This window comes from Eubalaena glacialis, chromosome 10 (genome assembly GCF_028564815.1).
Source record: "Eubalaena glacialis isolate mEubGla1 chromosome 10, mEubGla1.1.hap2.+ XY, whole genome shotgun sequence".
NCBI lineage: Eukaryota > Metazoa > Chordata > Mammalia > Artiodactyla > Balaenidae > Eubalaena > Eubalaena glacialis.
Genome location: NC_083725.1, coordinates 42875468 through 43163825, shown reverse-complemented (window position 1 = coordinate 43163825; position 288358 = coordinate 42875468). Strand labels below are relative to the sequence as shown.

The 288358-nt window shown below is 36.4% G+C and overlaps 2 protein-coding genes across 5 annotated transcripts; both read right to left on the bottom strand.

Annotated features, from left to right (window-relative positions):
• Nucleotides 1-84379: 84379 nt before the first annotated feature.
• On the bottom strand, nucleotides 84380-85600 carry LOC133099167 (calponin-3-like). The gene is given in 4 exon segments (XM_061202655.1): nucleotides 84380-84461; nucleotides 84463-84741; nucleotides 84743-85213; nucleotides 85215-85600. Coding segments are annotated over 4 exon segments (1122 nt in total). The 5' UTR covers nucleotides 85539-85600; the 3' UTR covers nucleotides 84380-84413.
• Nucleotides 85601-145607: 60007 nt separating this feature from the next.
• On the bottom strand, nucleotides 145608-259653 carry TRPC6 (transient receptor potential cation channel subfamily C member 6). Of its 4 annotated transcripts, XM_061202651.1 has the most exons (13): nucleotides 259093-259653; nucleotides 193518-194292; nucleotides 176767-176952; nucleotides 174717-174881; nucleotides 168731-168947; nucleotides 162661-162894; nucleotides 160029-160293; nucleotides 158304-158499; nucleotides 157293-157496; nucleotides 155552-155626; nucleotides 148074-148157; nucleotides 146518-146593; nucleotides 145608-145811 (listed from the first exon to the last, which is right to left on the bottom strand). In XM_061202651.1, the coding sequence occupies exons 1-13, from the start codon at nucleotides 259260-259262 to the stop codon at nucleotides 145660-145662; spliced, it is 2799 nt and encodes a 932-aa protein (XP_061058634.1). In that variant the 5' UTR covers nucleotides 259263-259653; the 3' UTR covers nucleotides 145608-145659. The 4 variants fall into 4 exon arrangements, with proteins under 4 accessions (XP_061058634.1, XP_061058637.1, XP_061058635.1 ...); XM_061202654.1 differs by lacking the exons at nucleotides 174717-174881; nucleotides 176767-176952; XM_061202652.1 differs by lacking the exons at nucleotides 145608-145811; nucleotides 146518-146593; nucleotides 148074-148157 and adding an exon at nucleotides 149851-149947.
• Between the last annotated feature and the right edge of the window lie 28705 nt (nucleotides 259654-288358).

Here is a 288358-nt window from a genome sequence, read left to right as displayed (position 1 = left end):
TTGATTAAAAAAAATAAAATTAGCTTGTTAATGTCTACCAAAAAAATCTGCTTGGGTTATTTATTTATTTATTTATTTTTAACTGGATTAGCCATTTGTTGCTTTTTTTTTTTTTTTAAACATCTTTATTGAAGTATAATTGTTTTACAACGGTGTGTTAGCTTCTGCTTTATAACAAAGTAAATCAGTTATACATATACATATGTTCCCATATCTCTTCCCTCTTGCATCTCCCTCCCTCCCACCCTCCCTATCCCACCTCTCTAGGTGGTCACAAAGCACCGAGCTGATCTCCCTGTGCTATGCGGCTGCTTCGCACTAGCTATCTATTTTACATTTGGTAGTTTATATATGTCCATGACACTCTCTCACCCTGTCACATCTCACCCCTCCCCCTCCCCATATCCTCAAGTCCATTCTCTAGTAGGTCTGTGTCTTTATTCCCATCTTGCCACTAGGTTCTTCATGACCTTTTTTTTTTTTTTTTCCCTTAGATTCCATATATATGTGTTAGCATACTGTATTTCTTTTTCTCTTTCTGACTTACTTCACTCTGTATGACAGACTCTAACTCCATCCACCTCATTACAAATACCTCCATTTCATTTCTTTTTATGGCTGAGTAATATTCCATTGTATATATGTGCCACATCTTCTTTATCCATTCATCCGATGATGGACACCTAGGTTGCTTCCATGTCCTGGCTATTGTAAACAGAGCTGCAATGAATATTTTGGCACATGACTCTTTCTGAATTATGGTTTTCTCAGGGTATATACCCAGTAGTGGGATTGCTGGGTCGTATGGTAGTTCTATTTGTAGTTTTTGAAGGAACCTCCATACTGTTCTCCATAGTGGCTGTATCAATTTACATTCCCACCAACAGTGCAAGATTGTTCCCTTTTCTCCACACCCTCTCCAGCATTTATTGTTTCTAGATTTTTTGATGATGGCCATTCTGACCGGTGTGAGATGATACCTCATTGTAGTTTTGATTTGCATTTCTCTAATGATTAATGATGTTGAGCATTCTTTCATGTGTCTGTTGGCAATCTGTATATCTTCTTTGGAGAAATGTCTATTTAGGTCTTCTGCCCATTTTTGGATTGGGTTGTTCGTTTTTTTGTTATTGAGCTGCATGAGCTGCTTGTAAATCTTGGAGATTAATCCTTTGTCAGTTGCTTCATTTGCAAATATTTTCTCCCATTCTGAGGGTTGTCTTTTGGTCTTGTTTATGGTTTCCTTTGCTGTGCAAAGGCTTTGAAGTTTCATTAGGTCCCATTTGTTTATTTGTGTTTTTATTTCCATTTCTCTAGGACCTGGGTCAAAAAGGATCTTGCTGTGATTTATGTCATAGAGTGTTCTGCCTATGTTTTCCTCTAAGAGTTTGATAGTGTCTGGCCTTACACTTAGGTCTTTAATTCATTTTGAGTTTATTTTTGTGTATGGTGTCAGGGAGTGTTCTAATTTCATACTTTTACATGTACCTGTCCAATTTTCCCAGCACCACTTATTGAAGAGACTGTCTTTTCTCCACTGTATATGCTTGCCTCCTTTATCAAAGATAAGGTAACCATATGTGCGTGGGCTTATCTCTGGGCTTTCTATCCTGTTCCATTGATCTATATTTCTGTTTTTGTGCCAGTACCAAACTGTCTTGATTACTGTAGCTTTGTAATATAGTCTGAAGTCAGGGAGCCTGATTCCTCCAGCTCCATTTTTCATTCTCAAGATTGCTTTGGCTATTCGGGGTCTTTTGTGTTTCCATACAAATTGTGAAATTTTTTGTTCTAGTTCTGTGAAAAATGCCAGTGGTAGTTTGATAGGGATTGCATTGAATCTGTAGATTGCTTTGGGTAGCAGAGTCATTTTCACAATGTTTATTCTTCCAATCCAAGAACATGGTATATCTCTCCATCTATTTGTATCATCTTTAATTTCTTTCATCAGTGTCCTATAATTTTCTGCATACAGGTCTTTTGTCTCCTTAGGTAGGTTTATTCCTAGATATTTTATTCTTTTTGTTGCAATGGTAAATGGGAGTGTTTTCTTAATTTCACTTTCAGATTTTTCATCATTAGTATACAGGAATGCAAGAGATTTCTGTGCATTAATTTTGTATCCTGCTACTTTACCAAATTCATTGATTAGCTCTAGTAGTTTTCTGGTAGCATCTTTAGGATTCTCTATGTATAGTATCATGTCATCTGCAAACAGTGACAGCTTTACTTCTTCTTTTCCGATTTGGATTCCTTTTATTTCTTTTTCGTCTCTGATTGCTGTGGCTAACACTTCCAAAACTATGTTGAATAATAGTGGTGAGAGTGGGCAACCTTGTCTTGTTCCTGATCTTAGTGGAAATGGTTTCAGTTTTTCACCATTGAGGACAATGTTGGCTGTGGGTTTGTCATATACGGCCTTTATTATGTTGAGGAAAGTTCCCTCTATGCCTACTTTCTGCAGGACTTTTATCATAAATGGGTGTTGAATTTTGTCAAAAGCTTTCTCTGCATCTATTGAGATGATCATATGGTTTTTCTCCTTCAATTTGTTAATATGATGTATCACGTTGATTGATTTGCATATATTGAAGAATCCTTGCATTCCTGGATTAAACCCCACTTGATCATGGTGTATAATCCTTTTAATATGCTGTTGGATTCTGTTTGCTAGTATTTTGTTGAGGATTTTTGCATCTATGTTCATCAGTGATATTGGCCTGTAGTTTTCTTTCTTTGTGACATCTTTGTCTGGTTTTCGTATCAGGGTGATGGTGGCCTCGTAGAATGAGTTGGGGAGTGTTCCTCCCTCTGCAATATTTTGGAAGAGTTTGAGAAGGATAGGTGTTAGCTCTTCTCTAAATGTTTGATAGAATTCACCTGTGAAGCCATCTGGTCCTGGGCTTTTGTGTGTTGGAAGATTTTTAATCACAGTTTCAATTTCAGTGCTTGTGATTGGTCTGTTCATATTTTCTATTTCTTCCTGGTTCAGTCTTGGCAGGTTGTGCATTTCTAAGAATCTGTCCATTTCTTCCAGGTTGTCCATTTTATTGGCATAGAGTTGCTTGTAGTAATCTCTCATGATCGTTTGTATTTCTGCAGTGTCAGTGGTTACTTCTCCTTTTTCATTTCTAATTCTATTAATTTGAGTCTTCTCCCTTTTTCTCTTGATGAGTCGGGCTAATGGTTTATCAATTTTGTTTATCTTCTCAAAGAACCAGCTTTTAGTTTCATTGATTTTTGCTATTGTTTCCTTCATTTCTTTTTCATTTATTTCTGATCTGATCTTTATGATTTCTTTCCTTCTGCTAGCTTTGGGGTCTTTTTGTTCTTCTTTCTCTAATTGCTTTAGGTGCAAGGTTAGGTTGTTTATTCGAGATGTTTCCTGTTTCTTGATGTAGGCTTGTATTGCTATAAACTTCCCTCTTAGAACTGCTTTTGCTGCATCCCATAGGTTTTGGATCGTCGTGTCTCCATTGTCATTTGTTTCTAGGTATTTTTTGATTTCCCCTTTGATTTCTTCAGTGATCACTTCGTTATTAAGTAGTGTATTGTGTAGCCTCCATGTGTTTGTATTTTTTACAGATCTTTTCCTGTAATTGATATCTAGTCTCATAGCGTTGTGGTCGGAAAAGATACTTGATACGATTTCAATTTTTTTAAATTTACCAAGGCTTGATTTGTGACCCAAGATATGATCTATCCTGGAGAATGTTCCATGAGCACTTGAGAAAAATGTGTATTCTGTTGTTTTTGGGTGGAATGTCCTATAAATATCAATTAAGTCCATCTTGTTTAATGTATCATTTAAAGCTTGTGTTTCCTTATTTATTTTCATTTTGGATGATCTGTCCATTGGTGAAAGTGGGGTGTTAAACTCCCCTACTATGATTGTGTTACTGTCGATTTCCCCTTTTATGGCTGTTAGTATTTGCCTTATGTATTGAGGTGCTCCTATGTTGGGTGCATAAATATTTACAATTGTTATACCTTCCTCTTGGATCGATCCCTTGATCATTATATAGTGTCCGTCTTTGTCTCTTGTAATAGTCTTTATTTTAAAGTCTATTTTGTCTGATATGAGAATTGCTACTCCAGCTTTCTTTTGATTTCCATTTGCATGGAATATCTTTTTCCATCCCCTCACTTTCAGTCTGTATGTGTCTCTAGGTCTGAAGTGGGTCGCTTGTAGACAGCATATATATGGGTCTTGTTTTTGTATCCATTCAGCCAGTCTGTGTCTTTTGGTGGGAGCATTTAATCCGTTTACATTTAAGGTAATTATCGATATGTATGTTCCTATTCCCATTTTCTTAAATGTTTTGGGTTTGTTATTGTAGGTGTTTTCCTTCTCTTGTGTTTCTTGCCTAGAGAAGTTCCTTTAGCATTTGTTGTAAAGCTGGTTTGGTGGTGCTGAACTCTCTCAGCTTTTGCTTGTCTGTAAAGGTTTTAATTTCTCCATCAAATCTGAATGAGATCCTTGCTGGGTAGAGTAATCTTGGTTGTAGGTTTTCCTCCTTCATCACTTTAAGTATATCCTGCCACTCCCTTCTGGCTTGCAGAGTTTCTGCTGAAAGATCAGCTGTTAACCTTATGGTGATGCCCTTGTATGTTATTTGTTGTTTTTCCCTTGCTGCTTTTAATATGTTTTCTTTATATTTAATTTTTGATAGTTTGATTAATATGTGTCTTGGTGTGTTTCTCCTTGGATTTATCCTGTATGGGACTCTCTGTGCTTCCAGGACTTGATTAACTATTTCCTTTCCCATATTAGGGAAGTTTTCAACTATAATCTCTTCAAATATTTTCTCAGTCCCTTTCTTTTTCTCTTCTTCTTCTGGGACCCCTATAATTCGAATGTTGGTGCGTTTAATGTTGTCCCAGAGGTCTCTGAGACTGTCCTCAGTTCTTTTCATTCTTTTTTCTTTATTCTGGTCTGCAGTAGTTATTTCCACCATTTTATCTTCCAGGTCACTTATCCGTTCTTCTGCCTCAGTTATTCTGCTATTGATCCCTTCTAGAGTATATTTAATTTCATTTATTGTGCTTTTCATCGTTGCTTGGTTCCTCTTTAGTTCTTCTACGTCCTTGTTAAATGTTTCTTGCATTTTGTCTATTCTATTTCCAAGATTTTGGATCATCCTTACTATCATTATTCTGAATTCTTTTTCAGGTAGACTACCTATTTCCTCTTCATTTGTTAGGTCTGGTGTGTTTTGACCCTGCTCCTTCATCTGCTGTGTGTTTTTCTGTCTTCTCATTTTGCTTATCTTACTGTGTTTGGGGTTTCCTTTTCACAGGCTGCAGGTTCGTGGTTCCCGTTGTTTTTGGTATCTGTCCCCAGTGGCTAAGGTTGGTTCAGTGGGTTGTGTAGGTTTCCTGGTGGAGGGAACTAGTGCCTGTGTTCTGGTGGATGAGGCTGGATGTTGTCTTTCTGGTGGGTTCGTCCACATCTGGTGGTGTGTTTTGGGGTGTCTGTGGCCTTATTATGATTTTAGGCAGCCTCTCTGTTAATGGATGGGGCTGTGTTCCTGTCTTGCTAGTTGTTTGGCATAGGGTGTCCAGCACTGTAGCTTGCTGGTCGTTGAGTAAAGCTGGGTCTTGATGTTGAGATGGGGATCTCTGAGAGATTTTCGCCGTTTGGTATTACGTGGAGCTGGGAGGTCTCTTGTGGACCAGTGTCCTGAAGTTGGCTCTCCCACCTCAGAGGCACAGCCCTGATGCCTGGCTGGAGCACCAAGAGCCTTTCATCCACACGGCTCCGAATAAAAGGGAGAAAAAATGGAAAGAAAGAAAGAAAGAGGATAAAATAAAACAAAATAAAGCAATTATAATAAAAAATAAGAAAAAAAATTATTAAGAATAAATTTATTAAGAAAAAAAATTTTTTAAATTTTTTAAAATAGATTTATTAATTTTTTATACTAAAAATAAGAAAAATATTATTAAGAAAATATTTATTAAGAAAAAATTTTTTTTAATTTTTTAAAATAAAAAATATGAAAAAACTTATTAAAAATTTTTAAAAAAAATTTTTTAAAAATAGAAAATAAGGAAAAAATTATTAAAACATTTATTAGGGAAAAAAAATTTTTTTAAGTTAAAAAAAAAAAAAAAAAAAAAAACGGACGGACCTAACCCTAGGACTAACGGTGAGAGCAAAGCTATACAGACAAAATCTCACCCAGAAGCATACACATATACACTCACAAAAAAAGGAAAAGGGGAAAAGTTAATATATCCTGCTCCCAAAGTCCACCTCCTAAATTTGGGATGATTCGTTTTCTATTCAGGTATTCAACAGTTGCAGGCACATCAAGTTGTTTGTGGAGCTTTAATCCGCTGCTTCTGAGGCTGCTGGGAGAGATTTTGCTTGGGTTTTGATTGAAATTGCATTGAATAAATAGATCAATTTGGCTAGATTTGACATTGACATTATAAAATATTGTCTTTCAATCTATAATCGTGGTATATATCTCCATTTACTTAGGTAATTCTAACTTTACCAAAGTAAATTTTTGTGGTATTCAATGCAGATATTTTGCATTTCTTTTGTCAAATGTATTCGTATTGTATGTTGACACTATTGTAAATGTAATCATTTCATTAATCTCATTTTCAATTGTTTGATCTAGTATGTAAACATACAATTAATTTTTTTGTGTTAATTTTGTAGTCTGTTGTTGCTAAACTTAGGTATTATTTCTAATTATTTCCTTGTATATTCTTTAGGACTTTTTATAAAAACAATTAAGTCATCTGTCCGTAAAAATTTTTACTACTTCTCCTTTCTAATTTTGATGTCCTTTATTTCTTTTTGTTGCAATGCCTAAAACTTTCAGAAGTATATTGAATGAAAGTAGTGAGGATGGCATTTGTGCATTGATTCTGATCTGAGGAAGGTCACATTAAATATTTCACACTCAAGTATGATAATATCTGTAGGATTTTCAAAAATTCTTTTGAGGAACTTCTTCTGTCCTTAGTTTTCTGAGCATTCTTATCATGAATGGTTTTAAAATTTTTCAAAACTTTTGAGCATCGTTTGAGATAATCATATGGTTTTCTTTATTCTACTAATGTGGTGAATTAAATTGATTTTTGAATGTTAAAACAACTTTACCTTCTTATAATGTATTATTCTTTTATATGTTATTGAATCCTATCTGATAATCTTTTGTTAAGGATTTTCTTCATCTACATTCATGAGAGATATTAGTCTGTGATTTTTTTGTCTTGTTATGTCTTTATCATGATTTGGTATTAGGTTATGTTGGCCTCATAAAATGAGTCAGAATGTGTTCTCCCCTCCTCTGTTTCTAAAAATATTTGTATAATATTTGTATTATTTTTTCCTTAAATAATTGATTTAATTTCCCATAAAACCATCTGGGCCTGAAAATTTATTAGTGGGAATGTTCTTAAATTTAACTTTCTTTAATAAGTATAAGACTATACAGATCTAATGTTTCAATTTTTGGTAAGTTTTATCTTTGGGAAAGGATTTTGAAACAAGATGAATTTGCTGGCATAAAACTGTTAATGATCCTTCATTATCCTTTAATGTCTATAGAGTCTTTAGTGATAGGCCATTTTTTATTCTCAAGATTAGTAATTTTTATTTTTTTCTTATTTTTTTGATAAACCTTACTAGTAACTTGTCAGTTTTATTAATTTTTTTAGAAGAACCAAATTTTGCCTTTGTCAATTTTCTCCATTTTCTATATCATTGATATCTATGCTAATCCTTCCTTCTTTCTGGTTTGTATTTAATTTGCTCATATTTTCTAGCTTTAATAGTTGATAAAAGAATCATTGGATAAAAAGCATTGGGGCTTTTTGCTTTTCAATATTTCCTTTTGCTTTTTATTTCTAATTTAATTATATTTTGGTCAGAGCATATTGCCTTCTGAGTTACAGGATTTCAGTGTTTTGACTCTATCATTAAGACTTTTATTCATTTTATGGTCTTTATGATGAACAGACCAGGTGTATTTTTTTAAAAAAATATGCATTCTGAAGTTGTTGGATGTAGTGTTCTATAAAATCTATTCGGCCAAGGAGGTTTTAAATGTTCAGATTTTCTATATTCTTGACACTTCTGTTTGGTAACATCTTCGGCTTTGATTGTAGATTTGTCTATTTCTTACAATTTTTTTCAGTGTTTGCTTTATGCATTTGAAGCTCAATTATTTGGGCACATATTTATGATTGTTAAGTCTTCTCTATGAATTGATCTCTTTATCTCTTGTATTATTCTTTGTCTTGAGAAATTGCTCATATTAATATAGCTACTCCAGCTTTCTTATGCTTACCAGTTGCTTGATGCATCTTTTTTCAACTTCTTACTTTATCTTATATTTGAAGTTTGTTTCTTTTAGACAACATATAGCTGGCTTTCAGTCTTTCATCCTTTTCGACAATCTCTGCCTGATATGTTTGCCATGTGTACTCTATTTTTCAATCTCTTTGTTTTTTCTCTGTTCCTTCTGTCCTTCTTTCTTTTGGATTAGTCAAGTATCTTTAAATTTTTTTTTGTATTAATTTTTTTTCTAATGACTTTTGAGCTGTGCTTCTTTGTATTGTTTTGAATGGTTGCCCTAGGGATTACAATATACACTTTTAACTCATCACATTCTACTTAAGTTTACCATATATTATTTCTCTCAAAATGTAAGAAGCTAGCAACAGTATAAATCCTTTTACCCTTTACCCCATTCTTCTTGGTAATTTTGTTGTAGATAATATATTTATATTTATTATCAACTCTAGAATATAGTGTTACAATTTTTCTTTATAAATCACACATCTTTTGAAATAATTATGAGAAGAAAAATAATCATTTATATTTTCTAACATATTTTTCAATTTAACAGTTCTATTTTCCTTCCTGTAGACTTTCTTTCTTTAGCATTTCTTATACAACAAGTCTGCTGCTGACAAATTCACTTCTAGTTTATGTGAAAGTGGTGGTTTTTCACCTTAAAAATTTAGGGAATATTTTTACTGGATATATAATCCTGGCAGGAGAGTTTCCCCTTTCAACCTATTATTTTAAATGTCATTTTATTGTATTTTGGCATTCATAATTTCTGACAGGAATTTAGCTATACCTATCATGCCATTATCCCAAATATATCATACATCTTTTTTGCCTAGTTGGACTAAAGATTTTCTTTTTTTGTTTTGTGGAAGTTTGATTTTCCTCCGTTGAAATTTTACTGAGTATGGTTTGCTGATTTTTATCTCTGTAAGTTTATGCTTCTTCACCAAAACTGAGGAATTATTTGGCTGTTATTTGTGCAAATATTTTTTGCCCTGATAATTTTTTCTCTTACTGGAAATATAATTGTGTTATGCTAGAATGATTTGCATTGAACCTCTATTCATTTTTGTCAATTTTTTCCTACTCTTTAGATTGGGTAATTTCCATTAATATGTTTTTCACATTTTCTTTTTTTTCTTATTGCATCTCCAATCTGTTATTAAACCCACCCAGTTAATTTCTTATTTCAGACACTGTAGTTTTCAGTTTTATAATTTCCATATGATTCTTACATATATTTTCCATTTATGTATTAATACATCATTTGTTAATTCCTGTGAGCATATTTTCCTTTATCTCTTGAACATATGCATGACAATTAAGTCTTTTCTTTGCTAATTCCAAAACCTTTGTCTCGTTGACTTCAGTTTCTATTTTTCTTTTTTTTTCTTGACTATGGATCCCATTTTCCTGTTCCTTTGCATGTCTAGTTATTTTTCATTGACTCCTGGACATTGTAAATGATACATTTTAGAGATTCTAGATTCTGTATCTTCAGCTAAAGAATGTTGGTTTTGCTCTAGCAGAAAACTTGCTTGCCTGGACTGAATCTACACTCTGTCTCTCCTTTAGTGCTTGTAAGCTCAGCTCACTTCTGTCAGCCTTTTATTTTTTACCTTCTTGTTGGTCATTGTGAATGCAAAGATCAGGGATCAACTAAGGCATTTGGCAAAATTTTACTCAGATTTTAGTGCTCCCCCCTCTATAGCAAACCACTTTCTGTGCTCCCCCATTTCAAATTTCTCTTGCAGATCTGAAATACATCCTTTTACTTCCCAACATATTAAGACTGCATCTTTCTTTATATATATCGTCCACATTTTATAATTGTTAATTGTGGGTGGATTAGTCTACTACATGCTACTCTGTCATTACTGGAAATGGAACCCAATCTGACTGACTTTTAACTTACAAACTTTAGGAATAATTTTTCACAAATAGCTGAATACTCTTATCTCAATATTATAAACTTGAATTTTGTGTGTCTGAATATGTGGGTTTGAGAATGTATCTCCTGAGAGGTAAAAGAAAGTTCACAAAACAGAAAAGGAAATATATGTTGTTAAAAATTTTGGGCAAATAGAATTATTTGTTCCTTTGGGCCCTAGAACATGTCTATGTATCCCAATATTCTATCCCATGGTAATTTCTTGGGAAAATGGTGGATTAGAATTCTGGAAATCTGGATTCTATGGTTGCATCTGCAATTAACTAGCTCTATGACATTTGTCAAGTTAATATACTTGGACCTCAGTTTATTTTTTTATAAAAAGAAGGGATTGAACTAAAGAATCTTAAAGTCTCAGCTCATATTCACATAAGTTTATCAATCTCATCCTTTGACTCTATCTTTTTGGGTAGGTATCCTAGTGTCATTTTAAAATGTTTCCATTGTACTCTTCTTTGGTGCTGATTAGGTCTTCCCTGCCCATGGCTTGCCTGGCACTCCATCCGCCCTCCTTTTTCTGCTGTTTATTTGCAGGACACTAGCTTCTTCTGTGTTCTGACCACTATTCTGAACTGCAGATACTATGATTTACTTAATCTGGTGTCTGTTCTACTCATGTCTAAAGACCCTGTGTCTTCTCAGATGCCTGTTAACAATACTAATTAATAAGACTGCTTGCTAACTGGAGAGCATAACAGCAAACTCTGCTGTTTAAGAATGTGCACTATTTTTTTTATTTTAAAATTTAAAAAATTGAAGTATAATTGACTTATTGTACACTATTATGTTAGTTTCAGGTCACAACATAGTGCATTCAATATTTTTGTATATTACAAAATGTTCACCACAAGGATGTGTACTAATTTTTATCTTATCATGTAAAAGAGAATATTAACTATATCATCTCATCCAAATTTTAGTAAAAATAGCATATATGGAATTTCCAACATTTTACTTTAAAAATTACTTATATTTCTCTTTAATTTGGGATCTGCTGCTATCTATATACAGTTGAATTTAGTTTAAGATATTGTAGAATTCCATGTTTAATGATTTTATTTTTAATATATTGATATTTTATAGTATTCCATAAGAAGAATTATGACTTCCAGGGAGCCCACAACTTAAAAATACCAAGAGTCCCTAGGTAAGAATTGACAATTTTTCAATGGCTTTCTTTAAAAAATTCAGAAAATTTTTTCAATTATATTTTAAAGTTATATCTATACATGTTAGATAGTAGTTAAATTTTTAAAAAAAGATCTATTTGGTTGACTGGAGGAAATTTAGTAGTTGAACTAAATTTTTAGTGATTTAACAGAACTTACAGTTTAATTTCAGCATCTGATGATTTTTACCATTTTGTTTGTGAATCAAATGTTTCTATATTGATTGTCAGTGAGTCCAGTTAGGACCCTGTTGTTATACTGAGTTGACAAAATTAAGAATAGTGCCCTGATATTTGTATTGCTTATAAGGAATTGAGCTTGCTGGAAACTCCTGCAGAAAAATTAAATTTCTCCCAGATCATATATAGCTACCAGGTTAGTAATGATGCCAAAGTGATTTACCAGAGACCCAGTGGATTTACTTACTTTAAGGATGGAAATTAAAGGAGTAGAGAATTGTTCAGTATACTTACACTTACCTATGTTCAGTATACTTATACTTACCTATGTCCTGTTTTTTGTACATGTTATATGTGTGCATATGTTATCTATACATAAATAAATATGTATGTATTTTGTATATCTTCTATTTTCTACTTCTAGAGAAAGAAATATAATTTAGAGCAAAGATTAAAAGAAACAAAGACTCCTAGCTGCCAGTCAAGTACCATTTCATAAACTTAATCTCTACTTTTCTAAACATTGGCTTGTTTATCTTTTTTCTACCTGTCAACTGCCATCTGCCCTTTTCATAGCTACAAGCCCTATCTCATATTTTCTAAGCCTTAATTACCTTATTAATATTTTCTAATATTCTGAACTTTTTTCCAGTCTAAACTGTCTTCCCTACCATTTGAAGAAACCATGGCATTGTCAATCTATATTCTGTAGGGCTCAAGAAGATAAATAACATGGGTTATTTAGTTCAGCTATTCTAAGTTAACTCACCAAACATGAATGGCTTTTTATTTCCTGTAAATTTACTAAATAATTTTTTGAAACCTTTAAATACATTTCATGTAATCTTAAAAGTGTTAGTTGTAGATAGTTTCCTGTACTTGGTTCTTTCGTTTTCTCATTTGTTGTTATTTTTAATCAATCCTTTCTCAATAATTATTTACTCAAATTTATGAATATTTATTCTTCAGGAAAAAATGTCAGTAAAACATTCTATTGGTATTTTGGCTACTTTTATAGAACTGGAGTGAATGGATGAAATTCTGGTGTTTCCTTTTTTGGGTCATAACTCAAATCTCTATATTGTATTTAATTAATCAATTATTTTATCCCTGTATTAGTTTAAGCATTTAACTATCTACTATATGCCAAATACCTTATTAGACAGAGGATATGAAGATCCATAACACATTCTCAGCTCTCAAATAGAAAAATGTGGACTTCCCTGGTGGTGCAGTGGTTAAGAATCAGCCTGCCAATGCAGGGGACACTGGTCCGGGAAGATCCCACATGCCACAGGACAACTAAGCCCGTGCGCCACAACTACTGAGCCTATGCTCTAGAGCCCGTGAGCCACCACTACTGAAGTCCATGCGCCAGAGCCCGTGCTGTGCAATAAAGAGAAGCCACCGCAACAAGAAGCCCAAGCCCCGCAACGAAGAGTAGCCTCCGCTCGCCGCAACTACAGAGAAAGCCTGCATGCAGCAACGAAGACCCAGTGCAGCCAAAAATAAATAAATAAATATTTAAAAATGCATGAATAGTTCTATGTACCATGAATAAACATATGTGTTGGTTGGTTGAGTCACTGACTGTTTATACCTGTTTCCTCATCTACTTATTTATAGTTCCCCTTACACTTTTAAGAGTGTCCTTTTTTGGACAATAAATTACAGAGTCACTATTATATTTGAACTTAAACAACCCTGACTAATTTCTAAATGAAACTTGAGTATATAAACTTTTAACAATGTAAATGAAATAGTCAAAATATCTGCCTATAATGTTTGAGTTTATCAATTGAATTATGAATTCATATTTAAGATTTTCTTATATATAATGGACTAATTTCAATTTTTTTCCATTTTGACATTTTATTAATCAAAAAATTTTTAAACTATCCACATGCATATTTAACATTTATATTTTTATCTTCAGATTTTTTTCAGTCATCTAACACAATTTTTCAAAGTGTACAGATAAATTATTTGAGATGCATCATTTTGGGGGGAATTTATGCATGAGACAGAAATTTTAACTTTTCATATAACACAGTGACAATTCACCACCCCCATTCACTATGTAGACATATATATATATATATATATATATATATATATAAGATCTTCTTCATGCAACCAACTATTCTAGTGTTATTAAAAGGTAACTTTTTTTAAAGGGTAAAATTAAGGGTTTTTTTTTCTTTTTTAATTGAAGTATAGTTAATTTACAATGTTGTGTTAGTTCACGTATACAGAAAAATGATTCAGTTGTACATATCTAGCTATCTATCTATATTTTTTCAGATTCCTTTATAGGTTATTACAATATATTGAATATAGTTACTGTGCCATACAGTAGGTCCTCGTTGTTTATCTATTTTATATATAGTAGTGTGTATCTGTTAATATCAACCTCCTAATTTACCTCCCCCCTTTTCCAATTTGGTAACCATAAGTTTGTTTTCTATGTCTGTGAGCCTATTTCTGTTTTGTAAATAAGTTCATTTGTATCATTTCTTAGGTTCCACATATAAGTGATATCATATGGTATTTGTCTTTCTCTGTCAAACTTACTTCACTTAGTATGATAATCTCTTAGTCCATCCTTTTTGGGGCAAATGGCAAATGGCATTATTTCATTCTTTTCTATGATATATATATACCACATTTTCTTTATCCACTCATATGTCAATGGACATTTGGTTGTTTCCATGTCTTGGCTATTGTAAATAGTGCTGCAATGAAAATTGGGGTGCTTGTATCTTTTCAAATTAGAGTTTTCATCTTTTCTGGATATATGCCCAGGAGCAGGATTGTTGGATCATATGGTAACTCTATTTTTAGTTTTTTAAGGAAGCTCCAGACTATTCTCTATAGTGACTACACTCATTTACATTCCCACCAGCAGTGGAGGAGCGTTCCCTTTCCTCCACACTCTCTTCAGCATTTATTATTTATAGACTTTTTGATGTTTCTGACCAATGTGAGGTGATACCTCATTGGTCATCTATATGTCTTCTTTGGAGAAATGTCTATTTAGTCTTCAGCCCATTTTTGATTGGGTTCTTTGTTCTTTTGATATTGAACTGTATGAGCTGTTTGTATATTTTGGAAATTAAGCCCTTATTGGTTGCATCATTTGCAAATATTTTCTGCCATTCCATAGTTGGTCTTTTCATGTTGTTTATGGTTTCCTTTGCTTGCAAAAGCTTTTAAGTTTGATTAGGTGCCATTTGTTTATTTTTGCTTTTGTTTCCATTACTCTAGGAGATAGATCCAAACTAATATTTTCCTCTAGGGGTTTTACAGTATCTGGTCGTACATTTAGATCTTTAATCCATTTTGCATGTTTTTTTTAATATGGTGTTAGAGAATATTCTAATTTCATTCTTTTACATGTAACTGTCCAGTTTTCCCAGCCCATTTATTGAAAAAACTGTCTTTTTTCCACTGTATATTCTTGCCTCCTTTGTTGTAGATTAATTGACCAGAAGTGCATGGGTTTATTTCTGGGTTTTTTATCCTGTTCCATTGATCTATATGTTTTTGTGCCAGTACCATACTGTTTTGATTACTATAGCTTTGTTGTACCGTATGAAGTCAGGGATTGTGATTCTTCCAGCTTCATTCTTTTTCTCAAGATTGTTTTGGCTATTCAGGGTTGTTTGTGTTTCCATACAAATTAAAAATTTTCTGTTCTAGTTCTGTGAATAATGCCATTGGTAATTTGATAGGGATTGCATTGAATCTGTAGATTGCCTTGGGGAATATGGACATTTTAAAAATATTGATTATTCCCATCCAAGAACATAATATATCTTTCTATCTGTTTGTGTCATCTTTAATTTCTTCCATTAGTGTCTTATAGTTTTCAGAGTAGAGGTCTTTTGTCTCCTTAGGTAGGTTTATTCCTAGGTATTTTATTCTTTTTGATAGGATGGTAAATGGGATTGTTTACTTAATTTCTCTTTCTGATAGTTTGTTGTTACTGTATAGAATTGCAACAGATTTCTGTATATTCATTTTGTATCCTGCAACTTTACCAAATTCTTTGATGAGCTTTAGTAGTTTTTTGGTGGTGTCTTTAGGATTTTCTATGTATAGTATCATGTGATCTGCAAACAGTGATGGTTTTATTTCTTCCTTTCCAATTTGGATTCCTTTCATTTCTTTTTCTTCTCTGATTGCTGTGGCTAGTACTTCCAAAAGTAAGTTGAATAAAAGTGGTGAGTGTGACCATCATTGTTTTGGTTCTTGATCTTAGAGGGAATGCTTTCAGCTTTTCACCATTGAGTATGATGTTGGCTCTAGGTTTGTCATATATGGTCCTTATTATGTTGAGGTACGTTTTCTCTATACCCACTTTTAAAGGGTAAATTTAGGAAATTCCCTGGCTGTCCAATGGTTAGGACTTCTTGCTTTCACTGCCAAGTGCCCAGGTTACATCCCTGGTCGGGGAACTAAGATCCCACAAGCTGCACAGTATGGCAAAAAAAAAAAAAAAAGGTAACTCTGAGGCTTTTGAAACTTCTAATATTTGTACTTGCAAAGTTTTACCCCTCAGGAATAATTAGTAATTCTGAGTTAAATTTCTTTCTCTTCTTTTTTCTCTCAGTCAGCTGGTATATAAACACTCCAAATTAGCATCATTTGAGATATTTCAGACTTGTGTGTTCTTACCAAAGAATACTTTGTCATTTAAAATAAAATCTGAGTGTTACTTAGCAATGAAAGACTTGCTAAGGACTTACATACAAACATTAGAAAAATGTGGATGCTATGATAGAGAGGACTGTATGAAATTTTGGGAGAGAGTAATGGAAAGAACTGTCTTAAAATTTCTTCAAAAGGCAGAAGAGGAAAAGATAGGAGAGTGTTCCAAGAAGAGAGAAGAACAAGGAAAGTAAGAGAAAAATGGTGCTTCAGGGTCCTGCCAATGCCTGGAGCCTGGAAATCATACAAAGGAAAAGTGGGAGACAGGCCCAGTGGGACCCAACCCAGGAGTGGCTTATGGTGGTCATGCTTCCAAACCTCAAACTGAGACATATGGTCAGACAACAGATACTTCCTGATTTGTGACTTTATTTACTAGAACATTCTGACAAGGCATAGATTTTTAAGCCAGATTTGATTATTCTTTTAACAAATTGCTTTTACTAAAGGGATAAAATCTTTATGAAATTAGACTATTGGCTATGTGAGCCATCACTGCCTATCTTATGTGAAGTCATTTGTAAAAGACAAAATGAGAAATCATTTTGCACATTTATAATTTCTAGTACATATCTTAGGAATGTTAGGAGACTTTTCACCTAACATCCTCTGAGATGTGCCAGACCATAGTCAGCAGTAGAGCATATACAGAGGAGAGACAAGTAATTTTAAAAAATGCCTATATGGTGAGTTGGAATTAGGCAACATGAGAAGAACATGCAAAAGAAATATTGGAAAAGCCTACTAAAACTTATTTCAAATAGGGACGTACTCTAAACCTCTGGAACATGCCAGCAGCTTATACAGAACAACTCAGGATGGGAGCAGTTCTCTTGAGAAAAAGTCTCATGAAATCAATCAGTGAATATATTTACTGGAAGATCACATGGCTCAGAACTCCAGGGGGTGTTATATCAGGAAGAGCAGAGATCATTGTCCTTGCCCACAGTACAGAGACAGAGTTTTGAGAAATATTTGGCTAAGAAGATTCAGTTTCTTTCTGCATAAGACATTTTAGATCATAAAGGTTAAAGCTGCTTACTATAAAAAAACAGAAAAAAATCTGAAGTACACATTAGAAAAAAAGAGAAATCAATATAATCCCATGACCCAGAGTTATGGGTCATGGGTCAAAACCCATATTATTTTGTTCTCCTAAGATTTCAATGTAATGAAGAATTTTCAAACCAATAGTGAAGTCTTGAATCTTTTACCTGTGAGATCCACTAATAAAAATGGATATGAAGAGAAACCAGAAGCTTCTTATAAAATGTACCTTTCCCTTATTTAGTATTTAAAGCAAACCTATACAAGTAATAGGGTACTTCCCTACCAATATCTCTACCACTGCCCTGCTTTCTGTCAGGTAAGTTTTGCTTGCTTGTGTGTGTGTGTGTGTGTGTGTGTGTGTGTGTGTGTAGATGGGGAGAGTGAAGGCTTGATCTGGAAAGAACAGTCTAGAGGAGAAAGACTAAAGGATGGAATGGGTGGCACCAATGCAGTTGCCTCATGGTAAAATCTGATGCAACTAAAACAGAGCAACTTCATAAGACTTTGGGTACAAGAAGAACTCTTTGGTGCCAGATGAAGAAGGCTCCTCCTGAAGCAGGCAGCCACTCTACCTGCCAGAACTTATACCTATTGTCATAAGTTTCATTGTCCTAATCCATGAGGCTCTTCTGTCTCCATTGCTTCACTGCTGCATTTAGGGAATAGAAATCTTATGCGATGTTGCAAAAAATTTTCTATTGGGGGAGTCTTCTCTCAATAACTCTTCTACAAAGCCAGGTAGAGTGTGGACCCACAGCAGGCTCCAACATCTCCGCCTACCTCTTCTCACCCAAGAGGGTCTCATTCTAGTCAACAAATGGTGTTATGTTTGGAAACAACATTCCTCTTCCAAAATATTTTGTCTAAGCATTCACCTCTTTTTGTTCATTAGAGAAACAAAAGCCACAAAAATTTACAGGTCTTTCTATCTTTTCCCTGACACATACCTTTCCTAAATCAATGAATGCAGAACCAGTATCAAACTTAAATATGGGGGGAAAGGAAAGGGAATATTCAGAGAGACAAAAATAATTGGTAAGTCATTATCTCAAAATATATTTCAGTTACAATTACTGACCCATGTAATTATCTATGTTAGATTTCTAAGCAAATCCTACTGTTGTATTTAGCAGTTTGATGGGTTCCCAAGCAAGTCCTACAAAACTAGGCTTAGAAAATATAGAGAAATGTAATATTGGAGCTGTCCACATCCTCAATTTGGACATTGTGAAATAATGTAATGGAGAGAAACACCAAGTTTCTTCCTCCTGATATGATGGTACCAAAAGCACAAGTGCTGCAGTTAGGAAAACAAACATCCAAATCCCTTTCTACTCACGAGTTATGTAACCTTGGATGAGTCACTTATTTATGGTTGTCGTACATTTGGACAGCAATTTTCTTGAAAGAAGGAATCACATTTGATTGTTTTCATCTTTATATCTCAGAGACAAGCACAGTAATGGTACATTCTTGGTGTGCAATATATGTAGAATAAATGTACATATCTTAACATTTCAGAACTTCAGCTTTCTTTTCAGTATGAAGTGATAATATCAGCTGCTGCTAAGAAGAGTCAGTGAACCTCCACATGTAAAGAAGTCTGACAAACGCTGGGAGAGCAGGCATTCAATAGATGATAATACCTCCCTCCCTTGCTCACCCTTTCCTTTTTCTCTTTTCTCCCATATTTCACTACTCAGTGAATATTCATAATCTATAAGGCTTTTTTCACAATAAGTATAGTATCTGTCTGTTGATTGACCCACAAGAGATAGTCACCATTATCAACAGTAACAGCATAAATAGTATTTGAGGGTCTAATCTACTAGACATGGGGCTGTTGAATTTGTCAACTGCTTTGGCGTAAGAACACCGTTCACCCCCTCCCCACCACATCTCCATCAGCCTTTTACTTCACTGGTAAATTAACATTATCTGTCTCTCTCCTTCTTTGGAACAAGGACATACTTCCTTTAATGAAATCTAGCTATTTCCCGACTAATGCTTCTAATCTGTAATCTATCTATATTCAATCATTTGATTTTTTTCACAACCTAACATTTACCTTTTTATAGTTCCTCAGTTTTGAAAAGTCATCAAAAGAATGCTACTGTGTCAATAAGGATATATGGATTAAGATTTTTGTATATGCATTTCCTTTTCTCATAGCAACTGATATTCTAGAAATATCAAATAAGCAATGTCCATTTCTATACCTTAGAACAGTGATTATAAACTTTGTTTTACAAATAAAACTTTCCTTTGCCTTCAGATAAATAATAAATATAATTATATTTGCGTAAGGTCAGAGTTATAAATATAATTCAAAATCATATTTAGCTTGTTATAAAATCAGTTAATAAGACAAATAAGACTTTCTTTGATGAATACAAAAATTTGCAGGTGGGAGTTATGATGCCAGATTTACAATTTTATATCAGTCTCTGCAAATTGTTTATTTCTGTATTTCACTTGGCTCAGAGTTGGAACAATCTTGATTCTCACAGATAAGTAATTTCAAAAGGTACTAGTTATGTCTTTGTACTCATCTTGAACTCAGAGATACTCTTCAAATATTTAAAGCTGAAAAAGCAAATATAAAATCTGCACACAAACCAGTTAATCTCTTTTCATAAACTAACATACTGGTGTCCTCTGATATCTTTTGAGGAAAAGTTTACAATAGCTTTATAAAATATTTAAAAGATACTAAATCTAGAATTGGAAACAAACATTGAAAATAATTTTCTTACAGCATCCTGGAGAAAAATTACACTTAATGTCAATTTAAAACTCATTGCTTAGAAAAAAACAGTAAAAAACACAATCACATGCAGGCTAAACAGTATGTTACTAAACAACAATGGATCACTGAAGAAATCAAAGAGGAAATCAAAAAATACCTAGAGACAAATGACAATGAACACACAACAGTCCAAAGCCTTTGGAGAGCAGCAAAAGCAATTCTAAGGGGAAGTTTATAGCAATACCATCTTACCTCAGGAAACAAAAATCTCAAATAAACAACCTAACCTTACACCTAGAGCAACTAGAGAAAGAGGAACAAACAGAACCCAAAGTTAGTAGAAGGAAAGAAATCATAAAGAACAGCATAGAAATAAATGAAATAGAGATGAAGGAAACAGTAGCAAAGATCAATGTAACTAAAAGCTTGTTCTTTGAGAAGATAAACAAAATTCATAAACTTTCAGCCAGACACATCAAGAAAAAAAGGGAGAGGACTCAAATCAATAAAAATAGAAATGAAAAAGAAGAAGTTACAATGACACCACAGAAATACGAAGGATTATAAGAAACTACTACAAACAACTGTATGCCAATAAAATGGAAAACCTGGAAGAAATGGACAAATTCTTAGAAAGGTATAAACTTCCAAGGCTGAACCAGGAAGAAATAGAAAATATGAACAGACCAATCCCAAGTAATGAAATTGAAACTGTGGTTAAAAATCTTCCAACAAACAAAAGTCCAGGACCAGATGGCTTCACAGGTGAATTCTATCAAACATTTAGAGAAGAGTTAACACCCATCCTTCTCAAACTCTTCCAAAAAATTGCAGAGGAAAGAACATTCCTAAAATCATTCTGTGAAGCCACTATCACCCTGATACCAAAACCAGACAAAGATACCACAAAAAAGAAAATTACAGGCCAATAACACTGATGAACATACAAGCAAAAATACTCAACAAAATACTAGCAAACCAAATTCAACAATACATTAAAAGCATCATACACCATAATCAAGCGGGATTTATCTCAGGGATGCAAAAATTCTTCAGTATCCACAAAATCAATCAGTTTGAAACACCATATTAACAAATTGAACAATAAAAACCATATGATCATCTCAATAGATGCAGAAAAAGCTTTTGAAAAAATTCAACACTAATTTATGATAAAAAGCTCTCCAGAAAGTGGGAATAAAGAGAACTGAGCATAATAAAGACCATATATGACAAGCCCACAGCTAACATCATTCTCAAGGGTGAAAAGCTGAAAGTGTTCTCTCTAAGATCAGGAACAAGGCAAGGATGTCCATTGTCACCACTGTTATTCAACATAGTTCTGGAAGTCCTAACCACGGCAATCATAGAAGAAAAAGAAATAAAAGAAATCCAAACTGGAAAAGAAGAAGTAAAACTGTCACTCTTTGCAGATGACATGATACTATATATAGAAAAATCTAAAAATGCTACCAGAAAACTACTAGAACTCATCAATAAATTCAGTAAAGTTGCAGGATACAAAATTAATGCACAGAAATCTCCTGCATTCCTATACACTAACAATGAAAGATCAGAAAAAGAAATTAAGGAAACAATCCCATTTACCACTGCATCAAAAGAAATAAAATACCTAGGATTAAACCTATCTAAGGAGACAAAAGACTTCTACTCTGAAAATTATAAGATACTGATCAAAGAAATCAGAGATGACACAAACAGATGGAAGGTTATACCATATTCTTGGATTGGAAGAATCAATATTGTGAAAATGGCTATACTACCCAAGGCAATCTACAGATTCAATGCAATCCCTATCAAATCACCAATGACATTTTTCACAGAACTAGGACAAAAATAAAAAATGTATATGGAAACACAAAGGACCTTGAATAGCCAAAGGAATCTTGAGAAAGAAAAATGGAGCTGGAGGAATCAGACTCCCTAGCTTCAGACTATACTACAAAGCTACAGTCATCAAAATAGTATGGTGCTGGCACAAAAACAGAAATATAGATCAATGGAACAAGATAAAAAGCCCAGAAACAAAGTCACGCACATATGGTCAATTAAACTATGACAAAGGAGGCAAGAATATACAATGGAGAAAAGACAGCCACTTCAATAAGTGGTGCTGGGAAAACTGGACAGCTACATGTAAAAGAATGAAATGAGAACACTCTAGAACACCATACACAAAAATAAACTCAAGATGGATCAAAGACCTAAATGTAAGGGCAGACACTATAAAACTCTTAGAGGAAACAATAGGCAGAACACTCTTTGACATAAATCTCAGCAATATCTTTTTTTGATCCACCTCCTAGAGTAATGAAAATAAAACAAAAATAAACAAATGGGACTTAATTAAACTTAAAAGCTTCTGCTGAGCAAAGGAAACCATAAAAAAATGAAAAGACAACCCTCAGAATGGGAGAAAATATTTGCAGATGTAGCAATAGACAAAGGATTAATCTCCAAAATATACAAACAGCTCATGCAGCTCTATGTCAAAAAAACAAACAACCCAATAAAAAAAAATGGGAAGATCTAAACAGACATTTCTCCAAAGAAGACATACAGATGGCCAAAAATACATGAAAAAATTCTCAGCATCACTAATTATTAGAGAAATGCATATCAAAACTACAATGAGGTATCAACTTACACCAGTCAGAATGGCCATCATCAAAAACTCTACAAATAATGCTGGAGAGGGTGTGGAGAAAAGGGAACCCTCCTACACTGTTGGTGAGAATGTAAATTGGTACAACCACTATAGAGAACAGTACAGACGTTCCTTAAAAGATAAAAATGGAGCTACCATATGATCCAGCAATTCCGCTCCTGGGCATATATCCAGAGAAAAACATAATCCAAAAGGATACATGCATCCCAATGTTCATTGCAGCACTATTTATTGTAGTCAAAATATAGTAGCAACCTAAATGTCCATTGACAGAGGAATGGATAAAGAAGATGTGGTACATACATGCAATGGAATATTACTCAGCCATAAAAAAGAATGAAATAATGCCATTTGCAGCAACATGGCTGAATCTAGAGTTTATCATACTAAGTGAAGTAAGTCAGACAGAGAAAGAAATGTATATCATATCACTCATATGTGGAATCTAATTCTTTTCAAAAAAGAAAAGAAATAAATGAACTTATTTAGAAAACAGAAATGGAGTTACAGATAGTGAAAACACACTTATGGTTACCAAAGGGGAGATGTGGAAGGGGAGCGGTAAACCAGAAGCCTGGGATGAACACACACACACACACACACACACACACACACACACACTACTATATATAAGATAGATAACCAAAACGGACCTACTATATAACACAGGAAACTCTACTCAATATTTTGTGATAACCTATATGAGAAGAGAATCTGAAAAAGAATGAATATATGTATGTGTATAAGTGTATCACTTTGCTGTACACCTGAAACTAACACAGCATTGTAAATCAACTATGCTCCAATAAAAAATAAAAATAAACACAAGAGACAAAAAGAGAAAAAATAGAACTCATTGCCTATTCAATGTTATTTACTTCAGGTTGTTAAATTGAAACAAATTTTTGAAAAAAAAAAAAAAAAAGAACTGGTCTTCAGTTGTCTTTGATAGATCTTTATATGCCCATAAAAGTACCATGCAGTTATAATGATAAATAATTGCTATCTCTTATCAGGAATGCACACTGTGACAATTATTTTAAATTTATGTTCTTAGTTAATCATTTATAAAAGCACTTCAAGGTAGATATTTTATTATTCTCAATCTACATTTGAAGAGAGGATTATTAAATTGCTCCAGATTAAACTACTAGTTTCAAGTTAGAGAGTCTACATGTATTTGAAGTTCACAATTCCTGTCTGCATGGCACCAGAATTGTAGCATTCATGAAGCCAAACCCTGTTAAAATGGGAGCCTGTGTTCACTGAACTGATGGCATATGATGTCCTGTTTATCCATTGTTTATTAAAAATGAATGTTTAGTATTTATAAATATAAGAATACAGAGAACACTTCATTATGACAATCTTTCTTTGGGAGGATGTAGCATTTTTTTAAGGTTATATGGCCTGGAAAATCTCAAAATAATAGAAGAACCCCTCCCAGCATCTGGCTGGGCTATCTCCAAATTTTCAGGGGAGGAGAAAAGCAAGTCTATATCACTGATGGGGAATTAGGAGGTGAATAAGTATAGGAGGATTTTTTTTAACCTCAAAGCAATGGTATTTGATAAATTTAATATTTCTATTCCTGTTTTCATCCTTTCTGCCACAAATGCCTTTTTTAATAAAACATAAGATGACCTGAGTCATCATTATTTATGGCCTTTAGAATACACTGTGATGATTTAGGGTTTAGGAAAGTTTAAAATGGTAGAGATCAGGATTTGAACCCAGGTAGTCAGATTCTATAGCCTGCCTTCTCAGCTTCTCTGCCCAGTTGTCTTCTGTGATGATAAATGTGGTATTCTTAGAGTACTCATTTCTTAAGAGTTATCAGTTCTTCATACTATACAACACTTTCCAGATTTCCTGGCACTGGAGGTGTCCATGCTGAGGCTAAAAGTTGAATGTTGTAGAGCAGGGGTCCCCAACCCCTGGGCAATGGACCGGTACCAGTTAGGAACCGGGCTGCACAGCAGGAGGTGAGCAACGGGCCAGCGAGTGAAGCTTCATCTGCCACTTCCCATCACTCCGCATTGCTCACATTACTGCCTGAACCATCCCCCCCCACCCCCATCCGTGGAAAATTTGTCTTCCACGAAACTGGTCCCTGGTGCCAAAAAAATTGGGGACCACTGCTGTAGAGCATTTCTTTATTGGGCAGGAAGCTGGGTTAGATTGTCTTTAGGTATAATATTTTTTAATTGAAATACAATTGATGTACAATATTATGTTAGTTTCAGGTGTATTACACAATGATTTGAAATTTGCTACATTATGAAGTGATCACAATGATAAATCTAGTAACCATCTGTCCCCATACAAAGCTATTAAAAATATTATTGACCATATTCCTTATGCTATATAGTACATCCCCATGGCTTATTTAATATATAACTGTAAGTTTGAACCACTTAATACCCTTCACCTATTTTTCCCACCCCCATGACTCTCCTCCCTTCTGACAACCACCCATTTGTTTTTTGTGCCTATGAGTCTGTTTTTGTTTAGTTTTGTTTGTTTGTTTTGTTTTATAGACTTCACATATAAGTGAGATCATAGTATATTTATCTTACTTTGTCTGATTTATTTCATTATTTCACTTAGCAAAATACCCTCTAGATATGTCCCTGTTGTGGCAAATGGCAAGATTTCATTCATATGTATATGAATATATATCACATCTTCTTTATCCATTTGGCCTTGATAAACACTTAGGTTGGTTCCATATCTTGGGTGTTATAAATAATGATAATAAACATTAGACTGCATATATTTTTTTAAATTAGTGATTTTGTTTTCTTCAGATAAATATCTAGAAGTGCATTTGCTGGATCTTATGGTAGTTCTAGATTTAATTTTTTAAGGAACTTCCACAGTATTTTCCATAGGGGCTGTACCAATTTACACTCCCAGCAATAGTACACGAAGGTTCCCTTTTCTCCACATCCTCTGCAATACTTGTTATTTGTTGTCTTTTTGATGATAGCCATTCTGACAGGTGTGAGGTGGTATTTCATTGTGGTTTTGATTTTCATTTCCCTGATGATTAGTGATGTTGAGTATCTTTTCATGTGTCTATTGACCATCTGTATGTCTTCTTTGGGGAAATGTCTATTTGGGTGTTTTACCCATTTTTTAATCAGGTTGTTCATTTTTTTGATGTTGTATGAGTTCTTTGTATATTTTGAATAGTAACCCCTTCTCAGATATATTATTTGCAAATATCTTCTCCCATCCAGTAGGGTGAATTTTTTGTTTTATTAATAGTTTCCTTCACTGTGGAAAAACTTTTTACTTTGAGGTAGTCCCATTTGTTTATTTTTGCTTTTGTTTCCCTTACCTGAGGAGACATACTCAACAACAAAAAAATGCTAACACCAATGTGGAAGAAAGTGCTGCCTATGTTTTCTTCTAGGAGTTTCATGAAGTTAGGTCTTACATTTTACAATTTAATCCATTTTGAGTTTATTACTTTGTATGGTATAAGAAAGTAGTAGTCCAGTTTGATTCATTTGCATGTAGCTCTCCAGTTTTCCCAACCCTGTCTATTTATTTAAAAGAAATAGACTGTCTATTGAAAGAGGCTGCCTTTCCCCCATTGCATATTTTTGCTCTTTTGTTGTAGATTAATTGACCATATAATTGTGGGTATATTTCTGGGATCTCTCTTCTGTTCCAGTGACCTATGTGTCTGTTTTTGTGCCAGTACCATACTGTTTTGATTACTATAGTTGTGTAGTATAGTTTGAAATCAGAGAGCTTAGTACCTTCAGCTTTGTTCTTATTTCTCAAGATTGCTTTGGCTACTCAGGATTTTTTGTGTTTCCATACAATTTTTTTTGTATAATTTGTTCTATTTTTGTGAAAAATGTCATTGGTATTTTGATAGGGATTGCATTGGGTCTATAGATTGCATTGGGTAACCATATTAATTCTTCCAATCCATGACCACTTATATCTTTCCATTTGTGTTGTTTTCAATTTCTTTCATAATGTCTTATACTTTTTCAATTTCAAGTTTTTTTATCTCCTTAGTTAGATTTATGCCTAGGTATTTCATTCTTTTTGATTAGATTGTAAATGGGATTGATTTCTTAATTTCCCTTTCTGGTAGTTCATTGTTAGTGTATAGAAATGCAACAGATTTCTGTATACTAATTTTGTATCCTGCAATTTTACCTCATTCATTGATGAGTTCCAGTTGTTTTCTGGAACTTCAGAATTTTCTATATATTGTATGATGTCTTCTGCAAACAGTGAAAGTTTTACTTCTTCCTTTCCAAGTTGGATGACTTATTTTTTTTTTTTCTTGTCTGATTGCTGTAGTTAAGACTACCAATACTATTTTGAATAAAAGTGGCAGGGGTGGGAATCCTTGTCTTATTCCTGATTTTAGAGGAAATGCTTTCAGTTTTTTGACCATTGAGTATGATGTTGGCTATAGGTTTGTCCTATATGATCTTTATTATGTTGATGTAAGTTCCCTTTATACCTACTTTGTTGAGACCTTTTATCATAAATGGATGTTGAATTTTGTCAAAAACTTTCTTCATCTATTGATCAGATGATTTTTATTCTTCAGTGAGTTAATGTGGTGTATCACATTAATTGATTTGCAGATATTGAACCATTCTTGTGTTCATGGGATAATCGCATTTGATCATCGTGTTTGATCCTTTTAATATATTATTGAACTGGCTTGCTAATATTTTGTTGAGGATTTTTTATGTTATGTTCATCAGTGATATTGGCCTGTAATTTTATTTTTTGTGATATCTTTTTCTGGTTTTGGTGTCAGGGTAAGGCTGACCTCATAGAATGAATTTGGAAATGTTCCTTCCTGTCAATTTTTGGAATAGTTTGAGAAGCACAGGTGTTAACTCTTCTCTGAATGTTTGGTAAAATTCACCTATGAAACCATCTGGTCCTGGATTTTTGTTTGGTGAGAGTTTTTTGATTACTAATAATTGAGTACTGGTAATTTGTCTGTTAATTTTTTCTATTTCTTCCTGATTCAGTCTTAGGAGATTGTAGGTTTTTAGGAATTTGTCCATTTCTTCTAGGTTGTCCATTTTATTGACATATAATTCATAGTAAACTCTTATGAACCTTTGCATTTCTGTGGTGACATAACTTTCTCTCTTTAATTTCTTATATATTATTAATTTCTGGTACTACTATTATTTCTGATATAATTTCTGATTTAGGCCTTCTCTTTTTTGTTTTTCTTGATGAGTCTGGTTAAAGGTTTATCAGTTTTATTATCTTTTTAATAACCAGCTCTGAGTTTCATTGATATTTTATATTATTAGTCTCTATTTCATTTGTTTCTGCTCTGATCTTTATTATTCCTTTCCTTGTACTAATTTTGAATTTTTTATATATTTCTATTCTTTTAAGTGTAAGTTTACTTTGTTTATTTGAAATTATTCTTGTTTCCTAAGGTAGGCTTGTATCGCTATAAACTTCTCCCTTAGAACTGCTTTTGCTCTGTTCCATATGTTTTGAATAATTGTGTTTCCATTTTCATTTGTCTCCAGGTAGCTTCTGATTTCCTCCTTGATTTCTTCAGTGATCCATTCATATGTTTAGTAACATACTGTTTAGCCTCCATGTATTTTTGTTTTTTGCAATTTTTTTCTTTTTTTTTTGCAGTTTATTTCTAGTTCATACCATTGTGGTTGAAAAAGATGCTTAATATTATTTCAATCTTCTTAAATTTATTGAGACATTTTTGTGGCCTAGCATATGATCTATCCTGGACAATGTCACAGTGCACTTGAAAAGAATGTGTATTTTGCTGCTTTGGGATGTAACGTTTTATATATACATATATATATGTATATATTATTTAATGTGTCATTTAAGGATAGTATTTCCTTATTGATTTTTCTGTCTGTCTATTGATGTAAGTGTGCACTATTAAAGTCCTCTACCATGATTGCCTTAATGTCAATAACTCCCTTTATGTTGTTAATATTTGTTATATGTATTTAGGTGCTCCTATGTTCAGTGCTTAAACATTTAAAATTGTTATCTTCTTGTTGTATTGATGTTTTTATCATTGTATAATGCTCTTTTTTGTCTTTTGACACAATTTTTGTTTTAAGGTCTATTTTGTCTGCTACAAGTATGGCTACCCCAACTTTCTTTTCATTTCCATTTGCATGGAATATCTTTTTCCGTTTTTCACTTTTAGTTTGTGTGTGTCTTTAAATCTGAAGTGAGACTCTTGTAGGCAGCATATATATAGGTCTTTTTAAAATTTATTCAACCACTGTATGTTTTTTGATTTGAGCATTTAGTCCATTTACATTTTAAGTAGTTATTGATAAGTGTGTACTTATTGGCATTTTGTTAATTGTTTGCTGGTTGTTTTTGTAGTTGTTTTTGTTCCTTTCTTATTTTCCTCTCTTCCCTTGTGATTTGACGACTATTTTTAGTGTTATGTTTGAATTCCTTTCTCTTCTTTTGTGTGTATCTATTATAGATTTTTGGTTTGTTGGTACCATGAGGTTCATATAGAAATATAAACATATATGATTATTTTAAGTTAATAATATCTTAAGTTTGAATGATTCTAACAACCCTGTATTTTCACTCCCTACCCTCCTCCCATTTTTAATATTTTGACATCATATTTTACATCTTCTTTTTGGTGCATAACTTAACTAATTATTGTGGATATAGATGATTTTTCTATACTTGTCTTTGAACCTTCCTACTAGCTTTATAAGTGGTTGCCTTATTACATTTGCTGTATGTTTGCCTTTACTGATAAGATATTTCCTATCATAATTTTCATATTTCTAGTTGTGATATATTTTTTTCCACTTGCAGAAATCCCTCAGCATTTCTTGGGAAGCCAAGTTATTGGTGCTAAACTCTTAGCTTTTGCTTGTCTTTAAAACTCTTTATCTTTCCTTAAAATTTGAATCAGAGCCTTGGTGGGTAGAGTATTCTTGGTTGCAGGTTTTTTCCTTTCATCACTTTGAATATATTGTGCCACTCCCTTCTGGTCTGCAAAGTTTCTGTTCAAAAGTCACGTGTTAACTTGATGGGAGTTCCCCTGTGTATAACTAGTTGCTTTCCTCTTTCTGCTTTTAACATTCTGTTTTTATCTTTAATTTTTGCTATTTTAATTATAATGTATCTTGGTGTAGACGTCTTTGGGTTCATCTTTTTTGGGACTCTCTTTATTCCTGAACCTGGATTTTTGTTTCCTTTCTCAGGTTAGGGAAATTTTCAGCTATTAGTTCTTCACATAATTTATTTTCTCCATTCTCTCTCTCTTTTTTTCTCAGACCCCTACGATGCAAATATTAGTATGCTTGCTATTGTCCCAGAGGTCTCTTAAACTATTCTCATTTTTAAAATTCTTTTTTCTTTTCCTTTTCAGCTTGGCTGATTTCCATTACTCTGTCTTCCAGCTCACTGATTCATTCCTCTGTATCATCTAATCTACTATTGTTTCCTTCCAGTGTATTTTTTATTTCAGTTATTGTATTCTTCAGCTTTTTTGGTTCTTCTTTATATTTTCTCTTTGTTAAATTCTCTCTGTGTTCATCCATTCTTCTGTGGAGTTTGTTGATCATCTTTATGATCACTACTTTGAATTTTTTACTCAGTAGATTGCTCATTTCCTCTTGGTTTAGTTCTTTTTCTGAGGTTCTGTCTTATTCTTTCATTTGGACCATATTTCTCTATATCTTCTATTGTCTAATTCTCTGTGTTTATTTCTATGTATTGGGCAGGTCAGTTATGTTTTCTGTTCTTGAGAGGTGGCCCTATGTAAGAGTTGTCCTATGGGACCCAGCAACACACTCTCCTCTGGTCACCAAAGCTATATGCTGTAGTGATGGCCCATATGTGGGCTTCATGTGCCTTTCTATTTACCATATTTATTACCCAATAACGATTAAGTATTAACTTTTCAGATGTACTTGTCGATTGCAAATATCAGTCAAAGTATAACCTCTTTTTAAAAAAATATTGGCAATAATGATATTTGAGAAACATTGTTGATTAAAATGGGATCAGATCTAATGTTACTAAAGTAACATATAATATAACTGTACTTTTATCTATGTATCTATCTATGTATCTACCTATGTATCTATATCTATCTATCTATCTATCTATCTATCTATCTATATCTATCTATCATCTATCTATTTTTGTTTTGTTTTGTAATGGCTTATAGTTGACAAAGTGTTTTTTTGCATATATTATTCAGTCCAGTGCTAACCCTAGGAGCCAGATAGTATTATTACTGTTTTCATAAATGAGGAAAAAAAAATTTGAGGCCAGGCTCAACTCACTTTGCTATTAAGTCAGGGAGCTAGGACCTAAAGCCAGGTCTTTTGACATCTAACCCCAAGCATTTTCAGCATTAACATGGTTCATCTTTCTATTTCTTAACCTATTCTTTACATTGAGGAATAATGGACAAAAAAACCCTTGCATATATTTTGTGTCAAATTTGATATTTTAATATTCACATACGTTTATGAAACCATGATGATCAAGACAAGGAACACATCATCCAAAAAGTTTTTTTTTTTAGATCTCTTGCCTGTTCTTTCCCACCTCCCCATCCCCAAGCAACCATTAATTTGCTTTCTGTGACTATAGATTATTTTGCATTTTTAGAGTTTTACATAAATGGAATCATATGTATGTGTTCTTTCTTTTATGCTTTCTTTCATTCAGTGTAATTATCTTGAAATTCATCAGTGTTCTTCCTTTTATTCCTTTTTATTTCTGAATAGTATTCTATTTCATAGATATATCATATTTATCCGTTTACCTGCTAATGGACATTTGTGTTGTTTCCAGTGTTTAGCTATTAGAAATTAAGCTGCTGGAAATGTTCCTGAACAAGTTTTTGCATGAGAATATGCTCTTAGGTAAAATAGCTAGGAGTGGAAAGCCTGGATAATATGATAGGTGTATAATCAGTCTTTTAAATTATAGCCATTCTAATAGGTGTGCAGTGGCATCTCATTGTGATTTAGATTTCATGAATAATAATGTTAAACATTTTTGCATGCTTATTTTTGGAAAATATGTTTATACTTTCCATTACTATATATCTTCTTTTGTTAAGTGTTCAAATCTTTCCCCATTTATTATTTGGTTATTTTATTATTATTGGCTTTTTAAAGTTTTTAAAAAATATATTCTAAATCTAATTCCCTTATTAGATGAATGGTTTTCAAATAGTTTCTCCCAGTCTGTGGTTTCTCTCTCTCTCTCTTTTTGAAGAACAGAGGCTTTAAATTTTGAGAAAATTTAATTTATAAAATTTTCTATTTTTTTTTTTTAAAGATTTATTGATTGATTGATTGGTATGTTGGGTCTTCGTTTCTGTGTGAGGGCTTTCTCTAGTTGCGGCAAGTGGGGGCCACTCTTCATCGCGGTGCGCGGGCCTCTCACTATCGCGGCCTCTCTTGTTGCGGAGCACAGGCTCCAGACGCGCAGGCTCAGTAGTTGTGGCTCACGGGCCTAGTCGCTCCGCGGCATGTGGGATCTTCCCAGACCCGGGCTCGAACCCGTGTCCCCTGCATTAGCAGGCAGATTCTCAACCACTGAGCCACCAGGGAAGCCCCAAAACTTTCTATTATTGATTACACTATTGGTGTCATATCTAAGAAATGGTTGCCTAATCCAAGGCCACAAAGATTTTCTCCTATGTTTTTTTCTAAAAGCCTTGTAGTTTTATGTTTTACATTTAGGACTATGATCCAGTTTGAGTTAATTTTTGTATTTGGTGAAAGTTATGAATCAAAGTTCATTTTTTAACATATGGATATCCAGTTGTTTTGGCACCACTTGTTATGTGTGAGTACGTTTATGGTTTCTCTATTCTATTTCATAAGTCTATTTCTCTATCTTTATGTCAATACCACACTGTCTTGGTTACTAAAGCTTTATATTAAATTATAAAAACAAGTGGCGTTCTTCTTTTTCAAAGTTATTTTAACTGTAATAGGTTCTTTTCATTTTCATATGAATTTTAGAATCAGATTGTTAATTTCTACAAACAAGCTCTTCAGATTTTAGTTGGGATTGTATTGAATCTAGAGGTCAATTTGGGGAGAATTTACCTATGAACAATATTGAGTTCAATCTGTGAGCACAATATATCTCTCCATCATTTAGATCTTTTTTCGTGTCTCTAAGCTTTTCCGGAGGGATTTTTTTCACTATTGCATTGGCTATAGACTCTATTGTAATACTGAATAGAGTAGTGAGAGCAGACATCCTTGTCTGTTTCTGATCTTAGAGGGATATCATTTAGTTTTTCACCACTAAGGGTGTTTTTGTTTGTTTGTTTGTCTGTTGTTTTTTGTTTTTGTTTTTCTGAGGTTGACCCTTTCCTGGTCATTTGACTGTGGAGACTAGAATTTTCTTGGTACTTTTATTTTCTATGCCTGTTGACATTTATAGGTTTCTGGCTTCTTCAGCTCCTGGTCTGGGATATATGAGGCAGAAAGAACAGCCAGGTAACACACCACAATGTCGTTCCTTGTGTTTCAAGTTTCCAGTATGTCATCTTCTCTCCACCTTTTGAGTCTTTTAATATTTGTTTATATACAAACACCAAGGATTTTAGTTGTACTTAGTGGGAAGTATTAGGAAAAAGAAATGTCTACACCATTTTTCTAAGAACTATAAGTCTTACTCAGTTATCTTTTAAACAGATTTAAATGCTAAGAAATAAATATATATTTACTTGTCTAATGTCCATGCCCTTTCTTGTACATTCACATTTTCATCTGGCATCATTTTTCTTCTCCCTAAAGAACTTCTTTAATGTTCCTTGTAGTGTGGATCTGCTGTAGATGAATTCTTTTTGGCTTTCCATGCTGATAAGAGTTTTTATTTTACCTCAATTTTTGAAAGATTTTTTTTGATGAGTATAGAATTCTGATTTGAAAGTTTTTTCTTTCATTACTTTAAATATGTTGTTCTAGTGTCTTCTAGTTTGCGTTGATTCCAACAAGAAATCATCCATATTTTTAATTCTTTTAACATAACAAATCTTTTTATTTCTGATGGCTTTTAAGATTTTTCTCTTTGTCACTAGTTTTGAGAAATTTGATTATGATAGGACTTGGTGTAGTTCTTATATTTCTTGTTATTGGGGTTCATCAAGTTTGCATCAGATATGGAAAATATTTGACCATTATTTCTTTGAATATTTTAATATTCCCCCCTCCCCTTCAGAGATAGCAATTACATGATGTTAGGCTGCGAGAAGTTTCCCCACAACTCACTGATTTTTTAAAAATTCTTTTTCATCCTTGTGCTTAATTTTTTATAATTTCTACTTCTATATCTTCAAGTTCAGTAATCTTTTTGTCTGCAAATGACTAATCTACTACTCTTTCTATCCAATGTATTTTTCATTTCAGACATTGAAATTTTCTTCTCTAGAAATTTGAGTTTGCCATTTTTATATTTTCCATGTCACTACTTAACTTCTTGAATATATGTAATACAATTATAAGGACCCACTTAATGCCCTTGTCTGCAAATCCTAATATCTGTGTCAGTTCTTGGTTGTTTTAGCTGATTGATTTTTCTCTTCTTCATGATTTATATCTTCTTATTTCTTTGCACTTCTGCTGATTTTGAATGGATGCTTAGCATTATGAATTTTACCTTTTAGGTGCTGGATATTTTCATATTGCTATAAATATTCTTGAACTTTGCTCTGGGATGCAGTTAAGTTACTTGTAAACACACTGATTCTTTTTGGTCTTGCTCTTAAAATGTGTTAGGTAAGATAAGAACCGTGATTTATCTAGCTTAATTATTCCCCAATTACTGAGGCAAGACAATTCTGGTACAGTACCTAATACCCCATATTATGTACTAGGTATATAAATTATAGTCTGGCTGGTGGGAAAAGGCACTATTGCTATCCTTCTGTGAGTGTTCAGCACTGTAACTTCTAAGTATTTTGGTTTTTTCCCCACTGATTTGTGTAGCTTTAGAATATACATGAGTTTATTAATATTCTACTGTAGGCTCAAAAGGACTCTATGGAGACATCTAGAGTTCTCTTTGCAGATTTCTCCTCTGTAGTACTCTGCCCTGCCTACTCCAGCTGCTTTGATCTCTCTGAACCCTCAGGTCTATCTTCTCAACTCTGACCAGGCTCTGACTAGGTTTCCCTTCTCTCTGTTGTAGCTTACTAGCTCAAGGTAGTAAGTTAAAGAATTTAAGAATTTGTAGGGCTCACTTCATTTGTTCCCAGTCCTTTGTTGGGACTGGTGTTCTGTCCTTTGCTGCCTGGTGTTCAATGCTTGACCATTGAACAATGAAACCATTGTTTTATATATTTTGTTCAGTTTTGGGTTATTTCAGACAGAATCCAGTCCCAAATACTTTATCTTATCCAGAAACAGATGTCTCTTACCCTTTTATTGCTTACTTTTGCCAACTCAGAATCAAAAATATATATATTGAAAAGTATGTACATTTTTGGGCTTTTGCTAATTTGTGTATTTACAACATAACTTTCTGGATGTAGAATTTTTATATGTTAGAGCAAGAACTACTATGTCCTCTCCAATGCAGCAATCCCACTGTCTAACACAATTACTAGCAGACAATATTCACTCTATAAATGATAGATTGAATAAATGAATAAATGAACATATATATAAAGTCCCAGCTGTACGGGGGGAAAGAGATACAAATAGCATGTTTATGTAATGCACACTAGTTTGAAAATTCCTTTCATACAATAAAATTGAGATAGCTGTGAAAAAAGGAATATGAAAAGGAAATGCAAGAAAGACTTTGCAGAAGCAATTAGTTATTGCTTAGAAGTAGAGTTTGGAACCTGGGCTTTCTCAAAATACATAGAGCATGCTGTGGACCAGAAGTTTGAAGATTGCCTCCTGGTCATTGTCCATCCCAAAGGGGGAGGCACATACTTTCAAGTGCATCCATTTTTTCATTTCTACCTTAAATCTCTCTCTCTCTCCCCCTTACATGTTGAATATTACATGTGTTATATTTATGGAACCAAAAACTCATTGGCCAAATAATTGTGTACCTAGGGTTTGGTGGGGACTAGACAGGGTAAGTACAAATCTAACAAGAGCAGAGTGTGCTATATTTAATTGAAAAGCTGGACAAGATTACCTCTAAGGTCCTTCTAGGTGTGTGTTTCTCTTAACTGAGGGATCCAAGGAGAAGTGAGCAGTACTGTAGATCACATTCATTTACTACTTAGTATTTACAGCAGCATAATTTTGCACTATTTTTCCCCTTAATTGTATGTTCCTCCAAAGGATTACTTTAAGATATTAATTTAGAAGCATTTCATATTTTAAATGCTGTATTTATTACTTTTTAAATGTTAATTTTCCATGGCTGCAAACAGAGGCCATATTTAAAGATAAACAAAGCTTAGGAGCAAAATCACATTACCAAAATAATAGCTGTACACGTGAAGGCTTGTGGTCTATGTTTTATTTCTCTCAATTAATATAGCAGTGTTCCCAGAAGACAAAATGAAACAAACCACAAAAATCATTGCCTTTTTGAAGTTAATTCTTCCATGAAAACCATGATGGGTCAGGACACCCTTGTGTATTTTTATACCTGCCCATCTTGATGTATGTCTAATATTTTCTTCTGCCTTAATTCTGTAAACATTCTATCCTCAGTTAGTGCTTATTTTGATGCAATCAAATCCATGGCACACCTGTCTCTGTGGATGAAAAGAGAGTGAGTCATTTGGGAGGAGGACGGTCACATTAACTCTTGGAAGACACAAAGGATAATTTATGAAATTGTGTTTTTGAGGACATAACATGATGCCCTCATGACTGAAAAGAACTCATGGGTATTCTGAAAGAGGTCATCTCTCCTCATTCTTGCTAAGGGTTTGCAGGACCATTAAATGCCAAATTAAACTCTAGAGTTAGGGCTGTAGACTTTAGTAAAATAATTGTAAGTAGTTGAAATGAGTAATTGTAAAAACTACCATTCAGATTGTTTATTCTCAGACTGCTTCTTTGTGGCTGTAAATCAGCCCATTTGAATATATTTGTACCTTGCTGTTCTGCTTCACTTTTAGAAATGCACTTTTATCTTTAATGTAGATCCCATCTGTGTTTTAGGGACACAAATTCTAAGGAATAACCAAACCAGTATTACTCCATTGAGTCGTGGCCTTCGATTTTCAGTGAAAACAGCACTCTTCATTTTGTCACTGAGTTCTTTCCCTAGCTGTACACTGAAAAGGAGAAAAGTAAAAATATGAATGTTAAAAGCCAGCCCTCTGATGGACCAGGGCAAAGAGAACACTGTGTCAGGATGGTATTTCATAATGATAAGGAAAAAGCAATTTGCTCATCTAAGTGAGTGCTTTATCCTCTGGGGGTGTGTAACCTGAAGAAGGTAAATTATTTTTTCCTGGTACCACTTAGTATCCAAGAGGAGGTAATTTACCTCATAATGTCAAGACACCCTGCTGCCATGAAAGTGATTATATCCCTAGCTTGCTACAAGGAGAGTGCTTGGCTCACAGGCGAGCTGATCCCTTCATAAATCACCCAATCCAAGACTGAGATGTTTCAGAGCATAAGAGTAAGTGTACAAATGAATAGATGCTTTTTTAAGAGGTAGCTAAAAGTATGTTTTTTGACCCCTCCAGTGGCTGCAATTTAACTGCACGGTTCCCTTGGAAAGAAAGTTGTTGTTGTTGTTGTTGTTTTTTCATTCTACAATGGTTAAAAAGAATGTAAGCATTCCTCACTGGTCCATAGGACAGCAGTTCAGTCTTACACATGCTTCACAGCTGGATGCTGTGGAGATGACTTCCTCTGCTTGCTTTTCTGAGACCCCACATGTGGAAAAGGGAGGGTTGTTCAGGTGAAGACCCTGAGATAAACCTGCCTTTTTAGGAAGAATTATTCAACTCATTGTAAATTGACTGATAACAAGAGAGCATCTTATAGGCAGAACATTATTTGAACTCTTTCTTTATGACTAAGGAAATAAGTTATCACTGGGCTGGGGATTTATTACTTTTGCAACATCATTTGAGACAGAAGTTTAAGGAGAGTAACACTGAGTGTTAATATTCATATTAAGACATCTTTAAACAACTAGTCACATTGCACAAAGCCACTCAAACTGAGTGTCTAAAGCTCAGCTTTGACACATCTCTCTTTCATAAACTGACAAGACTAAACTTCCATTTTGTTTCAAGGTAGGTATGAAACTCAAGGTGAATTGGATTGCATACATAGATGGGGTATCATTTCTTCATTCACTGTTCATTCTGTAAATGTTTACTGGGAGCCTACCATGGACTAGTTACTGTGATAAATGCTGGGATTAGAACATAAACAATGCAAACACAATCCTAATGCTAACATCCTGAGGTTTCTAGTTCAGTTAGGTATATGGACATTAGGGAGAAAACCACGCAAATAATTAGAATTGTGATAAGTCCTACAAAGGAAAAGTAGAAGGTGCTTTAAAATATGTACTTGGGGGACTTAATTTAGTCTGGAAGGTTGGGGGTGTCAAAAAAGCCTCCCTTTTTAAACTGGGCAGAAACAAGGATGAGGTGGGAGCTGGAAATTCCTGGTAGAGAAATCTAATTGAGCATAAGGCCAAGCAGGGAACAAGCTTGAAGTAGTTAGAAATTAAAGGGGCGAATGTGATGGAGAAATCTGAATAAGGGAAGAATAGCTGATGATGAGATTTATTGATTTGTTCATTTAATAAACATTTGTATAGCATTTATTCTGTTCCAGGAACAGCTATAAGTGCTTTACAAATATGTATCCATTTAATCCTTATAATAATCCTATGACATATGTACAATTATTATCCCCATTTTATATGTGTGGAAACTAAGAGACAGAGTTTTATAATGAGATTAGGGAACATATCATCGAGGAACTGAAAAACCATGCAAAACATTAAAATTTTTGTCCTAATAGTAGTAAGAATTTATAGAATGGTTTTAAGCAGAGGAATGTCTTCAACAAAATTTTTATTTTAACTAGATATCTCTGATCAATACCTGAAGAGAGACTGAGAGGTAAGGAGTCTAGCAAGAATGGAAGAGAAAATAGGTCAGGAGGATACTGTAGGACCTCTGGAGAGAGATGAAAGTGCTAAGGTGCTGGCAATGCAAAGAGATGGATGGATTCAAGAAATATTTCAGAAATAGAAGGGATAGGAATTGGAAACGGAGTAGACTGTGGTAGTGGGAAGGAAAAGTCAGGAATGATTTTTCAGGTTTCTGTCATAAATAGATGCAGGACCATTTATTAGGTTAGGGAACACAGGCAAAGAAGCATATTTGGTTAGTGTGGATAGAGAAGAACCTTAAATTTTGTTTCAGCTATAATGAGTTTGAAGTTCCTAGGACATATTTATATGGAGATGTAGAGAAAATATTGATATTTGGACTTGGGAGAATGAAGCTCAGAAGCAAGATCTGAGAAGAAATATATATTAATCTGGAAGTTATTTGACATTTATTTATCAATTTTTCAATTTGCTTGTTTCTTCTCTAGACTCTAATGTAAATACAAAGAAGTATAAGACAATATTTAAGAAGTACCAATGTAATGATATAGTCCATAAAAGTAGTAGGAATTTTGAGACCACAGAAACTTTATACAGAGATAGCATTGAGGATAGTTATGCTACTTCTGCATCACCTCTGTATTGTTTAAGAAGAAAATATGTAGGAGGAAATGGGGCTGGAGAGAGGCAAGGTGATGACCAAAAGATTCCTAGTCATCATTTCTTGCTTTTTTAATAGAAGAAATTGTTGGCAACTTATATTCTGACTTCCAAATATTACAACAGAATTGTAAAAGACCTTGATTTCATTCTTATCTTGAACCTCTTGGGGAACACAATCCTTAATATGATTCACCAAACTCCCACTAAAAGCTTTCTCCTAAAACTGATATCCTGAGAAGAGTGATGTATTATTCACCATGCATATTTAACTTGTGTTAAATTGTGAGGCATGCTTTTACTGGACCAGATTCCATACTGAAGAGCAGTTTAGGTCTTTTTTTTCACCATGCCAGGCTATGAAATGGAGCATCAAATAAATGGATCCGTAGAAAAAGTAATTCCACCTAAATCTGCTTTGTGATAAGCTGTTCCCTTGCAATTTATGGCATCTAATAGCACTGTCCGAGAAAAGAGCAAAAGCTTTGGAAGCCACTGTTCTTCCTTAAATCCTACAGTCTACTTGCTTTATAACCTTCTTTTCATTTTTTTCCCTCCTGCTTTTCTATATCTTCCATTAATTTTGGCTTTTCCTGTATCTTCCCTCAAGCTTCCTTTTTATTTTCTCCTCCTAGTCCATTAATGGCTGTGTGACATTTTATTGGCATCGAAGCTGAAGAAATCTGTGTAAAAAAAAATGGTGTGTGTGTGTGCATGTGAGTATATATGACTGGGTATCACAGATTTATTTAGTAAAAAACAATAATACACAAACTATGTTTCCTCTTATTTAATGAACTCTATTCTTCTAATCAACATGGAATCTGAGGGCAGATTCTCAGGGTCTTGAATACGTGCTCTGTGCTCTGTGAAGTGGGCAGAGGGCTATGTAAGAAATCAATTATACTTTTGACCCATCAGGTGACTATTGGGGTCTTTGTTGAGTTTGGCCAAGAAGATCTGCAAAGTTCCTTCTAACTCTAACATTTTATGATTCTTTTTCTGAGTAAAGTATTGGTTTGTGATAAAAGTAAAATAAGAAAATCAGCTTCCAGTGGTGGAAGGATGAACCTTAGAAGAGATGAGGGCTAACCATTCTTCTGAAAGGACAGATTTGGAAGTGAGAGTTCCAGATAGAACAAGAAGGACCTCTAACACTCTCTACAGTCTCACATTATTTTCTAAGAAGTCACTTTTTTTCTCTTACTAAACTGTAATCTCCTTGAGACTAGGGGTTGAGAATAGGAGCTAAACCATCTTCATCTTTGATCCGCAGATTATTACAGTGGCTGATACATAATACATGCTCAATAAACATTTGTTGAATGATCAGAGGCAAGTAAGTAATGCTAAATACATAAAAGTGACAAAGACCAGAAGGAACTGGAACTTAGTAGATTTTTTAATGAAAGTGCAAAAGGTTTGGAGATTAAGGAAGTGCAAAGAGGGGTAGAGCCATACCTGGGTTAACAAATGACAGACAGAATGATAACTACCTCTCCCTTGATGATTAATCTCCATCAAGGACTTTATAATTGGAAAGGGTAAAACAATCACATATTGTTGGGTTTCCAACAATATGAGAACACTTCACTTATTTTGAAGTCTTGAGAAAAGGTACCATTGTTGAAGTGTTTGAAGAATCACAGAAAACAGAAGTGCCAGACTTCCAGAGGTGAGAAAATACTAAACAATTACTGGGAAGAAATGAGTGTTAGACATTATGATCTAGATACCAAACTGGACAATTCTCAGCAGAATTTTAGAATGGATATTAGGTAAAGCCAGACTGACTTGGTTGCATGCTGGGTTTACCACCTTCCAGCTGTATGGCTTTCAGTAAGTTACATAACTTCTGTGTGCCTCAGTTTCCTCAGCTGTAAAATTGAAGTACCTATCCTACAAGAATGCTGTGAAGATTCAGTTCTCTTAAAGCATGTCAAAGATTGCAGCTGCATACTAAGTGATCTATGAGATTGTTATCATTATTGTTATTATTATTATAATTATTCCTAGTACTTAAAGGATGTGATATCACCAGGGGATATCTCCAATAAGAATAAATCATACTTTACAAACTCACTTTCGATTTTTTGGAAAAAGTTTTTAGATTGCTTATTCAAGGTCATTTCAAGGATATGTTTGGATGACAGTAAAGCCCCTTGATAAATCTTTACTGCTCTTCTCATAAAGATAGTGATGGCATCCATTTGTGAGAGATGTTTAACTAGGAGAATATAATATTAAGAGGGCAGATGAGTTAGTACACTTTCTACTTTTAAAAGCTGTACAGAATACTGGAAGAAATTACAGTTAAGATTTTTGCTCATTATAAACAGCTTTATAATAATTGAAATTTCTCTAAGATTATTAACTTTCAGAGTCAAAAGGACCCCAAAAAAACCTTTCAGCCCAAATGTTCATACTATAGCTGAAAAACTAAAGGTAAGAAAGTCCAATGAATTGCCCAAAGGCACACAGTTGGTCTGTAGCATAGGTGAGGTTTGAACATTTTTTTTTGGTACCAAATATGTTTCAGGCTACCTCCTGGTAAAAGGAAAGTTAAGGTATAGATCATATTTGTTTCTCCCTCTAGGGAACTATTTCCTTACGACTCAGTAATACAAAATCAAGGTGCTGTTAATGTCCACTGACTGTACTGGCAAAGGTAGTGAGGTTATCTGTTCTTATTCCAGAGACTGTCTTGCCCATCTTCTCAGCTGAAATGCGATCTGGATTTCAATGTTACTCACTAAGAGATTTAGGCAATTTTCTAGAAGCTACATAGAAATTTAAGGTTTGGGGCATGTTTGTGGATCAAGTGTATTTCCCAGACTAACAAAAAGCACAAGGCTTTGCTGCCTGGGCTATGAGTTGCAAACTTGTGGTCAGATTTTTTAAATTTTAAATGTCTGTAGGTTATGTAAGCTTTCTTTGATCTGATAGAGAGTCCAGCACTCCTTTCTGTCTCTTGAAGTCATTTGATTTGTGATCCCGGGCACAGAACTCCAAAGGTGTTCCACATGGGCATGTCTTCATCTCCAGAAACTCTCCTTCATGTGCAGCATTTATTAATTTAACCTCCTCATGTCAGTTTTCCTATCCTCACCCATTATTCCCAGCAAGCACCATTCCTTTTCACAGTATGTGCTACTTCCTTTCTCTATGGGATTCTGAAAATGTCATGGGTTGTCTAACTGCAGAATGCAAATGCTTTTGAGGAGAAGGGTGGGTTCTTGTTTCAGTGCTTGTTATTTTGAGGAGGAATAGGGAGTTTTATAGCTAGTAGAGAGGGGCATAAAATAGTGTGATGGCTTCAACTCAGGACTACGACTGTACTTTTCCTTCAATATCTAAAATCAAACACACTTTGCCACAATACAAATTACTTTCCCTCTGAAATTCCATCGATTCTATATGAGGCACTCAAATTTTTAAAATTAGTATAATGTTGACACCCCTTCTTAGGATAAAATAACCCTTTTTTTTGTGTTAAGAATACATTAACTTTCCCACTGCATTGGGTATATTTGTAAATTTCCATACGCTAACAGTCAATGAATGCCCCTGGGCCCAAGCTGCTTTTCTCTAATCTTAAATTTAGCTCTGGACTGCAGAAAATGATGAAAGAATTTTTATCTCACCCTCACGCCACTATACTGACTTATTTAAAAATAAAAAATAAAAAAATTGAATGCCGATTATTCTTTGGGCGCTGTTATTTATCTCTGTATTCCCAGTGTCTAAGACAGAGCTCTTGCCCTAGAGGAGTTGACAATATTTCTGTGGTTTTTAGATTTATGAAATCCAATGAAGAAGATCAACAAGAGCTGGAAGAGTCTGGGAAAGGAAGCCTCATGAATCAACTGAGGACTTCATTGGATTCTCTGGGATTTGGATGCACAGAGGAGATAGGGAAGGTGCTCTAGATAATGAGAACAGCATATATGGAGGCATGGTGAGGCGACTCGCAATGGAAGAGGAGTGTAAGTTGATTCTAGAGGAAGGTAAGCACAGTATTAATTAACAATAAAAAAGGTAGGTAGGAAAGGCAGATTCAGAATTCTATTTTTAAACAATTTATATGACACTAGGTCTAGTGCTTCAGGAAACTAAACTCATTTTCCTATTCCATATTTCCTGAAAATCTTCTGCTTGCTAAGCTCTTTGCTAGTATTTTGGAATAAAGAGGTAAATGAGATATAGTCCATTCCATTAAGCAACTTGCTGTCTGGTGATCTTAATTCAAGTTCTTTCCAAATGCAGTATTGAGAACCCTCCACCCCCATTCACAGCACTATTTTGGAAAGGTGGTGGAAAAGGACTTGGAGGAGGCTAGATAAGGGGTAGATTGCAATTGTCCACCTGGTGAGAAAAATTGCCCCAAGCCTACATCATGTTCAAACCTGTGCTAAGGATCATATAATAAACAAGACCACCCAACATATCTTCTATTTTGTTAGCATTTGCACATTCATTCATTTTTATTTAAAATGGCATCCTTATTGTGTGTCAGGTATTATGCTAGATTCTGGGGATTCAGAAATGACCAAGATAGACTCATTCCATATCTTTCTTGAGTTTATAATATATCATGACTGGAAGATGTTCAGAGTGTTACAGGAATACATGAGAGAGAGTGACACATAACATAGATTTAGGAGGGCAGGGTAGGGAGAGATCTGAGAGGGTTCCTGGAGGAACCTCAACTGAGGATAAATTAGAGTTTTCTAGACAAAAAAAAAATAAGGTGAAAATTGTCCTAAACTTAGGGAACAGCATTTAAGAAGATCTGAAGAGAAGGTAAGGTAAGTTTGATGGAAATCAGAGAAGTTCATTATAATATGAATAATCTGGCTTTCTTGCTTTTGTCCTCAAGGCCATCTCAATGTAGTGATATATTCAAAAGAAACAGAATGCTAGTATCAAAAAGCTTGGAATTATGGTAAGTCAGACAACATATAGCAAAATTCCTAAAAGTCCTTTTTAGACATTGTCTCTGTTCGGGCCCCTTAAAAGCAGAACTTGAGACAGGGATTGGGGTGCATGTGATTCATTCAGGGAGAGTTCTTTAAGAAGAACCAATAAAAGAAAGCAGGAAAACAAAAGAGATAGAGCTGAACAAGGATGTGGTTTCAGATAAGATCTAGCCTTGACCTGATCTACTGGAGGGGAGGGCTACGTAGCATAAACCACACAGAGTTACCTCCCCACTCCTTGAAAAAGAGGGGTTTTTTTTTGTACCTGTCATACCCAGTCATTGGCACAGGTATAATGTTGGAAGCATAAATTTTTTGTTCTGTTATATATATACAATATATAATAATATAACATATATATTATATATATATATATATAATTTTAGCCCTTCCTAGTGTCTTCCTTTGTCTCCATTATCCTGACCACACAATGGTGTTCAGAGATAAATAATACAAAAGTTCAGTAGTACAAATAGACTTAGAAAGTAGAGAGGAGAAGAAAACAAGGATGCTTATGTTGTGATGTTTTTGTCATCCTTGCTGGAGTACAGAGTGTGAGGGGTGGAGCCTGGAGAGAAACTAAGACTGGAGAGGTAAGTAAGAAGCCGGGTGATGGGGAACATAGAAAAGCATCCAGCTAGACTTGGGATGAACTGAGTAAAACAGAGTTTCTCAGATGGAGGTCTAAAAATGTGGGCTGCTCTGTCCCAGTCAGAAGCAGAAGACTTGACAGTTTGTGTTGGCCTCTGATTCTTCCAAAGTGAATCATGGATTCCTGAGAGAATCATAAACTTAGTTTTGCAGCTGTCTGGAGGTTAGGGCAAGGGAGAGTATTTTTCTGTCTTGTGATTGGGGTTAGAATGACATACTCCTACAATGATTTTGTAGGGCCATAAAAATAGCAAAAGCTGCCTGGAACTGTGTCCTCCACATGTCTCCCAAATCTCCCTCACCTCCTCAAACTTGATTTTTCAGAAATAAATCACCTTATTTTTGTATTTTGAATTTTTTATTTTGTATTTGAATTTCCATATGTGTTTTAGTTTCTAACCACGCCAGTTGTTACTGTCTTTATGGTTTAGAACTTTACTCAAGATAGGGAAGTTCTTCTGTTTGGCCTTAGAGTTGCTTACTTTTTATGAAGATTGTTAATTAATAAGACATCTTTCTTTATGGATAGTACATAGAGAACCTAATTATGCTGTTTAGACAACTAACTCTTAAAAATTAATAGTGATTTATTCAGTTTCCTGATTTCTGGAGCATGTGGTCAGATATGGATATGTTTATAAACCACCTTTCAATATTGTTCTTGACCCTTTTGGATGTTATGATGGAAAAAAAAATTTGAAATGATTCCCACTTCTGAGAAAATAACAAACTAGTGGGAAGAAACAGAACAAAAGCAAGTTAAAATACTCCATATTCAAGAACAAACAAGAAAAACTTACAAACGTGAGGTGTGTTATCACAAGACGCCCTTAATTATTTGAGGGGCAAATCTTAGTGTTTCATTTCATAAAGCTGAATGACTAAAAGCATGTACACTCAATTTTATAAAATATTTACCACTCAACATTCTTACAAAAGATGATTAATTAGCCCATAATATTCAAGTGATCTGAATTTGTTTTGGAAATAGAACAGATATGGTGGATATGTATAGACCATTGGCATGATATGAACTTGATCTTTGCAATCAGGCTACCCAAGCATGGATGGGCACCAGAATCGCCCATTTGGCTTTGAAAATAGTTTCCAAGGCTCACCCCATACTTAGTGAATTACAATTTCTTGGTTTAAGGTTTGCATTTTCAGAAAGCCATACAGGTGATTCTGATGCCCTGTCAGATCTGAGAACCATGCCCTAAGGGCTTATCTCAAAGCTGCTGTATGCCATATCTAAAATACATCTAAGGAGTTCATAATCCATGAAAGCTTCTGAACTCTCTGTCCTCCAAAGCCTTGAGGGATCAGTCCCTCATTGTTTTCTGCATTTCCTTGTCATATAGCTTCCTGGAATCTTAGGAATATGTGGGAAGGGAGGAATTTATGACTAACCCATTCACTAAACCATTTCCAAAACCACCCAGAGGATACCCTATAAATACATCCACTCTGAGGTAATCTCTGAACCGCATTAAATCAATCCAAATCTCATTTCTTCATTGCCTGAAGGGAAAATAACTTGTATCCAGTGTATAGTTGTGGGGTTCATTGAACAGACCCATTTCTTGGAAAGGCTGACAGCTGCTAGTGGTGATTCCTGAGTCTGGCAACTTCCCTAGGATATGGCTGTAATAAGTCAAAGAGTTCCTGCAGGAATACCAGAAGGGTCAGGAGATCAGTCAGAAATAAGGCAGTTGAGGGTAATTTATCTGGAATGATTATGACCTCTATTTTCACAGGAAAAATAAAAGTGACTTGTTCAGGAAAACCTTCTTCCACAAGACACAAAACTTTAAAACTCCTGTTCACAAAGAACAATAAAAGAAGCACCAAGTATGGAATTCTTGTAAAAAATACAAACTGGGAGAAAATATTTGCAACATAAGTAAAAGATTGAAGGATGACTAGCCATAATATACTGAGTTCCTGTTTATTAATAAGAAAAATAATAATAACCCTGTGGGAACATAGAGAAAGTTATGAACAAGTAACTCACAGAATAAATAACAAATGGCCAAGAAATCGAACATGTCAAGCTGTTTTTGCCGTTTTCACGTTTGTTTTTCACGTTCTGTTTCTTCTTAAAACCCCATTGCCTGCAGATATTCACATGACTCATCCTCTCACTTTCTTCAGGTCTCTGTTTTAATGTCTTCTAGTAAGAGATACCTTCCCTACTCACCCTATATAAAACATCACGCCCCCACATGATTCTCTATCTTCCACTCCCTACTTATTTTGACTCAGAATTTGTAACACCTGACACGTGTGTTTATTTGTGTATTGCATGTTTCCCTGGAGTAGAATATAAGCTCCATGAGAATGAGGACCCTGTCTGTCTTATTTACCAGTATATACTCATCTAATAAGTTAGCCTAATAAGAACACTTAGAAGAGGTATTGCATATCATATATACTCCAAAAAGAGTTGTTGATTTGATTTTAAAAACTTATCTAACTAATAATCAAGGAAAATAATATTAAAATTACAGTGTGATATATTTTTGCTTCATAGTGGCAATTTTTTTAAGATTAATATCTAGGGTTGGTAAGGATATGGTGAACTAGTGCTCCCAGATACTACCAAATTGCCCTCCAAAAAAAAGTCACCAATTTTAAATTGAATATATCAAATTTAAAATCCACATGCCTTTTTTTTTTCTTTAACATCTTTATTGGGAGTATAATTACTTTACAACGGTGTGTTAGTTTCTGCTTTATAACGAAGTGAATCAGCTATACGTATACATATATCCCCATATCTCCTCCCTCTTGCATCTCCCTCCTGCATCTCCCTCCCACTCTCCCTATCCCACCTCTCTAGGTGGACACAAAGCACCAAGCTGATCTCCCTGTGATATGTGGCTGCTTCCCACTAGCTATCTATTTTACATTTGATAGTATATATAAGTCCATGCCCCTTTCTTACTTCGTCCCAGCTTACCCTTCTCCCTCCCCGTGTCCTCAAGTCCATTCTCTACATCTACGTCTTTATTCCTGCCCTGCCCCTAGGTTTTTCATAACCAATTTTTTTTTTTTTTAGATTCCATATATATGTGTTAGCATACGGTATTTGTTTTTCTCTTTCTGACTTACCTCACGCTGTATGACAGACTCTAAGTCCATCCACCTCACTACAAATAACTCAATTTTGTTTCTTTTTATGGCTGAGTAATATTCCATTGTATATATGTGCCACATCTTCTTTATCCATTCATCTGTCGATGGACACTTAGGTTGCTTCCATGTCCTGGCTATTGTAAATAGAGCTGCAATAAGAAAAAACTTAAAAGCAAACTAAATGTGCACCAATGAGAAAATAGTTAAAATTATTACATCTATATGATGATACATCAGGAAGCTATTACAATAATTAAGTAAAAATGGGGTGGGACAAGTTGGCAGAGTAGGAAGACCCAGGGCTCACCTCCTCCCACAGACCCACCAAAATTACAATTACATGTAGACAAACTATCTCCAGAGAATACCCTGCAGACTAACAGAAAATATTTTACACAACTTACACAACTGAAGGTAAAAAGAAAAACCCATATTGAGATGGGTAGGAGGGGAAGAGATGCAGGCTGACCAGGACCCACCCCTTACCCCGCAATGCTGTGACCCGTGCCTGAGGGATATTGCTTGGAGGTTCCCTATGAAGACCAAGGGTTCCAAACCCCAGATTGGGCTCACAGCCCATGAGACCTACACTGCAAAGAAGAGCCCCCATAACATCTGGCTTTAAAAACCAGCAAGGCTTAAGTCCAGGAGAGCTAGAGGGCTATAGGAAATACAGACTCCTCTCTAAAAGGACATGGGCACAACCTCACATGCTCTGAGTCCAGGCACAGAGGCAGCAGTCTGAAATGCACCCAGGACATATGTGAAGAAGATTCATTGACTATTGACTATTTTTAAAATTATTTATTTATTTAAAAAATGTTTATTGCAGTATAATTGCCTTACAATATTACATTAGTTTCAAGTGTACAACATTGCAATTCAATATTATTATACATTACAAAATGATCAAAATGATATGTCTAGTTACCATCTGTCATCATACAATGTTATTAAAATGCTATTGAACATATTGCCTATGCTGTATATTACATCCCTATACCTTATTTTTTATCTCAATGTTTGAACCTGTTAATCTCCTTAACCTATTTATCTCCTCCCCCCAGTCCCCACCCTTCTGGCAACCACCCATTTGTATTTACGAGTCTGTTTCTGTCTTGTTATGTTTGTTCATTTGTTTTGTTTTTTAGATTCCACATATAAGTGAGATTATATGGTATTTGTCTTTCTCTGTCTGACTTAGGGCTTTCTATATCCATCCTTGTATGATATATGTATATATCTATCACATATTCTTTTTTGTTGATGGTAATTAAATTTTTAGTAAATATAGATTTGGAAACTACATGATGTCAGAATATGTAGTGAAGTTAGTAATAATTATTTTACATGAATTTATTTTTTCATCACAAAAGGGGAAAATAGTACATACCACATATTCTTTATCCCTTCATCTATTGATGGGCACTTAGGTTGCTTCCATATAGGCGAGCACCCATAAGATTATCAGTTGATTTTCAGCTGAAACGTTACAAACCAGAAGGGAATGGCACAACATATTCAAAGTACTGAAGGGAAAAAACTTACAACCAAGAATATTCTATCCAGCCAGTCTATCATTTAGAATTGAAGGGGAGATAAAGAGTTCCCCAGATAAGCAAAAGCTAAAGGAGTTTATCATCACTAAATCTACCTCACAAGGAATATTTGACTTCTTTATTTTTTTATTGATAGATATATTTTTTGGCTGCACCTTGTGGCATGTGGGATCTTAGTTCCCATTGACTTCTTTAAACAGAAATGAAAACACCATAATTAGAAGTATAAAAAGTATGAAAGAAAAAAATCTCTCCAGCAAAGGCAAAAATACAGTAAATGGATCAACTAGTTAGAATGAAGATTAAAAACAGAACTAGTAAAATCATATATATCTGCAATAATTAGCTAAGGGATACACAAAATGAAAAAAGTAAAAGATAATGTCACAAACATAAAATATAAAGAGGGTGGGATAAAAATATAGTGCTTTTAGAATGTGCTCAGTGTTAACCAACCACCACCTTAAAATAAGCTCCTATATACATAGGTGGTTATATCCGAACCTCATGATATCCACAAAACAAAACAAAACAATAATAGGTACACAAAAAGTAAAAAGGAAGGAATACAAACATAATACTAAAGTCATCAAATCACAAGGGAAGAGAGCAATAGAAGAAGAAAGGAACAAAAAGTAACTACAAAATAACCAGAAAACAATTAACTAAATGACAATAAGTACATATCTATATGTAATTACTTTAAGTGTAAATGGACTAAGAGGGAAGTTTATAGAAATACAGGCCAACCTCAGGAAACAAACAAACAAAAAATCTCAAAAAAGAGCTAATCTTTTACCTAAAGGAATTAGAAAATAATAAAAGAACAAACAAAACCCAAATTTAGTGGGAAGAAAGAAATAATAAAGATTATATTGAAAACAAATGAAACAGAGACTCCAAAAAGAAAATAGAAAAGATCAATAAAACTAAGAGCTGGTTCTTTGAAAAGATAAATAGAATCAATAAATCTTTAGCCAGAATCATAAAAAAAAGAAAAAAGATAGAGAAAAGACCCAGATAAATAAAATCAGAAATGAAAGAGGGGAAGTTAGACTGACACCACAGAAATACAAAGGGTCATAAGAGATTACTACAAATAATTATATGCCAATAAATGCACAGCCTAGAAGAAATGGATAAATTGCTAGAAATGTAAAATCTCCCAAGACTGAATCAGGAAACAATAGAAAATATGAACAGACAAGTTTCAAGTAATAAAACTGAATTAGTATCAAAAAACTTTCAACAAATGAAAGTCTAGAATCAGATGGCTTCACAGGTGAATTTTACCAAATATTTAGTGAAGATTTAACACCTATTCTTCTCAAATAGTAAAAAAAAAAAAAAATCCAAGTGTAAGGAATGCTTCCAAACTCATTCTACAATGCCTGCATCACCCTGATACCAAAATCAGATAGGACATCACAAATAAAGAAAATTACAGGCCAATCCTCAACAAAATATTAGAAAACCAAGTCAACAATACATTAAAAGGATCATACACCATGATCAAATGAAATTTATTCCAGGGATGAATAAATGAATAGATTTATTCCAGGGATGGTTCAATAACTGCTAACCAATCTATGTTATGCAGTAATTAACAAACTGAGGAATAAAAATCATATGATCATCTCAATAGATACAGAACAAGATTTAGACAAAATTCAAGACACATTTATGATAAAAAAATCTCCACAAAGTGTGTATAGAGGGAACATACCTAACATAATAAAGGCTTATATGACAAGCCCATAGTCAACATCATTCTACAATGAAAAGCTGAAAGTATTTCTCCTAAGGTCAAGAACAAGACAAGGATGCCCACTCTCACCACTTTTTTACAACATATCCATACAATCAGACAAGAAAACAAAATAAAAGTCATACAAATTGGAAAGGAAGAAGTAAAACTGTCACTGTTTCAGATGATATGACACTAGACATAGAAAACACTATAGACTACAGCAAAAAACTATCAGAAATAATATTATAAATAATAATAAATGAATTCAGTAGTTACAGTATACAAAATAAATATACAGAAATCTGTTGCATTTCTGTACACTAAAAATGAAGTATCAGAAAGAGAAATTCGGAAAACAATTCCATTTACAATTGCAGTAAAAAGAATAAACTATCTAGGAATAAATCTAACCAAGGGGTGAAAGATCTTTACTTTGAAGATTATGCCATTGATGAAAGAAATTGAAGATGACACAAACAAATGGAAAAATATACTGCGTTCATGGATTGGAAGAATTAATATTGTTAAAATGTCCATACTACTCAAGGCAATCTGCAGATTCAATGCAATCCCTATCAAATACCAAGGGCATTTTCCACAGAACTAGAACAAATTACACCAAAATTTGTATGGAAACACAAATGTCCCCAAATAAGCAAAACAATCTTGAGAAGAAGAACAAAGCTGGAGATATCACACTCCCTGGTTTCAAACTATACTACAAAGCTACAGTAACCAAAACAGTATGGTACTGGCACAAAAACAGACACATAGATCAATGGAACTGGATCGAGAAACCAGAATATACCCACACTTAGATGGTCAATTAATCTACAAAAAGGAGGCAAGAATATGCAATGGGGAACAGACAACCTCTTCAACAAATGGTGAAAATTGGACAGCTACATAAAAAAGAATTAATCTGAAATACATTCTTACACCATATACAAAAATAAACTCAAAATAGATTAAAGACTTAAATGTAAGACCTGAACCCATAAAACTCCTACAAGAAAACATAAGCAGTAAGTATGCTCTTTGGCATTGGCCTTAGCAATATTTTTTAGATCTGTCTCCTCAGGCAAGGGAAACAAAAGCATAAATAAACAAATGGGACTACCCCACACTAAAATACTTTTGCACAGGGAAGGAAATCATTAACAAAATTAAAAGGCAAACTACCATATGGGAGAAAATATTTGCAAACAATATATTTGATAAGGGTAAATATCCAAATTTTCTAAAGAAATCACACAACTCAATATAAAAAAAATCCAGTTAAAAAATGAGCAGAGGACCTGAATAGACATTTCTCTAAAGAAGACATACAGATGGCCAACAGACACATGAAAATATGCTCAACATCACTAATCATCAGGGAAATGCAAATCAAAACAACAATGAGATACCACCTCACACCTGTCAGAGTGGCTATCATCAAAAAGACAACAAAGAAAAATATTGCAGAGGATGTGGAGAAAAGGGAACCCTTGTGCACTGTTGGTGGAAATTTAAATTGGTATAGCCACTATGAAAACAATATGAATGTTCTTCAAAAAATTTAAAATGGAATTACCATACAATCCAGCAATTCTGGGCATGTACTCAAAGAATACAAAAACACCAATTCAAAAATATATATGCACCTCTATGTTCACAGCCACATTATTTATAATAGCCAAGATATGGAAGCAGTCTATTTGTCCATCAACAGATTAATGAATGGATAAAGAAGTGATATATATATATATATATATACATATATATATATATACACACACACACACAATAGAATATCACTTTGTCATAAAAAGGAGTGAAATCTTGTCATTTGTGACAACATAGCAACATAGATGGGCCTAGAGGGTATTAAGCTAAGTGAAATTAGTCAGACAGAGAAAGACAAATACTGTATGATCTCACTTATATTTGGAATCTAAAAAAAAAAAAAAGAACCAACACAACAGAAATAGACTTTAGATGCAGAGAACAAACTTGTTGTTGCCAGAGAGAGGGGGCTGAGGGAGGCTGTGTTAAATAGGTAAAGGGATTAAGAGATAGAAGATTCCAGATTTAAAATATATAAGTTACAGCATATAATATTGATATAAGGAATAATACTGTAATAATTTTGTATGATGACAAATGGTTACTGGACCTGTATGTTACAAAAGGGTGATCATTTTGTAATGTATTTGATTGTTGGATCACTGTGTTGTACATCTGAAAATAATGTAATACTGTTCATCAACTATACTTCAGTAAAAATTAAACAATAAAACTCAACAATAAGAAGAAAACTTATTTTTTTTAAAGAAATGCCAAAAGATTTGAACTGATACTTCCCCAAAGAGCATATACAGAGGTCAAATAAGCCCATAAAAAGATGTTCAAAATCATTGGCCATTAGTAAAATGCAAATTAAATCACAATCAAATACTACTATACACCTATAGGAATGGCTGAAATAAAAAACACTGTATTTATAAGAAGTAGCAAAGACGGATAGCAACTAGAACGCTCATACATTCTGGTAGGAATGCAAAATGCTATAGCTATTCTGAAAAATGTTTGGTAATTTAAGTTTATCATACATCATTATATGATCTAGCAAGCCGACTCCTAGAGAAATGAAGACTTATGTTCACACAAAAACCTACGCACAAATGCTTATAGCAGTATGGTCAAAAACTAGAAACAACCTAACTGTCCTTCCACAGGTGAATTGATAAACAAATTGTGGTTTTGTCCATACAGTGGATGCTCAGCAATAGAAAACAAAGAGCTCCTGATTCAGGCAAAAAAACAGATGATTTTAAATGCAGCTAAGTGAAGGAACCCAGTCTCAAAGTTTACATATTGTATGATGCCATGTATATGACATTCTGGAAAAGACTAAACAATAGAGACAGAGAACAGAAGGTAGTTCTCAGGGGTGTAGTAGGGGGTAAAGTTGACTGCAAAGGGGGCAACATGAGGAGATTTTTGTGATGAGGGAATTGTTTTGTGTCCTGATTGTGGTACATCTATGACTCCATACATTTCTCAAAACTTACAGAAATCTGTACACCAAAAAAAAGTGAATTGTAAAAAAAAATGTTTTTTAAGTGAATTGTACTGTTTGTAAATTAAAGGTAAACTTAAGAATTATACACACAGTACTATCTTTCCTGAAGTGTGAACTTAGAAACTATATAATAATCCATTGTAAATATACAATACTTTACAGTTTAAAACTCCTTTATGTTTCATCAAATCCTGTAATTTAAATTGTATACCTCCATTTGTCTTTCTTTAAAAAGATTAGGAATCATATGTTGCTATAAAGATAATTGTTTAATAGATGTATTGGGACAAGAAAAAAACATAATGAGGTAAAGCTATATTAATAATGGAAAGTTCTCTGAGAGATATATGTGAAATAGCAAATGCAGAAGGTTGATTCTATTTCTGAAGAAATTATATACTTATATGTAATATATGAATGAATTCCTCAAGAAAAATCCAAGAACAATACACACTAAACCATTTACAGCAGTTCCCTCTGGGGAGGAAAAGATTTGGGCAGGGTGGGTGTGGAGTGGGTACTGTACTTGAAATTGTTTACTTTATATACTTTCTTATTTTTAATATAATTAGAATGTATGTATTGCATTACTTATTTGAGATCTAAGATAAAAGGGAAATTGAATCAAACAAGTTAACAGAAAATCTTGAGCTAATGAAGAACGCCTTCTACAATTTTTATTACCACACTTTCAGGATGTGGGACCAAAAAAGTGGGACTGCCAGTTCTGCTGCATCAAAGAAGGATTACAAGATATAGTCACTTACTAATAACGAAGGGAAATTGCCTCTTCTCACTTTGATGTTTGAGACTTTCACGGCTCTTCACAGGGAATTGCTGGGTCGTTATGCTCTCCTCTTGCCTCTGAATTGCCCTGATCCTTGGTCACTTGAGCATCTCTGTGAGTCAGATTTTAATGACAGAGGAATTTATTTCTTGCCAGATAAAAGATTCTCCAAGATAATTCTAGTCATATGAGGGTAGTGTTAGTAGATTTTTGGGAATAGTCTGAGAAAACAATCTCTTTTGAAAGAGTTCTAGTTAGAATAGTGTCTAGGGAGAAAACTCATAATAAATACATATTTACTATTTATTACATTCCCAGCAGAGTCTCAGGGTATGTGATTTTAGAAGACATGTTTTTCACAAGTTAACCAGCTTGTGAACTCTTACAATAGGGTGATCAACCTTCCCCATTTACCTGAGATTTAGGAGTATCCTGGGATACAGGACTTTTGGTGAAAAAGCAAGAAAGTCCTCAGTAAATTGGGACAAGTTGGTTACCATATGGGGGAGGAGCAAGACTAACTGATTCAACAATTAATTCAATAAGTATTAATAAATTCTTATACAAACTGTGTAATGTATAGACACTAGAGATTACAGCATATAACAAAATATACGCCTATACAGTTCCTGCCTTTGCAGAGTTTAAAGTCTTTACTTGAAAGAATGAAAGAGTAATACTGATTGTGCCACACTGATTTTTCCATTATTATATGTGGTTTAAGTGCTGTGGTCACTCAGCGAGAGAGAGCTACAGTATCTGGGGAAGATTTTTGTGGAAGAGAAAGGACTTGAGCAGATTCTCAAAGATATGGCTGAGTTTCCATGAGCTCCATGCTCCTTGCATATAGTGGATCCTCAACAGACGTTTGTTGAATTAAACTAACATGAATTTTGGAGCAAATTTTTATTCATTGATAGAAACCAAAGAGGAGGAGAAAGCCATATGGATTGGAGTCTGGCTTCTGTTTTGGGCAGACACTCAAATGTTACTGTGGTTTACAAGCACTGAAGTCCTGTCCTCTTACTCTCCAATTCAAGAAACAGAATTATATTTATTCATTTACTTAGAGATATTGCACTCTGGGGAATTGATTAAAAATAATTTACATTTGGGTATGTAGCTATTAGGTAGATTGAATATTTATGCACAATAATCATGGTTAGCTCTTTCTGAAATGAAAGCCCTGTTTAAACTGATTAACAACCAGAAAGAATTGGGAGAATAGAGGATGCCAAGTTGGAGCCCTTAGTGGATATTTTTCATCAAGTTGTGGTGGTCTGATAATTCACTCTTCGTTCTGTGTGCCAAAACTGTCCAGTGGACAGCGTGTTGATGTCACTGGTCAGGATAAGTATTGTGATGTAATGTACAAAGCACAGTGTTGAGACTTGGGCGGGGCCTCAATGCCAACTAAGCTTTGCCATCAATTGACTGTGTGACTTGAGAGAAGTCACTTAACTTCTCTGGCCATAGTTTCCTTATATCTAAAATGCAGGGTTGAACAAAACCATTTATAAGGACAGTTCTAGCAATAATAGTCTGGATTTTTACCCTTTTTTATGCTGGATACCTGCTCATCGTTGCTTCTTCATTAAAATACCATGCTATCTCAAATTTAATGGACTTCATGACGTGCTACAGCATAATTAATGTTAAATATACTTTATGATAGTGACTTCTTAATGACATGTTTGGAAATGCTTTAATCTCATCAGTAATGTGCCTCCCCTTACACTACAGGGAAGCAGGGAAGGAGTAACGAAGATGAGAATGTTGATCCCAAAAGGCAATCGTTAAGAAGCTATATAAGCTGCATTTCAGAATAGTACATCTGTGGGAATGAAGGACAAAGAATTATCTATGATATTTTTCCATTGGTTAAAGGTGTGTTCTACAGAGCATTGACACCCTTGTTTTTCTGTTATGCATGTGTGAAAATCATGTGTGGTCCCACTGCATCCCACCCCAGGGAGGAAGTGAGAGGTACATTGCACCTGCACCAGCATGAGATGAGGTGTTTGGAGGTTGCCTTAAGAGCTGGTCGCTGTGACAGCAGCTGGACCAAGGAGACAACTAGAGGACTGAAGTGATACTTAAGAGGTGGCTGATTCATCTTTTTTTCTGGGAGCTAGATGGGGAGATGTTCATTTTAATCTTCAGAGGGAAGCTCTTCCCAGCAGTATGAAATGGAATGAAGCTACCCAATCCATCCATTAGACTCATATATGAAATTCTACCATGGCATCAGAGAGATCTGGGTTTGATCTAAGGTTCATTAGTACTAGTTTTTTTGACCATGGACAAGTCACTTAGATCTGTAAAAATGTTATGGGAAGGCGGAGGAGAAACCTTTGGATTTGCATACCTAGCTCCTTCCCCTAACAAACTAATATGTAGTGGCTGTAAGTTCCTCATTCTGTAAAAAAAAAAAAAAAAAAAGGATGGATGTGTGCCAGTATTCAGGATACATAAGAAATAAATTTAAAATCATGTAGACTGCTGAGCTAATCTACACAGTGTAAAAGTTTTCCTGGTTTGTCTAATAGATGAACAAAGTGGATGGGCCTAAAATTTGTTCTGATTGATGTGTCCCTTGTGAACAGTAAGGGGTTCAACCACAAGGTCATGATAAATTATCCTAAGGAAGAGAAAATCCTGACTCCAAAGAATGGTCAGCATGATGTTGCTGTGAGTAGAGACTTCTTGTTGTCCTTGCACTCAAGTTCCCTAACTTTTTCTTATCTTCTGCTTGTTTGTCCATTGCCCAGAGGAGCTGGCCAGGCTGGTGCCATTCATTCTTGGGCAGGAACAGGCTTTACTACCAACCTGATGCTTACCTCCTCCCGCCAGTGTCGTGTGTTTACACTGTGATGAATTGAATGCTGTACTTGTTAACTGATCCAGAGCCAGGAAAACTTTTAACTTCTCTTACCTGCATCTCTTGGTGAAAAGGAAGCAGGAATTGAGATGAAAGCAAACATACCCTTTCCTTAAATGTTTCACTTGTCCTGACACTTGTAACTTGTATATACGTTTCAAGGTAGGAAGCACCAACTGATAAAATAATGTTTGTGAGTCAGAAATCACAGATTAATCCTAACCTGTTGTCATTGGTGAGGATTCAGATGTTTCTAATAACCGATAGGGTGGTCCAACAGATGTCTGTTTGTATAAGGAGCTTGCTGGAAGAGAACTGCTGCTTTACTAAAACTCTGTTGGAGGTCAATGAAAATAAGTCTGTGTGTGCTCCAGTGTTTTATAAACTGGAGTAGAAACTGTCATATAGCATTGCAACCAGAGGATTCCAGTGATAAGAAGCAGTGTGCAGCAGGAAGAAGCAGGAGCATGGATGTGTCAGAGGTGCCCAGCACCTATACTATTAACACCCTCAGGCTGTTCAGATGGTATTAAATTCAACTACATATAGTGGAACACCTAAAATAATAGTTGCTTAAGTAAGATAGAAGTTATTTTTCTCTCATGTAGAGGAAACCCCAAAGTAGGCAGCCCAGGGCTGATAGGGTATCTCGGTGGTCATCAGGGGCACATGTTCCTTCTATTGATCTGCTTTACTAGTCCTTTTGTTTTCACAATGACCTCATGGTCCAAGATGGCTACTGGAGGTCCAGTCATCATATCTTCATTCTAGACAAGAAGCTGGAAGAGGAAATAAAGAAGAAACAAATCCCAGATGTTTATCTTCCTTTTCAGAATCCTTCTGAAAGTCCTACTCACAAAATTCTGCTGATAACCAAAATGCTATGACAGAGCTCTATAAAACTGATTGAGAAATGTCACATTTTATTGGGTTAGCCAAAAAGTTTGTTCAGGTTTTTCTGTAACATCTTACGGAAAAACCCGAATGAACTTTTTGGCCAACCCAATAGCTGGGGTCATTGCTGCTCTAAACACGACCAGGGTCCTCTTAGTAAAGAAGAGGCAGAGACTGGATATTTGGAGCTAGTTAGTGGTCTCAATCACCCTAAGATCCCCTCCAAAAACACTTAGTATTTATAATTATGGATTACGTATTTTTCTGCCCTTTAGCCTCTATCGAAATTATTAATTCTTTGTGGGAAGGATTCCTCCTTAATCCTAACCACAAACTGCCAGGACACATCCATTGCTCTGTATTCCAGACCATCATTCTCCTAGGATCCAAAAAGAGAGGGATTGAGCAAGTTGTGTTGATGGGCGCTATTAATACATTTTATGGGTCATCATGTGTGGGGGTTGTGTGCGTCCTTGGGGAACAACTAATTTTCAGGTAAAGTAGAACTTTCTATGTATTATACCATGGCATACAAGTGTGCCATTAATTTATTTGAAGTTTGGGTGCTAGGAAAACACAGTAGAGGCTAGGTTAATTCAAAGAATCAGTCAAGTTACTTCATATATATAAGAAGTTAATGAAAAGATCTCCATAAGCTGAACTAGGCTGAGGAATTCAAATCCAGCAACAACTTTCCTTTGCTCTCTTATGGGCAACACAGGCTCTTTATTTTGAAGGCTCACCTTCTCTATATACATTAATTCTATTTTTTTCTCTCTCTCTACCACTCCAGTTTCCTCATAAATTCTGTTACCTCATTACTTTAGTAGTACATGACCATCATGGTCTCACCCTTTTCTTTCTATGTTATGACTTATCATCTTTAGCTTTTTCTTTTGACATTTTTGATGTTCATGGGCATCTTGGTTCATTGTTTTGCACCAGACCACATCACTTTCTTAAGTCAGGTACCCAGACGTGGTTCAATCAACTATGGAAGGGGGAATCTGGAACAAACGCTACAAAAGTTAGCCTCCTGGGCCTATCCCTTTAGCCATCCATGGACTGATGAGTTCTCATAGATACGATTGGTCAAGCTTGGACACTAGATTAGACCAAGAAGAAATGTATTAGACAACACAAGACAGTTAAATGGAAATAATTTTGCTAATGCAGATGTTGACATGTTGACATGTTGACAGGTATTGCCAAGGAAAACTAAATTGGTCCAAAATCAGTACAGAATTTATAGGGGGGGAAAGCTTTTCCAAAATCAAGAATTCCACTTAGAAATAACATGAATTGACTAAATTAGGAGAAGCCCTTCAAGATGGTGGAGGAGTAAAACGTAGAGATCACCTTTCTCCCCACTAATACGTCAAAAATACATCTACATGTGGAACAACTCCTACAGAGCACCTACTGAAAGCTGGCAGAAGACCTCAGACTTCCAAAAAGGCAAGGAAGTCCCCAGGTACCTGGCTAGGGCAAAAGAAAAAAGGAAAAAAAAGGAGACAAAGGAATCAGAATGGGACATGCACCTCTGGGAGGGAGCTGTGAAGGAGGAAAAGTTTCCACACACTAGGACGCCTTCTCACTGGTGGGGATGTGGGGGGATCTTCGGAGCCTCAGAGCAGAGCACAGCAACAGGGGTGTGGAGGGCAAAGCAGAGATTCCTGCACAGAGGATCAGTTCCAATCAGCACTCACCAGCCTGAGATACTTGTCTGCTCACCCACTGGTGTGGGTGGGAGCTGAGAGCTGAGGCTCGGGCTTTGGAGGACAGACCCCAGGGAGAGGAAGGGTTGGCTGCATGAAGACAGCCTGAAGTGGGCTAGTGTGCAACAGCTAGCCAGGAGGGAGTCTGAGAAAAAGTCTGGACCTGCCAGAGAGGCAAGAGACCATTGTTTTCGGGTATGCAAGGAGAGGGGCTTCCTGCTCTGTGTGCGCACAGGTGGCAGAGCACTGCCTAAGCAGTCTCCAGAGATGGTTGCAAGCCACGGCTATCATCTCAGACACTGGAGGCAGGCACGGACTGCTACCACTGTCGCCACTGACACCAAGGGTCCTGTGTGCAAGTGCAGGTCACTATCCATATCCTCCCGGGAGTCTGTGCAGCCCGCCACTGCCAGGGTCCCGTGATCCAGGGCCAACTTCCCTGGGAGAACACATGGTGCGCCTCAGGCTGTTGCAACTTCACACTGGCCTCTGCCACTGCAGGCACTCCCCACATCTCAATTGTGACTGCCATACCCCTTCTTCTCCCCAGTCTGAGTGAGCAAGAGAGCCCTAATCAGCTGCTGCTTTAACCCCTTCTTGTCTGGGCAGGGAACAGATGCCTGAGGGAGGCCTACAAGCAGAGGCAGGATCTAAACCAAAGCTGAACTCCAGGAGCTGTGCAAACAAAGAAGAGAAAAGGAAATCTCTCCATGCAGCCTCAGGAGCAGTGGATTAAATCCCCACAATCAGCTTGGTAAACCCTGCATCAGTGGAATACCTGAATAGACAAGGAGTGCACCCAAAATTGAGGCTGTGGATTTTGGGGACAACTGTGGACTTGGGATTTGCTTTCTGTGTTTGATTTGTTTTTGTTTTTATGTTTATCATAGTTTAGTTTTTAGTGCTTGTTTTCATTTGTGGGTTTGTTTATTGGTTTGGTTGTCTCTTCCTTTTATCTTTTCTCTTTTTCTGAGTGTGTGTGAGTATGTTCCTTTTTGTGATTTTGTCTGTTTAGCTCTGCTTTTACCATTTGTCTTGGGGTTCTGTCTGTTCAGTTTTTTTCTTTTTTTCTTTTCTTCTGTGCCATGTGGCTGACAGTGTCTTGGTGCTCCGGCCATGTGTTGGGCCTGAGCCTCCATGGTGGGACAGCCAAGTACAGAATGTTGGACTGGCAGAGACATCCTGGCCCCATGTAATATTAATCAGTGAGAGCTCTCCCAGAGATCTCTGTCTCAACAATAAGACCCAGCTCCACCCAACAGCCAGTAAGCTCCAGTGCTGGACTCCCCATGCCAAACAACTAGCAAGACAAGAACACAACCCCACCCATTAGCAGAGAGGCTGCCTAAACTCATACTAAGTTCACAGACACCAAAACCCCCCAAAACACACCACCAGATGCGACTTTGCCAACCAGAGGGACAAAATCCAGCCCCACCCCCCAGAACACAGGTACCAGTCTCCCCCACCAGGAAGCCTACCCAAGGAACTGAACCAACATCACCCACTGGGGGCAGACACCAGAAGTAAGAGGAACTATGAATCTGCAGCCTGTGAAAAGGAGACCCCAAACACAGTAAGTTAAGCAAAATGAGAAGACAGAGAAAAACACAGCAGATGAAGGAGCAAGGTAAAAACCCACCAGACCAAACAAATGAAGAGGAAATAGGCAGTCTACATGAAAAAGAATTCAGAGTAATGATAGTAAAAATGAAACAAGATCTCAGAAATAGAATGGAGAAATTACAAGAAACGTGTAACAAGGACCTAGAAGAACTAAAGAGCAAACAAACAATGATGAACAACACAATAAATGAATTTAAAAATACTATAGAAGGAATCAATAACAAAAAAACTGAGGCAGAAGAATGGATAAGTGACCTGGAAGATAAAATAGTGGAAATAATTGCCACAAAGCAGAATAAAGTAAAAAGAACTGAGGACAGTCTCAGAGACTTTTGGGACAACATTAAATGCACCAACGTTCTAACTATAGGGCTCCCAGAAGAAGAGAAAAAGAAAGGGTCTGAGAAAATATTTGAAGAGATTATAGTTGAAAACTTCCCTAACATGGGAAAGGAAACAGTCAATCAAGTCCAGGAAGTGCAGAGAGTCCCATACAGGACAAATCTAAGGAGAAACATGCCAAGGAATATATCAATCAAACTATCAAAAATTAAATACAAAGAAAAAATATTAAAGGCAGCAAGGGAAAAGCAACATATACTATACAATGGAATCCCCATAAGGTTAACAGCTGATCTTTCAGCAGAAACTCTGCAAGCCTGAAGGGAGTAGCAGGACATATGTAAAGTGATGAAAGGGAAAAACCTACGACCAAGATAACTTTACCCAGCAAGGATCTCATTCAGATTTGACGGAGAAATCAAAAGCTTTACAGACAATCAAAAGCTAAGAGAATTCAGCACCACCAAACCAGCTTTACAACAAATGCTAAAGGAACTTCTCTAGGCAGGAGCACAGAGAAGGAAAAGACCTACAAAAACAAATCCAAAATAATTAAGAAAATGGTAATAAGAACATACATATCAATAATTACCTTAAATGTAAATGGATTAAATGCTACAACCAAAAGACACAGATTGGCTGAATGGATACAAAAACAAGACCCATATATGCTGTCTACAAGACACCCACTTCAGACCTAGGGACACATACAGACTGAAAGTGAGAGGATGGAAAAAGATACCCCATGCAAATGGAAATCAAAAGAAAGCTGCAGTAGAAATTCTCATATCAGACAAAATAGACTTTAAAATACAGACTATTACAAGAGACAAAGAAGGACACTACATAATGATCAAGGGATCAAGCCAAGAAGAAGATATAACAATTGTAAATATTTATGCACCCAACATAGGACCACTTCAATACATAAGGCAAATGCTAACAGCCATAAAAGGGGAAATTGACAGTAACACAGTAATAGTAGGGGACTTTAACACCCCACTTACACCAATGGACAGATCATCCAAAATGAAAATAAATAAGGAAACAAAAGCTTTAAATGACACATTAGACCAGATGGACCTAATTGATATTTATAAGACATTCCATCCAAAAACAACAGAATACATGTTCTTCTCAGGTTCACATGGAACATTCTCCAAGATAGTTCATATCTTGGGTCACAAATCAAGCTTTGGTAAATTTAAGAAAATTGAAATTGTATCAAGTGTCTTTTCCGACCACAATGCTATGAAACTAGATATCGATTACAGGAGAAAAGCTGTAAAAAATAGAAACACATGGAGGCTAAACAGTATGCTACTAAACAACCAAGAGGTCACTGAAGAAATCAAAGAGGAAATCAAAAAATACCTAGCAACAAATGACACTGAAAACATGATGACCCAAAACCTATGGGATGCAGCAAAGCAGTTCTAAGAGGGAAGTTTATAGCAATAAAATCCTACCTCAAGAAATGAGAAAAATATCAAATAAACAACCTAACCTTACACCTAAAGCAATTAGAGAAAGAAGAACAAAAAAACCCCAAAGTTAGCAGAAGGAAAGAAATCATAAAGATCAGATCAGAAATAAAGGAAAGAGAAATGAAGGAAATGATACCAAGATCAATAAAACTAAAAGCTGGTTCTTTGAGAAGATAAACAAAATTGATAAACCATTAGCCAGACTCATCAGGAAAAAAAGGGAGAAGACTCAAATCAACAGAATTAGAAATGAAAAAGGGGAAGTAACAACTGACACTGCAGAAAGACAAAGGATTATGAGTGACTACTACAAGCAACTATATGCCAATAAAATGGACAACCTGGAAGAAATGCACAAATTCTTAGAAAAGTACAACCTTCCAAGACTGAAACAGGAAGAAATAGAAAATATGAACAGATGAATCACAAGCACTGAAATTGAAACTGTGATAAAAAACCTTCCAATAAACAAAAGCCCAGGAACAGATGGTTTCACAGGGGAATTCTATCGAACATTTAGAGAAGAGCTAACACCTATCCTTCTCAAACTCTACCAAAATATAGCAGAGCGAGGAACACTCCCAAACTCATTCTATGAGGCCACCATCTCCCTGATATCAAAACCAGACAAACATATTACAAAAAAAGGAAACTACAGGTCAGTATCACTGATGAACATAGATGCAAAAATCTGCAACAAAATACTAGCAAACAGAATCCAACAGTACATTAAAAGGATCATACACCATGATCAAGTGGGGTTTATCCCAGGGGTGAAAGGATTCTTCAATATACGCAAATCAATCTACGAGATACACCACATTAACAAATTGAAGGATAAAAACCATATGATAATCTCAATAGATGCACATAAAGCTTTTGACAATATTCAACACATATTTATGATAAAAACTCTCCAGAAAATGGGCACAGAGGGAATCTACCTCAACATAATAAAGGCCATGTACTACAAACCCACAGCCAACATCATTCTCAATGGTGAAAAAGTGAAACCATTTCCTCTGAGATCAGAAACAAGACAAGGGTGCTCACTCTCACCACTATTATTCAACATAGTTGTGGAATTTTTAGCCATGGTAATCAGAGAAGAAAAAGAAATAAAAGGAATCCAAATCAGAAAAGAAGAAGTAAAATTATCACTGTTTGCAGATGACATGATACTATACATAGAGAATCCTAAAGATGCCACCAGAAGACTACTAGAGCTAATCAATGAATTTAGTAAAGTAACAGGATACAAAATTAATGCACAGAAATCTCTTGCATTCCTATGCACTAACAACAAAAATCAGAAAGAGAAATTAAAGAAACACTCCCATTTACCATTGCAAAAAACAGAATAAAATACCTAGGAATGAACTTAACCTAAGGAGACAAAAGACTTGTATGCAGAAAACTATAAGACACTGATGAAAGAAACCAAAGAGATACAAACAGATGGAGAGATATTCCATGTTCTTGGATTGGAAGAATCACCATTGCGAAAATGGCTATACTACCCAAAGCAATCTACAGATTCAATGCAATCCCTATCAAACTACCAATGGCATTTTTCACAGAACTAGAACAAGAAATTTTTTAATTTATATGGAAACACAAAAGACCCTGAATAGCCAAAGCAATCTTGAGAAAGAAAAACGGAGCTGGAGGAATCATGCTCCCTGACTTCAGACTATACTACACAGCTACAGTAATCAAGACGGTATTGTACTGGCACAAAAAACAGAAATATAGATCAATGGAACAAGATAGAAAGCCCAGAGATAGATAAACCCACGTGTGTATGATCACCTTATCTTTGACAAAGAAGGCCAAAATATACAATGGAGCAAAGACAACCTCTTCAATAAGTGGTGCTGGGAAAACTGGACAGCTACATGTAAAAGAATGAAATTAGAACACTTCCTAACACCATACACAAAAATAAACTCAAAATGGATTAAAGACCTAAATGTAAGGCCAGACACTATAAAACTCAGAGGAAAACATAGGCAGAACACGCTATGACATAAATCATAGCAAGGTCCTTTTTTGATCCACCTCCTAGAGTAATGGAAATAAAAACAAAAATGAACAAATGGGGCCTAATGAAACTTAAAAGCTTTTGCGCAGCAAAGGAAACCATAAACAAGATGAAAACACAGCCCTCAGAATTTTAGAAAATATTTACAAATGAAGCAACTGACAAAGGGTTAATCTCCAAAATATAGAAGCAGCTCATGCAGCTCAATATCAAAAAAACCAACAACCCTATCCAAAATGGGTGGAAGACCTAAATAGACATTTCTCCAAAGAAGATATACAGATTGCCAACAAACACATGAAAGGATGCTCAACATCACTACTCATTAGAGAAATGCAAATCAAAACCACAATGAGGTATCACCTCACACCAGTCAGAATGACCATCGTCAAAAAATCTAGAAACAAGAAATGCTGGAGAGGGTGTGGAGAAAAGGGAACCCTCTTGCACTGTTGGTAGGAATATAAATTGATACAGTCACAATGGAGAGCATTATGGAAGGGCCTTAAAAAACTAAAAATAGAAATACCATGTGACCCAGCATTCCCAATACTGGGCATATACCCTGAGAAAACCATAATTCTAAAAGAGACATGTACCACAATATTCACTGCAGCACTATTTACAATAGACAGGACATGGAAGCAACCTAAATGTCCGTCGACAGATGAATCGATAAAGAAGATGTGGCACATATATATAATGGAATATTACTCAGCCATAAAAAGGAATGAAATTGAGCTATTTGTAATGAGGTGGATGGACCTAGAGTCTGTCATACAGAGTGACGTAAGTCAGAAATGGAAAAGCAAATACCATATGCTAATGCATATATATGGAATCTAAAAAGAAAAAGTAGTTCTGATGAACCTAGTGGCAGGACAGGAATAAAGACACAGATGTAGAGAATGGACTTGAGGACACAGGGAGAGGTAGGGGAAGCTGCGACAAAGTGAGAGAGTAGCATTGACATATATACACTACCAAATGTAAAATAGCTAGCTAGTGGGAAGCAGCTGCATAGCACAGGGAGATCAGCTTGGTGCTTTGTGACCACCTAGAGGGGTGGAATAGGGAGGGTGGGAGGGAGATGCAAGAGGGAGGGGATATGGGGATATATGTATACATATAGCTAATTCACTTTGTTATACAGCAGAAACTAACACAACAATGTAAAGCAATTATACTCCAATAAAGATGTAAAAAAAAAAAAAAGGCAGCAAATAGCAAGTGTTGGTGAGAATGTGGAGAAAAGGGAATCCTATTACACTGTTGGTGGGAATATAAATTGTTACAGCCATTATAGAAAACAGTATAGAGGTTCCTCAATAAATTAAAAATAGAACTACCATATGACCCAGCAATTCCACTCCTGGGTATATATCTGAAGAAAACAAAAGCACAAATTTAAAAAGATATATGCACCCCAATGTTCATTGTGTTCATTGCAGCATTATTTACAATAGTCAAGTTTTCATCACAAATGAATGGACACAGAAGATGTGAAATATATATAAGTGTTAAGTGTGTGTTTGTGTGTGTGTGTGTGTATATATATATATATATATATATATATATATATATATATATATATAAAATGGAATATTAACCATAAAAAAAGAATGAAATGTTGCCATTTCCAGCAACATTGATGGTCCTGAGGGTATTATGCTTAGTGAAATTAATCAGACAGAGAAAGACAAAAAAAGAAAAAAAGAAATAACATGTGTTGTGCTCAAAGCCAGTTAAAATATAAACATACCAGGCATAAATGTCTTCTTCTTTAGTGCCCTGCTTTGGAGTTAGCAAATGTTTGCTTTAACAAAATCCCTCTCTCCATTCATTATTAACAATTACTGTATATTTGTCTTATGCAATACATAAAAAAATTTAAATATTCTAAGTATTAAGTAACTGACGTGAAGTTTAGCAAGCGGTGGTTGTCACACAACAGTTTTGATCTCCCTTCAAGGCAATTTCTAGATCTCATAATTCATGTTTTATTCACACATCTAATTCTAATAGTTTATGTGACAACAGGGAGCTTTTTTTGTACCACGTCTTTCATATTTGTCAAATAATCATGTGATGATATCCTAGGAAAGGCTATCTACATTCAATGTTTGACTACTATATTTATCATGTGTTCCTTTTAAACTCTGCTGTTCATTCAGTAAATATTTATTAAGGGTCTTCAATGAGAGATCACTGGACTGTGCATTTGCAATTTATATCATTTTATGTGATTACCAGGAATTCTAAAATCTGGGCTGCCATGCTATTGCACTCACGGCTTTCTGACTAGATGCCATGAAAAGAAATTCTTCCTGCAAAGTCAAATACAATTCTCTACATAAGTTACTTTCTGATTTAATGTGCAAAACATACTAAAATGTAAGGTACCATTTTATAAATAATAATAATTTAGAGGGTACCATTTTGTAAACCTAAATTTTAAACTCTCAAAACCCCAATTTCCTTACCTGTAAAATGCGTTGTCCAAAATACCACAGCTAAAATTAGTGGAGTCGGGGTTTGAACCCCAGTTTATCTGACTCCAATGTCTAAGTTGTCAACTACTATCAAAACAGTGTGCTTCAAGTATATGTTATTACGCAGATTTTAGTACCAAAGGAAAGGAGGTGTTAATGTGTATTCAAGATCAGGAATGAATCATTTTGATTGTTTATTGTTCTGGAGCAGAGATAGCTTTAGAACAACATTCTAAGGGTTGGAGGTAGGAGAAAAACTAGTTTGGGTGTTTTTCTTGGACTGAATTCTTATGCCAATATAGTCAACTCTTTTGACACATACTATTGTAGCAATTATTGTAATCTAATTTTTTCCTCATCTCTTGGAGAAGTAAGAATGAATTTTCAGCGCAACCAGACAACTGTGGATGACTAGTGCACCACACGGAAACTCACACACTCCCTGTATCAGATTTAGGATGATGCAACACACTATGAGTGATGTTTAAATTGTGATCATATCCTTAATTCCATTATTATTTAATTACATAGACTAGTCTACTTATCTTTCAGTTATAGGCATTGAAAGCAAGCAGGTTGGAGGTGAGCAGCCAAAAATAAGATATTCTTAGACTTTATCCATTTAATAATTTTCAGGTAAATGGTTAGGCTTATGAAGCCTCCAGTTTATAGTTTCAACTTTATGAGGAAAAATTAACTGAGTCCTAAATCTTACCTCTACTGTTTTAACCACTTGCAAAGATAACTAATTACATATTATCTATGAAGTTAAAACCGTAATCCATCAAGCTGTTTCGTTTGTCTTAAAAGATCACTTTCTTTCCTTAGACCCTTTGCCATATCCAAATGTCAAAGACTTACCCTTCACTCATTTAATAATTTTTTTTTATTAATGATGAGAGACTAATATATGCTAGGCATTATGTTAAATACTGGGAACATAAAATCAATTAAAGGAAAAAATATAGCTTTTATCCTCAAGGAGCTTACTGTTTAAGAAGGGGCACTTGGTCTAGAGTCATTTATGCATGACTTACTTTATGGAGATTTATGCATGAATACTTGGATAGCTATCTGCACATCACTGGAAATTGTGAGAAAAATTTATGTGACTCTACATTTTTCTAGAAAATAGTTCCAAAGTATTTATTAGAATCTCAAAGATATAAGTGTAAATGACTCTCCCAAAAGGTTAAAATAAACATCAGCCTAGTGAGAAAGGAAGACATATAAATAAAAAGCAATATTGATAAAAGTATGCATTTGTTCTATCAAAGCAGAGAAAGGTCATATAAATGAAACTGTGGGCAATGAAGGAATATATTATAATTGAGCTGAATTTTTAAGGCTGAATAACTACATGAGAGGACAGAATAAAATTCTAGGCAAAATTGTGCTGGTAGGTACAATGGCATTAAACAGCACAATGCTTTTGTTTCTCTGAAAATAATTTGGTGTATTTGGGTTGGAGGCTGGGGGAACGGATGAAGAAGCAGGGCATGAAGGAGGAGGCTTGAGTATTGACCCCAGAGAGATAAGCAGGAGCCTTTTGTGCAAAGACACCCAGAGTTAGAAATCCCCCTGTTACTTCACACAATATTCAGGATAAATATTGGGCAAAGATAGTTGGATTTTAAATTTAGAAGTCTTACTCTGTAGCAAGAAGATAGATGAGGACAAGCTGGATACAAAAAGAAGCCTACTTCCAGGCCTGAATTGAAGCTGTTACTGAGGTTATAACCAGGATGGACCCAAGGAATAGAGTATGCTGACGAAGTAGAATCCATAGGACTTGCTAACTTTCTGAAAAGAGGAATGAGTGAGATGAGGTTAGGATATTCCATTGTCTCAGTGGACTGCAATGCCACTCATGGGGTAGGGATTTCAGAAGGAGAAGCATGTTTGAGAGAAATCAAATGTGGTTTTGAACATACTTAGTTTAGACATCAGTGAGATAACCAAGTGGTTGTATACAGTCGATGGTTAGATGTACAGGTTTAGCATTCAGGCAACAGCTAGAACAGGTGATGTAAGTTGGGAGACATAAGCATATGGTGGAAGTATGAAGAATGCTGTCACCAGAGGAAGTGCAAGGCATGGTAAGAGAGACGCTTATAGGAACTCTGGTAGGAAACTTTATATGGAAGGAAAGGAGGAAGAAATTGAGGATAGAGAAAGACAGAGAGAAGGAAAACCAGAAGACAATTTAAAGAAAGAAGAACAGAGTGGTTAAAAGTATCAAATGCTTCAGAACGGTAAAGTAGAATTAAGGCTGATACATACTCTACTGGACTGGCATCCTGATTGGCATGGACCCAGATTCCCCCCCCCACCTTGTTTTTTAAGTGAGGAGGAAGCACATCTCTAATATCTTCTCCAAGGATCCATTCCAGATTTTCCTCCCTGGAATGTATCTCTTTCAGCCTCATAATTCCCAAATCATGTTATTTAAACCATTACATTCTACTTTATCTTTTCTAGTATATAATGTGTATTTCATTTCCTCCACTAGAATGTAATTTCCAAGATGAGAGAAACCATATATTATTCATCATTGTATCAAAGACAGGATCCTATATAGTTCTGGGCATAAAATCGATTCTTAAAAAATATTTTCATAATTGAATTAAATTATAGTTTTTATGAATATATCCCATCTCCTCTATTTTACTAAATGCTGATGGAATAGCATTTGTTTGAGGAATGATATTTTTGGCCCTTTGCTTCCACAAGTCAACTTTGCCATGATTGATTTTTTATTGAAATTATATAGCTGGGGTTTTGGGTAGTACTTAACAAGTGATTCCAAATTCTTGTTTTACAACATGGCACAACTATCTCAGGTATCGTCATTAATTTTTCAAAAAGATCTTAACATGAAATTCACTCTAAATTTAGAAAACTTGTACACATTTCCATATTACTTTTGAAGGAGGAAGGCACAGATGTTTTGAAATCTAAAAAATTGCACTACGGAACTTCACAACTCCAAAAAGTTTGGGAACCACAGTTTTAGGTGTTCCTGTCTGCTAAAGGAAAGGACAGATTTGTAATTTACATATGGATCTTGAGATCATAATCTCACTTGTAAGGATTTTGCATTCCTCTCAGTCTTCTTTACAAAATAAGCACAGTCTGGGTGATTCCTGCTTACACATAAAAATGAATTTAATGTCTGTCAGCAACTACTTTGATGTTAATGGGGAATATGAAGACTCTGCAAGTTTGTGGTATTGACCACAGAAAAATAAGAAAACAAACGCGAGTCTCAAAAAGCAGAACTTATGGTTTCTTTTCATTTAGAGAATTTCTACGAGACCAATTTTGAAATTTTGTTTTATTTATATTGAGTACAAGATTCCTATAGAACATTCAATAGAACAAAGATTTTAACAGTGTCCAGTTGTTATTATACTTCAAGCCTTCACGGTGCACCTAGTTACTCAGGAGGCAGCACAGTCTGTATGAAACAGAACGGCCCATGAAGTCCGAGGTTAAATCCTGACTCCAGCTGTCACAGGCTTATGAGCCAAGGCTTGTTCAGCAGAGGAGACCCACGCTTGTACAGTGGAAAAGGGTCAGAATATAAAAATTTGCATCTAAGTCAGCTCTGTGCCTGACCCAGGGCAAATTGCTTATCTTCTCTGAGTTTCAGTTTTCTGTAAAATGGGAAAGGACTTGTCTGGTGGCGTAGTGGTTAAGAATCTCCGTGCCAATGCAGGGGACACGGGTTCGATCCCTGGTCCGGGAAGATCCCTCATGTCATGGACCAACTAAGCCCGTGTGTCACAACTACTGAGCCCGTGTGCTACAACTACTGAAGCCCGCACACCTAGACACTGTGCTCCGCAAAAGAGAAGCCACCGCAATGAGAAGCCCGCGCACCACAACGAAGAGTAGCCTCCGCTCGCCGCAACTGGAGAGAGCCTGCACACAGCAGTGAAGACCCAATGCAGCCAAAAATAAATAAATAAATAAATAAATAATTAAATAATAAAAGTAAAATAAAATGGGAAAAATTGTGAGACTACCTATCACATAAGATTCTTGTGAAGATTAAATGGAACAATTATGTAGAGCAAATTACATATGCCAGACACATAATAATGTCTCCATAAATTACATACCTAAGCATCTCAAAAATTCATTGTTTTTTTTGCCCCTGTAAGATGCAGATGGTAATAGTAGCTGCCTCATGGGGTAGCTGCGAGGATTAAATGAGGTTCTGTGTGTTAGGTACTTTTCTACTCTCCAGACATACAGTAAGTTTTCTCCTCCCTCCGTATAATAGTCTTTAGTTAATTACACAAAATCTATTAAGAGGCTAATGTGTGCTTCTTAATATATGGATAATTGTATATATCAACATCTCATAAGGGGAATAAGAAAGACAGGAACCACTGGTGGAACAATCTCTGGTTCTAGAGACAGAAAGCAAGGATTATCATCTTATCTTCACTATCCTTCATGTTTTTAGTGAATTTGATTAAGTCATTTAGCTTTTTTGGTAGCCAACTTCCTTATCTCCTAAACTGGGGTAGTAACAACTGTCCTATCTGACGTCAGGGATATTGATAGGACCAAGATATTGCATGTAAATGTTCTATGTAAAGTGCCACGTATTACTGATAACAATTTGCTACTACTTCCCAGGGTGAAGGGACAGAAGAGAGGAAATTCCTTGATGCACTAAGAATTCACTTCTAAGAAGGATCAGATGAGAAATGTCCTGGCAGGAGATTCTTTTTCAGATTTCTCCCTCTTAGCTTTTATAGTTGCTATTGCAAAGTCCTAAAGGTCAAAATCATCTAAACTCCCAAGGGGATAATTCCATAGAATTTAAAAGTTGAACTTAATGTAATGTGGGCAAAGAAGTTTGTTTGTTGGAAGGAATAGTTTCTATAATAATTTTTATACTCCTGGTGCTGCCAAATAAGTTACCATTCCACTCAGGACTAAAACTTAGATGCCCAGCCCAAATTTAGGTATCTTAGAAGCTGATTTAATGCCACCAGACCTACAAGGATTTGCTTCTGTTATTACCCCACACAGAACACACCTACAGTCAATGTGTGCTTGCCTGGCTTGCAGAGAATTCTCCAGACTAGCAATATGCTTCTTCCTGCTCCCTTATTGGCAATCTGTTTTCTTCAGTCTTTTTCAAACAGTATCTGAAGGCATAGGCAGCCTTAGAATGGTTCCAATTTAAAACAGACATTATTGGCTGCTGTAGCCACATTCTGTCCTGTTTTGTGTTTATAATCCAGAAACCTTAAACCTTAAGTCCAAGAAACTGTGTAAGGCGGTCAACAGTAGAGGCACAAAGTGTCAAGAAGCCCTGGCTCTTAAACAATTGAGAAGTGAAGAATTTTCTTTCCAGCATTTTTTAAACTTTCTCCCATGGAGAGAAACAATGTAGTTTTCTGATACCAAATCTTTTTCATGTTCTTTGCTCTAGACGGAATTGTCAAAGTTATGTCTTTTTATAAAAAACACCCATGTACAAATTTGAGAGTTAAAACATAATAATCTCAGAAGTATTTTCCAAAATCTAGAAATTTCAGACAAATATTTATAATTAGTGAAATAACCTTTCTCTGAATTAGAGATATTTTCCCGAGGAATAACAATGATTGTACCAATTGGCAGAACATCAAAGCCCATACATTTCTGAAAGTTAAGTGTCATAATGCTGCAACAGGGCGTATGTGTTGATAAAGCAGGCAGGCCCTTTGTGGTATGATTTGGACAGAAACTTCATCTACCTCAATGCCTAGATTGCCTGAAGTCACTACTTTGGGAAGCTGGTGGGGAAATGTGAGCCACTATTAGACAAATGGGCATGTAGATCAAGACTCTGATAGATGAGATCATGAACAGATAAATTTTAATGGGGAAATAAAAAAGAAAAAAATGATTTAAAGCACTATGAAATTCACTAGATTTTCTCATATTTTACATGACAGTATGAGGACTGTGAGATGGGAAGAGGAAAAAGGCAAACCATACTTCCTTCTTTTATGAATTCAACAAATATTTGAGTAAAAACATGTGTTAGGCTCTAGGAATACATAGTCTTCACCCTCAGAGAGCTTACAGTAGAGGGAAACATAAACGTATACAGGTAAATTTAATAACTTGTAAGGCATGTTACAATAGGAGTAGTATAGGAATGTATAGGAGCACAAGAGGAGGGACACCGAAACACAACAGTTTCCTGGATGAGGTGAATTCTGAACTATGGCATTTTGTTATCCAGGCAAAGAGAAGAATATTAGAGGCAGAGGAAGCAGCATGCTCTCCCTATCACCTCAAGGCTGCATTTCAGAAGGGCTGCAATGAGTTCAATACCATTGAAATGGAGTATTGGGAAGAGACATGACCAGGAATGAGGCTGTTAAGCATTCAAGCTAGAACACTGTGCCCAGCCTTTAAATAACCTCCCCAAGGTATTGAAAGAGTTTCCTGGATTTTGTTTTCCATCTTACTTTTCAAAAGATGAAAGGAGCTCTCTGTTGAGGATATTCTATTTTCCAGTTTCTGACCAAATCCTTTAAGCGAAGTGAAAAACAAACTACCCTCTTGAGTGCAAGTGGGTTGTTAGGGATGGAGACAACCTGGGAAATGTTTGTTTCACAGACAGCATCCCATAATATAACCTTTCAAGAATGGCTTCAAAAGCAGTATTTTTCACTGTGGAAAATGGGGAGCAATTTTGATGCTGCTTCCAATAAAGAAAATTAGAGCAAGGAAAGCTTTTAGGATCTCTGGTTCCATCTCTCTCCACTGATGCATTGTTTATCATAACTTCACAAATGGCCTCATGTGTCTCTATGTTGAGTGGTGGAATCATAGGACTTGGTGCCAACATTGTTCTGTATCTGTGAGCAAATGATTTTATCCCCTTTTTGATCCATTTATGAAATAAGAAAGAATAAGTGAGTATTTTATAAACAGCTCTCTAGAGTGAAATGACATAAAGCACTCAAAAGATTTTTAACTCAGAGAATGGAACCCAAAACAGTACTTATTATATTATTTTGAAATACATTAAAAAAAAAACTGATTGGTTGAAAAGAGTGTCATTTTTGATATTTCTTAGGGTTATTAACATGTAGGTATATAACACAATATTTATTATGTTAGTCTATTCACATCTATCTCTTGCCACTATCAGAAATATCATGTTGGTGAAGGGCACTAATAAAAATATTGCATACCAGAGAAATTAATATCAACAGAATCCCCTTCTCTAGAATCAAGCAAACTGATAAGCAGGGTTGGAATAATACAAAAGGACAATGGGCATTTGTCTTACAACCTTACCTACTTGATCTGCACTTACCTCCTTTATTTGTGGGAAAAGGTACAAATAGGGCCTGCTGCCCCAGGAAATGGGGCCTCCATGTTACCCAGTGTTCATTAAGGAACTCTCATTTTCAGCATCCACCATAGATTTAATAAATAACATTCTGAACCAGGTTCAGTGCAAAGTGTGTGATTGTTTTCTTAAGGAGGGAGTTCAGATTAACAGAGCTTATTTCACATGTGTTTAGAAGTAGAAGGGAGGATGAGGAGAAGAGAGCATTTTCAGCAGAGTAGTAGACATTAGCAAAAAGTTGCTGGGAGTTTGAGGAGTCTAAAGATATTATAGAACTAATAGTTTCATCATCTGTTATACTATTATTATTAAGCACTTCCTGTTTATAAATGTATAAACCATCATTATACATTGAAACAATGAAACCATTGTTTCGTTAAGAAGATTTTCTTAATGACTTGCTGGGCATAGCACAGGGAAGACTAGTAGTAGAATCCTGATGGTGACAAGTACTGATGGATGACCTCCATTACCTAAATACAGTATACAATCTGAAAGTCAGTCATTGCATTACACGTTTGGTCATTTTGAGGTGGAATGATTCCTTCATTTAAGAAAGATCCTGGGAAGATTCTAGAATTAGAAGAACTAATCACTGCCTTTGACCAATTTTAATTTTGGTAGGGAAAACAGTCCTCTCCCACATTTTCTCCACTATGAATTAAATTGAATAAATTGTCAGTGTGACTGGAAAAACCTGAAACTTACCATTCTTGTCTTATTGCACTGAGTTGGGTTCTACTCATCTTTATAACTATAAGCCTTGTGACTTTAAGCAAGACACTTAACTTCTTACTTTCCTAGGTCTGTGATGTGGGACACAGGGAGGGCTTGTACACAGATAATAGAAAGCTTTGGAGAGCCTTTACAAGATTTTAAGCCTAGGAATGACAAGCTTTTGCTTACTTTTAGAAGACTCATTGTCTGTTATGTTGGAGGCTATTACAAAAATTCAAGTAAAAGATGACGAGGGCTCAAACTAAGGTGGTAGCAAGAAACATGGTGATCAAATTCTGGTCAGAATCTGACCAAAAGTGGTCAGATTCTGGATATATTTTGAAGGTAGAGTCTGCTAGGTTTCCTTGTCAGATCATCTGTGGGACATAGCTAAAAAAGGAGCCAAAGATACTTCCAAAGTTTATGACCTCAGCAACTAAAATTATTGGTAATAGCAGCTCAGATGGAAAGGTTGCAGGTGAAACAGAATTGGTGTGTGCATGTGTGTGGTGGGTGAGGGGACAGGGTTGATTTGCAGCTCAGCTTTGACATATTAAATTTGACATATCAACTCATTTTTTTTCCTTATTCTGGAAGGTAGTCTTAGCCAAATTACCTCAAGGCTGTTAAACAGGTAAAGAAGTAATGAAGACAGTATGGACACTAGACTCCTACAAATCTGCACTCCAGGGCCAGATCCTCCACTTATTGGCTGTTGGAACTTGGGGAAGACACCTTAATCTAGTGAGTTTCAACTTCAGGATCTCTAAAATGAGTGCAATGATATCTACTAAGATATATAATTTATTGAGGATGAAATGAAACACCATAAGTGAAACAACTGGCACATAGTGTATAATTAATAAATATTGTCTATTATTATATTATTATTATTAATACTAAGTATTGTTCCAAGCATAGCTAGTGAGTCATGACTTTCAAGATGCTGCTCTGAGCTCTGCTCTCAATCTCCCCCCTGGATTTTAGATCCCAGATTAGTGTTCCCTGTGCCTGCCTACCTTCCTGCCTTAATTAGTACACTATGCTGTTCCTCCTCTTTCCATCCATAGAGTTACCTCTATCCTGGTCCAATACCCCCTTTTTCCTCAATGGAGACCAGGTCTTAAAGTCCAGATCTTTTTTCTTTTTTACTTGCAGCTATTTAATCCAATACATTAATATTGACTCATACCTGATAGAGAGAAGGCTAGAAGAATAGGGTGAAGCCATATTCCTAATGTTATTCTTTAAGAAAATATGAGAGTAAAAGTGGGGCCTTTATACCTAGAGAATAAGCTGTGAAGCTAGACCCAGCCCTTCTGGTCTGAAGGAGTAGAGAAAAACCACCAGGGACAGCAAGAGTAAATTTTGGGAGGTCCACATGAGTGGATTTCTCTCATTTTTTTAAACTAAGTGCTCACCTATTTGAGGATCATGGCCTTATGCAAAAGTCTTAGTTCCAATTTCTTCTTTCTTGTAAGACCAAATCAAGTCTGTAGCCAAAACCTGTATGATAAGCTCCCATCCCCTTAATGCTGGGGCTTCCATCAACATCAGACTTCTAGGATATTTTTTTTTTGGTACCTATGGATTTTTCCATTCTATTTGGAGAATTCAGCTAAGAATGTACAGTATATACATGCACACAAACACATTCTTATACATCTATATATAAACTTTATATATGTCATACTTACAGAAAATTCAGCCTCTGTAGATGCTTGATGGGAAGATTTCTGCATTATTAATCTGCCTTTTGCCTGGAACGTCAAAATAAAAGAATTCCTCCTCAAACAAACATTAACATGAATTTGCCACTCACTTGTTTTTTTCCTCCTTCATTGTGTAAAGCTTTCTACTGTAACAAACCAAGGAAACTGTGTATTCAAGTTTCATAGTATGCTCCATGTTGAGACCATAAAGAGACATCCATGAGACATGTACAAGAAGTTTTCACCTAGCAAAGCAGAAAAAAAAAAGGGATTGACTGGGAAATAATCAATCCAATTCTATGAGAAAAAATAACAAAAATAGTAACATTTTTCATTTGAGGTTCAGGTTTTCTTTATCTAATTTTTTACAGTGAAAAGTAAAAAAAAAGGATTAAATATATTTAAATTGCAGAAAGATGACAATAAATTTAGTTTTTGCATTGGTATACTTTTTACCTTTTTTGGATTTAAAATATTACTGGCATGTCTTAGAATGTAGAGTGATGAAAAACAAACAAACAAACAAAAACAATGGGTCAGTGATAAAATCCAAGAAATCAGAAAATACCTCAAGACAAATAAAAATAAAAACACAGTTTTCCAAAAACTATGGGAAGAAGGAATAGCAGTTCTAAGAGGGAAATTCAAAGCAATAGAGGCCTTTTGTAGGAAACAAGAAAAATCTCAACTAAACAACCTAAACTACCACCTAAATGAATTATTAAAAGAAGAATAAACAAAACCCAAAGTCAGCAAAAGGAATGAAATAATATATATCAGAGAGGAAATGGATGAAATAGAGATAAAAAAATAGAAAAGATCAATGAAAACAAGATTTGGTTTTTTGAAATGATAAACAAAACTGATAAACCTTTAGCCAGGCTCACCCAGAAGAAAAGAGAGAGGACTCAAATAAAATAAGAAATAAAAGAGGAGAAATAACAACCGATGCCACAGAGATACAAAAAAATCATAGGTGTATACTATGAACAGTTATATGCTAACAAATTGGACAACCTAGAAGAAATGGACAAGTTTCTAGAAACATGCTGCCTGCCAAGACGGAGTCAAGAAGAAACTAACAGTCTAAACACACCAATCACTAAAAGTGAAACTGAATCTGTAATGAGAAAGCTCCTTGCAAACAAAAGTCCAGGACCACATTGCTTCAGAGGGGAATCCTACCAAACATAAAGAAGAATTATACCTATGCTTCTCAAACTATTCCAAAAAACTGAGGAAGAAGGAAAGCTCTCAAATTCATACTGCAAAGCCACCATTACCCTGATACCAAAGCAGACAAAGACACTACAAAAAAAGAAATTACAGGCCAATAACTTCAATTAATATGGATGAAAAAATCCTTAAAAAATATTAGCAAACTGAATCCAACAATATGTAAAAAGGATCATACACCATGATCAATTTGGATTTATTCCAGGGTCACAAGAATGGTTCAACACATGGAAATCAATCAATGTGATATATCACATTAATTAAAGGAAAGACAAAAATCACATGGTCATCTCAATAGATGCAGAAAAAGCATTTGAAAATTTTAACATTCATTCATGATAAAAACTGTCATCAAAGTGGGTATAAAGGGAACATATCAGCATAATGAAGGCCATTTATGACAAACCCACAGTCAACATAAAACTCAATGGTGAAAAGCTGAAAGCCTTCCCACTAAATTCAGGAACAAGACAAGAATGCCTACTCTCACCGATTCTATTTAACACAGTATTGGAAGTACTAACCACAGCAATCAGACAAGAAAAAGAAAGAAAATGTATCCAAATTGGAAGGGAAAAAGTAAAACTGTCACTTTTTGCCGATAACATGATACTCTATACAGAGAGCCCTAAACTCTCCACCAAAAAACTGTTAGAACTAATAAATGAATTCAAGGTTGCAGGATACAAGATTAATATACAGAAATCTGTTGCATTTCTAAACACTAATAATGGAATATCAGAAAGAGAAAGTAAAAAAAAATTCTATTTAAAATTGCATCAAAAATACCTAGAAATAAACATAACCAAGGAGGTGGAAGAACTATATTCTGAAAATTATAAAACATTGATGAAGGAAATTGAAGATGATTCAAAGAAATGGAGAGATATCCCATCCTCCTGGATTGGAAGACTCAATATTATTAAAATGGTCATACTACTCAAATCAATCTACAGATTTAATTCAATCCTTATCAAAATACCCATGACATTTTTTCACAGAAATGGAACAAATAATCCTAATATTTATAAGGAACCACAAAAGACCCTGAATTGCCAAAGCAATCCTGAAAAAAAAGAACAAAGGTGGAGGAATAATCCTCCCAGACTTCAGACTATACTACATAACTACAATAATTAAAAGAGTGTGGTACTGGCATAAAAACAGACACATAGGTCAATGAAACAGAATAGAGAACCCAGAAACAAACTCACACACCTACAGTCAATTAATCTACAACAAAGGAGGCAAGAATAGACAATGGAAAAAAGACAATCTCTTCAAAAAGTGGTACTGGGAAAAATGGTCAGCCACATATAAAAACAATGAGATTAGAACATTCCTTCACACCATATAAAAAAATAAACTCAACATGGTTTAAGACCTAAATGTAAGACCTGAAACCCTAAAACTCCTAGAAGAGAACCTAGGTGGAACAGTCTTTGACATAAATTGTAGCTATATATTCTTGGATCTGTCTCCTAAGGAAAAAGAAATAAAAGCAAAAATTTAAAAAAAAGGTACCTAATTAAGCTTAAAAGCTTTTGCACGGGAAAGGGAATCATCAACAAAACAAAAAGACAACCTACAAAATGGGAGAAAATATTTGCAAATGATGTGACCAACAAGGGGTTAATATCTAAAATATACAAACAGTTCATACAATTCAATAACAACAACAACAACAAAAACAGCCCAATGGAAGAGCGGGCAGAAAACCTAAATAGACATTTCTCCAAAGAAGACATACAGATGGATAACAGGTACATGAAAAGATGTTTAATGTTATTAATTATTAGAGAAATGCAAATCAAAGCCACAATGAGGTATTACCTCACCCTTTCAGAATGGCTATCATCAAAAAGTCTACAAGTAACAAATACTGGGGAGTATGTAGAGAAAAGGGCACTGTTGTACACTGTTGTTGGAAATGTAAACTGATGAAGCCTGTATGGAAAAGAGTATTGAAGTTCCTTAAAAAATGAAAAAAAGAACTACCGTGTGATCCATCAATTACACTTCTCTGTATATATGTGGAAAAAATGAAAACACTAATTCAGGAAGATACGTGAACCCCAATGTTCATAGCAACACTATTTACAATATTCAAGACATGCAAGCAACCCAAGGGCCCATCAACAGATGATTGGCTTAAGAAGATGTGGTGTGTAATATTACTCAAGCATAAAAAAAAAAGAAATTCTGCTATTTACAGCAAAGTGGATGGACCTAGAGAATATTATGTTTCATTAAATGAGTCAGGCAGAGAGAGACAAATACTGTATGATATCACTTATATGTAGAATCTAAAAAGGAATACAAATGAATGCATATGCAAAACAAAAACAGACTCACAGATTCAGAAAACAAACTTGTGGTTACCAAAGGGGAGAAGGAAGAGAAGGGAGGGACAGATTAGGGGTATAGGATTAACAGATACAAGCTCATATTTATAAATTAAATAAGGAAAGAGGATATACTGTATAGCACAGGGAATTATAGACATTTTCTTGTAATAACCTATAATGAAGTATAATCTGAGAAAATACTGAATTGCTATGCTGTACACCTAAAACTTACATAATGTTGTAAATCAACTATACTTCAGTAAAAAATTAATAAGGGGAAAATAAAATAAAAATAAAAAGAGAATATCAATCTGTACATAATCATGCTTACATATTTTAGACAATTTTCCCTTAAAGGAAAGCTAATTGATGCTGTCCATTTTTCTCAGCACCACTTATTGAAGAGACTGTCATTTCTCCATTGTATATTCTTACCTCATTTGTCATAAATTAATTGCTCATATAAGTGTGGGTTTATTTCTGGGCTCTCTCTTCTGTTCCATTGATTCATGTGTCTCTTTTTGGGCCTGTACCACACTGTTTTGTTACTGTAGCTTTGTAGTATAGTTTAAAAGTGGGGCGTTTTGTACCTTTGTTCTTCTTTTTCAAGATTGCTTTGGATACTCAAGCTCTTTTCTATTTCCACAAATTGTTGTATTATTTGTTCTAGTTCTGTGAAAAATGCTCTTGGTGTTTTGATAGAGATTGCATTGAATCTGTAGATTGCCCTGAGAAGTACGGCCATTTTAACAATATTAATTTTTCCAATTCATGAGCATGGTATATCTTTCCATTTGTTTATGTTATCTTCAATATCTTGCATCACTGTCTTATAGTTTTCAGAGTAAAGGTCTTTCATCTCCTGGTTAGATTTACTCCTAGGTATTTTATTCTTTCTGATGCAATTGTAAATGGGATTGTTTTCTTAATTTCTTTTTCTAGTACATTGTTATTAGTGTACAGAAAAGTAACAGATTTCTGCATATTAATTTTGTGTCCTGAAACTTTACTGAATTCATTATTTCTATTAGTTTTTTGATGTAGTCTATAGGGTTTTCTATATATAGTATTGGGTTGGCCGGAAAGTTCACTCAGGTTTTTCTCGTAACAGCTTACTCACAAACCCGAACGAACTTTTTGGCCAACCCAATATTATGCCATATGAAACAGTGACAGTTTTATTTCTTCCTTACTATTTGGATTCAGTTGATTTGTTGTTGTTGTTGTTGTTGTATGATTTCTATGGCAAGGATTTCCAATACTATCTTTTTTTTTTTCAAAAAAATATTTATTTATAAAAAATACAATGGGATAAGTTTATGCTGAGAAATGCAGCAATAAATACAGTGGAAGAAAACAGAGCAACTCTACATCAATACATTGGCACAAACAGGAAGAGCAAACGCACCCCCCAGACCTCGATGTCTGCAGGCCAGGTTTGTACATGTTCCTTTCAAAACACCACTCGGAAAAGATCTTGTCGGCTTAGGTAAGAATGAGTACACAGATAATCACAAATGCACACTGATCAAGACTTTATTTAAAAATTAGCAAACAATACTGTAGAAACATTGATATATAAATTTCTAAAATGCTGCATCTTAAATTTAGTTGGCAAAGACCACACTTAACTATAAGCATGAGTTTAGTCTTCCATGTAGAAACCAGATACTAAACTGTAAAAAAAAAAAAAAGCTTCCTATTGTTTGAAAATACCAATTTAAGTAGAGGATTGTAAAAGTGCATAGATCTTTAATAAAAGAATTGACTGTACAAGAGTACTCCCCTTTCACTGTATTCCTTTTTACTTCATATGCGAGTTATTGGTTATGCTGTAGGATTTAACTGTTACAGCACTAAAAGGCAACTATTTAAGGAAGAGGCAGAAAAAGGAAAAAGGAATGTATGTAAGGCAGTATTTCCTTTAGGTACAATAAGCATAATAGTGTTTTAGGAAGACAAGGTAAAAATTACTCAAGGCTAGCTTGGCTCTTACTGAATAAAAACAACGGGCTAAATACTGAGCTCCTCTGTGAATCTAATAATCAATGCCTTGTTCTCTATATTGGTAATCTCTGGGGTACTTGGTCATCTTGGTACTCGCCGTGATATTCATCTGGGTATTCTGTCTGATAATCACTAACACTGATTTCCGACCCATTTGTTCCGGTTCCTTGGCTTCCATTGTGAATGACAGGTTCTGTGGGAGCAGCACAGTATTTGGGGTCATATACTTGCCGCCCAAGCCCATACACACTCATTCCTTTCTGGGAAGCGACTTTCTTCGTACCCATCTGTAGAGAAATTGTCGAGTTGTCCATGGGTTGTAATGTTAGCTTCTGATCGTAGATGTCTCTTCGGGTACCCCGGGGCTAACATCCCCGCCTGGCTGGCTCCTTTGTTGGTGCCCATCTGCAGACTAACCGTGGTCTGATCAGAAGGTTTGTCAGTTTGCATTTTGGGATCATAAAGATGCCTCCTAGTCCCATAGGCTGTCATACCTGTTTGGCTGGCGCATTTGTTGGTTCCCATCTGTAAACCAGTTACACTTTGTCCAGCTTTTAATTTTCCTTCATCAAAACGTCTTGTTTGTTTTTCTGCATACTTAACTCCAGTGTCAATGGTTGTATGGAATCCTTTTGTTTTAGCCAGACCTGCTAGGACCACCAGCGTAGTCTGAACCTGGGTCATGTTTCCATTTTCAAAAAGATCATTTGCTTCGAATATGTCATGTGGCTTCATACCATAAGCCTGAATAGCTTTGATAAAGTTGTCAATATTCTCCAACTGAGGCCAGTTTAATGAGGGCTCATTGACCTTCTTTACTGAGCCCGGCTGTTAGCTTGTTTATGAGTTCACAGAGGATTATGCCATCTTTTAAGCCCAGCTGAAAGTTGGTGCCAATGCTCATGCCGGTCACCTCTTCTATCCAATTGCGAAGATCTTCTTCTGCTTGACGATCATACTTGGAAGCAATCTTGTTCTTGACTTCGGCCGAGAGCCCATAGGAAGGGCCCTTGTTGAAGTGGGTCATGATGATTCGGTCGGCGGGAAGAGGCTGAGCTCTGGTCCGGGGGTTTCTTGCGCTCGGCTTCCCCGCTCCTGGCCCCGAGGAGTGGCCGCACCACAAGATGCTCGGAGCTCGCTCCCCTGCGCGGCGCATGAATCGCCCTGACGCGGCGGCGGGGCGCGGGCGGTGCCTCGGCTACTCACTCGGACGAGGTCCCGCAGAGCCTCCCGGTCGGCTCCGGAGTCCCGCATGAACTCTCCAATACCATCTTGAATAAACATGGCAAGAGTGGGTGTTCTTGTCTTGTTCTTGAACTTAGAGAAAATGGTTTCAGCTTTTCACCATTGAGTATAATGTTGGCAATGGGTTTTCATATATGGCCTTTTTAATATTATGTTCCCTCTATACCCACATTGTTGAGAATTTTTATCATAAATGGATGTTAAATATTGTCAAAAGCTTTTTCTGCATTTTTTGGGATGATCATGATCACTTGATTTTTTTCCCAATGTGTTAATGTGATGTATCATTGGTTGATTTGTAGATACTGAACCATTCTTGCATCCCTATGATAAATCCACTTCATCAAAGTGTATGATTTTTTAATGTATTGTTCAATTTGGCTAGCTTTTTTTTTCTGTTAAGCTTGTGTGATTTCCACTACTCTGCTTCCAGTTCACTCATCCATTCCTCTTTCTTATCTAATCTACTCTTGATTCCTTCTAATGTATTTTTAATTTCAGTTACTGTATTGTTCAGTGCTGTTTGGTTCATCTTTATAGTTTCTAACTCTTTGTTAAACTTCCCACAGTGTTCAACCATTCTTCTCCCCAGTTCTTTGAGCATCTTTGTAATCTTATCTTGAACTCTTTATCGGGTAGATTGCTTATCTCCACTTCACTTAGTTCTTCTTCTGGGGTTTTATCTTATTCCTTCATCTGGATCACATTCCTTTGTTTTATTTTGCCTAATTCAGTGGTTTTATTTCTATGAAATTAGTAGATTGGTTGCATTGCCTGATCGTGCAAAAGTGGTCTTATGTAGGAGATGTCCTATGGAGCCCAGCAGCACACTCTCCTCTGCTAACCAGAGCTATATGCTCTAGGAGTATCCTCTATGTGGGCTGCATGGGCCCTTCTGTTATGGTAGAGCTGACTGCTGTGGGCATGCTAATAGGCATGGCTGACTCCTGGCCTGGTTGGTTGCCAGGCTCTGCCTGGTGTGGAGGCTCCAACCAATGGTGGGTGGGGCTGAGTCCTGTTGTCTGGCTGCATGACCCAGGGAGTCCCAGTCCTGGTGCCAGCCCACTGGTGTACAAGACTGGGTTACAGGATAGCTGGGTGCAGGGCCAGGGGACCCAGAGCTGGTGTTGCCTACTGGTGGGTAGGCCAGTGCCTGGGCTTGTGCTGGCCCACTGGTGGGTGGAACTGGTGTCTGACATGGCTGGCTGAAGGCCCCAGGGTGTGCTGTAGCTAGGGTCTCCTACTGGTAGGTAGGGAATGTACCAGGGGGTACCAGGGCTAGAACCCACCCACTGTTGGCTGAGACCAGATCCTAGGGCTATTGCCTGCTCATTGGTGGGTGGAGCCGGGTCCTGGGTTCTTTCACTCTGGGGCCCAAGATTGTGAGCCAGCTGGTGTGTGAGGTTGGATCCTGGGCTAGTCTTGGCCCACTGGTGGGTGGGGTCAAATCCCAGGGTGTCTGGCTCTGGGGCTGTGGTGGTCCCAGGACTGGTGTCCACATGTTGGTGGGCAGATCTATGGCCCAGGGTTTCTGGCTTTGGGGCCCTGGGGCTCCTGGAGCTGATATTGGCCTGCTGGTTGGTGGGGCCAGGTCCAGGGCCCTCTGTTGTATGGTGTTGTGCCTCAGGAGACTGGGGTGCTCAGTGGAGGTCTATGGAAGCCTGTCTTCTGGTTGGGAGAGCTGTGTATCCATGTAATTAGCTGCTTGGCTTCGGGGTTCCAAGGACTGTTCCTTACTGGCTGGTGCCTACTGACTGGCAGGGCTGGACTGCAGCACTAATAAGCTAGAGGGAGGACTCCAAAATTGTTTTTACCAGCATGGTAGAATGAGTTCCCTAAAATTGCTGCTGCCTGCATCTATGTTCTGAGCATGAGTCCTAGTTGCCTTGTGCCTCTCCAGAATACTCTCCAAGATCAGCAAGTGAGTCTGACCCAGGCACTTTTCAAATTATTTCTTCTGCCCTCGGTCTTGGAGCATGTGAGATTTTGTGTGTGACTTTTAAGAGCAGAGTCCTGGTTTTCTACAGTGCTGGGGCTCTCCTGAAAGTAAGTCCCACTGGCCTTCAAAACCAAATGTTCTGGGTGCTCTTCTTCTTGGTACAGGGCCCCTAGGCTGGGTAGTCCAAAGTGATATTTGGACTCCTCACTACTTGGGGAGATCCTCTGCAATTGTGATTATTCACCCATTTGTAGGTTGCCTACCCAGGGGTATGGATCTTGACTATACCAAGTCTCTACCCATCCTACCTGACTCATTGTGGTTCCTTCTTTATATCTTTAGTTGTAGATGTTTTCTGCTAGTCTTCAGGTCATTCTCATCAATAGTCACTCTATAAATATTTGTAATTTGGTTGTCCCCATGGGAGGAGGTGAGCTCAGGGTCTTCCTACTCTGTCATCTTGGCCAACCGATTTCAACTAAAAAAAAAAAGAATGTGTCTCAGCCTCTCCTACCACTTCAGTGTGGGTTATTTTCTTGTTTACTGATGTGTAGGAGTTGATCAGCTAGTTTTAGTATTTTTTCAGAGGTAATTGTTCCATATGTAGCTATAGATTCTGTATGTCCCTGGGATGAGTTGAGTTCAGGATCCTCCTTCATCACCATCTTGAACTGGAACTAGCTTTGTTTTTAATCCCTGAATATTTGAGAGTTGAGTGTAAAAAGTGGAATTTCTATGTCTTTAGCATTACCTTCTATATCCTGAAAAATTATCTTATTTTTCTATAAATGATTTTTTAAAATTTATCTTTCTCCTGAACTCTTTTGAATATTCAGTTTTACTCTAATAATTTTTTAGTTTCACAAGGAAGAAGTATCCATGTGTGGTTACATATTCTTTAGGATTCATTGAGCAATTTTGCTGTCAGAAATTAACATGGCAAAATAATGCATTTCTATTTGTTTCTTCATTGTGTATGATTAGACAGGCATGAAAAGTTTCATGAAAAAAAACCAGTATTTATGTAAAATTATTATTTATTGGAAATTCCCTTGAACTTGTTTTCCTCCTCTGATAAGGTTTCTCTTTCAAGATTATTTTGTTAAAAGGTAGAGACTGCTCTCTGTTGACCCTTGTGTTACCCCAGGTAAAGCAATCTAATCTATATGTTGGAAGACTGCTAACTTTTCTTTTTTTTTTTGAGTGGACTTTTAAGGACACTGGATTTTGATTTGATTCATTCATTTTAGCTCCTTAAAGTTGTAATAAATTCTACAAGTTATTCATAAATCAACAAGCAGAGCACATTGAAACCAGAGTTTATACATTGTAAAGTATTACATTTCATAAATCCCTGCTTTTTACATGCATTAAAGTAATTGTTGGGAAAGGAAACACACCTATATCATCATGAAAAATAAAGTGAATTATGAGAAAAAAATCACAAATGCAACTCAGTAACATGCTGATGAAGTTGCTCATTTGAAATATATCTTCATCCTATATTTGACTATTGTTTTGGAGTAGTCAGATCATATGCACTTGCCGAGATTTCTTAGGTGTTTTTATGACAACTCAAATTAACATGTTTGAAATGGAATCTAGAAAAAATATGGACTCTTAAATGCAAGACCCAATTGAAATCTCAGTTTTATATATATATGTAAATATTTTTTAATATATATATGTAAATATGTGTGTGTATATATATATATATATACACACACATATGCTAGCTTTGAGTTGGTTAATAGATTTTAAGCCTCAGCTTAACTGAGAATATTAACAGGTGCAGCTCAAAGGGCGGTCATGAGAATTATTAAGACCCAATATGTAGAAGGGCACAGTACTGGTAATGTTTGCATTCAACATGTATTTCCTATATTTGGCCAAGTTGTTCATCAATTCCCAGTGGAAAAGAATTTGAATTAATTCCAGAATTGGGGAATACACCTTAAAATCTCCCTTCTCTTCACTCTTCTATATCACTTGATTCGCAGAGATTATTTTCCTGCTTCATACTATTTCTTTTTTTTATTAGAGTATAGTTGCTTTACAATGTTGTGTTAGTTTCTACTGTACAGCAAAGTGAATCAGTTATACATATACATATATCCACTCTTTTGTAGATTTCCTTCCATTTAGATCACCACAGAGCACTGAGCAGAGTTCCCTGTGCTATATAGAAGGTTCTCATTAGTTATCTGTTTTATATATAGTAGTGTATATCTGTCAATCTCAGTCTCCCAGTTCATCCCATCCCCTCTTCCTGCCTCATATTACTTCTCGATTTAGTCTTCTTTTCTCCATCTCCAATGTCACTAAAGAGATTACTTCCAATTGAACATTTCACTAATCTTTAACTGGTTTCCCACATCTACTTTTATTACTTCTTTCTACCTATCCATTTTGGGGGGTTTATTTTGCTCTTATTTTTCTAATTTCCAAAGATGAATGCTTAACTCAATAAATATTAGCCATTTTTCTTTCCTAATATAATATTTAAGTCTGTAAAAATTATCTCTATTTCTTTAATCATATGACACATGTTTTAATATAGTATCTATTGAGTTCTAAATACTTTCTAATTTTCATTGTGATTTCCTCTAGACGTATGAATTATTTGGATGTATATTTCTTAATTTCCAAACATACAGAGTTTATTTAGCCACCTTTTTATCAATATTTCCAGCTTAATGTTATTGATATCAGAGAAAAATCTCTATTGTCCCTTTTAGAAATATGCCTTGTTGTATTGTCCAGTCTGCAGTCTGTTTTTGTAAATGTTCTATGTAGGCTAGACAAAACAAATGTACATCCTGCTGTTTTGTGGTTTAGTGTTTTATGTTGTATTTATGTTGTGTTCATTAAATTAGCTTATTATTTTATTCAAATATTTTATACCTTATTGATTATCTGCTTAATCTACACATTTTTAAGCACATATAAATTACATCCTCAATACATATAGAACAAAAACTCACAGAACAAGGGAAATAAATATGTGTGTAAAAATCTTCCATTGTTATAAGTGACCAAATTTTTTAAATAGTTAATTCTTGGTGAGTTGAACTTATAATTTGTGTCAAGTTCTCATCTACATTTCTGTGAATACCTTGCCTCAAAGTCCATTTAGCCTGATATTTACATAGTTTTTGAACAGTTTTCTTTTGGTTAGTATTTGACTAAAATATAATTTTTATTCTTTTACTTTTAACCTTTCTGTATCCTTATCTTTTTTTCTTATCTTTTAAATAGTTTTTTCATAGAGTTTATACCTAGGATTGATTTTTATATTATTTAATCTGTATTTTTGTTTTGTTTTTAAACTGGGGAATTTAAGTTATTTATATTTGTTGTGATAGTGATTATTTTGGTTTGTAGGAACCAAATCATTTTATGCTTTCTACTTGTTCTGTCCTTTCTATGTTTTATTTCCTTTCCTCACTAGTTTTCCTTTGGACTGATTCTTTTTTCCTATTTTCCTCTACTAGTTTGGAAGTGTTACACCATTTTTATTCTGTAAGAGTCTAGGCTAGAAATTATTACATGAATCTTAACTTTTCAAAAACTAAAATTAATGTCCTACTTGCTTTTCAAACAGTATAAGAATTCAGAAAACTTCAATTCCATTTAAACCTACTCCCAAATTATATACTATTGTTTAACGTTTTATTTTCATCTTTTTAAAAACCAAATAAGATATTATTATTGACTCGATAAACATTGATTTACCTTTATCTGTACAATTAATAATGTATTTGTTCACTATTCTTTCTTGTATCACAGACATTCTATTTGATATCACTTTTTGCATAAATTACATCATTTAGAACTTACTTTAATGAGTCTGCTTTAACAAGCTCTATGCTGTTATATTTGTCTGAAAATGTCCTTATTTTGCCCTTATTTTTGAAAGATATTTTCACTGTGTATGACCTTTTAAAATAATTTTTATTAAAATATGACATACATGCAGATGATTAATAATTCATGAGTATTCAGTTTGGTGAATTACCACAAACTGAACACTCCAGGGTAACCACTACTCAGATTAAGACAGAGAACATTTGGAGCTCCCTAATGACCTTCCTCTCCACCCCCCCTTCCCAGAGGTAACTTCTATCTCGATATGTAACACCATGGATTAGTGTCACCTGCTTTCAAACTTTATATAAATAATTTTACATACTATGTATTCTTTGGTTTCTACCTTATTTTGTATAATATTATGTTGGTGAGATTCATCCATGTATGTAGCAATAGTTTGGTCATTTTTATTGTTTACAGTGTTCCACTGTATGGATATTAGAAATTAATTATCCTTTCTATGGTTGATGGATATTTGGATTGTTCTAGCCTGAGGCTATTCCAAATAATACTGTGACATGCCTACATATATCCTTCTATGTACATATACTGATCTGTTAGCTATATACCTAGGAGTGGAATTGTTTGGGAATAAAGTATGTGCACGTTCTGAAATTTAATAGATTCTGCAGAACAGTTTTCCAAAGTGTTTGCACCAATCTGTACTCCTACCAACAACACATGACAGTTTCACATCCTTGCCAACATTTGGAATTGTCAGTCTCTTTAATTTTTGGTATTCTGATGGGTATGTAGTAGAATCAAATTGTGGTTTTAATTTACATTTCTCTGATGGCTAATCTGTTTTTTTTTTTGAAGAAAAATCATTTACTTTGCTTCTGTCAACCAGTTAAGTTTGGAACAGATTGTTTCAGTTTAATTAAAAATTAAAACTGTTGCCAAGCTGGGCTTCAGGGTTTGTATTTATTTCTAATTTTCCCCTATTCTTAGAGTGTAGACCTTTGGGAGTTCAAACGGACAGTTTGAGGTGTTTATCAGGCTCCCCATTCCTTCTGGCCCTGAGCTCTATTTTCCCCCAGCCCTATAAGACCACTCAAAGCTCTGCTCAGTTTCTCAGTCTTTAATCATCTAAAGTCAGCAAATGCCTCAGAGAGAAAAGTGACAGTGGATGTTAAGATCACTTCCCTGTGCTTGGTCCCTCAATCCCTTGGTGCCTGGGTAGGTCTTTGATACCTTCAAACAGATTTTTGTTTTACTTTGTATTTGTTTAGCCTTTCTAGTTGTTTCTGGAAGAAGTATTGACTTACAACAAGCTGATTTGCAGTTACCAGAAGCATCTAGTTAAATATTTTAATTGTTATTTTTTTCAACATATTGAAGATTTTATTTCACTATAATTTCCCTTCCATTGTGTTGCTATTGATAAGTCAATTCTCAGTCTATTATCCTTTTTAAAAGTGTATTTTTGTATGATTTTAATATATATCTTTATGTTTGGTGTTCAGATGAGTGTCTAAATATAGACTTGTTTTTATCCTACTAGAAAATTATTAAATTTCTAGTATTTGTGGATTGGTGTCTTCTATTAGAGTTGGAAAATTCTCAGCAATTACTGCTTCAAATATAGCCTCTATCCTGTTATTTTTCTGGGATTCTGGATTGATATATATTAGGCTTTCTTATTCTATCCGTTATGTATGTTATCTCTCTTGGTTTCCATATATTTGCCTCTTTTGTTACAATGAAGATTTCTTTTTCTGATATATTTTCCAGTTCACAAATTCTTTACTTTTGTCTAAGCTGTTATAACAACCATCCATTGATTATTTTAAATATTAGTTATTGATTTCTTTATTGAATTGTTACTTGATACTTTTTTTCTAAGTCATTTTAGTTTCCTGTTCCCTGCATTGATATTTAAGGGTTTTTAAAATTACCTTAAATATAGTAAACAACTATTCCATATTATCTGCCAGTCTGTTACAACTCTTTGTTATTTTGGCTGGTCTTCACTCATGATGGCTTGTTTTATTTAGCGTCTAGTAATTTATTTTTATCATACTTTTACTGTGAGCTGCACATTTTCATCATATTTTTTTTGTGGGAATTCTTTGATGTGTAGGATAAAGGCAATTTACTTCAATGCAGATTTGCTTTACTTCTCTAGCAGCTAGAGGCACTACCTGTGTGGGATCATTTTAACTAAAATCACAACTTAAGGTATTTTGCTTTACCCAGGCATGGGAATTTGACGTGCAAATCCATGAGAAAATCAGCTTATGTTACATTTCACAGGGGTGTTTTCCCCCTTCACTCAGTGCCATGGTTGAAAGATGCAGTTTTCCTTAACAAGAGAGGGATTAGGAGGAGATGAGTTTAGGTACCAGCTTCATGAGGGTAGAGTCTCTTGTTATCTTCTTTACTTTGGTTGGTTTTGCCCTGTCTTATTTTGCCTGTACCCAAAAAGAATGAAGAACGAAGCTCAAGTTCTGCAGGTTTAGCTGAACCCAGGCCAAAAGCTTCTTTCTATGTCCCTGTATCTATCTGGGTTCTTGACTTCATGTGGATTTGACTTCAATGTTGCATATATTCTTTCTAGTTCATTTGATGACTTTATATTTTATCTAGAACTTTTTAAAAATTGAAGTATAGTTGCTGTACAATTTTATATGTTACAGGTGTATAATATAGTGATTCACAATTTTTAAAGGTTATACTCCGTTTATAGTTATTATAAAATGTTGGCTATATTCCCTGTGTTGTACAATAAATCACTGCAGCTTATTTTGTACCTAATAGTTTGTACCTCTTAATCCCCTACCCTTATATTTCCCCTCTCCCCTTCCCTCTCCCCACTGGTAACCACCGGAAAGTTTTTTTGGTTACCAACTCTATCATAACTGGAAATGGAAAGTCCCTCCAAACTAGTTTCCACTGGCAGCCATATGATCTGTTTTGTTTTGTTTTCTAATTTGTCATGCTACATCAAAGATGAAAACCCTTTAACAGATTTCTGTTTCCCTTAGGATGAAGTTAAAATGTTTTCTTGGCTTACAAAGGCCTGCATGATCTACTTTCCTAATGCTCCAGTATCATCTCATGCCATGTTATTCCTTGACATTCTGTTATTTAGTCAAACTGTTCTTTTTACAGTTCCTTGCATATTTTGTTCAGATGGCTGGTGATTTTGATTGTGATTTTTATCTCTGAATTTAAGAATTTTTGTTTTCCTTTTGCTAGGTGCTGGTTATGTGATCATGGTAAAGTAAGAGATGGGCCAGTAAATGTGGTGTCCCTCAGCTTGACTCCTAGGAGTGTGTGATTCCTACTCCTCCAAAAGCTCTGTGCTGCCCTTCCCACCCGTGTCCCTGCAGAGCTGTAACCTGTGAGCTAATGTTGCTGCTGCCCATTGCTCAGCTCAAGTCAGGAAGGGCAAGGAGCCAACTGGTCTACCAGTTTTGAACATAGTGACCAAGGTAATAATCCTGTTTTCCTAGGGCTTCCTTCTGCTCACTGTGTCTCTTGGTGCTAATGTGAAGAAGAAAGTGGATCCTGGCACAACCTCAATCTCACTTATTTCCCCCATATAGTTTAGACTATAATTGCCTATTTTCTGAGTGAATAAGATTGCTTTTATTTATTTATTTATTTAGAAATTTCTCAAATATCATCTGTGATGATTAATTTTGTGTGTCAACCTGGTTACACCCAGATATTTGGTAGAATATTATTCTAGAAGTTTTTGTGAAGGTACTTTTCAGATGAGATTATAAGTAAAGAATATTACCCTCCATGATATGAGTGGATCTCATCTAATCAGTTGAAGGTCTTGATGGAAAAAGACTGTATTCCCCAAAGAAAAGGGAGTTCCCCCAGCAGACTGCCTTTGAATTAAACTGCAGCATCTACTTCCTGGGTCTCTAGTCTACTGGCCTAATCTGCAAATTTTGGACTTGCCAGCCTCCACAATCACATGAGGTAATTCCTTATAATAAATCCCTCTCTCTCTCCCTCTCTCTCTCTCTCTCTCTCTCTCTCTCCCTCTCTCTCTCTCTATATATATATCCACGCATGTGTATGTGTGTCTGCACATACATGCATCCTATTGGTATGTTTCTCTGGAGAACATTAATTAATACATCAACCCACCTTTCTTCTTCTTTTATACATCTGTATAATCCTTTCTCCTTTTATATATTTGTTATAGTTTTGTTCTCCTTTCTTTCTTAGTAATAAATAAAATTGTATATATTTAAAGGGTACAACGTGATGATTTGATATATGTATACATTGTGAAATGATTACCACAATCAACTTAATTAACACATCCATCACCTCACATAGTTACCTCTTTCTGTATGTGTGGTGAGATTACTCAAGATCTACTCTCTAGCAAGTTTCAAGTATTATTAAGTATAGTCAGCATGCTCTACATTAGATCCTCAGAAACTAATCCTATTACAACTGGAAGTTTGTACCCTGGTAATCACTGTTGTACTCTCTGGTTCTATGAATTGACTTTTTTAGATTCCACATATGAACAAGATCATACAGAATTTGTCTTTTTGTGTCTGGCTTATTTCACTTAGCATAATGTCCTCAAAGTTCATCCATGTTGTCACAAATGGCAGGATCTCCTTTTTTTAATGGCTGAATAATATTTTATTGTATATGTATGTATGTATGTGTATATATATAATTATATATATATATATATATTCACATTTTCTGTATCCTGATCTGTTGACAGACACTTACATTGTTTCCATATCTTGGTTATTGTGAATAACAATGAATGTGGGAGTGTGTATATTTCTTGGAGATACTGATTTCATTTCCTTCAAGTATATACCCAGAAATGGGATTGCTGGATCATATGGTAGTTCTATTTTTAATTTTTTGATGAACTTCCATACTCTTTTCCATAGTGGATGCACCAATTTACATTCCCACCGACAATGTATAAGGGATCCCTTTTTTCCACTCTTTGCCAACACTTTTTAATCACCTGTATTTTTGATAATAGTGATCCTAACAGATGTCAGGGGATATTTCATGGTAGTTTTAATTTGCATTTCCCTGATCATTAGTGCTGTTGAGCACCTTTTCATGTAATTTTGGCCATTTGTATTTTTTCTTTGGAAAAATATCTATTCACATCATTTGCCCATTTTAAATTGTATTTTCTTTTTGCTATTTAGTTGTATGAGTTCCTTATATATTTTAGATATTAACCTCTTGCTAGATGTATGGTTTGCAAATATTTTCTCCCATCCTGTAGGTTGCATTTTCATTTTGTTAATTGTTTATTTTTCTATGAGAGCTTTTTACTTTGATGTAATCCTACTTGTTTATTTTTGCTGTCTTTGCTTTTATCCCTTGCTTTTGCTGTCATAGCCAAAAAATTGTTGCCAAGACCAATAAAAATGCCTCAGTCTTCCTTTGTAAATAATTAAATCTATGTTTCACAGGAATACATTCCATGTCATTAATCCTTCTCTCATTTTTGATGATTTTTATTCCCTCTGGATTCACAGCTTTGCAAGTCCTCTCAATCTGGGATTGCATACTGATTTTTCTCCATTTGGTAGTATCTTCTTGTGAAAGCTAGACTGGAAGAGTATGAAAAATCTGCTTAACTTTCCATATACATTTTGAATATAATGTATCTGTGGCAATATTCACTTGTCTTTTCACACTAGCCACAAATCAGATTGCCACTTTCAATGATATATTACAAAAACCATTGCACAGTACTCAGACAGCCCTGTTTTATTCCTGCACTGATTAAATACAAAATGACTGTCAGACTTTCTAGCCTGCTCCAAACTTGAAATGTGATAGACAAGAACACAGTGGACTTTTATCAAATTGCTATGCTGGCGACAGCATGATTTTTCTTCCAAGGGAAAGAGTGATTCTTTTTCCATTTGCTTTAGTGGAGCTATCAGGGGGTAAGTTAGCCCAAGATTCTCTTGCTAAGATTGAATGATAAATGGTAAGAAAAACATTTGGACTATGTACAGGTAGATTATAAAATAAAAAATATGTCTCTGCTCTGTTGTTTTAAAAAGAGGAATGCCTAGAAGAGAGGATGTCTTTTGCAAATAAAATAATAATTAAAAGGAAATGTTTTATTGAAATTGAGGGAAAAGTAAAAGAAATTAATTCAACAAACATTTATTAAGTGGTTTCCAAGTGCTAGGCATCATGCTAAGTACCTAAAGATAGTAAAATCTGGTATCTGTCCTTAAAAAAGCTTATGGCCCATTAGAGGAGACATGACACTCAGTCTCACTTCACTTGGTATGTGAATTTGATATTGCAACTCAGACATGTAAATGAAAAATGAGGAAACACAGCAGAAAGAGTGATTATCTTTATTTAATGAGGTAGGGTCCAGAAAGATGTTCTTGATGATGTTATATCTGAGCTACAATGAAAAGGCTGAACTGGGGTTCATCAAATTCCTATGGTTAGGGATATGTAGTAGTTGAACAAGCACTTCAGGCAAAAAGATATGTGCAGAGGCTCAGAATTATGAAAGAGTCTGGTACACTTATTTGTTCAGAAACAGGTTGGTACTTTTAGAGTATAGAGCCCCAAGGGGACCAGGTTAGAGAAGCAAAAGACTCACTGGTGACACAGGAAGGAGAGCTCAGGTCATGATGAGTCTTGTTTCAAGATAGAAGCTTAGATTTTATTTTTAGGACTATGATTCACATCTTGGATGCACATTAATATTCTGAGGGAGCTTTTAAAAAGTCTATATCCCATTTCCAAAGATTTTTATTTAATTTTATGAGATAAGGCATGGGCACCAGTATTCTTTAAAAGTATTTATTTGTTTGCCTTATTTTGTTTTGCTTTTGTTTTAATGAGCAGCCAGGGTTGAGAACCACTACTTTAGAAGTTGGTTAGTCAATAAAGAGTAGGAAAATGTACACACACACATGTATCTTCAACAGTTCATTCTGGCCATAAAATTGAAGAGAAAATTTGGATTTGGGGGTCATGTCTTAAAATAAAAGGAACAACTCTATCACGAGCTGCTAATCCCTGCCCATTCACTTCATGACTCATTCAATGTACTAGCATTTTCACTATGGACAGACACTTACCCTCTCTGAGCCTCACTTTCTACATCTGTAGAACTGGGAATCAAGTAACATCCATCTAACAGCATTGTTATACAATTATATATGAGAGAGCTATGGTTAGGTGTGAATCTTCCTGGGTAGAAGCAGTCTACAAATTGAAATGACAATGTTCTTGACTGTCCAACATCGATACACCCAGACAATCATGAGAATTCCATCTTCATTCTACAAGTTTTACTGCTCTTAAGAGAGATCAGTATAGAGAGATGGTTCCTCTTCTTCCACTAGACCCTGTTATTTCTGGGGGCAACTCCTGGAACTGCTACAGCCACTATGCTATTGAGAAGAAAATGCGTATTCTGTATACTTGAAGACAGTGTTGAGGATGAAATGACTAACCCTGGAGCCCACGTTACTTCTGGGTTTATTGTTATGTGAGATAACACATTTCCTTATTGTTTTGCCAATTTGAATTGGGTTTCTTGCAACAAAAAGATGTACAAACTATGGATCAAAAAATCAGAGCACTCATGGAGCAGATACTTAACTTGTTGAAAGCAGACTTAATTTTATCTTGAGCTTGAACAGTTTGGACTAAGTGAAAACAGGCCAAAGGGGTATGCTTTAAATGTGATTTAAACTTACTAAGAATGGAAAATTGATTCCAGTTAGATGGGAGAAGTTCCAGGACTATAATGGGGCATTAAGGACACATGGGGGAAACTGTGAAATCCATTTAATCCTAGGTCCCTGGAGACAATATGGCTTTACTTTTCTGCGTATCCTTGGAATACCAGCCTCCAAGGAAATCATATGATACAATGCAAAACACAAGCTCTAGGGGATCACTGATACAGTTTAACTTTATTACTTTCTAACTGTGGGACCTCTGAAAGGTTATTTAACCTCTCTGAGCCTCATTTTCCTTAAATGTAGCATAAAGAAAATATTACCTACCTCAAAGCGTCTGCTGTGAATATTAAATGAAGTATTATAAAGCACTTAGTACATTACATGGTAAATAATAATAATGATGGTAATGATAATGATAACAAAACAATAGCAGCAGCATTGGTGGGCATATCCATTTGTTGAGTATTTAAATAGAGAGACAGGAACCATGTATGGCGGTGGTGACTAACACTAGCCTTGTTCCAGACTAAAGTTAGTAGCTGGAGTTATGTCTAAACACACTCAATCCCCAGAAAATATGGTAGGGAGCATGAGCTGTCTTCTTTCTTTAAAAATTGTAAATAGCTTAAGTATAGGAGCATCTCTTTATTCAGTGTAGAGTTTCTACAGGGAGCTTCAGCAATCCACTAGTTACATAAAAAACAGAAATTTCAGTAAGTAACATGATAACTTCACATAGGAAAAATTTGGTACAAAATTAAAATGCATGGATGATTACCTTTCGACTTGAATTTTGACCTCTTTCCTTAGACTAACAGCCTGAATTTCAGGAATTAAGGAGTTATCTTGTAGTAATTAATGTCCCACATGCTTCAAAGATGTTCAGACTCTGAGAATTCAGATAGAAAAATGAGATTTTTCTGGGAAAACAGAATAATTTTCTTTAGAGTAAAATGGCAAAACTGTACAATTTGGAAGGATGTTAGGGCAGATGAAAGAAATATAAAATATGAATACTCTTTGGAGTAAGAAAAGATGTTTAGAAACAAGTACTATTACTTAGGAATTAGGCTAGATGATAAATCTTTCAGGAAGAGATGCAACTGAGCTTTAAATCAAAACCAAGCAAAGTTTCAAGAACAGAAAAGGCTGGAATGAGGGGTTTTGATGGACCGTTAAAAGGAAAAGATGAAAGTAGCAGATTTAAGGAATGAGTTTCTTCTTTTCAGGATTGTTTCCAGCTTTCTTTTTCATTGTCATCAGAAATCTAATCTGATCAAAATCCTTACTCAATTTAACTCCTGGGTCATGCTACTCAGCCAACTGTATAAAAATCTTCAAATTATGTTAGATTGTCCTCGGAGCCCTGCCTCTGCCTAGCTGTGTGCATGGCAGTGCATAAACTATCCCGCTTTTGCTGAATGTACTTTAGCACTGCTCTGTAAGATAAAGAATCTCACTGTGTAGAACAGAAGAAATGAATCTGGTATTTTGCCTTCACATAGAAAGCAAATATAAAAATAGAAGATTAAGAAAATATATATTTTGCAAAATGTATTATGATTATATTACAGGTGGTTTTGGGGGGGGGTTGTTTTGTTTCTTTGGCCACGACACGTGGCATGTGGGATCTTAGCCCCCAACCAGAGATCGAACCCGCACTCCCTGCACTGGAAGCACGGAATCTTAATCACTGGACCGCCAGGGGAGTTCCTATTACAGGTGTTTTTTTACTGCTATAATTTAAAAAATCTTGTCTTTGTTGGAATAAAGTTCAGGCATTATTAAGTAGAACAATTATACCTTTTAGATCAATAACATTTTCATCTGCCTATAGGAAAGATGCTGTGATTAAGATGAGTATCTACTGAAAGACTGTATCAAAAGAAGCCTATGTGACTTAGCTAGTGTGTTAAAAATTGTATGTATTTCATGGACTCATAAGTAATATAAATCATACATTCCTGTAATCCCCAAAATTATATATCTAGTTCAACTCCATCATTTTACTAATGAGGAAGAAGACTCAGAGAATAAAGAAACTGCTCAAACAGGATCATACAGATCTTGAGTGAATCAATGGCCTACATCTTTTTTTTTTGACCTCACAGTCACTTTTATTTTATTTTATTTTATTGGAGTATAATTGCTTTACAGTGGTGTGTTAGTTTCTGCTTTATAACAAAGTGAATCAGTTATACATATACATATATCCCCATATCTCTTTCCTCTTGCATCTCCCTCCCTCCCACCCTCCCTATCCCACCCTTCTAGCTGGTCACAAAGCACCGAGCTGATCTCCCTGTGCTATGAGACTGCTTCCCACTAGCTATCTATTTTACCTTTGGTAGTGTATTTATGTCCATATATACACTACCGCTCTCTCACTTTGTCCCAGCTTACCCTTCCCCCTTCCCGTGTCCTCAAGTCCATTCTCTAGTAGGTCTGCATCTTTATTCCCATCTTGCCCCTAGGTTCTTCATGACCATTTTTTTTCTTTTTTAGATTCCATATATATGTGTTAACATACGGTATTTGTTTTTCTCTTTCTGACTTATTTCACTCTGTATGACAGACTCTAGGTCTATCCACCTCACTACAAACAACTCAATTTCATTTCTTTTTATTGGCCCACATCTTCCAATGCTTAAAAACCATTCCAAAATAAATTCTACACTAATTATACAAATATGCTTGATATTTGCTAGAACCAAGCTGGGCATTTAGATTAAGAGTTAATTTTATTTCATTAAATTCATCTTTACCTAATAGAATGTTTTATGTAAATTTGGAACTGGTGATTATGAGGTGAGACAGTAGAATCAAAACTTAGATGAGTTCCTGAAATCTCATCAGTAGTTCTTAATCTTTGATTGAACTCAGCTAAGTTTAATATACACAAAGTCAAAGTTACCTTTTCTAGGATTTTACCATCAGAGAATTATTATTTTGTGAGGTATTGGACTATTCTCCAAAAATGGAAATATCTTTGGGAGGTATGAAGTGGAATCTCAGTAAGTTATTTACAACTTAGTGTGATTCTTTTTAATGATTCATCTCTCCACTCCCATCCCAACATCAAGCATAAGCTAAAATTATCTTTTTCTTTTGGGAAAAGAGTTTGGATAGTAATGTGGCCAGTAAGAATGGATGATTGTAGATTATTGAAAATTGTCAAGTGATGGCATATTTAGGTCATTGCAAAGAGCAGTCAATTACAGAGTAGATGGGGGAAATTGGGGCACATGGACATGAGGAGATAACTTCAGGAAGAGGAGAGGAAGAGCATGGGCTCCTTGACAGCTCTCTAGAAATGGTCCTTAATCTCCTCAGTCTAATAAATTAGACTCCAATATTCCTTCTAAGCCAAACTAGTGAATAGTTGTCCAACACTAAAACATTCCAGTATTATCACTAAAGTTCCTAGGCTTAGTATGAGCTGTGGCAAAGCCCTGGTGGGTTGAACAGAAAAGCATCTTCAAGAGGTCAGGCAAGGTCTTTGAGATGAAGGGGCTCCTTCAGGGAATTGAGTGAGGAGTCAAGGCAGCTTGTCTCATTCTACCTGCCCTCTGGCAGGTTCAGAGGAAACTGGTGTGGCCGATGGCACTGTAATCCTTTCCCCTCTGAAACTGAACCTCAAGACAAGAATCAGGTGTCCTGATGTTCACGTGAGGATATCTTCATCTAGTCTGTTCCGTGAAGAAGGGGAAGAGGGCTGTGAGGTACACTGCTCTCTCCCCTGGTTTCCATTTCCAAACCACTTTTCAGCCTCCTTCCCCAAATGTTCTTCTCTCGGGCTGCCCACAATCCCTTCAGTTTCCTCTAAACGCACCAAGCTTTTTTCTTCCTCAGGGCCTTAAACCCACTGGCTCCCCAGGTAAATTACTCTTTCTCCAGCCCTTTGCATGACTTGCTTTTTTTAAGCTGAAATATCATTTTTCCTGACTGCCCTATTATAGAAAATGTTTTCTCCTTATTTTCTTTCTCTGCCCCCTTTTAATTATTTAAATGCCTTAAAGGAAGTAAATCTGGCTCTAATCGTTTATTCTCTGGCCTCTTCTCACTAGAATGTGAGCTGCCTGTAAGGCAGGCTGTGCCTTGTTTTCTATTTCTGTCTTACCTACCACAGGACTGAATTTCTTAAAGCACGGATACTGTGCTGGTTTTAATGAGAGTTAAGTGGTGTAGTTCTCAAGTCTGCAAAGGGTCAGGCTGCCACTATGCTGTGGAAGATGGAGAGAGGGGTTTGTAGACTTGCCTTGACAGAGGGGCAGGCAGGAAGCCCCTTCCGGCATGAGGTGGAGGGAGTAGCAGGAAGGGTTGCAGCAGGAGGAAAATGCTGTTTCCTCAGGAAAGAGCTTGATCTCTTCTCCAACACTGGCACAAGCTTTAGGGTGAGGCTCCAGAATTTTGCACTCTGTGAAGGGAGGGACTTTAGTCTGGAAAACCTGAAGGAAATATGTTTTAATCAGATGTTACCTACTGATTATTATGTCCAGAAAAAAGAAGCAGACTGTATAGCCTGTGTGAAACCTGAAATTTAAGAATTGCTATCTCAAGACTGGAATCTCCTTGAAGGAAGGAATTCTGCCTTATTCATCTCTATAGTGTAAAGCCCTAGATTAAAAAAAAAAAAAAAGTGATCCATCATTTTAAAAATACTAACTGCTGATTGTCCCTAAATACTACTGCTAATACTAAATTAAATACTAACTGCTCCCTCCAGCATGAGAAGGCTGCCAATAGCTAGAGTAATAACCCAAGGGAGAACATGTTGGTTAAATTTAGTTAAAACTGGCATGACTATTCCTAAGGTGATAGCCACTTCTAGCTTCCTACTTTCCTTTTCCTTCTATCTCCCAGACATTGGAATTGAATAATCCTGGGGAACAAAGGTGGCGGCAGGGCAGGAAACAGTTTATCAAGTGTTTCCTGTATAACAAACCCAGATCTACATGCATTTCTTCCAGTATCTCGTAAGAATTACATGAAATAGTCTACAAAGATGTTATAATTTTTACTGTTAGATCTAGGACTAAATTGAGTTGCAGAGTGCTTATGTAACTCACTTACAATCACAAAGCTAGGAAGTGGCAAGGCTGAAATTTGACATGACTTAATAGTTTGACTTAGAAACAAGTTCTACTTCCATTACAAGACACTTAAGTAAAATACTCTGAGAAACTGAAGAAATCACTCATGCTAGTAGTACCCTTGGCCTCCCTTCATAATGGCTTCCCTTTTAAAAAGGAAGGATAGGTTTAAAAGAGTGATACTTAGACCAAAGAAGGACTCTCCAATAGCAGAATCTCAGGCAGAGTTAAAAAAAACACAGCCTGTTGTACAGGTAGCTCACATCCTAGTGAGAGGAAGCCAGAGAATAAACAACAACAACAAAAATACATAGAACCTGGAATTAATTCCTTTAAGGGATTTAAATAATTAAATGGGGGCAGAGGAAGAAAAGAAAGAGAAAATGGTTTCTAAATAGGTCCAACAGGGAAAAAGATATCTGTACTGTACAAATTTGGGGGAGGAGAAATGCTTCTGTGCTTATAAAGTGGCATTCACATGATTTTCCCATGGGCCAGCCCTCAAGCTGCATCATTTCTTTTCAACCACTCTTATTTTACATCTTATTTCCCTTGGTTAGCCAATATTTCCAGTATCTAGTAGTTTTTGCAGCATTCAGGAAATGTTAGTATCCAGTTTCTTAAATGCTATTAAATAGTATTAGTTTTTCTTCTGCAAGTACAAACCTTGACTGAAGCTCCAAGTTTGTTTTGACCATATGACTGCCCGTGATAAGCATGCCAGATGTTGTCCCAATCTTTGTTGTTTCCGCTTTATGGATCAGAGTGACAAACTGACAGTTAATCCAGGTTGGCAAAGCCCAGGTCAAAGTGTTTTGTTTGAAACTCAACTTGGTCATAAAATAATCTGTAAGTCAAACTGAGTTTCCAAAAAAATCGGGGCACAAAGATAGAGACATACTCCTTTAAATTCAGTTTTGAAAAGCATCTCTTGGAAGTCACTCCACAGTATTACCATAAGTTCCACAATGTGCCACATCCTGTTATAACAGTGACAGATCCTAAAATCTAAATATTTTCACTCCTACGTCCATTATCTCTGTCATTTCCACAAAGGTCCTCTGAGATAAGTGTTGCTGTACCCTTTACATAAGTAAATTAACTGAGGCAAACAAGAGGAAGTCACCGCTAAGTTCCAAAACTAGGACTAATATGAATCTATGTTCTCTTGAGCATGAGAGCCTGTTGGTGGAGAACAGAGATGCTGGAATCACAGAGCTGAGTTTGAATCATGCCTCCATTAAGTATTAGTCAGACAGTAGGTAAGTTCCTTAACTACTTTATGCTTTGGTTAAAATAAGGATAATAGTTATACCTATTTTAAAGGATTATATGAGGATTAAAAAACATGATCTATGGAGTTATTAATTATTATTACTAGTCTGTCTCCAGATTCATCATTCTTTCCAGTTCCTTTCAGCTGCAACTAAACAGTCCTGCCACAGTAAGTAACTTCAATCCAGCTGCTGACAAGGGACTATCTCGCCATTTCCCAGAATTCCTGGTGCAGACATCTTTATTGTTACCGCAGACAGCATTGACAAGGAACAGCACTGTTTTTTTCCAAAACTATATCGCAAAATGAGAATGGTATTTGGTTCTGCCTTTAAGCTTAGATGAATGCGAACACAACTTTGAGTCCTGATGCCTGTAAAACCAAGGTATTAGATTCTTACTACCTGCAAAGAAAGGTATATGCCTTAAGCATGTAAGGCCCCCTGTACGGTTCCTTTACGATTCTTCCAGAGGAGTAAATCCTCAATCACAGGCAACTGTGGTCCCTGTGCATACAGAAAAAGAAAATTAGGTTTCTTTATAAGAGTTGCCATGAGACATGATAAGTCATGATCATGGGGATGCTAGACTGCAGGGACTAGATCTGAAGCAGTGTCTGGAGAAGTGGTGGAACTGGGAGAGCAAGGGCTTGTGGAAGGTCCCCAAGGCAGCCCTGAATAATGAAGAGGGAGACATTTTTAAGACACCTGCACCAAGGCCAGGGGTGGAGGGCTGGGGGACTGGGGGGCTGGGTTGGTGGTAGAGTCAAGACCTGATCATTCAGGTGATACCTTTGCAAGATCGGGTAGCCGTCTTTTAGGCTATGTACTGCCCCTGTCTCAAACATGATTCTTATACAGAGAAGTCCCAGGGTAGTGAGACTTCCAGGACTCTGTGTGGGCTGCTTCCAAAGCCAGGAGGAATGCAACAGGCTTGCCAAGAGATGAGCTGCCCCTGCCTGAAAGCAGTAGAAAACAGTTCTTTTTATTTTTTCCTTCTCCCATAGCAAAATGAAAGTATACCCAAGGCCATGGAGACCTGTTCTGCAGGACGACATGACCTTACATGTTCAAGTCTGGGCCAGGAAATAAGGCAGAATCTGCCTCTTAAGCTATATATCCCATTCGGGAAAATATTTTCTATTCAGGTTTCTAGAAAATGCCATGTTGCACACTTGCGTATTTTTTTTTAAGCTTCTCCTTGTTTAAGATTTGATTAATGCAAACATTTGGATATGAGATAAATAGATTTTAAAAGATCAAATTTAAAAGACAGTGTTCCTTTGTTTAATAATTTAGTAACTTGTTCAATGATTTGTCAATAAACACACGTAGAGTTAGGTTTAATTTCTCTCCTTAATTCCATTTTTATGTCAGAGTCAAAACTAAAGATAGTTAAAGCATTCTAGAAAATTTAGAAAATCAGTATTTAGATTCATGTAATGACTTTTGTCAAATGTTGACTTTGGTGATAGTGAGGCTCCATCTATGTCAAAATGAATTTTAATAGGACATGACTAAATTAAAATTTGACTAAAGTGAATAATTCTATTAAAAATGGTTAAACTATCATTTTATTTATTTATAAATGGTAACATAAGATAAAGAGGTGAGAGGATTCCAAATACTAAAAATAGGCCATTTCAGCCTTTCATTTTGCATGTCAACAATGTTCTATAAATAATGTTGATGTAAATAATATAATTCTTCCTTTGGAAATTGTTCTAAATATGAAGACTATCATGTTGGTCTTAATTTATTTTTAAGTGGAAACTTTAAAAATAAAACATCATTCACATGCCAATGGAGCCAGGTTATTGCTGACATTATGAACTATCCTGAAATAATTAAATTGCTAGCGGGCATCTCTCCCCCACTGTATGCAGGAGTTTTACCTAAGCACACTGGTAGACAAGCATGATTTCTGCATGGGTTGCTAATGCAGCAACTGGAGTGGACATGTGAGAAAAGATTGAGAGGATGGAAACTAGAAACAATGGAATGTGAAAAACACCACTGAAGCAGCCGAACATGCTGACAGCAAACCCAAAATGACTTTGTTGCCAGTTTTTGCTAAATTACACCTCTTTCTAAAGACATCCTACATCAATCAGCATTCAGATTCAACAAGTGCTTCCCAAGGCCAATATGAGCCAAGAAAAGTAGGTCAGGCATTCTTACACATTTTATCACATGTAATTCCCACCACAAACCTTTAGAGTAGGCTTTATTCCCATTGTAACTCAACTGAGGATTGGGTTTGCTCTCTCACTTTGGAGTCATGTAATTTTGTACATGCCAACTGACCTTAGACAAGGATTTGTTTTGTTTTGTTTTGTTTTGTTTTGTTTTCCTTACTGCTTTGTACCATAAAGTCCCAGGCAGATACAAGCAGTGGTTCGCAACCTAGGGTGATTTTACCTCACAAGGAACATTCGACAATGTCTGAAGATTTTTTTGTTTTGTTTTGGTCGCACCGCACGGCATGTGAGATCTTAGTTCCCCCACCAAGGATGGAACCCATGTCCCCTGCAGTGGAAGCATGGAGTCTTAACCAGTGGAACGCCAGGGAAATCCCTGAAGACATTTTTCTCGATTACAACGAGGAGAGAGCTATTGGCATCTAGTGGGTAAGGCCAAGCGTGCTGCTGGACAACCCGTAATGCACAGGGAAGCCCCCTGCAACAAAGAACTACCTGGCCCTAAATGTCTACAGTGCTGAGACTGAGAAACCCTAGACAAAAAGAAGAAATTGGGAGACTAAGTCATGAAATAGTAAGTGTTGAATTGGCAGTAACTCATGGTAAAAAGAACAGAAGCATTTTTAAACTGCATCTCTCTCTCTCAACTCATTCATTCTTTGACAATCCAAAGATATTTTTTGGAGGGAGCAGTGACGCAGAGTTCCATTTATTCAATATTTATTAAACATTGATTGTGTGCTAAATACTATCCATGAGGACATAAAAATAAATAAGCCATTATTGCTGTCCTTAGGAAGTTCAAACTCAAGTGAAAGTAGGCTGACTAAAAATCCAATTATTTTTATGTAATGTAAGTGCTGTAATAGAGGAAGGGAAGTCAAGGAACCTTGTCTGGGGCAAGCAGAAAAGGATTTTAGTTATGAAAATTAAAAAAGAAAACATTTTGAATAGTTGGGAATTTTGACTACAAGTTGAGACTTATTGTATGCTGGCAGAATAAGTCTATTGCATTTTCAATGTGCTTAGTTATTATGTACTTTCTAATATGCTTTTAAAACCCCAGATTTCATTTCAAATTCATTCATATGGGCTTATGTTTTATCAAGTATGGACAAACCAAAAGTTTTTCTCTACTATCTTTGTGAATAGGGTCATAAGTTAATAGTCTTTTTCTGTGGAAAATGGCCACTCCAATGTCAACCCACACTCTTCAAATTCTTAGAATTTTGATAATGCTTTCACTACAGTCCTTTTTAATGAAAATCAAGAGTCATGGTCTGTTTATTAAAATTTTTTATTTCCTTAGCAATTTTTACATCTAGATAATTTTTATAACACTTATTGTCTAAGTTGCAACACCCAGAAAATAGATCAGCATCTCTTGAGTGTTATTTGAGAATAAATGTGTGTTGAGTGAACCAATGAACAATTCACAGAATATTTATTATGTGATAGATGTTATGCTAGGTATTGGGGCTATGAAGACAATCAAGGGAAAGAGACAAGTGAAAGAATGAATATGATCAATTTGCTGTGTGCAATCCCCATCCTTTCCCTTCATCCACTTAATCACCAATCATGTTGATTACGCTCAATACCTTTTGAATCTGTGCACATCTCTTTAACTTCACTGCCACTACCCCAGTCAAAGCCACCAACATCCTTCTTTGGTGTTTTGCAATAGCTTCTTTTTTTTGTTAATTAAATTTTATTGGAGTATGGTTGCTCTACAATGTAGTGTTAGTTTCTGCTGTACAGCAAAGTGAATCAGCTATACATATACCATATCTCCTCTTTTTTGGATTTCCTTCCCATTTAGGTCACCACAGAGCACAGGGTAGAGTTCTGCCAACATTCTCTCTGGCTTCAGAATAAGGAATGGCCCAGATGGAGGGAGGGAATAATCTCTTAAAATACAATTCTAATCACTTCACCTCTCTGCTTAAAACACTTCAGTGACTATGTAGGCCTTTTGTGAGAAATTAACTCTTAGAAAACCTAAACAGATCAATGCTTTACAAGAAATCAAAGTGTTATCAAAATAACCTGAGATAGATAATTCGTATTTCCTTATGAATTTATACATCTCATTTATCTCTTCAAATCTGTTGCCATATTTTTCAAAGTACTCAATAATTTCTGATAGAGTACATTTTTTCTTTTAGTGCTCAAACATTTTGTCTTTGAATCTTCTTTCTTTTTTTCCTAGTTAGTTTAGCTACGATCTTATATATTTTAATGTGTGTACCTTTAAACACATCATATATGTTTTAGTGATCCTATTGTTTTCCTCTTTTTTTTTAATTGAAGTATAGTTGATTTAAAATATTAGATTAGTTTTAGGTGTACAACATATTGATTCAGTATACTTATAGACGACTATAGTTTATTTAAAGCTATTATAGAATATTGGCTATATTTCCTGTGCTGTACAATATATCATTGCAGCTTATTTATTTTATACGTAGTAGTTTGTACCTCTTATTCCCCTACCCTGATCTTCCCCTCACCTCCACCTCCCTCTCACCACTGGTAACCACTAGTTTGTCCTCTATATCTGTGAATCTGTTTCTGTTTTGTTATATTTATTCATTGTTTATTTTTTAGATTCCACATATAAGTGATAACATACAGAATTTGTCTTTCCCTCCAGGCCAATCCACATTGTTGCAAATGGCAACATTTCATTTTTTATGGTTGAGTAATATTCCATGGTGTGTGTGTGTGTGTGTGTGTGTGTGTGTGTGTGTGTGTATCACATCTTCTTTATCCGTTCATCTGTTGATGGACACTTAGACTGCTTCCATATCATGCCAGTTGTAAATAATTCTGCTATTACATTAGGTTGCATGTATCTTTTTGAATTGTTGTTTTCATTTTCCTCAAATATATACCCATGAGTGGAATTGCTGGATCATATGGTAGTTTTGTTTTTAGTGTTTTGAGGAACCTTGACACTGTTTTACATAGTGACTGCACCAATTTACATTCCAACAGGAATTAAAAGGTTCCCTTTTCTCCACATCCTCAACAACAATTTATTTTTTATTTTTTTGATAATAGTCATTATGTGACTATATCATTCTGTGGTGGTGTGAGGTGATATCTCATTGTGGTTTTGATTTGCATGTCTCTAATGATTAGGGAGGTTGAACATCTTTTCATGTGCCTATTGACTGTCTGCGTGTCTTCTTTGGAAAAATGTCTATTCAAGTCTTTGGCTTATTTTTTAATCAGGTTGTTTGGTTTTTGATATTGAGTTTTATGAGCTGTTTACATATTTTGGATACTAACCCCTTATCAGTCACATCTTTTGAGAATATTTTCTCCTCTCCAGTATGTTGTCTTTCCATTTTGCCAATGGTTTCCTTTGCTGTACAAAAGCTTTTAAGTTTAATTAGGTCTCACTTGTTTATTTTTGCTTTTGTTTCCTTTGCCTTAGGAGACAGGTCTAAAAAATATTGCTGTGATTTATGTCAGTGTCCTGCCTATGTTTTCTTCTAGGAATTTTATGGTTTCTGGTCTTACATGTAGGGCTTTTATCCATTTTGAGTCTATTTTTCTTATATGGTGTGAGAAAATATTCTAATTTCATTCTTTTACGTGTAGCTGTCCAGTTTTCCCAGCACCTCTTATTGAAGTGACTGTCTTTTTCCATTGTATATTCTTGCTTCCTTTGTCATAGATTAATTAACCATAAATATGTGGGTTTACTTCTGGGCTCTCTATTCTGTTCCACTGATCTATATATCTGTTTTTGTGTCAAACATACTGTTTTGATTATTGAAGCTTTGCAGTATAGTCTGAATTCAGGGTGCATGATACCTCCAGTTTTATTCATTTTTCTCAAGATTTCTTTGGCTATTTGGGGTCTTTTGTGGTTCCATATCAATTTTAGGAGTACTTGTTCTATTTCTGTGAAAAGTGTCATAGATACTTTGATAAGGATTGCATTAAATCTATAGATTACTTTGAGTAGTATGTACATTTTAAAAATATTTATCCTTCCAATCCAATTTATCCTTCCAATCTAAATATTTATCCTTCCAATCCAATCACCTTCAATTTCCTTTATCAGTGTCATATAATGTTGAAAGTATAGGTCTTTCACCTCTGTGGTTAAGTTCGTTCCTAGGTATTTTATTCTTTTTGATGTGGTTTTCAATGGGATTTTTTTTACCACTTTCTCTTTTGGATTGTTCATTATTAGTGTATAGAAAAACAACAGATTTCTGTATATTAATTGTTGATTACTAATAAATGAATTCAGCAACTTTACTGAATTCATTTATTAGTTCTAATAGTTTTTTGATGGAGACATTTGGGTTTTTTATATATAGTATCATGTCATCTGCAAATAGTGACAGATTTACTTCTCTTCCAGTTTGGATTTCTTTTATTTCTTTTCTTTGTCTGAGTGCTATGGCTAGTACTTCCAATACTATGTTAAATGGAAGTGGCAAGAGTGGGCATCCTTGTGTTTTTCCTGATTTTAGAGGAAAAGCTTTTAGCTTTTCACCATTGAGTAAGATGTTAGCTGCAAGTTTGTCATAAACGCCTTTATTTTGTTTAGATATGTTCCCTCTCTACCAACTTTCATGAGAGTTTTTATCATGAAAGAATGTTAAATTTTGCCAAATGCTTTTTGTGCTTCTGAGATGATCATGTTATTTTTATCTTTTCTTTTATTGATGTGGTGTATCACATTGCCTGATTTGCAGATATGAACCATTCTTGGATCCCTGGAATAAATCCCACTTGATCATGGTGCATGATCCTTTTAATATATTGTTGAATTAGATTTGCTAATATGTTGTTGAAGATTTTTGTCTCTATAATCATCAGAGATATTGGCCTGTAGTTTTCTTTTTTTTGCAGTGTCTTTGACTGGTTTCAGTATCAGGGTAATGGTGTCCTTGTAGAATGAATTTGGGAGTGTTCTCTCCTCTTCAAGTTTTTAGAATAGTTTGAGAAGCTTAGGTATTAGGTCTTCTTTATATGTTTGGCAGAATTCCCCTGTTAAGCCATCTGGTCCTGGACTTTTGCTTGCTGGGATTTTTTGATTACCAACTCAGTTTCACTACTAGTATTTGGTCTGTTCAGATTGTCTATTTCTTCCTAGTCCATCTGGGAAGACTGTATGTTTCTACAAATTTATCCATGTCTTCTAGGTGGTCCAATTTGTTTTTATGTAACTGTTCATATTTCTATTTTTGTGATATCAGTTGTAATTTCTCCTCTTTTATTTCTTACTTTGCTTATTTAGGTCCTCTCTCTTTTTTCCTTAATGAGCCTGGCTAAAGGCTTATCAATTTTGTTTATCTTTTCAAAAAAACAGCTCTTGATTTTATGGATCTTTTCTATGATTTTTTAATGTCTATTTTATGTATTTATTTTCTGATTTTGTTGTTTTCTTCCTACTTCTGATTTTTGGGTTTGTTTGTTCTTCTTTTTTTTAATTCCTTTAAATGGTACAATAGGGTGTTTATTTGTGATTTTTCTTGTTTCTTGAGGTAGACGTGTATCACTAAAAATGTTACTCTTAGACGTTCTTTTCCTACATCCCTTAGATTTGGGAAAGTTGTGTTTTCATTTTCATTTGTCTTGAGGTATTTTCTGATTTTCTCTTTGATTTCTTCATTGGTCATGGGTTTTTTAATGGCATGTTAACTACTCTCTTCATGTTTGTTTGTATTTTTCCCCCCATACTAGTTTCATACCCTTGTGGTCAGAAAAAAATGCTGTATATAATTTCTGTCCTCTTAAATTTGTTGAGACTTGTTTTGTGCCATAGCACGTGGTCTAACCTGGATAGCGTTTTATGTGCACTTGAAAAGAATGTGTATTCTGCTATTTTGGGGTGGAATGTTCTGTAGATACCTATTAAGTTCAACTGGTCTAATTTGTCATAAGACCACTTTCCTTATTGGTATTCTGTCTGAATGATCTGTCCATTGATGTTAAGTGGGGTATTAAAGTCCCCTACTATTATGTATTATTGTCAATTTCTACCTTTATGTCTGTTAGTATTTCATTTATATATTCAGGTGCTCCTATTTTAGGTGTATATATGTTAACAAATATTATATACTGCTCTTGTATTGATCTCTTTATCATTATATAATGCCCTTCTTTGTCTTTTGTTACAGACTTTGTTTTAAAGTCTACTTTTTCTGATATGAGGATTGCTACTCCAGCTTTCTTGTCATTTACATTTGCATGAAATATTTTTCCATCCTCTCGCTTTCAGTCTCTGTGTGTCTTTAGCTCTGACTGAGTGCCTTGTAAGCAACATAGCAGCATATAGACTGGCCTTGATTTTTTTTTTTTTTTTTTTCTTTTTAACCTAATTAGCCACCCTATGTCTTTTGATTGGAGCATTTATTCTGTTGACATTTAAAGTGATTATTGATAGGTATGTACTTTATGCCATTTTGTTACTTGTTTTCTGCTAGTTTTTGTAGTTCTTCTCTGTTCTTTTCTTCTTCTTTTAGTTTCTTCCCTTGTGGTTTGATAATTTTCTTTTGTGGTATTCTAGTGTTTCATTCTCTCTAGTTTTTCTATATCTATTGTAGATATTTGATTTGTGATTACTATTGTGTTCATATACGTTTACATATAACTATATCTACTTATTTTAAACTGATCGTCATTTACATTAAAACACATTCTAAAAGATATACATGTTTTTAGTTCCCTCCCACACATTTTGTGTTTTTGATGTCATATTTTACATCTTCATGTTTATCCCTTAAATGTTTATTTTAGCTATAGTTGATTTTACAATTTTTCTCTTTTAATCCTTGTACTAGCTTATTTAAGTGGTGGATTGACAACATTTACTGTATATTTACCTTCACTAGGTAGATTTTTCCATTTCTATAAATCTTATTTCTTGATGTAACCTTTTCTTTTAAATTTAGAGTAGAGCTTTTAACATTTAGGGTAAGTTAATTACTGATGAACACTTTTAGTTTTTGCTTTTCTGAGATGTTCTGTATCTCTCCTTCAATCCTGCATGATAATCTTGCTGTGTAGACTATCCCAGGTTGCAGGTTTTTCCCTTTTAGCAATTTAATATATCATGCCACTCCCTTCTGGTCTGCAAAGTTTCTGCAAAAATGTCTGCTGCTAGCCTTGTATGTAACTATTTGGTTTCTCTTGCTGCCTTTAGAATTCTCTGTTTATCTTTTACTTTTGACTTTTAATTATGATATGTGTTGAAATGGGTCTCTTTGAAGTCTTCTTTTTTCATTGGAGTATAGTTGCTTTACAATGTTGTGTTAGTTTCTGCTGTACAGCGAAGTAAATCAGCAATATGTACACATATATCCCTTCCCTCTTGGACCTCCCTCCCACACCCCCTCCATCCCACCCATCTAGGTCATTACAGAGCACCAAGCTGAGATCCCTGTGCTATACAGCAGGTTCCCACTAGCTGTCTATTTTACACATGGTAGTTTACATATGTCAATCCTAATCTCCCAGTTCATCCCACCTTCCTCTTCCCCCCCTGTGACCACATGTCTGTTCTCTATGTCTGTGTCTCTATTACTGCCCTGCAAATAGGTTCATCTGTACCATTTTTCTAGATCCACATATATGCGTTAATATACAATATTTCTTTTTCTCTTTCTGACTTATTTCACTCGGTATGACAGACTCTAGGTCCATCCACATCTCTACAAATGACCAAATTTCGTTCCTTTTTATGGCTGAGTAATATTTCATTGTATATATGTATCACACCTTCTTTATCCATTCATCTGTCAATGGACATTTAGGTTGTTTCTATGTCCTGGCTATTGTAAATAGTACTGCAATGAACACTGGGGTACACGTGTCCTTTTGAATTATGGTTTTCTCAGGGTATATGCCCAGTAGTGGGATTGCTGGGTTATGTGGTACTCCTATTTTTAGTTTTTTAAGGAACCTCCATACTGTTCTCTGTAGTGACTGTATCAGTTTACAATCCAACCAACAATGCATGAGGGTTCCCTTTTCTCCACACCCTCTCCAGCATTTATTGTTTGTAGGTTTTTTGATGATGGCCATTCTGACCAGTGTGAGGTGATACCTCATTGCAGTTTCGATTTGCATTTGTCTAATATTAGTGACGTTGAGCATCTTTTCATGTGTTTGTTGGCCATCTGTATGTCATCTTTGGAGAAATGTGTATTTAGGTCTTCTGCCCATTTTTGGATTGGGTTGTTTGTTTTTTTGATATTGAGCTGCATGAGCTGTTTGTATATTTTGGAGATTAATCTATTATCAGTTGCTTCGTTTGCAAATATTTTCTCCCATTCTGAGAGTTGTCTTTTCATCATGCTTATGGTTGCCTTTGCTGTGCAGAAGATTTTAAGTTTACTTAGGTTCAATTTGTTTATTTTTGTTTTTATTTTCATTACTCTAGGAGGTGGGTCAAAAAGATCTTGCTGCGATTTATGTCAAAGAGCGTCTTTCCTATGTTTTCCTCTAAGAGTTTCATAGTATCCGGTCTTACATTTAGGTCTTTAATCCATTTTGAGTTTATTTTTGTGTATGGTGTTCGGGAGTGTTCTAATTTCATTCTTTTACATGTAGCTGTCCAGTTTTCCCAGCACCACTTATTGAAGAGGCTGTCTTTTCTCCATTGTATATTCTTGCCTCCTTTATCAAAAATAAGGTGACCATATGTGCATGGGTTTATCTCTGGGCTTTCTATCCTGTTCCATTAATCTATATATCTGTTTTTGTGTCAGTACAATACTGTCTTGATTTCTGTACCTTAGTAGTATAGACTGAATTCAGGGAGCCTGATTCCTCCAGATCCATATTTGTTTCCCAAGATTGCTTTTGCTATTCGAGGTCTTTTGTGTTTCCATACAAATTGTAAAATTTTTTGTTCTAGTTCTGTGAAAAATGCCATTGGTAATTTGATAGGGATTTCATTGAATCTGTGGATTGTTTTGGGTACTATAGTCATTTTCACAATATTGATTCTTCCAATCCAAGATCATGGTATATCTCTCCATCTGTTTCTGTTGTCTTTGATTTTGTATCAGTATCTTATAGTTTTCTGTGTATAGGTCTTTTGCTTCCTTAGGTAGATTTATTCCTAGGTATTTTATTCTTTTTGTTGCAGTGGTAAATGGGACTGTTTCCTTAATTTCTTTCTGATCTTTCGCTGTTAGTGCATAGAAATGCAAGAGATTTCTATGTATTAATTTTGTATCCTGTGACTACTAAATTAATTAGTTAGTTCTAGCGGCTTTCTGGTGGCATCTTTAGGATTTTCTATGTATACTATCATGTCATCTGCAAACAGTGTCAGTTTTACTTCTTCTTTGCCAGTTTGGATTCATTTTATTTTCTTTTCTTCTCTGATTGCCATAGCTAGGACTTCCAAAACTATGTTGAATAATAGTGGTGAGAGTGGGCACCCTTGTCTTGTTCCTGATATTAGAGGAAACACTTTCAGTTTTTCACCACTGAGAATAATGTTCGCTGTGGGTTTGTCATGTATGGCCTTTATTGGGTTGAGGTGGATTCCCTCTATGCCCACTTTCTGGAGAGTTTTTATCATAAATTGCTGTTGAATTTTATTAAAAGCTTTATCTCTTGAGATTATCATATGGTTTTTATTGATTTGTTAATACTGTGTATCACATTGATATGTGTATATTGAAGAAACATTGCATCCCTGGGATAAATCCCACTTGATCATGGTGTATTACCCTTTTAATATGTTTTTTGGATTCAGTTTTCTAGTATTTTTTTGAGGATTTTTGCATCTATGTTCATCAGTGATATTGGTCTGTAATTTTCTTTTATTGTGATATCTTTGTCTGGTTTTGGTATCAGGGTGATGGTGGCCTTGTAGAATGAGTTTGGGTGGTGCTCCTGCCTCTGTAGTTTTTTGGAAGAGTTTGAGAAGGATAGGTGTTAGCTCTTCTCTAAGTGTTTGATAGAATTCACCTGTGAAGTCATCTGGCCCAGGACTTTTGTTTGTTGGAAAATTTTAACCACGGTTTCAATTTCATTACTTGTGATTGGTCTGCTCATATTTTCTATTTCTTCCTAGTTTACTCTTGGAAGGTTGTACTTTTCTAAGAATTTGTCCATTTCTTCCAGGTGGTCCATTTTCTTGGCATACCGTTGCTTGTAGTAGTCTCTATGATCCTTTGTATTTCTGTGGTGTCAGTTGTAACTTCTCCTTTTTCATTTCTAATTTTATTGATTTGAGCCCCGTTCCTTTTTTCTTGATGAGTCTGGTTAAAGGTTTATCAATTTTGTTTATCTTCTCAAAGAACCAGCTTTTAGCTTTATTGATCTTTGCTATTGTTTTCTTTGTTTCTATTTCATTTATTTCTGCTCTGATCTTAATGATTTCTTTCCTTCTACTAACTTTAGGATTGTTTGTTCTTCTTTTTCTAGTTCCTTTAGGTGTAAGGTTAGATTGTTTATTTGAGATTTTTCTTGTTTCTTGAGGTAGGACTGTATTGCTATAAACTTCCCTCTTAGAACTCCTTTAATGCATCCCATAGGTTTTGGGTTGTCATGTTTTCATTGTCATTTGTTTCTAGGTATTTTTTTATTTCCTCTTTGACTTCTTCAATGATCTCTTGGTTATTTAGTAACATATTGTTTAGCTTCCATGTGTTTGTGTTTTTTACATCTTTTTTCCCTGTAATTGATTTCTAATCTCATAGTGTTGTGGTTGGAAAAGATGCTTGATATGATTTCAGATTTCTTACATTTTCCAAGGCTTGATTTGTGACCCAAGATATGAGCTATCCTGGAGAATGTTCCATGTGTACTTGAGAAGAATGTGTAGTCTGCAACTTTCAGATGAAATATCCTCTAAATATCAATGAAGTCTATCTGGTCTATTCTGTCATTTAAAGCTTTTGTTTCCTTATTTATTTTCTGTCTGGATGATCTGTCCATTGGTGTAAGTGGAGTGTTAAAGTCCCTCACTATTATTGTGTCACTGTCGATTTCCCCTTTTATGGCAGTTAGCATTTGTCTTATGTATTGATTTGCTCCTATGGTGGGTGCATAAATATTTACAATTGTTATATCTTCTTCTTGGATTGATCACTTGATCATTATGTACTTTCCTTCCTTGTCTCTTGTGACAGTTTTTATTTTAAAGTCTATTTTATCTGATATGAATATTGCTACTCCAGCTTGTTTTTGATTTCCATCTGCATGGAATATCTTTTCCATCCTCTCACTTTCAGTGTGTATGTGTTCCTTGGTCTGAAGTGGATGTCTTGTAGATAACATATATATGGGTCTTGTTTTTGTATCCATTCAGCCAGTCTGTGTCTTTTGGTTGGAGTGTTTAATCCATTTTCATTTAAGGTAATTATCTCTATGTATGTTCCTATTACCATTTTCTTAATTGTTTTGGGTTTGTTTTTAGAGGTCTTTTTCTTCTCTTGTGTTTCTTGCTTAGAGAAGTTCTTTTAGAATTTGTTGTAAAGCTAGTCTGGTGGTGTTGAATTCTCTTAGTTTTTGCTTGTTTGTAAAGCTTTTGATTTCTCTGTTAAATCTGAATGAGAGCCTTGCTGGGGAGAGTAATCTTGGTTGTAGGTTTTTCCCCTTCATCACTTTAAATATATCCTGCCACTCCCTTCTGGCATGCAGAGTTTTATCTGAAAGAGCAGCTAATAGCCTTATGTAGATTCCCTTGTATGTTATTTGTTGCTTTTCCCTTGCTGCTTTTAATATTTTTATTTGTATTTAATTTTTGTTAATTTGATTAATATTGTCTCAGCTTGTTTCTCTTGGGTTTATCCTGTATAGGACTCTGTGCTTCCTGGGCTTGATTGGCTATTTCCTTTCTGATGTTAGGGAAGTTTTCAACTATAATCTCTTCAAATAAGAAAATAAGAGCCAACAGACAGTAACTCCTTAAATACTCTCCCACCAAATTCACACAGTTATGGAATCCACACTGGCATCCTTCCTCTTTCTTGACCATTAAATAAAGAGGCATTGCCTTCCTGTCCAAGGATAAGCTCTTCCTCTGTACTCCTGCATGTCCTCTTATTTCCACAGATAACTTGCTTTCCTGCTTTAATGATCTCTCTCATCTCTTCAACTTGAGGCTTATCAGCATTTAAATATGTTTAAATGTCTCCTATCTTAATAATAATAACCTCTTTCCAATATGATACACTTCTAGCTACTAATGTGTAGTTTTCTACATCTATTTTAACTTCTTCTTCAGCTTCTTTGCACTCATCAACCCTCTGTAATCTGGGCTCAGCTTCTTCAGCTCCATTGAAACTACAACTATCAAGGTCACCAATGATTTTCTTCTTGCTAAATCCAAAGTCACTTTTACATTCAAATGCCACATGACCACATATTGAAAGTGATAACCACTCCTTCCCCCTTCTTGAAACCATCTCTTCTCTTAGGAACAGCATGTTCTGACTCTCTTACACTCCTTATTAGAGTTTTCTTTTAACCTTCTTTTTTACTGTCCACCCTTTCAGTATTGGCACCATTAGGATTCTGTTCAGGTACCTCTTACTTTCTTACTCTTTCTGGTTATTCTTATTCATGTCAATTGTTTAAACTGTTATATATAAGCTGATGACTCTAAATTATCTATCTCCCACCCAAATCCTACTCTTTCCTCTTGAAGTCCAAATCATTATTTACAGCTGCTTACTGAACATTATCTTTCATTTGACTTTCCTATAAATACCTCAAATCATCATGTCTGCAAATAAAATCATTATCTTGTCCTCAAACATGCTATTTCCCATGTTCCTTATCTAGGTGAATGGCAGTGCCATCCACTCAGTTGCTCAAGCTGGAAACATGGAAATTATTCTGACTGTTCCACGTCTCCCCACCCCCAATATCCAGTTAACTACAAAGGACTTTTAATTCAATTCACTTTGCAAAATTCATCTCTTGTCTCTATTTCCACCAACACTATTCCACCTTCTAGTTGCTCTGCCTCCTTCTAGCTTGATTTCCAAATGCTCTCCCCCTGCCATTTGCCCACACACAGACATACTCACCTAAAACCCATTCTTCACATTGTGCCAAGTGATCCATCTAAATGTGAATATGATCAATTGACCCTCTTCCTTTAAAAAATTTTATGTCTCCTCATGGCCCTGAGGAGAACTTCAAATTCTTATGAGTAGCTTGTTGGACTGTCTCAATTTGGAGGCACATAACCTTGAAATGGTTTTAATTTTCTCCATTCACTGCTGGTGGTCAATATCAACACTTCCTGCTCAGGAGCAGGGTCTTTCATGATATATTGGGCAGATTTTTCAACCCCAGGTCATTTTTGTCTATCAAGTTTAGTAAACTAAGTGTCCATCGACAGATGAATAGATAAAGAAGATGTGGCACATATATACAATGGAATATTACTCAGCCATAAAAAGAAATGAAATTGAGTTATTTGTAGTGGGGTGAATGGACCTAGAGACTGTCATACAGAGTGAAGTAAGTCAGAAAGAGAAAAACAAATACCGTATGCTAACACATATATATGGAATCTTAAAAAAAAAAAGGTTCTGAAGAACCTAAGGGTAGGACAGGAATAAAGACACAGATGTAGAGAATGGACTTGAGGACATGGGGAGGGGGAAGGGTAAGCTGGGACAAAGTGAGAGAGTGGCATTGACATATATACACTACCAAATGTAAAATAGATAGCTAGTGAGAAGCAGCTGCATAGCACAGGGAGATCAGCTCGTTGCTTTGTGACCACCTAGAGGGGTGGGATAGGGAGGGTGGGAGGGAGATGCAAGAGGCAGGGGATATGAGGATATATGTATACATATAGCCGATTCACTTTGTTATACAGCAGAAACTGACACAATAATGTAAAGCAAATATACTCCAATAAAGATGTTAAAAAAAAAAAAGAAAAAGGACACAGTATGGAGTGGTAAACCCATAGGAGGCTTAAAAGATATTGATGATTCTTGACCTCTTGAGTTAGGTCGTGTGTTTGTTTTAAGGTTTTTTTTTTTTAACATATATATTAAACTAAAAAGTCTATCAAGTTTAAAACTCAAATCTCCTAGTGGAGATTAATCTCATCTCCTCCTCTGTTCCTCTTGTTAGTCAGTTGGGTGGAGTTGGAGGAGGGAGGCTCTTGCACTCTCAGCTTGTGTGAGACCAGAAGAAACATGATCTGCCTCTGGGATACTTCCTTTTCCTCTCTTTTTAAAGCTCTAACTCCCAAGCTATGCAAGGCAGAGTAAGGGCAGACAACATTTGTCCTTCCCTAAATCATGTTGGGGGCTGTTGCAGTCCTCTCTCTGTTGGTTGTTGCAGACTCTCTGACTAACACCGACTTAGCCTTTCTTCATTTTCTGGTTTCTACTTTTCTATTAAATTTTAACAGAAAAGAGGCGCTACTTCATCCTTCAGTTTTGGTAGGAGTCAGTCACAGGGATAATATGTGTCTACAGAATAGGCCTCTTTAAGGTGTGGACAGACTCCTCCAGAATGCCACTTCAATGACAGGTAGGTCTTGAGGACAGCCACACTGTATCAAGGAGGTTGTGGTGCCAGGAAAATATGACGCTCAGATCTCTTGCTGCAGGAAGCATAATTGACTGGTGGCCTCAGCTGCTGCTCTTCTGGGTGGCATGCTAGGACCATGCTTCCCATGGGTTCTTCCCAGCTAATAGATGAGTGTAGTCAAAGAACTAATGAAGGACTATTCCTGCAAAACACAGACTCTTTTAGCAGGTGGCTTTGCTTGGGAACTTCCAACTGGCTGAAATTTTCATAGAACTGGGCTGTGGTCTGAGACTCTTACTACTCAGTTCCTTTCACTTTCTCAAGACCTCCTTGTCTTCACAGGTTTAAGACTTGTACCATGGCCTAAAGGCTCTCTCTGCCTTCTCTGCTGTTGTCCCCTTAATTTTTCATTGACATCTCCTTCACTAAGTCAAATCTCATCTTGACATCTGCTTCTCACAAGAACTGAACTAACACAAGTGGAGCCTGGAGTGATCCAAGAAAAAGGCAGTAAGATGGCAATTTGGGACTGGCTTGCTCCTTGCCCAGGGAGGATGCCATCCTGAGTGGTGTATATAGTACATGGGTAGTCTCTGGCACAAGGTGTCATCTCAGATGCTAAAGATTTCACAAGTCGTGACCTGGAGAAACTCCACCATGGAGGGGAACAACACTGCAGTACACAGTTCAAGTTTTTGAAAAATTTGGGAGGTGCAATGTCTGGGGGACAGAGAAGTTGGTCAGTGACTGCTAAACCATAGTGATGTCCTATGCAAGGATAATGAAAAACTGAGGACCTTTAACAAGCATTTAAAGGCTAAGTGTGAGAGCCAGAGGGCTTCTTTAATACCTTATCTCCTGCAGTGGGAAAGCTGACACAGCTGAGTAGCTGACCAGTGATCTGAATTTTGAAGTTGGAGCTCCTAAGATGTAAAAAATGGTGAGAAAGCTTGGAAAAGGTTGAGAAAACTTGGGACCCTGAAAAATGGTATGAGGGCATCGAGAAGTACAACAATGAGTATGAGAATGTTGGCTCTGTACACACACCATAGCCCCCTTGACAATCCTCAGAGCTTGTAGCAGGTAGCCACCCTTCCCTAGTAAGAGCTAACATTTTCCCCTATACTGGAAGATGCAGCAGAGACTTCTTCCCAACAATGCAAGAGGCACCCCCCATAAGAGCTACTCCTACTTTATCTCCTGTAATCCAGACTGATAACCAGTTGAAGATATGCTGGGTCTGATAAGAGAAAGAAGAGACTATATACTAGGAGGAGCCACAAAAACTGGCTAGCCTATACCACTATTGTATTCTGAGGGTATTTGATCAAGGGTGATGGAATGAAAGAGTGGATAAGCAAGATTTCATTGACTTGGGGGAAATTTCTCAAGACACTGGATTTAACACCTACCCTGGCAAGGACCCTAGGGGATGAGGCAAATTCACTACTAGGGTGGCTATTGGAAACCTGGAGAAATTGATGGCCCAGTTTGAGTAAAGTGCAAATGCTTGAGTCCTGGAAGACATCAGAGGAAGGAATAAAGGGGCTGAGGGATGTGGACATGCCAGCATGGGTATATTCTGTGAGGGCAGAAGAGCCAGCAGAATTCTGTTTTGCAGGAAGGCCCAGAGGACACACCAAGGCCATCAGGAATGTACTGATGACAAGGACAGCAGTTTAGTGGGAGCTCTCCTCTGCAGGCCAGTGCTTACAGTGGGAGAGGAAGTCACAGAGCTGACAGAGCTGGCCTTGTTAGTGTCCATGGGGCTGACGGAACCTTGAGGTATTAGATGTTAGGTGGCAGCACTTAACACTCAACTGCCAGAAGCCAGGAGACGATAATTACCATAATAACTGGCAGGTAGAGAGGGCTGTCAGGAGGGCTTGATCTTCAGGGAGTTTTGTAGATGGTTAATTGAGCATATCGTTCCCAGGAGCAAAATGGACAGCAGCCAGAAAGGGAGCCATAAAAACCTACAGCCAGAAAAAGGAAGAACAGAGGAGCACGAGGCTGAAGACAGCTATCCCAATACAAAGTCAAAATTCCTTGCTCAGTTCCCAGACCTAAGCCAAATTTCAGATGCTGATTGATATGGTTCATCCTGAGAGGGATGGCGCCTCCATTAAATACCTAAAAGATTCAGAGCTCATGGACCCTGTCATATCTCCATTTAAGTCATAGGTTGGCCTCTACAGAAACAAGACGGATCCTGGAGACAGACTGCAGTGTGCCCCAAGCTCAGCTGCCTGGTAAACCTGATCAGTGACTATGAGCTCATCAGACAGGACAAGGAGAAGGTGGCTAGTGCAGTGAAGACACATGCACTCCAGGTCCAATGAGTCTCTTCCCACCCGACTGGACTGTCCTTCTTGCCCCCTTTCCCTCACAGGTGCCCGTCTCTGCCCACCTTCTCACTTTCTCTCCCCTTTATCCTTACAGTAAGTCTCCTATGCATCCAATCCTGTCTTGAGTCTGCTTTTAGGAGGGTCCAAACTAACACAGGAGCCTTTGATGTTAGTCTATGAGGAAAAAAGCCAGAAAGAGTAAGAAACTCCATCAGGGCTTGTTTTTCTTGAGGAATTTTTTTCCCTTGGATATTTTCCCCAAATCTCTGGTAAACAATCTCAAGTAATGTGTTGTTTGTCCCCAAGCTATCCCTATACTCTCAGACTAGGAATTCTATTTCCTAAGGCTGCTCCTGTCCACAGCAGAGCTATAAATTTTGACTACAGCAGGGCTTGAAGAATGTGAGCCCAATTCAGGCCTCCCAGGCCAGAGGCCTTCAATTTATGCTCAGGGCTCCCATTCCAAATCAGCTGTAACTGGTGATCATTAAAGCGAAAGGAAAACTGCTGATCTTAGTCTGTGTGGTCTCCCCCTCCCTCCCTTTACTCTTATTCTTCATACTATTGTAGGTGGCCCATGCGGGAGCCACAAGGCCTGTTCCGCATGTGGCCCACCCAAGGCGAATCATCGTGTGGTTCTGATAAGGTTTCAGGATCCACCCTGCCCAGGGCTTTTGTGATCTGACAGGTAGAGCCCCCTTGGGATCTGATGGAACTATCTAAACGTTGGAGCCCCCGCTGTGCAAATAACCTTTCCTTCGAGCTGAAATTAACAATCACTTCCACCAAGTACACCCTCACTTGTAAGCAAGGAATCACCTGACCAGTATTGACCGCCTACATCACCGTATTCCCTGAGGCTCTGAGAACATGGATTTATACAAATATTCGTATCCTTCCTCACCTGCGGGTAGCTCTGTATCATGTTAACTTGCTGTGTGAGGTGCTTGCCACTTCTGTGTGCCTTTTTTGTTCATTGTAGCACTATTTACAGTAGCCAGGACATGGAAGCAACCTAAGTGTCCATCGACAGATGCATAAAGAAGATGTGGCACATATATACAATGGAATATTACTCAGCCATAAAAAGAAATGAAATTGAGTTATTTGTAGTGAGGTAGATGGACCTAGGGTCTGTCATACAGAGTGAAGTAAGTCAGAAAGAGAAAAACAAATACCGTATGCTAACACATATATATGGAATCTAAAAAAAAAAAAGGTTCTGAAGAACTTAGGGGCAGGACAGGAATAAAAACGCAGATGTAGAGAATGGACTTGAGGACATGGGGAGGGGGAAGGGTAAGCCGAGATGAAGTGAGAGAGTGGTATTGACATATATACACTACCAAATGTAAAATAGATAGCTAGTGGGAAGCAGCTGCATAGCACAGGGAGATCAGCTCGTTGCTTTGTGACCACCTAGAGGGGTGGAATAGGGAGGGTGGGAGGGAGATGCAAGAGGCAGGGGATATGAGGATATATGTATACATATAGCCGATTCACTTTGTTATACAGTAGCAACTAACACAACAATGTAAAGCAATTATACTCCAATAAAGATGTTAAAAAATAAAAATTAAATAAAAATTTTTAAAAATAGAAATGTGTATTGCCGAACACTCATTTCTTTTTTTTTTTTAATTTTTATTTATTTATTTATTTATTATTTTTGGCTGTGTTGGGTCTTCGTTTCAGTGTGAGGGCTTTCTCTAGTTGCGGCAAGTGGGGGCCACTCTTCATCGCGGTGCGCGAGCCTCTCACTGTCGCAGCCTCTCTTGTTGCGGAGCACAGGCTCCAGACGCGCAGGCTCAGTAGTTGTGGCTCACGCACCTAGTTGCTCCGCGGCATGTGGGATCTTCCCGGACCAGGGCTCGAACCCGTGTCCCCTGCATTGGCAGGCAGATTCTCAAGCACTGTGCCACCAGGGAACCCCTGAACAGTCATTTCTTGAGATGCTAATAATTGGTCTGCAAAAAGGGTTCCATGGTGTCAAATTAATTAAACCTGAAGGCCATTAGACTGAGGCGACTCTAACATCATGGTGACCTATGCAAGCAAACCAAATCTAAGCCTGTAACGGCCTCAAGATTAAGGAACTGATACCTAAGGATAGCCGATCACAAACAGCCAGCTGGGATTTAAGCCATAGATAATCAGTAAAAATTTTTTTTTTCTTCTTCACTTTATAAGTCTTTCTCCTAGCTCCTATTGGAGTACTCCTAACCACTTCAGCTTGGTGTTGCCTATTATAGATTGATTTTCCTCAAATAAACTCTTAAGGTGTTCAATATGCCTCAGTTTATCTTTTAACAATGGTTAAAGAAATTTTGAAAATGCTGGACTAAAAAATATGTAAAGGAATACAAAAAAATGAAAATGTTTTGACTTCAGAATTTCTGATGTCTTTAAAATGACCAAGAATATTGTGACTCTTCAAGAGGGAATAAAATAGTTAATATTTGCCAAAATTATTTACCACAAAACCCCCAGAGTCCATCCTGACTTTTTCAGGGTAACTTTCCACAGGTAACGCCTCAGGGCCTGACATGTGCAAAATTCAAGGTGGAGTGATGAAAAGGATGTAGGCTGCTGTCCTCTGTCTAATGAGTAAAGCCTTGAGGTCCCAGTCTCAAGTAGAATAGGCCTGATACCTGCTGCTCCTCTCCAAGGAGCTTCCTGCAGCCTGAGCCATTAAGACTGGAAACAATGTGATATTTCTTTATACATCTTTATTGGAGTAAAACTGCTTCACAGTGCTGTGTTAGTTTCTGTTGTACAACAAAGTGAATCAGCCATATGCATACACATGTCCCCATATCCCCTCCCTCTTGAGCCTCCCTCCCACCCTCCCTATCCCAACCCTCTAGGTCGTCGCAAAGCACAGAGCTGGTCTCCCTGTGCTATGCTGTTGCTTCCCACTAGCTATCTATTTTACCCATTTTATGTTATGGCTGAGTAATATTCCATTGTATATATGTGCCACATCTTCTTTTCCGTTCATCTGTCAATGGACATTTAGGTTGCTAAGACTGGAAAAAAATTGATTTTAATGTCCTGGATGCATCTCTGGCAACATGAGGGTTTAAATCTAGGCCCTGCCTTCAACTTTAAGTGTTGCCACCAGATCCAGACTGTGAGGTGTACAGTTTAGTTCCTTTTTCCCAGGTTCAACTGAGTCTCATCAGAAGACCAACTCATGGTGGCTGTGAAAAACAGGTCACAGTTTGAATTCATTTGGCAATGAAGGGGAGTGGATTGTGTCCCTGGATATCTCCTTTGGCAACACTAAAACTTCCAAGCTTTTGCTAAATAAAAGGTTCCTGTTTACCTGACACACCATAACAGTCATGAGTCCACACCGCCCTTTGGTTTGAAGGCCTCCTAAGTTGTGGCTTGTCTTTAAACCTGTTGCACATCTCCATCCAATGCTTAGCAAACCCCTCCAGGATGCATATATGTTCAGAGGCTTCCTGATACGTGCTGCAGCCTAAACATAACCTGAATTGCTTCCAAGTGAACCTGTTTGCCAACTCCTTTCTGGGGGAGAGTGTGTCATTGCCACATAGATGAGCATGACAGACTAAAGTAGAGAAAACTGCCTAAATCAAATGCAAAAGACTTAAGTGCTTGGCTGATACAGCAAATCTTAGGATTAGAGAGGAATACCCTTGTGGGGACATTTGTTGGTTTTCTGACAATCTTGAGACTCCATCTGGCTTCAGGGGACTGTCCTCAAATGTAAAGGGACTTGCTGCTGCACAGTGGAATATTCCAGTTGTTACATGTAATTTCTTTAAAAATCTCCTTGAATTTTCTTCATTTAACATGGAGAATTTACTTCAATTTATATTTTTATTTATGGATTTATTACTCTCTTCCATTAAGGATCTGAGGGCATGGATTTATTCCAAGAATATGAGATTTTTTTCCAGATACACAGACTTGTTTTCCATCCTTATATTGTTTATTCTGCATCAGTGTCCCAAAGTGAATACATTGACACTCCTGTAACAAGAGGACATCAGGACTTTCCTCTTTGCCATTTTTTTTTTCTGGAGAAGTGTCAGGTGTCGATAATATTAATTCATCTATCAAGACCTCAAGATGGAGGCCATCCCAGTGACCCAGCCCAGATCACAAATCTAAACCTACATCAGCCTGCACTTATGGGAAACACTTGTCAAGGAAACCTAACAAACACCAATCGCAATCCTCCAACTCAGCTTTAGCTACTTTACCTTTCCCTAGAAAATAGGACCCGCTTGCCTTAACCTTGACCTTCCAGCCAGTTATGCCCTGTTTCTATGTTGCTGCTTCTAACTCTCGTTAAAACTCACTTTTGCCCCAAATCCCTTGGGCAGAATGCTCCACTGCTTGTGGGCAATGTACTTCCCCAACCCATGGATTGTTTCCCTTGAATAAAGGACATCAAACTTTGACTAAACTGTTTTAAGTTTTGTCAAAATTTGACAGTTTATATGATGAGGACTTTGTTGAGGTATCACAGGCAGGCAGGGAGAGGGCCCGTGAGAGGAGGGTTGGGGGAAATGAGGACAGACTTAATGGGCATGTAAAGAACAACTAGAAGATGTCAGGAAACCCTGTGTCCCTGACCCTCTAAACTACCGGCTTTAATTACATGCATTCACCCTGTGGCTTAACTTCATGGATCTTGACAATGCCCTTTTCTTAAGGGAAATGTTGGCACGTCTGGCTTGTAAAAGACAAGAACACTCTAGCTGAATGCGTTTGCCAGAATTTTTCTCTTATTGTCTAAAGGAGATAAAATGAAGATCACAATTTTGTAGGAGAAAAAAAATCAAGAAATGAAATAAAGTTGGGTGCACAGACCCTAATGGCACCATCCTGGGAGCGTGAGTGGTGCAGCTGCCAATGGAACAGCCCAAGTAAGGAAGCTCACCCCTTGGCACGGAAGGGAGGGTAGCAGTTGGGGCGTGCTGGAAGGAACCTACAGCTATCTAGATGAGTCCTTTCACCTCTCAGCTCTTTTCTAATCAATTTACAGGAGGGGAACGTTAGGAGTATGTGCCGGAAAGCCATTCTCATTCCTTAGTGTGATCTCATATCCATGAACTGAGTTTTCTACAATTCTCCTTATCTATAGCAATAGAATAAATCGCTCCCTTCTCTGTACTGCATCTTGTAGCTTTTACGCATTGATCTATTGTCACGATTACCACTCTATATGATCACTTGTCTGCCTTCTGGATAAAACTAGTCCTGGAGGCACAGGGAGCAGGCCACACTCACCTCACTGCCTCAGCGCCCAGCATGGTGCGAGGTGTTAAGAGCTCCGTCGATGTTTGTTAGACTTAATTGAATTGAAGGTGGGAGTGGAGAGGGGAGAGAGAGGTGTAAAACTGACTTTCTTTTCATGCTCAGAAGGAAATTAGGGACAGAGCTCTTAGAATCATTAAGCTTCATTTTCCCACCTGCAGCCAGAAATCTGTTAACTCCAGTTAAGTTTGCACAGACATGCAAGCATGAACCACACGCTATATCTCCTGTATAGCTCAGACCCAAAACCAAGGTTCTATCTCCATAGTTTACAGCCTGAACAAGCCAATCTTGGTTTGTACCACCCACCAGCTGCTCCTTGTCCTTGTCAGACAGAAAAATAGATACATGACCTATAGCTGTCACAAATTACAGTGCTCATGCTACCCAGAATAGTACAAGCTGTTCTTTCTTTTCTCAACAGTCAATCAACCTAGATGTGGAAAACCCATTAGGGCATCTTTACTGTGCTTCTCCTATCTCTCTCATCCTCTCATAGCATCCCTGCAAGACGGCCTCTGGGCCGAGCTATTTCTTTTTCTAAGTTAATTAAGGTAGGGGACAGCCACTGCTACTGATGGGAGGTGATTACACACAGGAGCAGATTTTACCATTACTCTCTCCCACTTAAACTATTCCATCTTCAGTTTTCCAGGGCTCAGTTTCATCTATTACTCTTAATTAGAGCCAGCTCCTACTTATTCAACTCATCAGGTATTTATAAAGCATCTACCAGGAGCGTAAGTTGTGTCTGTAACCACGGACAGGCAAAGGACAAATCTAAACGTCATCTATGCTTGATCTTCAACATGCTCACTACTGATAGGTATATGGCGGACAGCTCAAGACCGTGGCAGGAGGTGTAGCTGGGGAAGGTTTCCATCACCTTGTTACTGTTGGTGGTATTTAAGCAGAGATTTGAGTCAGTCAATCATTTGTTCGATTGATTTATTAAGTGAGCAGTTATTAAGTGCTCACTGTTGACAGAAGTCCCTGTATTGTCCACTGTTTTACTCCCATGTCCAGTAAAATGGCTGGATGAGAATTTAGAATTGGTGGTGGTTGCGGAATAGGGTTAGAGATCATTCTCTGTCAAAGTTTAAACTCTGGCTCTCCTGACAGAACTAGGCAAAGCTCATTATTTACAAACGAATCCTTTCTGCCTGAAAGAGGAAATTAAAGTTATTTCAAGAAAGACAATATGAGCTATCGTTTTCCTCCTGGGTCTCATTTAGTCATTTAAAAATATTTTTTAGTGAGTTAAAAGATCTTTTGAAGACAGTTTCAAAGACATCAAGTTATCTGTATCCATAAAGTGCAACTCCTCACTTGCTTAAAGGAAAATATTCTTATTGATCTCTTGAATTTTGAGGAAAGCAGATGCAGGGGCGTATATCCTCAGATATATATATATATCCTCAGAAGTTTGGGGACCTCTCACCTGGACCTCTTCCTGAAGGCAGGCTGGGCAAGCATCCTAGGAGTGCTTTACCACATGTGCACAGAAGGGCAATGGCACCCTCTAGTGGCTGACTTTTTTCAAGATGCTTTCTGCTGCTCTCCTTGCCTGGTAAATTGAAAGACAATTTGTTCTTCTTTGCCTAACTTCGCTGCTGATGGACAGGAGCAACTTGACCAGCATCTGAAGATTGCTTCAACACTCTTCCTTTTGGAGATAGTCTCTTCTTTTATTACTATGGAAAATGCATGCATAAAGTACCAGCCTTGGCATCAAAAGATCTGGGATTAGAATCATGGTCTCAAGACAGAAAAATGTTAGCTCCTTTTTTCTCTAAACCTCAATATGAGCGCTGATGTGAAGATTAAAATAAGCAAATGTGTAAGATATCACATGAAGCACACCCAGAGAAAAACAGTACGCATTAAACAGGTATTCTCCAAGGGCTCACCTATTTTTTCTTACTCTGGGTATCAGAAATTTGACTTTAATAGTCAGATGGGATCCAAATATATAAAAATGACCAGAGGGGCACAGGGATTCTTAATAAATCTTTTAGTCATCTTTATTTAGTATGGAGTTAAATGCTCTGTTAAGAGAATTAAACATAGCTTGGTCTGTATACTCATCAGAACCTTCTGTGTATCTCTTTCATCAGTTGCGGAACTCAGGCTCCAAGTTCTTCCTACTGTGGAGCTAGGGTTTGTTTTAACCCATATGATAAGGGGATGGAAGAGAAGTCTTATTGGGTAAGCAGCTAAACCACTCTTTGTATGTTAGCTTCATATTTTTGGACCTTTGGAACCAACCAAAGTAAGTATTTTGTTTTTGTGATCTCGGGACACGGCAGTGCAGAACGGGAGCTGTGGCTGTGATGGGGGGCTCTGCAGACTTCTGTCACCGTCCCCCTCAGGAGCAGTGTTCTCCATGGGCTGTGATAGCAAGTGGGGTGGGGACTGAAGTGGAAGCTGAGATACATCCTTCCATTTGTGCAACACTGTTACACCCACTGTGCAACACCATTAAACACGTGCAAACCACCCTCTGTCCAGAGAAGCCACCACAGCTCTACGAATCACAGGCATTTTAACTCCCAACACTTTCACTGCTTCCACAGCACTGTAGTTTTCAGACCTGTATTTAAGTCCTGATTCTACCACATTAATATGAGATACAGTTAATGCTGCATGGTTTTGGGCAAATTATGTGATCTAACTGAGCTTGAATGTTCTCATCTCTGATAAAACAATAATATCTCCTTCATAGGGTTGTCTGAAGATTACATGAAACAGCAGGGAGAGATCTAGCACAGAATCTGGCATTGATGTGTGTTTCATAGATGACAACTGCTGCTGACTAATCTTACTAAATCTTCTACAAATAATAAGGATTCTTAAATGATAAAATCTCAAACTATAAAATAAAAATGTTATCATTTAAAAATCTTTATAATTTTAGATTTTCTTCATGTTATATTTGAACACATTTACTTGCAAAACTCAAATATCACAGCAGAGTTCCACACATTATTGGGGAAGATAATATGATGGAGAAACTTGTGTGTGGCCCTTATACAAGTCGAGGCCATAATTGCATTCCCTCTTCAGACAGTCTTCAGTGCCCCTTCTCAAAGGCCATGGTTATAAGCAGGGTTATCAGCGGTCACCAGGGACCTTGGAAAAGCTACGGAGCGAGCACAGTGCTCTGGGCTGCCAGGCAGGCTGCTTCAGAAGCTGGAAGACATGCTGGTCCTCAAGCCAGGCCAGCTAACTGAAGAACCACAGCATCACTCCTCCCTCAGCCAGAGAGTGATGCTGGAGGGTGACCTGGATATATGGCTCATACTGGCCCCTGAGTAACCAAGCGCATCTTGCTCTGAAATACTGGCTCAAGTCAGTCAATTTCATGAAGAAAAAAGTTGATGAGATCTTTCTCTCGCTCTCTCTCCTTCCCTCCTCCCTCCCTCCCTCCCTCCCTCCCTCCCTCCCTTCCTTCCTTCCTTCCTTCCTTCCTTTATCTGTTCTCCTCTTGACCTATAATTCTTGAGGCAAGCACTATGTTACTTTTATTATAATTTCTTGATTGATAGAAATGGGCAGAGAGGGGGATACAGAATCTTTCCACTAATCACCAGGCAGCTTGGCATCTGTCACTAGCTTCTAGCAGATATTTAGAAAGCCCTGAGACTGGTGCCAGTTTCATGACATGATAAGGGCAAAATAGCCCATTTCAAGGAAATTATGGGGAAAGGATGGGGGAAAGGAGAGAAAGAAAGATTCAGCTAGAAGCCTGCATGTATAAGCTGCGATCAGAGAGAGTATAAACAGGGATGTGATTGACCCGGTTCATTTCCTGCAGGTATGTCAAGAGCAAAGGTGTGCAGAGAACGTCACCAGGTGGGCTCTGACCCAGCCAGTTCTGATGCTCCCAGCATCTCCTCACCAACGTGCCATTCGTGAGATGACAATGTGAGATGAAGAAAGACAGGGCTCAGCTTCCAGAAATGAGGGTAAGAATCAGGCCCCAGAGAGATAACTGGGGAAGAATGTTGCTTTCACTGATTGAAGATCTTGCTACAGTTTCCCATGCCACTCAATACAAGCCTCTGCCATCTGTGACTTCAAGGCCAGCAACCTGGTCAGCACTTGTTTCCTGTCTGCCCTCATCTCCTCTTGCTTTCCCCTCCGTCCCTCTGCTCCAACCACACTCCCCTCCTCGCTGTTCCCCAAACACACCAGACGCACTCCTGTCTCAGCGTCTTTGCTCTCAGGTTCGCCCACGAGAATGGTCTCCTCACACATCTGCTAAATCCCCTCCCTTACCTCCTTCCGGTCTTTTCTCATGAGACCTTTTCCAGCCACTCTACTTATTTATTTATTTTTAACATCTTTATTGGAGTATAGTTGCTTTACAATGGTGTGTTAGTTTCTGCTGTATAACAAAGTGAATCAGCTATACATATACATATATCCCCATATCCCCTCCCTCTTGCGTCTCCTTCCCACCCTCCCTATCCCACCCCTCTAGGTGGTCACAAAGCACCGAGCTGATCTCCCTGTGCTATGCGGCTGCCTCCCACTAACTATCTATTTTACATTTGGTAGTGTATATATGTCCATGCCACTCTCTCACTTCGTCCCAGCTTACCCTTCAATTGCAACTCCCTCACCTCTTTATTTTTCTTCATAGCACATGTCACCCTTTTACACAATGTGTGCTTCACTTATTTATTCTGCTTCTAGTCTACTATCCCTTCCTGAATGCAGGTTCCATGAGGAGGCAGAGGTTTCCCGTGCACTTCACCATCCAGAGGAGTGCCTCATACACGTGAGCGCTCAGTGCATATTTGTTCCACAGGAAATTAGTGTTGGACTTGCCGTTCTCAGCACCGTGTCTTGGGTGGGGCACAGAAACTCAAGGGACTCAAGAGTCCTGAGCACAAGGGGCTCACAAAGGGGTGTCAAGGTGGGGCTTCTGATCCAGCAGGGTTTCCGCGTGCCAATGTGTTTAAGACTCAGCAGTAGAGACCTTCGGTCTGTGGGGGGGTAACTTTGAGGAATAGTCATAAGATTGGGGGTGCCAATAATTAAGCCCCTGCCATTGGGACCCCAGGGGTATCAGAAAACAAAGCCCAGGATGAAGCTGTTGTCTCTATCAGAAAGAGCAGCCATATATTGAAGGCAAATTATTTGTGAAGTTTGGAGGGGAAACTTCAGATCCAGATGAACCAAGGCCTACAGAGGAGAAGGGGGCGTGTGGGCCTTGATGTGCCTCTGGACCACTCCCCTCCCCCAACTACCTGGAAAAGGTCAGCACACATCTTAGCCTGGTCTTTATTGGCCCAGATGCATATCCTGAGGCTTGTCCTGGGATTATTTTACAGGTATCTCAAAAGTGAGTCGGGCCACCTAAATGTCCTTCAACAGATAAGTGGATAAAGAAGATGTGGTATGTTTATACAGTGGAATATTACTCAGCCATAAAAAAAAGAATGAAATAATGCCATTTGCAGCAACATGGATGAACCTAGAGATTATCATACTAAGTGAAGTAAGTCAGACAAAGAAAGACAAATATCATATGACATCACTTATATGTGGAATCTAAAATAACAATACAAATGAACTTATTTACAAAACAGAAATAGACCCACAGACATAGAAAACACACTTATGGTTACCAAAAGGGAAAGGGGGAAGAGGGTAAGTTAGGAGTTTGGGATTAACATATACACACTACTATATATAAAATAGATAACCAACAAGGACCTACTGTATAGCACAGGGAAATATACTCAACATTTTTAATAAACTATAAGGGAAAAGAATCTGAAAAAATAGATATATATGTATGTATAATTGAATCACTTTGCAGTACACCTGAAACTAACACAACATTGTAAATCAACTCTACTTCAATTTTTCAAAAAGTGAGTTGGGTATCTGGGGAAGAAGAGGGGTAAAAAATGTCTGAGGATTGTATTACCCAATGTCTGACAGAGATGCTCAATTGTAAGATCCTCAAAGATGAAGTGCTTCTTGCACATATTCTTATTTAATCCTCACGTTGACCTCATGAGGAAGGCATTGTTAAACAGCTGAGGAAAATGAGCCTCAGAAAGCTTCAACATTAGTCCAAGCTCACACGGGGGGTGGTAAGTGGAAGCATGGGGTCTCCCTCCAAATCTGTCTCTGAAGCTCTGTGTGTTTCTCTGAACCACACTGCCACACATGTGGGCCATCCTGCCTGGTTCCTCACACATCCTGTCACCAGCCTGCCTGAACTGTGTCAGTGTGACCTCCCAGGTCTGGATAGAATACCTTGTGGTTTGGCTAGCAGCCAGGCATAATGGGAACAAAAAAAGCCCAAGTTGGATGTAATGTACAACATGGTAATTATAGTTAATAATACTGCATTGTATATTCGAAAGTTGCTAAGAGAGTGGATCTTGAAAGTTCTTGTCACAAGAAAAAAATTGTAACTGTGGTGATGGATGTTAACTAGACTTATTGTGGTGATCACTTCACAATATACACAAATATGGAATTATTATATTGTATACCTGAAACTAACATAATGTTATATGTCAATTATATCTCAATTTTTTAAAAAAAGAGAATGAAAGGAATTCTGAGAGGTAAAAGCCAAAGTCACAGGATTCCATGGACCCACAGATTACCACCTTCCAGGATATTTGCTCTCTTCCCATTAGTTGTCAATGAGATTTTGGTATAAGAGTCTCAATTATTCCAAGCAAATGGCAACCCTTAAGGGGTAGAATGCCATCACTGACTTTCTGTTCAGGGTAGCTGTCTTGCTCTGTGGAGCAATTTTTAAAAACTTTAGAGACATCACTTATTTTTTTTTGTACCTCACGTTAATCTCAGGTTGTCAAGTGTACAGCAAGGATTACTCCCCTCATCTGATGATAAAGGAAACCAAGGTGGCAGAGATAAAGGCTGCTTCCCGCTGCCCCTTTCTCCCTGGCAATTCTGATTGCACGGTGTCACCCAGGCAGACTTCCTCTCAACTCTAATCTCTCTTCTGGTGTGGATGAAAGGTGATACCCAGAAGGTTGGGACCAGAATACAGTCCTCAAAAAGTGGGGAAACAAAGAGCCCAAGTCAAGGCAGATTTGTGTGTTCTCTCTCTCAGTCTATGGGTAGATCCCTATGGTGGCCAGATAGAGAGAGCCTCGCAGCATTAGAGATCTGTGTCCCTCACTAGACTGCACTGCTGACCGAGCCAGCAGGAGGTTACTGGGGGTCTCATGTCAAAGTGTTTGGCCAGCAAGTCTTGAACAGGTCTCCCTCAGGAGTTTTCTCTGCCTAAAGCCTGTTCTATTTTTCTTCTCCCGAGGTATAGCAGGCCCTGTTGGGGTATCAAGTGGCACCAAACACATTCATCCAACAAATGTATTCATTCAGAAAATATTTTTTGAGCACCCAGTATGTGCTGGGAACACTGAAAGTGCCTGTGACATAAATCCTTGGGTTATGGTTCTCAAAGGGTTATGCAAAGTCTTTTTTGGCGGCAATAGCGTCATGAATATGGTGAAGTAGGCCATGCAAGGGAAAAATCAGTCATTGGTGCTCCTTGATGCATTTTGCAAAGGCTGCCCTTGGCTCCTGCATTCTCCACAGCCTTCTATTACATTTCTGCTGTGCCTTAAGCCAGGGACACTGCTATGATATTCTTGGTTGTAAAGTGTCTAACTGAATGGCCCCATATTCTGGATTTTTTCTTGGACCCACCTACATCTAAAGTTACCAATTCTGGGTCTCATTCTTTAGAGGTCTAGATAAATTCATTCAGTTTGATGTTCATAATTGTTTAATATATCACCCTTATTAAAATTGCATTTCAGAGGAACATATTATACCTCTACTTAAAGGAATACCAACTGGTGGGCAATTTGAAGGACCTAGCTGCCTCATGAGGTATGTTGGTCCAGGATGTATGTGTAACTCTCAACACTTATTTAGTTTAATGAAGTAAGCAGCCACCTGTGGAAACAGCCCTGTTTCTGGAGGGTACACACTTGGGGTTAAACCACCAAGTACAAGTAACCCAGAATCTCCTTGATTTCAAGAAGATCTTAACCATCTCCTCTGCAGACTCAAAAACAGATATTATTTCTCAAATTTCCAAAGATCCATAGAAAACCAAGTAGCATTTTAGAATTCTGATACAATCTATGGTTACAAAGAATACCGTCCTTGGCACTGTACATTGGGAGTGGAGTGGACGCTGTCAGTGCTTCTCCAGATGCCAGCAGACCTCTTTACAGCGCATCTCCTCCTGACATCTGTGTGCTTTTGCTTCTAAATGCCTGCACCTGACGTGTTCTCTGGGGGGCTACCCTTGGGCCACTGAAGGTTTATATTATATATTAAATGCCTGGGAGTTTGCATCCCCCTTGGGCAGCCCTTAAGCAAAGGACTGATGGGCCAGGGCATGAAAGTCCAGAGGCAGAACTTCAGAATTCCTCTGCAGGACCAGGCTGAAGTTACCCTTAGCGGGGTTTTGCCTGCATCAGACAGTTGTGTGGATTTCTTCTTCCCTGTCCTGCTTTCCCCAACTCTTCATCAGTTTGTCCTGGGCCTGGAAGCATAGCTTCATTCCAAGTCTGTTTCTGGGGAACATTCTTTAAGACAGGCTACATAAAGACAAGGAGCGTGCCAAGCCACAGATGTACTTCCAATACCGCTGTTCCCAGAGGGTAAAAGGAGCAATGCTTCAGCCTAATGCAGGCTTGTCTGAAATGTATGCTACTTCCAACCAGAAGCCTCTCTGACCTGAAATAAAGCACTCCTCCTCTCCCCCACACCTTGATGCTCCTCCTGGGGGCTTTCATGGCATCGAACAGGCGACATGACTGACTCCTGTGTCTGACTAAGAACTCCTTGAGGGCAGAAACTGTGTCCTGATTGTTGTTTGAATTTTAAGTGAAATGACTGAATAAACCCCTATTGCTGACACCCACAACATCCCAGGTGCTGCACCGGGCATGGAGATGCATAAAAATCACTGGAATGAAAGTATCAATAGCATTAGATTCTTCTCTTGTAAAGCACAGGTCAAAGCACACTGAATATTGTATTATTTTAATTTTATGATAATGCATTTGATATTAGTATATTTGCAATTTTCATGATATATTGTAAAATACTAGCAGGCTGCAGGCCTGGCCCCTGCTTGGAGGAGGAGGAGGAACGGGATGATCCTTGGTTACAGTCAGCTGCAGATAGGCTACAATTAATGTCCAGATTCTCTAACAATAGGTATTAGTGAATTGCTGGAAAAATCATTATTCTCCCATAATGCCACAACCTCAGCCCAGATTGCTTAGAGAATAAAGTTATTTTTTTTTCAAATGTGCTGATCCTGTAACATATTAAATGATATTTCCAAGCACAAACAATACTTCAGGACTTCTGATTTGTCCTGAAGGATGGACGTTCAAAACGCTCTAGCCTTTGACCACTCCTCACACCAAGGTTATCTTTATAAAGCCTACCGGGCTCTTAAGCCATCAGCCAGATGTCATTGGTTTAAGAGAGAAAAACTCAAACATATTCCAGGGTCAGACCTGAGTTAGGGGTTTGTGAGGAAAAGTAACTGGGCTCCAGAATGGACAGCATCAGGGAGAAGCAACAAACTATGACAGTCTGTTCCTCATCATCAGTGAGGCTAAACGCTGAGTGAACTAATGACACAGCCAAGGATTAACAGTATCCTCTTAGTCAATCGTGAAAGACGACTGAATCACGTCTTTGAGAAAACTCAATAGGCTAGACCCATAAATGAATTAATAAGAAAAAAGCTGGCATGGGATCAATTCATTACTGCCTACTACTTCTTGAGCCAAAGGATAACTATCTTATTAAACAAAAGTATGAAGTGAATGAGTCATGTTGATTACCCTCCAAGAAGGAGGTAGAAATCAATCAGGAATACCAAGATTTCCTTACATGGGTTTGGTATGTCCTCTAAGAAATGAGATGAAACCACAAACACTAGCAGGTAAACTAAGCCTAACACAAATGAGTCCAGGCTTCATTTCCTACTTTGTGGATGCTGAAGAGTTTCTTCCCAAGTGTTGTATAGCTCTCTAGGATGAATAAATTAAAATAGGCCTCATCGAACTACTAATTATAAGTCAGTTCTGTATTCTGTTTCTAGTACTGCTATTGGCACTGGTTCACAGCACATTGCAATGAATATAATAGGTTTTAAATAAAAGTTTTATGAGTGGAATCTAATATGGTACCTGCCCTAAACCATCTTATGATATTATTTTAAAATGATAACAAAATTATTACAGTGAAAAGTAACAAATATGCCTTGAAATTTTCCAAAATATTGTTCAAATATGATTCCTTTTTTTCAAGGATGGCAAATATGTGGCATGAGGGCCAACTTCCCATGTGCATGGCAAGCATTGTTAATTGTCTCTGTATCTCTCTTTCCTCCTTTTCTCCACAGGGGCCTCAGATTCCTTCTCAGCACAATGCTCCAGACACTGTGTATCAACCAATCAGAGAAACATGAGTTGAAACTTAAATGTCATAAGATTTTATGAGGTTTAAGAGGGAGAGATTTAAGACAGGGTAGAAAAAGGAATTTGAGAGCCATATCCTTTCTCCACAATTGCTAACATTAACTGAATGCTTATATGTGCCAAGTACAATTTTCTGAGTCTAAGAGGTATTAACCCATTTCATCCTCACAGAAATTTTATGCAGGAGATGATGTTAGCTTTTTTTTTAATCCATGGAATTTGGATAATGAGACCCAGAAAGGTTAAGCAACTTAGTGAAAAGTGCACAGCTGGTAATTGTCAGAGCTGGGATTCAAACCCATATTTTCTGGCTCTAGATCCTATACTCTGAGCTACTAGACTGAAAAGAACTCAGTAGAAGAGGTAGATAACATATAGAGACTAGGAAAAAAAGTTGAATCATTGAAATGAAAAAAAAAAGAAAAGGACAAGTGAGAAAAGAAACAAAAATAAAATCCAGATTTGTAAGCATAATGTTTTTTCTAAGATCATTACTATGCTTTGAAAAATGTCATTGATCATATATATATACACATATATATGTGTATATATATATATACATAACATGCATATGTTATATATGCATTATATGGTTATAGATTAAATATAATGACAAACTATATATATGTATAGTGTGTATATATATTCTTCTACATATTAATAGTAGTGACGATATGACATGTTAACATTTTTTGAAATATAAGGTAACACTGAAATTTGACCTTTTCCAATTATTCTGAGAGTACATTTTCTGAGGAAGAGTGAAAAGGTAAATGTCAGATGACTGAATCACAAAATACTGGAAAGGTTAAGGCAAAAGCAGAGCATTGCCATAGTACTTTTAGTCTCAGACATGATAATTAGTAAACTTAATTTATTCTGAGTCTGTTCTTGTGGTGCTATGAAAGTCTATTTTCATGAACAATGATGAGGACAAAAAGGCAGGGCAGTGAAGTTCAAGACTCACTTCTCGAATGTCATCATCAAGGCTTCCTCTAATGATTTAGGAAAAAAAGTAATGTTCTGTGCATTTACTAGAGGACATGCCTGTCTGCCTACTTTTTACACACTGTTCCTACAGTTTATCAGTGGACAATGACAAAAGCCTTTGGCTTTCAGAGTGGGCATTAGAAAAAGAAGAAAGGTAAAGCATTCTTAGATTCTGTACATACTTATTTTCTCTTGGTTTTTACTTCAGTGTCTTCGATAACATGATACTTAGGGAGTACTACGACTATGATGAATCTGAAAAACTAATTTTTAGTACCGTGACTTATGTAATCTCCTTAGTATGTAGAACTCCCCTTACCATTGAATATGTGGCCGATTTGATCTGTCATTTTCCAAGAGTTTGAAAAACATGAATCAATATCCCTATGATCCACTTACACTGGATAAATTATCTATCAAGTGGCACTAATATAAAAAAAGCCTATCAAACAGTTGGTCAACGTCTCTAGCTATTTACTCAGTTGTACAAAATTTCTACAAAAATTGATTCCAAAATGAAAGCTTTTTGTGACTTATGAATAGGTGTTATCATATTCATCCTAGAGAAGTATTTTTAAACGTTTCCATAGAAACGTTTACAGTTGTTGCTGTAAATAAAGAAGAAACTTCAAGCACTCATTCTAGTGATTCAAGGAAAACAATACATTTGCCTTAATTACCTGGGTCTTTCATAGAGTTTGTGGTGTATCTCTAACCTCAGCTAGTCACATGTAAAAGTAAAGACTCAGAATATAAGTCAATGTTGTGTACAGTAACAGATGTTTGGCTGAATTTTCAACTTCTGCCAGTGGTAGGGTGCCGAGCTGTGCTCCTACACAACCTCTGGTTAACTTGCTCAGGTAAGTTTCCAGAGTACAACACAGAGGTCTGGGTCAGGAACTCACATCCTTTTTTGTTCTCCAGTGATTCATCCTGCACCCTCTGCACTGAAGGGCAGAGACTCTAACTACAGTGTAGGACCTCCCACCCAGCACCACTCAACAGAGCTGCGGGGACAGCTGCCATGGTTTTCATAAACCCTGCCTGGCACACAATGACAAGGGACGGTTTCAGAGTGAAGAAGGAGGCTGTATCTGCTTGTTAGAATCAGAATAGATGCAGGCCATATTTAGAATGTGGCACTTTTAGAGAAAATCCTTGGCCCAAAGCTGGAAATTGGTCTTGACAGTGATTCTGTTGGGGCACTCATAGGTCAGGCTGCCTGTTTGGCAAATACTACTGTATAGTCTCTCCATTTTAATTAAAATTTTAGTTTTGGGTTTTCTTTTACTATTCACATAGTGATAAGATTAATACTGGAATAGTGCTGGATGGGTGGCAGAGACTGTCCAAATAAAGTCAATCTGTTCTCACCAAGTCACAGCCACTGAATTCACTATTTCTCCCTTAGTATCCCACACTCATGCCCAACTCTTGGCCTTGCTCACACTATCCCCACCCCTTAATATACATCTCCATCTTTTATTCTTTTTTGTATCTGCAATTGTTTTGAAGCCAAATATTCTTTTTACCCCTAGCCTGTCTTGATTAACATGATTGTGTATCTCTGGACTGGGTATAGAATGGAACTTTGGCTTTTCAGATATAGCCCATTTTTCCTCACCTAGAGGTTGAAATATAAGCTTCACAATGAGACAACCACACTCCAAAATAGCTGTTCAAGATCCCAGGTAAATGTGAGGCCTCTGCTGTGAGGCAGGCCTAGGTTTTGTGCCTGATTCTGACACTTGCTCTATGTGCAAGTTAGTTAACCACTAAAAGCCTCTGTTTTCTCATTTCTAAAATGAGTATAGTAACAATAGTTACCTCATATAGCTGTTGTAAGCATTAAGTTAGATTTAATTATATAGAGCATGGAAAGCATTTATCACAGTGCCTGGCACATGGTAGGTGCTCAATAAACACTTCTTATAGTTGTATTAAGTCTTATTTCTTTACTTTGTTGCAGGTTCCTTGAGGTCAGACACACTTTTTATTCCTTTTAATCCCTGGCAAAGTTTTAAGCAGGCAGTACATTCTGGTGATTCATTTTATATCCCTAGTAAAATCATATTGAATTTGTGTTATTTCTCAGTCTCAAAGTAATGAGAACAGCAGAGAGTAAAACTAGGCAGTGATGTACATAACCAGGGGCTTCATTTTGTTCTTTGGTGGATGGTCTGCCATGAGGAGTCGGCAGGGTTTGGCCCTCAGGGAGTAGCTGTATGGTCAGAGTGCCAGATACCATTGTTCTGTCCTCCTTATGGTACCCAAACTTCCAGAAAGCACCAAACCACAGAAAAGAAATATGAGAGACAGCAGTTTGGATAAACACATTTAAATTTCTTAACCACCTAATTTTAAAGATTAAGCTTACTGCAACATGAATACAGGACTTAAAACCAGTGGTCTTGAGATATTTGAAGGATCGCTGTGCTTTGACAATCCTTTGCCAATATGCCTTGAATTAAGTTCTTGCTGGAATTTTAAAAGTCTTTCTTGAAATATGCTTGAGTTGTCTTTTCATCTTCCAATTAAAAGGAAATTAGAAGAGATGCCAATTCAGTTGCACTTCAAGGAAAATGTGTTGACTTCAGGACATTTAAATTTGAACAATAACAGGTGGCACTTGATGGCAGTGCCTTTTACTGAGGAACTCATCGTCGTGCCTGTTGCATTTCCTAAAACTTACATCTTGTCAAGTCAACCCAATTTAAAAGACACTGAGAAATCTAAATACCTTTTCCAGAATCTTCTGGAGTCAAGCCCATTTGCTGTCATAGAGCGCTCCTCGGCTTGGAGGCCAATCTCTTGCATGGCATGACACACAAGCTTTGTGCATTTAGATTATTTTAATTTGCAGATAGTACATTTGGTTATGAAGTTGATTTTTAAAAATTCTGATTCAAATGTTGTCACAAAACATTTGAAAACAGACCTTTTCTGTATCACTAAATAATTTCTCAATAAGTAATAACCATAAATATAAAATCACTGTATATAAAAATCTCAGCTATATATTCTGATCTGGTTACATAAAGGTTTTTGATGTAAACTAAATCAAAGTTGGGGCCAAATAGATTCTCTGTGACCATTTTATCTTTAAAATGAAATTTAAAATTTGCATTTGAAGCCTCTCTTTATTGAATTTAAAGCAGCACTTCCAGTTTTAGTGCCCAGCATCATCCAAATGTTGACAGTCTTTGGGTAGCTGAATAGTGAACCTTCATTTCTTTCTTTTAGTTGTTTTAGATATGGCCTCACATCATCAGTAAGTAATAGCAACCTCTTGGTAAATGCTCATGAATTCAAATTCCTGTTTTATATATTTTGAGAGGAGGGTAGGACATACTAAGTATTTGCAAGTTCCCTCAACACGTTTTTTCCTTTACATTTGAGGCCAAACGTAGGAATTCACCTGTAAAGCCCCTTGGAAATGGCACAAAAATTGTGCTATAATTGAAGCAAATAATGATAATTGTTTGTGGCTTTGATACTTCTCCAATAAAGTGTTCTTATTTGGCTAATAATTTTTCAATAAATTAAAAAATTGTACATCATATAATAAAAAGTATAATATAAAGAGCTTTTGAGTGTCTGTATTGGCTGCAAAAGAAAATAGGACAAGTATTTCACGTGCACATGTGCAAACACACACACACACACACACACACAGAGAACTGAACTATGTTTCCAGAGTTCAGTGAAGGAAATACTTTTTCACTGGTAAGTGTAACATTTTCAAATAGATGAATCAGAAAATTTAGGAAAGATTTAACCCCATTTTGTACAGATATTATCAATCATATTCTGTGTGGGCTAAGAAGGGTAGATGATTAAACAGTATTCTCTAAATGGCAAGAGATTATTTTTCTCTAGATTTCAAGTCTGGAAGTCACCAGCAAGGGATCCATAGAGCAGGCAAGAAGGTACCTGAAATCTCCATCAGGGGACATACCACAATATGGTGTGTCTGCCCTGCCAGCTGAAATGATTCCCAGGCAGACACTACATGGCAATCACATCATCACAGTAGTTGTACCCAAGAAAGCAGTTTACAAAACAAGCACCAAACAACTGGGCATAATTTTTGTCATAATCTGCAACCTTTAGCCTGAATAATGAAATTTAATCACCAAAAATATTAAATAGTAGAGTTCCAAATAATAGGATGACCCAAGTTATCTTTGAACTTTTTCTTCTTTAAAAGCTGGTCATATTGGCTCTTGAAAAAATAAATCAGAAAATAACACGGCTTCAAGTGGACAAATAAATATGAATTTTAAAGAAAGACTTTGCATTATCTATTGCTTTCCTCTTGATTTGGTTTCATTGATAATTTCTCCCCAAGTTTTCTAATAAGTTCTGCCAGGTCTTCTGAATTTTGAGTTTTTTCTTCAAGGAGTTCATAGCGGAGACTTGAGATGTCCTGTTTAATTTCCTTCAGTTCCCCTTTGCAAAACAAGAGTGATAAGAAGTCAATTGTAAATACATAATGCAGAGAAACCAGTGATTCTGGGATAGATTGAAATCAGCCTTAATGCCACACACATCTGTATTTTGAATCCTTTCAAAGGAAATCACTTTTTAATGGGGGCAGGTTTCTATTTTCTCAGCTCAGTATTTTGGTTAGTGAAAAGATTATAGAGAAAACTTACAAAGTAGTCCTCCTGAAGTCAGTGGAAGGGAAACATTGGTGGCAAATGTTACAGGGTTTGGGGGCAATGGACCCTCACTATCCCCAAGCACTTCCTTCTCCCTCCAAGCCCCCCACGGATATAATACAGTTCGCTCTCCCTATCCTCGGGTTTTATGTGTGTGGATGCGGAGAGTAGACTGTAGTAGTTACTTCATTTTATATAAGGGACTTGGGCACCCGTGGATTTTGGTATCCACACAGGTCCTGGAACCAACCTCCCATGAATACCAAGAGATGACTGTAGTTACTTATCTAGCACGTGGCATCTGCCCCCAACTGCGGAGAAATAGCCTATTTCCCCAGTATGTAGAAGTACTGATGGTTGGTGAGATCCTGTCTTCTCCGCCTATTGAAGCTCACCCTTCCCACGCCCATCTCTCCAGCTCTCCCTCAGCTCTGCTTCAGGCCCCAGGTCCTGGCTCATGCTCAGGGGCTGACTTGTCCCTGTGTTCAACTCACCTTCGTTCACTTCATCACTCTCCTTATCTATCTGGGCTTGTAATACATATCTTTTAATGAGCCTCTTCATTATTTTCTAGACAGAGAAAAGAGAAATCCATCTTAGTTTTATGTTCATGATAAATCTCTCATTTGGAATAAGTTTCTGATTTTTTCTCTCTTTAGTAAGCACCTCAGAAATGATAGCTATGAAAGATTAAAATGATTTATCTGGTAGGGGATGCATACTATCTCCAGATTTTAAAAGTAATTTTCACATCACCAGGATGAATGACTCAAGAGTTAATTCTTGAGAAAAGAATAAGTTCAGAGCAAACATCTAATCCTTGATGTTCGTTGCTTGTATTTTACTTGAAAAGTGTTAGAACAAGACACAGCCTTAACAGCTGGGCAGGTCAGAGGTGTGCACTTCTGTACGTGGAAATGGAAAGTTAAGCAAATGTGCCCTCATTTATGGCTTTCCCCCTCCATTACAAAGAAATGGAGCCAGTTTTGATTTTATACTTGCTAATAATTTAGGAATGGCTAGCTTCAATGTAATAATATTTCTCCAGCACCTGAGCTTCCACCATGAGGATACTGCTTTTACTACGTACTTTTCATAAAAAGTAAGAGGCTCAGCACGTATGCAGGAAGTCCTGGGTGGATATATAGCTAAACCAAATCTTACTACCTAAACCCTAAACTAAATGATAGTCAAATCCCACTTTCAAGAACTTATCCTAATGATGTAATTAGGTACATGGAAAAGTATGTTCATAGTAGTCCTACTTATAATAGTGAAAAAAAAATAAACCTTAAATGTCCTTCAATAGAGGATTATTTATTTGTACAAAGGAATATAGTACATCCATTAAAATTAATATGAATATATGTTTTGTGAAGTGAAAAACTATTATTCATTATATAAGTATTGTTAACTCATTTATATAATATTACATATACATTTCTATAATAATATTAAAATATATGTAAAATTATATACATACATATAATCACCTGGCAGAATATTCACGAACAGTAAGTAGTCTTTACTTCTCAGTGGTGGGGTTTTTTACTCTCTTCTTTATGTTTTTTGTAAGATAGACTTTTTTTTTTTTTTTTTTTTTGCTGTGTTCATGTATTGGAAGACTTTATATAGTTAGGACAACAATTCTACTCAAATCGATCTATAGATTCAACACAGTCACAATTTTGGAATACACAATCAATTCTAAAATTTATATGGAAAGGCAAAGAACAGAATAACCCAAACAACTTGGAAAAGAACAACAATGGAGAATTCACATTAGTAAGATAGACTTTTTACAATAAACATGTAGGCTCTAAGTTCCATGATGGCAAGACTTCATCTATTTCGTTCACTTCTATATCTCTAGTACTTAGAAAGTGCATGGTACGTGGTAGTTACTCAATAAATATTTTTTTGAATTAGTGTATTATTTTGATATTGAGAAAAATATCATAACAGTTCATTTTCATTTAAATAATCACATAGTTTGAGTTTCTAAATATTACAAATAACTAGTCTTATTTCTTTAAAAATTCATGCTTACCTGATATTGTCTTGGAGGATTATTGAAACTGTTTAACTGGAAATCTTCTGAACTTCTTAAACTTGATTGTTTACTATGTCCAAACTGTATTTTGAAAAGAATTAGAAATTGATTATTTAACTTTTTAAAAATGTGATGATATTTATCTCAGTTATATATGTGAACTAAGTCTCATATATATAAATAATCTTTTCTATATGTATAGTGCCATTTTAACTTAATTTGCTTAATATTCTGTCTTCCGAGACAAATCATAGACACTTTAGGTGTGTTCAGCCTCTCAGTGTCTATTAGAGGTTGTCTGAGGACTCTCTTAGACTTTGTGGCTATCAATCATTTTGTCATGAGAGTCATGCTTTAACATTCCCACAGATACACCCTTGGTGGAGGAAGAGGCAAACAAGTTGAGAAAATAATGGTGGTGATCTCAGAAGTCCATAGATGAGGGATCCACAGTCTAGCATGATTGACTACACCATCCACACCTGCAGTAGAGACTGTGCTAAGACTCCTGAAGAAACACCAGGGTAAGACTTTGTTGTAGGATAGGATTCAGGTGCCAAGAAAGCACTAATAAACCATTTGAATTTTAGGATATATATAGTATCCTATCTGGGCAGCACTTTTCAAATAATACATTTGCTTGAATAGGAAAATAACAAGGAAAGTAATCTGCAAGAGAGGTGGTAAAGTACCATATTAACATGCTAAGAGGATGATTAAAAACCTCTTTAAGGCATTTTCTAAAGGGAAAAAAATGGTTTTACAAAGAAATAAGTAGGAGAAATTGAGCAAAACACAGCATCTCCAAATATATATTTTTGGGGGTGCAAAACTCTTTTCCAGGGGAAAAGAAACTTCAAGACTATCTACTAAGACAGCCATGATTTATATTTCCCAATGACATCTAAGTTGCTACAGGTAAAGCTCAATGAGACTCAATTAAAATCCTTGACTTAACTTCAATGCATTGATGCTTTAAATGGCCACATGCTGAATTCAAGCAGCTATGCACACATTCATCCATTAAACAGTTATGTGTGAGTGACCTCTATATGTAAGGTGCTGTGCTATGTTCTGGGTATTTAATGAATAACATAAATAACTATGATCTAGCTGAGTTATAATAATAGGAAAAGTATGGCAAGGCTGACAAGATTCATATTCATTGTGAAGATATTGTTTAGATAGCATCCTTTTCCATGTAGCTATTTGCCTTTTTCTTTCACCCTCTCTAATAATGTCAGCAAAAATGTCTGTATTTTTTTAAAAATTTATATTAACTTTTAAAAAATTAAGATAAAATTTTACAATTGACCAAATTAACCGGAGAGGCAGCTTGGGTTCTGTAGAAGAGCACTTGACAGAAACCTGAAAACTCAAATCTGGCTCTGCCACAAGTTAGCTGTGGGATACTAGGTGAGAAGCTGAAACCCTACAATCTCTTCTGACAGTGAAGGGAATGCCCTAGTTGACCTCTACAGTTCTTCAAGTCCTACTAATTTATGAATTTGTGAAACAAATGCAAACTTCAACATATTTTAATAATATTTTAATGTTTATTTTCAAATTACATAATCATTTATTTTTATAATATTATAAAATATAATGATATATAATATATTAGATATGATTCCTGGATTTCAAACTATGATTTATGTTTTAAAGACATCATTAAACATGATGACCAGAGTCATCACTTCCATCCCCCAGTTTTTATGATAAAGCATGGAGGGTGAGGACAGGTTCATAATCAGAGCGAAAGGATCCAGGCAAAAGGAATCTTTGTGTGCATCACATCCATCTCTTCATGAATGCACAGCCTCATGGTGGTAAATCATTAATTTGATGTCTCCTTCTTTTGTTAGAGGCCACTAACACATCCAAATGGTGTTCATGGAAAAAAGAAAGTGAAAAATTATACTTCTTTGAGATGTTTTTAGAGATGAATGTGTGGACCTTAATACTCGTTGTGCCAATCATTCCAAATCAAGGCAGCTCCACAACCCACCATGCCTATGGCAATAATCCTTTTTTTGGAAACTTACTTAATATTATATTAACACTATGCAGGCTTTTTTTCATTTGCTCTTTTCTAATTTAAGGTTTGTTGTTCCCAATTCCTGAAACACTCTTTTCCTGGCTCTTTGCCTGTCTGACTTGCTTTGTCTGATCCTCTGGAGTTTAGCTCAACACATAAGCTCCTCAAATGGCTTTCTCTGCCTACCCCTTGAAAATAGATCTTGAGCAAGCTAGGCCTTTTGTACCCTTCATAACATGCTTCACGATTGCGCAAATTACTTTATTCACTGGCTTGTTTACATGGTTATTGTCTACATCCTCCTGGGCTCTACAGAAGGAGGGACTTTGTTTAGTTTATCTCATTGCCTTCAGAGCCATCACTGTCCAGCAGATGGTAAGTGCTCAAAAGTTGTTGGCTGGTGAAATGAATGAAGGAAGAAGTGCTTTCGGGTCACTAATAGAGTTCACTTGGTTTCTGGACAACTCGCTATACAAGACGTGTACAATATAGGTTCGTGAACCAATTGGCTGCAGCTCAACCACACGGGAAAGATAAATCTGAAACATGGTTTTAAGGTCTGAGGCAGATGACTTACAAATTAATACCCTGGATGACACAGAAGAGGTAACAGTACAAGGAAAGCCAGAAAACAGTTTTCTGTTCATTTGAGAATGGGTATAATTGTAGATTTTCCAGATTGTAGATCTTGACGTGTCAATGACTGCAGCTACAGTGTGTCGTACAGTTGTATAACACACAGCTACTCTTTGCATGCACCCAATGGGTAGAGTCTGGGATTTCTCAACTGCAACATTTTTGACACTTTGGGCTGGGTAATTCTTTATTGTGGGGGGCTTCCAGTGCATTGTACAATGTTTACCAGCACCCATGGCCTTGATGCCCTAGATGCCAATAACAGTTCCCCTCTCTAGTTGTGACAACCAAAAAAGTCTCCAGGTATTACAAATGCACCCTGGACTGCTGGTAGTGTGGAATCAAAATTACCTCTCAGTGGGAACCGCTAGTTTAGTTAAATGGTATATGACTAAACAGTTACAAATTCATTTGGATCACTTTTATGTGAAGAGTTCTGCTCTAAATCTGAAGTATGAATTTGGAAGCAAATATAACATTTGTTTAGCAAAAATTTCTAAACAGTTTCTGATATATAGTAGGTATTCAACAAATACATGTTTAAAAATTTAATAACACAAAGGAGTAATATGTAAGAAGAAACTTACCCAATGGTGCAAAGAAGCATTATTACCACTTGGTGGCAGAAAATTCTAATTTATATTTGTTTTGATGTACAGCTACTAAAATAGACTGGGAAGCCAAGGGAATTCAGTTGGCAATATGAATAGCATTTAAACCTTAGTGATTTGGACATTTATAGATGGCACTGACGCATAATGCAATGGGAGTGGGAAAAGGGAGCTTGTTGAGTAGAAGCAGGAAGGACTGGGTGTAAGCTTTCTTCCTGTCTAATGCAAATACACACTCCGATTCTGAATAAAGCACTGCCTGTCCTTTTTTTCCCATACCTTCTACCGCATTTCCTGCATTCTTTATGTTTCTTTTTTTTTTAATCCTAGTAATTAGTTTGATATTAGCATTTCTCATCTTGCTGCAGCTTCATTGTAGGATTAGAGTGAGGAACACTAAATAACTTGTTTGTTATTCATTAAGAATAACAAGTAAGCCTCAGTCTTGGGAATTTTTTATGTTGTTGGACATAGTACTAGGAGTCAGTCTCTCATTCCCCACATTGAGGGGTCTGAGGCTGGGATCAAAGCAATGAACTGAAAACGTAGAGGAAATATGATCAGTCAGCAGGGGGTGCACATATGACATGAAACCATGTGGCACAGTGCTTGTAAAAGATCTTGCTTGAAATCAAACAGATATGTATTTGAATTCTGGCTCTGTCATGTGTCTGAAGTGGGACTTTGAGCAAGTCATTTCACCTCTGTTAACCTAAGGTTTCTCATGTATAAAATAGGGAAAATAATATTACCTACCTTCTAGAGCTAATATGAGGATTAAAGAGATAAGGTGTGTAGAATGAGTAGCTTGACATAGTAGATGTTGTACAAGTGTCAACAGCTATTATTATCGTACAGAAGGATAAATATCTACTATGTGGCTTTAGGCCTATTTCATGGTTAGTTTTAAACTGCTCTATTTCTTTTGGAGACACTTTGCTGAATATTGCTTTTTACTGATGTGTTCATGTCCATGACTAAGTCATTCAGGGAATGAAATACTCAGTGATTCCCATACCCAGATGAGCATTAGAATCTCCTAAGGACTTATTAAAATACACATTTCCAGGCCCCATGGCCAGAGATTTTAACTCTATAGACCTGGAGAAGAGGATGGGTAATTTGTACAAATTCATCTGGTGATAGTAACAAATTGGAACCACTACATTATATAACTGGTTCATCAGATGACTAAAAAGAAAGCCCCTGACCTAATTAGAAGCTAAAGGACATAGTTCCTGGATATGTAACTGATAAAAAAAAAAAATCTCCACATCTCATTCAATCTAGTACAGAATGGACCCAAAATGCTAAAATGACGTCTATGCTCCATACTGGCCTACAGTCCATGGCATGTAAAACCTGCTCTGAAACTGACAACTTGAAGGGGGTCTGTTCTAGAGCTGGAACAGAGCAAATATTCAAGAAGTTATTTGGCATTTTCAGGTTTACACATGTAATACAGTATGGCAGAGACTGAATATTAATGTATGCTGTCCTTTCAGACTATATGTCCGAAAAGCTAATGTTAACCACCAAAGTCAGTGATATTCGGAGCTGAAGGAGATGATTAAAGATAATAAATAGATATGCTAAAAAGTATTTTTATATGGCTCATCTGACTGATTTATATAGTGTCTGTGGAGCAGATGTGAAGGAAGGTTTGTGCGACCTAACCACTTTAACTTTCAAGGAGTCAAGAAAGAAGACCCCAGCAAACTAGAAACTTAACTGTGCCATTTTAGACATAGACTTTATGAAAAAGAATGAGCAAAAGCCATGCAAATTGGGTTGGTTAGGGAAAACACACCATGAGAGTTTTTCTTAGTACATATCAGCATTAAATATGTTCCAGGAGGAGTTCATCTCAGCAACAACAGGCAAAACTGATTGGAAATATAAATGGTTGCTTTAAAAAACATTTTCTCAGGAATATAGTTCATGTATCAAGCAAAAGCAAGCTATGTGAAATATGCCTCAGTTTTTGTTCACCACAAGCTTAAATGGTAAGGGAAAATAGGCACTTGTGTTGATTTGGTCCTCTAGGAATCAAATGCCAAGACAAAGTGAGAAATAGGAGATGTATTCAGAATTATGCCTGTGAAAGATAATGGGAAGTGGAAGCAGAAGGCAGAAAAAGCTCCCAGACTGTGAGGCGTGACTCACCTGTGAAAGAGGGAAAGGTAATAAGATTGTCTGAGAAAGTCAGCCAGCCCAACGGGGAGCTGCAGTGCAGAGTGCCCCAAGAGAGGTCCTGTGTTGGCATGAACTATCCGGGACCTAAAGAGCATGGCCATGGTGGGAAAGCTGAGGGGACCCCAAAGATGCTGCAGCCAGAGGCTGTCAGCTGACCGAACTCCTTGAAGCAGGCTGTCTCGAAAGAAAACATGAGCCCTACATTCCCATGGCTGCCACAATAAACAGTCTCTCAAAAGGGTCTCTAGAAGGTTCAGCTGACATTGGAATCAACATTTTATTGATCTGCCACTGTGATCAGATACCAGAGGCTTAGTATTGCTGTTAAAGAATTTGCTTTCACCTGGGATTGAAATATGTGCTATCGGAAAGTGTAGAGTAATCCAAGCCATGTTTAAAAAATACAAAATGTATTTTCCAGATGATTAAAACAAATTTTAAGTTTCTACATTTTTTGAGAAACTCCAAAGAAAATTATTTGATTTTTTGAGAAACTCCAAAGAAAATTATTTGATTTGAAAGAAAATTATTTGAATTATCAAATTATTATTTGATAGTTTCTATCGTAAAGAAAAAATGGCATGTTGATCCCCCTTGAATTTTTCTCATATTTGTCCAACGCTTTATTGTTATCATGCATTCATCATACTTTCAGCACAAGTAATTTCTTACTGGAAAACTATAAAATCCAACTTACACTGACCTATTTTTGAAAAATTTTTATTGAGTTATTCATAACCAAATAACAAAAAGCTGCTTCTTTATAACAAGTACTTCACCATTTGTATAATAGTGTTTGTGATTTACAAAGCATCAGCTGAATCCTCTCAACAATTTTGTGTGATGGGCTGTACAACTTGATCATTCCTATTTTGTAGATGAGGAAATTAAGGTTCAGAGAAGTCAAACGAATTGCTAAAGGGGCAGAGATAAGATGAGATCCCAATCTTCTGACTACTTGGTTCAATGATCTGGCTATATCAATACATAAGAGTATTCCTATTTTGTTGGAGGAGGTAACATACTTGGCTTAAAAACAAAACAAAATAGCATCCCTCCTTGGCATTTGTGTCCCATGGGGTGGCCCTATAGCAGAGTTCTGGCTAATGAGATATAATAACAGAAATTGTTGGGAGGCATCTCTGAGGGTGATTCAGCTAGTGGCCCACTTTTCCTTTGCCCCATTCCTTCTTCATGCCTGAAAAGTGGGTGTGATGTCTGGAGGTGAAGGTGTCATCTTGCATCTGACTATGACAAAAAAATCCAGGAGAATCACAGAGACTCACTCCTGACAACAGTCCTGTACTGCCAACTCTGGAGAGTTAAATGAGAGGGGGAAAAACAACTGTCTTGTTGAAAACTTGAATGCAAGTCCCACCTGATACACTTCCCTTCTCCTAATTAATTCACTCATAATTTCCCTCAGCAACACGCATTTATTGTACCCCTACTATGTGCCTGCTGCCAGAATGAAGCAAAAGTCCTCAGCATCAGGGATTTTGCCACTCCAAATTACGGAGCTGATGCAGCTCCAGGGTACATTGTTCATTATAAACTGGGCTGACGACGGGAGCCATTAAATTCTCAGGGTGCCTTTTTTTGACAGCTTCTCGATTACTGACAAATAATGAAGCTCTGTTAGGTGTGCATAATCTCCACCTGAGCTGCCGAGAATTAAGTTAATTATATCTCCATCAGGTCCCTATTGTTTTAATTTTCCCTTCTTTACATCACAATTCCTATATTCCATCACCCATAAGTACCCCAATATACGTGTTTACTCTCTGTCTTAAACAGCCATGTAATTCTTTTTGCTGATTAACAGGACACAGCCTTATTTTCACTTCTCAATAACAGATTCTTTGAGCATTGTTAAATTGTAAATTCTTTAATGTGTCTACTGTTTCTTGAAATTGTTTCTGAACATCTGTCCTTTTCTCTGAGTAGAAAGCCTGAACCTATGCGTGGCTTCATATTTTCAAATGTGATCTTACCTGTTTTTTGTCAAGTGATAATTTTGAAAGGTCTTCATGACTTCCCAGAATTCCAAATTTCTTTTCTTCATTTCTCTTTTAAAGATAGAGAGTAAAATAAGTACAATCGCTAATTTTACATTGGGAATTATAAAATGAACTTCACTCTTTCTTTATTCCATATTCTAAAAGCCATCTGGTCCAATTCTCCAGCAAGTTTCAATGAGAGAAACATATTCTTCCCTTTGAGGTCTTCCCTTTGGTGAGTACTTGGACATTTCCTTTTGGAGACTGAATTGTCTTGGGTTGCAGCTCTAATCACACCTGTAAACTACACACTTAATAACATTAAGTAAAGTGAGGGAAAATTTTGCAACTCAACACACTGAGTTCTGTAAGTTGTACATTTGGGAGAGCACCGAAGATGGCATATTTTTCCAAAATTCCTATACAAAATAATGATAATACATTTAAAGAGGGCTTTAGAATTCTCAAAGCACTTTTACATATTTATCTGATTTGATTTTCATGATGTAGATGCAATTTTTATTCCCATATTACAGCTGAGGAAATTGGAGCTCTGGGAGCTTAACTTGAGAATCTCATGTAGTAAGTAGCAAATCATTCAATAATAGAATCTTATAACTGCAAGGAACTTTTACAATCATTTGGCTCAGTTGCCCACCAGTGTAGGAAAACCTATAAATTCCTAATGTTGGTCAGCTAACATTTATTGATTACTTGCAATGATGGGGAGCTCACTATTTCATAAGACAGCCCACCACTCTGTTGGGCAGATCTTGTTGTTACAAATTTTGTTTTCTACATAGAACTAAAAATGAACTATTTGCAACTTTTGCTCATTGCCTCTCTTCCTATTTTTGAAGAGAAAATTAAATGTGTTTCCTCATTAAAATCGGGAATTGGAAGCAGCCAGCTCCTTCACGTCCCCATAATATGACACCATATCCACACCTGTTCCCTTCCTGGCCCTCCTCCTCTGGAGGCATTTAGTCTCTCAGTGCTCGTTCTGGATATAGAGTTCTGTCCCCTGCAGAGTTCCCTGCTGAGAGTAACCTCCCCACCCCCATGCATTCCGCACAGCATTCCACATGCTCCACACATTTCTAAACCCACTGTGATTGTTCTACTCCCTCACCTAAGCACTAGACCTTTTCTCTTTCATGGCTTCTTAAGATGGTACTGCCTCATGCGATTATTGTTTCCAATTAGTCTCCTTAGATATTTCTTTCTTGCACTACTTAATGCCAAACCTGGTCTCCCATATTACATGTGAGCAATTGATTTCTGAACTTTTCAATGTAGGACTTACTTGTCTGTCAGATCCCCCCAAGTCATAATCAGCTAGCTGTATAAACTGAACATGCAAAAAATTGAAGCTGTATAAATTGAGGTATATAAATATACCTAGCTCTATAAATTGAAGGTGAAGTGAGGGACGTGTAGCCACAACAGCAAAAATGGGGCCCAGAATAGCTCTCCCTTTCAGTACCCACTCCAGATAATGTAATACATTCTTCTAGTTACATTTCATGAATTTTTCTTATATTTTTAAGCAGAAATGTCCAGTGTGCTCCTAATAAACAGACACAAGCCAAAGGACTGCTCTGAGCTAAGTGACTACATTTGGGAATGGATGGACATGTCATCACAGACTGCTTCTTTATAAAGGGATGTGGCACAGTGGTTATAATGGTCTCAGCATTTAAAAATATAATTTTAAATTATCAAGTCAAATCACCTTGTTCATTTCCACATCCTCCTGGAAACCTTTTTTATGGCCCTGGAACAGCTCAGAAATCCATTTTTTAAGCCTCAGTAGGAGATAAAACAGGGACTTTGGACTTGGCACCAGGTTGAAGGGAACAGGAAGAGTTCTTCCCTCCTCAAAGTAGGAAAACCAAAGTTTGGCCCTTGCAAATTTCCACTCCACATCAGCATCATCCTACACAAATACATATGACAGTTCAGCCAGGAAATGCATAAAAAGAATTACTGGGATGCTTCTAACATTGCGTGACTAGATGGAAGTAATGATGCCTACAACACTCTCAGACCCCAAAGACCACTCCAAGATTTTTTCAAAAATGTTAAGGTACTATTCACACACTCTTTCCTAAATCTGCCTAAAATTTTATCAGGCTTATAGATCTATAGACCTCAAAACTTGCATGTGTTTATAAATACACTGAAAGATATAAATGCATTTTCTTACATTCTAGAAAACACTATGAAAAATTATTCACTTTTTTATTCTGCAACAGATCACTACTTTGATTAATTTGGGAGACAGACCAAGATTTCTGGAATAAAAATGTATACTATCACTCTGAATTTGAGAAAGGGTCAATTCTGAACATCACTCAAAACAAGATTTGGAGAATAGTGGTATTCGGAAGCAATAATTTTTAAAATAAAGTATAAATTCATGCTGATATAGTATTTCTAAACTCTAAAGGGTTTGTAAATAATAATAACAAATCACACAACATTTCTCATCTTTACGCCTTACTATCCCACCACACCCATAGATATTGTGTTTGGAAGCAAAGCATTAAAATTTTCTAGATTCCTGTATATAAAGTATACAAAAATATAGATATTCTCTACAGTATATACAGTATATAAAGAAGTATGTAAACAGGGAAAGAACAGATGGAAAGCAGTCTATACTGTCATCACCAATGCTGAGTTGATCCCTGGAATAGTGAAAACATGTAGCACATAGTATACAAATGTATAGAGATTATACCTCAATTTCCTGGAATGAACTGTTGATCATTGCAATTAACATATTTAGCAAAACGATGACCATGGTAACATTATAGACTCCATAAAGAACATAACCGATGTTTTCAATGAATTTGTGATTATAGTTGATGACCACTGATTTCACTTCAGAAAGTCCAAATATAGCCCAAAACAGTGTCTTAAAACTCTCTTCCACTCTGGGGAAAAAGAAGGAGAGAAAGGAAATGATAAAGTGTACAAATAAACAAAAATGGTACCATAATAAAAGTGAGTTGATTTAGTGTCTTTGAAAATTATTAGATATTCATGAGAAAACTCTTTACTTCCCTGAGCCTCATTTTTCTTTTCTGTAAAATGGGTACAATAATTATTTATTTCTAGGATTGTTGCAAGGATGAGGAAATATTGTGTATATGAAGCACATAGCTCACTATCTGGAACATTATAAGCACTCAGTAAATGTTAGCATAATTACATAACCACAGATATTAACATTTAAATAATCCATAGCTTTGGCAATGGAAGTGTTAAATGTATTACTTAATAAAAAATAATGCTATCTGTTAGAGTCCTTTTGGGTTTCCTGCTCATCTATACTTCCACTAATTTCCAATAAAAAGATTACAATAGTATGTGTCTTAAGGTGTCTTAAGGAAAATATGACAATATAAATATAGTCAATGTTACCAAAATCACTGACATGTCTTACATAGGAATTTCAATGCTTTAGGCATAATTATTGACCCTAAACTAAGCCCCTCTGCTTAGCCCAGGTGGTTTAATTTCTCTCATAAACTGAACTTTACAGGAATATGGGTAATAGGTTATGCTTCGGTCAATACTTATTGTAACACTGAATACCTAACATTTGAATAATGTATTCCAAACACACTTTATAAAAAACATGTGTGTCTATGGTGAACATAAGTTAAGAGATGTGACAGGGTGAGAGAGTGTCATGGACATATATACACTACCAAATGTAAAATAGATAACTAGTGGGAAGCAGCCGCATAGCACAGGGAGATCAGCTCGGTGCTTTGTGACCACCTAGAGGGGTGGGATAGGGAGGGTGGGAGGGAGGGAGATGCAAGAGGGAAGAGATATGGCAACATATGTATATGTGTAACTGATTCACTTTGTTGTAAAGCAGAAGCTAGCACACCATTGTAAAGCAATTATACTTCAATAAAGATGTTTAAAAAAAAAAAAAAAAAAGACTCTTGTCACTATTGATAACTTGGATTGTCTCAGTGATAAGATCCAACAAATTGAATTAGGAAGCAGCTGTTCTCATAGTCAGCATCCCAGGAGTCTGTAGTAAGCAGAAGGACACAGCAGTGAAGAGCACAGATGCTAGAGTTAGTGGACAAGGGACTATGTCCTGGCTTTTCTACCTACTAGCAGCTATGCAGTGTTCAGCACATCATTTAACTTTTCTGAACTTCAGTTTCCTTTTTTTTCCTGAAACAGACATAATAAAATGATGTGTGTGAGGTAGTTCCTAGCCTTAAAAATGTTAGCTACAATTACTTAATATTACGGAGGTTGCCTACATTATTGAGTTCTTCCAACCCATTTTAAAATCCTCTCATTTTGCTAAAGAGTAACTGGAGATGAAGTCTTTACCAAAACATTATTTATGCCATGGATGTATATGAACACTGTTAAGCTAACATTTATTTAATTGACCATCTCCATGATCAAGATATCTGAAAGCACATACGTTGTGAAGGCTTCGTTTTGCTTTGCACCAATGTAGTAGGAATAGAGGTTGAACATTCCAATCATAAAGGCCACAAACACCATGATGAATATGACCATGAACTTGAAGATGTCTTTCACTGTTCTTCCAAGTGATATCTGCAGAGGTCCAAAGCTTTCATTTGCTGGTAAAATGTAGGCTATTCTGGAGAAACTTAAAACTACAGCAATTGCATAAAGACCTTCAGATATAATTTGAGGATCAGAGGGGTCCCACTTTATCCTGGCTAGGAGAAAGGAAAGACAAGAGTCATGGTGAGTTTATTCAAGTTTTTTACTTAGGTAACTTCTTTTCTGGGATAGAAATAAAATTACATTAGCAATCCAGTTCCTGACGGAAGTCTTTTATCTTAAAGGGCTTCTTTAAGTGTCAGGTGTATTTGAGCTTCTGAATTTACTGAGAAAATTACCCCCCTGGTTTGCTGGAAGTTTTCCATAGGGTATAGCATAATGGTTAAGAGTACACATATATATGGAATCTAAAAAAAAAAAAAATGGTCATGAAGAACCTAGGGGCAAGACGGGAATAAAGACGCAGACCTACTAGAGAATGGACTTGAGGACAGAGGGAGGGGGAAGGGTAAGCTGGGACAAAGTGAGAGAGTGGCATGGACATATATACACTACCAAATGTAAAATAGATAGCTAGTGGGAAGCAGTCTCATAGCACAGGGAGATCAGCTCGATGCTTTGTGACCAGCTAGAAGGGTGGGACAGGGAGGGTGGGAGGGAGGGAGATGCAAGAGGGAAGAGATATGGGGATGTATGTATATGTATAACTGATTCACTTTGTTATAAAGCAGAAACTAACACACCACTGTAAAGCAATTATACTCCAATAAAAATGTTAAAAAAAAAAGAGTACAAACTGTGGACTCAGCATATGTAAAAATTCCAATATCTACCTGTCTATCTATCTATAATTCAGCTGGAAGAACTGGTACAAATTACTTATCTTAGTTTTATTTTCCCATCTTTAAAAATGAGATAATACAGCTTCTACCTCTGTCATCTGTTGTGAGAATCCAGTAAGTCAACATACATTCAGTGTTTAGAAACTGCTTGGCACTAACTAAATGATAGCATTTACTATTTAATCTTAAACTATAATAAAAGAAAAAAAGGCCCTAAATAAATGATATCATTATTTATTCTTAAACTATAATTACACTATAATGTAATTTGGGGCTTCTGGAGTTATTTAACTTACTAAAGTAATTTATATCGGTCACTCAAGTCTATTTTTATCATAAAAATATAGTAATTATTCACTTATGAATTTTTCTGGCATTATTACATCAGGTCATCAAAAACCTAATTAAGAAACCATTATGAAGAAAGCAGTGTGTAGGAAAGAGGAAAAATATAATTATAAATTTGTATTTGCTTATTTGCTGAGAAGTGGAATCAGGAAAGGATACAAAAAACTAATAAAAGCAGTTTCCTTTTTTATAGCACTTTGAATATAAGCACAATATATAAATAGATAGTTCTGACTTTAAAATTCCATATAATAAAAATTTTTGTTATAAAATAATGGCTACATTCCCTGTGCTGTATATCCTTGTATAAAAGCCCTACATTATGCACTAAAAGTTGTTAATTAAATATTAAAATAAATATTAAAAAGAAATAATGAAAAAGAAATCCCTATGTGATATAGCCAGTAAAACCCATAGAGATGTCAATTGACTTGTTAACTGACGTCTTATCAGAGGATCTGAAATAGGTATTCAAAGAGAATCTTTTTTCCCCACTCTAGGTTTCTACAAGGAGAGATTTTCCCTAAGCAAATAACTGAACCTATTTCTATCGCTTAGTCACTATCTTCCTGGGGAGGTGGAATGACTTATCTGATTACTGAACTGGGGTGGAAACTGAGCATACTTGGTTCAGCTCTGCCCTCTTTTTTCTTGAGAATTTTCCTCTGGTCTTCCATGGGGGAATCTCACATGATAAGACACTTGCTGCCATACCCCTCTTTGGGGAAGACTGCCCTGTCCATTGCTGTCCATACATCTGCCTAAGACTGGGGTTCAATATTACTGAGCCGGCTGGCTAATAAACTCAGAATTATGTCATCCACCCTGAACTTTGTCAGTACTCGAGGTGATGATCTGGCCTCTGTGTTCGCTTTTGGTTTTATCTCTCATCTAGTTTCAAAGACTGGGTGAGAAAAAGTGGTGTTATTTATTGGGGGCCCTCTAGAGCCTCCAATGATTCCTTTGCTTTCAAATAGTTTATATGCCTTAAATGGAAATGGTACTTAAATGTGTACTATTTTTAATGGACAAGAGGAAAAAAATAAATCCAAGATATAATACAGGCATTCTCAATGAAGTTTTGTGGTTAGCCAATTAAACCCAGAGATAAAGTGAAATGATTCTTGTGATTAAAAGAGGTTTCCAGCCAGAAGAAATATCAAGGGAAGAGGTAGAAAGCATACTTCTTCAGATACAGATACTCTGAAGAAGCTGGAGACTGACCAACAATTCTATGAGAGCTGAGTAGTAATCAAACTGTTACTGATGTGTACTTTTATAAGAAAATTCTGCATTTTATAAACTTATATTGACTGTGTCCTATAAACTCACCCAAATTGTAGTATTTCACATTGTCTCCCAATGTGACTTTTGTCAAATCCTTCAAAGTATCATTTGCATCAATGATGCTCTGGGCTTTGGAAGCATGCCAAAATGCCATGAATCTTGCAATGAATGATGCCGCAAAGATTGCCAACATTCCAAAATCAAGCATATTCCACAACTCAAACAAGTACTCCTTGGGGCCTTGAGTCCAAATTTCTTTACATTCAGTCCATATCATGCCTGTATTAGAAAGAGGTTAAAATATCAATCCAACTTCATTCCAGCTTTAGCTCTTCAATAAAACAAAATAAATTTGAAAGATCTCAGGCTGATAGTCAAAACCCTTCAAAATTTGGCCTCATCCCACCCATCCAGCCGTAATTATCCTGTCCCCACAAATCCTAGAGTCCAACAATATCAGTGCATTACCTTATAGCAATTTGACAAATTTCATCAAGGGCATTCAATCAACAAACATGATTTGACCCATTAATTCTATACATAAAAATACATTAATAAGATGTTCATTGTAGGGTTCTTTATAATAATCAAACCATACAAACACACCCACATTCACACACTCAAAATAGAAGTAACCATGGGACTTCTACATATGGGATATTATGCAGCCATTTCATATGATATTTTAATTACCATGGGATAGTGGCCACAAGAATGTACCTCACAGACCTCCAACTACAGGAATTTAATTGGCCATGGGCCTCAGCTACAGCACTCTGAAAACTACTGCCACTTTTGCCCTAAGGCCATGCTTCCCATGGGCTGCTCCCGAACAATGACTGAGGGCACTCCTTCTTCAGAGACATGGGACTCCTTTGATGGCTGACTTTGGCTCAAGGATTTCCTGACGGCCTTGTTAAACTTTCTTTAGACTGGATGGAGATCTAGGATACTTCTACCCTACTTTCCTTCCCTCTCTCCTTCCCTCAAGATCAGACTTGCATCCCAGTCTTACAGCCCTTGCAGTTCTCTTCAGTTCTCTCCCATTTTCTCTCACATGGAATTTCCTTAATAACATTGTTGTACGTTAAATCCTGTCTTGCATATGCTTCTTGGAGGACCTGGACTAATACACATTGGAAAATGTTTATGTCATAAACATTCAAGCATGCTAAGTAAAAATGTTATATATTGTATGACTTTATGTTTAAAACAAGCATATAAAAGACTAGAAGTAATTACAGGAACACATTAATAGTAGTTGTCTCTTGATGGTAGAATTATTAATAATGTTGCATATACGCTCTAAAACTTAATGTGGTACTCAGGAGCATAGGTTTTGGAATTAGCCTGCCGCAGATTTGAGACTTTGCTCTTCCACTTATTAGCTGTGTAATCCTTGGCAACTTATTTAAACTTTCTAAAACTCAATTTGGAAAACGGGGATGATAATAGTTTGTACCTACTTCATAGGATTGTTATAAGACTTAAATAACACATGTAAAATGCACAGCACAGTGCCTGGCACTTGAAAAAATAACTAACATTGATTGAGCATTTACTATTTAAAATTTTCTATGTCTGGCACACATTTTCTTTTTTCATCTGAAAAATCTTACTTTATTAAAAAGAAGTTACTTTACCCCTATTATCTTTAGATCCCTATGCTCTGATGTCCCGCCTCCTCCTAGAGCCATCTGGAGAAATACAAGCCAAACTCCAACAATTCATCAAAGCCTACCTCCATCAAGAAGTCTCCACGGTCCCTTAGTTGAAATTAATCTTCTCCCCTTTCTCCTACCAACCACCTTCTCCAAGACCCCACATTTGTCATGAATCTTTATCAAAGAACCTGCCATGTGAATGACTGTAGAGCCCTTCAGGGGTTTAAAAAAGCCATGGTCTCCGCTCTTCCAACAGCTTACTATGTGCTTTTCTCAAAATGATCATTCACTGTAGCACGCAACTTACTTATTTGGAATTATTCCAAATTCAGAGGAGACTAGAATTGAATTCATATATACTTTAGTGGATCAGATTTAAAACAGGGAACACTACATGTGTACACTCATGCACACATACGTGCACGCACACAACGATGAGCAGGGGTGAGAAAAATCTGAGGGCGCCCTTTTTTTGTGGTCCCTGGATTGCTGCCAGCTTCCTCAACAGGACAAAAGGGTAGTTTAGAGGAACTGAAGAATAGGGATTAAAGGGCGGTTTAAATTCATATCGTTTAGTTGTTTTCAAAGCTTCTCTCCTTCTTCCTCTCACTTCTCCATCTTCTCTCTCTTTAAGATGTACAGTTTTTGGTAAAAAATGATATCTCACCAAAGCTTAAAAAATAAAACAGATCCAGCGAACTCTTCTGTTTGAAGGAAGAGTTCCCGTCTTATTTCCCCTGTGGACCCCCAGGAGCTGTCAAGCATAGATTGAAATCCCCCATCTAGTCCAACTTCTCCAGCGAGCAGGGGACTTCTCCACAGGGTTGAGCCCCTGCTGGAATTCGTCCTGAATGACTACTTCTGAAGATGGCTCATCCCATTGTTGACTTTTTAGGAAGCCTCCCTTCACTGTGGACCTGTTAGTGCTAATTCTGCCCTTAAGAGAAGAGAATGAGTCTGCTCTCTCTGCCTTTAAATTTCTTAAAACAAAACAGAATAAAACAAAGCAAAAACACCTGTGCACTCATTAAATCTATGCTTCTACAGCAGAGGCAGGTTTCCCACGAAGCTAATAAAATTTAACCTTCAAGATGCCTTATCTGCACAGGCTCCTCCTAGGGCTCTGTTTTGTCTTATTTTTCTCTAAAGGGGGCCCTCCAAATAACTAAACCTCCGGCTCCACAATCCCGGGGTTCTGCCCTACCTCCACACTCCGGAGTAAGCTTCCCCAATTTCCACAAGTGCTGTTCCGTGGAAGAGCCACTCCCTTTTCCGGTTGCTTTCAATTTGGGATGCTCCCTAGTTTGCCAATTGCCTGCAGACGGGATGTGGCCAGAGCGTGGAGCCGGGATGTAATTACGGCCCTTGCCTGCAGTCCTCTTTCTGTTGAAGGGTCAACCCAGCATTGCATTTGCTTCCTCAGCAGCTTACACTGGACATTAGGTTCAAAAGTGCTCCTTAGGTGAAGTGTCATCAAGCGTGTCTCCCCCTCCCTGTGTTCCTGCTACACTTCTCATTGGTTTCAGCTTGCCCTTCAGCCTTGTCAAGATCTCCTGGAATGTCAATTCCATCATCCAGCCTTTCAACTTTTTGTCTACTAAAAATTATATAAATTTGCTTTCTGTGACCAATAATGTCAGTCTTTTCCCTCAAGCCAACTAGCATCTTGACCTAAGTAGTCCACTTCTTATTAATATTTCCAGAAAGTACAGCAACTGTCTTTAAAGAATAACTTCAAAAAGGAAAATAAATACCAGTGTCAGAAATTGAACCAGGAGTCTAACATATGCTACAAAGTATCAGCTGTCCATTCTGAGTTGTTCCTTGTTTTCCCTTTAAATGAATACTGTGAGATCATCTCTGAATCTCAGACACAAAGGTTATCCAGCCAGTTGTTCCAAGGAAAATGCTTTTATTCATAAAATTAAAAGTTAACATTCTTGGTTTAGGTTTCCAAGTGAAAAAGGAAAAACTTCCAATGTTTATATTAAAATATTAGTATGAGGAGAGTCAATTATTTTTGATAAAGAATAAAATGAACATTCATTGTATTTAATCCTCTTACATAAAATTTAATGTTTTCAAAGTTTAATCTTGAACTGAAGTGTCATATCTTGCTTAATATGTCTTCAGTAGGAAATACCACTTCCATATAAAACACATGAACTCTTAATGAAGAGTTTAATAGTAATCATAGTTATCTGAAATTTATTAAACATTTCCTATGTGCCCAGTGCTGTAATATGTACTTTAAACATACTAACATAAAAAAAAAACCTATAACATATAGGCTCTTAGCTTGAGGTAAAGGTAATGTCCAAATGATCATTCTTATTTTAAATCAAATATTCAAAGTGAAATGTAATTTATTTCTTATAGCATTATGTTATAAGGTAAATATCAATTAAATTCGAAAAGAAAAAGTGGAAAATCAAACTCTTCTTTATCTAAGGTTTACTTTAGTGATGCAATTCACATGTTAAGACACTATATTTCTCCTTGGAACATTTCCAGGAAATGAAGTGATTCAGAAGTTTTGAATAACTCTCAATGCTGTTGAATTACCTCATATGCATTTAAAGTGATCATATGGTAATTTGTATAGTGCTTCATAGTATTTCAATTGATCATCCTATCAGCCCCAGTATGAGGAAGCCAAGAAGACATCCCCTGCCCTAGAAGTGATATAAAACTGACTGCAGATGCTTCTCCAGATCACTGGAAGAGAACCAAGCTTATGGGCTACCAATGGTTTTGTATAAAGATTCCTTGAGCCCTCTTCTCTTGACACTCTCCACATGTACACCTTAGGTGACTTCATGCATAGTCAGGGCCTTATGAGGATTGCTGAAACTTTATCCACAGCCTGGCTTCTCCCAGGGGTTGCATTTTAGTGGACATCTTCAACTGGAAATCCCATGGGCACTTCAAAGTCAATCACAACCCAAACTTACCTACCAGCTTTTCATTCTCCCAGTCTCAAGCATGATCTTCCCTCTATATTCTTCCTCCTAGAGACTTGCAGTCGCCACCTAGTAATCCAAGGCAGAATCCACAGCTCTCCCCTTCCATGTACAATACATCACCAAGTTCTTTGAAGCGTGTCTTTTAAGAAGCTCTCAACTCCTTTCCCCACGCCCTGACTTCTGGCCCCATGTTCCTCACAGGGATCACTTCAATTGTCTCTCAGCCTCCACACTCACCCCTCCCCAAAGCCACCCTCTACCTCACAACCACTGTGACCTTTCTAAAATGTGATGGATCACATCACCAACAGCTGAAAATCATCCTCTGGCCATGTCACCACCCTTATCTCCCATCACCCACATCCATAAGTGAACCTGCATTATAGCTGGACCTAACACATGACTTTGCAAATGAGGTGCCAGCTGTCGACCTAGTTTCACATCTTTGCATCTAACATTTTGCATCCATGCCTTGCTAGCCTTACTCCCCATAAACACTCTGTAGGATTAACATGTCCTTATCTTCAAAGTCTCAGATTGAACATACTGTTCAGGGAGGCCTCCTTCGCCCCGTCCACACCCCACCCCATTCAGATTTAGATGCCCAATCCATATGTGTTCATAACACCCTAATAGCTCCTCAGTTACAGTATGTGTCACATAGGTTTTCTTTATTGATTTACTTATTGACCTGCCCCCTCCCCCCAGACTTAACTTCCTTGACTATAAAGACTGCATTTCATTCACTTCAGTATCCTCATTACCTAATGAGGGCACTTTGTTAGACAGCTATTAGGTAGGTAATAGCTACTGACTTTATTCATTCATAAATATCCAATTGAAATATCTTTCATTTGCATTATATTTAATGACAAGCCATATGGATGATTGATTCTAAAGACAAATAGCATAGTAATTAAGACCACATTCCCTCTGTTTCACTTACCATCTGGGAGATCTAAAGCAAATTAATCCTCACATTAATGCTGTAGTGTAGACATTATTATATGACAGATTGGACCACTAAGGCACAAACAGAGTGCGTGATATGATGTATGTAAAGTGATTTGAACAGTTCTTGGGACATAACAAATGTTCAATAGATGTGAGTGACTACTACCTTCAGTTCCTATTAAATTGCAATGTAAAATCATGTGGTTATTTTTAAACTTGAAGTCACAGCTCTTCTAAAACACGAATGGCAGTTTTTCATCACTGGCAGGGTTTGATTCATACTATCCTGTTCATTTTCTTCCTGGGTTTTTCTTGGAAATCTAAAAAGCATGTGGCATGTGAGAAGACTGTGGTACTGATAATGAACCCAAGATAACTGTGCTTTAAAAACAACAACAAAAAATTCGTGCTGTGTGGAGCATTGTATCATGCTGTATACATCTGTATAACTGATGTGTGAGGGAATCAGTGTCATTCAGTCCTACTGCTAAGGCTGTAAAAATAAATGATGACAGAAAAATCAGTCTTTACCTATTACCCAGGAAATAATGAGCATCTCCATCCATGAGAAGCAGGAGGTTTTCATCCTGAACAGCTGTTTTGCATTATCTGTGCTGGTTTCATTAGGAAGGAGTTTGGTGCCTTCAAATCTGTCAGCTGCATTCATGACTAGTAGTCCCAGAAAAATGGTGAAGGAGGCTGCATGTGCTACAAACTTCATGAATGGGCCACGCATTATCTTCCCCATCTGCCACAACACACACCAAAAGAAAATCTTAGCTTTGTTCTGTACATTTTGCAAAACACACATGCGTATACACAAGAATAAATATCTGTGCACTCCAATGGTCTCCTAAGATAATTATGTACCTTTATATAACTAATAATAGAAAAATAATTCCTTATGCGGATATAAAATTTTGGTCACGTTGCTCAGCTACATATGCTGATATTCTGGATTGATAGTTAAATAAATTAACTTCTATTCAATGACATTTAAGTTCTTAAGATATTATATATAATACTGACAAAATATTTTATGAACATAGTAATGACAAAAGGCAGAGCATAGTATCACCACTATTCATAAAAAGAAAACTAATTTAGTGGGTGTGAAGTATTGAGGAAGCAGCAATGAAAATATTAACCTGAATCTGCTTTACAGTGTATACACCCTTGGTTGATATTTGTCTGCTGGTTGTCCTCATGTGTATTTCACTGACATGGGTGCAAATCAGGCTTCAAGTGATGCTGTAAATGGAGTAAGAGTCAGGAGTACGAAGAAGAGAACTCCCAGCCCAGGACAGGACAGCAGGGCAGTACCCATCACGTACTGGAAAGATGTCCTGGAATGACACTGGATTGAAAAAAGTCCAAGTGTCTGTCTTTTTTTTTTTTAACATCTCTAAATCTTTAAATATGGGATAGGAGCAAAAGGTTAAAACATTTGGTCTCACGTTGGGAAGGGAGTTTTGAGGAAGAATGGGTGAATTCACTGGAGCTGGCCCAGGCAACAGAAACCAAGTAGGGGGTGGGTCTCAGGTGCAGAGGCTGGAAACGGGGACTCAACGGGACCAGTTTGTAAGGGTGGCTGTAGGGTCTTCAAACCGTTTTTTATATTTTCAAAAGCCTATTGGAAATCACTTTATATTTGCTGTTCATAGGCTTCGGGAAAAGTTTTAAAAAAAAAGTTTTGTGGGATTTTTTGGCTAGAATTGCATCAGTGTGGTAAAAAATGCAGATTGGCAATTACATACATCTCTGGTCACATAACCAACACATTTTAGGTTCAGGTTCCAGTTTCATTCCCTCATTAGCTGAGTAGCAATGAGTGAATTTCCTAAATTATGTGAAAGTCAGATTCTTCATATGAAATTTGGAGACAGTAAAAGCTCTTGTGCATCTATAGTACAGGAATCATTTCCATCTAAGATGCACGAATCCTAGCTGGGGCAGAGGGATGGTGTGTGCCCAGGATGTGTCTCAAGGGCTCTGTGTATCCCCTGTAATGGTAAACAAAACTCAAATACATGTATGCAAGGATTTTTTCTTAGGAGAGGGCCATTAGCTTTCGACAGCTTTTCAAACGAGTTTATTATTACAGAAAAATGTAAAAATTAATAATAATACCACCAACACTTGGCCAGTACTTGTATGTACTGTTTTAAGTGCTTTACCCTGTTAATTTCATGATATAATTACAACAATACAAAGAGGTATATGCTGCTGAAATGCCCATTTCATGGATGAAGAAACTGAGGAAGTGAGGTCCAGAAACTAGCTTAAAGGTCACACAGCTTATAAGTGGTAGAGCTGGAATCTGAACCCAGGCATACTTGTTTGAGGTAATGTTTCTATTTGGTTTACAAAACAAGTTCATATTTGCTCATTGAAGTATATATATATGTAAATTCTTAGAGAACAAACGGTTCTAAGATTTTAAAAAGCTAAATGCTATAATGGTAGGAATGCAATCAATGTTCTCTGTTCCTACACACTTTATCTGTCTATATGGTTTTCAAAATCATAAAAGTTAGAGCTAGGATGAATCACATAGTTTAGTCCCTTCTCTCTTGATATTTAGAATCTTAGGCCAGGCAGAATGTCAGGGTGTGCGTGCATGCATGCATGTTTGTGTGTGTGTGTGTGTGTTTATCTAGATCAATCGCTCTATCTATCTAGTTTTAAGCCAGTGGATCTATACAGTTAGATATGTTGCAGACCCAATCCAAAGTTACTTTGTAAAAGGTTGCTGTAAAAATGTTGTCCAAAAACCATACTTCCATAAGTAAATGCTCATTAGATCGAATCAAAGAGTATTTTTTGTGTTTTTTTAAGATCTTGTTTAAATAGAACTCTCAAATAAAGTTAAAACAAATGGGAGAGAAAGTAGGTTTGATTTTCTTTTGCCTATTGTCCTTAGCAATGTTTTCTAAAAAAATATGGACTATTAAAAACTGAACATTAATGCGACATTAATTTCTTTTCCTATGGTGTGCCACATATACAATTTTAATTCTACATTTGCTTTATATACAATTTATTGTAATCATGGCTATTTAATCATGTTTTATATAGGATTTACTCACGTGTACAAGATTTATTTAATCATTTATTGCAAGGTTCAATATCTTCCTGGTGAAAAGAGCTATTATTATAAATATTAAACCAATTTTTTAAAGTTCTCAGTTTATTTGACTGTTGTGGAAAACTGGGATTGGGGCATTGACTATTAGTAGTAAAATCCATGGAAAACTTATTTACTCCCTGCTTTGTTCAGGAGAGAATCAGAGGCGGCCTTCAAAATACAAAATTACGAAAAACTCAAGAGAGCACAAATTAAAATAGGAGAAGGAGAAGAGAAAAGGCTGGAGACATAAAACGGGGTGAGAATACAGCTACCCACATTAGAGTGTGCCTCAAGCCTGAGAGGTCTGGAACTTGAGTTCAGCTGTCTGGACACATCTAAAGCCAACGTTCAGTAATTCAGGGCACGGTGTCTGATCTGCCCCTCGCTCCTGACCTGCCTCACCTTCCTTCTTCCCTGGGTTCCTGGTTCTTACACAATATGACTCCTTTATTTTATTCAGAAGGGAGAGAAGAGAATCAAACCAGGGACTTTTGTTGCTTACTAAATATATACCACCAAACGTAAAATACATAGCTAGTGGGAAGCAGCCGCATAGCACAGGGAGATCAGCTCAGTGCTTTGTGACCACCCAGAGGGGTGGAATAGGGAGGGTGGGAGGGAGACGCAAGAGGGAGGATATATGGGGATATATGTATAACTGATTCACTTTGTTATAAAGCAGAAACTAACACACCATTGTAAAGCAATTATACGCCAATAAAGATGTTTAAAAAATAATAATAAATAAATAAAAATTTTAAAAAAGAAAACAAGTAAACACATAAACAAAAAACAAACAAAAAGTTGGTTGACAGGAAACTAAAATGGTGTGTTTGGATAGTCATATCTTCTATTTCTTATTACAAATCATTGAGAGTTGTGTTTCTCTTCAAACCAAAGGAGATTCTGGCACCACTCAATGGACTTTAGGAACTGAAGTGAGTTATTCATTTTAGTAAAATTTGTCATCTCTATATTCTGTAACGTAAACAGACTTCTAAAAAATAACTGTAAAGAAACATTGAACAAGGTGAAAAATTGATGTACCTGGAAAAATGACTGAAAGTAAGCACTGAAAGAAATACCTGCTTTTAAATATTATATCATACTCTTTTTAAGTATTTACTGATGATCAAATAACTATCAAATACCAATAGTAGCAGAAAAGGTTGAAGATAGCTTAAGCCAAAATGATTTGAAATCACAGCATGACCTATTTTTACTATAATGAGTATAAAATACATTTGGGTTATGGTGGAAAAAGAGAACAAGTAAGGACAAAAAGAATTTCTTAAAGAAAAGAGCAGACTTGAGGAAAGAAAACCAAACTTTAAATAGAAACAGGGACTCTGTCAAGGTGCATAGGCCTGCAATTTGATCTCACTTAATTTTCATGGATGCTTTGGAATTTTTTAATATTTTAAATAATATTTTAAATAAAAGCATCAATATAGCTTGAGCAATCTCCCCCCATTTAAAAAAAATCAATTCTCTAAACTGTAAATAATATTTATATATATTACTAAAGGGAAAAATGTAAAATAGATTTTATCATCATGCTTCAAACATTAAATAACAGTAAAATAGATTTTAGATATGAGAAAAAATACCTTGACAGTGTCCTTTTAATTTGATTATTTGCCTCAGGGTTCATAAACGAGGATGGAAAACAGATGCCAGAAAGAAACATGGCCAGGGAAGAAGAAATAGTGAAGGAAATCAGGTTAATTAGGATTCAATCAAAATTTAAGAAATGTGCGACTCTAAGGACTGCCAAAACTAGTCTGTCAAAACACCAAACCCTCTGGAAGGCATTATGCTTTTGAACTCACTGGATATGGGGAGGGACAATTATTCACTTTAGAAAAGATACTGTAATTTAACTGATCACAGAGTAATAACAAGGATAATTCAGAACCCCCCCCTCCACTTTTAATTCAGCTTAAATCTCTGAAGACCCAGGAAATGTGATTAGAAGCAGAACAGAGACTACATACATAGATGTAGCCTATGTTCTAGTAAGGAGAATTAATTCTTTTTTCAAAGTGAAATCTGTCATTCCTATGAAAAAGGGAAGAAAAGAAAAATCTTAACTTTCTAGAAAAAAATCCATGCTATAAATTTCTAATTCTAGTAAATATCACTATTTTCACTTTATTTTCCTCCTTTATATTTTATTTATAAATATATAAGGCCAACTTTTGGCCTTATATATTTAAGGGAAAAACATTTATGATGACAGATTTTACCCTCAGGAGAAAATGCCAAGTTTCCAGCAGTTCCTATCATCATCACTGGAAGTAATTATGAAGTTCCCACTATGTGAAAAAGGCTTTAAACCAGCTTCCTACCATGAGCCACTTACTAACATTCCTATAAGGTTAAATCACCAAATATATGACTAAGTAATAATAAGAAGAAAATATGTTGGTAATGGTGATATATGTCTTTGCACCCACATATTACAAATATTTGAAAATGAGTCATGCCCAGATTTAACAACAGCAAGTGATTCAACTGGCATATCTACATGGCACATAAATAGATGGTCCAGCAGACATTTCAGCCACATAGCTTTAGAATTATTTCAGCCTGACTCTAAGAGTTGAAACTTAGACAGTTCCAGAAATGTGGCTTCAAAAACATGAAGAATAAGATTGTTGGCAATGCAGGGCAGACAAATCTCTATGCTTGTTAACAGAATGACAGGTCAACATTTTCCAAACTTCTTCTGTCGCACTAATGAAAGGCTAGGTCCATCTGAACAAATTAATTTCATCCAATTCTGGGCAGAGTTTGCCAAAAACAAAAAAAACAAAAAAAACAAAAAAACAGGCTATCTTTGTTGTCAGGTTACAATGTACTCTGTCCTTAAAACAAATAGTCTTCATTGAAACAAGCATTATAGAATATTTACACAATTGTCCTTTATTTATATTAAGATTTATCTGGTCATAATCGCTAAAATAAATACAAAACAAAAACTTTCATCTCAAATTTTGCCAGAGGAGAAATAACAAAAGGAAACATGTTCTTTTAGGGTGTTATTTGAGATATCTGCTCAATGCATACCTCATCAAAAATGTAAAAATATATGCATAGGCGTAACTAGAGGGAAGACAAATAGGAAATATACTGAGGTTTTCTTTGGCATATTAATAGTGGTAATATTACAGGTGAATTTTCTCTTTCCATTGCTTTCTTTATTTCTCATAGCAAATATATGTTATTTTTATAATATTAAAAACAATAAGATTATTTAAACCCAACTCTGACTTTCCTGAAATTTTTATTTGGGAAATAGAATTTTCTTTGCTTAACTGGCTCTGATATATAAACCAAATACACTTCTAGGAGATAACAGAGGTGCAGGCTTCACAGACATACCTTGCTGCATGGAGCAAACCAGTAAATGAGAGCCAGGAAAGGCAGTCCGATGGCAACGGCGAGGACCACAAGAAACTTGACTGCCATGGTCTGCTGCCGCAAACCAGAAAGGTTCTCATACCATATGGACAAAAGCTGCTGTTGACAGTTTGGATGAGCTACAAACTAGGAGGGGAGTGACAAAACATTTAACAGCTTGATTAAAGATTCAGCATAAACTCTTTTCTTGCATTCTAATATTATGTTCTGTTCTTGCTCATGAAAAATATTGTTAGAATTAAAGAACAAATGTAAAATATCTAGCGGACAGGTATCAAGCAAGATGGCAGGGGGTTCTAATATGTATTACATAAATTCAAAGATTCCAACTTTTGCTTTATGACTAATGGGTTTTCTTTCAAAGCATAAACAAATTTTGGAAATTTAATATTGGAAAAAGATTCATCAATATTTTACAACAGGACTTTTATATGTTTTGTCCATCTAGAAGGAGTGATATAAAGATCCTGCTAGATCAGATGTCTAAATACTTTTTTTAAAAAGTATACGACCTTTTCTGCACTGACCTAAAATGCTAAACTTATTTTATACTAGGCTCCCATTTGCGTATGGGTCTTTTTCTGGACTGCCTGTTCTATTCCACTGATATTTCTTTTTATTCCTGCACCATAAACTCTTTCAATTAAGAAAACTTTATAATTAAATTTCACTGTTTATTTTCAGAATTTTTTTATTCTTACATATTTATTGCTTACAAATGAACCCTACATATGACAGAGAGCTGCATTATTTAATATACAAAAAACAACAACTCAAAATAACAATTGGTAAAGAATATTAAAAATTAGACAAAGGACAGGTTATATAAAGGAACTAAAAATGTTTCTTAAGGATGGTTAACCTGGAAGATAATTAAATCAAGATACAATGTTTGTCTTCTCAGAATGGTAAGGTTTAATAATACCCATTATGTAGCACAGGGAGATCAGCTCTGTGCTTTGCGATGACCTAGAGGGGTGGGATAGGGAGGATGGAAGGGAGGCTCAAGAGGGAGGGGATATGGGGACATGTGTATGCATATGGCTGATTCCCTTTGTTGTGCAACAGAAACTAACACAGTATTGTGAAGTAATTATACTCCAATAAAGATCTATTTTAAAAAAAGAAAAAAATAATAATACCCATTATGAGTGGAAGAAATAATCCCTCTCACACACTGTTGACATGTGTAAACTGGTGCACCTTTTTTGAAGGGAAATTTAGCAAATGTTTTGAAATAACAAAAAAATAAAGAAAATAATAAACACCCTTAAATAGTAAACTGACTAAATGAACATAACGATATAAATAAACATAACGATATGCAGCCTTTGAAAAGATTAAGTGGATGTTTATTTACTGATATGTGAAGATGTCCAAGGTATAAATTTATGGAGAGAAATATAATATTGATTAACTACTCTCCGTTAAGAATTGAGAAGACAGAAAGAGGGCATGTCTATATTGTTTGAAAGCTTACCATAAGTCTGTGTTACTTTTATTAGAAAACCTACCTTTAAAAACTGTTTTTTTTAAAAGATATCTTACATAACCTAAGAAAGCAGTCAAGGATAGGGGGCACCACATGAAGACAGAGATAAAAATACTCCACAAATAAAGATGAAGGAGATTCAAATGCTCTAAAGAAGGAATAGAAGGCATTAGTCTGGAATTGGAATATATTAACAAATGGGAAAACCGAGTTGGGTCTTAAATAATGATGTTCCTATCCTATAACAAATGCCTTGTAGTTTGAACACACAAAGTCATTTTTATATCATTAGTTAAGTAAAAGAAAGTGTCAATCACTGCATATACAAGTCTAGGTTTTAAAGACTGGCATTAGTGTAGGTTAAATGCCTCACAACCAGGCACTTAGAATTGTTAGAGAACCTACCTAGTGCAATTAATTAGAAAAACCCAGCTCAATCTAATTATGCCAACCTTTCATCCTGATTTAGCACCAATAAAAACTGAAATAATGTAAAAGGGGCTTCAGGCCTGACCTTACTTTTTTTACGTCATATTTAATGGCAAGTTTTAAACGGCTGAGATTTGGACGACCATGATCTCCACCACTGTGGTGTATTTCAACATCCCCGTTCAGAATGGCCTCTACTTCTTCGGTATTTCTGCACAGATCGAGGAGTCCAACAACAAAATCTTTGCACTGCATTGACAGTTTTTTGTAGTCATTCTAGGAAAGACAAAGCAAAGCAAAAAACAATAATGTAGAAGTAGCAAATTTTACTATGTTATGCTGCAGAATTTATCAGTGATTTGACAGTCTGTAGAGGAAAAAACCTCTATTTTTAGGTTTACTATTCTTTTAACATCTTCAGTTGCTGTTCTGCTGAGTGATCTCTGAAATATCCTAGCACAATAAAGATTTTCTTTATATCCTGAAAGAGGAAATTTGTCTAAAACATAACCAAAGTTATCAAAAAGTACTGCACTGTGCCAAACTCATCTGCTGATTCAGGAGAAATATAAAGTAAGCAACGTTTCCCACAGCATGCTCATACTATTTTGCATACATGTATCTCTTATGTTCATAACTTCATCAGCTAGGCACATAATATATATTTGCTAGACAAAAGCAAACATATATCACTTATCTATTTACTAAATTGTTACTGAGGAACTTTATGTACCAAACACAGGGTCAAAAGACGAGATCTAATATAACGTCTGCAAATTGAGATTCTTCTCTTTGGAGAAAAGGAAATTGAATGAAAATGCTTTCACTGTAATTTACTGCTGATGAACTAATGGTATTTTGGGAGGATTTAGAGAGTACAGATCATATTTAAACACCAAAAACTCATTTTGAACTTACATACACCATGCATTCATATCTTCATTCAGGTCTTTCTGATATTTCCTTCCTCTTTATTCTCTTACATTGAAATAAGGCCATTTATAACCCAATGTTAATAAAGAAAACCTATTAGCTAGAACTTGTTGCATTCCAAGTGGATCATATTATCATTTAATCTTCACAGTTGCCTTGATCACTTAGGTTAAATAATATGTCCAATATCATGCAGCCACTAAGTATCAAAATGAGGCTTTAAATGTAACCCTGTTTTGCTCTCAACCCTTTGCCTGTAAGAATTACGCCACTTTGTCTTTTTGTAGAATGCTTCTCTGTTTTGATCTATGAAGAACTAGGAGGCAAGCCAGGGAAATACTAGTCCCATTTTGCACATCAAAAAACTAAGGTCCCTTGAGGTCACTGCCTCCATGGCAGAGTTTACTCTTAAAGCCAGCTTTGCAGGTTCAGAATTAGTTGTCTCCTCCATCTTGAAGCCACCATTGTGTTGTAGGATAAAAAGATTCCTTGCAGGGGGAGTTAAGATAGCAGAGGAGTAGGAGGACGTGGAGTTCATCTCTCCCCACGATGCATCAGGAATACATCTACAGATGCAACAACTCTCACAGAATACCAGCTGAACACCAGCAGAAGACCTTCAACACCAGAAAGGATTATAAAGATCCCTGAATAACTGGGTAGGATGAAAAAAAGGAGGGAGAAGGAGGAGGAGAGGAAGCGGGATGGGACCTGCACCTCGGGGCAGGGGAGCTGAAGCAGAGGAGAGATTCCCGAATTCAGGGAAACCCCCCCCCCCGACAGGGAAATCGATTGGGACAAAAGGGAAAAGCATTTGAGGCTGTCAGAAGAGGGTGAAGCAGCCGATCTATGGCAGACGGGACAGAGTGAGAAATATACAGGTGGTCTGTACCACAGCCCCAGACTGGGACATGTATTCACAGGTGTGCAAGGAGGCTGGGAGCTGGACTGTGGGGATTGGAGAACAGACCCGGAGCGAGAAATGCTGTTGGCTGTGGGGAGACAGACCGAGGGGACGGGAGGGAGGAAATCCGCAGCAGGGAATGCCTATGGAGGAAGACTGGACTGCCACGGAAGCAGGGCGCTATTGCCAAGTCACATGCAGGGGGAGGAGCCACTATTGTAACCTCTCTCTCCCCACACACCAGCACCAATAAAAGAAGCCCTCTCAGGGCTGGCCCTCACACGCCTTACGCTAAGCACCAAAAAAGGCCCTCACTTGGGCCATGTCTCTTGTGCCTGTGGCCGCCAGCTTCCCTGCACATTTCGTGCCACCAGGGGTCCTGTGATCCAAGCAGCCATACCACCTCTGTGCCCGGTCCTCGCAGGGGCAAACCCAAGAGCTCCAAGGCAGCCTCAGGACCAGACTCCTGTGGGTGGACCACACACAGAGGTGGGGATAAAACCAAAGCTGAACCTCAGGAACAGGGCAACTAAGGAAGAAGATCAAAAATCTTTCCATCAGCTGTTCAAGCTGCAGATTAAATCCCCGTGATCAGCTAGGTAGACCCTGTGTCTATGGAATATCTGAGTAGATGATGAGTGTTCCCACAAATGAAAACAGTCTAGCTCTGGCAGTTGTGGACTTTGGGGGCCAGCACATGCAGGAATTGTGCCCGATCAGAGTCTGAGTGGTTCCCACAGGGCCCACAGCAGGTCCAGAGACCAGCCCAGAGGCAAAGGAGGGCCTCTTGGGGAGGCAGAGGTGGGCTGTGTCTCACGGCATGTGCAAGGACACTTACAGTGGAGACCCCAGGGAAACATAATTATTACTATGAATTTTATCATGTTTTCATTCATTCTGTTGTTGGTTCTGGCTTTTTTCTTTGTTTCTTTTTCTTTCTTTTTTTGTTTGTTGTTGTTACTGTTTTAGTTTTTTTTTTTTTTTATTTAGTCTTTTGGGATCTTCATGTTTTATAACTTTTTTTAATATATATTTCTATTTTTACTTTGCTTTTCTGTTGTTCTGTGTTCTTTTCCCTTACTTTTTTTCTTCTTCTTTTTCCTTAATATATTATTTATTTTAAAAATATTTCCATTTCTACTTTGCTTTTCTGTTGTCCTGTGTTTTTTCCCTTTTTATTTTATTTTATTTTATTATTATTTTTTAAATCCATTTTATCGGTTCTGTTTCCTTACTTTATTCTTCAGTTGGCATATTGCTTTGGTTTTGTGTTTTTGTTAGTTTTGATCCTAATTGTTTGATTTCGCCTTTGAGTTCCTCTATTTGTCTGGTTGTTCTTTGCTTTTTGTTTTATTTGGTTCTATTTTTATTTCTTTTGTACGTGTGTGTTTCCTTGCTTCTGTTTTTGTTTGATTTTACTTTTTACCATTTGTCTGGGGTTTTGTTAGTCTTTTTTTTTTTTTTTTAATCCCCTTTATTGTGGGAACGAGTGACTTGCGGGGTCTTGGTTCCTCGACTGGAAGTCAGGTCTGAGGCTTTGGGGTGGGAGCACTGAGTCCAGGAAGCTGGACCACTAGAGAATTCCTGGCCCCAGGGAAGATTAATCGCCAAGAGCTCTCACGGAGGCCTCTATCTGAATCCAAGACCCTGTTCCACCCAAATGCCAGCAGTTCCCAGTGCTGTACGCTTCACACAAAACAACAAACAAGACAGGAACACAAACCCACCCATCAGCACACAGACTACCTAAAGTCATATTAAGCTCACAGACACCCCAAAACACACCACCTGACATAGCCCTGCTCAGCAGAGGGAAAAGACTCAGCTCCACTCACCAGAACACAGGTACCAGTCCCTCCCATCAGGAAGCCTACACAAGCCACTGGACCAACCTCTCCACTGCGGGCAGAGAACAGCAGGAAGAGGAACTATGAACCTGCAGCTTAGGGAAAGGAGACCTCAAATACTGTAAATCAGACAAAATGAGAAGACAGAGAAATATCTTGCAGGCAAAGGAGCAAGATAAAACCCCATAAGATCAAATAAATGAAGAAGAAATAGGCAAACTACCTGAAAAAGAACTCAGAGTAATGCTAGTAAAGATGATCTTGGAAATAGAATAGAGAAAATACAAGAAATGTTTAACAAGGACCTAGAAGAACTAAAGAGCAAACAAACAGTAATGAACAACACAATAGCTAAAAATAAAAATACTCTAGAAGGAATCAATAGCATAACTGAGGCAGGAGAATGGATAAATGAGCTGGAAGATAGAATGGTGGAAACAACTGCCACAGAGCAGAATAAAGAAAAAGGAATGAAAAGAATGGAGGACAGTCACAGAGACCTCTGGGACAACATTAAGTGCACCAACATTCGAATTATAGGCATCCCAGAAGAAGAAAAAAAGAAAGGGTCTGAGAAAATATTTGAAGAGATTTTAGTTGAAAACTTACCTAACATGGGAAAGGAAATAGTCAATCAAGTTCAGAAAGTGCAGAGAGTCCCATACAGGATAAACCCAAGGAGAAACATGCCAAGACTCATATTAATCAAACTAACAAAAATTAAACACAAAGAAAAAATATTAAAAGCAGCAAGGGAAAAGCAAGAAATAACATACAAGGGAATCCACATAAGGTTAACAGCTGATCTTTCAGCAGAAACTCTGCAAGCCAGAAGGGAGTGGCAAGATATATTTAAAGTGATGATAGGGAAAAAACTACAACAAAGATTGCACTACCCAGCAAGGATCTCATTCAGATTTGACAGAGAAATCAAAAGCTTCACAGACAAGCAAAAGTTAAGAGAATTCAGCATCACCAAACCAGCTTTACAACAAATGCTAAAGGAACTTCTCTAGGAAGGAAACAAAAGACAAGAAAAAGACCTATAAAAACAAACCCAAAACAATTAAAAAAATGGTAATAGAAACATACATACCAAATATTACCTTAAATGTAAATGGATTAAATGCTCCAACCAAAAGACACAGACTGGCTGAATGGATACAAAAACAAGACCTGCATATATGCAGTCTACAAGAGACCCACTTCAGATCTAGGGACACATACAGACTGAAAGTGAGGGGATGGAAAAAGATATTCCATGCAAATGGAAATCAAAAGAAAGTTGGAGTAGCAAGATTCATATCAGAAAAACTGACTTTAAAATAAAGACTATTACAAGAGACAAGGAAGGACACTACATAATGATCAAGGGATCAATCCAAGAAGAAGATATAACAATTGTAAATATTTATGCATCCAACATAGAAGCACCTCAATACATAAGGGAAATGCTAACAACCATAAAAGGGGAAATCAACAGTAACACAATAATAGTAGGGGACTTTAACACCTCACTTACACCAACAGACAGATCAAGTCAAATGAAAATAAATAAGGAAACACAAGCTTTAAATGACACATTAAACCCACAGCCAACATCTTTCTCAATGGTGAAAAACTGAAACCATTTCTACTAAGATCAGGAACAAGACAAGGGTGCCCACTCTCACCACTATTATTCAACATAGTTTTGGAAGTTTTAGCCACAGCAATCAGAGAAGAAAAAGAAATAAAAGGAATCCAAATCAGAAAAGAAGTAAAACTGTCACTGTTTGCAGATGACATGATACTATACATAGAGAATTCTGAAGATGCTACCAGAAAACTACTAGAGCTAATCAATGAATTTGATAAAGTAGCAGGATACAAAATTAATGCACAGAAATCTCTTTCATGCCTATACACTAACAACAAAAAAATCAGAAAGAGAAATTAAGGAAACACTCCCATTTACCATTGCAACAAAAAAAATTAGAATACCTAGGAATAAACCTACCTAAGGAGGCAAAAGACCTGTATGCAGAAAACTATAAGACACTGATGAAAGAAATCAAAGATGATACAAACAGATGGAGAGATATACCATGTTCTTGGATTGGAAGAATCAACATTGTGAAAATGACTATACTACCCAAAGCAATCTACAAATTCACTACAATCCCTATCAAACTACCAATGGCATTTTCCACAGAACTACAACAAGAAATTTTACAATTTGTATGGAAACAGAAAAGACCCTGAAGAGCCAAAGCAATCTTGAGAAAGAAAAACGGAGCTGGAGGAATCAGGCTCCCTGACTTCAGACTATACTACAAAGCTACAGTAATCAAGACAGTATGGTACTGTCACAAAAACAGAAATATAGATCAATGGAACAGGATAGAAAGCCCAGAGATAAACCCACACACCTATGGTCACCTTATCTTTGACAAAGGAGGCAAGAATAAACAATGGAGAAAAGACAGCCTCTTCAATAAGTGGTGCTGGGAAAACTGGACAGCTACATGTAAAAGAATGAAATTAGAACACTTCCTAACACCATATACAAAAATAAACTCAAAATGGATTAAAGACCTAAATGTAAGGCCAGACACTATCAAACTCTTAGAGGAAAACATAGGCAGAACACTCTATGACATAAATCACAGCAAGATCCTGTTTGATGCACCTCTTAGAGTAATGGAAATAAAACCAAAAATAAACAAATGGGACCTAATGAAATTTAAAAGCTTTTGCACAGCATAGGAAACCATAAACAAGATGAAAAGACAACCCTCAGAATGGGAGAAAATACTTGCAAATGAAGCAACTGACAAAAGATTAATCTTCAAAATATACAAGCAGCTCATGCAGTTCAATATCAAAAAAACACACAAACCAATCCAAAAATGGGCAGAAGACCTAAATAGACATTTCTCCAAAGAAGACATACAGATGGTCAACAAACACATGAAAAGATGCTCAACATCACTAATCATTAGAGAAATGCAAATCAAAAGTACAATGAGGTATCACCTCACACCAGTCAGAATGGCCATCATCAAAAAATCTAGAAACAATAAATGCTGGAGAGGGTGTGGAGAAAAGGGAACCCTCTTGCACTGTTGGTGGGAATGTAAATTGATACAGCCACTATGGGAACAGTATGGAGGTTCCTTAAGAAACTAAAAATAGAACTACCATACGACCCAGCAATCCCACTACTGGGCATATACCCTGAGAAAACCATAATTCAAAAAGTGTCATGTACCACAATGTTCAATGCAGCACTATTTACAATAGCCAGGACATGGAAGCAACCTAAGTGTCCATTGACAGATGAATGGATAAAGAAGATGTGGCACATATATACAATGGAATATTACTCAGCCATAAAAAGAAACGAAATTGAGTTATTTGTAATGAGGTGGATGGACCTAGAGTCTGTCATACAGAGTGAAGTAAGTCAGAAAAAGAAAAACAAATACCGTATGTTAATGCATATATATGGAATATAAAAAAATGGTACTGATGAAACTAGTGGCAGGGCAGGAATAAAGACACAGACATAGAGAACAGACTTGAGAACACGGTCAGGGGGAAGGGGAAGCTGGGATGAAGTGAGAGAGTAGTATTGACATATATACACTACCAAATGTAAAATGGATGGTTAGGGGGAAGCTGTTCCTTAGCACAGGGAGATGAGCTCGGTGTTTTGTGACGACCTAGAGTGATGGGATAGGGAGGGTGGTAGGGAGGCTCCAGCAGGAGAGGATATGGGGATATATGTATACATATAGCTGATTTACTTTGTTGTACAGCAGAAACTAACACAACATTGTAAAGCAATTATACTCCAATAAAGATGTTAAAAAAAAAAAAAGATTCCTTGCAGGGATCAAGAGAGAAAGATGTTAGAGAAATATGAGAGGCTCTGGATGTGAATCAATAGGTAATATTTGCGGGGCGGCTAAATGGAAAACAGCTTCAACTTGGGTGTTTGCAAAGCACCTTCTTGGGCTCCTCCCCGTAAATCATGCCAAGTTTCACTTTGCTAACTGTAGGTTCAGATTCTATAAAAGAAAATTAATAAAACAAATTCTGTCTTAACTGAGAATGGCTCAAACTACTTCTAAACAGGTATCTGGTCAGATAGTATAAATTAGGTCACAAGGAAACGGCTCTACCCCTGTCATGAAATAGTCAATTAAGGTCATGGGGAAGAACTTTGAGGTGTGGAAGTATCAATACATATGTTGTCCATGCCCACTATTCCATATTACAGTGGTTAGGAGCTTGGGCTTTTAAGTTTAGATATACCTGTAATCAAATCCCAGCTCTTCTATTTTTTAGCCATGTCATCTTAGGTAGCTTCAAATCACTCTATGAGGTAGGTGCTATTATTATTTTCATTTTACAGATGAGAAAACTAAGGCTTAGTGAGAGTAACTGTTAAAGAAATCACACACTGCAAAGCACATAGCAAGCATTTGATAAAACATAATTATTTTATTTATACCATCAAAGGCAAGATCTGAAAACAGGCCATTTCTTGACATTTGTAAGTACCTATGGAGTTATGACAAAATTTAATGCATCTAGCCTTTCTTGTTTGTAGCACTCAATTCTAGATGTATCCTTAGTCCTTTTGGAGATAAAAATGTAAGACTCAAAACCAATACTCTCTAGAATTCCAAAAAAGCTCAGGTGAAATTAGATATTTCAAAGGAGGGTATGACCCTTCAAGTGTAGAGTAACATTTTTTAGTAGAAACCACGTGGACTGACAAAGTAAAGTACAGGAGCTCTGTGCTGTTTCATACCTTGACTTAAAAAATTGTTTCCAATCCACTGTTAATTTTCAAGACATAATCCAAGCAAAAACAAAACAAAATAAAACCAAAAATTAAAAAATAAAATAAAGAATAAGACTGCTTTTAGAAATGCATGCTTTTTTTCACCTTGGGAATCCATTTACAAATATTTTCATATTTTAAGTTTTCTCAAATTGAAATGTAAACTGACTTAAAATGAGATGTTGGCAGTTCATTAGCCAGACACAGCACTGTGATTTTGGTTTTTTGAAAAAGTGAAGCTGGCGGTTGATTTAATTCTGCCTTTGGCTCACACACTCACACCATACATTAATAAATTAGAAGTGGGTGCTTGCCTATTAACCTTTGAGTTATAAAGAGATGATGATTGTGGGTTAATAGAACAGAGCTTAGAGATTAATAGACATAAAATACCCTGTTAAAAGTATCCTGTCAAAGGGTCATCTTAGTTGGATTTTACATAGTAGAAGATATGTTATGGTGTGTAATTTTAATGTCTGGATCTATACATAAAATAACATTTGCTTTATAGAAATTAAGAGGGTGGGGGAAATGCATGCCTTAATTCTCACTAATCAACCCTGTGGGCTTTGGAGAAGGGCAGACCTGGATTTGAAACTAGGTGCAAACAGGTACTAGCTGCATGACTTTGGGCAAATTACTTAATCCCTTAAAGTCTCAAAATTCTCATGTGTAAAACAGGGGTAATGTAAGTACCTACTTCCTAGGGTTACTGTGAAGATTATATGAGATAACAAATGCCACTTCCAGGCCCAGGGTTGGGATGAATCAATGGCAATTATTATTGTTGTTGTTTTCATCATTTCATAAACAATATCCAAGTAGTCTCAGTACCTTGGCACAAAATTGTGCTAAAAAATAATAAAGCCATGATGGGATTCCTGGGGATAAAAGATATTTCCACATACTGAGGTATGGGTAAGTCATTCTAGCTTATACATGAGTTAACTTGAATTTTATGCTAACTAAAATAGCCTGTTTGTGGCCTGTCAAACATACATTGTGCACCTGCTTTAATTATTAAGAAAAGGGCACATTGACCAGAAGTAAAGAATGTCCATTTTAAAAGTAAAGATTAAATGCCTCTCTTCCTGGGAGGCCAATGCTTGTTCTCCTTCGATGATAAGACTCCCTTCCCAGGTGCCAAGGCCATACTGACTTGCTGTGTACATGCTAATCTTTTTTTTTTTTTCAAACCTTGAAGGAACATATCCGATTTGTTTAATGTTCTTGGTTCTGACAAGATATAAAACTGTGCTGAAAACCATGCTTTTTCAGATCAGTTCCTCAGAGTTATCTGAGAGGCTGTCTTCCAGGCTATAGTCCTCAAATAAAACTCTTTTCTATTCCTATTGTAGATTGTTTATGGATTATTTTCATCAACATTGGGTATCACGTGAATGTACTGAAAATAAAATGATTATTCATTCATTCATTCTTTCAACAAATATTCTACTAATGTTCAGCAAGCAATCAGCAACTAGTGCTGTGATAGATACTGCAGTCTTACTAAGATGGGAGTTTGGTAAAATGAGATTATGTTCCTAAAGAGTAAAGAAAGTACAGAGTATCATTATCTATCTAGTGATCGAGTTAATCAGCCATGCTTCCTGGGACCATAAGTAACTCTAAGGCTCTACAGAATAATTGTCACTCAATGGCACATTGATCATTGAGCCCTGTCACAGCTGATGTGAAGATGATTAACAAGCATTTTTACAGTACCTAATATGTGGGGTTGTGAGGGACATAAAAGGTAATCAGACACTACTCTAAAGAAAAGGTAAAAAGAGATGAGATACATTTTCAAACAAGAATTGAAGACAGACATTTTCCTAGTTTTGTCAGATGCTACTGACTTTTATGTTGATTGTTGCCACAGCAGTGGATACTTATTTAACTTAATAGAGTGTTTGATAACCAGGTTTTATCCTTTCCTTCGCATAGAAATTCTCAGGTCCCATTGAAGCTAGGAAGATTGAAGGGCAGCAATGAAGGTAAACAGGTGCTTCAGGGGCTGAGGTCTCTCAGGGTAAAAACTGTTGCACGTAACTTCCATCCCTAACTGTTGACTTGCCTTAGATCTAAAATTTTGCCAGAATGGATTTCTTCTGCCCATCTATTTAAACTGATCGGAAATTCAAAGGCATGAACAAACAGACTCATACACTTTACTGCATTTGTTCATGTATCTGTCTCTCTTGAATAGACTCAAATATACTTCAGAACAAAGACTGTATCTTACTCACCTTTGAGTTTCCAGCACAGTGGGTGGCACACAGAAGGTAACCAAAACTTTTGTTGTGTCATATAAAGAAAGGAGCATGACTGGGTATAAAACATACCTGTGTTTGAATTTTTGCTCTGCTACTTAACAGCTATGATCTTGAAAGGCTACTTTATTTTCTGGCCTTTTGATAATTTCTCCTAATTATGGAGAACTTAAATGCTGCTATATCATAAAGTTAGAGTGCAAATCACTTAGAATAATTCATGAAGCTCAACAATGGTCCATTTCCTCCTTCCCCTTTGGTCTGGATCCCTGCCCTGTGCTTCTGTAGGCTATTTAGCATGCAAGCGACACCCTTGTCACCCCGCTAAGGTCTGATAATAGTCACACTGCCTTTCTGCTAACAAAAACTGCTTTTCAACTCAGTCAGTTTCTTAGAGGGTATTTCTTTTGCAAACAATGCCAGGAATTTTTGAACATTTTGAATGCCAGAACATAGCAACAGTTTAAAAACAGACACAGCAGAGTGTCTTCCCTTTCCTCAAAGTCAGTGGCAGAGGCATCTGGAGGGCCATGTGCCTGTTTAGATACACACTCCCCAGGAAGACATGAAGGATCTGGAAAAGCTTCAGAAAAGCTGCTTATCTAGAATGACAGGGAAGAGGGCAAACTCTGATGCATAGAGGGGGTAATTTTAGCGTAATTAAAGGAAACCTTGTTTATTACCACAAACAACCTAAAATATAAATATATTAAAAAAAGGGTTTAGAGACATAAGTCATAGGTACATATTGATATACTAAAAGGAAGTTCTAAATTTGGGAGAATGCATTTGCTGAAAAACCATCCCTGGTACTGATCTCCTTGTCTTTATGATAATTCTTAGTCTTGAGTCAAGGAGAAAAACCAGGAGTTATGCTCTCCTTCACCAGGATCAAAAACAGTCAAAATTCTGTGTGTGTTTTTTTTATCGATTTGGTGTTTGTTGCCAAAATTAGGCTTAGCCCAAGTTTAAGTTTAAGGTGGCTGAGGTCTCTTGCTACCAAAGCAAAAAATTACTTATAAAAATTCAGTATAAAAATTAAACTTGAATGGGTGAAAACTTTTAAATCTGGTTTCTCCCCCATTCACTTTGAAGACCTGCAATCCCTCAGGCCTATTGGTTTTCTTCTTATTCCTGTGGTTCCATCTAATTGTTAGATTTCTCTGCTGTGTTCTGGTTGTCACCCCCGCATGGAGCCAGCTCGAGACCTGATGATACGGGTAATGAGCGCAATTTGTTCCGTTTAGAAGATTCAAGGTGTAAGACTACAATTGCCTGAGGAATTCAGTAGCAACTACTCTGGCCTCTTTTGTTAAAGGACTATGGGTTAATTATGGAAAAAGAGAATTTAGGAGGTGCTTAGAGAAGCTATATATTGGAGTTTACAAAATCTTTGTGAAAGTTCTCATTCTCTAACTCTCATAAAATAGATTAGTTGCCTTTGAACAGAGATATGTGAAGGCTTTCCAAGGAACCAGAGAACACTGATAGTTTTAAGGGAATCAATTTCCAGATCTTCAACTTTCCTAAAACTGATTTCCTTGAAAATAGATCTTTCACCCCTTTACAAAATAATTCCCCACCCTCACTCACCCATGTAACAAACAATGGAGAATTCCCCTTTAATAATTAACCCAGGTACCACAGACCTGAGGGGCTTCCTGTATTTTCCTGCCCTAATACACATTCCTGTTGAAGATGAAGATTAATGATAGAAATACAACATGCTGGTTCATGTTGGGATGTTCTAAATTTAGATGTATGGTGCAGTGTAGTGATAGGAACAATGATAATTTTTGTTTAATGTACTTTGCCTCTTCATTCTTCAACAACTGTCAAAGAACGCATCCTTCTTGAATGAGAGGACGGCAAAGAAGGCATCAGTAGGGAATACTGAATACAAAAATCACTTCTTCATGTATTTAAATGTAAGTGATTCTTTTAAACTATTAATACTCATCTTTTGGATGTATTATTAGCTTAAAGGAAAGACATCTCAAATGGGCAAGGCAGAAAACGTTAGGAGGATGATTCCTTTTAATGTGATTTGGAATGGTTTCCAGGGCTCAAAATTTTCATAGGATATTGGCTAAAACACATGGATAAAACTTTTATGTGATTTCTTTCAGATTCAGTGTGGGTAATTCAGTAAGGCAGTTATCAAATCACATCAAGAAATAGTTATTCCAACTATAGTCAGCTCTTTTAATTTTATTACATAAAATAATTTATATTTAATTTTATTAATTTATATATCCTATTAACAAAAACTAAAATAATATGATAGCTGACAAATCAAGTTATTTTAGCAGGCTATAACATTTTCTTTCACTAAATACATAACAAAAGTGTGGACATGATTAATCCCATTAAGAATTCATTTCCAATAAGAACTGTGTCATATATTTAAAGTTTACTTTTCAAAATTTGTACATATTTCTTATTTTGAAAAATTATGTTCAACTTATGTAGTTTTGATCAAATATACTGCTAATATGTGTTATATAATATATATCATATATATAATATATATGTAATTGGGTGATCTATAAAATACTTTACACAATAAAAAGCTATTACATCAGGAATCATATTTGTGGAGTAAATTGGACTGGAAATACAAGCTCAAGGAGAAAAGGAAAGATGTAGCTATTCTGAATGTTAAAAAGGAGGTTGTTTACTTATTTTTAAAATAGGTGATAGTACACATAAAATCACAGCACTTAAAGGCCCCTAGATACATCTGAAGGAGCACTTTAAGAGTTCTATTTTTAAATGTCAATATTTATACTATGCAGAAATTTTATCTTTTAAAAATATTTAAACTTAAAAATAAAAATATTTAGATGCCAATTTTAAAATGTGCACATGAGCACAGAATTTTTCAAATGTCTTTCAGGTGAAAAAGCAGCAAAAGAATTTAAAGACCATGAGCAGAAAGGATTGCCTGCGGCCAATACAATCTCTCAGGTCCCTGTGAGGCATCCCAGGCCTCAGGTGGTCCAGACTCTGCAATCTTTGCTCCCTGAGACTCTAAGGGACTTGACTACTAAAAATACAAATAGAAGGATATGTGCTGGCGTCTTTGCAGTATCAGTGTTTATTTCTTCGTGGCAAAATAGAAATGATTTTTAAACTTTTCTTCATTTTTATATTATTATTTTCTAACATGACCATATATAGTTGACCTCTGAACAAAGCAGTGGTTAGGAGCACCCATCCTCTGCACAGTTGAAAACCTGCATGTAACTCTTCAGTGGACCCTCGGTATCCACAGTTCCACATTCATGGATTCAACCAACCTGGGATTGTGTAGTACTGTAGTCTATATTTAGTGAAAATAATCCACATATAAGTGAACCCGCATGCTTCAAATCCATTTTGTTCAAGGATCAACTGTATTCTTTTAAAGTAAGAAAAGAGAAGTTATTTTTGAAGAGTAGAGCAGCAGACTTAGCAAGAAATCTCACCAGAGACACCAATCTCTTTAGCCCTGTCAGGTCCCATCCTGTTGTAAACTGATGCTGGGCTGCTGGGAACAGGTTTAGCATCACAACACCATGGATGGTGGTGGATAGAGGATGTGCTTTCCCTGAGTTTACACACAAAGGCAATGGCAGTTCATCCTCATATGAGGTTGTTCTTGCCTCTGTGGACCAAACTAGTCTGGAGAATGAAATATTTGTTTTAGAGTGTTCTGTCCGGTGAGAAAGAAAACCTTGTGCTTTTTTATTTTGTATTTGCCAAAGACTTTTTAAAAAAAGCCAAGAACTGGCCTTTCTCCTTGTGTAATACAAGAACTTTTGGAGTCAAATTTCTAATTAGAAAAAAGGCTGATGGTCGAGTCCTAGGATATACTTTTAAAAACATTTTTCTGAACTGCTACCCTCTTAACAGTAAACTAATGTAATATTTGAGAAGGATTTTTAAAAGATATTAGGGATAAAATGTTATTAAAGAGATTTGTGTTTTCAGAGAGATTTGTTTTTTCTTTGCCTTCAAACCTTCACAGAGGCAGGGCGTTAAGCAGAGAGTAAGCCTGAGTAGAGGCTCTAGGTAGCTGCCAAAGAGAGTGGAACTACACAGAGAAAGTATGAATGGAGGGAAAGTGCCTGATCCATATACCTCGCACCTCCTGAGCAGAAAAAATGCGTGGTGAACAAATAAAGGAATGTCCGGATCTTTAAATCCTCTTAATCCTAAAGGGGCTCTTACATTATGCAATGCATTTAGGGACAGTGAAAAATTCACATTCTGGTTAGATGTGATTCTTCTCACCTTTGGCCCGCCTGCCCGCCCCCTCACTCCACAAGGTCATGCCTTATATTATAGTTCCTACACACAGGTCTTTCCTCTCCTATTAGATTACAAACTAATTGAGGGCAGGATTACTGACTGAATTGTCTTTGTGTTTGTGCTACATCTCCATCCTCCCTTCTCAACTCTCCCCAGTACAATATTTGGTACAAACATGGGCTCAAAAGATGTAAGCAAGTGAATGAATGAATTAAGAATGTAATATTCTTCTGTGGTCTAGAGAAGTGTGTAAACAAAGATACAATTACAGAAACAGAAATGTTGAAACCTAAGTAGTGAAATTTCAAAAAAAATAAATACAAATTTTAAAATACTATTAATCAGATGTTGAAGAAACTTCTCTAATTGAAGATAGCATAGCTCTCTGACTCACTGAGTCCTGGGAGTAAAGTGAGAAGTAGGAAAGACTGAGACAGGATTGTAAGAGATCATTTGCTTGTCCTGTACCCTCAGCTGCCAGGTAGCTAAAGGAAAAGCAGCATCCTCCATCCTGGGGGCCATTGAAAGGTTCCAGTCACCATTTACCTCCCCCTCCCTGCCTGGATGGATAGGACCCAAGGATAGATGGACACATGACATACCATGCTGAGTTTAACAGTGTTCCTTCAATGACAGAGGCACCGAGAAACTGCACAGGAGAGACCCCCAAAGTGTGGAACGTAGAGACATGCTTTCTCATAGCATAGAGAACAGAGAAAATAAAACCAATATTTATCTTTGTGTAATACTGTATTTGATGAATCAGACCTGATTCCAAGCAGTGTATAGCTGACTAATGGAGAAAAGCTCACCCTAAATAACAGTAATGTACAGCAGAACATGATGAACACTGTAAGACAGGTCAGATAACCTATGGAAGGAATTTAAAGGTGTGTGTGTATAGGTGTGTGACCTTAGACTAGGAATCTGAACTTTCACCCTCTCCAGATGTAGCACAAACCATGGGGAAAACGGCAGCATCTGACACGGTATCTCTCCACTTACCTTTTATTCAGAGACTGCAGCAAAGTTCCCTCAAAGCGACTACTTCTTCCATATCTACAAGCTTTTGTTTTGGATGTTACCTTGGCCTAAAATATCTTCTCCCTCATTCTCTGCCTTCCAAAATGCTACTCATTCTGCCATATACAGCTGAAATACCATTTTACATGTAACTTCCCCGACACCTAATCTGAATTAAATACTGCTTTCTCTGAACTGCTACAGCACACAGCTTATAGCCCTATCTAGTAGTTTCATTTCTCTTTATACCATATTTATGTATGCATGCATCTGTCTCTCAAGTCAAACTATGACTTCCTTTATCATATTCAGCTTTCTGACCTCAACAGCAGCTATCACCATGCTCTGAATATAGAAACAGTGTTTTACAGGAGACAGAATCTGGGTATTAGAGATCAGCATCCATGGATTCTGATCCCAGCTCTGTCATTTTACCAGTTGTGGATCTTGGGCCTTACTTAACCTTTCTATGCCTCCATTTCTGCATCTGAAAAGGAACTAAGATCTTCTCAAGGTTGTGATAAGAATTGGACATAATAAATGTAAAATGTCTAGTGTATAGTAGATCATCTCCAAATGGTAGTGATCACAACTTTTACTCTACATAATAAAGAGCTTGTTGGCAAAAAAACATATAAAATTGCCTACTGTCAACGATACCTAGCAGAGTGTGAGTACATAGTGGAACCTTGTAAATATACCTTGACTTCGACTTGTTAAAGACCTACCTTGAACTCTTTCTCAATGTTGGCCAGCACTGCCAGCTCATTGCTAAGCTCTAAAGCTGTCATGACTGGATCTTCACTAGACAATGACAGGTAAGCTGGGCTTGCCAGGCCTTTGTAGGCATTAATTCTAGATCTGGAATGGCTGAAGGAGTCATGCTTCTGTTTCTGGTTGCATTCGCTGCACTTGCAGAAATAGTCATGAGGCCGTTCAATCCGAGCACCCTTCCGCAAGAGGGTGTGCACAATTTCATATTCCTGGCAGTGGGCAGCCAGAACGATTGGAGTCACATCATGGGAGAACCGTGTTCCGTCTTCATCATAGGCATAAAAATCGTCTTGCTGGAGTTCAGACTGACTGGGGCTGGTTGCTAACCGCTTGCCTTCAGCAAAAGCTGGATGACTGAGAATGGCTTCCACAATCCGAACATAACCTTTACTAATAGCTAAAAGTAAGGCATCCCCAACACGAGACAGATTTTCTTTCTTGAGAAGAAGTTCTGTAATTTCCAGATGTTCATTGGCCACTGCCAGCTGCAGGGCATTCTGGCCCATGTAATCTACACAGTTAACATTGAGTGAGAGGCATTCTTCTAACATCTTCCTTACCACTGGGATGTTGCCATATTCAGCTGCATCTAAAAAGCGTTCCTCCTCAATAGATAGGTTTGTTGAGTGATCATTAAACATGTATGCTGGTCCTCGGTTAGCTAACCTTCTTCCCTTCTCACGGAGAACTGTCTGCCGCCGGTGGGTCAGTCTATTGTCAGTGCCCCGGCTGTAATAAAATAGAAAGATTGTGAACAAATCATATTAAGAGCATTTTAGTGTGTAAAATGACCTACCATTCATCTAATGCAATCCTCAAGTATATTAGATGTTGTCTCATCATCTCTAGACCAACTATAATACAAATGAAGATGCATTTATTTGTTAATGGATTCCAAGAACTTCTCTTTTTAGAAAGCCAAGCACTTTGCAGATTTTAACATTTTAATTTGGGGTGGAGATTCTGGCAATTCCCATAATCTCTCTGTGCCATGCACACAGAGATTAATGTGTGTTTTTCAGTCGCAGATAGTATAGATATAAGAAAGACCCAAAATGTCACCATTACGACATAGAGTGTGAAAATATAAAAAATAAGTAGGAAAATAGCAAATCCATTCAAGTCAACATATATTTATTGAGTCCCTCCTATGCCAGGCCCAGGCATTATATAAGGTCTGGAAAAAGCAATGGTGAAAAAAAAAAAAGAAACCTTTCTGTCCTTAAAAATCTTGTAGTTCAAAGGGAGAAATGGGCAATTAGCACATTACCTTGTTATCAGCTGTTTAATTGTCATGATAAACCTACAGCAGGGGCATCTAACCTACTTTCTGGGAGAAAGTGACATGCTGAAAATGGAAGGATAGCAGGAGTCAGGTGACAGTGTGTTTGGGGAGAGTGTGATGAGGTCAGGTATAGGTAGAGAGCTTTCTCCAGCAGAGGGATCAACTATGCAATTTTTATGTTCTAAAAATCACTGGTAACTTGAGAAAGTTGTGATCCAGGTGGTAAGTGGGAAGGTATGAGTCTGTGATGGAGACCGTGGTCAAAGAGGTGGTCAGCCTTCAATGTTGGCTTTCGTTCTGTGATAAGAAAAAGTGATTCCTCCTCTGATCGAAATGCTACAATGAGGATTTTTTTTCCCTAGTGATTCATAACTTTATGTCTTAAGGTGTTTTTGAGTTTGAAGGGCTGAAGCTTTGTCACTATCACTAACTGGAAACCCAAAAAGGAAAAGTTCCTGCAGAATACGGAAGAGCCAGGTTAAAGGGGAGCCTGAAAAGAAGAAGAAAGGTGTGATTGATGATTAATGTCATAGATGCTTCTTCTCTTTATAAATGTTCTAAAAACCATCCCTCTTCAAAGACTGTCACAAACTTCCCCATATAAAGATAATTTAAATAGATCCAAAGACCCCATAAGCCATCTTCCCCTCCGATGTGGCCAGGCTAAGAGAACCTAATTTTCTTTCCATACTAACCCTTATCCATCTTGATACCAAAGCTCCAGGCAATGTTGACAATGGCAGTGTGATGCCCAAAGAAGTTAGCAAAATGTCAGCAACTCAGAAATAGGTTGTGGCTCTCCAAGGAGCTTCAAGAGTATGCTGCCATATTCACAAAATTTTTTCATAGATTTTCGTTCAGCAGTGAACCCTTTAGCCAGCCACGGCCTCTTCAAAACTAACCAGGCTGATGTTTTACTGACAACTATGTAAATTTTTAAAAAATGACATTAAGGGCCATAGCCAAACATATGCTATAATACTAATAATTTTTAAGATAGATCTTTAGATAATGTATCCATAGCTTTTATTAAGTAATAAGAGAATGATTTATATATCTATTTTGCTTTCTATAGCTATTGTTTTGTTTCTAATTCCATTTTAAATTGTACCCAAGTTATGCATGTGCATGTTTACACACTCTAAAAGCTTGTTACAAAAAACAGCAGTCACTTATTCTTCACCTTCTCCATATCCTGATCCCCAAAGGAAATATATTTTAACTATTTTAGCTGATTATTTTATAATTTAAATCCTTACATCCATATAACTTCATAATATTGCTATTTCTTGCTTTTCCAGATTTGGTATTATCTACAGACTTCCCATTATGAAAGTTGAGTATTTAGCTCACTTTCACAATCTCCCACCTTACCTTCACATCCTTCTCTCTCTCTCTCTCATACACACACACACACACACACACACACGCACACATGCTTCATGGTCCCTTATCATTCCAGTATAGTTATATCATAACTTTTGGTAGGTAGCTATTTACATTATGACAATGCAGGTGCTAGCTATAGCTATGACAAGTAGTATATACTATACTGTGGTATCTTTTCTGGTGCAGCTTCCCTGTGTCCTGCAACCCAGTCTTTAAAAATCATCTTTCTGTATTCATATGCTTAATGTTCTATGTATTTATGAAATTCAACAAAACTCTTCTCCTTCAGTATAAATCTTCTTTTAATACATTAACATACTATGTGTTTTTTTTCAATTTTAGCTTCTTGAAGAATCTGCCTGTCACCTTCTGATCTGCTCATCTGGACCAGTTGCTGTCTAGACTTGGTGAATATATGTTGTCTTTGAATCTTCCTTTTAGCATCATTCCAAGGATTCTGTTTGCTTTGCTCTTGTGTTGGGTTCCTTATTGTCTGTATCTCAGATCTTCCTCTTTTTTAGTTTACTCCCTGGAGGATGGAGTACATCCTCCAGGAGCTGACTGAGAAAGCAGGCATAGGAAATAAATTTCTTGAAAGGTTGCATGTCTAAAAATGACTTTGTCTTACCTCCAAACTTAATTGGTAGCTTGGCTGGGTAGAGAATTCTAGGATGACAATAATTTTGAAAGTCTGGTTCTGTTAGATTCTAGTTTTTGTTAGTTGTTATCAAGGAGTATGATTCTAGAAATTCTCTTTCTCTCTGGTGCCCTACAATTACAAGATCTTTTTTATTGAAGGGAATCTCTTTTCCTCTATAGTTCTAGGCACTCAGTAAACCTCTTAATGTGGAAAAACATGTCTTTCTTTTCTGAAGAATATTTTTGACTTATTTCTCTGATAGTTTTGATTCTTGCTTACAGTGTTCTTTGTTTCTGGAACTCCTTTGTTTTGGATGTCGGACATTCTGGAATATCCTTTTACTTTCTTATCTTTTCTCTTCTATTTTCCAATGGTTTATCTTTTTGCATTGTACTCTGAAATATTTCTTCAACTTTATCCTCTAATATATCTTTTGAAAATTTTTTTCTGCTATTAAATTTTTAAGAACATCTTTTATTCTTCAAATGTTTCTGTTTATAAGATCTTTTGTGCTTTCAAAGACACAGTATCTTATCTAATTCTGGGGATATCAGTGATAAAAACTCTAACACAGATGAGAACACTTCAGAGAATTTATTCCTAAGTTGCTTTTCTTATGTTTGTTTTTATATTTTATATCTTTTATGTTTGTTTAATACTTTATATTAAAGTTTTTCCTCAAATAACTAGTGATCCTTAGGAGATATTCTTTTCCATTTTTAAAAAATAAATATTATTTCTAAAGTCTTTACAAAGAGAATGTAATTTTCTCCTACAAGAATCAGCCAGCATCTAATGTTGATTTTGGCAAAAGGTGACTCTTGACTTAGAGGTGAGTTTCTAGAAGAGCAGCATTATTTCTGAGTTAACAGGATGGATGAAGTGAAAGAGATAAGAAGTCACCAAGATTTGTTGCATGAGCAACCATCCATCATTTCCTTCTGAAATTCTGAACCTTCTTCTCTTTTTCAGTCACTTTTCTGACTTCTAATAACCTCGTTAGCCTTTCACTTCCTCTCTTGTCTTCTGTATAAATTACTTTCCATAGTTTCTGTTGTAGACAAGAGGAAGTTCAAAGATTAGGGGGAGGGGAGGTATCTGCTGAACATGATTAATGCTTTGAAAATGAAAACCTGTAAAATTAAAGGAGAAAAGAGTTAGGATCAGGGGATTTATAAAAGTAAGATGAAAGTACTGATAGCGCAAGAAAGGTTTTTGTGTAACTAAAAAAAAAAAAGACACAAAATTGGCACAAAATAATGCCAAGTACCAAAAGACGAAGGACCAAGCCTCTTTGTTGTTCTTTTTTTTCCATAAGATTGAGAGAAATAATTATACCAGCCTAATTTACAGGATTACTTCTAGGGTCAATTGAAATTATGAATGTGGAAAGCACTTAAATTTGGATTTCATCATTTTTACAGCCATAAGAATATGCATTTATATGAAGAAGAAGGACACTGACTTTATAATTTTTCAGCTGTTATTCAATTAGAAAGCCCACAAAAAGCCAAGGACTGTGATGGTAATTGATAGAAGTGGTTTTTGTCTTTTAATAGAAAGAAAAATTATGATTAGTAACTTTACTCATATCTCAATTTTTAACCTAGTTTCCAAAGTTTTATTTGTTCATATAACACCTCTAAATTTACATTGAGGTAGAATAAGCCTGAGTTGTGACATCTTTAATTCTAAACTTTTAAAATAATGATTTATGATTTAATGTTATTAATTTGAATAATGGCAAGCTCTATACTGGTAAGGCACTAATCCTAAGGATATATCCTATTTCCTTCTAAACTATTATGGCTTTCATACCTATAACTTCCATCCTTTTGAAGAACAGGAAAGACATTTCCAGGGAAAATGTTTTCTTCAGTTTCAAATCCTTTCCTGTCTCTATCACAAATTTTAATCATTTGCAGTTACATAACTTTCAGATATGTTTTTATTAAAAGGCCTGGATCATCATCATCTCTTTAGCACTCTGTCAATGAAAAAGCCAGATAAAGAATGTTTACAGAGGTGTTTAAGATTGTTTTAGGAAGAAAACTCTTAAATGTACAATGAAGGCAGTACTCCTTGCATGGGTAGTGAGATAAAGGGAAAGTGCTTGCACGTTGACAAAATGCATGCTTTACTGTCTCCTTATCATTCCCAACTGCAGTCTAAAGAAGCAACAAAAGGCTTCATGTATAGTATTTTGTCATAAGTGGTGCTGCTTAATCCTTGACTTTCAAACACAGAAGCAAAATGTGTAAAACAGCTTTTTAAATGACAAACATTTGAAGCCTTTCAAGAAAGATACTAGATGTTGCCAGATTATAGAATGGATTTTATAAGGCTATATTATAGAACTGTATATTAATTGCAAATGTAACCCAGAAAAATCGTCTACTAGAAAGAGGAACAATAGCCCAAAGCATTATGTCAACAAAAGACACACTTTTGTTCCACCTAAAGGGCACACTTTTGCAAAGTGGGCTCTTCTATTTAAGAAAAATATTTATTAGGATTGTTTTCTTCATCCTTTTAGCTATATTTAGCATGGCTGAATGTTCAGTAACCTACACATTCATGACTGTATTTTTGTAATTTGCTTTATCACAATACATAAATACCAGTTCTAGGAAGAGTGTATCTAGCCACTGCCCCCATGGTACTCAAATATTGATTAGGTCATGAAAACAACAGTTTTTACATACCTCATTTTCCTTATTCTTTTTGCTGGCAGAATAGTGCCTGTTGCCCCAGATAGTGAGAGATGGAATAATCCATCTCTACTGAAAGTGCCAGCAATGTGAATTAGCTTCTGAGTCAAATGGACTGTGTGCTTGAGGCCAGAGCATGTGCAGTAATTTCCTCTACATCCTGTTCAAATATGATGCACTTTTACCAGATAGAACTGCTCCTATACAAACTAAGCTCTATATTAAGTATCTAGCTTCACTTTTATTTTTTGCTTCAAAAATCCTTGAACTATTTAAATAAAGCACAATTCTACTAAAGCAGAAGTGTTGAAACATAAATGGCACGTAACTATTCCAGGCAGCATGGAAGAGCCACAGGAGTAGACTTTTAGATGTATCCTAGGAAGGTGAAAATTAAGAAAATTCTAGAATGTATATTTTATTACATGCACAATTATCCATGGGAAAAATTACATGCACAATTATCCATGGGAAAAATTAGATGTAGATATTTAGAGATTGACAACAAACACAACTAGCAATTTTGCATACTACTTCAGGAGGATAAATGATAAAAGTAATTTTATGACAATGAGACTGTTTTTACTCTACTTAATCTCTAGCCACACATTCCTGGTCCTTCTTCTGGGGTTGAGGGAGCAATAAACAATCAGAGTGGTTTTCCTTTCTCCCACGAGAGCAAGGACTACTTTGCCTTATTCACCACTGGATTCCCAGCGCTTAGTAGAAAGGCACACTGCAAGTGCTCTGTACATAACTTCAAATGCATGAGTCCCTCTTGTCAAAGGAATAAAAATCAAAGCCTGTTTGTCCTCTATTAAGCCAATAGCAAATCACTACGATATACAATCCTACAAAAAAAAAAAAAAGGAACACAACATGAAGGTTTAACCACAATGTGTCCTAGAGTACATATAATAGTTTGTATTCATTTCAAATAAGCATCAAGCTCAATAGGGAATGAAGAAAATTGAAAGGCATATTTTTTAAATGGCATCCTTGTGATTTGTCTTTGATCCAGAAGTGGAGATTTTCTTGTCCTTAAAGGCAAAACTAATATTCTCTCACCTCTATTGCTCTGTCTATCCTTGACACTGCGCATAGAGCATAACCACCCATCTTCACACCCATCTTCACAATGCATTACCAAATCCCTTTAACCTCCAGGTATTTTTCAAAGTAACAGTTCTTTATTTTGATTCAGTTAGCTTCGATTTTCCCCATGGACTCCTCTCATTTCATCAAACACTAACGTTCTATTTGATCAGTCACACTACATCACAACACTGCCTTATTACTCTGAGAAGCAAAATGATAGAAGCCTGAACTCTTTGTCACTTTTAGTTGGGAACCAGCAAAAGTGTGACTGAAAATTGTCTTGTGCATGTTATATATTTTTTGTTTGTTTATTTTTATCACCAGTTGACATCTCACTTGTACAAAGTAGAAACCGAACTATATGAGAAAATGAAAACATGAGCAAATAATGGAACAGTTATAGAAACTTTACTTTTTGTAAAACAACTAAGTTTGAAATTTCATTGTTTCTTGTCAGCCTTCAGCTTGTGGTTTATTTCATGTGTCATGTCATCCTTCTTTGAAATGCTCTGTTGTAGATCTCTGGGCACATGCATTTATTTTGATCTCTTTTGATAGGGTACTCTTGGAAATATAAAAAAGTTTATGTCTAATACAACCAAAATATATCCCAATTATCTCATCAAAGAAACAGGTTTAAACCTTTTGCTTCTATTATCAACAGCCATCATAGTCCTGTGTATTACAAAAGCATATTTTCCCATTCAACAATAACTTCTGTATAAGACAGATTCCAGGCAGGAAAAAGACAGAATACCTAAATTGGGTAATCTGATGACTTTAATGAAGAGACTCTAGGAATGTGTTGGCAGGAGTTTGGGAAATCCAGCATGGTGCCCTACAGTACCCGGTCTAGGACAGTGTAGGCTTCAGCCTGAAGGGGCAAAAGGAAGAAGAAGTTATAAGCAGTTAAACAGGGTAACTGTAAGGCAAGGGCCACTTGACAGCATTTCTGACTTTTGGTTGAGGGTAACAGCCAACCCACCAGGAGAGAGCTAGTGGAATTGATACCTTGACCTCACTCTCCTGTCCTCTGATATCATGGAGAGGCTCTCCCATGGGCTGTACCCAACCCAAGGGCTGGGGACAAAGGAGCCCATTGATGCCATCTACACAGTCTGCATTGATGCCAACCTGCCAGGCAGAGGAGAGTGTGCAAAGGGTGGAGAGTGGACGATGAGAGCCAAGCCAACAACACCCAACACATGCTCTCTAGGTGAATTTGACTTTGCCATGATTATATCCTTCAGAAATCACTGATGAAAACATACGCATAGAGAAAATGATGTGTTTAATTTTTTATTATGAGTCACTGATGCATCATCAGTTCTCACCTTTCTGAGCTTAATTTTCCCTCTATAAACTATCTGTCAGGAAAGATACCCACATTCAATTTCAGGCAGTCCATTATTTTAAAAAATGAGCCTTTAACTAAGATTCATCCATCCGCATTTAAGTTAATGTTCATATGAGGCTTAGGAGGAACAACTCTGATTCTGAGGGTGAGAAAGAGGGTAATGTGATATAGAAACATTCAGAATTGTTGAGATTGTGTGTTCAGCACAGGCTGAAGCTGCTGACTGCTGGAGATAACAGTGCTAGACTACAATAATATATCTGGAACATGTTCTCAATCTCTATCTCCGGGGCTAGATCCAACCACTCACAATGCAGGTTTAAGTCTATATGCACCTGGAATGTATAAGAGAGTACAACTATAGAGAAAGATGACTAAAGGATGCAGCACATATTTTAATTTATTTAGAAAACAAAATTATGGAATGCCTTTCTTTGCTGCTGATTCAGCACAATTTTAGATACCACTATCACACCTCACATCCACCATCAGGATCTTAACAGTTCACCCATTCATCAGTTCAAATATTTGCTCTTTCAGGCACTATGCTAGGCACATGGGGGAATACAGCAAGGAAAGACACTTAAGGCATGGCAGAAAGGAGAAAAGTAAACAGAAGATTAGAGGGTGATGCATGTTATTAAAGAAAAGGTATAATGTGCCATATAAATGAATAACAAGGAGTTTTCAACTCAATCTGTTGGTCAGGGAAAGCCTTCTGAAGACATTTCCCTTCTTGTAAGAAAGAAGGAAAAGTTAGCAGAAGGGATGGAAGAGGAGAAAAACACTCCAGGCAAAGAGAACCATACTTGTATAAGTCAGTAGTCCAGAGAAAATGGAAAGATGTCCATTATGGCTGGAATGTACAGGAGTTCCCTCCCCCAAGGGACTTCTTATTCCTGGCTCAGTTTAACTGAAGATTGAGGGCTCAGGGTTTAGAAGCTGAGGTCTGGGTTCCATTGCTGATCTCAGTTCAACACTTAGGGCAGAAAGGTGAAAATTTAGGTAACTCCCAACGAGCTAAGGATTCCATTTTAGGAGATTCAAGCTTCAGAACTCAACTATTGGGTCTCCAGCTCAACGGGTTTTGTTCTGAGGCATTTGGAGCTTACATAATTCAAGTTCACAAGTTTAGAAAAATTAAGAACAAATTTATGGTCGCTGAGAACTGAGTCTTTAGGGATCTGGACTTGAGGTAACTCTGGGGAGCTATGCCAAATACTGGGAAGAACATTGCTTTGAAGAAAGAAGGACTTTGTTGGGAATCTGGACTCTGTCACTTACTAGCTGTATCATCTCTCTGAGCAACAGATTCCTTAGCTATTAATGGGTGGATGGGGGGTGGGGAATAGTAGTTACTTTGCAGGGTTACTATGAAATTGGTGACTCATGACATTCAGCTTAAGGCAATTCGATGCCTCATCTCTTAAGGACTTCAAACCCTTCTTAACTATAATTGTTCAAAGCTTTCCAGTTTGAAGATGTTATGTTTAATAAACAAGGTGGAAGTTAAGTAGTCACTAAATGGCTTTCCTTTCCCCAATGCAATCTCTTAAATTTGTACCATGCGCCTAAAATAACAGATTGACTCTTCCTTGTTTTTCTCCTTGCTCTGTACGTAAACGTGGCTAACAAGCTATTTTCATTGCCTTAGTTTTTTTTTTTAATATTTAGAATATTCTGTACTTCATTCTTGCTCACACTGTTCTTAAACTATGTTCTATTCTTTTCTCTTCATCCCTTGATTGTGTATTTCCCTTACCCTTCTTGTATACATGAGCTCTTTTTTTTTCTTTTTTAAGATTTTTTTGATGTGGACCATTTTTAAAGTCTTTACTGAATTTGTTACAATACTGCTTCTGTTTTACATTTTGGTTTTTTGGCTGTGAGGCATGTGGGATCTTAGTTCCCCAACCAGGGATCGAACCCGCACCCCCTGCATTGGAAGGTGAAGTCTTAACCACTGGGCCGCCAGGGAAGTCCCCCTTACATGTGCTCTTAAAACCCAAATCCATCTTCAATTTCCAGTGCCAAGCACAAGCCAGGCACAAAATGTCTATGAATCTACAAGTGAATGAATAAGTAATAGAAAGAAAAAAGTATGAAAAGAAAAATTAATGGAGAGCATTCTGTTTTGTCACATTTTTAGGAGTTTCCCAACTCATTTTATTCCATATCAAGAACTTATTTTTTACTATACAATTAGAATATCATTTATCATCAACGACCAAATGTATAACAACCATACTACACAGGCTTCCTGTGCTGTCAGAGAGTCAAATTTTGAAAAGTGTATCCTGTATTTACCAAGTAAGGGTGACTCTTCATAATGTCCCTGCATCATTCAGGCAGTTGAGGGGAAGGTAGACAGACTACACTGAAGGTGTAACCACATCTGCTTCACTTCCTACAAAATGACAGTGTATTCATTTAGGATTTCTCCTACCCAGAAGGATGTAATCTAATTAACAACACATCAGGTTTTAGCTCATGAATCTGTGGGATAAAATAATTTTATGTCTGAATATTAGAATGGTCACAAGGCTAAATCAACCAATTTTTATATACTCACTTGATACAACTAAGATCTTCCAGTAATCCACAATGCTCTCTTTTAAATAGGCTGGTTCCTTTGAAATATAGGGCAAAGTGTTAGAAATCATCATAAATAGTAAATGTTGCCCCAATGACTTTCAAAACTAATCTATATAACTTTGTCCTTTATACCATTCCTAGTAGAGCAACGTCAGACTTTGTAAAGCTACACATTTTTTTTCCCTCATCCTGTGACCAAATTCGTAAATTTTCATCAAATGCTTCAGATTCACAGTGGTTTAAAGCACAAATGCTTGAGTAACCAGACATGGATTCAGGTTCTGATGTGCCCATTTGTTGACTCCCTGGCTTCCTCCAAAATAAGGATAATAATGACCCTATTTCACAGAATTTGTGGGAGGATTATAATATTGTATGTATTTTATTTGGAAATATCAGTTATAGCCCTTGCATAATACTAAGTGCTCTGCAAGTCTTAAGGAAGCTTAACAATCTTATGTAGTAAGTACTCTTATTATTCTCATTGAGGTAAAGATAATGTAAAGCATTTACTACTTGATAATAATAAGTGCTCAATAAATAGTCTTCATTTTTATTATTCTACTGTATTTTAAAGTAATTTTTACTTGTAATAAATTCAAATATACTTGTCCACCCTCAGTGAGAATGAAACATGGCAATTTGGTAGAGTTTGATTTTGAGCATGCCAATTGTGTCAAGTAAAGTTGTAAGTTCACGATATAGTTACTATAATTTTTCTAGCTTTATAAATAAAATTATATAAAATTTATGTAAGTAAAATTAAAACACATGTGCAATGTTGGTAGGAATGTAAATTGGTGCAGCTGCTATGGAAAACAGTATGGAAGTTCCTCAAAAAATTAAAAATAGAACTACCATATGATTCAGTAATCCCATTTGGGTATGTATTCAAAGAAAATGAAATCACTATTTCAAAAAGATATCTGCACCCCTCCATGTTCATTGCAACATTATTTACAACAGCCAAGACATGGAAACAACTTTAGTGTCCATAGGTGGATGAATGGAAATAAAATGTGATGTATATATACAATGAAACATTATTCAGCTGTTAAAAAAAAAAAAGGAAACCCTGCCATTTGCAACAACATGGGTGGGCCCCAAGGGCATTATGCTAAGTAAAATAAGTCAGACAGAGAAAAAAAAAAAAAACACTGTACAATCTCACTTATATGTGGCATCTAAACAAAGCAAAACAAAACAACAACAAAAAACCTGAACTCATAGACACAGAGAACAGATGGGTGGTTGCCAGAGGCAGGGGGTAGGGAGTGGGGTCAAAATGGGTGAAGGGGGCCAAAGGTACAAACTACCAGTTATAAGATAACTGAAAGTTGCTAAGGGAGTGGATCTTAAAAGTTATCATCACAAGAAAAAAATATCTGTGACTATATGTGGTGATGGATGTTAACTAAAGTTATTGTGGTGATTATTTTGCAATACATACGAATGTCAAATCATTAAGTTGTACAGCTAAAATTAATACAATGTTATATGCCAATTATCTCTCAACAAAAAACAAAATAGTATAAATACAATTATTGGAAAAACACTTATGAACATATATTTTATATTAATTTGACTAGAACTGGGAGGGTGAGAACCGACAACCACTAGAGTTTATTATGTGCCAATCACTTTATAGATGTTATTGTATTTAATTTTCACTGCAGTTGGTAAAGTTGGCTTTGTTCTTCCACTTTACACATGAAGAAATGTTCGGTGATCAATAAGGATCAGAAATGGTATGCATAGGGAAAAGTGTTGTTTTTCTTGTTGTTATATTTTTTAATACAGCTGGAAAAAAAAGCTAAGACTGAGTACCTTAAAAAAATGTTTATGAATGCTCTACAGTACCTAGAACTAGTTATGATCTATAGAACACTCCTTGAGTTCATACTAGTAACAAATAGTAAAGCAAGATTGTAAACTTAGCTTTGCAGATATTGTATTTCATTTTTTAAATCTTATTTTTATTACTGTGAAACATACATGCTGAAAAGAGCTACGATTTAAGTTTAATAATAAAATTAACACCATTTACCAACCCTGCCCCCCATCCGTCCTCTAAGAATTAGACCACTGATAACTTTGGAAACCTCTGTGTGCCCATTTTGAATTAGTACTATCTCCCCCTGCACTCCAACAAGTGACCACTACACCACCACCTAGCTTTTGGGTTAAACGTTCTCAACTTTATTGTTATAGCTTTTCCATCTTTGTATGCCCTAAATAATATAGATTAGTTTGGAAAAATTAAGTACTTAGCACAAACCTGGAAGAATAAGGAAAAGGAACTATTGCCACTGTTACACTGTTGGGGGAAGGCTCCTATGATATAACAAGAAGAGCAGAGTCTGTGGTTCAGTCTGGCTCCAGCTTTCCTGACAGTTTACAAGGGTCCCTGTAGGTTAGGCAGTGACGGATCGCCTGGAGTCCTAGGAAACACGGGGCTCACCAGAACTGCAGCATCTGGCCAGGCATCTGGCCAGATTTCTGCTGCTCGTGACTCTGCTACAAAGGAGTAGGTCAAGGCAAATCACCTCAGAGAGGAGAGGGGGCTCACCCTTTTCCTACTTATTCCATAAGTCCTCTAGATGTAGGTTATCAGCCAAGGTCTTCACTTCATCTCCTCTTTTGTCTGTATCTTTAAAAACCAATTTCACAAAAACAAAACACTGAATTACACTGGAAGTTACGTAGCGAGACTAGCCGTACTAGCTGTAAAGCTACTAGTTATGCTGAGCCAAGGATGGAATGTGTCTATCTCCATTTTCAGCTATATTCAACTTTTAGAGGCATGGTCAATGAGCTTCTATTTAAAATGGAACTTTCAAGACAACTTGAGCTATAAAAGTTATATGACTTCTCTAAAGTAAGGCAGAAAGGAAAAAACAAACTCAGTCAAACCAGTGAAGTCATTGCTTTGATACAACACAAAGCAAACCTAGCTGACTAACTTCTGGAGGCTTTGGTATCACGTGAACAAAAAATAGGGGTCTACGATTCTACAGAGAGGTTATTCTTAACTTACAATTCTTCTCCTATGGTAATAATGAACTTCAGTTCCTATAGTTATAACTCAAACCATTTTTTATTAACTGCATTATATTGGTCTGCTAGAACGTTTAAAATTGAGAACCCTGCCCAAGGGTCATAGTCTCTCTAAGCATCCTATTCTATGATTATTATTGCCATCAGTCACTTAGTGAATGTAAGTTACTTAAATGTCTGAATGTATGGGATACATTTCTGCATCACTTTCACTTTATCTACCAAGGCAATAATAGTAGAAGCACAGACTGAAAGTATCAGAATGGCACTTAGAAATTGTCTCTTTCAAGTTTCTCACTTTTCAGGTATCTGCCTTAAATTTTTCAGTAAGAGGGAATATATATAAATTATTTTAAAAAATTATATAGTTACCTTCTATATGAGAAAACTGAGGCCCAAAGTAACTTGCCCAATGTTAAATAGCTTCTTATAACCCTGAACTGTTGGCTCATTTTCACTCCAAGATGCTATTACCTTAAAATAAATTAGTTATTTAAAGGAAATTAGTTTCTGGTCCTGTTAAGAGGAACTTTCTTATGATAAAGATCAAATTTAACAAACAACTACTGTTCCTCAGATATTTCCATAGCTGGTGCTAAATTTATTCCCATATAGATCGTGGCCAGGTCAAAGCAGAAAAGGCCAAAGAGTTGGCTGAGTCTATAATCTTCATTTCTTCGCTGAAGCCCAGAGTAGTAATAGAATCCATGAGTAAATCCACTCATTGATGTTACTGTGGCACTGAGCCAACTGGGTCACTCCGATGTTTACCACCAATTCAACTCAGAGAAAAGCATCAGTTTTCCTCTCTGGTCTTCTATTTTCTTGCTTTTAAAGCAATCTCTAAGGGCCATTACAGGTAATATTAATTTAATTCTCTTTATTTTAAATAAGTAGAATATTTATCTTCATTTTCAACAGCTTTAGGATACAGACTAAGCAGAATAACCTGAAATCAGGTGAAAACTGAGGGAAAACATTCAACAATATGATGTTTTCTCCAAAACTGCTTCTCTTATCTTGTTCCCCATCTCAGTTAATGGCACTCTGATCTTCTAGTCACTCAAGAAAAAAAAAAATCCCGGTGTTATGCTCCCATCCTAGCCCAGGCCTTTTCGTCTAGATTATTGCTATACTTTCCATCCTGCTTCCCGTGCCTCTTTGCAATCACCATCATCCAAGAAAGACTATTCTTACCACATAGCAGAGTAATACTTTAAAAATGTTAGTTAGATTGTATCACCTCTCATCTCAAAACCCTACAAAGTCTCCCTGTCTCAAAACAAAAGCAGAATCCTTACTATGACCTATAAGGAAGGCCCAGCACAATCTGACTTTGTATTGGTTCTCTGTATCGACCCTGTATTGGAACCCAACCCCACTCAAAACTTTTTCTCCAGCCACACTGACCTCCTTGCTCTTCCTTCATGTACCAAGTGTGCTGGCACTTTTGCACTTCTTCTACCCTCTGCCTGGAAACTCTGCCCCTGGTATCTGAGTATACACCCCCAGTTTCTTTAGGTCTTCACCTTCTCATTGAGGCTACTATTTAAAGGTAAAATCCTAATCTCTAAAATTCCCTGCTTTTTTTTCACCTTACCACATATCACAACATCTATGTGTTTTAATTATTTATCTTGTTTACTGTCTGCCTCTCTCACAAGAATGTAGATTCTATAAAGGTATAGGGTCTTTTTCCTAATGTATTCTCAATGCACCTAGTAAATTCTCAGTAAATGTCTGCTGAATGGATGAAAGCATGAGTAGATATAACCTGGATTGACTGCCTATAAGAAATTGTTTGGTGTAGCTTCAGTGACAGCATTATATAGAGGGTTTTTTTTTAGGAGATCAATGCAATCTATAAAGCTCTATCAGATTAGAAACAAAAAAGACAGAAAACACAAATTATCAATGCCAAGAATGAAAAACGTGACATCATTACAGATTCTACAGATTTAAAAGGACAATAGGAGAATATTATGAACTACCTTATGCCTATAAATTTGACAACTTGGAATAGCAAAGGATTTTAGATATGATACCAAAATAATGACACATGAATTTTAAAAAATTGGTAAATTAGTCTTCATCAAGATGAAGAACTTTCACTTTTTGAAAGACAATGTTAAGAGAATTAAAAGGAAAGCCACTGACTGGGAGAAAATGTTTGCAAATTACCTACCTAATAAAGGACTTGCATCCAGAATATATAAAGAACTTTCAAAATTCAATAATAAAAATTCAATTAAAAAGGCAAGAAAGAATCCAATAAAACAAAGAACCCGCTTAAAAATAAGCAAAGATTTGACAGATTTGAAATCATCAAAAAATAAATATCAATGACAAGTAAGCATAGGAAAAAATGCTCCATATTATTAGCCATTAAAGAAATGCAAATGATAACCTTTATAAGATACAATTGCATACCTATTAGGATGGCTAAAATTAAAGAGAATGATCATACCATGTTTTGGTAAGGATGCAAGACAACTGGACCTTTTTTCTGTTCCTTTTTTTTGTTGTACAAGATTCCTAGTTCAATTGCACCCTCTCTGTCAGTATTTCAAAGCTCAGATAGGTTAGTGGATTGTTGCTATTTTGGTGGTGGGAGATGAGATTGTATATCCTCCAAATTTCTGGTTATCTATTGTCTTCCAGGACAGACAATAGATAACCAGAAATTTGAAGTGAAGTTTCTTTTTCACTTCTTTTATCTTTCACTACCTAATAGCCAAAGGGGGCTTTTCACATCATTTTTACCTTTCCCCCAGATGGTACACATTTTGAAGAATGCTCTTTGAAACCATACATTTCCTATAGTCCTTTACCTATAGTTCAGGCTCTGATCTACCAGGGCACCTTTTTTAGTATTTTTCAGACTTAGGGTCGGCTTAGTATTTCTGACAGTAGTTATAGATCAATGAGAGAGTATTCACTAGCCTTCTTCTTCTCTCTTCCCTGTAGTTTTCTTCTTGGTCTGTCCTTGCTTGCACCAAAGCAAGCCAGGGTGGAGGAGGAGAGTCAGGAAGATGAGATCTTGCACTAGGACTTAGTAGGTTTTTTCCTTTTTCTTATTACTGTTATTTTGAAGTTTGATCATTCTCTGTTTTCAAGTTATACCATGGGCATGGTTTCTGTGAAATTTTATTTACCCTTTCTTGTTCCTTACTGTTTGTAACATACATTAGAAGACTGGAAGCTAGGCAGTGGCCTTTGTCTTCCATTACCTGGAATTTTCTGTTCTTTTGTCTTTATTCTGAAATATTTTAAATCAACAGTAGCAGAAATAAAACATAGATTCCACTAATCTTCGGAGACTAACTCCGTGATAAAACCAATTTCAATCTTCAGTAGAGAGTAGAAAAGCAAACGTTCCATATTTCCCCTTAGGTTAGACAGTTGTTCACTTCACAAATACTTATCTCTGGCTGAAATTGAAACAGAACAAATTGAAAAAGACCATACCTATTTATTTGACATAAAAATGTATCTAATCACTACTCAAATACTCTGCTCTGCTTGCAGTGATTATTTGTCATGTATATATAAATAGAAAAAAAATTGTTTAAAATTTTTCTGATGTATTAAAAGATTAAAAGTGGATACAGTGATTCCACGTGAAATTTTCTGCCCCTCCCATGTCAAAATTTGAGGAAAACATTCTTTCCTCTCTTATTTCTCTGCCCCTGTATTCCTTTGTGGTTCTAAAATTATAATGGCTAATTTGGAAGCTATCTCTCTAAGCTAGACAGGCTCTGTCCTTGCCAAAGTCAACGCGGGATTACTCAGTGACAGTCAGCTGCCTGCCTCCAATTGGTTCATTAGCATTTCTCCAATCTAAAAGTAGACTCTCATTTGTATTACTTTTTATCTTTACTGTAGTCTTACTTTTACATATTTGGGACTGTGGGCTCATCAAGGGACTCAGGTGAATTTACCAAGAGACGGGGACTTCAGTGTCATCAGACCTTTTTTTATCCCTTAGATCTGAATGTATTTAAGTCAAAAAGTAATTCTACCATATTGTAATAGCTTTGATTTCAAGACTGGGTCTTTCATTTCAATATTCTCCATTTCCCAAAACAGTGAGCAGCAAGAAGTATGATATGTGAGTATAGTGTTATAAATATGATCTTTATAAAATACAGCAAAATTTGATAACAATGGTTATCTATGGGTGGATGGTAGAATTTCCTATAGTTCACTTGCAGTATTTTTTAAAATTTTTATTTGTTAATAGCAGATTCATAACTATAATCATATTTTTGCCTGATTATTATTTATTTATTTTTTAATAAAAATTGATTATACTGAAGGTTTACAATATGATGATTTGATATATGTATACATAGCAAAATCATTACTACAGTCAAGCTAATTAACATATCCATTTATTCACATAGTTACCTTTTTTGTGAGGGTAAGGGACCTGAAATCTACTCTCTTAGCAAATTTCCAGTATTCAATACAGACTTATTAACTATAATTATCATGCTGTATATGAGATCTCTAGCCTGTCATCTTACATAACTGCAACTTTGTACCTTTTGACCAACATCTCCCCATTTCTCCCCCCTCCCTGTCCCTGGTAACCACCATTTTACTCTATGCCTCTGTGTATTCAACTTTGTTAGATTCCACATATGAAGTGACATCAGCCTGAAATACTTTTTAAATAATTTATTTTTCTTTGATTTAAAATGAACACACCTGCTTCATTCACTTTCCAATTATTTCTCACTTTCTATCCCTTAGAAATATAAAGTAAAAGTCTAGTGTCCAATTTTGTTAGCCACTGATTTTATATAACCATGAAAGAAACAATTAAACAAAATGAAATTAAACATCTCAAAGTAATAACATTTTTGGAACAAAGACATAATGGTCATTAGTCTGGAAAAGTAGTGGAAAGGCAATGTGGTAGAGCATTTTGGCTTTGGAGTCAGATGGAATTTGATTTGCATCCCAGGTTTGTGACCTATTAAATGTGTGATCCTGAATTGGTAACTTAATCCCTCTTAGCTTCAGTTTCACCAGGGGAGTAAGAATACCAGTGTTGCAGGGTTTTTTTAATAAGTAGGAAAAAAGTTTAAATAATCCACAGCAAAGATGCTTAATCTTAGAATTTTTAGGATTTGATGATTGATTAAATGGAAAGGACAAGATAAAGGGAAGAGAGAAGGATGACACTAATATTTCTGGCTTGGATGAATACATCTGAGCTGAAACCTAAACAACGAGAATGAATTAGCCAGGTACAGGTGCAGTAAGGGAGAAGAGAATGTTCTAGAAAGAGGAAGTACATGAACAAGGGGCAGATGATGAGCATGAACATAACATGTCCTTGGATCTCAAGGTAGTTTAGTTACACTTGAGGGTTAAGTGTAACAGGATAGCTAGAGATTAGGATGGGAGGAAAATGGCATCCCAACCAAGAAAGACTTTTTGAGACATAATGCTGTGTTTGGACATAATCCCGAGGGTGATGTGGAGACACTGAAAGCTTCTAAATTAGATTTAGAGTGGACAGAAGCAAGGGACAGGAGGCAGGATGACCAGTTAGGAGACTGGCTAAAATTTGGGTGTAAGACAATGGTGACCTAAAGTAAGGTAGCAGGAATGGGGACTAAGGAACACATCAGGAAAGCCTTCCCTGATCCCCTAGGATAGGAGCAGCTACTTCTCTTCTGTGCTCCATAGCCCTTTGTGCTCACTACCTGCATTATAGGGTGCTTATCACAATGTATTTTCATCACACGGTAGAATGTAAGTTCCAAGAGGACAAGAACCATTTTTTCCCCAGGCCCTCACACAATTTCTGGGACGTGGAGAGTGTTTAATATATATCAACATTAATGAAAAAGCGTAAATATGAATCTCTCTCCCTCCCATTCTGCATCTTTCCTTTGAACAATGACTACTCGTGGGATAATGCAGACACCTCTAAATAATGGAATTGTTTCCTCCAATGGAGAGAGGACCACTATCACCCCATAAAAGTTTTGAGTGCTAACTTCCATGTGAAATTGTATTAAACACTGAACATAAGTTAACTATGGTATATTTTCTGTCCTTAGAAGTTTATATATGATATATACTTTTTAACTTTCAAAAAAATATTATATATCTTAGTTTCTCTTTCTCCTTTTAAAGTCAAGATCAATAACCACAGTTATTTTTTACTGAGTGGATTTTTCCAGATGTGTCATTCCTAAACTGTCTTTTGTTTGTATATAAAAATCCTTTCTAGAATGTTCTGATACCAAAAGATGATTTTATTAGATAGGCTTATCTCCCAAAGTATAGGAAATGTACATTTTTAAATTAGGTCACGTTTCTAATGAGTTATACTATTTCACGGTACACACAAACGCTGAAGGGATGAAAAAGGTTACAATTTCAAAACATATTGTATAGGTACAAGGTTGTGTAGTATTTTATACATCATTGTACTGAAACTGGGGAAGGAAATATGACTAGCAATATAAGAGCATGACATCAAAATACTGGTGAGTCAATCCTGATGTGTTTTAACATTACGCATTTTTCATAATTCTCTGATTCAATCCCTCTTCCAATTAAGCTATTAACTACTAGTCCCATTAGGGTCAGATAAGGAGGCATTTACTGTATTTTCAACAGGTTAATGTGGGAAAGAAGAGGCAAGAAGAGGGCACTGGATGTTTGGTTTAAAAAGTTACCCCCAGGTAGCAAAAGTTTTCAAAAGTTTTGAATAGACCTATTATCTCCATCCTCTCAACCTTATACTCTCCTCAACTTATTCTAATCAGGATTTTGTATTTACCTACTGAATTGAACACTTTTCACCAAGGTGGTTATTGACTTCTATTGTGAAAATTCAAAGTCAATTCATCTATACTCATCCTGCTTGTTGTCCCAGCATCAAAGACACAAACAAGTATTTCACCTTCTTAAAAGATTTATTTTCTCTAGGTTCTTGAGATACCAAATTCCCATGTTCTTCTCCTATCATACTAGCTTCTCCTTTTCAGCCCCTCCTCCTCTGCCTGACCTCTAAATGTTATAATATCCAGGGTCCTTGTTCTGGTTCCCTTTCTCTTCTCTATTTCCACTCACTTCTTAGAAGAGCTCAACCAGTATCTGGCTTTAAATGTCAAATCAATATACCCAGATCTAGCCTCATCCCTGAGGCCATTGATCCCACTTCATGATGCCTAATACTCATTTAAAAGTTAATATGACCAGAATGGTACTCTTATATCCCATTTTTTCCTGTTTCCCAATTTTCCTTAACTCAGCAAATGGTCCCACCATCGACCTTAGGCCAGAAAACTTAGAGTAGTCCTTAACCTCTGTCTTTCCCCTACATCTAATACCTATATATCAATAAATTTTTCAGTGGTTCTGCCTCCAAAATATATTTGGAACCTAATACTTATCAATGTTTCTACTCGTAAAATCCTGGTCTAAGCCTCCATCACCACTTCCCTGGTCTTCCACAATAACTCCATAACTGCTCTTTTGCATCCATTCTTGCCTCTTACACAGAGGTCCAAATATTTTCTCAAAATATAAAATCAGACAGTATACTTGTTTTGGTAAAAGACAAACAAACAAACACACTCCAATAGTTTCCCAATGCAATCAAATAGTGTTAAACTCTTTCCCAAGGCAGATTAGGAAAAAAATCAAATAGGTAACTAGCAGTCTGATTATATATGGCTCACTCTTCTCCTTATTTTCTATTCTGCTCCAGGGACACTGGCTTTGTTGCCATTGCTGTTCCTGGGATATGCCAGGCCCATTCCTGTTTCGGGGTCTCTCTAGTCTACATGGAATGAACTTCCCTCCAGATTTACATGTAGCTCTCTGCTCCTCAGACAGTACTTCCTTGCACAGCCTAGCTAAGGAAGCTCTACAGCCTATCATATTATGTCCCACTGCACAACTTTATTTTCCTAAAGTAATATTTACCACTCTTTAAAATTACTTTGTTTGCTTAACTTAAGTATTTGTCAGGTTTCCCCATTAAAATGTAGTCTTAAAAGGAAGAAACTTGGATCTATACACTGGGTTACAATTGTGAGTGCGAAAGTGTTGATAAATAAATAAATGATTGAATGAATAAATAAGAGAAGAAAAATAAGACAGAGTCTCAAGGCTGTGGTCCCAGGTAGAGAGACACCACAGAAAGAGACAAAGGCCTTTTATACCCAGGGTTCTCAATATCCCCAAAGTATCTTTATACTAGGAGGAAGGCGGGGCCTAAGATTCCTAGGCACTCATAAACTACCATAGTAAAATTTTCCTTTTTGATATGGGAAATAACAAAGCAGCTCAAGTTCTCCAAAGTGTGCATAGGATGAATGGCAGGGAAAAAAACTCTGCTGCCTAGAAAATTTTTCAGAATTCTACTACTTGATTTAGAAATCCCCAAAACCTCCTTGGTTCAAACTAAGGAGAATTTATGATCCCTGCAGGTTATGCCAAGCATACCCCCAGGCGGCCATCAATTACTGTTATAGCTTAGTCTTAAGAATGTCTCTCCCGTCTGTAATTTAGAAAGCAGTGAGTTACCAGAAACCTTGTATAGAAGACAGGCTCTCCTAAAAGACATCCAGGTGGTAATCTTCCTGTGAGTGTTTCAGACTTGTGTCCTAAGAGACAGCTCAAAGGCCAGACAAAGACTAACATAGGGACATGGAGAATGGAACAGGTATATTTTACACAGTTATATTTTCTTAGGTCTCAATAGGTGCTATAATCTCCTAGCCTGCTGCCTCTCTCCTCCTATTTATTAATTTCTGATATTCAAGACTATAAAGCAAACTAAGGGGCACTAAAATGAGACTACTAGCCAATTTCAATATCAGAACTGTTATGGCAATAAATATACAACATTCAAATGTATTCACACATACTTATCACATGTAAACTGTCTCTAGGAGATGCCAATTATGACTTTAAGATTCCTTAAGGCTGTTCAGAGCACCGAAGTCTTGCCATATACTTTGAATCTATTGTTTCAGTAATGGGGCTAAAATAGGATTTCTATAAAACCAACCAGAAACCAAGTGAACTTCAACAAAGTAGGCTTTCTAAATATAGTTCTCTCTTTTCTTCTCTTCATGTACTATATACTAGGCATTAAACATTTACTACCTCATTTAATCTTTCCAACAGCCTAACAAAATACATATTGTACTAATGTCACAGATGAAGAAAGTGAGATTTAAAAAGGTTAAGTACTTTGTCCAAGGAGAAAACAAGCCATTTAACCAAAATTAGACTTCAATCCTATGTGACAGCAAAGCCCATACCCTTCCATTGCTGCATTCATAAACAATCATGCTTATTTATAAAAAGAACACGGAGATAAAAGAACTATTAAAAACTTTTTAGAAATTATTTCTATACAGTGGAATACAATGCAGCTACTAGAAAGAATGGAATAAATCTATATGTAGTTACTAAAATGCAAGATTCGGGACTTCCCTGGTGGTGCAGTGGATAAGACTCCACGCTTCCAGGGCAGGGGGCCCAAGTTCGATCCCTGGTCAGGGAACTAGATCCCACATGCATGCCACAACTAAAGAGCCCATGAGCCGCAACTAAGAGGCCTGCCTGCTGCTACTAAGGAGCCCACATGCTGCAACTAAGGAGCCAGTGAGCCACAACTAAGGAGCCTGCCTGCTGCAACTAAGACCCAGCGCAACCAAATAAATAAATTTTTTAAAAAGTTACTATTATTAAAAAATCCATATCTTAAAAAAAATAAAATGCAAGATTCTACAAAATACATATACTGTTGAGTAAAAAAATCATAGTGTAGAAAACTATGAAGAAATAATCTGATTTTGCTTTGTAAAAAGAATATATATACACAGGGCTGCATATGTATAGACATTTTCTGAAAGGACATGCAAGGAAATATCAGTGGGTAACTCTGGGGAGTAGTACTGAGGGTAGGGCTTATGCAGTGAGATTTAAAGTTTTCCTTATTACCTTTCTATATTTTCTAATTTATTTCCTGCTCAAATATCACTTTTTAATTAAAGGAAAGCCTAGTTTTCTTTAAAAAAGATGGTGTGATGTTCAGATAAAGAGTAAGGCCTATGAGCAGGAGGAACTGAATACTACATATGTCTGCTTTAATCTCCTGAAGTGACTAAAGAGCAAGATGCAAAATTAAACTCTATGTAAAATGAACAGAACGCAAAGCCTAGAAATACACTCGATGTATTCAACAGTTTGATGAAAAAAGAAGGATATATTACAAAATCAAAGGAATAATAAAATAAAGGAATTATTTATTGAAATTATGTCAAATTCTGTGAGGCCATTTTACTTCTTCCTTTCCAATTTGGATGCTTTTTAATTTCTTTTTCTTGCCTGATTGCTTTGGCTAGGACTTCCAGAACTATTCTGAATAGAAGTGGTAAGAGTCTTGTCTTGTTCCTGATCTTAAAGGAAAAGCTTTCAGCTTTGCAACATTGAGTATGATGTTACCATGGGCTTGTCATATATGGTCTTTATTATGTTGAGGTACATTCCTTCTATACCTAACTTTTTGAGAGTTTTTATTATGGGTGTTGAATTTTGTCAAATGCTTTTTCTGCTTCTATTGAGATGATCTGATAATTTTTATCCTTCATTTTGTTAATGTGGTGTGTCACATTTATTGATTTGCATATGTTCAACCATCAGTGCATCTCAGGGATAAATCCCACTTGATCATGGTGAATAATCTTTTTAATGTGCTATGCTGTTGACTCAGTTTGCTAATATTTTGTTGAGTATTTTTGCATTAACATTCGTCAAGATAGTGGCCTGTAATTTTCTTTCCTTACAGTGGCTTTGTCTGCCTTTGGTATCTGGGTAATTTAGCCTCAAAATATGAGCTTGGAAATGTTCCTTCATCTTCAATTTTTTTTAAGAGTTCAAGAAGTGTTGCTATCAACTCTTTAAATATTCAGTGGAACTCATCAGTGAAGCCATCTACTCCTGGACTTTTCCTTGTTGGGGAATTTTTGATTACTAAATCAATCTCCTTATTTGTTATTGGCATATTCAGATTTTCCATTTCTGAATGATTCAGACTTGGTAGGTTATATGTTTCTGGGAATTGATCCATTTCTTCTGAGTTATCTAATTTGTTGGAATATAATCATTCATAGTAGTATCTTATGATCCTTTATATTTCTGTGGTATCAGTTGTAATGTCTTCTCTTTTATTTCTGATTTTATTTGCTTGAGTCTTCTCTTTTTTCCTTAGTTAGTCAAGCTAAACATAATCTTATATATAGAAATCCCTAAATACTCCACTAAAAAACTGTTAGGACTAATAAATGAATTCAGTTAAGTTGCAGGATACAAAATCAATATAGAAAAATAAGTTGCATTTCTATACAGTAACAACAAACTATCTGAAGAAGAAATTTAAAAATCAAGTCCATTTGCAATAGCATAAAAAAATAAAAAAATACTTAGGAATAAATTTAACCAAGGAAGTGAAAGAGCTATACACTGAAAACTATGAAATGTTGATAAAAGAAATTGAAGATGACACAAATAAATAGAAAGGTATTCCATGTTCATAAATTAGGAGAATTAATATTATTAAAATCTCTATACACCCAAAGCAATCCACAGATTCAGTGCAATCTCTATCAAAATTCCAGTAGCATTTTTCACAGAAATATAAAAAACAATCCTAAAATTTGTGTGGAATCCCAAAAGGCCCCAAGTTGCCAAAGCAATCTTGAGCAAGAAGAGCAAATCTGGAGACGTCAAATTTCCTGATTTCAAACTGTATTACAAAGCTATAGCAATCAAAACAGTATAGTATTTGGGGGGGATGTTCAAGATGGTGGAGGAGTAAGACGTAGAGATCACCTTCCTCCCCACAAATACATCAAAAATACATCTACATGTGGAACAACTCCTACAGAACACCCACTAAACGCTGGCAGGAGACCTCAGACTTCCCAAAAGGCAAGAAAATACCCACGTACCTGGGTAGGGCAAAAGAAAAAAAAAGAAAAAACAGAGACAAAAGAGTAGGGATGGGACCTGCACCTCTGGGAGGGGGCTGTGAAGGAAGAAAAGTTTCCACACACTAGGAAGTCCCTTCACTGGCAGACATGGGGGTTGGGCAGGGGAGGGAAGCTTTGGAGCCATGGAGGAGAGCACAGCAACAGGGGTGCAGAGGGCAAAGCAGAGAAATTCCTGAACAGAGGATCAGTGCCGACCAGCACTCACCAGCCCAAGAGGCTTGTCTGCTCACCCACCGGGGCAGGTGGGGGCTGGGAGCTGAGGCTCCAGCTTCGGAGGTCAGATCCCAGGGAGAGGACTGGGGTTGGCTGCATGAACACAGCCTGAAGGGGTTAGCGCACCACAGCTAGCCAGGAAGGAGTCCAGGAAAAAGTCTGGACCTGCCTAAGAGTCAAGAGACCATTATTTTGGGGTGCATGAGGAGAGGGGACTCCTTCCCCATCTGCCCACAGAAGGCAGAACACCACCTAAACGAGCTTCAGAGATGGGCACAAGCCACGGCTATCAGCTTGGACCCCAGAGGCAGGCATGAAACGCTAATGCTGATGCTGCAGCCACCAAGAATTCTGTGTGGAAAGCACAGGTCACTATCCACACTCCCCCCACAGAAGCCTGTGAGGCACGCCACTGCCAGGGCCCCGTGATCCAGGGACAACTTCCCCGGGAGAACACACAGCATGCCTCAGACTGTTGCAACATCTCGCTGGCCTCTGCCACCACAGGCTCACCCCGCATTCCAATTATAACTACTGTACCCCTCCCTCCCCCCAGCCTTAATGAGCCAGAGCCTGCTAATCAGCCACTACTTTAACCCCAGCCTGTCTGGATGGGAACAGATGCCTGAGGGTGACCTACATGCAGAGGTGAGACCAAAACCAAAGCTGAACCCCAGGAGCTGTGAGAATAAAGCAGAGAAAGGGAAATTTCTCCATGCAGCCTCAGGAGCAGCAGATTAAATCCCTACAATCAACTTAATGTACGCTGCATCTGTGGAACACCTGAACAGACAACAAAGCATCCCAAAACTGAGGCGGCGGACTTTGGGAGCAACTGTAAACTTGCGGTCTGTTGTCTGGCACTGATTTGTTTCTGATTTTTATGTTTATCTTAGTTTAGTGTTTAGCACTTATCATTGGTGGATTTGTTTATTGGTTTGGTTGCTCTCTTCTTTTATATTATTATTAATTTTTTTTAATAATTAAAAAATTTTTTTAATTTGTTATTATTTTCTTTTTCTTTCTTTTTTTCTCCCTTTACTTCTGATTCGTGCAGCTGACAGGGTCTTGGTATTCCAGCCTGGTGTCAGGCCTCAGCCTCTGAGGTGGGAGAGCTGAGTTCAGGACATTGGACCACCAGAGACTTCCTGGCCCCAAATAATATCAATTGGCGAGAGCTCTCTCAGAGATCTCCATCTCAAAGCTAAGACGCGACTCCACCCAACAGCCAGCAAGCTCCAGTGTTGGATGCCCCATGCCAAACAAGTAGCAAGACAGGAACACAACCCCACCCATTAGCAGAGAGGCTGCCTAAAATCATAATAAGTTCACAGACACCCTAAAACACACCACCAGATGCAACCCTGCCCACCAGAAAGACAAGATCCAGCTCCACTCACCAGAACACAGGCACCAGTCCCCTCCACCAGAAAGCCTACACAACTCACTTAATCAACCTTACTCACTGGGGGCAGACACCGAAAACAATGGGAACTATGAACCTACAGTCTGAGAAAAGGAGACCCCAAACACAGTAAGTTAAGCAAAATGACAAGACAGAGAAATATGCAGCAGATGAAGGAGCAAGGCAAAACCCACCAGACCAAACAAATAAATTGGAAATAGGCAGTCTACCTGAAAAAGAATTCAGAGTAATGATAGTAAAAATGATCTAAAATATTGGAAATAGAATGGAGAAAATATAAGAAATGTTTAACAAGGACCTGGAAGAACTAAAGAGCAAACAAACTATGATGAACAACACAATAAATGAAATTAAAAACTCTCTAGAAGGTATCAATAGCAGAATAACTGAGGAAGAAGAATGGAAAGTGACCTGGGAGATAAAATAGTGGAAATAACTACTGCAGAGCAGAATAAAGAAAAAAGAATGAAACAAATTGAGGACAGTCTCAGAGACCTCTGGGACAACATTAAATGCACCAACATTCGAATTATACAGGTCCCAGAAGAAGAAGAGAAAAAGAAAGGGTCTGAGAAAATATTTGAAGAGATTATACTTGAAAACTTCCCTAATATGGGAAAGAAAATAATCAAATCCAGGAAGTGCATAGAGTCCCATCAGGATAAGTCCAAGGAGAAACATGCCAAGGCACATATTAATCAAACTATCAACAATTAATTCCAAAGAAAAAATATTAAAAGTAGCAAGGGAAAAGCAACAAATAACATACAAGGGAATCCCCATAAGGTTAACAGGTGATCTTTCAGCAGAAACTCTGCAAGCCAGAAGGGAGTGGCAGGATATATTTAAAGTGATGAAAGGGAAAAACCTACAACCAAGATTACTCCACCCAGCAACGATCTCATGCAGATTCAAAGGAGAAATTAAAACCTTTACACACAAGCAAAAGCTAAGAGAATTCAGCACCACCAAACCAGTTTTACAACAAATGCTAAAGGAACTTCTCTAGGCAGGAAACACAATAGAAGGAAATGACCTACAAAAATAAACCCCAAACAATTAAGAAAATGGTAATAGCAACATACATAGAGATAATTACCTTAAATGTAAATGGATTAAATGCTCCAACCAAAAGACACAGACAGGCTGAATGGATACAGAAACAAGACCCATATATGTGCTGTCTACAAGAGACCCACTTCACACCTAGGGACACAAACAGACTGAAAGTGAGGGGATGGAGAAAGATACTTCATGCAAATGGAAATCAAATGAAAGCTGGAGTAGCAATTCTCATATCAGACAAAATAGACTTTAAAATAAAGACTATTACAAGAGACAAAGAAGGACATTACATAGTGATCAAGGGATCAATCCAAGAAGATATAGCAATTGTAAATATTTATGCACCCAACATAGGAGCACCTCAATTCATAAGGCAAATGCTAACAGCCATAAAAGGGGAAATTGACAGTAACACAATCATAGTAGGGGACTTTAACACCCCACTTTCACCAATGGACAGATCATCCAAAATGAAAATAAATAAGGAAACACAAACTTTAAATGATACCTTAAACAAGATGGACTTAATTGATATTTATAGGACATTCCATCCAAAAACAACAGAATGTATGTTCTTCTCAAGTGCTCATGGAACATTCTCCAGGATAGATCATACCTTGGGTCACAAATCAAGCCTTGGTAAATTTAAGAAAATTGAAATCACATCAAGTATCTTTCCAACCACAACGCTATGAGACTAGATATCAATTACAGGAAAAAAAACTGTAAAAAATACAAACACATGTAGGCTAAATAATACACTACTAAATAACCAAGAGATCACTGAAGAAATCAAAGAGGAAATCAAAAAATACCTAGAAACAAATGACAGTGAAAACATGACGACCCAAAACCTATGGGATGCAGCAAAAGCAGTTCTAAGAGGGAAGTTTATAGCAATACAATCCTACCTCAAGAAACAAGAATCATCTCAAGTAAACAACCTAACCTTACACCTAAAGCAATTAGAGAAAGAAGAACAAAGAAACCCCAAAGTTAGCAGAAGGAAAGAAATCATAAAGATCAGATCAGAAATAAATGAAAAAGAAATGAAAGAAACAATAGCAAAGATCAATAAAACTAAAAGCTAGTTCTTTGAGAAGATAAACAAAATTGATAAACCATTAGCTAGACTCATCACGAAAAAAAGGGAGAAGACTCAAATCAACAGAATTAGAAATGAAAAAGGAGAAGTAACAACTGACAGTGCAGAAATACAAAGGATCATGAGAGACCACTACAAGCAACTATATGCCAATAAAATGGACAACCTGGAAGAGATGGACATATTCTTAGAAAAGCACAACCTTCCAACACTGAACCAGGAAGAAATAGAAAATATAAACAGACCAGTCACAAGCACTGAAATTGAAACTGTGATTAAAAATCTTCCAACAATCAAAAGCCCAGGACCAGATGGCTTCACAGGTAAATTCTATCAAACATTTAGAGAAGAGCTAACACCTATCCTTCTCAAACTCTTCCAAAATATAGCAGTGGGAGGAACACTCCCAAACTCACTCTACAAGGCCACCATCACCCTGATACCAAAACCAAAGATGTCATAAAAAAAGAAAACTACAGGACAATATCACTGAATCTACAAACAGTAAATACTAGAGAGGGTGTGGAGAAAAGGGAACCCTCTTGCACTGTTGGTGGGAATGTAAAGTGATATAGCCACTATGGAGAACAGTCTGGACATTCCTTAAAAGGCTTAAAATAGAACTACCATATGATGCAGCAATCCCACTACTGGGCATATACCCTGAGAAACCATAATTCAAAAAGAAGCATGTTCCACAGTGTTCATTGCAGCACTATTTACAATAGCCAGGACATGGAAGCAACCTAAGTGTCCATCAACAGATGAATGGATAAAGAAGATGTGGCACATATATACAGTGCAATATTACTCAGCCATAAAAAGAAACGGAATTGAGTTATTTGTAGTGAGGTGGATGGACCTAGAGTCTGTCATACAGAGTGAAGTAAGTTGGAAAGAGAAAAACAGATAACATACGCTAACACACATATATGGAATCTAAAAAAAAAAAAAAAGGTTCTCATGAACCTGTGGGCAAGACAGGAATAAAGACGCAGATGTAGAGAATAGACTTGAGGACACAGGGAGGGGGAAGTGTAGGGGAAGTGTATGCTGGGACAAAGTGAGAGAGTAGCATTGACATATATACACTACCAAATGTAAAATAGATAGCTAGTGGGAAGCAGCTGCATAGCACAGGGAGATTAGCTTGGTGCTTTGTGACCACCTAGAGGGGTGGGGTAGGGAGGGTGGGAGGGAGTTGCAAGAGGGAGGGGATATGGGGATATATGTATACATAGCTGATTCACTTTGTTATACAGCAGAAACCAACACAACATTGTAAAGTAATTATACTCCAATAAAGATGTTAAAAAAAAAAAAAAACCAGTAGAGTATTTGAATTAAAAATAAAAAGACTCATAGATCAATGGAACAGAATAGAGGCTCCAGAAATATATCCACAGTATACAGTCATGAAATTTTTGACAAAGCCACGAAGAACACATAACTGGGGGAAGAACAGTCTCTTTAATAAATGGTGTTGGGAAAATTGGACTACTGTCTTACATGCAAAAGAATGAAACTGGACCCTTATCTTACGATACGAAAATCAACTCAAAATGGTTAAAGACTTAATCATAAGACCTGAGAAATAAAGTCCTAAAAAGACACATAGGGGAAATGTTCCCTGACATTTGCTTTGGCAAGGACTCTTTAGATCTGACAACAAAAGAGCAGGCAACAATAGCAAAAATAAACAAATAGGACTACGTCAAACAAAAAACTTTCTGTATGGTAAACAGTTAACAAAATGAAAAGGCAACCTAGAGAATGGTAGAAAATATTTGAGTGATCTATCTGATAAGAGTATAACATCCAAAATATATAAGGAACTCTTACAGCTAAATAGAAGGGGAAAAAACAATCTGATTAAAAAATGGTCAAAGGACCTGAGTAGACATTTTCCCAGAGAAAACATACAAATGGCCAACAGGTATATGAAAAGATGCTTAACATCATTACTCATCAGGGAAAGGCAAATCAAAACCATAATAAGATATCACCTCACACCTGTCAGGATGGCTATTACTAAAAAGTCAAAAGTTTACAAAGTTCTCAAGGATGTGAAGAAAAGGGAACTCTTGTACATTGCTGATGGGAATGAAAATTGGTACAGCCATATGGATTTCGGTATGAAGGTTCCTCAAAAAATTAAAAGTAGAAAAACCATATGATCCAGCAATCCCGCTTCTGGATATATATCCAAAGAATATAAAATCAATATCTTGAATATATATCTGCATTCCCATGTTCATTACAGCATCATTCAAAATAACCAAAACATGGAAACAAACTAAATGTCCATTGACAGACAAATGAATAAAGACATATATATATATATATATATATATATAGAGAGAGAGAGAGAGAGAGAGAGAGAGGAATAGTATTCACTCTTAATAAACAACAAAATCTTGTCATTTGCGACAACGTGGATAAACTTTGAGGGCATTATCCTAAGTGAAATAATTCAGACACAAAAAGACAAAATCCATGTTCCCACTTATATGTGGAACATATTAATTTAAAAAGCTGAATGCATAGTTAGAGAGAGTAGAATGGTGATTTACCAGAGGCTGGAGAGTGGAGAAAAACGGGAGATTACAAAAAAAAAAAAAAAAAAGGAAGAAAGAAAATAGATTGTTGCCAGGGACTGGGGGGACGGCGTCATGGGAGTTATTTTCTGAAGGATACAGAAATTCAGTTTTGCAAGATAAAAAGAGTTCTGGAATGTTTGGTGGTTGCACTACAATATGAATGTACTTAATACCACTCAACTGTACACTTTAAAATGTTTAAGACAGTAAGTTTTATGTTATATGTATTTTACCACAGCAAAAAAAATAGTTTTTTGAAAAAGAAATTGAGGATAATAAATCAGCTATAAGGAAAAATAATTATATTACTTACATTTCATATAATAATACCATATAACTAAAAAACTTATATGTGAAAAAATATTTACATGAGTTTTATTTAGTTTACTAAATAAAAACAAACCCAAGAAAATAGCAAAAAAGGACAATAAAAAGGAATTTAATATTTATCAGATCTTATGTTAATAAACTTTGATGAAATAGAAGAGACCATAATGAAAAGAAAGTTTTAAATGTTTATAATAAAATAAATTCAGTAAAAAGAAAGTGGTAAAAAGAAAAACACTATACTGAATAAGACAGCAAAGGGTTAGTTACTATATTTTGAAAAGAGCTTATATAAAATTTTGAGGAGAATAATAATGACTATAATAAATACATAGACAATATTCAAGGAAATACAATTCACACTTTATAAAATACTACAAGCCAAGCAAATTTGGAAAAACAATCAACTAATAAATAAAAGCAAATTAAAACTAAAATGAGGTATTATTTTTCATATACTAAATTAGCAATAAAAAGAATGATATCACCAAAAGTATACAACTGAAGTGAAATTTGTATCGTCCCTTTTTACTGATGACACAGAAATTGGAAAAACCTTTTTGGAAAATAATTTAATAACATGGTCTAAGAATCATGAACATATATTAAGTTTTTGTGCTTTAGAATTCTCCTTCTTGTAATTTAGTCTAAAAAAAAGTCTAAAGGAAAAAAATATGTTATGTTGGATGGTTTTCAAAATACTATGCATAAGAACAAAGATTTAGAATCAACTTACAAGTGTCCAACTATAAGGAAATAATCATATAATAATTAATTCTTTAATAAAAACGTTCCTCAGTAGAATTTTATGTGACTTTCAACATAACTATTATAAAAAATACATATCATACATATGAAAAAATTGGTATAATACTAATTACATTTAGAAAGTTCAGAGTTATATACTATGATGGAAAATAATACATATATATGAATAGGTACATGAAGGTAACTAAAAGAATTATATTTTGATTTGTTAGAGTTCAGATGTATTGATACTTTTTTCTTAATTTTAATTTGATTTCTATTAATGCTGTTATTAAAATATTTGTGCAACTAATGATAATAATTTTTATAACCCTAAAACACAGAGTAGTGTTTTTAAGCAACAAAAAGAAAAAAGAAAAATTACTTTCAATTGCTAAATTTATAATATATGCCATAAGCACTAATAAAAAAATGACAAAGGGCAGTTGAATACTATATTGTTTATATAAATGTTTCTTAGAGACTTTATAAGGTGATACATCATAAAACACAGATTAAGTAAAAATGTATGTGATACATGCAGAGCAGGTGGTATAAACTTTCAAAATTTAGAAAAATGTGTTTGCATCAAATGTAGTACTTTTTAATATTCCATGTTGATGTTTCATTTTTATTTAAAAAATAATACACAGGCTAAATTATGTGATCACTAGGTTCACTTAACATTGTTGTGGGATAAGAGATGATTCCTACATTTTATTGGATTGTAATATTAATAAGAAATTGAACCATGTGATTTAAAAATGAAACACTTAATTTTTGGTGCTGCATTAGCCAAAGTTAAAACAATCATTTTCATTAAGAGCAGTTATATGACTATAAATATGTAAGTATTTAGGACAAAGTAGTCAGGTTCTACAGTCTAGTTTTCTTGGAGAAAATGTTTCTGTACTTTAGTAATCAGAAAATAGCTTCTCCATATAAGAACATATTTTCAAGCCAACATACTTCTATAAAAAATAGTTCGATTTCAAACGTCCTAGAAATGAGTATTTAACATTTAATCAGTAAATACATTCAGTGAAACTACTAAATGAATTAAAAGGACTAACTGAATATCATGAATTGGCACTCATTAAGCATGACAAACTTTAAAGCATTAGAGTAAACTATATTTATGGCCAATTTAGGGTGACAATCTTAAAAAAAAAATTTTATAAACAGTTTGTCAAAAAGAAAGCCTAAAGTATGTTAGATTTGACCATTTAAACTATTTTTCTTTTGGGAGCATAACTTCTCTTATTGAAAAATGAGTAATGTTATTTAAATTGCTCTCCTGAGAAATAACATTTAGAAAAACCTGACATTTTCAAACCTAAGTTAAATTGCTTTTCACTACTTCCTTATACAGTCATAAGTCTGTAATATTTTTCTGTAGTTATAAATAATTTTAAAATCACCTTTTCCCCCAATATATTGTCTCTACCAATTATTGACTTAAAAAGGCTCCTAAAATCCAATTATTCACAGATAAGTCTAGAGTTTCTACATATTTTATGTGTGAGGCAATGATTGTCCTTTGCTCTAAACTGTAACTCCAAGGATGTTAGAATAGCAAAGAGCCTTGGAAGACAGAAATGGTGTCTTTCTCCAGAGCACAAGGGCAGTCATGGTTATTGCCCATTTCAAAAGATTTAGGTTCCCTAAACTCAGAGTTTCTCTCTTGTAATGCAACTCACTGTGAGTACAGCACCATCTCAACCTCTCATGTCTCCTTGTGGAAACTGCAGCTTGGGGAACCAATCCGAAAATGAGAATACTCTGGCCACTGTTACTGCTAGGGTAATAAACTGTCCTTTATCTCTGACCCAGGAGGTTTGTGTCTTCTACCAGTATCCATGCAGCTATGAGAGGCCATCTTGTAAGTTTGCAAGTGAAGTAAAATCTCAGACCCTTCGCAGTACTGGACATCAGTAAGATCATGCAATTTACTTACAATTTATAAAGTATTTGCAGGACTTAGTTGGTTTTGATTGCCTTTAACTAAATGAAGCCAGGGCCACTCACTGCACATTTTCCAATGTGCAGCTAGCTACCCCTTGCTGTAAGAGACAAAAGAAATAGATGATAAAGAGAAATCAACATAACCCATATTTGAAACACAAAATGACCTATATTTGAAAAAATAATAATAAAGCCACATGAGGCAGAATTTTCCAAAATTACTTGGCTCTATATATTTTTGTCACCTTCTGTCTTGGTGGTTTATATATCAAGAACCAAAATGGTCCAGGAAACATTTGGATGAAATAATAAAACTTCAGTCAATCTATTCTGGCACAAAACAGAAACTAAGGCAGTGAGCCAGAAACTTCAAGTTTTGCTTTTGAGACATCTTCTCTTCTTTCCATTTAGGTTTGTTTATTTGTTGCCCCAAACAAAAAGAGAGCAGTGGTCAATACTCCAACCACAAACTCTAAAAGAAATTGTCTTAGCTATCAGATTACTCAATTTTTTAAAATTCTGTCTAATTGCTTATGTGTCTCAAACTCTGCATATTTCCTCTACAATTCCTACATTATTATGTTGTATTAGTACTGAGCATTTATCTTTCCCCAATAAATGAGGATCAGGTCTAATTCTGGGTTCTAGGCAGTGCCTAGAAAAACATATGTGTAAACGTTATTGCGTGAACAAGAATGATAGTTACAAATATTGTTGGACTTTATCCAGTGTGGTTTTCTGCTTCAAGTGGCAGAAATGAAATGAAAATATCAGTACTGGGATATCATTTTTTTTCTCTGAAAATGGAGAAGAAACTAAGTTGTATTCAGTTAATGTGAAAAGAGAAGCTTCCTTAAAGTCTGGTTTTGCAGAAAACAGGAAGTAGGGTATTAATGCGAAGTAAGATAAGAGCTATGGGGTGGAATGTAATCAAAAAAGAGGCAGTTAGTCCCTTCTTTCCATGCCTTACTCAACAGCTGGTGCTCAAGACCATGAACCTGAGCTAGTCTTGACCCGTGCAATTACTCTAGCCTGTGAAGTTAAGAATTGAAACAGGCCTGGTACAGAAACCAAATTCCCCCTGAGCTATACTCTTCCCTATAACCTATTCCACATTTGCCAACCCTGATACAGCCTTTTTTTGTTCTTATGTTTCTCCCCAACTAGGCTTTGTAATCCTCTCCTTGAATCTTTTTTAGAGTTGGTATCTCGTTTCAAATTGGATGAATAAAAAATAATTAAGGTACTCCCCTGCTGGCGCAGTGGTTAAGAATCCGCCTGCCAATGCAGGGGACACGGGTTCGAGCCCTGGTCTGGGAAGATCCCACATGCCGCGGAGCAACTAAGCCCATGCGCCGCAACTGCTGAGCCTGCGCTCTAGAGTCCGTGAGCTACAACTACTGAGCCCACATGCCACAACTACTGAAGCCCGCATGCCTAGAGCCCATGCCCCGCAACAAGAGAAGCCACGGCAATGAGAAGACCGTGCGCCGCGACGAAGAGTAGCCCCCGCTCGCGGCAACTAGAGAAAGCCCGCAGGCAGCAACGAAGACCCAATGCAGCCAAAAATAAAATAAATAAATACATAAAGAATAATAAAAAAAATAATAATTAAGATGACACCATAGGATGAATCTAAATGTCTCACTACCAGTTGACTCCTGCTGCCTCGCCCACCTGTTAGAACAGATCCTTTTGGATGCCGATGTTCACCTAAACCAAGTAATTTGGTCCCATGCCTTTGGACATTATAATCGAGACTTCTAATCAAAACTTTAGAATCAACCTAGACTGTGTTCCTAATAGTTTCCGGCTTTCTTCCCTTCTCAAACAGCTCTCCTGCTGAGATCTCAGCATACATTGTATCAGGTCCACTAAGAATTATAAAATATTCTATCACATATGTATCGAAAAGTTCCTTTATTGTACTCATGTCTTCTTTGGCTCCCATAGTTAGTTCTAGAAGAGTAAATACACCCATACTTCATTCTCTCCACAGAAAACCACTTAACATTTGTCACGTTCCAAATGCGAAGCCCATAGTAAAAGGATGTACACAAAGGAAAATAAGACACTTGCAAACAAGAAGTATTTTGTAAACTTCTGCTCTGTCCTGGAAGCTGTTGTAAGTGTTCATACTTCAGTGGGAAAAATGTTCATGTGAGCATTTTTCATATTTGGTTTAAATGCTACACTAGAAGTTTATATAATGAACATGAAAATACAGAAACAGACACACTGAACTCAGCCTGAGTTGGAGCTGAATTCACAGGGAGGTGATTTTAAAGTACATTGATAAGATGGAAGGAGGTTCTCTAAGTGAAGAGGAAGGAAGACCGTTTGCATCTCAGGCAGACAGACCAGTATATGCAATGGAAAGGATGTATGAGACCATGTACTGTCATTTCAACAGGAAGAACTGAAAGTGGAAATTGTTCCTTTTTACTTTTTTTTTATTATTATTGAGGGGTCAGTTTCAGAGAAGCTGTACAAAAAAAGTTTTGATTTGCATATATGCATGCTTTTAAACTTTCATTTGCATTTATTTTATGCTTAGTATATTAACTAGACACCGAAGTTTATCTGAAAGTTGAGCAACCATGGAAAGTTAACCTATTAAGAGAATAAGCAACAGCCTGAGTATGCTGGAATCCTTCATGTTTCCCGTGCCTGTATGACTCTAAGTACGAAGTATATAATGGATTGGGTATATGGGGGGGTCTTCCTGGCTACAAGGAGAGAAACTGACCTCTACAGTAACCTCTGTGCCCTGGTCAATTTCAGCTGGTAGCTGCCCAGGGCCAGGCAACAAGAAAGACAAGTTATTTGCCTCACTGCATCCTTTTCTGGTCTCACCCAAACAGTGATGAAAAATTTAAAACCAAAATGAAATACAACCAATCAAAAAAATTACTTATTAACTAAAAATTAAAGAAATTTATTTTAATCTCCAAGCGCAGACAGATAGCAGCTGGCCCAGCTATCAGAATTGGATATTCCCTCAAGAGACACCAGTCCTATTTCTTTACCCTGGGTGTGGGCACTAGTCCTCCTGCTCTGTCCCCTCACTGGCCTAAGTGTGTCTTGTTCTCTGTACTGCAGTCTTAAAACAGGCCACAAAGATTCTATTCCACATATTTAGTTGCTTCAGGCTGCATTAGTGTTTACTTCCTCTCGTTTCCTACTGTTTATGATTTTCAGTGTTAGCACAGTGTGACCTGATATTCACTGAGCCCTCACTGTGACAAGCCCTGTGCTAGGCTGTAGAGATACCGCGGAGGACAGGAGAGTTCAGGCTTTCGAGTTCTTTCTCTGTGACTGGTTATGGACGTGGAGTGTGTATTCACTAGGTGATACAACTGACTCTCTTGTTGGTGAAATCTGTTTTCTTCACCTATTCTTCAAAGCAGGATGCTTTATGCTTGGTGTCAACTGGTCATGGAACATATGGGAGGCTCCATCTTATTTCTTCCGTTCCAAATACCTCTCTCTTCAAAATTGCCATATTGCATCCTACTCTTTCACCATGCCGAAAGGGACCTTCCTTTTATTCCATTATTTTAAAAAGGCTTCCTCTTGGCTCCCCTAACTACCTTTTCCTGTCTAGGAAGTTCCTGTGTGCTCAGTGTATTTGCTCATGGTCTGAGTTTGGGAAGGGGTTGAGTTGACATTTTTTTTGCTCATAGTCACTGATGTGAATCATTGGCTTTCCCCCATCCTGTATGAGTACCACTGAGCATGTGACAAGACCTAACAGCACACAAAGCTATAGATAAACATATGACATCCTTTTGGAAGAAGGGGTGGTGGAAAGCTATTTTCAGATAAACATGGGAACATTATGGAATAAGGTGCAAACTTTTAATGTAAAACAGATGTCAAAGAATATTTGTGCTTACAGTGGGCTGTACCAGATTTCTATGAGAACCAGCCATTTTTTTTTTCTGTGGTTGGGGATATAAAAGGTTGAAAAATTTATATAAATAAAATTTTATTCATAAAACTTTGAGGAGCACTATCCCAGTTATTCCCTAGAGAGTGGTTTTCCATGAAATTATCTTTATAGATTTTAACAGAGTAAATAAAACTTATTAATCGTAATATCATGAATATACCTTTAAGTAAAGGTGAACTGTTTTTTACCAGGGAGTTAACAGAATTTCTTGATAATTTGGAGGTATTTTTATTACAGTGATTTTTCAAGATTTATTTCTCTAAAAGCATCAATTCACTCTTTTTTTACAGTTCTTTTTCAAAGCAACATCTAGCCATCTTGTGGAAAAGTAACATCTGTAAGTCCAAGTTGAGAAATAAAAATTAAAACCTATATGCCACCAAGATATAATAACATTCTTTTTTTTTTTTTTTTGGATCAATAGAGTGGTAGGTTTCATTATAGTGGTATATTAGCAAGCAAAATTTATTCAACCTCTAATTAAGGTTTCATGGAAACTGACGTTTTATTCATTCTAAATCTTTAAAAATTGTCAGTCTGGGAGTTAGATCTGATCTATAGTCCTTTTGGACCATTTGATGTTTTAAAAACCAGGACATTTCACATATAAAATCTTACTTCTGGCTTCTCTTTAAAAACCAGAGGATTTAGGAACACAGACCTCTAGTGCCTCATGGTAGCAACTGACCAGGGCTAAGTGGAGACTGCCATTTTTACATAGGGCATCTTCTCAAGGTCACTACATCCCCAACACCCCCAGCCTTTATATCAGACTTGCTTTATTTCTTTTCATGACTTGCCTAGACATTTGAGTTGGCAAGACTGATTCATTCAACCAGCCTTCCATGCCTCAGATATTTTTAGATATTGTATATGACACACCGTTCTGCAACTAGCAAGTAATAATTAAGCCCTAGCCCCTGCCCTTGAATACCCAAAAGTCCCATACAGCAGATGCAGGAATGAATCACTGAACTATGGTGTTGTAAAAGGAATGAAAGAGATCTGCTCAGAACATGACAACAGCTCTGAGGTGAAGCAACTCCAGCCTGGAGTGGAGAGGAGGGTTCATGGAAGGAGCCTCTGGAGGGGTGTGCCTGATAAAAAAGGAGACAAGGGTAATTTAGGCAGAGTGAATAGTCTAAAGAAAGGCACAGCAGTCAAAAGTATCAGTACATTTATTGTGAGAGCACAAAAATTGGGAAGAAGGTGAGGCGAGATGATGTTGGAGAAGGAAGGAGGAAGTCATTCTGTAGAAGCCAGTATATCGAGTTGTCCCATAGTAAGGCCTCAGATTGCATTTGATTGGCGTCAACAAACTAATCCACATAAGGGAACGTTACAGTTTACACCCACGTCTTATAGCATGAACATTTTTGTTAACTATGTTAGATTTAAAATCTTTCTAAAATGCATTGCATACATCTCCCCTTTCTTAAATTATGTTCAGAATGCTCAATTTAAGTTTCTTTTGATGACTCAAGGATAGCATTATAAATGTCAACGATTAAACCATGCTGCCAATAAAATATCAATGCTATAAGTGGGACTTTTCCTCCTACACTAATAATATTCTATTTGAGTAACTCATCTTTTTTGATATAAACCTGTTAGGCAAATTGAAAGTAATTGACAGAAAAGTAAGAAGTCTCAAGTGCTGTCTCCCCCTTCTCATTTGTTGTTTCTGATACACCATAGGCTAAAAGTAAAGGATCAAACTCATTACAAATACATACAATATGTCTTTCATTTAGGTTCGGATGAGCACTCATAAATGGTATGCATGAGCTTCATGCCAACTCTTTTATTTACTCAGAACCACCACCCCCTTTTTTTTCTTTTAACTTTCATGCAGACTCTTGAGTACATTCGAGATCAGTGGCTCTCATCCCTTTATCCTTCCACTCTACACCTGAGCTGGTGGATATCAAAAGGGAGAGAAGCTTCCTTGGACTGGATATAGATGGTACAGGCTGGGTTATACACAAGCCTCACTCCTCTCTCTCTTCCACTCAGGAAAACATATGAAAAGGCATGTCAATATCAGGGGATTCTAGGGATTACCTTAAGTCCCCTAAAATTTAATTTAAAAAAAAAAGCAAATTCCTTTGAGATGTTGGTCCTTTAACTCTCATTTTTAATGAGTTGCCTGGGGCACACCTCACAAATGTCTAAGATATACGATAACATCACAAAAAGATGGCCTCAGTTGCCAAGATGAGTGAAGTGAACCTGTGGTGAAATAAACATCTTGAGATACTAAAATTTCAAATCTGCTTGGACTATGAGTGGTTCCTAATTCTGATTTCTCTTTCTCCTCTAACCCTCCTGAAAATGGATAGGTCAGGTCATAGAAGAGGAAGAAAAGTAAGAAATTTAAAAGTAAAGAACTGAAAAAGGAAAAGGTACAAAGAGGAAGGGAAGAAACCAGGCGAAATCACCCAATTTCAAGGGATTTGTTAGGATGTGAATGAGCCATCATATATTTAGTAATGATCATTTTGGGGCACTCCCTAAATTCAAGAAGCTATGACTTCATCCTGAGTCCCAAAATGTTGCCAGGGTAAATCCCTTTGCAAATCATGTGTTTTAAAATTCTTTCTCTCTTCCCTTTCCTTTTTACTCCTTTCATGAAAATGCTTCTTTCTGTACAACCTGAAATTTTAGAATAAGTGGTTTAAATTTTGTCCCAGATATTCCTACCAAAAATCCTAGTTTGCATAATTAAATAATGCAATTCATACCCGTATGTAGGTAGCTACCTACTATTTTGAGTTGAAATGTAGTAAGAAATGCGCCTTTGTCCTTGTTTTTGACTCTTTGGATTATGATATTGGAAGTGGGTATTAAAAATATCTTACTAGAGGGTACAGAGTAAGGATTTAGAATATAGACTCTGGAGTCAGACTGCTTGGGTTTGAATCCCAGGTCTGACAATTACCTATGTGTGACTTTGGGAAAGTTACTTTAGATGTGTCAGCTTATATTTCCTAATCTATACGGAGATAACAGTGGGTGGAGGGGTGGTCTCTGCGAAAGGTAAATTTGGTTCAGTTGGAGCCTGCAAGGTATGCTGTGTGACCATGGGTATGGCGGGGAGAGTAGGTGTGGGTCCTGAAGGAGAGGCAAGGAGAGGATGGGCTGGGATGTGCTGAGCATCTGAGGTGGCTCAGAGGAAAAATAAAAATAAAAATAGGCTGTGCCTTCTGGGTATGTATGATAAAAGACTCCACTTGAGTGGCTGTGAAAAGGTCACATCGATAATAACTTCATAAAAAAATCTATGTAAACAAAAAAACCACCTTTTTGTGTACACATTCAGTTTTATGACAACAAAGCAACTTGTAAAACTTGCTTAAACCTGAGATTATCTTTCCAATGAAACAAAAAGAAAATTTAAAAATAAATAGGAACAAAATTAAAGAAGGTCAATTCCAAATAAGATCCTACATGTTCTGTTGATTCTCCCACTGAGTGGCACGGTTCAAGTCGTCATTATGAGAGAATTTTATTTTAAACGTGTCATCTTAAACTACAAGGATGTCCATTAAACCCTACCTCATAGGGTTATAGTGAGGTTTAAATGAACTAAGAGGTGTAAAATGCTCAATACAATGTCTCCCACATAGTATGTTTTTTATTAAAGTGTCCTCTGCCAGGAATCTGGAAAACTAACCTGTGCAAAGGTGTTGGAACAGCACTGTCCAATATGGTAGCCTCTAGCCACACGTAGCAATTTAAGTTTTAATTCAAATTAACTAAAATTAAATAAAGCTAAAAATTCAGTTTCTCAGTTGCACTAATCACATTTCAAGACCTCAATACCAGTGGCTGACATATTGGACAGGGCAGATATAGAACTCTTCCACCATTGCAGAAAGTTCTATTCCACAGTGCTATGTTAGAAACTGATAATAATAATAATAGTAGTACAACAGAGACTGGAATGGAATAAGGGAATGGAACGGAATAAGGACAAGAACACGTTGAGTCAGGCAGTCGTTAAACATGGAGTGAGGGTTTCATCTGGACCAGATGCTGTACGAAATGCGGAGGATACTATGATGCCTCTCTTCGTCCCCATGTGCCTACAAGGGTGTGCGGGTGGGCTGATGTATCAGGAAAATTAATTGTAAGGAGAATGGAAGGGTGATTAGACTTTCGGTAGGAAAACATTACAGAATTTTAAAGCTGATAATTGGTTATCTCCATAACTAAAATCTCAACTCCATAAGCCAGCATCATGTGTGTCTCGTTCACCTTTTTAATTTCTTGTTCCTAGTACACAGTTCACTGCATAACAGGTGTTCACCATACATTTGTTGAATTAATGAATTTTAAAAGTCAAATATGAATGGAGGGAGGTTGGTGAAGATGAGACATATGGAAATGAAGCTGGAGGGAGGAGGAGAGAGAAGGACAGGATGGGAGGAGAGACAGGTTCTGGCATAACTGAGTAAGCGAAGCACAGCCTAGGAGGTGGTGAGCGTGGAGAGGATGGAGAGCAAAGGTGAGAGCAGATTGGGCCTCTTCACGTTTTTGCCTAGGGATGCCCTGCTAGGTTCATATTAAGTATTTACCTTCTTTACTCCACTTTCTACTTGTACATTTAGAGTAAGGAAAAGGTGGCCTGGCCTGAGAAAAGAGGGCAAACATATACTGTTTACTGAATGGAGCTATAGAAATGGAGAATGTCTATCCATGCACACACTGCCAGGGTCCAAGGAACTCCCCCGCACCCCGCACCCCGCACCGCCATCAGGAATCTAATGTGAGGGAAATTGAGTGGTTCCGCTCTGCTAATATCCTCTGCTGTTAATTTGTTTTCAAACTTGGCAGGCCTACAGGCAGCCTACAATTTCTTCTCAGTAATGTTGCATAATTGTTCAATATTAGAAACAATGTTTCGAACATTCCTGTATGTATATTCTGGGGCACATGGGTAAAATTTTCTCTTGGGTAGTAGCTCTCAAAATTTAGCATGTATTAGAATCACCTGGAGAGCTTGTTAAAACACAGGCTGCTGCACTTATAAGTGGAATCAAAAAACAAAAACCAAACTCATAGCGACAGAGAACAGACGGGTGGTTGCCACTGGAGGGGGGTGAGGGGTGGGCAAATGGATGAAGTGGATCAAAAGGTACCAACTTCCAGTTCTAAAATAAATAGGTCCTGGGGATGTGATGTACAGCACGGTGACTATAGTCAATAATACTGTATTATATATTTGAAAGTTGCTAAAAAAATAGATTTTTAAGAATAAAAGATTTGTAACTGTGGTGATGGATGTTAACTAGACTTACTGTGATCCTTTTGCAATATATATACTTATCAAATCATGTTGTACACTTGAAGCTAATATAATGTTATATGTCACTTATAACAATAAAATAAATATTTTTAAAAATAAAAGCTTGAGAAACACTAGGGTTTAAATTTTGCAACTCAACGTAAATTAATAAAATTAAAACATTAATTATTGTAAAAAATTTTCCACACATCAAAACTCCTTTCAGGCTTTATTAAATCTCAGTTGACACATTATTCAATTGTTTATTCGAAATATATTGATTGATTGTCTGCTATGAGAGAGGTGCCATTCTAGGCACTAGGAATATAGTAGAAAGGGTCTCCAAGTCCCTCATTCACTGAGATTATACACTAGTGAAGATACAAGGGGAAAAAAGTCAAACAGCATGAGTTCAGATAATGGAGAGACAAATACTGGTTAATCAGAGACTTCTCTCTTGACTCTAACCCCATATTTCTCACAGCAAAGGATACTGTCCCCTTTCTCACTGTCCAGGAATAGAAGCAGTGGCTATTTCCCTTCTTCCATAGCAAAGACACCACCAAGTTCTCAATTCCTACTTGACTCCAATTCCTGACACCAGCCTATGGCTCCTTTCATAATCGGTCAATGAATCCACAAATGTTTGAGCATCTACTATTTCCTCAGGATGAGGCTCTTGTCTGGGCAGAAAAGGGAAGAGAAAAGTAAGAACCCAGAGAACATGTAATAAACAAAGCAGCCTAATGTTGATGTGCACTCAGCAAGTCTTTACTCAACACCTCCCACGTAACTAAGTACTGAAGGGTGAGAGGAACACAGTGGGGAGGAAGCCACAATTCTTTCCTTCACATAGGACAAATCTTCTGGCAAGGCAAGGCAAGGCAATACTTCATTCAATCAAAGACACCCATTTCTTTTACATTTTAAGATCTTTAAAATTGGACTTTATCTTACAATGGTGATGCTTTCAACTGGATGAAATCATAACGATAGCACAAAATAGCATCATGCCCTGAGAGCTGTGTAGAGTCTACGGCAATTAGAACAATGGTCCAAAGTCAGGCTGTACATTAAAAAAATAAAAATAAAAACCACATGGGCTGCTGGACTCCACCCTCAGTTTCTGATTCAGTCAGTCTGGAGTAAGGCCTGATAATCTGGATTCCTAACAAGCTGCAGGGTGATGCTGGGCATGCACTTTGAGAAGCCCTGCTCTAGGGCTTCTGTCTTTAAACTGGAGCACCCCTACCCATGGAGCACACAACGACTTTGCAAAAGGTGCAAGGACAGAAATAGTTTTACTGAAATCTATTTTCAAATCCTCCATATCTACATGTACTCTTTTCTAAAACTTCCCTTAGATTTCCCTCAGAATACTCTTGTAGTCAATTAGTCATACTGATTCATCTTTCCCACCGCTCATTCCACAATCTCCCCTCTCTCACTTTGCAAAGGAAAAGCACAACTCTCACTCATTCTTGGCATTGCCCTAAGGTGTAAAGGCTTCTTGAACATTAAATAAATGTCCCAAAGTTCAAACTAAGCCTCTTTTAATTAGGGCACCAAAAGTGTCCCCATTCATCTTTTTAGGAGATGCATTTCTAGTCATTAGTAAACAAAAAATAAACTGTAATAGTACTGATCAAAATATATGAAGTTTTGATCAAAAAAAAAAATCTGAAAACTGGAGCCAAAATGTCTAGAATCCAATCCTGAACCCACGACTTAACTAGCTGTGAAATCTTGAGAAAGTTACTTAATCTCTCTGTGCCTCAAATTCCTCATCTGTAAAGTGCAGATGATAAGTTCCTTTTATGATTATTGTAAGCATTAAATGATATACATAAAAAATGTAAATTAAATTAAAATTATATATGTTAATATATGTAAAAAATGTTTAGAATTGTACCTGGCACATAGGAAATGCTGTCTGTGTTAGCTATTATTGTTGTTGTTGTAATTATTAATTGTAATAACTCAGAATAATTTTTTTAATTTAAAAATTTTACATAGATTTTCTTTTGTTTCAGGAAACTTTTACAGGATCATCAATAAAAAGCCTTCAAAAAATATGTTGTGACATGATGGTTAAGTTATGTAAAAGTATGATTTCAAGTAAAAGGAAGTAAAAAATTTTAATTAAAGAAAGTATATATTTTTAAATTAATGGTGACGAGAACATATATATTTTTAAATTAATGGTGATGAAAATACAATTTTAAAAGTAATGGATCCCTTTTATTTATAAACATTAATTTCACAATATACTGGCAATTACATTCTTTGCAACTATTTAAACTTATGATGAAAACTTTCAGATGTTAACATTCTTTTAGGGTAACCAACCTGAACAACATTAAGACCACTGCTTTAGGTATATGCCAAGGAGTGAAATTGCTGGGTTGTATGGTATTCTCATCTTCACCTTTACTAAGTTTTGCCAAATTCTTTTTCTAACAAGGTTGTTTCCCTTTGATGTATATTCCTACATGCTGGGTATAGGGTTTCATTGATCTACATCATCATAGGTACTTAATGTTATTGAGCTCATTTATTTTTTGCCAATTTAGTGGATGTCAAATGGTATCTCTTTGTGATTGTTTTGGCATTTTCCAGATTATTAATATGACTAAGGATGATTATTGGTCATTTGTGTTTCTGCTGCTGTGAGAAAGCTGTGTGTGTCTTTGCCCATTTTTTAGAGAATTTATATATTGTCAAGTATTTTATATGCTGCCAGTATCTTTTTCCAGTCTGTAATCTTGTCTTCCTTTTCTACTTATCGTATCTTTTGGTAAGCAGAGTTTCTTAATTTTTATAGATTAAATTTATTAATTTTATGATTTATGTTTTGTGATTTTTTTGTGTGCCATAAGAATCTTTTTCTACCCCAAGTCATTAAAATTTTTAGAAGAAAACAGAGACAGATGTTTTGCTTCTAAAAATTCATCTGTAGTGGATTTTTGTTGTAGGACGTGAGGTAGAGATCCAATTTCTGCTTTTTTACCCCCATATGGATATCCAATTTCTCTAACACTATTTAATGAAAAATTAGCTTTCTCCTCATTGATCTGCCCAGCCACCTCTTTCATATAAATTTAATTCAATCAATTAGTCTATTATCACAGCAATGTCATACCAGCTTAATTATTAAAACCTTAATATGTATTCTGATATTTGATAAGCCCCTACAGATGATTCTTCTTCAGGACATTGGCTATAATTTGGTTCTTTGCACATATGTATAAATATTAGAATCAACTTGTCAATCTTCTGGAAAGAAAAAATCTTGCAATTCTCATTGAAAGTATAGTTAATTTATAGATTAATTTGGGAAAAAAGCTGACATCATTAAAATATCAAGTTTTAATATGTGTGAAGATGGTTTAGTATATTTGCATTTACATGAACAACCTTTTATCTTTCAGTATAATTTCAAATTTTATTCCATTAAAGCATACACATTTTTGGCTAGATTTATTACCGATGTCTTAAGTATTGTTTTTTCAGTGAATAGTAATTTTTGTAATTTCTAACAGTCCATTGCTAATATAAATGAATGTAGTTGATTTTATATGTTGATCTTAGAACAATGTGTTAAACTCTCTTATTATCTGTAATATGTGTCTGCAGAATTTGGGGGCTTTACTATGCAGACAATCTTATGCTAATTATGGCAGGGGTTTTTTGTTGTTGTTATTTTAGCTTTATTGTTGTTATTTCAGCTTTATTGTTGTTATTTCAGCTTTATTGTGGTATAACTGACATATAAAATTATAAGATATTTAAAGTGTATACCGTGATGATTTGATATACATATGTATTGTGAAGGGATTCCCCTCATCTAGTTAATTAACATATCCATCACCTCACATATTTACATATTTATCTTTTCTTTTTTTTGATGAGAATATTTAAATTCTATTCTCTTAGCAAATTTCAATTATACAATACAATGTTATCAACTATAGTCACCATGTTACACTGGATTCTCAGACTCAGACTTTTTTCATCTTATAGCTGAAAGTTTGTACCCTTTTACCAACCTCTCCCTATTTCCCCACCCCCTATCCTCTGGCAACCTCTTTTCTACTCTGTTTCTATAATTTTGATTTTTTTTTTTAGAGTCCACATATAAGTGATACCAGTACAATATTTGTCTTTCCCTGGCTTATTTTACTTAGCATAGTGCCCTCAAGGTCCATCCTCTTGTTGCAAATGACAGGATTTCTTTCTTTCTCATGCTAAATAATATTCCATTAAACATATACACCGCATCTTCATTATCCATTCATTCATTGATGAACACCGAGGTTGATTTGGCTATTATAAATAATGCTACAATACTTATATAATAGTGGCAGTTTTATTTCTTCCTTTATAAACCTATCATTTTTATTTCTTTCTCTTTTCTTCTGTGCTTATTAAGGTTCCAGGACACACTATAGAAGCAGTGATGTGGTTATCAGTGTCTTACTCTTGAATTTTAAAAGAAATGTGTCAGAATATTTTCATGTAGATGTGGGGATATTCCTATTTTATTGAGCTTTACTGTGAATTAATACTGAAATTCATCAAATGCTTTTTCACTTATCATTGAGATGATCATATATCTTATCTTTTCTCCTTCAATTTATTGATCTGATGAATTAGATTATTTACTTAGAATAAAACCGCTGGGTTTGGTTTACTAATATTTTGTTTAGAAAGTTTTACATTTATGCTGATGAATAAAATTGTCTTATAACTTTCTTTCCTTATACTCGTTTTGGACTGTGTATCATGGTTACAGTGGTTTCCCTATAAGAGTTCGTGTGAGATTGAAGTGATCTATCCTTAGGAAATTTGTTTTATTTATAAAACTCTCTGAGCGTGTCTTTTCTTTATGAGAAGATTTTTATATAATCTTCTTGAGTCAATTTTGATATGTTCTATTATTCTAAAAATTGAACATTGTGCCTTAAATTTTCAAATTGTTGGCATAAATTTGGTCTATTATCATACCTTTTCAACCTCTGATAACTGTTATTATGTTCTATCATTCCATATTATCACTTTTTTCAATCTTTCAGGTACCTGTGAATATATCTATTTTTCATGCTTAATATTGTTTATCTGTGAATTCTCTTTTCTGGATAAGTCTCACCAGTCTTTTCTACTTTCTTAGTTTTTGAAAATAATAAACTTCTGGATTTGTTGATCTCCATTATTTTATTGTTTTTTAATTTTATTCCATGTCCTTATTTTTAAGGTATCTCTCATATTTAAATGAAAAATAACTAGATTAATTTTATTCATTAGCTAAGTGTTCAATTTATGAAGAGAGAGCACAGAAGAGAATAAACACACACAAAAAATAACATTATCAAAATAAAAATATTTGCTAGCTTTTGTTTCCTCTAATTTAAGCATTTAAGGTTAAGTACCAAATCTTACTGCCACTACTACAATTTGCTATTTTCATTGTAATTTATTTTAAAGTATTTTAAAATTTCTATTATGATTTCTTCTTTGCTCCATGAAATGTGTGTGTATGAGTGTATATATATATATATATATATATATATATGTATATTTATATATATACATTTTTAAGTTGATGGGAACAGTTTATTTTTGTTATTCATCTCTAATTCAAATGCATCATGATAGGATAGTCTTTCTATGAGATATATATTTTTTAGTAACATTTATATGGGTTAGACCATAAAGTTATCTCAACAAATTTTAATGTTTCACATGTGCTTGAAAAAAAGTGGATATTATTTAAACAGCCAGGTTCCATATATGTCCAATAAATAATGTTTGATAATTTTACTTTCAAGTTTTCCTTATTTAAATGTTTTTATTTGCTCAACCTATCAAAAATGAGATTTCCCACTATGATGACAGATTTGTCAGTGTTGTTCTTACAGTTCCTTTGATCTTCACTTTTATATTTTTAAGACTACATTATGATGGGTATGCAAATTTTTAACTTCAATATGCGCAAGATGAATTATAACTTTTATCATTTTGCTGTTGCCTCTATTTCCTTACTAATGATTTTTGTTTTAAAACATTTGTTTCGTTTGATGTTATTATACCTACCAATATTTCTCTTTGTGTTTGCCAGATACATCTTTGTTGCTGTCTTGATTCCCAGTCTTTCATGTTCTTATTTTTTAGGTATGTCTCATATTTAAATGAAAAATAACTAGATTAAGAAAAATCTATTCTCTAAATCTCTGGGAATTTTTCCTGGTGAATTTAGTCAGTTTATATTTATTATCATAACTGATACATATGAACTTGTTTCTACCATCTTACTTTTGCTTTGCATTTATCCTAGTTTTTTTTCTAGGCGGCTTTTTTCTTGCTTGCTTTTTTTTTCAAGTTCTCTGTCCATTCATTTTCCTCTTTCTTTTTATTTTCCCTCTCCGATTTGTACAGTTATATACTCTATTTCTATTCTTGTATGGACTTCCTTTGAAATTTTACAATGTAGTTAATTTAAGCCCCACCCCTTCTCAAGCAACATAAGGACTTTAGAATTTTTTAAGTCTGAAAATTCCCTCCCAGTTTACATGAAATTGTTCAGTATTTTAGTTCTGTCCTTTTTTGAAAACACAAATTAAACATAACTATATTATAGGAGAATGACTATTTAATGCTATCTACGTGTTTATCAATTTCATTGCTCTCATTCCTTTAATATCACAGACCATCATCCTAGGATAAGTTTCCATCTTTCTGAAGTACGGTACATCCTTTACAAGTTCTTTTCATGTAAGTATATTGGTAATAAACTCTTCTCATATTTTTTCCCTGAAAATGTCTTTATTTCAAACTCTTTCTTGAAAGGGACTGTTCCTGAGTACAAAATATTAATATGACTTTGGATATATCATTCTCTTATCTTCTGCTTTCCATTCTTACTGTTGAGATGTTTGCTGGAAGAAAATTCTCTTTCTTTGGTACATAATCTGTATTTTTCTCTCTGGCTGTTTATAAGATCTTTTTAAATAAATTTTTTATAATGTAGTTGCAGTTCCTTGTATCTAGGTGTGAATTTCTTTTTATTTATCTTATTTCATATGTGTTGTGGCTCCTTTCTCTGTAGCTTCATATCTTTCATCAATTCTGAAAAAAACTTAGCCATTATTTTTCTAATTGTTTCTTAACTACATTCCCTTTCTTCTTTGCTTATGGTTCTTTGAATATATGTAAACTGGTCTTTCCAATTCTAGCCTCTATATCTCTTAACCTCTCTCATATTTTACATTTCTTATCTTTCTGTATTGCATTTTGAGAAACTTTTTAATATCTATCTCCCAAATTATAAATTCTCTTGCTAGCTGCACTTAATCTTCCGTGAATAACTCTGGTCCATTGATACTTTTATTTCAATAGTTTTTTGTTGTTGTTCTTTTTTTCTGAAAGCTGTATTGTTGTCTTGTCATTTTTTTCAATACGCTTGCTCAGAGAAAGACAAATATCATATGATATCACTTATATGTGGAATCCAAAAAAAGCCTACAAATGAACTTATCTACAACACAGAAACAGAGTTACAGATGCAGAAAATAAACTTATGGTTACCACGGGGCAAAGGGGGAGGGATAAACTGGAAGATTGGGATTGACAGATACACACTACTATACATAAAATAGATTATTAATAAGGACCTACTATATAGCACAGGGAACTCTACTGAATACTCTTTAATGGCCTATATGGGAAAAGAATCTAAAAAAAGTCAATATATGTATACACTTTTCTGTACACCTACTTCAAACTAACACAACATTGTAAATCAACTATATCCCAATAAAAATCTTTTAAAATTATGCTTGCTCATTTTTGATAGTTTTCTTGTGCTTGTTCACTTTTGGGATTCCATCTTTATGTCTTTATACAGTTCAAACAAAGTAATTTTATGTTCTTATCTTTAATCCTTATATTGAAGTCCTTAAGGGTTTTATATCTTGCTTATTATTTCTGTTTACTCCCACTCAGGATGGCTGTTTTCTTGTGTATCTAAGGTAAATTAAATATATACTCACAATTAAAGATTACCAATTTGTAGAGAACCCAGAGGACCTGGATTAATTGAGGATTACCAGGTCCAAGGCAGAGTCTCCTGACCACGATGCTGACATTAGCACCTTATTTATGGAATTCCACCTTTCAAGCATTCACTGCTGCTCTGATAGAAGCCTATGACTTGTGCATGTTCGTGTTTGCATACAGGGGTTGGGTTAAGATTTCCCTTGCTTCCTACAAGCACAGAAATATAAATTATATTTTATGCAGAATCTAGTTGTTTTGTAACAGGATGACCATGAAGATTATCTATTCCACTGGAGGCAGAATTTCAAGAAAGTTTTACAAAATCTCATAATATTCAGAAAAAGAAATCCAGTTAAGTGATAATAGGCTTATTTAATAGCAAAATTTTCACCCTTTTGGAAAATTTTACCCCATAAAATCTTGGGTGATTTAAAAAGGACAAACTTCCTCTATATTTTCTGAAAATACAGATAATTCAAATCAGAAAGAAGGTCAACATTAAGATAAAAATAAAATTCAAATAAATTACTTTCTCCTCTAATTTAAATATAAAATTATTGCATCATGTTTTGATTTAAGAAACAAACTGGAAAGGTAGTTTTTCTCATAAAACAACATGCTACTCTCCTGACATCTCATCAAGCATATCTCCTATCTCATCACTTATGCTCCTAAAATATATCAAGAATAGCATCTTGTGTATAGCAGGTATTTGATGAGCATCTGCTGAATTAAAATATACTATTTTTCAATTTATCTGATAATAACTAATCATTGGATCTTAGGTAGAAAAATGAATTTCAATCTCACATTTTTGCATGGATGAATACACTGTAATGGTTTTCTTGATTGAAATTAGGTTTAGTTCCTAACTCTGGTTTTCATAGTGAATCTGAAGTAGCTGAAACAATAAGTTTCTAAACCTGACTACATATTAGAATCAACTAGGGAAATTTTTTTAAAATATTATTCCTAGGCCATAACCCCCAGAAATACTGATTTATTTGAACTCTCGTAATTATTAGGGAATCTATATTTTTAAAAAATTATCCAGGTAATTCTAATATATAGCCAGATTCTCAAACCACTGATAAAAACATTTTTTAATCCCCATCATCTGGTGTACATGTTTAGACAAGAGGCTGCTGATTTTTTCTGTGTTTACATCAGTCGATGTGCAACACTATTCCTTTAGTAATATCTCACTGCAATTTTCTAGTGAGGGTATATCAAATTCTTGCATGTAAGAAAGCGAGGATAATGCCTAAGTCTGAGAGTAAGGTGGATTGCAATACAATTTGAGAATAATTGATCTAATTTCTAGAAGACAGATTACCATGAAAATCAACTAAATGTGTAAGTTTTGCCCTGCACAATGTGATCCAAATCAAAGTTACAATATCATTAACATGTAATTTTAAAATCATTTTTACTTAACCATTCTTTTCTCACTTTCTCGATTTTAAGTTGGATTATTTCATTTAAGTATTTAAGACTTCTCAGGATGTAATGAGCTTTGGTCACAGGAAGTTCAGTTTTCACAGACTTTTTCAACTTAATTTAAATAAAAAGACAAGAACCTTTCCTGTTGCCATTTTAGTAAAAACAAAAAAGACTAATCTCCATGAGTGTTCTATCAACACAATGTAAAAAAATAAATGGTTTATATTCATATTTTCTTGTTTGCAGGATTATTTAAAAATATTTGACAAGCACAATTTTAGGGATCAAGCAGATATATCACAAAGTTCTTAGAATTCATTAAATGACCTACGCTGCAAGAATACAAAACTCCAATACTGTAGTATTTCTGAAAAGGCTAAGATGAAAACGTGGTATCTTAAAGGCAAAGTCTCACAAAACTGTATGAAGCCCAAAGAGAAAAGAATTTTAGAGATAAGGCCAATCTACTGGCATTCCACTTTGTATAAGGAAGACACTGTATTCATCCAGCAAACATTTATTGAGTCCCTACCAAACGCTAGTCACTGTTTACAGACTGTATCCCCGCCCTCCTGGAGCTGCCATTCCAGTGAAGGGAAGAAGTTCAGACAGTGAGGGTCAAAAGCAAACAAACAAAACAGTCCAATAGGAGTTTAAGTACAGGCTCAGAGTTTTGAGAGCCATAAATTCTTAGACAAGTTACTTAACCTTTCTGAACTCGCTTCCTCATTTACAAGTAGAAATAATATTACCCATCACACAAGTTTGCTGTGATGATCAAATAAGCTAATATAAATAAGGCAAGAGACTGGCATAGTCTTATCTGTGTTTTAAAGTCAGAGAATAAAGTTCAAACTTCTCAAATTCTGGACAGATAATAAAGTGTATTGTCTGCCTTGTAATCTTTCATATCTCACCTCCTCTTTCATTTACCCTGACTCTAGCACACCAAACACCAAATTTCATTGATTCTAGGATACATAATTCTCCCACTTTAACTTCTCTGGAATAGAACATGTCTTATCAGTGCTGCCAGTTGGGTGTCAGTCATTATCATGACAGTTTTCCTTTAGCAGTGCATGTACAAGCATTAAAAACAATGGCTCCAAAGTTTCAGAATGGATGACAGTGGCTTGAAAATAAATCCTGGAAACAGTAGCTAAGGATTCCTTTCAAGCCTAAGAAACAAATACATGTGTGTATGTGCATATGTGTATTGGGGAGAGTGGATCATACATGGGGAATGATGGTGAATCAGATTTGTTCAGCAACATTCAGGAACTGCTAAGTCAGAATAGTCTAGCTCTATATAATTGCAAAGTCAGTTTAACGGCCTAGCACCAAAAGCTTTTGGTCTATCATGGTTCTTTGGATTCTTTAAAGAAATGCTGCATCACCAATGTCTTCTTGGCACAAAGGACAAGACCGTGTGGATAAACATAGACATTAAAAATTTTGAGTTGAAAATGACTCAGGAAAGTTCATCTCTGAATATGAAGAAGCTTTAGGAATACCTTAACTAAATTTATTTTGTTTAGACTTTCTTTTTTTCATATGTGTGTAAGAGTTATATATGACCCAAACCTACACCTAATTAAGTATAAAGATCTATTTCAATAGTTATAATATAAAAATCTAAGGTATAATTTAATTGATACAGCACTTTTTTTCTTGTTTTTCAAAGGCATATAAAACATCAGGACAGGTGAAAATTGATACAACCTTGGACTCTATGAAATACAGTATCAGTGGTTCCCAAATACGGTGCTAAGCACATCAAAGGAGCTAAACAAATATTTGTTGAAAGAAATTAATGTATTCTTCAAGACGAAATACAGTGTCTGGCCCTGAATGCCCCTCCAAGAAAAGGGTCCTGCAGAAAACGTTTTCCTGGGGAGAAGAGACGATTCTTACAGTGCCCAGGAATCAGCTTTTCATAGCAACTACTGCCACCCTTCAACCTATTCAATGCAAAATTCTGTTTCAGAGAGTTTAACATAGTAATAATAAAAATAAGTTTTATCTATAACAGTTTAAACTGCCTAAAAGAATCTTTAAAAGAGTTTTAGAAATCATGTCATTTCCAAATCCTATTATAATTCTCAAGATAATCTTGTTAGTAATTCCCATGAAGAGAACTCTTCCCAGTTTTGTGCAAGGGTTTTGTGCTGACCCATACATGTCAGGACAAGATGTTCTTTGTGCTGCAACCAGAGCTTCTGTAACTGAAGCATGAAATCTGCCTTGAAAAGGCAATCAATCTTAACATAACTATCCATGCTGTAATTGATTTCTGGCAATATATACTTTCAGATATGTAAAATGCTTTAAAAATTATGCAAATCCTGCAATGAAATCCAGTTTCACACTACCATTTGAGTCAGGTCAGTTTTTCTGATACAACCTGTTTCGCAGCAAAGAAGCAATTTCATCCACATGATAGAAATCAAGAGTAAAAGAAAGCTTCCTCTTTTGTAATCTTAAAAGAGTCATGATCAGCTTGTGGACCACTGCTAAAATTAGTAAGTAATTTACAGATTACTTAGTTTTGATGCATTCACAGTCTTCCTTTGGTGACAAAGATTGGCAGTTTTTCAAAACCTAGTTTCACTCTGTGTCTAGATAAGTGATAGAATCTTTCCTTCTTTCCTTTCTTTCTTCTCATGTCTGTCAACTACTGGCTGTGTAATCCCTGGCAAGTCACTTAACCTCTCTTTGCTGAGGTATTTTTTTACTTTTTTCTTTCTTATCATTAAAACATCAGTAAAACAGAGATTTGCTGGAAGTATTAAATGAGTTACGTATAAAGCACTTAGAGGAGGGCCTAGCACATAGAAATCCCTAATAAATCTAGTTATTTTTATTATTATGTGACAAAATCATATAAGGTCAACAAAGATGAATGAATAAACAGATTAATGAATTAGTGGAATATAAAGCTTGATCTTCACGGATGATTAAGATTTCAATAGAAAGAAGAGGTAGAAGTGAAACACACATATTACTGCTATTCATAACCTTTCTTCCTGTCTTCTTCCCCAGAGAAGAACTTAGATAAAAGGAGCACAGGTGAGGAATCTTGGTGCCGTAGATCAGAGCCAACCTGTGGCTTCTCAAGTACGTATGAGAAGACAGAGGAGAAGGAAGTGAGTGTGCTCTCCAAGAGGACACCCACCACGTACCCAGCTGTGCCGGGCACAGGCATGATTATATGGGATGCCGGGAGATTAGGGAACTCTATGCAACCTGCCAGCCCTTCTGTTTACGCGTTCCAGCCTGCATTACCTAAAATGTATTGTTTTTTGTCCACTTGACAACAACTCTCCAGCCGTGTAACTTTCTAAACATTGCTTAATGTCTCTAAACGTCAGCATGGTCATTTATAAAACAGACATTAAAAATATCCAAGTGGCTGCTCCGAAGAGCAAATTACGTTTGTATGACAACTAGAAAAGGACCTGCTACAGAGTAGGTATTCAAAAAATGTAAGTCCCCAAAAATATACATAAATACTTTAGATTAGTCCTCTACAGAAACAGCAACTTGCACTGACCTGTAAATAACTCTAGTCAGTACCACTGCTCCTCTTTGTCCTGGCTGAGTTACCTGAATTAGGTTGAGAATAGACTGCAACTAACGTGTTGTTTGGGTATTTGTGACATCCATTTCTATATGCTGCTCCAAAAGGACATTCTATAAGAAATGTGATTCAATCCATTCCAATACCTTAAGGGTCTTAAACAGCATACCAAGTTTTAGATGCCAAAGTTTAATTGAAATTTGACATGCAGATGAGCACTTCTGCCTGTCCTGAAAGCCAGCAGAAGCTTCCTAAACAAAGAGCAATCACAAACGGTAATTTTATCCAACTGGTTCCAATTACATTTAGCATTTTTTATGAAAGAGGGAGAAAAACAAGAATGGACTCAAGAAAATGTTTTCCTTTTATGATTTACTCTCTACGAGGCAAAGATGAATTGCCTTATGAAGTCAACTTACTTCTTATAACTCAAGGAACATAACTGTCTAGAGAAAAAAATTACGCAATGTCTTCCTAGAGGTAAACAAACATTATGTTACAGAATAAATGTGGGCATTTCAGCACATCTGGAAATAACTCCACAACCTACGTATGGTGTTGGACCCCTAAAAAAGATGTTTCGTGATAATAAATTGTTATCAGCAGATGTTGATTACTTCAAGCCAGGGGAGGTTTAGAAACAAAATAGATGGTTTCTGTCATGCAGAACACAGACCTTCAAAGTGGTCAATTAAAAGAGACACACCATTAATCCAAATGGCAGCTGGAGGAGTTGTTGATTCCTAAATGAAGAAGGGGAAGCAGATCCAAAGGTGAATTTTACACTTGTTTTTCCCGTTAGCACAGCAGCTTCCAAACTGCATACCCTTAACCAAGGTCCAAGTCTTTGCTTTATGGTTATAGATGCTATTTTTTTCAAAGGACATAATAGATACTAGCATTCCCTCTGAATTCTAAACCACTACATATGTTTGTAATATCATAAGAAATCATGATATCACACATACTCTATTTGATTGATTTTATTTTTCATTTGATAAGTGTGTTCTTATAAGGAAATGAGTCCTTGATTTTACTTGGAAATCCCTTGTACTGCTGCTGAGTGGCTGTGTTCTAAGGTAACTGCCCCTATGGGTCAGAGAGTGAAGCCATACCTGTGTGGGTAAGTGGTAGGATCTCTGCTTAAAAGAGTAGACATACCTAATGTCAATGATCCAGGAAAGAAGGAGATCCTAGAAAAAGAAATGGAGCTTGAGAGGCATATCTTACACTGGATAAAGGGAGGAGGGTGGTATTCCTTTGTCCATCTGGGCTAAGACTGACTTTTTTTTTTTTTTAACTTTTTTTAAGATTTTTATTGGAGTATAGTTGATTTATAATGTTGTGCTAGTTTCAGGTGTACAGCAAGGTGAATCAGTTATACATATACATATATCTACTCTTCTTCTTTAAGATTCTTTTCTCATGTAGGCCATTAGAGAGTATTGAGTAGAGTTCCCTGTGCTATACAGCAGATTATTATTAGTTATCTATTTTATATCTAGTAGTGTGTATATGTCAGTCCCAATCTCCCAATTTATGGAATACTGACTATTAAGGGCTAGATTGTCTGGGGATGGTCTGAGGAGGGGAGGGAAGAATACTCTCTGCCAGTTGGATAAAACTTGGGGTTAGGCAGGGGTCAGTCCTTAGGAGACTCCACAAATGAGCTGAAAGACAGTTATAGCCAGCCAGGAGTTTTTCTCTGTATGTTAATTCTCTTTGGTTATTCCTAAGCATTTGACAAGTGCTGATGAAGATACAGCCTCATCTCAGGTGAGCAGGAGGAACTTGAAGGGAAGAGTCTGGGGCTACAGCTAAAAGGAGAGCAGCGTGGTAGTGGCATAGTAATTAGTGACAGATCCCGCAGAAGAAGGTGAATCTCAGTGGACAGGCAGCTGGAATATAAGATCTGGGTATCTCCTTCTATGTGGACATTCACTCTTCTGTCTTCCTTAAAGGACTCAGATGCTATTTTATGAAAAGAGCTGGCATCACGTTATTCCTTATTAGAATAAATATTGATGAGAGGATAATGTCTTTGTTGAGGAATAAATTAATTTATACCTTCTCTTTGCTAGATACTATGCTAAGAGTAGAGAAATGAAGGACTAGAGGCATACAGTCTGGTAGAAAGAGATTTGTGAGCAAAAAGTAAAACGGATGTTTGAATAGACATATTTATCAGACATAGGGAGGTAAAAATAATGGAGGGATAACAAGCACATAAAAATGTAATGTGGGGCTTCCCTGGTGGCGCCGTGGTTGAGAGTCTGCCTGCCAATGCAGGGGACACGGGTTCGAGCCCTGGTCTGGGAGGATCCCACATGACGCGGAGCAACTAAGCCCGTGAGCCATAGCTACTGAGCCTGCGCGTCTGGAGCCCGTGCTCCGCAACAAGAGAGGCCGCAACAGTGAGAGGCCCGCGCACCGCGATGAAGAGTGGCCCCCGCTCGCCGCAACTGGAGAAAGCCCTCGCACAGAAACGAAGACCCAACACAGCCAAAAATAAAGAAATTAATTAATTTAAAAAAAAAATTCTATTAAAAAAAAAAAGGTAATGTGATTCATAGGCTTGAGTCCATATTCTAACTTCAGTCCTAAACTTTTTCAAGGGATTCGTGTACTCTATAAGTAGTTAATGTCAGAAAACATTTTCTAGCCTGCAGTCTGAATTTTTCATTCCCTTTTAATACATAAATGAATTCAAGGCATATTTTATTTTGCCTGGAGAAAAGAAGGCTATGTTGGGGGAGTCTATTTATCTGTGGTCTCTGACCTTAGGTTACCTCTCTTAAATCAAGAGTTCAAAGTCTGGGTCCTAGGGCTCATAGATGGGTTTCATCCAAAACCATCCTGAGGTCAATAAAAATTTAAAAAGATCCATGACCCATTAAAACATTTTTTTAAAAGGTCATTTTTGTTTCATAATATGAATTAAAGTATACAATTAAGAATCTCTTTGGGTTTCTCCTAAGACCATGATTTAATGACCCTTGGAATCCCTTTTTGTCCATATCCATGTTTAAAGAGATCCTACCAGTAATGGAGCACTGACTTTGTATAAAAAACTACACTAATAACTAGAAAGTAAACAATGCTTCATGTAAAAGAAAAACCATAGTTCTTGTAAGCTACACATTGCATAACCTGGGTATCAAAATACACTATGAGTGTATTTTCTTATTTTGAATTTTAAAACTTACTCATTTGAATCTCTTATATTTTGGTTCATTTTTATATTTCTTATCTTTAGTGTTCTTCCATTTCAATATAATACATTTAAATGGGTTTATTTTTCTGTATCGCACTAATATTCTTATACTTCATAAACATGAGAGTTAATCACTTCTGGAAAATTATCACCCAGTATGTATTCAAATGTTGCCTCTCCCTCATTCTCTATATTTTCTCCTTCTGGAACTCCTACCTTCTTGTTTCTTAACTCAGTAATGTTTATATTTTCCATTTATTTATGTCTCTGCATTCTAGGTATTACCATCGATTTTACCATGGCTAATCTGCATTTTTAACCCTTCCATTGAGTTTTTATTTCAAAATTATATTTTTCACTTACAGGGTTTCTATTTGTCTGTTTTTTAAAAATAAGTCATTCTTTGTTAGGATTTAACTTCTTTATATACTGTCAACATTTTATACATACTCATTTTATATATTCTCTTTCATGTTGCTATATTATCTCAAGTTATTAAGGATCCAATACTGCTGTTATGTCACATGTTAACTCTCCCTCATGGACTGTACTGTCTGCTAACTTTTGTTCTTAGTTGATTGTTTCCTTGTGTGTTTCGTCATGTATTATAGTGAGCACATCTTTAGCAGGGCTTGCTGTTTTCTTGAAAATCCTTGGCAGTCTAGATAGTTGGTACTATACTTTCAGAATGGTTTTCTGTTTTACTCTTCTAGGAGCCTCAGGAGTATTTTTCAACTTGAAGATTTCTACGTCAGTTAGGTAGTGTAAAATACAGAAGCAAAAATAGAGTCACACGATGTTCAGGCCCAAAGAATGAAATTCTTAGGAGAAGATTCCTTTTCCTCTTACTAACAAAGTTTCTTGTTCTCACTCTGTGCTGATGGCATATTATTCTAGCCTAACTTTTCACTAAAATAAGGGTCCTGGTTTTATGCAGCGGACAGGGATGTCTCAGTTCCAACTCTCTGCCTCATCTGGAACCAAGGCCTTAGCTTTTCTCCATCTCACATGGACATTAGACTCCAACCTCCTGGTCACCCAGATCCATAATCACTGGGGCAACCACAGCATCAGTTCACAGGATATACTATGGCTTTTAACTTCTTTGCTTTAGCAAATGGTAATCCCTTTTATTTTTTGCAAAATTGGATACCACGTTAAAATCATTTAGATTATTTTATCCACTACTGCTAGGTGTTTGTAACCGTAATTTTTTTTAGAATATCTCAGTCTATTGTTTTGCCAGAGCTTTAGTTTACAGTTTGTTTCATTATTCATAATTAGTCTTTTCCAAGCAGAAATTTCAGTTGGACTGTTTCAGATCTTGAGAATTTAGAAACACTTAACGTTTTTTATGTCCAGAATTCTTCTCCATGTTCAGAAGGGATGGACTAGAGACATTTTTAAGTTCTAAATGAAGGAACTCTCTGATATAACTCCTGGGATCCTCCTAGGACATGGACATTTCTTGCTAACCATCATTACAAACTGATCAAAATAGGTTGTATTAATTGATTTCCAATTAGAAGTTGAAAAAAGGAAGAATTTGAATCTTTTTCTTCTAAGCACCACTTCAAAATGTTACTTCTTACACTTAAGGTCTGAGAATATGTAATTGCTCTCAAACAAGATAATTTGCCACAATTTTCAGTAGTAAAAGCCTCATAAATATATGTAAAAATCATTCTACATAAGTGAACTATGACACAGTATTTTAGCAATAGTCATAGAACGTATCCCACAGAATTGACAATTTGCAAAAATCTGTTCTCTTACAAGGGAAAAAATCTCAGTGATTTGAGATAATGGCAGTACTCATATCTAAAGCATACTAGTGATTGCCACTTTCACAAATATTATGCCTCTCACTCTAGGAATATATACAAGCAATTGTTTAAATTACAAGTCAAACGCATACAGAAGCTCTTATTTGTACTCTCTACCAGAGGGAAATAATTTTCTTTCATTCTTTCTCATACATCACAGATGTGAAGTACTATTGTTTACTGGTTAAAATTTTTCAGTTACTTGATTATTCAACTGGAAAAAATAAAAACCTTGCCAGAGTAAATAGTGATGAAAAGTAACTAAGAACCTTTTGGAAATAATAGATTTGGACAAGACCAAAGTCTTACTTGGAAACATGGCTCATACCTCTGACATGACAGGGGGTGCTCATTATGAATTGAAGCACGTTAAGATACTCTGTTCATCTCTCTATTGCCAAGGCCTATCCATTAAGAGTGATCTAGGATTCCTGAATGAAGGGAGAAAAATACTTATTCTCTAAATAGTAGATGATGTAAAAACTAGATAAATCAATAAGGCAGTAAACCACATTTGAAGAAAGCACTGGGGAAACTTTTCAGGACAACTTGCAATTATTGTTTTATTTAGTCTCTCTCACTATTAACATATAGCCACAAGTGTTTAAAATCAAATTATTTTCCCTACACAGTAACAAGTGACTATAGAATGATTAGGTGATAAAGAGAAAAAAAAGATTTTGTCTATGGAGCAGTCTAATTTTTAAAAAGCAATATAGCTTTTATAAGTTGCTTAACTTATCCACAGGTGACATTACCAAACATAACCCTCAGGCTTAAGGGTAGATCTTAAGTCTAAGTCAATGAAAAAGTCCATCTATGTTTCAAACATACCCTCAAAGCAAATTTGAAAGTAGCTGCATTCAGAATATCCAGAATTTATTTATTTATTTTTATTTTTTTCTTGGCATATATCTCCTTGCTACTCAAAGTGTGCTCCACAGACCAGCAGCCTCTACATCTTCTCAGAGATTGTTAGAAAGGCAGAAATTTGGGCTGCACCTAGACCCTACTGAATCAGAATCTGCACTTTAACAAGCTCCATAAGTAATTCATGTGCCATTAAAATTTGAGAAGTTCTGTAGTAAAAGACACAGAAATATTTTCTAATTTAACGTCAAGTACAAGATTTCTTTTGAGGGTGATGTCCTGGAATAACATAGTGGTGATGGTTTCCCCAACTCTGCGCATATACTAAACACCACTGAACTGTACAACTTAAATGGATGTATTTTATGAAATGTGAAATATATCTTAATTTTTTAAAAAGAAAAAAATGAGTAACAGTAAATGCTTTCAAACCATACAGCACGTAGATGAATGGAACCAGTTCCAATTTTTTTTTTCTTTTATCTAGGGGAAAAATTAGATGCACCATTTCCTGGGGCTCACTTCTTACTGGGAAAGGGATCTACAGCAGGCCTTGACTCTGGGCAGCCCTGACCAATGATCTGAAGGTGCACCCATCCATCCTGCCCCCCATCCCCCGAGAGTGAGACACACAAACACACACACACACACGCACACACACACACACCCCTCTACAGCTGCTTACAGAACTGCTACTGAGAACTGCTTTCCTCCGGAAACCGCATGCGGATGGATGTGACATGTCAAGAAACCAGACTGCCCAATCAACTAAAGGAGCAAAGAGGCAGACACGCTATCTGCCAGCTGCACTTGTGGTCCCAGGCGTGTGGGGGAGGGGAGACTTCCTCATTCCGTCCTCTGCTTGCCCCTGCCACCCATTCCCCGCCAAAAAAGAAACTCCAGATTCTTAAATAAAATCTCGTAGTCACTCAGGGTCCACAGCAGACGACCTTCTTCGGTTTCTACAATTATCAATTTCCGGCCCGCACCTGTAACAGGCTCGCCTCCCCCGGACGCCCCTGGTAAAAGCTTCGCGCTATGGGTGGGAAGGCCTAGAGGTTCTATTTCTCCTACTTAACCCGGCGACCCCGAGGCTGGGGAGAGGATGCCTGGGGTAAGTGCACCCCCTCCCACGCGCACCTTGGAACTTTGCAGCCGTCTGGTAGCCGAGGACCTGTGCGCGCCACCTGAAGGGCTACGGCGGGGAGCGTGCAGAGGGCGGGCGCGCGGGTTCTCGAGTTCCCCCGGCAGGAGCGCCGAGCTGCGCCCAGGACCGAGAGTTCTGGTCATCCCTCCCACAGTTGCTAAGAGTCACAGGGGACGCAAATTTGAATCAGTCCCCCGCCCAGACCATGCCTTTGGCGCAGCGACACAGGGTCTCTTTGAGGGCGCCCGATTACTTGGGACTAAAGAAACCGACAGACACCTATCACCTGTAGTGGCGTCGGTACCCCACGGTCCCACTCTCTCGGGAAAACCTACCCGTGCGTGCTCGCCCGGAGCAAACCTTAGATCTGCGCGCGCCCTCCGCTCACTCGGGTCTCAGCCCGGCTCGCGCGGCCCTGGGAAGGCAGACGCGTGCGGAGACGCGCGCGGAGCCCCGGGTCTTCTCCGGCCAGCGCACACTTCCCGCCTGCAGCCCCCCCCCCGGCGTGCCCGCGGCGGCCGCACTCACAAGCAAGGGTAGTAGCCGTAGGGAGGCAGGGGGGGCTGCGGACAGCCGTCGTCTCCCAGCTCCGAGTCCATGAGCAGATAGTCTTGGCTCTCGTTGCGCCGCGCGCGGGCTGGGGTGGCCACCCCGGGAGAGCCTCCCCTCCCGGGCCCGAACGCTGAGCTCTGGTTCATGGCGGGAACGCCCGACTGGCCCGGATCCAGCTCCTGGGGGAGGCGCCTCGGCAGTTCCAGCGGGGACCCGGTGCGGAGGGGTCCGCGTCACCTGCCGGACTGGCCCGCGGCAGACTGGTGCTCAGGGGGCGAGGGTGAGGCGAGGAGCAGAGACGCCCTGCGAGCTGAGCTCCGCGAGCGGCTCACCCGCTGGCCCGGGGAGAAGTCACCACGCAGCGGGTCGCAAAGGGGACCTTGTCTGGGGTGCGTCCGGCCAGGGGACCCCTCGAGGAGGCGGCCGGGGCTCCCGGGCCGAGCGAGCGCAGGCGGGGCGGCGGGTGGCAGCGGAACCTGAGAGCTGAGAGCAAGGGAGACAGAGCTGAAGAGTTACTATGTCAACCGAGACTCTCCAGCCCTCGACTCCCGCCTTCTTCCCCCGCATCCTCCGTCATGATTCCACCTTTAAAGGGATCGGAACGACGTTCCAGAAAGCAGCCAAAGCCTGTCGTGTAGCCACAACTTTCAGGGCCAAGATGAACCTAAAGTAGGTGGAGCCACACATGCACTTTTTTTTGGGGGGGGGGGAGGCCTAAGAGTTTGCTTATTTAGAAACCATACAAATTAAGAACTTTCTAGGAAGCTTCTCTTAAGTAAGACTCAAATAACTCTTTTTTAAAAGAGACAGGAGCCTCTCCTTTCTCCTGTCTGCCTTCATTTCTTAGGACATTTTCTCTCCCACTCCCAACCCCCGAAGTTATAACTCTTCACTTTAAAATGAACAACATTCTGTGTTCCCAATGCCAAATGTTCCCAGTTCCTGAGCAAATCAACAAAAATAGGCATTTTCCGATGATACCAATAGAGACCAACAACCTGCTTACTTCAGAGAAAAACTTCCCTTCCATCATTGCAAATGCCAGAATTATCTCTCTGCCAGATGTTTCCCACATTTCCGAACTGTTTTTAATTTTAAGACTTAGTTTTAAATTCAGATTTAATCTTCTTACATGTGCAAAGTAAAAGAAACTCAACAAGGATGAAACACTATCTGTAGTACTTCAAGTAGTTGTCATTTAGGAATCCATTCGTTCAACAAATATTTAATTGATCCCACTTGTGTGCCAAGCACCATTTTAGGATTCAGAGGCAAACTAGCCAGATAAGGTGCCTGTCTGCCTTCCTGGAAGAGGAGACAGAGATTAAACGAGCAAATGAGAAAGTATCGGAGAAAAAGGCTACAATAAAAATAAGACAGGTTGATGTGATAGTAACTGGAGACTGACTACTTAAGATTATTAGGAGGTTAAAAGAGACCTTTCCAGGCAGGTGCTAGTTAAGTGGAGATGGACAGGGCAAGGAGCCAGACATGAAAAGATCAGAAACTGGTTGCAATAGGATTGAAGAAAGCCAAACAGTCCGAAATTCTGTTGACAAAGAAGGTACTTTTGCTTCCCATAAATAGGTGGACAATAAAATGGATGTTGGAAGTGTGAAAGCAGTGAACTTGATGGAGGAGAAAAGAGGTCACAAATTTAGTGTTTTTGACTTTGCCAGTACACTAAGAACTAAAGCTCAGAGAGGACAGGAACTGTTGTATTCTGAGGGCCTGGGTCTGTATTTGTTACTGGTATGTGGAATGAGTGAATGAACAGATGGATGGATGCAGTACAGAAAAAATAAGAAAACAGTCTTGGCCACTAAAAGAACATTTACCCTGAAAAACTAATCACCATCATTGTGAAGTACATTATTCCTGATTTAAGAATCTCCTTCTTTGATTTCCCATCATGTGGAGCCATGGTTTAAAATTCCTACTTTCGCCTAATAATTATGCATAGTGAAATTTGTCTGTGGCAGTTGCCATCTGTAAGAACTCAGTAGCTTTGATGCTTGAATGAGTTAGTTAATAAACGTTTAATTTAAATAGTGCAAAAGTAATCTGTTTGGGAACATCAAGTATAGTAAATAATTTAGTGGGGAAGGTAATATTCAAATGTTTTTGACATTTCAAATTCTATGAGTTAAAGAAAAGTTAGAAAAGACCAGTGGTGTTAGTTGAAGTGTTTCATGAAGTGTTTCATTTCAAAAAATGAAGTTTTTCATTCTCAGGTAGCAACCTTCACACTGAAAAAATTATTACAGTAAACTTATAATGTGATATCAATTTATAACTTTGCAAGATAAGACATGCTTTTCTCTGTTTCTTAAATACAGTTAGTACAGGACCAATAAATCCTAGGGACATTTTCCCAGGAGGGAGAAGGTGGTGTACAAAGGATTAGAGGATTCTGAAAGAGTTTAATAATATGAGGAAGTGGAAACAGCATTAGATTGGAAGGCTGAAAGCCTTGTTCTAACCATTCCCCTAACTGAAGCTGTATGATTTGAGAGAGGACATCTAATCTCTCTATGCCTCCTTTACTAATCAGTAGGCAGATATATAATTACTAAGTACTCCTCAATCTCTAATTTTCTGCATTTTATGCTTATCTATGAAGTTTTATCTATTCAATTACGTTAAAAAAAAACAGTGAAACAAAGACAACCCAGACAGTTAATATATTTTTTAATCACGTGAGGCATTGCTGAGTAGATCTGGAGTAATGAAGAAAATTGGTGAATGAAGTTAAAAATTAAAAAATAGTTGGATGAGTAAAGAAAGTATAGTTTTCATGAGCAAAAAAAATTGCTATGCAATTTTATGTATGTTTATGTAGTATGTTTATGGTATTAAAAAAAAAAAAAGAACACCAAGTTGTAGGTCCAAGATATGGAGATGACGGTAGACTGTGTGTCTCTATGTGGAAAGGGAGGGATGCCATTAAGAGATGACTTTTACCTCATTATACATACCTGCAGTTTGTTTGATTGATTGATTTTGATATAACACAGTATTTTGAAAAGTCAAGAAAAAGAGTTGCCCTCTAGAAGGTCTCAGGCTAAGAGCCCAAAGGGAAAGAAAATGATATTGCTACTGGCATCAGGGACAAAAGGTTGAGAAAACATTATTAGATGCCTAATGACTCAAAAAGAAGGTGTTACATTGAAGACTTTTGGCAGCTGCGGTTTATGAGGTGCTATTGTTGATGGGAAGCCACTGACACAACAGCTTTTCTGGGAAATGCAATTTGGGGTTAGCTGGCCAACAGCTACAAACAATAGTTTAGTCAGAAATTCGTGGGGATAATTCAAAGCATGGAGACCCAGAGCCCTGACTTCTAATGCATGTAGAATCCGCAGGGAAAAAAACAAAAACATCCTAGAAGCTTTAGAAGGCTTGATCTTCTATAAATAAAGGACCTCTGTAAATTCTGGACTGAGTGAAATAGTTGCAGGTGATATCAGATCTTTGAACCTCAATTGCTTAATTTTTAAAGTAAAGGGGTTGTAATAATTACATTTAAACCTCTACTGCAGATATTAAAATTTTACTATGTTAAATATTAGAAACAGTAAAATTAAAGTAGCAACCGATTTTAATATTTTCTTTGATTTGAGCTTAACATAACTATCCAAAATTCTAACATTATCGTATGGGTATTTTTTAAGCACTTGTGATTACCATGGTCTGAGAACAATTCATGTTCGACTAAATTAATCTCTCTTTTAATAGAATTATTAGAATGCTTTCAGTAAACTATTGGCCAAGGGCATCGTATAATATATTTGTCAGCAAGATTGAAAAATATGGACTGAGTAATGGAGGAATGATTTGTAAGTAGTCAGAAGACTGCTGATCTATAGATCAGTGTCACCCAAGCCTAGTAGATGGAGACATATCAAAAATGGATGGAGTTACTTTATAAGTAGTTAGTTTCCTATCACTCAACACATTCAAATGCAGCATAGACCTCAGTTTTTTACATATGCTATAAAATAAATGAATGTATTTGTGGCAAATTAAATGACCTCTAAGATCCTTTAAGAAAAAGGCTGAAATTCAAAAACTTATCATCTCAGTGGATCCAAAATGCACAATTGATAAAACTCAGTATCTTTTCCTGATTTATTATTTTTTTCAAAAAAGCTTAGTAAAAAGGCATGTCTTTAACATGGTGATGATCTATTTCAGATAAAACCAACATGGAGAAATACCAGAGATGCTTTCATCAATGTAAGGAATAAGATAAAGATGTTACAATCATTATTAATAATTATTAGCTAAGAACTTCTATAATAAGCTAAATAAAACATGATAAATAAATAAGAGGGAAAAGTTTGAAAAAGAACATAAAGCTATTAATTTACAGATAATATAATTGCCTACTGTAAAAATTTCAAGATTTTTAGCTGAAAATTATTAGAACTGCAGAGTAAGAAATGTGTCTGGAACATTGTTGTGTTATAAAGGCAAGCATAGAAATTTCAGTAGTTTTTCCTATCTACTAGCAGTAGCCAAGGATCAAGCATCAAGGATTTGATCCTTGATGTTAAGACTGAGATTTATAGGCCTTTGGGGCTCAAATAATTTCGCAGTTTTATAGTTTACTGTTTGGGGATGAAAACCAACAGCCTCTTCAACCTTACAGGTCTCTGCATTTCAGGACTCTCTATTCTCTTTCAATTTTGCTTGCAAACTTTCCAATACTATTTAGAGATCATCTCTTTCTTATATTAAATTGCCAAATGCAGCCAACAGCAGCCAACATTTGCTATGAACATTAGTTTTTTTCAATTCTTCTTTACAATTAAAACCTCATTAGGTACATTGTCTGTCTTCCAAGTAATTGAAGGTGACAGGTTTTGCCATTTTTTCCTACCACATGACACCAGTAACTCTTGAACTGCCCTCTTTCCTGCATTTGATGACAGATTCCTTGTCTGTCATCACCTGGCATCTGAGGAGATGCCACATATTTTAGTTTAGTTTGTTTGTTTGTCTTGTTTTGTTTACAGAATCACTGCACTTCTAATTATAATTTTAGTGACAGAAATAAAAAGGGTTACTTATGTTAGAGGAGGTCATCAAGAGGACATGACTCCCAGTTGACCCTCAAGCTGGACCTGAGCAATCGGAGACTCCTACACCCTCCCCTGTCCTTGCAATGTATGGAAATACCCATAGTGGGACCCATTTCAAGGACACAGCCTTGAGAGACCATGTGTTGTTGAGATCATCTGGACTGTATACATGACTGGGCCCAGTTAAGATCTGTATATAAACTTTTAAGATTCCGGCAGGTGGAAGCAGAGATCTACTCATCTCTTGCAGCTGCCCAAGACAAGCCTTGGTTATTAATCCTGCCACCGACGAATCTGGAGTGGTCTGCTCTTTCTTCAGTCTCTCCTTGCCTTCTGTGTATGGGGGGCCAGTTTCAGATTTCACTGGAGAAACTCCCGAGTTTTCGAACTTCATAGTGACAAAATATTTAATTTGTTAGAAAATACGGTCATACCACACAAAGCACCCCCCTATTAATAATTTTCCAATTTCCTTCAATACCCAAACTTTATAGAAAGTACCTAGTTCTCAATACATTTTTGGACACTATTTCTAAGTGATAAATTAATATTTACATACTCAAACTAAAAACAACAGTTTTAACAAAATTATGTGTGTTTCATTAATTTACATTTCAAATACAATAGGTGGAACATCGAAAATCACAAATACGTAGAAGTAGGAAGTTTTATTGAGAACCTCCTGCTGTGGCAAGATGGTAGCTTGATGTGTTACTTCTTTCTTTTAAAATTTTCATTTTGAAATAATTTCAAATAAAAACTTACAGAAAAGTTTATAGAAAGTAGAAGGAACTGACATATACCCTTCATCCAAATTCACTAATTGTTATATTTTTATTTATATTCCATACTTGGTACATCATCATCTCTATACACAGATAACATTTTTTCTAACCTATTGGATAGTAAGCTGAAGACCTCATTCCCTTCTACCCCGAAATACCTCAATGTGATTTTCTAAGAACAAAGATATTCAGGTACAGCTATCAATTTAACATTATACAGTTCTCTTATATAATCTCCAGAACTTAATCTGATTTTGCAAGTTGTTCCAAGATTGTCCTTTTGGGCAGTTTTCTTTTTTTGGTCCAGGGCTCAGTCCAGGTTCATGCACTGCATTCACATGCCATGTCTCTTTGGTGTCCTTTCATCTGGAACAGTTTCTCAGCTTGTCTTCACCCTGAAGTTGGTATTTTGAAAGTACAGGTCAGTTATTTTGTGAAATGCCCCCCAATTTCGGTTTATCTGACACTTCTTCATCATTAGATTGATGGGTAGGAATACCACAAAAGTGATATTATGCTCTCCTCGGTGCAGCACATCAGGAAGCATATGATATCATTTTGTCCATTATTGGTGATGTTAACTTTGATCACTTGGTTAAGATGGTATTCTCCTGGTTTCTACTGTGAAGTTATTATTTTTCCTTTGTGATTAATAAGTAATTTATAGGGTGATAACATTGGGTCTATGAAAATAAATACCTTGTTTCTTACCAAACTTTATACCCACTAGTTTTAGCATCCATTGATGATTCTTGTCTGAATTAATTATTACTATGATGGTTACAAAATAGTGATATCTCTAATACCATCATTCCTTCCATATTCATTTGTTGGCATTCTACTGTAAGAAAGACGTTTTCTTTCCTTACCATTCATTCGTTCATTCATTTTCCGTAAACTCATGGGTATATATTTTATTAAAAGTGTTATAATCCATTATTGTCATGATTTATTTTAATACTCGAATGGCCCTTGATTAGACCCTTTTTATTTGGCCTCTTTAAACTTACTCCATGTGTTTATAGAGAGTCAATTTTTTTTTAAATAGGCGCATAGTACTCCATTATGTAAATCAGGGGTTGACAAACTGTGACCCACTGGCAAAATCTGATCCTACCGTCTATCTGTTTTTGTAAATGAAGTTTTATTGACACACAGCCATGCACATTTGCTTACACACTGTTTATGACTTCTACAACCACAGAGGTAAGTAGTTGAAACAGAGACAGTATAAGCCAAAAATTACTATCTGGCCCTTTAAGAAAAATTGGCTATCACTTGGTGAAAGTTATTCATAATTTGTTCAAATAATATGCAATGTATTGATATTAAGACTGTATCTGATATTTTTAATTATTAATGATGCTATAATGAATAACTATACATAAGTATTTTCATATTGTATTAGGTACATTTTTATGGTAAATTCCTAGAAGCAGGATCAAAAGCAAATGCAGAGTTTCTTGAATCTAAAAAACTATGCCTCACTAAACTTCGATAAAATTTAGGCAATTATATGTTTAAATACTTTTTTCTGTCCCATCCTCTCCTCTCCTGTGACTCCAAATACATGTATGTCCCACTCAATATTGTCCCACAGATCCCTGAAGTTTATTTTCTTTCAATCTTTTTCTTATTCTTCTTCAGATAAGATATATTCTATTGGTCTATCTTTAAGTTCTCTGCTCTTTTCCTCTGTCATGTCAATTCTGCTATTAAAACCATCGAAAGATTTTAAAACTTCAGATATTTTGTTATTCTATTGTATTTCCATCAATATTTCTTTTTGCTTCACTGCACACACTTACAGCAGCTCCTTTTAAATCCTTGCCTACTAATTCCAGCATCTGGATCATCTCTATTCATTATCTTTTCCCTTAAAAATGGGTCACATTTTCCTGGTTCATTATTTGTTAATCAATTTTGATTGTATCCTGGAAAGTGTGAATATTATGTTTTGGAGACTCTGGAAAAGTCTGATATTTTTGTTTTGAAAGCAATTTATTTGATCAAAATTAAATTACAAACAATTTCTCCTGGGTGGCAACTCAAATCTCAATTCAATTCTTTTATATGTGGTTGTTACTTTGAGTCTGCTCCGTGTATGCATAGTTCAAGGGCCAGCCAAAGACTTGGCTAGAGTCCACTCACATAATTTGAAAATTACCCCACACTGGCTCTCTACTTCAGGGCTCTCCCCTGACTTCCCAGCGGCTGAGATTGCCCTGAATTCTGTTCTCAGTTCTACAGTCTTGGAGGTTTACCCACCCTACTTGGTGGCTGTTTTGGCCTGTTCTCAGATAAAAGCTGTACAAGGGGAAAACTTGCCGTGTGTGATACTCTTCTTTCAAGTTTTCACTCTCCTCAAAAAATCCTGAGTTATTCATTCACTCTTAAGTGCCTTTGTATATTTTTGTATTTTGTCCAGAGTTAATAGTTGTTACATATGGGAGGTTTGAGTCTGATAGGAATTTAATTTGCAGTACAGAAGTAGGCAACTGCTTAACTGCTGAAAACCAAAGACGAGGAGACAATCTTGAAAGAAGCCAGTGGAAAATGATATGTTATACACAGGGAAACAACAGTTCAGTTAAACAGTGATTTCTCCCTAGAGGGCCAGAAGACAGTGGTACAATTTCTTTAAATCTTATCAAATCTGGGATTTGAGTCACAGTTAGATTGTATGGGTGTAGAGGAAGTTACCCTTTCTAGTACCTGAATGACTTTATTTTTATACCTAAATATCTGGTCCATTTTGGAGTTTATTGTCATGTATGGTATGAGATATGGATTTACTTTTACATTCTTCCACATGGCCATCCGCTTATCCCAACACCATTTAGTAAAAACTTCACTAGTGTCCCAGTGATTTTAGATACCATCTTTATCATATATTAAATTTTCATGTGTACTTGGGTCTATTTCCAGACTTGCTATTCTATTCCATTAATGTTTGTTTATTCATATGCAAGTTCTAAACTGTTTTAACTACAGAGGATTTATAGTATATTTTAATATATTGTAAGACTAGTCCGTTCTCTTAGCTTTTCTTTTCTGTGTTTTCCTAGCTATTCTGGTATGCTTATTTTTCCATATGAACTTTGGTATCAACTTTTCTGACTCCAGAAAAAAATATTTGTTGGTATTTTTGTTGGGATCACATTACAATTATAAATTAATTTAAGCAAAACTGACATCTTTATGACTCTAAGTTATATTCTAATACAAGGGATGACTTTTTATTTGCTCGTATCTATTTTCGTGTCTTGTGAAATCGTTTTAAAGTTTTCTTCATATAATTTTTACACATTTCTTTCTAAACACAATCCCGTTTTAAAATTTTATCAACCTATTTTGAATATGGTTTATCTCCATTACATTATTTAAACAGTTATTTTTGCTTACATGAAGTCCACTGATTTCTAGGTTAATTTTATATCCTGATACTTTACTGAATTCTTTTATTGTTTCAGTTTATCACTGATTCTTTAGTTTTCTAGGAATACCATCATATCATTTGAACTAGAGGTAGATTTTCTATTTTTTTCAAATTTCTATTACTCTAGTTGTTTCCTGTTCTCTAATTACACTGGTTAACACCATGAGTACATTGTCAGTAGTAATGTAGATTAAATACAAATACATACAAATGTGTGCTTGTGTGTGCGCACGTGCACATGCTAAGGAAATGTCCATTAATTTCTATTTTCTTGAGTTTCTGCATTTTTTTTAAGAAGAGGCTTTCCAAGTAACTATGGAGATAATCATATGACTTGTATCCTGAGATGTATTAATGTGTTCCATTATATTAATGGATATCTTAATACTGAACCATTCTTGCAGTACCAGAATAAATTCCACTTGATCATTATATATTATGTTCTAAATATGGTGCAGAATTTTGCTTGCTAATATTTTATTTAGGATTTTTACACCGATATTCACAAGAGATATTGATCTGTAACATTATTTTTGTGCTATAAAAGTAGATGTTTTGAAAAGCATTCAGAGTGTCAACAAAGGGAATGTTTATCTCCGGTATTATTGGTGCTAAAAGAGACTGTTACTTCATACAAAGTAGATATTGGTTAACAAATAAATTAGTTTTTTGGTGATTAGGACGTGGTGTTTTGAACATTTTGTAGCCTAACATGTTAGTTTATAGCCATATAGATAGTTACAGATAAGTTTTTTTACTGTGTTTTAGTAACATTTTAGGAAATTGGTTGAGAGTTTGCCATTGACATAGATGCGTTATAGTTTTTTTCCATTAAAATAATGATAAATTGGCTCCCATTCGTGTTTTTGCATGTAACGTCATTTTTCCATGGGCATATTACTGATGTTAAGCAGAAATTGCTTATATAACAATTCTCAACTATAAAGCCTCAAAATGTATAAAGCAAAAACTAATAGACCTACAAATAGAAATAAATCCACAATCTCAGAGATTTTAACATGCCTCTTCTCACGTTTCACATGGGAAATCTTTCTTTATTGAAAGATATGAGTTGAACACAATTGGCAAACTTGACCTAATAGTCATATATAGAGCAATGAACTGGAGCAGGGGCCAGCAAACTGGGCCAAATTCTGCCTGTGACCTGTTTTTGAATGAAATGTGAGCTAAAAATGGTTTTTACATTTTAAAAGAATTGTGAAAAAATAAAGAAAAATTTGTTACAAAGACCATATGTGGCCCACAGAGCCTAAAATATTTACTATTTGGCTCTTCAGAGAAAAAAATTGCTAACCCCTGCACAGACTGTAGAACATACCCTTTATAAACATACCTGAAATATTAAAATATCTGTCAAAGAGTAGCTCATAATGGTTTTTTAATAAATGGTAAAATATCCTGCTGCATCTACTTGTGATATATTCACCAAACTCTGTTTCATTTTCCTCTTTCTGAGCATGTAAGAAAGTAACACTTGTCAGATTCTTCTGCACTTAAGGGCCATGTAACTGACTATGAGGGGGTTCTAAACATTTCTGTACATTAATTGACACTATTCCAATTGATATATGGGGCCTATGCCCCCTCCCCTTGAATTGCGATCAACTTTAATGACTCACTTATAACCATTAGACTGCAGCAAAAACAATGATGAGTAACTTCCAAGGCAAGGTAAGAAAAGGCCTTTCTGTTTCCACTTAACTCTCTTGGGTCACTTGCCTTTGGAGTGACCCTACTGGAAGTCCAAATATCTTGAGACCTTCATGCTGTGAAGAACGCAGACCACGTGGAAAGGCTAGAGGCAGGTATTCTGGCTGAAAGTCCCAGCTGACAACCAGCACCAACAGCCAGACATATGCATGGAGACAGCCATGATTTCAGTCCTGAGCCTTGAAGTGACTCCCAGCCATCAAGTTTTACCAACTGAGGGCCCAGACTTTGTGGAACAGAGACAAGCTATTCCTGATGTACCCTGTGGGAATACCTGACCCACAGAATCTGTAAATGTAATAAAATGGTGATTTCATGCTACTAAGTTTTGGGGTAGTTTGTTATGCAGCTTCAGTAACTAGAACACTAACCAATGGAACAGAGGTGGGAATTATGTATGACACTTCAATACCTAGCCATAAATCCCTCTTACTCTTAAATTCTCTTCCATAGTGACTCTCTCAGAGCAGGAGTTTTGGTTGGCATATGTTAAGATGGAAGGAGCCTGGGTTTTTCAGTGACCACCTGAAGACTGGCCCATGAGATCTACTTGACCCACATTAGACTCATACATGGGTGAAAAATAAATCTTTACTATGCTGAGACACTGATTTTTGGATTAATAGCCCATCCTATCTTACTAACACAAATACATTTCATAGTTTAAGAGATGAAGCTAAGGCAGCATTTAGAGGAGAATTCAGCTTTAAATTCATATATTACAAAAGGAGAGTGGTGAAAAATTAATGATTGAAGCACCCATCCCAAGGTGTAATAAAAACAAAAGCAAAGTGATCCCAAAGAAAGTAGAAGGAAATAAATGAAATCAGAAAATAAAGGAATAAAATTCAATGTAAATATAAAATAAAAAGTCCAATTTTTAAAAAATTAATAAAATTGATAAAGGTAATGCAAGACTTATCAAGAAAAGGAGAGAAGGGGCAAAAAAAGCAATTCCAGAATTGCAAAAGGGAATATCACTGTACCTCTTACAGACACTAATGGAAAAAAAATATTATTAACAAAGTTATAACCATATGAAAGCTACAAAATCCTTGAAAAACACAACTTATCAAAACTAACACAAGAAGAAATAGGAACTCTTACTAGTCCTACAGTATTAAAGAATTGAACCAGCATTTAAAAGTGTCCCATAAAGAAAACAGTACCAAATGACTTCATAGGAAAATTCTACCAAACATTTCAAGAAACAATGAGTCCAATCTGAAACCAACTTATACACAGAATAGTAAAAAAGGGTACTTTCCAATTACTTTCATAGGACCAACATAGTCTTAATGTCAAAACAAACTAGGCAATGTAAGAAAGAAAATTACAGGCCAATCTCACTTATTATGCATTCATGTATCTCCAGAAGTCCATCCAGAAGCCCAAACACATATAAGCAAACCAAAAACATAAATACATAAATATCATGTACATGATGAACAAATTGACCTTATCCTAAGAATGTAAGGAGGATTTAATATTAAAAAATCAAAGAAGCTATTTGGTGCATTAGTAATTTAAAGGAAAACACTCAAAAGATCATTCATCTCTTAATTCCTGTTTTTTTTTTACTCTAAGTGAATAATTAGGTGTGTGAGTAAAGATTACCTAAGATAATGTCAATTTTTCATCCATTTTTCTGTCTATGCCCTTTGCCACGTACCTTTGTAATTTCTCCTGCTAAAGAGACAGAGTCAATTTTCTCATCCTTTGATTCTGCGGTTGGCTGTATTACTTGCTTTGGCAAGGAGTTATTAGCAGATATGATCGCTTCAGAGACTGACCAATGTGGTTCTTCATTTCCACTTCCTTTCTTGAATCTTCTTCAAACATGCCAAGAGCACTTCTGCCTTCCAGCCTTTGACCATCCTGTTCCCTCCATCTGAAATGCTCCTCCTTGTAGATACCTACACAGCTGACTCCTTGCCTTCATTCATGTCTCAGCTTAATTGTTACCTCATCAGAGAAGCCCTCCCTGAATATCAAAGTTAAAAATGTGTATCCAATGAAAAAGAAATTCAGGACATCACTCTCTATCCTGTTTTCCCAATTTTCTTTATAGCTAATGCTAATTTGTTCATTGGCTGTCTCCCTGACTGGATTATGAGATCCTTGAGTACAGGGACTTTTTCTATTTTACTGATGAATTCTTAGTGCCCAGAGGACAATGCCTGGCATGTAATTAGTACTCAAGGATTATTTGCCACATTAAAAATATGCCTTCGGTCTTACCAATTCAACCACTTTACCCTTTATTAATTTAGCAAAATATAATGCACCCCAGAACCTGAAACTTGTTGGGGACAAGGGTGATGAAGTGAGGCAAGACTTAGAAGTTGCTGAAAGATGGAATAGTTAACTTAAAACATAGTTAAGAGAGTGCATAACCAGAAAGTACTTAACTATGGAAAGTACACACTTGCCATTAGTCTTTACAGCTATGCTACACACTGAAAGAATCACAAACTGATGTTCATAAAAAGCCATATGAAGAAATAGAGAGGATAGACATATTTTAGATAAATTGAAGAAAATTTCAAGGAAGAACTTGAAAGATATAATGGGTAAGAAACCTAAGCATGGATGAAACATTAATGAATAATGATCACAGTGTGCAAGGAAGAAATGAAGAAAGTATCTTCACTCAAATAAACTCTATATGTGCAGGGAAAAACTACAGAAACATCTAGACGCAAATACTCAATATACAGTGACCTATGAAACCCAGAAATTAAAGAAAGGGAAATGTATAAAACTATTTAATTTTCTCCAGTTACAACCAAAATATTTAGATGTTGAGAATATACTTGTTTGCATAATTGAATATGTTGTTCTGTAACTAGGCAGATGATAAAGGATTTGTGGTTATAATGTGGTAACAGTGTGTAACAAAATGCAGTTGGAAAGACAAATATAGATACTCAACAAAAGTTGAATTCTGAGCATTACTTTCAAGGAAGTGACTCAATATGTACAGCAGTCTTGTTCATACCACATAGATGCTTTCATAACATTAATGGAATGACTAAATGTTCAAAAAGGAAAAAAAAAAAGCAGCTATGCACAACAGGATAAATAGCTTGTCTAACTGAGCCTAAATTAGTCTGAGCTATTTTTAGTCTGTGATTCTGCCCTAGAAGCCCCCTGGGAATTGGAGGGAAATATGGAGAGAGAAAATTTGTTTTTTCCCAGCTGAATGATACCAAAATATTCCTGAAATTCATTTTAAAAGGCTTTATGTTCCAAAGATAACTCAGTTTCTGTCAGTTACTGAGAAAATAAAAAGGTGGAAAGTTTATTTTTATAACACAACATTTCCTCCAGTGGGCCCTCTCCAGAGTGATTACTGCCTCCTGCTACACGTAGTGGAAATAGACAGGGATGTAAACTCTGTGAGTATATTAAACATCTGTAAGTTAGACCAAGAACCTGGTTTTGTTCAGTTTTGGAAAAATTCTTTTAAATTTTATTTGTCTGGATATCCCTGATCACCCTCTCAAATCCAAGTCGAGATGGTCCTCAGTCAAACATTACTTGTCTAATATATTTGTTTAAAATGTATTGAGACTGCAGTTTCTGGTCCAGCCTTTAAGGAGCTTGGAAGAAACCACTGCATCCTAACAACAAATAAAAAGCTGAGCAAACTGAAAACTTAACAACTCTTGTTAGTTCCATAAAAGAAGTGAGCTCACAGGGCAAACTGCTGTTCCCCTAAATTGAAGAGACCTAGGAGCAAATACAGACAATCATACTCACTGGAGCAGGAACCTCCATGGGAACGAGTGGTGGAGTAGGAAAATCTAAACTGCAATTAACAAATTGCTGCTTGGTGTGGGCAATCTGAGAGATTCAACCTTCAGGAAAGCCAATCACCAGGAGGCCCCCACACTTTTGTGAATTTTACCTTCTGAAACTCTACCAGGTTCTCACAGTAAATATGGAAGAAAATCCCCCAGTGCTTCCTGCAGAGGAAGTGGAAAGGAAACCATTTTTTAAATATTCCAGAGCATTCTTTTCTTCTTAATAAGGTCTGACCTCAGGAGAAACTAGTTAACCAGAGCTTAATCTGCTGGTGATTTATCAGAGCCTAACTGACCTGGGGGAAGGGAAATACTTGACTCCAGCTGGATCTAGTCTTCCATGTGGAAGAAAGGAAATACTCCACTCCAACCTCCTCTAGCCTCTGTATGGGAGATGACTGGAGTGAACTGGAATATGGTATCCCAGTATTCCAGTCCACTCCAGTCATCCTGTCTCACCTGAGTGGGGGGATGGAAAGCCTAAGAAGTGAGGAGAACTGAGAAGCCTGTGTGAAGTTCACATTCCAGAGGTAAAGGCTCACTAAAAGACTCAGACCTAATGACAGGACTGTAGAACACTTCCCCTCCTCCCCCACATCTCACCACTACATTGCTGAAGGCCTACTTACAACCATTCTACTTACCCAGTACACTATGTCCAGCTATGAAGAAAAAAAATTACAAGACGTACTAACAGACAAAAAAAAAAGTTTAAAGGGACAGAGCAAGCATCAGAACCAGACTCAGATATGACAGGGATATTGGAATTATCAGACCAGGAAATAAATATGCTTACTATGCTAAGGGCTCTAATGGATAAATATAAGGAAATATTGATACTGAGCAGGACCATGTGGGGCTCCTGGGTACAAAAGCCTTTCTGTGTCCCCCATTTCTTGATTACAGAAAATAGTCTTCATTCAGCCTCCATGACCGTCCCTGAGTTCCAAGGAGTAGGTTCAAACCATTGCTAATTAGTAAAGGAAGGGGGTGTGGAAACAAGGAAACAGTCAAGGGAAACAATAGTGCAGCCTTGGGGCAAGGTCCTGGTTCCCCATCAAGGGATACGCGTAACAATATCTTCGAGCTGTTTTGCAGATACTGAAACCCCCATCAGGTGGGTGAAATTAACAGTATGCTGCCCTCAAGCACGATGATGCTGACTCCCATTTACCTCACAACCAGCCAATCAAAAGAATGTCCACAAGCTGATCGTGCCCTCTTTGAACCATTACTATAAAACTTTTCACTATCCCCTCCAGGTTGGGACACACAGTTTTGAGGGCATTAGTCCATTGTGGCCCCCTTTGCCTGGCAAAGCAATAAAACTATTCTTTTCTACTTCACCCAAAACTCTTTCTCTGAGATTTAATTCGGTGTTGAGGTACAGAGGTCAGATTCAGCTTCAATATGGCAACATAAGCAGAGAGATAGACATTCTAAGAAAGAACCAGAAAGAAATGCTAGAGATCAAAAACACCAGAGTAGAAATTAAGAATGCCTTTGATGGGCTTATTAGTAAACTGAAAACAGCAGAGGAAAGAATCTCTGTGCTTAAACATATCTCAGTAGGAACCTCCAAAAAATGAAAAGCAAACAGAAAAGAGACTGAAAAAAATCAGAACAGAATATGCAAGAACTCTGGGACAATTACAAAAGGTGTAACATATGTGGTATTGGAATACCAGAAGAAAAAAAAGAGAAAGGAAAAGAAGAAATATCTAAAATAATAACGACTGAAAATTTCCCCAAATTAATGTCAGACATCAAACCACAGATCCAGGAATTGCAGAGAACAACAAGTAGGATAAATGCAAACAAATAAACAAAAACCCCAACATCTAGGCATATGATTTTCGTATTACAGAAAATCAAAGATAAATTTAAAATACGGAAAGAAGCCAGAGGAAAAAATGCCTTATCTATAGAGGAACAAAGATAAAAACTATATCCAACTCCTCAGAAATCATGCAAGCAAGAAAAGAGTGGAGTGAAATATGGAAAGTATTGAGAGAAGAAAACTACCAACCTAGAATTCTGTTCCCTGTGTAATTATCCTTCAAAAGCAAAGGAGAATAAAGAATTTCTCAAACAAAAACTGAGGGAATTTTTTGGCAATAGAATTGCCCTGTAAGAAATGTTTAAAAAGAGGGAGTGGCTTAGAAATAAACTACAAGAAAAAAACTGTAAAACACGGACACGTGGAGGCTAAACAATATGTTACTAAACAACCAATGGATCACTGAAGAAATCAAAGAGGAAATCAAAAAATACCTAGAGACAAATGAAAATGAAAGCACATCAATCCAAAACCTATGGGACATAGCAAAAGCAATTCTAAGAGGGAAGTTCGTAGCAATACAATCTTACCACATAAAACATGAAAAAATCCCAAATGAGCAACCTAACCTTACACCTAAAGCAACTAGAGAAAGAAGAACAAACAAAACCCAAAGTTAGTAGAAGGAAAGAAATCATAAAGATCAGAACAGAAATAAATGAAATAGAAACAAAGAAAATAATAGAAAAGATCAATGAAACTAAAAGCTGTTTCTTTGAAAAGATAAATGAAATTGATAAACCTTTAGCCATACTCATCAAGAAAAAAAGGGAAAGGGCTCAAATCAATAAAATTAGAAATGAAAAAGAAGTTACAGTGGACACCACAGAAATACAAAGGATTATAAGAGACTACTACAGGCAACTATATGCCAATAAAATGGACAACCTAGAAGAAATGGACAAATTCTTAGAAAGGTACAATCTCCCAAAACTGAACCAGGAAGAAATAGAAAATATGAACAGACCAATCACAAGCACTGAAATTGAAACTGTGATTTAAAATCTTCCAACAAACAAAAGCCCAGAACCAGATGGCTTCACTGGCGGATTCTATCAAACATTTAGAGAAGAGTTAATTGATGAGAAAAAGTGGAAGAATAGCAGAAAAGATCTTCTACAACTAAAAATATAAAGAACCACAATGAGACAGTAGGAGGGGCAGAGATGCATATAGTCAAGACCCATACCCCCTGTGGGCACCCCACAAATGGGAGGATAATTACAATTATAGAGGTTCTCCCCAAGGATTAAGGGGTCCAACCTGCACACTGGGCTCACCAGCCTAGGGGTCCTGCACCAGAAAGATGAACCTCCAAAACATTTAGCATTGAAGCCCATTGGTGCTTCCTTTCAGGAGAGCCAGAGGACTGTGGGGAACAGAGACTCTACTCTTAATGGGCACACACAAAATCTCATATGATCTAGGAAGAAGAAATAATTTGAAAGGAGCCTGGGTCAGACCCACCTGCTGATCTTGGAGAGTCTCCCAGAGAGTCAAGAGGCAACTGGAGCTCACTATGGGGACCTAGACACTGATGGCAGCCATTTGGGTGAGCTTGTTCTACCAAGTGGACACTGGTGCTGAGAAGTATCATTTTGGAATCTTCCTGATAGCTTATTAGCACTGAGACCCAGCACCATCCACCAGCCTGTCCATTACTGGGATGCCCACCAGTACTGGGACACCACAGTCCAAGCAACTAGCTGGGTGGAGACACAGTCCTACCCACCAACAGGGCTACTGCCTTAAGAACCCATGGACCCACAGCAACCCTGCGACACTGCCCTGTCCACCAGAAGGCCCAGAACCTGGCCCCACACACCAGCACACCGGCACTAGTGCATGAGACCCCCAGGGCCCTGCAGTCAGAGACCCCCGGACTCTGCTCTGCACAGCAGTGCACTGACACTGAGCCTCAGGATCAGCCTCACCCACCAGTGGATATGCACCAGTTTGGGGACACCCCAGACCCTGCAGCCAACTGTGTCAGGGACTGCCCTTTCCCACCAGCAGGTTAAAACTAGACCACCAGGTCCACAACCACCCACTCCATAAACCAGCTTTTCCCCAGTAGGCCAGCACTAGCCCTGGGACCCCCCAAGGCCCCACAGCCAGCAGCCTCATAACCTGGTCCTGCTCCCCAGTGGCCAACAGTCTCTGCACAAGACAAGGCCTGGCAACCAACCAGACTGGGGGCTGGCCATGCCAGCCAGACCACCAACAGTCAGCCTGCCAAAACAGGAGGAACTATGCAGCACAAATAGAGGGCACTCCTAGAGCATATAGCCCTGGTGACCAGAGGGAAGTGCGCTGCTGGGACACATAGAATATCTCCTATAAAAGGCCACTTCTCCAAGATCATGAAACATAACAAACTTACCAAATACATAGAAATTAAAAACAACAATTTAGGCAAAATGAGGCAAGAGATGAATATGTTCCGAACAAAGGAATAAGACAGCCCCAAAAGAAGAACTAAGTAGAGTTACGTGTTTCTACTCAATAAAGAGTTCAAGGTAAGGATCATAAAGATGTTCAAAGAACTAAAGAGAAGATTAGATGAACAGAGTGAGTAATTAGAAGAATCAAACAGATGAAGAATACAATAACTGAAATGAAAAATACACTAGAAGGAAATGACAGCTGTCTAAGTGACTTACAGACTGAAAGTGAGGGGATGGAAAATGATATTTCATGCAAATGTAAATGACAAGAAAGCAGAGGTAGCAATTCTCATATCTGACAATGTAAACTTTAAAACAAAGTCTATAACAAAAGACAAAGAAGGGCATTATATAATGATAAAGGAATTAATACAAAAAGATGATATAACATTTGTTAACATATATGCACCTATTATAGGAGCACCTAAATATATAAAGCAAATATTAACAGACATAAAGGGAGAAACTGACAATAATACAATAATAGTAGAGGACTTCAACACCCCATTTACATCAATGGGCAGATCATTTAGACAGAAAATTAATAAGAAAAGAATGGTCTTAAATGACATGTTAGACCAGTTGGACTTAATAGATATCTACAGGACATTCCACTCCAAAACAGCAAAATGCACATTCTTTTCAAGCGCACATAGAACATTCTCCCAGATAGATCACATGCTGGGCTGCAAAACAAGCCTCAACAAATTTAAGAGGACAGAAATTATTTACACATCTTTTCCAACCACAATGGTATGAAATGGTATGAAATGGTAGAAATTAATTACTGAAAGAAAAATGGGGAAAACACAAATGTGTGGAGACTAAATAACATGCTACTAAAAAAAGCAATGCGTCAATAAAGAAATCAAAGAGAAAATCAGAAAATACCTCAAAACAAATGAAAATAAAAACATAACTTTCCAAAATCATTGGGATGCACAAAAGCAATTCTAGGAGGGAAATTCATAGCAATACAAGCTTACCTCAAGAAACAAGGAAGGCTTCCCTGGTGGTGCAGTGATTGAGAGTCTGCCTGACAATGCAGGGGACACGGGTTCGAGCCCTGGTCTGGGAAGATCCCACATGCTGCAGAGCAGCTAAACCCGTGTGCCACAATTACTGAGCCTGCGCGTCTGGAGCCTGTGCTCCGCAACAAGAGAGGTCGCGATATGAGAGGCCCGCGCACTGCGATGAAGAGTGGCCCCCGCTTGCCGTAACTAGAGAAAGCCCTCGCACAGAAACGAAGACCCAACACAGCCAAAAATAAATAAACAAACAAATAAATAAATAAATAATAAAAATAAAGGAATTCCTTAAAAAAAAAAAAGAAACAAGGAAAATCTCAAATAAACACCCTATCCTACCATGTAAAGGAATTAGAAAAAGAATACAAGCACAGTCAGCAGAAGTAAGGAAATAATGAAGATTGGAGCAGAAATAGATAAAATAGAGCCCCCCCAAAAGGAAAGAAAGAAAGAAAGATAGAAAGAAAGAAAGAAAGGAAGAAAAAAAGAAAGAAAGAAAGGAAGGGATTAAGGAAACCAAGACCTGGTTTTTAGAAAAGAAAAACAAAATTGATAAGCATCTGTCCAGACTCATGAAGAAAAAAAGAGAGAGGACCCAAATTAACAAAATAAGAAATGAAAGAAAAGAAATTACAACTGATACCACAGAGATACAAAAAATCATTAGAGAATATTAAAAATAGTTATAGGTCAACAAATTGGACAATCTAGAAAAGATGGATAAATTCCTATAAAACTAAAATCTTCAAAACTGAATCAGGAAGAAATAGATAATATGAACAGACCAATCACCAGTAGTGAAACAAATCAGTAATTTTAAAAATTCCAGCAAACAAAAGGCCAGGACTGCACAGCTTCAAAGGATAATTCTACTAAACATATGAAGAAGAGGTAATACCTATTCTTCCCAAACTATTCCAAAAAATTGAAGAGGAGGGAACACTCCCAAATTCATTCTATGAGGCTACAGTTACCCTGATACCAAAAACCAGACAAAGGCACTACAAAAAAAGAATATTATAAGGGCAATATCTCTGATGAACATAGGTGCAAAAATCTTCAACAGAATATTAGTAAATCCTATTCAACAACATATAGAAAGGATCATACACCATGATTTAGTGAGATTTTACCCCAGGGATGCAGAGTAGTTCAATATCTGCAAATGAATAAACGTGATACACCACATTAACAAAGGAGGGATAAAAATCACATGATTATCTCAATAGACACGGTAAAAGCATTTAACAAAATTCAACATCCATTCATGATAAAAACTCTCATCAGAGTGGGTATAAAGGGAACATATGTCAACATAATAAAGGCCATTTATGACAAACCCACAGCCAACATCATACTCAACAGTGAAAAGCTGAAAGGCTTCTTGATAAATTCAAGAACAAGACAAGGATGCCCACTCTCACCAATTCTATTTAACATAGTATTGAAAATTTTAGCCACAGCAATCAGATAATAAAAAGAAATAAAAGACATCCAAATTAGAAGGGAAGAAGTAAAACTGTCAGTATTTGCAGATGACATGATACTATATACAGAAAACACTAAAGTTGCCACTAAAAAATGATTAGAACTAATAAATGAATTTGGTAAACTGCAGGATACAAAATTAATATACAGAAATCTGCTGCTTTTCTATACACTAATAATGAACTATCAGAAAGAGAAAGTAAGAAAAAAATCCCATTTAGAATTACGACAAAAAGAATAAAATACCTAGGAATAAACTTAACCACAGAGTGAAAGACCTATACTCTGAAAATTATAAACATTGATGAAGGAAACCAGAAGTGATGCAAAAGAATGAAAAGATATCCTGTGCTCATGGAAGAATTAATATTTTTTAAATGTACATACTGCCCAAAGCAATCTACAGATTTAATGCATCCTTATCAAAACATCCATGACATTTTTCACAGAACTAGAAGAAATAATTCTAAAATTTATATGGCACCACAAAAGTCCCTGAGTAGCCAAAGCAAACTTGAGAAAAAAGAACAAAGCTGGATGTATCTCGCTTCCTGACTTCAGACTATAAAGCTACAGTAATCAAACCCATATTGTACTGACATAGAAACAAACACAAAGGTCACTATATCAGAACAGAGATCCCAGAAATGAATCCACGCACTTATGGTCAATTAATCTATGACAAGAATGCAAAAATATACAATGGGGAAAAGACAGTCTCTTCAATAAGTGGTGCTGGGAAAACTTGACAGTTACATGTAAAAAAGTGAAATTAGAACATTTTCTGACACCATATACAAAAGTAAGCTCAAAATGGGTTAAAGACATAAATGTAAGACCAGGAACCATAAAACTCTTAGAAGAAAACATAGGCAGAACACTCTTTGTCATAAGTCATAGCAATATTTTCTGATCTGTCTTCTCAGACAAAGGAAACAAAAGCAAAAATAAACAAATGGGGCATAGTTAAACTTAAATCCTTTTGCACACCAGAGGAAACCATTGATAAAATGAAAAGACAACCTACTGAATGGGAGAAAATTTTTGGAAACGGTATGTCTGATAGGGGTTAATATCCACAATATGTAAACAGTTCATACAACTCCCTATTCACAAAAACCAAACAACTTGATTAAAAAATGTGCAGAAAACCAGAATAAACATTTTTTAAGAAGATATACAGATGGCCAACGGCAACATGAAAACATGCTCAACCTTGATAGACTTGGAGGGCATTATGTGAAATAAGACAGAGAAAGACAAATAATGTATGATATCACTTATATGTGGAATCTAAAAAATACAACAAACTATCGAATAAACAAAAAAGAAGCAGACTCACAGATATAGAGAACAAACATGGTTATCATTAGGGAGACAGATGGGGGAGGAAAAATATAGGCATAGGGGATTAAGAGGTACAAACTACTAGGTAAAAGTAAGCTACAGGGATATACTGTACACCTGGGGGAATATAGCCAATATTTTATAATAACTATAAATGGAGTATAACCTTTAAAAATTGTGAATGTCTACATTGTACACCTATAACTTGCAGAATATTGTACAGCAACTATGCATCAATAAAAAATAATAATCATGAAAAAGATATTCAACCTTGCTAATTATCAGGGAAATGCAAATCAAAACCACAATGAGATATCACCTCATACCTGTCAGAATGGCTGTCATCAAAAAGAACACAAATAACAAATGTTGGAGAGGATGTTGAGAAAAGTGAACCCTCGTACACCATTGGTGGGAATGTAAATTGATGCAGCCACTATGGAAAACAGTATGGAGGTTTCTCAAAGAACTAAAAATAGAACTACCATATAGTTCAGCAATTCCACTCCTTGGTATATATCTGAAGAAAACAAAAACAAAAATTTGAAAAGAAAACATGCACCCCAGTGTTCATCGCAGTGTTATTTACAATGGCCAAGATAAGGAAGTAACCTAGGTGTCTATCTATAGATAAATGGATAAAGAAGAAATGATATATATATATACATATAGATATAGATATATATATGTATGTATATATAAAATTGAATACTACTCAGTCATTTTTTTAAAGATGAAATTTTGTCATTTGCAACAACGTGGATGGACCTAGAGGGTATTAAACTTAGTGAAATAAGTCAGATGGTGAAAGACAATACTGTATGTTATCACTTTTATGGTATCTAAAAAATATAAGAAAGGAATGAATATAACAAAACAGAAACAGACTCACAGAGCAAAAACTAGTAGGTACCAGTGGGGAGAGGGATGGGGAGGGGCAAAATAGAGGTAGGGGATTAAAAATACAAACTACTATGTATAAAATAAGATACAAGGATATATTATACAGCACAGAGAATATAGCCAATATTTTATAATAACTTTAAAGAGAGTATATTCTATAAAAACATTGACTCTCTACATTGTACATCGAAACTAATATAATATAATATTGTATAATATAATATTATAAATCAATTATATTTTAATTAAAAAAAGAAAAGAAAAATAAAATGTAAGGGAGAATATCACTGCTGATCCCATGGACATTAAAAGAATAATCAAGAAATACTATGAATTTTTTTTCTGACAGTATTATATAATTCTTTAGAATGGGTAGATGGAGTGTTGCTTGTATGTTACCATACAGCTCACATGTATTTTTGTCTATTCTTTATTATCTTAGTAATTTCATGCTATGTATGTACTATAACCAAGCTATAGCCTATAAGAAATATGCAACATAATTTATTTACATCCATTATTCCACATTTATAATATATTTTCTGTCCAGTTTTATATGTGTCATATAACATTCAAAAGAAATTTTTTCTTGATTAAGGATAAAAAATGAAAAATCCACAATTTTGTTAACTGAAAAATGCCAATTGTTTTGCAGTGTTTTATTATATTGGGTGTCTTGTCTTTCTTGGGCTTTTAGTTAACTAATGTATGAACACATTAGATACTTCTGGTTTTTTTTTTTTTTTTTAGAAATTTAAGTCTCTTTTACCATTTTTTCTTTAAACATTTTTTTTTAATTAATTAATTTATTTATTTATTTTTGGCTGTGTTGGGTCTCCGTTTTTGTGTGAGGGCTTTCTCCAGTTGTGGCAAGCGGGGGCCACTCTTCATCGCGGTGCGTGGGCCTCTCACTATCGCGGCCTCTCTTGTTGCGGAGCACAGGCTCCAGACGCGCAGGCTCAGTAGTTGTGGCTCACGGGCTTAGTTGCTCTGCGGCATGTGGGATCCTCCCAGACCAGGGCTCGAACCCGTGTCCCCTGCATTAGCAGGCAGATTCTCAACCACTGCGCCACCAGGGAAGCCCCAAAATCAGGGAATCTCTTTATCTCCATATAGCCAATCTGAGTCTAGTGCTCTCCAAACTGGTCAACAAAGCTTGCATTATCCACCTACTTTTTTCTAGTATCTATCCTTGCTGAAGAACAAATTTGATAGTGACCAGGCATTTCAAATTGGACTGTGCCACCTGATATAGATTTCCTTTGACTTGATCCAATAGCCAGGCAGGCAGATTGCAATTAGTTGATTCTTTATACATTAAGAACAACCTGGCACCATTTTCCTCTGAAGAAGATGGTGTAGCCAGAAGGATCTAGGGGCTTCAAGGTGTACCCAGAACCTGGAGTTTAGTAGTAAGGCCACTGAGGTAGGGCAGAGAATACCTGTATTCTTTGTCATTATCTAGTACACATACTTGGCACATTATAGGCCATTAAAATAGGAATAAATGAATGGGTTATATGACTTTGTCTAAGTCTCTTTCATCTTTTGGGCCCTTTTCTCTCTCCACTACAAAATTTAAATGTTGGATTGCTTTATTTCTAAGAGCCTTATAACTCTAAAATGGTATGATCTAAGCTAAGGATGCTTTCCAGAAGTCATTCTTACCTTTCTATTAAACCCTTTTGAGCAAAATGAAATTGATTATTAAACAAACTACCAAACAAAAATATGTTTAAAACCTAATTTTCCTTTACATATACACTGTAAGAGGAAATTCAGTGGTCTAACCTACCTTAATAACAGCCTCAAATTCCCATTTTACTAGTACAGAAATGTCACAGAAATTTTCCAACAAATTTTCATTTTGTAGTCCTCTAGCTTAGGTTTTTCTTTTCCATTCTTTTCACAACTAAATCCTAGCATGATAACATATGTTAAGATTTGAGATGGAAAAGATTTAAGGATGGCCCTGAGTGGCTCATAGGCAGGGATGAGTGTCTGGTGCGGTGACTCTTCTATCAGTAACAGATAAAAGATGATGGAGAAGATGCTGTAATGGTACTTTCAAGTCACCAGGGGGAACCATCCAGGGTAGATCTAAGCACGTCACGAATGCTTTCTAATCCCATCCTACCTTTCTGCATCACCCACAACTACCTTGAGGGCTTAGCATTCACTTGTTAACAGTGCAGTGTTCTAAGCTGCTCACAGTTCTGTGTTCCGCTTCTAGCTGTTGTCCCTCACTTCCATTCTTCCCAGGCTTCACCTAGGATCCCATTGTTTACCCAGATGACCTAGAGTTCCAGGAGAGTAAAAGTCATAAGTATGAGCTATCTCAGTTCAGCTAATGATCTGATCTAAGTGATTGTCTCTCTTTGCCTTCACTCCAGCTCTTTCTCCTAAGACTTGTTTTTCACACTTTGCAACTTTTCTCCTGGTGAGGGAATGACCCACCAGTATTTCTCTCACATTCCAGTCTTCACTGTCAGTCACTTTGATAATGTATGGGACACACACATTTAAAGAAGTATACTATTATGTAAATATCTCAGGTTAGATATTGGACAAATCAGTACTCTATTAGGTAAAGCTTCTTCACTCTAAAATATAGATTTAAAATAGAAATTTGCCTATGTTTTCCTCTAAGAGTTTTAGAGTGTCTGGCCTTACATTTAGGTCTTTAATCCATTTTGAGTTATTTTTGTGTATGGTGTTAAGGAGTGTTCTAATTTCATTCTTTTACATGTAGCTGTCCAGTTTTCCCAGCACCACTTATTTTTTTTTTAAACATCTTTATTGGAGTATAATTGCTTTACAATGGTGTGTTAGTTTCTGCTTTATAACAAAGTGAATCAATTATACATATACATATGTTCCCATATCTCTTCCCTCTTGCATCTCCCTCCCTCCCACCCTCCCTATCCCACCCCTCTAGGTGGTCACAAAGCACCGAGCTGATCTCCCTGTGCTATGCGGCTGCTTCCCACTAGCTATCTATTTTACATTTGGTAGTGTATATATGTCCATGCCACTCTCTCACCCTGTCACATCTCACCCCTCCCCCTCCCCATATCCTCAAGTCCATTCTCTAGTAGGCCTGTGTCTTTATTACCATCTTGCCACTAAGTTCTTCATGACCTTTTTTTTTTTTCCTTAGATTCCATATATATGTGTTAGCATACTGTATTTCTTTTTCTCTTTCTGACTTACTTCACTCTGTATGACAGACTCTAACTCCATCCACCTCACTACAAATACCTCCATTTCATTTCTTTTTATGGCTGAGTAATATTCCATTGTATATATGTGCCACATCTTCTTTATCCATTCATCTGATGATGGATACTTAGGTTGCTTCCATGTCCTGGTTATTGTAAATAGAGTTGCAATGAACATTTTGGTACATGACTCTTTTTGAATTATGGTTTTCTCAGGGTATATGCCCAGTAGTGGGATTGCTGGGTCGTATGGTAGTTCTATTTTTAGTTTTTTAAGGAACCACCATACTGTTCTCCATAGTGGCTGTATCAATTTACATTCCCACCAACAGTGCAAGAGTGTTCCCTTTTCTCCACACCCTCTCCAGCATTTATTGTTTCTAGATTTTTTGATGATGGCCATTCTGACCGGTGTGAGATGATATCTCATTGTAGTTTTGATTTGCATTTCTCTAATGATTAATGATGTTGAGCATCTTTTCATGTGTCTGTTGGCAAGCTGTATATCTTCTTTGGAGAAATGTCTATTTAGGTCTTCTGCCCATTTTTGGATTGGGTTGTTTGTTTTTTTGTTATTGAGCTGCATGAGCTGCTTGTAAATCTTGGAGATTAATCCTTTGTCAGTTGCTCCATTTGCAAATATTTTCTCCCATTCTGAGGGTTGTCTTTTGGTCTTGTTTATGGTTTCCTTTGCTGTGCAAAAGCTTTTAAGTTTCATTAGGTCCCATTTGTTTATTTTTGTTTTTATTTCCATTTCTCTAGGAGCTGGGTCAAAAAGGATCTTGCTGTGATTTATGTCATAGACCAGCACCACTTATTGAAGAGGCTGTCTTTGCTCCACTGTATATTCTGGCCTCCTTTGTCATAGATTAGGTGACCATAGGTGCATGGGTTTATCTCTGGGCTTTCTATTCTGTTCCATTGATCTATATTTCTGTTTTTGTGCCAGTACCATACTGTCTTGATTACTGTAGCCCTGTAGTACAGTCTGAAGTCAGGGAGCCTGATTCCTCCAGCTCCAGTTTTTTGTTTTTTGTTTTTCTCAAGATTGCTTTTACTATTCGAGGTCTTTTGTGTTTCCATACAAATTGTAAAATTTCTTGTTCTAGTTCTGTGAAAAATGCCATTGGTAATTTGAGAGGGATTGCATTGAATCTGTAGATTGCTTTGGGTAGTATAGACATTTTCACAATGTTGATTCTTCAAATTCAAGAACATGGTATATCTCTCCATCTGTTTGTGTAGTCTTTGATTTCTTTCATCAGTATCTTATAGTTTTCTGCATACAGGAAAACATAGGCAGAACACTCTTTGACATAAATCGCACCAAGATGTTTTTTGACCCACCTCCTAGAGTAATGAGAATAAAAACAAAAATAAATAAATGGGACCTAATTAAACTTAAAAGCTTTTGCACAGCAAACGAAACCATAAGCAAGACAAAAAGACAACCCTCAGAATGGGAGAAAATATTTACAAACAAAGCAACTGACAAAGATTAATTTCCAAAATATACAAACAGTTCATACTCAATATTAAAACAACACACAACCCAATCAAAAAATGGGCAGAAAACCTAAATACACATTTCTCCAAAGAAGACATACAGATAGTCAACAAACACATGAAAAAATGCTCAATATCACTAATTATTAGAGAAATGCAAATCAAAACTACAATGAGATATCATCTCACACCGGTCAGAATGGCCATTATCAAAAAATCTACAAACAATAAATGCTGGAGAGGGTGTGGAGAAAAGGGAACACTCTTGCACTGTTAGTGGGAATGTAAATTGATACAGCCACTATGGAGAACAGTATGGCGGTTCCTTAAAAAACTAAAAATAGAACTACCATACGACCCAGCAATCCCACTACTGGGCATATACCCTGAGAAAACCATAATTCAAAAAGACACATGCACCCCAATGTTCATTGCAGCACTATTTACAATAGCCAGGACATGGAAACAACCTAAATGTCCATCAACAGAGGAATGGATAAAGAAGATGTGGCATGTATATACAATGGAATATTACTCAGCCATAAAAAGGAATGAAATTGGGTATTTGTAGAGACATGGATGGACCTAGAGACTGTCATACAGAGTGAAGT

Bases quoted from the DNA above. Each gene is read 5' to 3' on its own strand.
- TRPC6 (XM_061202651.1), bottom strand. From the start codon at position 259,262: ATGAACCAGAGCTCAGCGTTCGGGCCCGGGAGGGGAGGCTCTCCCGGG. The intron at 174,882-176,766 runs GTAAGGTCAGGC...CTCCCCTCCTAG, and splicing joins TTAAATATGACGTAAAAAAA to TTTGTAGCTCATCCAAACTG. The intron at 146,594-148,073 runs GTAAGCATGAAT...TTCTCTGTCTAG, and splicing joins ATCCTCCAAGACAATATCAG to AAAATAATGAAGAGGCTCAT.